At 42.3% G+C, this 266,669-nt stretch overlaps 1 protein-coding gene and 1 long non-coding RNA gene across 2 annotated transcripts; one reads left to right on the top strand and one right to left on the bottom strand.

Moving 5' to 3' along the window:
- Positions 1 to 24,310: 24,310 nt before the first annotated feature.
- MTNR1A (melatonin receptor 1A) lies at positions 24,311 to 89,813 on the top strand. The gene is made up of 2 exons (XM_082238272.1): positions 24,311 to 24,937; positions 88,753 to 89,813. The coding sequence occupies exons 1-2, from the start codon at positions 24,754 to 24,756 to the stop codon at positions 89,619 to 89,621; spliced, it is 1,053 nt and encodes a 350-aa protein (XP_082094398.1). The 5' UTR covers positions 24,311 to 24,753; the 3' UTR covers positions 89,622 to 89,813.
- On the bottom strand, positions 67,066 to 139,568 carry LOC309540974. The gene is made up of 3 exons (XR_014223594.1): positions 139,533 to 139,568; positions 68,810 to 68,970; positions 67,066 to 67,110 (listed from the first exon to the last, which is right to left on the bottom strand). It is a non-coding gene; the product is annotated as an uncharacterized lncRNA (long non-coding RNA).
- Between the last annotated feature and the right edge of the window lie 127,101 nt (positions 139,569 to 266,669).

Below are 266,669 nucleotides of genomic sequence, written 5' to 3'. Positions count from 1 at the left end.
GAGAAAACTATCTGCCAATCTCCCATTCCCACCACCCTTCTGAGTAATACCCCTCCCCACCTTCTCACTATATAGAAGGATCTGGCAACTTCTGTTTCAGTGTATCTGAAGAAGTGTGCATGCACACGAAAGCTCATACCAAGAACTAACTTAGTTGGTATTTAAGGTGCTACTGGAAGGAATTTTTTTATTTTGTCTGAATACCAGTCTGTTTGCTTTCTCTTGGTGTGAATTGAATATAATTTCTGTTTACAACTTTTGGTTTTGTATTCACCAGATCATCTCTTTTATATCTCATGCAGACATCAAGCTAGGTATTTTCTCTTTCCACTCCCTGCCATCAGGCTGGGAAATATTCACATTTTATTACCATCTTCATTATAAGTTTAGATTCCACTGGACTGAGATTTGCCTTGCGCTTCAGTGACACCATCTTTTCTGGGCTGCTGATCCCAAATCATTTCTAAAATAACCAAATTGTGCAACTAAAACATGAATTGCCTGCTCAATGGAAGTAAACAGAACAAGCACAGGCACCGCCAATAATTCATGCAAATGTGAATTTGTCAGAGGCTGATCACATGGAGGAGAAAATAGCTAGCTGGTGACCAGATCAGCTGAATCAAATTAAACCTCCACCCCCCCCCCTTTGTTTTTTTATAAAAGGGGCACATTTGATAATCGTATATTGCTTGATAACCGTAGAAACATTACTCCATCTTTTGTGTGTGTGTGTGTTCCTGAAATAATTCAAGGCACAGACCTAGATAAATACAAGAACTCCTATTTCCTTGCCTCTGGCCAAATTTGAGTTCATATGTTTTACATGCTTTTGGTTATGAAGGGTATCCATTTATATTAAAATGAAAATTCAGCCCTTCTCTTGTTGGCTTAGCAAAAACTGTTGTTTGCCAGCTTTATTCCCTGTTCCTGTGACATCCCAAAAAGCTGTTATTTGTCTAGTAGTGAAGAAAACTTATAAATCAATAACCCTGACAGTACACAGGCTGAAACTCTTTTCCTTAATATGCCCTGAACAGTGGCTCATGGTATGGTGTACATTTTTCCTTCTCTCTTTTTCTTTTGCAGCAAGTGTATTCAAGAATAGCTCATATACCAGCTCAGTCATCTGCAGCTGTAGGATCTGTAGGATATTGTGCAGAACCTTTCTGCTCTCCAGACAGACTAATACATTTATACTTGAAAGCAAGCAACAAGGCGTTGGAACTTATGAATAGCCTTAGAGCGTGCTCCTGCTTCTCACCAACCAATTTCATTTTTCTGTAATTCAAGCCACTGGACAATGAACGTAGTAATTGCTAGGAAATTGGGCTGGTAAATTTGCACAGAAGGGTTTGTAATAATTCCTGCTTGCACAAAGGTTAAAGCATTTTGAGCACAGCTTATGACTGGAAAATTAATGTGCTTTTGAGTCTGTAACAGCAAAGGGGGCCTGTAGGTATTTGAAAGGTAGGCATCAGCTAAAGCTTAACCATCCTGCTTATACTGGGGTATAATATGATTTCCTGAAGTAGGGTTGCTTTGTCGTGATTTCTGCACCATGGTGGGAAAATTACTTCACTCGACTTCGTATATCATCATTACCTGCCTGATTCCCAGAGGCTGATAAATGGAAGCACCAAAGAGCAAGGAATGAAAATGAAGGGGCTGAAGGGGGGGGTCTCTCTGTGTGTGCCTCCTTCTCATAAATAAATGATGTTCATTTCCTTGGGGACCTTAATTTCTCCTACTCTCAGTCTCGTAGCGCACACAATTTGGATGATGCCTGTTTAACGGGGAATCTCAAGTCTGAGGTCCAAATGCATACCTTCCAACATTTCTCCCATGAAAATGGGGATGTACTATTCAATGGTGGCAATGATAATTTTATTATTCATACACCACCCATTTGACTGGGTTGCCCCAGCCACTCTGTGTGACTTCCAACATATATCAGAACATAATAAAACATTAAAAACTTCCCTATTTACGGTTGCCTTCAGATGGTTGCATAGTGACTTATCTCTTTGGCTTGGTGTCTGGTGTGGAGAGTCCTTTCCTCTCCCAGTAACTTCATAGGCAAGAATCACAAGCAGTTTGTCTTTGATAGCCCTTTCCATTCAGTCATCTGGCTGCACAGCAAGAATCTATATCTCTCCACAGAGAGAGGTGTTGGCTAGTCTGAACCCTTCCACTTCCATCCCCAGCAACATCCTAGGCACCAACAGGAAGTTCCAACCCTCTGCATTCTCTGTTCTTTAATACAGCTGGACCTGTGAGTCTAAGGGGAGGGGAGATCGCCCAGGCTCTCTAGGGAGGACTCTGCTGGCTGTTCCCTCCCTTCCGCCTCTTCTCCAGTATCTCATAGCTACGTAACTCCTGCGGAAGTTGTGCAGCATTCTCTCCTCTCTCCTACTGAAACTACTCAGAAGAGGGTGGGGCAAATTGTTCACCTCCACCTCCACTTCAGAGAGAAGCTGATCTGGCTGAGAATGCAGAAGAAGAAGAAGAGTTTGGATTTGATATCCCGCCTTTCACTCCTCTTCAGGAGTCTCAAAGCGGCTAACAATCTCCTTTCCCTTCCTCCCCCACAACAAACACTCTGTGAGGTGAGTGGGGCTGAGAGACTTCACAGAAGTGTGACTGGCCCAAGGTCACCCAGCAGCTGCATGTGGAGGAGCGGAGACGCGAACCCGGTTACCCAGATTACGTGACTACCGCTCTTAACCACTACACCACACTGGCTCTCACAATGCACTTCCTAATCCTCCTGTTCAGACCATTCCCTGACACTTAGGGATCATATAACCCTCCAACATTTCTCTGATGAAGGGACCCCTGACCGTTTAGTCCAGTCACGGATGACTCTGGGGTTGTGGCACTCATCTCACTTTATTGGCCAAGGGAGCTGGCATGCTGCTTCCGGGTCATGTGGCCAGCATGACTAAGCCACTTCTGGCGAACCAGAGCAGCACATGGAAATGCCATTTACCTTCCCGCTGGAGCGGTACCTATTTATCTACTTGCACTTTGATGTGCTTTTGAACTGCTGGGTGGGCAGGAGCAGGGACCGAGCAATGGGAGCTCACCCCGTCGCAGGGATTCAAACCGCCAACCTTCTGATCAGCAAGCCCTAGGCTCTGTTGTTTAACCCACAGCACCACCCATGTCCCACTGATGAAGACAGGGACATCCTAAAGAAAAGCAGGATATTCCGGGATCAAATCAGAAACTGAAACAGCTTCTGTGAATCCGGGACTGACCCTGGAAAACAGGAACAGTTTCAAACTTGGAAAGTCTGCAAATACAGCCCTCTAGGACTCTCTATCCAGCCCTTGGGATTCTGTCAGGACACGTAACCCACTCCAGCTTTCACTGACTGACCCCTCCTCTGTGTCTTCTTCAAGTGATGTTGCCTGTCTGGAGTGTGTCCACTTGAACTGTGATATTGCCCCTGGCTTGCCTGGATGGAGCATGTTGAGAGGGATTAAGCATGGCTGAATGTAGCCTTCCGAAGTTGAGCTCCTGGTCTCACGCCCTGGAGCAGCAGCATTCCTACCCACCCTCCATGTCTCTTCCCCACCTCTGCTCTCTTGGCATTGGGAGTCAAGGAGGTTCCACATTCCCTTCACAAGCAAGGCTTTGGGTGTGGCACGCAGGTGGTGCTGTGGGTTAAACCACAGAGCCTAGGACTTGCCGATCAGGTCAGCGGTTCGAATCCCCGTGACGGGGTGAGCTCCCGTTGCTTGGTCCCTGCTCCTGCCAACCTAGCAGTTCGAAAGCACGTCAAAGTGCAAGTAGATAAATAGGTACCACTCCGGTGGGAAGGTAAACGGCATTTCCGTGCGCTGCTCTGGTTCGCCAGAAGTGGCTTAGTCATGCTGGCCACATGACCTGGAAGCTGTACTCTGGTTTCCCCGGCCAATAAAGAGAGATGAGCGCCGCAACCCCAGAGTCGGCCATGACTGGACCTTTTACCTTTACCTTTTTACCTGGTTGATGAGCTGATAGCATAGGCTTGTCTCAAAGATTAAGCCACATAGGTCTAAGTACACATGGGTGTTACAGTTATATTAAAGCAGTTACAGTTCCTTTAGTTGTTCCAACCACTACTTGGATAAGTGGTCATGGTGTTGCTACTTAATTTACATGGGGAAAACCTGTCCATCTTTGCTTTTATTCACAGCTTCACAAGTTAAAATCCCTCACTAGCAGGAAATAAAATTGGTTTCTGAGTCAGCAAATCACTTCCCTACTTTGAAAAGGGGTTTTTTGTTTTTGTTTTTGAAAAACACCCCATGTTCCTCTGCGCTAGAATTATTTTCATCATTTAATAGGAGAAATCAAATAAGCAGTCAACTGCTTATGTGTTTGTTTGCTTATTTGCATCTTCCTTTGATGCAAGCATTTCAAAGCATTCAAGTAGGAGTTTAGTTTATCCCCTTCCTTTGTTAATGACTCTACTTGCCTCTCTTTTCCTTTCAGAACAAACAGGTACAATTTTATTATTATTTTTGCTAAATTTCTGTCAGCTGATGGGAGATTTATAGTAAATGTAAAACCAGATGTTCACTTGGGCCTTGGTTTCAGGCAAGGTTTGTATTCTTTTAACAAATGGGTGATATGCAGAAATTTAACACTGAAGCTTTCCCAGTAATGGAGTAATGTGCCAATGGTGAAAGCTTGGCAGTCTACCTGTTATTCATTTATTTAAAGTTTTATATCCACAGTGTGGTTTATGATAGAACTGTGATGCAATACTGTTTGTTCAACTTGTGCTTTAATGAGTATTGTGCATTGTATTCTGCCATTTGTATTGTAGTGTGCACTGCAATGTAACTGATGGGGGAAGTCTTCCATCTGTCAGGTGAAAGTTGGTTTAACTGTCACTGGAGAACTTTAACTGACACAGATGAGGAGGGGTTGGAGATAGAACTCTCAGTATGCAAATGAAGGATAGAATATGTGCATATTCTGATTGGTGGGTACAGGTTTAGAATTTTCCATTATACCATTTGATTGGATGGGCTGGACTAGAGGGGTCAGGAGAAGTGTATCTATAGCTGAGTACTAGTCAATTTGGGTTAGTCTGTAGTGGCCAGAAGGAGGCAGCAGAGAAAAAAAGAAGAAAACCTGGAAGGAAGCCAGAGTTGCTTTGTTGTTTGAAGACTTGCCGGGGTAGCTAAATCACTTGGTTTAAGATGAAGAGATGAGGAGAAGAATCACAGAGAGAGAGAAATTGAGAGGCAGTTTGGAATACCAAGCTCTGGTGTCTGGTAGGAGACCCAAAGGAAGATTACACAACAGGGCAGCAAAATCAGAGCTGTGCTTTAGAAGGTTAGTAGAGGCAAAACAGAGGCCTCAAAAAAAAGCCAGGTGTAACTGTGGTGCAGTAACTACTACACCAATATGGCAAAAGAGTTTTAATAATGTATCTAAGTGCTTCTTCAAAGTTGTCTTGCTGTACTGAAATAAGCTTTTGGTATTTAAAGCGACAGTAACAGGTTAACAAAGTGCACACCCATTTCAAAGAGACTCCTATTTCAAGTACTCCCATAAGCTTGTACAATACATAATCATGAAATAAATCCATGTAAAAAAAAAATGTTGCTTATATCTGACCTTTAAGCATGATTTTAGTTTACAGTTACCAGGGGTTGGGGTTAGTTAAGGGTGCAAAGTGCATAAATGATATTAAATGGTGGCAGTGGTGTGGATTTAGGAAAACCACTGGAGAGGAGGTTGGGGAAAATATCCCCTTCCTTCCACAATCCAGGCACTCTTGGAGGAAACTGATTTTCTAGATCCACTTCAATCAGAGTTTAGTTTTGACAAAGAAACTGCTTTGTTCTCCCTGTATGATGATGTCTGTCAGGAGAGAGACAGGGGGAATGTGTTGATGTTATTTCTCCGCAACCTCTCAGTGACTTTCAATACCATCAACCCTGGTATGCTTCTGGAGTGGTTGTCTCAACTGGAGGTGGGTGGCACTGCTTTGTGGTGGTTCCAGTCCTACTTGGATGGTTGTTCCATCCAACCTTGCCTGATTCTGCTGGGAAGAAGAGACCTACTGAAGAGTGTCCTTATGTGGCTGGAAGCTACCACTGACAGCATCCAGCAGTAGCCAGTGTAACTCTTCTCCCACCTCCACCCCCCAAAAAACCCAAACCCAAGATGTTTCAGGATCAGGGATGGTGTGTAGTTGAGTCAGCACTGCATCCATTCCTGAGCTAGCACTGTTGCCATCACTTGTTGGGTAATGGCATCTTTGCTGAACCAGCCAGGGAGCTGGCATTCTGAAAGATATATATTTTGTTTGCTGGCATGATTGGTGGAGCTGTAGATTTGGTTCCAGCTACACCAGTCCATGGTGTCAGCCAGGAGCTAGGATTGCTGCATAAAACACCAATCCTGAAGGCAGCAGTGAACTGAATATGGTTGAACTCATCTCATCTAACACCTGCTAGTTAAGGTAAATCAGCACTCTTGCACTCCTCTGTCCTTTTCTGTTTATTTTCCTCCCCTCTTTTCCATTTTACATTTTCCCTCTGTGATAAACTCCCGAGGCAGCATGACCAGCTCTGGGTGATTTAAACCTTGTCACTCCCTGTCAGAAACAACTGTGAATTCAGGGATTTTATGTAAATGGTTAATTATATTCAGAAACAAGGGCACTTTCTATTGCAGTGGGATTCATGTGGCCACTTATTCCTTGAAAAAGGAATAAATTAAAGATGAGGCATGATGGAAACAAAACTGGAATTTTATTAACAAGCACTCTTTGAGGGATAAAGCTTAATAGTTACACTAGAAAAGGCAGAATACTTATTTTTAGTCAAAACACTGTTACAGATTCAGCTAAGAACTCTACTTAAAACTTTCCTCTATAAGACTGTTTTTATTAAATCCTATTTCTCCTAGAATGGCTATCAGGTTTACCCTGACAGTAAAACATGGGTGACACCTGGCTTGAGAGCAGTATATGTGAAAAGGATCTAGGAGTCTTGGTTGACCACAAACTTGACATGAGCCAACAGTGTGACGCGGCAGCTAAAAAAGCCAATGCAATTCTGGGCCTCATCAATAGGAGTATAGCATCTAGATCAAGGGAAGTAATAGTGCCACTGTATTCTGCTCTGGTCAGACCTCACCTGGAGTACTGTGTCCAGTTCTGGGCACCACAATTCAAGAAGGACACTGACAAACTGGAACGTGTCCAGAGGAGGGCAACCAAAATGGTCAAAGGCCTGGAAACGATGCCTTATGAGGAACGGCTAAGGGAGCTGGGCATGTTTAGCCTGGAGAAGAGGAGGTTAAGGGGTGATATGATAGCCATGTTCAAATATATAAAAGGATGTCACATAGAGGAGGGAGAAAGGTTGTTTTCTGCTGCTCCGGAGAAGCGGACACGGAGCAATGGATCCAAACTACAAGAAAGAAGATTTCACCTAAACATTAGGAAGAACTTCCTGACAGTAAGAGCTGTTCGACAGTGGAATTTGCTGCCAAGGAGTGTGGTGGAGTCTCCTACTTTGGAGGTCTTTAAGCAGAGGCTTGACAACCATATGTCGGGAGTGCTCTGATGGTGTTTCCTGCTTGGCAGGGGGTTGGACTCGATGGCCCTTGTGGTCTATTCCAACTCTATGATTCTATGATTCTCTGATTCTATGATTCTATGAAAACATCTCTAGCCCCTTTCTGGGATTTCTTCATTTCCCTATGGAAATTAAACCAGTTTGTCCTTCCTAACAATCCCTTAATCATCCAGCTACTTCCCTAGCCAGGCCCCATTTGTCAATTAAATGGTCAGATTCTACCTTTTCACGCTCCACTCCCTCCTGATTGGTGGTTGTTATGCCATCTTGATTACTCCATCCTGCCAGGATTGGCTAGTGGGTCTCCAGGAGGATGACCAAAAGTCTCTCCATCACACCCTTGCCATTAGCATATTATTCTCCCATGTTTGAAAGGCTCTGCTTTCCTTGCATCCATGTCTTCCCCACTCCAGCCATGGCACAATCCATTTGGAGTTCTGCTGACACCAGAAATCCAACTTTGGTAGGGCAAGGGCTGCAGATGTTTTCAAGAATAGGGAGTGGATGTCCAACATCCCTCTCTAAGGGTAGATCTCTCTTTCTGCCTTTGGAGACAGAGATTTGATGCTGCCAATGACCCTCCCAAAGGATCATAGCATTGGAACACAAATAAGATAGAACCATAAAAGCATCCCAATCCAGACTGACAGTAATAATAAAACAGAGAGTAGCAGCCATTTTAAAACTCCAGACCAGCTTCTGCAATGAAAAGAAAATTCCAACACAAAAGGAATTTAAGGCCCATTTAAAAGCATCAGAATGGTTGGTGGGGAGGGAAGTAGAGCCTTTGGGAGGGACAGTGCTTTTTCGGGGGGGGGTGCATACCCCTAAACATTTTATGATTCCAACAGGAGAAGAAACTATTTTTTTTAAAAAAAATTGTTTCTTCTCTAGCACGGTGAATTGTCAGTTCCGTTGCTACCCCCGATGGCGGCCTCATTTCCTGTCACAGTGTTTCCTGAGTCTCAGACAGAAGCGAGCGTTTAATATGTGAAGTAGGAGTTGGAATCTAGCATGGTGATTGGCCACTTTCCTTGTTACCACCTCCAATGGTGGGCTTCATTTCCTTTCCCAGTGTAATGCATGTTCTTTGTACTTTTGTCTATTTACTGTATTTATTTTCCCTGATTTGAACTATAAAACGGTGATTTTCTTGAGTCAAAATGAGAGTACCCCTAAACATTTTATTTTATTTTATTTTGTAGGGGGGAAAATCATTGGGAAGGAGAATTTCACAGCATCAGAATACATGGGAAATGCTAGGACCTCAGTTTTTGCTGCATTGAAAAACACATCACTCTTTTTCTTGTTATTCATGGAGACCTAGCCTTGTTTTCTCTAGCAGTGTTGCAGGTTTAGCAAATAAAAGAACTCAGCAAATCTATCTTTCTTCATCTGATGGTGTGGACAGAAGTGCTTTGGGGTACATTGAAGCAGTGTTGCAGCTGAAGAAGAATTTGTAGGAACTTCCATCCCGGCAGGGCCTCTTCCACTGTCTCTTGTTTGCTCTGCATCAGTGGCCTGATATCACTTATCCTAACACAGCCCATCAAAGTGACAGATACTCTGCAAGACATATGATAACAACCTGGTGGAAAAGTGTCAGGAAATGACTTTCACCCTCCACCTCTCCTTATGCCGTGTGGGAGTGATGAGAACTGGAACAGATAAAAGGGCCATTTTCTTGCAGAACAAAAAGCGTTCACGTTTTGTCATCTTGTCCAGACACATGCAAGCAACACACAGAGCTTCCTTTGATGTCACAGTCATTGTGCTTGGGGTAAGATGACCCAGAAGCCCAATAGCACACAATTATTGAAAGGATAGGAAGGAAGCCGGTTCTCTTTTGCAGCTGGTCAGTCAGTGCTGCAAACTGGGAGAAGGGATGAGTTTGGGTGCTGGATGTAAGCTACATGTAAGAGATTCAATGTTCCCTATCTGCTAACCATGGTTAAAGGATTAAGAAGAGGCTCCTGTAGCTTCACACAGGCTTGGCACGACAATTTAGTATCCTCAGGCAGCTACCTACATACTGGATGCTCACCAATGATGTCTGCTGCGGCTTAGCATATTGATTAATAATAATAATTGTTATTTTATTAAAGCTTTTTCATAATACAATAAGATAAAAGAAACTAATATAAATAAAAACAAAAACAGAGAAAGAAAAAGAAAAAAGAAAACACAGAAAATAAAAGGGAGGAGAAGAAAAAATTAAAGGTCTTCCAATTTTCTGCCTGTCATTTACATAAAAGAAATTATTCTGCTTTCTGTTAAGCAATAATTTCACACTCTTCAGACCCAATGTCTCCAATACAATTTGCTTTTCACACAAAAAGTCCAAATGAACAGATGATTAATGGGAAGGTACACCGCTCAGGATGAATACACAATGTCACATAACAGCCCTTCAAACACATCAGAATAAATGCTCAATAAAGACCATAGTCTAACCTCTGCATAAGCTTTGTGTGAGCAACTCAGGATAGGTGCTCCATAAAAAGTCATCTGGAGAAGCCCTTTATCTCTTTCTGTGGGCCAATTTACACCATATATTTAAAACAAATTCGTTGTCCAATTAAAACAGACTGCTTCTCCCAAAGAATCCTGGGAACTGCAGCTTGTTAAGGATGCTGTGAATTGCAGCTGTGGTGGAAAACTACAGTTTCCAGCATTCTTTGGGGGGAAACCATGAACTTTAAATGTCCATTGAATGTGGTTTAAATGTATGATGCACATCTGTGCTCACTCTATCTTTATACATATACACCCATATAGACAGACCCATATCTGTAAATGCATATCTTTTTCCATAGATGTATGCTGACAGAGTTGTCTATACGCATGTACAGATATGATCCATTTTCACAAAGTCACAGGTGAAGCAGACAAGCGAGTCAAACTAATAATCTAATCTGCTGTGAGTGCCTCATCCTGGCAGCCAAATGTTTCTTGGGCAAAACGATGGCGCCACAGCTGTTGTTTTCCAGGCCAATTATTGCACAGTTTAGCACATTTAAAGAAATATCTTCTGAAAGTTGCACGTATTGATTGTCGGGACAGGCGAGGCGGCATGCCTCCCTGTTGGCAATGAAATGACAAGCGGAGAGAAATTCTCAGCTCTCCGGAGTTTTATCAGTCTTTCAGCTAAATATTTGATTGGGATATTTACACAGTAGGTAACGATTTAAGCAGTTCACACTGTGCATAAATACACAGCCCCAGTGACACCTCGGAGACAAGGGCAATGCCAGCGGGGGACTTCACTGGCACTGATCTCAATCATTTAAAGGTACTGTTTTTGCCATGAAGGGCTGAGTCAATTCCTAATAGGATTTCAAGGCTCCTTGCATCTCCTAAGAAACTTCAGTGGCTCAAAAGTTCAAAGTGTTCTGCGTCACGGAGATTTGCTAGCAATTTTCAGTTGACTTTCGAAAAGCCCGCAATTCCATGGGGTGCCATGATTAACCTTTAACTAACCTTGAACAAGCCTGGTTTATGTTATTTGCTCTCTCCTTTTGTTATACTGATGGCATGGATTCAGGGCCAAAGAAGGTAATTTGTCACACAATGCGTAAGTTGTGGAATGCGCTCCCCAAGTCGTGATGGCCACCAAGCTGGATGCTTCAAAAGAGGACAAGAGAATTCATAGAGGTTATCAATGGCTATTAGCTAATTGGTGTCCCAAAAATCCTGCTCTACCTGGCAGCAAGTCAGTAAGTCAAGTCCCAAGTTCAACAGGTAAGAAACGCAGTCAGGGGTAAGTCCAAAGTCCTGTAGCGTCCCAGCCAAGGTCCATCAAGATGAGCAGTTGAGCAGGCACAGAACCTCAGCTCTGCTGCCCTTTTGTATTTTATTATTATTATTATTTATTAATTGAATTTATATACTGCCTTGCACCCAGAAATCTCATACTTTGCATGCTGATTGCAGCATCTGGGCTTGATGAGTCATATGCCCCTCACCTGTTCCAAGCCTACTCCAGCTGAGGAATCACACCCCTCTTCTCAGAGCTAGAGAGCTGTGGACCCATGGCTGTCTCAGCCTCCTGGAGCACCCCTTCCACTGCTCACTATACCTTAGAGCTCACCATGTTTATAGACAGAGGCCCCTCTGACTCTGGTGATGAGTCCTGCTGCTCTGGTTTCTTGGCACTGATCCCCTTGCCATCCTCCATCACCCTGTGAGTACTTCCTTCCCCATCCCTAGCTTGCCCCGGTGTGCCCCATTCATAGCTGGGCTGCGCCAATTGCCAGGACTCCTCCCTGTCGCCCTGCCAGTTCATGACAATTGGCTGTGTTCTGCCTCTGAATAACAGTTGCTGGATGCATCTTCCCATTTGTATCCAGTTGCTGTGCCATGAGTTCTTGCCAACAGATTTACATGCATGTGCATGCAGAGGCTTCAGTCCAAATGCACAGTACCAGACCCAGGAAAGCATCCCTGCCAGTAGGTCTACAATGTCTGTACAGTCAGGTTTCCGTTGAAGCCCACACTTAGAGGGGACTCCTGTGTCACAAAAGCACAGGCAGCTGTTTTACGCAGTGTCAGATCATTTGTTCATATGTTCTAGTGTTGCCTACTCTGACTGGCAAGTGCTCTCTGCTAATGCTGTATGTGCCGGCCTGATAACACCACTAGAACCTCCTAAGGTCCTGGATAATGTCAAATAGCTCTTTATTAGCATTTTAAAATTAAATACACCTTGCCACAGTTTGCAAAGCAATAATGGAAAGGGAAAGGGGCAAAATGCTAAAAAGGAGGCTAAATAGAGATTGTCAGCCTTTGCAAAATCACACTATGATTACTCACGATATTAGAAGACTTGTCATTTCAAAGATCTCTGTGAAAGAAGGTCTACTCTAAATGACTGGCTGCAATGATGAGACAACTAAAATGTGACAAAATATTGAGACTGTCTGTATTCCACAGCTGCTAACTGTACATTCCCAGCTGCTGGAGCTAGAATGTGTGTGTGTGATTACTGTATTTACTCGAATCTAATGCTCACTGTTTTTGGCCAAATTATGTTGCGAAAATTAAGGTGTGCATTAGATTTGATGGAACATTAGACTTGAGTGAATATGGTAGGTACTGCTGTCATTACAAGAAAGCCAAAAACAGCAATGATTTTAGAACAACCATGAGAGTAATAGCCTTCACTGTGATGGAAGAAAGGACAGAGAGAGGTCAGTTCTACTGCAGGGACTCCTGGCTCCCTGTTGCTCCTTGCCAGCAGAACCCAGGCTGCTTTCTGTAGGGTCTGCAGCTACTTTTCCCATGAAGAGTCAATGACAGTGAAATGACCTCAAATAAGAGGAAATTCATCTGGGGACAGAACAGGCAGCAAACATGGTCCCTGATCCTAAAGTAAGGATAATGGGGTGAGGAAGCTTTGTCTGTAGCCGAATGGAGGGCAGTGAATGGCTACCATGTACTTGAATGGCAAAGTGTACACCCAGGATCTTAATTACACCATCCACAAGGAAGCAGAACATGTCCCTTGTCTATGATGTCTATTGGGACGGGTTAGGCTTTGGTCCCAGCTCAGGAATGTCCCTGAGAGTCACAATTTGCATTCTGACACAGAAATCAGTTGGCCCCATTTACTTTTTTTCTTTCCCCATTTGTATTATCTACCCATCTGTTCTGGTGCTGGCAACATGTGCTAGTTACAGCTCACCTGGACTACTGCAGTACCCTCTGCATGGGGCTGGCCATATTGACTTGGGATCAGATGATCTGGAAACCTGTCTTCTTCCACATGAAGGCTTAAGAGCTCCAGGGGAAGAATCGTTGCTGTCCTGCAGGCATATGGTGTGTTTTTGGCAGGTAAAGCACAACCTGTACATGGTACCCAGAGCTGAAGTGGTGATTCCCCCAAAGTGCCTCTTGGCACCTCTTTGACTTGGACACCAAAAAAGCGCCATGGACAAGTGTCTACTAACAGTGAAACTGATCTCTCTCTCTCTCACCTTGCCATGGAAGGAAAATATCAGGGTGGGGGATAAGGGGGAAGGTAGAGGGAACACCAGCATGAGGAGAGGGCAAGCTTGTAATCAGAGGGAATGATTGTGCTGGAACACTGCAATCCCAGTGCTTCAGAGAACAAAAGCAAATCCCTTTTAGTTCTCCCTCACCCCAAATCAACATGGTAGCAATGGTGAGTTTTGCTGAGGAATGCCGGCTGCCACCTCTGCCCATCCCAGAGGTATGCTTTTCAAGCATGAGAAGTGACAGAAGTGGCCTCAAACTGCTAAATGGGAAGGCCAAGCTCCAGAATGGTCATGTACATAAAGTGTGCCCAGAAAGCATTGCCACAAATGTGAGATGCTCAGTAGTTGCCACTAGGACAAGGGGTAAAAAAGAGAGGCTGCCACGAGGGCTCCCTCATCACAGGGGGAAAGCTGAGCCATAGGAATAGAAGCACTTCACTATTGAGCAGTCTGGCGCCCTTGGCTCATGTTTAATATTCAGCCACAGAAGTGTGCAAATAACTTAGCTTTCCTCCATTATCTGAATATGAAGCCTGTATCCGGAATAGTCAAGTGATCTAGCAATGAGTTTCCTTGGGTGATTAAAGTAAGGAGTCAAACCCCAGAGTCCAACTGAGAATTCACACAGGTTGCACTGCAAATAAATAAAAACAAAACGCTCTAAATAATCTTCTCCTACATAAACTTATAGGGAAGCAATGGTAGAATGTGTTTCTTGCAAAACACAAACTTGCAAAATTACTGCACAATGTTATTGTTAATGACATCAGGTGCACCTTTGGGTAGGAAGAAAGACCCCCAGACAGCAGTAAAAGTAAATACAGAAGCACCAGACGGAGGAGAAGCCAGCCGGCATAATATCCCAAAGAGCATTTAAACCTGATTTTTTTTTAAGCATCTCTATGAGCTTCAGCCGAAAAGTAATTAGAAAAATCAAATCAAATGCATTGAGCTACTCCATTAGACCAAAAGTTATCAAAACCGCCACAAACAGTTGACAGAAAACAGAGCAGAGCAAATGCTTGTGGGGAAAGTACTGTGTTAGCATGAACATTAACTCAGCAGAGAGTGACCTACTTGGATATCCTAGACACCATCTGTTCCCACAGATTTTCTGTTCTCCTAGGATAAAAGTTGGGGGATTGTTCACAATCGTACACCACCTGACCCGATAAGAGTTGGAGAGACCACTTTTGTGGTTGCTTTCATTTGCTTTCAGAAGGCTTAAAGGTAAAGGTACCCCTGCCCGAACGGGCCAGTCTTGACAGACTCTGGGGTTTGTGCGCCCATCTCACATCTAGAGGCCGGGGGCCAGCGCTGTCCGGAGACACTTCCGGGTCACGTGGCCAGCGTGACAACGCTGCTCTGGCAAGCCAGAGCCGCACACGGAACGCCGTTTACCTTCCCGCTGATAAGCGGTACCTATTTATCTACTTGCCCCCGGGGGTGCTTTCGAACTGCTAGGTTGGCAGGCGCTGGGACCGAGCAGCGGGAGCGCACCCCGCTGCGGGGATTCGAACCGCCGACCTTTCGATCGGCAAGCCCTAGGCGCTGAGGCTTTAGCCCACAGCGCCACCCGCGTCCCTTCAGAAGGCTTAGGCAAACTGAATGTGAAGCAGCAGTTAACATCTTAAAGGGGAAATCTTATGATTCAGGATGACCAGAGAGAGTCAGTCACTGGCCACTTGGGCGAGAAGCATCATTCAGAGCAGATCTGTGCAGCAGACTGCTGTGGTTACTTAGCAGTCAGGTTGCTTACACTCAGAGCATGATGTGACAACATGAAGGATCCTCTGATTTATTCTAAGCAAAGGAGGACGATGTTTCATGTATGACCTTAAGCAAACTACTTGAATGGTGGTTAGGAGTTGCCAGCAAAACATTAGAAACCAGACGAAAAGAGAAAATAAGTTGCAGTGTAATAAGAGGAGGGGGGAGGGGCCACCTCTCCCAGAATCTGAATAGCCTGCTTTGTGTCCTAGTCCTTGACACATGCGGGGACACACACAACCCTCCTGACAGCATTTTGGAGCTGTTGCAACTGACTGCATGTAGCTGATCTGGCTTGAGCCCAGCTGTAGCTTGGTTTTGCCTGATGTTTGAGCACGAGGCAGCACAGGCTCATTAAAAAAAGAGAGAAGCCACTACAGCAGGATCAAAAGGTCATGACCTCATCCTGGCAGCATTTTGTGAATGGGGTGGTCACCATTGCACACATGCCTCTCTCCACCCGCACAGTGCCCTGGACTCTCCACTTTCTCTTTCCTGCCATGACCTGGTCACTCTGCCCTGTCCTCCCCCAGGTTGCTACCCTCCCCTCCCTCCTCCACTCCCAGCAGTTCAACAGGCAGGATGAGGTCCATTTCATCTTTCACCCTTTATTTTTTATTTTTTAACAAGGCAAAGTGATGCCCTGGCTGGGGTGCTAGCCACCCACCCTCTTCACCCACAGCCCAGAGGCATTCTGGGAAAAAGCATGGCTAATGGAATGGTCTGGGAGATGCTTTAGTCCAGCAACATCTGGGCAGTCACAAGTTTCCCGTCCCAGATCACTGGAACTAAGGGAATTATTTCCAGTATAACCAAATGGAAAACCTATTTTTTATTATTATTATTATTATTATTATTATTATTATTATTATTATTATTATTATTATTATTTTCCAGAATCTGTTATGACTGCAGGTGTCAGTATAAAATTGTGAATGTACTTTGGGGTAGCCCTCATGAGAACTGTAGGTGGTGCTATGGGACATTGAGAAAAAGACGAATCCCACAGTGGGAAGTGACATGGAAAATCTCCAGTGGATTGGCTCTGAAAATCTGCAACTGGGTTGATGTATTTTCAGATTCTGACAAGTGTTATAGATGTTTTTGGTGCTGTGAAGGTGTAAGAAGAGTGGAGCAACAGGAATAGCTTATTCCAGTGGGTGGGTGCCCACAAGGGGTCTCTTTCAATGTAAATTCAAACAGTATGTTCTTGTTTATTATGCAACCATTAAGCATCCAATAGCCCCTCTTCTTCTCAGTCCTCTTACCATGTCACTGTCATTAATGAGGAATCACATATCCAATCAGCTGCTTATCATTTTTAAAGCTGTGTTGGCCTTGTGGTTTTCATTCTTGGAGTTCCAGATGATCTGATTGAACAACATTGCCTCTGGTTCTCAGCATCTTGTCAGCATTACAACCATCTGAATCCCAAAGATTTAAGAACTCCAATCTATTCTATAGCTGCTGTGCTGCCACAGATGGTCCCCCCCCCCTGCAAGCACTGTGTCTCGATGTGGTGCACTTAATAGCAGATAGATAGATAGAACAGAAGGCAATGCTGATACTGAAAGCAAGTGTGCATATGCTACCCATTCACATTTTGTCACATGGATTTGCACACTCTTTGTTAAAAGGTAACATAAGTTGTACATAGCTCATGAAGTTCTATTTTGTGTGTGTTCTCCACCCTTCTATCTGCTAACATCTTCATTAAGTTGCTTGCTTTGGGATTTACATGACCAAACAAGATCAGCCATGCAGAGATAACAGCACACAAGCAATGCTGCAGTATCAGGTGAACACAACAAGGGCGAAGCAATGACAAATGAGCACTGATAGTTAATCAGGGTTGAGAGCAAGGAGTTGAGGTGGCAATAGCCTTAGGACTTTTTGTGCATCAAGAGAAATGAGAGTTGAGGGTTTTCCTCATGAGAATCAAGATTGTGTTAGTGAACAAGATGTTACTAGCCAATTGTAGAATGCCACTGGCACTGCCAAGTTATTTAATAATCTTTTTGAAGCATGTGGCTATGGTACAAAAGTAGTGGGAGGCCTGTAGCTCATGCCTAAAAGAAGATCCCAGGTTCATTCCCTGGTGCCCACTGTTTTTTCAGGGGGTACTCAAGGGTACACAGTACTGGCACTTCTTTTTTCTGTTAAAAAGTGTAGCACTTAATGTAACTTCATGGTGAGTAAAGGTAAAGGGACCCCTGACCATTAGGTCCAGTTGTGATCGACTCTGGGGTTGCGGCGCTCATCTCGCTTTATTGGCCAAGGGAGCTGGCATACAGCTTCTGGGTCATGTGGCCAGCATGACTAAGCCACTTCTGGCGAACCAGAACAGTGCACGGAAACGCCATTTACCTTCCCACTGGAGCAGTATCTATTTATCTACTTGCACTTCGATGTGCTTTTGAACTGCTAGGTTGGCAGGAGCTGGGACTGAGCAACAGGAGCTCACCCCGTCACAGGGATTCAAACCACCGACCTTCTGATTGGCAAGTCCTAGGCTCTGTGGTTTAATCCACAGTGCCACACATGTCCCTTTATTTTTCTAGGGAAAAAAGCACTGCTGGAACCTTCTGGTAGGGCTGAGTCTCCCTGTAAGAAACTCTGGAGAGCTACTTCTAGTCATTGCAGGCAATACTAATGGACCAATGGTGTGACTCAGGAGGGGCAGCATCCTATGTCATATCAATAGCATATGATAAAATGATGGATTCTAGCCCAGTTCTGACTTCCAACGTTTGCCCTTACTTGGGGAGAACAGATAATGGGACACAGGGACAGATTCTGCTGACTGTGACAATCCACTCTGACATTTCTTAGCCTGCATGCAACAGGTGGTGGCGGAAGACAGAATAGAAAAGGACCCACTAGGATTACTTTATCCCATCTACTACCTTTCTTTCCTTGCAGGGGGACACCGGCTAAGGCGGACTGTGCTTCCATCCACTTGAGAATCTGAGAACAGGACGAAGTTTTCCTTCTTCTCCAGCACTGTCCTCTCCCACAGATAGGAATTCCCCATGTCTTTCTGAAAGCGACACATAGTTATTCTCACATCAACCCGAGTGGCTGAGTGCCAACAGGATTGGAGCCAAGAGAGAGCCACTAAGAAACAAGAGTGAGGTATCACATACAGTAGTACCTCGGGTTAAAAACTTAATTCATTCCGGAGGTCCGTTCTTAACCTGAAGCTGTTCTAACCTGAAGCACCACTTTAGCTAATGGGGCCTCCCGCTGATGCCACACATGATTTCTGTTCTTATCCTGAAGCAAAGTTCTTAACCCGAGATACTATTTCTGGGTTAGCAGAGTCTGTAACCTGAAGCGCCTGTAACCTGAAGTGTATGTAACCCGAGGTATCATTGTACTTTGGTGACCTTTTCAATCTTACTTGTAAGCAACTGGACCAGACTGCATTTTTTTACTGGAACAGTGGCACTGCAGAAGGACATATTTAATCTTTCCCTTGCACTCCTATAAAGGTAAAGGTAAAGGGACAGGGACCATTAGGTTCAGTCGTGGCCGACTCTGGTGTTGCGGCGCTCATCTCGCTTTATTGGCCAAGGGAGCCGGCGTACAGCTTCCGGGTCATGTGGCCAGCATGACTAAGCCGCTTCTGGCAAACCAGAGCAGCGCACATAAATGCCATTTACCTTCCCGCCAGAGCGGTACCTATTTATCTTCTTGCACTTTGACCTGCTTTCGAACTGCTAGGTTGGCAGGAGCAGGGACCGAGCAACGGGAGCTCACCCCGTCACGGGGATTCGAACTGCCAACCATCTGATCAGCAAGTCCTAGGCTCTGTTGTTTAACCCACGGCGTCACCCGCATCCCTTTGCACTCCTATAGCACTCTTCTAAAAATGTTCTCTTTTGGCACTGCTACTCCAATCAAAGTCTGTGGCTGCTTTAAAATGGGGGTGGGAGAGTTAGGTGACCCTATTACAGATTCCCCAAATTACATCTATTTTACTATTGGTAAATGTCTAGTGCTCTGTAAGACATGATTAGTCTTTAAGTGGCTTTTAAGCTTTAGTCTAGAGACTTTCCAGGAGTTCCATGGATCATCATTATAATAATGAAGGAAAGTGCTGAAGAATCAGAGCTTTCATTGACATTTCCATCACATGCTGAAGAGGCAGCACCATTTCCAGTTTAATGTCAAATGAAGAGCATCTTGTCCCTTCAGTAGTACACTTGCTTGGACCACAAATGTTAAAGAAACCCTGCTGGGACAATGATCCAATCTGTACTTACTCAAAATTATTGCAAATTTATTTCCTGTCACACAGGGGAAAAAATGTCTTTTATGGGCCAAGGGCTGCATTGATAGTCAGGCATCTCTTCAGCTGTCACATACCAATGAAGGGCGTGGCCAACGTATGTGCACAGACACACAAGGTATTCTCACTATAGGTGCACATTCATCACACATATATGTACCCAGACATATACAGCACACCCACCCACTACACAAGCAGTCTCATAATACTGCTAAACACTCATACACTGTCATACCCAGACACAAAACCAGCATTTACAGACTTATCTCAGCACTGTGATGCTTAGTGCTAAGATCAGAGATAAAATATCCTTCTAGCTATCTTTCAGACAGCAGCCAGAGGGATCTTTTATCTCAGCACTGAGTACCACAGCGCTGAGATAACTCCCATCAGGACATAAAAGACCCATTTAGCTGCTCTTTAGAAAGGATGTCTGAAGAGTAGTCAGAAAGATCTCTCATGTCCATTCTCACTGCTAAGCACCACAGTGCTGAGACCAGAGATAAGCCCTCTGCCTGTTCTTTTAAACAAGAACACCCATTCATTCATTGGAGGGAAGGTGAGAGAAGACGCTGCCTTTTATCTCCATCTCAGTGCTGTGGTGTATTGAGAGCAGATCCTCTCTAAAAAAAAAAGAAGACTTGTGTGTTTTACCTGATCCCTCTGGCTTTAGAGATCACACTCTATGGAACAGAGAGCTTTATCACTAAATCAGATAGGAGATAGAGCTGTGGGTGTTGGCAGGCCACAACTAGCAGTTTGTAAGGCTGGATTTGGCCTGCAGGATACCACCCTGGCTGTGAAGCAAGACCATGCGGTGAACTGCAAGGAGCAAAGAAGAAGAAGAAGAGTTTGGATTTGATATCCCACCTTTCACTCCCTTTAAGGAGTCTCAAAGCGGCTAACATTCTCCTTTCCCTTCCTCCCCCACAACAAACACTCTGTGAGGTGAGTGGGGCTGAGAGACTTCAAAGAAGTGTGACTGGGCCAAGGTCGCTCAGCAGCTGCATGTGGAGGAGCGGAGACACAAACCCGGTTCACCAGATTACGAGTCCACTGCTCTTAACTACTCTTAACCACTCTTAACTGCTCTTAACCACTTCACCACACTGGCTCTCAATGACAATACAAACAAATGGAAGGAGCACTGCTCTAAATCTTTGCAGAAGCTGTGCTAAAATGCAAAGCACAGCCCCGCCTCCTTCAACACTGTACATTTTATTAATGGGTCTTGGCTGCAAATGCGTGGAAAGTAAGAACATTTTTCTTAAGAAACTGTGCAAGCTTTTCATCTTCCTCTGCAGTACACAGCATGGGTAGCTTGAAGATATGAATGACTGAAGCTGCCTTATGATAAATGGGACTGTTGACCCACCCCTAAATTAGACTCCATTCTAACTGGCCTCAGCTTTCCAAGGTCCCAGGTAGGATCTTTCCCCAGCATTTCTATTGAAAATCCTTTCCCTTGCGGGTGGCAGGGTTTGATCTACAAAGCATGTGGCTCCAGATGTTCACATCAGCTATCTTAGTTTAATTTCATGTCTTCTTTGTTCCATATTTGTGTGCATAGTGATTCTTGGTTGAGAGTTATCACAAGTTCTTGGTGGGTTCCCACAGAGGGTGAAAATTGGCACCTGGAGAGGAATAATTCAAAGAGAGAGAAATTTTCAAGGGTGAACACCTCCTGGTAGGAAATGGTTGACAAGCGGCACAGAGATTGTCAAGGGTTGTGGCTGACATATGTCTATTTTGTTATGTTTCCATCAGACAGGAAGCCACAGTTGGGTGCATGGGAGACACTCACAAAGAAAGTAGTGGTGGGTGAATGAGATCCTTGGGCTGAAAAAGCCCCCCCCCCATTCCTGCCATAAAGGATGCCATCCTTTTTAATAACCCTTATAATTTCCCTTTCCTTGTCCCTGTTACCCAGCAGCCAATTCATTAGGTTACTTTTCTGGAACATCCAGCCTGAGAAAGATTTCCGTGAAACTCAAAATCCCCTGTGACATCTTTCAGACTGACCAAAACCATCTACAGTGGTACCTTGGGTTAAGAACTTAATTTGTTCTGGAGGTCCGTTCTTAACCTGAAACTGTTCTTAACCTGAGGTACCACTTTAGCTAATGGGTCCTCCCGCTGCCACCACGCGATTTCTGTTCTCATCCTGAAGCAAAGTTCTTAACCCGAGATACTATTTCTGGGTTAGCGGAGTCTGTAACCTGAAGCGTCTGTAACCTGAAGCGTCTGTAACCCGAGGTACCATTGTATATTGTTTTGCTCAGATTTGGAAAGGACCTTAAGGATCATCTAGTCCAGTCCCCTGCAATGCAGGAATATGCAGTTGTCCCATAAGGGGGTTGAACCTTCAACCTTGGTGTTAACCACACTCTAACCATCTTATTCCTATTTGAAGCATCCTTTAAAGCAGCTGTAGTGTGACTCTTCATGCTCTTCCTGAGGTTATGCTGGAGAAATGCTTAGATGAGAGATACATGCTTGCGCTTTTGCCATCATAAGGACTAGATACTTTCTTTTTTAAAAAAGCAGAAAGCTGTGATTCTCGAGAATATCACAGTTTTGAGGAAGCTTTCTGGTGAAACCACTTAGATAAATCAATCCAGAAGAATAGGGATTTGAAATCAAGCCTGAATCAATGTGGCACTTAGGAAAGCTGCTAGGTTCTTTCTCTGTTTTAATTTTTCAAAGGTTGGTTTAAAATAGCTTTGTTTTCTCCCAGCGCTAGACTGTCTGAGGATGGGTAATTCCGTCTCAGTGCAGTGATATACTTAGAAGCCCTTCAGTTTCCTTCTCATCATGCATTCCTATGACTATGTGATGAATACAAATAATAGAAAACTTTCCTTCTAGCATAGGGCACATGTTAGAGCACTGGCTGCTATTTTTAGCATAGCTTCTTCTTCTTCTTTTTTGAATGAGTGGTGTGCCAACACTAGGGCAAATAGAATGCTACTGCATCTTCTTAGATCCTGCTTATTTTAATGCCAATCACTCCCAACATTTTTTTTATTGTTATTCAGCTTGTTAAGCAGCTCTCTGGTTCATAATTATCTGATTCCTCTTCTTTATTCTTTCTTTACTGTTCATAATAGGTTTCAAAATGCCATTGTAATAACAAAATGGTAAGGATCACATTGTTCAGCCCAGAAGATTTTATGCCATTTAATAAATGGCAATGGTGTCCTTAATTGGCTAAAATGTTGCTATTTAAAACAGTGCTCTGTTAAACACTGTGTGCCGTGCTCTGTTAAGACTTTCCTCTACGTTTTCTCAAATAGACTTGAAACAGGAGAGAAAAGAGAATTGACTCCTTGCTTATTGGCTGTCAGTTGTTAGGGCTGTATGAATAACGTGAGGAGGGGGAGAATATGAATTACTGCAGTATTTAACAACACACACCTCTGGCAAACACAGCTGGCATTCTCCTTGAGTAGGGAAAAACCGTATTTCCACGACGTTTTAATGCCAACCAGTCTTTTTTATAATTCCCACTTAGCAATACACGAAGTGCGCCCATCTTTTCTACTATGTAAGAACCCCTGTTTTACATTACATCCCCCACCCGCTCTGTCCCGTTGCTATTCTGGGTGGTGGCCAGAAAGCGGGAGGGGTAGCCTCTTTTCTAAGTTTCAGCAATGAAATCCCATTTTCCTTCGGATATCAGGGGGGAACTGATATTCAAGAGGAAATGCTCCCAATATTGTCTCCGATTTTGGGAAGTAGATGAGGTTGCTTTCCAAAAGGTGGAGAGAGAAAAAGTCCGCCTTTCCCATATATTTCCGAGTCCGAAGGGGAGGGGGAGAGGCAGTCTTTTCTTGTCCTCCCCTGCTGCTTTCCTCCTCTCCTCCCTCCCCTCCTCTGTGAGGCGAATGCACGTGCTGCTCTGGGGGATTCGGGTCCCGAGGTACCTCCCTCCCACCCCCCATGCTGAGCAAATAACTGTACGAGGAGCTTTTAATAGCACAGCCTGATCAGAACTGACTGCCGCTCTCCTCGCTTCCAAGCAGCCCGTGCTTCCTTCTGTAAAGCTTCCAGCCGTCGAGAACCCATCCGGAAAGTGTTTAATTAAAGTGATATTTATCCAAAGTATTATTATTTTTAAAAAACAAAAAAGCAAAAAAAGCAGCCAGGCAAACTTCTTCCTTCCTTCGTCTTCTCGACGCCACCCCTCCCAGTCCCGTGCACAAAAAGTCGTTAAAAAGGCTATAAAGCACCGTCGCATCTTCAGGTGGCAACAGTCCCTCAGCGACCTGCAGCCTCCAAATCCGTGAATGAACCTGGCTGGCTTTCTGAATGAGCGAAAGAATGAATGAGCGGACGCGCGAATGCATGAATGAATGGGGAAAGCGGGGAAAGAATGAATGGGGCTGCGCTGGAGGCACGCGCGCGCTCACCCTCCCTCCTCCCCAACGTTCCAGCTTTACAACTCTGCCATGAATGGAGGCGCCAGTTCCGGCGAGCGCCTGCTGGAGGAGCTGTGGCTACGTCGCCCGCTTCGGCGGCAGCTGGAATCCCCTCGTAGCGCACGTGTCCGGGGAGGGGGAGGCCAGGCGCCAACGCTAGATGTCACCTGGAGGCAACAGTGGTGGCGGCGCGGAGGGGGGGGGCTGCCGCTGTTTGGGGAGGGGGGCTGGCTATGTGGATGGCGGCTGCAGCTGCAGCAGCGGCGACGGGGCGGGCGATCCGCGCGGAGAGTAAAGGAGGAGGAGGAGGAGGTGGAGGAGGAGGAGGAAGCGGGGGATGCTATAAAAGTAACTCGCCGTGGCACATGCACACTTGGGCGAAACTTCCCCGTCCGGGCAAAGAGACGATGGCAGGAGCTCGGGAGAGGAGAGGATCGACGGCAGCAGCGGCGGGCTGGCCGCTTGGCATCGCGGCGGAGTCCATGGGGGGGAAGGAGGCGCTTTAGCATCCTGCTGCCTCCCCTGTGCCCCCCCTCCAGGCAGCCCCTCTCTCATGCCAGCTAGGGCACAGCCAAGGTGACGCTCGCTGGCGGCGGGCGCCCCGTCCTGCCCCGCATCACACCTTCCCTCCCCAAACTTCGCAGCCCCCGGGACGTGCGCGGCTCCCTCCGGGCAGCATGCGAGGCAATGGGAGCGCGCTGAACGGCTCTTCCCCGCCGCGGGACGGGCTCACCTTGGACAGGCCCCCCTGGGTGGCTTCCACCTTGGCCGCCATCCTCATCTTCACCATCGTGGTAGATATCCTGGGCAACTTGCTGGTGATCCTGTCCGTGTACAGGAACAAGAAGCTGAGGAACGCGGGTGAGAATCGGGAGGCGAAGGCGGGGTGGCCAGGAGGAGGACAGAAGCCAGGAAAAAAGAGGGAAGGAAGACCGGGAGAATCGCCTCGGACGTGCCTACGAGCAGCAGTTGGGGAGGGGGCTGTGCTGGAGCGGAAAGGGGAGGGGGCAAAGCGGGCAAGAATGGCAAAGCCCTCCTTTCTTGGTGTATGCTTTGGGGGGCGCGCGTTGATGCACGACCCCCCCTTCCTTCGTTTGCTGTGATTGGAACGGCGAGTTTCTCCGGCGCGCCAGGAGGAGCCGTGCGTGCGCTTTGCTTGCCAGGCTCAATCGAATAGTGCGGGGCAGGCGGCGAGGGGCATTCTGGGAAAGCAGCGCTGTCGGGCAAAGGCAGTCAGCGAGCGAGAGCACGAAGCTATCCTTGCCGGGAGATTATATCAGAACGGGCGCGCGAATGTTGTGGGGGGAAACGAGATTGCCTTACCTCTTTTGCCCATCCTCCCGGCTCCTCCTTTCCTCGGCGATGCGCCTTAGAACTTTGACGCGGCTTTGCATCCCTTAAAGAGTGACCCCCGCTGCTCCCCGGTTCATTGCAAGGCAACAATTCCCGCTTGTGACAGATGCCGAAAGCGGTGCATGTGATGGTTTCACCTCAGATCAGTGATCAGGAGGCAGCGTGTATTTTTAGAGACAGCCACACACAAAATAACACACCACAACCCCAGCTGCTATTTAAAGTTCCGGCTCAATATATGATCTAGCATAGGGCAAGACAAGAATTGTTTCCCCCCCAACGATGCCCGAGATGGGGTGGGGGGAATACTTATGTTGTCCTTAGTGATGGAGTCTACGTTATTGTTTTTCTTTGGTAGATGCTTTTAAATAGATCTGTATTGAAAGTATTTGTGCAGAATGAAGGCGTGATGGTTGTGAGATAACTGCAAACTCGAGGAACGTAAAGCTGGTGCTGAGGTAAACTCATTGGTGATAAGCTCATTTTGCCCTCTATCCACTTGTTATTTACTCCGTTTAACGACTGAAACCATCTGATAGCTACACAGATTTTAGGCGGGGGGGGGGGCAGGAGAAGATCAGTGATGGTCTCTTGAACAAATCTGTCTTAGTTTATGGATTATTGGTTAGACAGACAGGGAAATTCTCCTTCAGAGTCATTCTGCTTTATCATGTCAGACCAGCTGGTGTGCACATATACTAAATCTATGCACTCAAGCCCGCTTTTAAACTTTCATTGAGGGAGGGGGAAAACAACCCACAGAGAGGCGAAACACGTGCAAGGATTTGCGTCAGCAGACCGAGCAGAAAATTTGCTTCCACATTTCTCCACCCACCTTTCCAATATTGCAAAGCACTGGTTTGTAGTCTTTAATGGAATGGCAGGATTTTGTTGGACGGTAGTACCCGGAGACCTTCCTTTGGGAGTGCTTGTGCTGTTTTTGAAATCTGGTAAGACAAGATAATTAGATCCTGAGGACAACTTTGCAAAGCTCTCCTATTTGCCTGAAGTTTTTGTGATGGCCATAGGGTGATTTTCAGGACTCTCTGGTCTTCTAGAATAATTCTAACTTAAATGGTTACTGAATGAGTTTGTGGGCACTTTTTGCCGTGAAAATAATAAAGGGTTTTATTTATAATCCCCCCTGCACATATATGTTCTTTTAATTATGATATAGCCAGAATTTTGTTGGTTGAATAAAGGAGAATATATAAAGTTGGATTGATACATAATCATGCTTAGATTTCTGTGAGTCTATTCTAATCATAACTAAGTCTGGATATAGTAACCCATTGCATTAAAAGTGTTGTCCCTTTGAGATCTGCTGGAGCTGTTCATTAAAGTTAGAGGATTTCTGCACTTGGAAGTTGATGTACATGAGGGGTTATAAACATTGTGTTGTATTACATATATGAAATAAGAAACAACAACAAAAGTGTTTGCCTTTCTCAGCATTTGAACATTAATTTTAGATTTCATTGGGGTTGCTGCATACATTACATTATTTTCTACATGGAAAACACTTCCATGTTGCAAATAACACATGAACCATGTATGGATTCTTATGTGGGACAATGCAGTCTGTGCATTTCACACTAAGTGTGTATATGCATATCGAGAAACCATGGTTGGCTGCAGCTTCTCAGGGCATGCAAACCGTATGTGAATGTGGGAAACACTAAACCTATGGGATCATTATGCATGGCAATTTATGTATATCTTGCACATTACTTCCTATATGAAAGTTCTTTTATTCTAAGGCAGGTGACATATGAAATACTCTTGCATGAAATCGATGGGCACATACACAAATGGTGCACAGGGTTCAATCATTTGCTGCTTCTAATGTCTTGTTGAGTTTTTCTCTAAACTCACCAAATCAAGCTTTTCCTAAGTGGGAGGGCCATAAATGAGTGGTGGAGCTAGTCAAATTATCTGACGGATGAGCTCCCCTGATTGTGATTCAATAGAAGATCATAGTGGGCTTAGATGGCCCAATGGCATGGCTCAGTTTATAGAATGATATTTAAGTATCATGGTTCCTTGGGTGTTCTTTCCTTGAACTGAAATAGTCTTGATTATGTTGTGGCAAGGAAGTTTGCCTCAACTTATAGAGAGCTCATCTGCACACAGGGTGGTTTGACCCAAGAGGTTAATTCCTGCTGCTTCCTGTAATGCAATTGCAAAAGTTGCAAGGGCTAGAATGTACAATAGTATTCTCTCCCTCATTTTCAAGTCAGGACCAGTTCACATATTATACTTTTCAAATTAAGATGATTTATATCTACATATAACACAGGCATGTGTACTCTTTGGGAAATTCCTGTCTGGGAAATGTGATTGACTGCTGCTCTGTTAACTCCTTTTAGCCAGCAGATCGTATCAATCTTTTGCCTTTGACCCAGTGGGCAGGGCCACTCTGCCTAATGTGTGAACTAGCATCCTGGTGTGACACAGAGATTACAAGGGAAACTTGAGTGCTCTTGAGTGTCTTGTGTGAAAATACCCATATATATTTGTTCTAATTAAATGCTGGAACCTGTGGGGTCAGGAGTGGGGTGTCATGGCTGGGAGATGGTCAATTGGACTTCAGGCTTTCCTAGAAAAGCTACCACTGTTCAAGGAACAGCTTCCCCATTTTAAGAGACATGTTGCTCTCACCAATGACAATCACACGCATGTCTATTTGCTCGATAGCATCGTGTTTCTTTTTTCTTTTCTTTTGCAATATTGCAAACTACTAAAAATGTAATAGTACACAACTGTGAGATACAAAATTCTTGGGATCTTCAACCACAGTTTAGTAGGTCTTGGGAAAGTGACAACCATAATTAACTTAATAAGTAGAACAGGTCTGTCTTCCTCTGCTCTAATATAGCAATTTAACTTTTTATGTAAGTTCCAGTAAAATGACATTTAAAAGGCTTTCAATTAATTAAGCTTTCTGAAAGAATAAAGATGTTCCCTTTTATTAAGACACTTTTGGTTTGTAGATTATTGAAAAGAGGGAAGTATTTAAAAGCAAATATCCACCAAACAGCTTAGAATTTTTGTTACAATCAAGTGGTATATACATTTTGTTAAATAAATAAGCTATTCTTATAATGTGGGAGATTTGCTGTCACATTCTGAAATATAGTATTAGGCTGTAACTGTTATAAACTCTGTGATTTTGAAGTCTTCAGTCACACATGTGCATATCTGTGCAACTTTACACACTATTAAAAGATAATACACACTATTAACAGGAAAGCAAGTTAGGATTACCAATGTTAGTGAAATTGCACACCAGCTGAAGAGTATATTATCATTTTGTGGGTGTATGAGCAAGGATTTTCATTTGGTTCTGTTGGTGCTACTTAATGCTTTGAATAATCATAATTTTATTATATACAACATACATCTATCCTTTTATTTTTATTTGCTAACAACAAGGAAAATGCAACTATTTGCAGAGTCAAAATGGAACTTTGTATATTAACCTGGCATTACTGTTGTGAAAAACCGGACATTGGCTGGACTGGCCCACATGGATCAGGTGAGGGAGGAACAGAAGATGCCTCTTGAAGAAAATGTAACTCAATGAAGATTGCTTTTGCTCCTCTGCCAAGGAAACACAAATTAAGACAACTTGGAGATGGTAGTGGTCAGTGGGGGATCCTTTTGTGTCTCTGTTGTTTCTATCTCATTGCAAAATGGTTGAAGAAAACATCACAGTGGATATCTGGACTTCTTTTATTGACTTTGGATTAATAAAACAGAGAGACAGACAGGACTATGCACAGTAGAAAGGCCGTAAAAACACCTTGACAAGAATTGGTCTCTCCTGCCCGGCAGTCAGAACATTAGTAAGAGCCAAAATGTGCTCAAAACAGAGGAGTCAGTATTCCTAAGAAGCTATGTCCCAGCAAGCGAGGCGCCTCTTGATACAAAGAGCTCCTTCATAGTCACAGGCATGGCTTCAGTAGATGCTCTTCTAGACAAAGGAGCTGATGATGCTACTGGTAGGATCCTCTTTTATTTAATGTACTTGACTGTCAATAAGTTTCATCTGATCTTTTTTTGGATTTAACAGAACCCAGGAGAAAAGTCCAGTCCCTTTTGCTTGCAAGTGCTCTCCACGCTGTAGTTGCTTACACTAGAACCCTGTTACTGATGTGTTCAGTGAGGTCTTGCATGTATGGGTTGCCCCCTTCATTTCAAATGGGGACAAGCAGATTTGCGTGTGCGCATGTGCGCGCGCACACACACACAAGATCTGCTGCCTCCGTTTACATGTATGGGATAGGAAGGGTTTTGTGGGTACATGGGCTTCCAATTTGATCTGATTTACCAGGTTGAAGAACTCATTCCCCCCCGCTCCATGTCTGCTGGATTGTAACCTTTCTAAAACTTGCAGAGGATACATAGAAGGCATAAGGATTTTGATGTGTGAACAAAACTGAGCCTAGAGGTCTTCAATTGATTTACCATTATTGATCCATGGGTATCTGTGGTTAGCTTCTCTTTATCAGGCAAATTTGCAAAATGACATAACCCCAAAGAACACAACACTTTCCTGTTATGCCAGAATGGAACATTTCTTTTGAATTCAATGGCTAATTTTTGTTTCACAATTACTGTTAATCATTTGGGCAATGCTGGTTGAAGGAAAGGAGGGATGGGAAAAACTTTCAACCATGTTAGTGTTCTTGAAAGTGTCTTCCCATTCTTTCTCTACCTATCCTTAGCCCAACACCAGAGAAAGAACTTGCAGTTAGCCAACCCTTGTTTGGGGTATGAACTATCTCATGAAACAATCTGAGGCCTGGCCAGCCATGTGAAATTATTATCAGTAATAAGAAAGTGAAAAATATATTTTTTCAAGTGTGTGTGTGTGTGAGTGAGAGAGAGAGAGATATTCCACTCTTGGAGTTCCATGTATAGAGTTCTGGGTGTATCCTGACACATGTGTGAAGTTCTCACAGTTACTTGATGCCCAGTCTTTTTATTATATAGCCTTACTGCCCATGAAAGGGATTGGTTGCACTGCAGAATGTACTTATGTCCTACATGGGCCACCATCTTCAGATCAGAGTGACCTGCAAGTGTTGGACTACCATACTGGCCTTTCTGCAGCTCCATGAGCTTTTCCTTCCCTGTGGCTTGTGAGCTCACATAGTAGCTCATGGTAATCAGGGAAATTAGTGGCGCAAGTCAGGTAACTTTAGACTACGAACCTTGTGGTCTTGTGACCCTCCCCTTGTTTAGATCATAGTGTATTTATTTAGAATTTATTTAGAAATACAGTAAGCTAAGCTGCTGCATTCCAACGCCGCACCCCAACTCCCCTGCTGAGTGGGTCTTGGACTTCTGTCAGCATCACAGAAAAACTGAATACTACACCACATGCAAAGCACAGGTCTGTTTCACTTCACGCATGAAATACTTTAATATAGACAAGCTATGTATAAATGACATATATTTAGTCAACTGAATATTTGCCTGTTTCTCTAAGCAGGGATGTACTACCAAACATGGTGAAATAGACTTGTGCATTTGCCACAGTGTGTGTGTGTGTGTGTGTGTGTTTGAGTGTTTGCTACACAGAAACAATTTTAATGTAGGATATTGCCTTGTGTGCAACTAAGCCCTGAGAAGTCTGCAAACCTTTGTGTAATCTTTCTGTGGCAAGGACAGACTTAGCACCCAGACATGGCTGCTTCTTCCCAGAATGCATCTGGGAACTGTTTGCTTGGGCAGATCCAGGTCACGGAAGTGGTTAAAGAACAATAGGGTGGTCTGTGTAGCTCAGTAGAGACTCTGCTTTGCTTGCAGAATGTCTCTTGTTCAATCCCTAGTAACTCTATTATGGGAGAAATATGCCCTGCCTGAAACCTTGGAGAGCTACTGCAAGTCAGTGTAGATCCGGTATCTTTAAGGCTTTCTGACCTGGGACCCACCTTTAACTCAAATATGCATTTGGGGACCGAAATTCTCCATTTTTTCCATACATTTCTATGGTGGCTGAAGACCAGTGGTGCAGGCAATAATGAGTGAGATGGATCAGTGATATAAGGCAACTTCCAATGTTTCTAACTAGCAGTGACATAATCCTGTGCATGTGATAGTCCCTCATTTTTTCCCTGCCAGAAAAGGGGACAATGGGAATGACTTTCAGATTGTCTGCCAGTCGGAGGGAAGAAACCACAATTCAGCACATGCTAGCTTCATCTTTGCTTCTTTTGATTTGGCATTCACTCTATTATGGAGATTCACTACTATGCAGATATCAGGCTGATAGGTTAAAATCAGATTCCTGGAGTTGAGAAAAAGAAAAGAGCAAATGAAAAAGAGCTAGGGCAAGTGTGCACAGCTTGTGGCACATCAACCTTAACAGCTGGCCTAACAATGTGTGGTGGCCTGAATCATAGAATTGTAGGGTTGGAAAGGACCACAAGGATCACCTAAGTCAGGCTTCCTCAAACTCAGCCCTCCAGATGTTTTTGGCCTACAACTCCCAAGATCCCTAGCTAGCACGGCCAGTGGTCAGGGATGATGGGAATTGTAGTCTCAAAACATCTGGACGGCTGAGTTTGAGGAAGCCTGATCTAAGTCCATAACCCCAGCAATGCAGGTATATTTAGCCCAACATGGGGGTCAAACCCACAACCCGGAGATTAAGTGTCTCGTGATCTGCTGACTGAGCTATCTCAGTCGAGGGCTAAGAAGTCTTTGCCAACATCCTGGAATTGCAGAATTGAGGGAGGAGTCTCACTTTCAGGCTGTGGAGGGAAAGTGGGTTCTAGTATGGCCTGTGAAAATGTGTTCACCCTGGCGGGTCATGTGTTATACGCCCATTAAGGAGTATTATCCCATGTACCTGCATGTTAGATGTCTGTCAGTACACTCCTATGCAGGCCTACTTGGAAGTAAGTTTCACTGCGTTCTGTGGCTTTTGCTCCCAGGTAAGCCTGTATAGGACTGCAGGTTCCAGAAAACAGGAATGATGTCAGATATGCTTAAACACTGTTCATATTCTCCTCTGAATATTAATATCCTTATGCCTTCATTGTTATTCATGCAAAGTAAGCAAAACCTCAAGAACAAAGGAATAGAGCCAATGTACACCACATTCTATAGAATGATTATTCAATTATTATTACTATTTTTAAAAATATTTGAACTATTAGTGACTAGACCTGCACACCTTGCACACCCAAAATACCCTTGTTTCGATGAACAGGGGTCAGTCATTTGGCATTTTATTACAGTGAATGGACTTGCTGCTTTTAGTCATAATGCCTCCTTTTGCAATATCTTGTGTCTTTTTCCTGTTGCTCCCATTTGGCACAGGCTGGGGGTGGCACTGGGCTGCTGTAATCTGCTGTTGCTAAATACAAAAACAAACATTCATCCACAGTACACACAAGATTGGGGAAATCCCTCTTTTTATATAATATCCAGATTAATTTTTGTCACACTAGAATCCTTCCATAATGAGAACGCATGCTTTAAACCCATTCACAGAAAAGCTTTGACATACAGCAAAAAGGTTTATTCCAGGCTCAATCAGAAAAAAGAAAATATATTTATTTGAAATATGTCAATTTAATGTTGGGTTGTTGGGTTGGTTTTTTTTTTAGTTTGGAGGGACCGAGCTCATTCTTTTTTGCACACTCTTGATATAAAGCACAAAGCAACCCAAAATAGGTTTGTCCCACTCTCAGTTCCCAGTTCCCTTGCACATTTTGATTGAGACACAGCAGCCCAGTTACACAATGCTGATTGCTTTAAACCTTCTCCTTAACTATTGTCATTTGGAATGTCAATTGGCCCAACTTTGTAGCCTATGACTCCATGTTCTTTTGAATGGGCATCACTTTAAGGTTCCCTTGTAAGTATATGGCTGATTAACCTCTCTGTGCAAGTCCCCCCCCCCCATCTTCACTTCCCTCAACCACCTTAACCATGGTTTAGCATTGTATCTGCACCATTACTAACCATGGGTAATTCAAACCAGGGTTCCTTCCTTCTTCTTTTGAGGATTGGCTAGGATTTCTTGGCTGTGATTTCTAAGGGCAGCATTAGATACAGTGCTAAACGTAGTTAAGGCTGACAGAGGAATGGGAGAAATTCATGCTGGAAAGTGGAAGAAATTCTCAAGGCCTACCCTCAGTTTGCATGGCTTACCTTTGGGCCTTTGTTTACAACAGAATCAGGCAAAGTGTACCCAAACTATAAGATCAGCAGGATCATGTAATACAGCAGGGCTGGGGACTCTGGGAACTTCCAAATATATCCAAATATATTGAAGCTCTCACCTTCAATGACCATTGGCCATGCTGGTTTGGGGCTGATGCAAGTTGGGAGTCCAACCCTGGGAGGACCACAGATTCTTCATCCCTGCAAGACAACTTTGCTGGATGGGACATTTTTCAGGAAGGAGATTGCATAATTGAATGTTCTCCTATCCAATATGCTTTTATCTCCTTTTTCGTTAACATGGGAGGGCATTTGAGTCTTCAATCTTCCATCTCCAACAGAAGGGTAGTCTTAAGAGCTGCACTATGTGATTCTGTTGATTGTGGAGCTTGGTTTTCAGTTTATTCTAATGAACTGTTTAAAGATGTAATAAGAAGCCCATGATGGATAGCTCAAGCGATAGAGCATGAGATCCTTAGTTTCAGAGTCATGGGTTTGAGCGCCACATTGGGCAAAAGATTTCTGCATTGCAGGGGCCCCTGTGGTTCCTTCCAGCTCTATGATTCTAAGTATATGCAAGTCTACATTAATATCCTGATCTTAAAATTGAAGACAAGCCTCTTGATTTTCTGGGCTTGTAGAATTGGACCTGGGTTTCTCTTTCTCTTTTTCTTTCTAAAATATGTGTGATATTTTGAATATCAGCCTAATTCCTCTGCATAGGTATTTGTTGAAAGACCAATGCCAGGTGCAGAGTTGAAATGCTATTGAAAGGAAAAACCACAAGCTGCCACTTTCAACCACATTGTTCTTGATGGTCTATGAGTACAAATTGAATTCTGTTTCCAGTCTTATATATAATATGTCTTATTTTTCATAAGAAACAGATTTATTTATTATTTTTTGCTATTGTTGACTTGCATTTTGGAGTAAGTACATCCTTGTCATTACAGGTGCCTTTTGAACTGCTTCTGGAGATCCTCAACAAAAATGGAGGATTCAAGAAACACCTGGATCATCAGAAACACCATTTTACTTGTAGAGCACCAACTCCCAACACACGGACTCAGGATCTGAAGAGAAGCAAATGAACAGTGGATGGCAATGAGCATTTGTGTTTCAAACTTGCCTAACACCCAGTAGCATAAATGGTAAGAACATTGTGTATGTTTCCAAGGGGGTGGGTTGATGCTCTGAGAGGTTGAATTTTGTCTGCGGGTAGACAAAACCGAGAATAATAATTTTTTATTTATTTTTACAAATTTCTATTCTACATGTTTTTCCAAGAAACACTCAAGGTGGCTAACAAATAGTAATAAAAACAGAACAATTGTAATCCCACTAACGCATGGATATGCTTTGAAATTTAATAAGTTATCAAACCTGTTTGACAAGCTTCAGTAGCACAAAAATGACAGAACTGAAGAGTCGAGGAATTCCAACAACCACCAGAAGCATTAGAATTATGAGGCCCGATGGACCTTTCTTGACAAGGGTGGCCTGAGACATTTTTGCACCTGATATGAAATGCCCTTGATGGGGGCAGCATGAGGCACCACAAGGACTTCCTCTCAAGGCCAAACCCTTGGAAAGCATCACTGCTGGGTGGGTGGGCAAAGCTGGGTGGTGGAATACCTCCTCTCTTGCTGACTCTGCAAGAGGGGAGACATTCTGCAAAGCCAGCCTCTCTCCACCCCTAGGGATGGCAGGAGAGCAGCGGCAAAGCATAGCTTCTCCACTGGTGGTGGAAATGTTGGATGCCACCTCTTGCGTTTCTGCTGCCTGAGGTACCTGCTTCACACCTCCATATTTGTGGGTCGGTTGCACTACTTGGCATGGCATCCCACACCAGAAAATGCTGTACCCTTTGACAAGATTGGCAGATTTTCAGCATGGCCCCAGATGATGACTGGAATGTGCAGGGAGGCGCATACATAAAAAGGCAGATATAATTTATAAAGTGTGCCTGCTATTCAATTCTGAAACTCAAAGTCTTGTACTCTATAAAAAGCTCCCAACACACAAGCAGTTAAATGTAGCATAAGATGTGCATGAAATTAGGCTGCACTTCCTTACGTCTAGCAGTTTCTTTGTTTCTGAACCGAAGGTTAGATGAAATTGTTGCCATCAAAGGGAGCCAACCATTCTTCCTTCCTTCCCCAGCTGTCACTTCATGATCTCTTTCTTTGATGCTCAGTGCTTCCGAAATCCTTTAGCTCTTTACTATTATCCATTTCTCTTTCCATTGGACAATATTAACCATGGCATTTTGTTTATTAATTTGAAATATTCCATTCCCGCCTTTCTCCCAAGCTGGGATTCAAGGGGGCTTACAACATTTGAAAACAACATTATGAAATGCACAGTAATAAAAACAAGAAATATATCAGAACACCTTTAAGACCAGTAATTTTCCCTGACTGCAGCCGTGTGATTAGCATCCCCTGAACCTAAATTTTTGAAGACCTGTCTGAATAAGAAGGTCTTAGCCTGCCAGTGGAAGGACAGTAATACACATATGTTTGTTGGGCAGTATTTTGGCTTTTATTAGATTTTGCTTGATGCGAGCATCATTTCTTCTAGTACCAATTCAAATCTTCATGTGCCTACACCTGTTCAGCCAGAACTGTGCCAACCACACAGAGGAGGATGGTTAATCCCATGGTATGCTCAAAACTAATAAAAAACTAATAAGTGGAGGAAACCCCCAAAGTGAATTAAATTGCTTAGTAGCATGGGATGTTGAGAGACTGAGGACAGGGGGACAGGTAATTACTGCTCAGGTAAAATCCAAGGTAGATGTACTTCATTGTCCCTCAATTGCAGGATGGAAGGAAACACTCCTGGAAAATAGTTGCTTTTGACAGCCCTACAGTAGCAGACTAAGTCAGGGGTGGGGAACCTGTGGTCTTTCTGATGTTTTTGGATTACAGCTCCCATCATCCCTGATCCCTCCACATGCAGTTGCTGGGTGACCTTGGGCCAGTCACACTTCTTTGAAGTCTCTCAGCCCCACTCACCTCACAGAGTGTTTGTTGTGGGGGAGGAAGGGAAAGGAGAATGTTAGCTGCTTTGAGACTGCTTAAAGGGAGTGAAAGGCGGGATATCAAATCCAAACTCTTCTTCTTCTTCTTCTTTGGCCATGCTAGCTAGACTGGAGCTAAGGGGAGTTGGGAGTCCAGCAACATCTGCAGAACCTTAAGTTTCTCCATTACTGCTGTAGGCATTTTGCAACCCTGCAGTGCTTCCTAGAGGTATTATAGGTTTGGGGTTCAATTGAAAGCAGACAGAATACCAACAATGCTGCCATGTTATCCATTGCTCTCATCTGCTACATTTCAGGTTGGGCTAAAAGAGGGCAGCTTATAGGTAGTCCTCACAATGTAGTCAACTGTGAATATTTCAAACAAGAGGACTACTTAAACTTTTTTTGCAGAACTTTTCTGAAGCCCAATCACTAAAAACTAGTTCAGATGACTTTCACTCTTTTAAAATGTTCAAAAATATTTTTGGAAGGGTGGGGTATAAATTTGATTGATTAATTAATTGAATAAACTTTATTATTTTTTTTTGCAAGGCTCAAGTTGGAGCAGGGAATCCAGTGCCCCTCTCTCTTCCCGACTGCCCTTGCTGTCAGCTACAGGCCCAAATAATGTACACGCACAACAAGGATATAGTGCAGTGTTTTGTTGCAACTCCCCAACTGCACATTGTGTATTGCTAGAATGCAATTTTCCACTTGTAAAAAACCCAATAATTTTTGTTTTTGGCAGGGTTGCTCATCCTCCCCCTTAATGGTTTCAATTCAGTGCTGGTACTGACTGACATATCAAATTTAATATTTTACTCCCAAGTGCTTTACACTAAATCCTCTGTGTTATTTCACACACAAGCACACAAGCTAGTGATATATTTTTCTGATCTTTTTAAAAAGCAGCCTCTTGTTCCTATGTATGCATTTGTCATTAACATTCTGTCCTTCTGCTTGCAGTCTGTAAAAGTAAGTGTGTATACGATTGCAACCTTTGGGTGGTTTTCAACTAAGTACACCCGTTGAAGTGAATGAACATGACCCACTGGCCTCAATCCTATGCTCAATTAGCTGGGAACAAACTCTATTGAACTCATTGGGACTTCCTTCTGAGTAGACATAGTTAGGCTTGTGTTTTGGGTCATTTGAGCCACATGGAAATGAAGACCTTCCTCTTTAAAGTTTCTGGAGACCTTTCAAAGTCTCCTGGAGGGGGATGTTAGCAAAACAGCTTTGAAGAATGTATCACTGGGGGGCTCAACACATGCTATCTGATATATTAATTCTCCAAGTACAGCAGAGGCCTCCCTCTGAGTGTCTCTGCCTTATAGAGTAGCTGTAGATGCATCACCAGAAACAGAAGAAATGTATCTCCACAAAAGTGGATGAAAAAAGACAGAATTGCATAAAATGTGCATATGCTAAAATAATTACTATAATATACATCAGAATGCAATAAATTTCACAATCATGGGCTGCAATCGTATAACCTATGTGCCTGCTCAGTCTGCTGCCCAGAGGATTGATGGTCAGTTTCAAAGTTGGTATTCTATGGTTCTTCATCTTTAAACTAGATGGTAGAGGACTCTCTGAAGGCAGTAGGGTTATGTCCCAAAAAGAGAACATTTCTCTATTTGAAGAGCCAGTAGAAGATAGTCCTTTGATAGCTCTTCAAATAAAGGACCATTGTCTGTAAAGTAGGACACATGGCCACCTTAACCACCTTCAGGGTGGCTTCCAGAGAAGGGGTCTTTTTCTTGGTGGCACTAGCTATAGAGATTCCTCCCTGGGCAGGTGTTTCCTTTGGTGCTGTCTTTGAGGCACCAGGCAAAATCAGTCCTGCTATATTCTATCTTTGTAAATACATTTAAACAGTATGGGGTGCCCTTTTCATGAGCTTTCTGCTGCTCAGCTGTCATTTAATTGGGATCTACATGCGCTGATTCTATCATTTTTATTAGCTGCCTTCTATTCTATGGTTTTTATCTTTATATTTTTGTTAGGGTTTGTTTAAGCTTCATTGTAAGTCACATCTAGGCCATTGGCAATAAAGTGAGATATGCATTTGGATTTGTGGGGGGACATTTTAATGCCTATATTGTGATGCTTCTCTCTATGAATGTAAACATTTGTAAACATTTTTACTTTTCAATGTTAACATAATTTTTAATGTTAACCTTTTTTAAAAAAACTTTTGAGAGTTACACTGTGCACAAGTGAGTACAATCAACAAAGTCTAGTAGTCATTTGAGTCTGTTGCAATCAATAGACCTTAGTAGGAATGATGTTTCACTCCTTTGCTTTCAATAGGAGTTAATCACAATTAGCCTGCAGTGAATCATGCCCTTGATATCTTTCCTACTTTTTATCTGCATTTATGTTACCCTCACAGGTGGCCCTTTCTGCTTTTCTTTTCCATGTTTTGTTGTTTAGGGAAGTTTTTAATGCTTGATGTTTTCACGTGTTTTTAATAGTCTGTTGGAAGCGCCCAGAGTGGCTGGGGAGACCCAGCCAGATGGGAAGGGTATAAGTAATAAATTATTTCATTCATTCATTCATTCATTCATTCATTCATTCATTTTATCAGTCCCTGTTTTTGTAGCCCCACTGTGCCATATGCTAGTAAGTGGTCTTTAAGCCTTGTAGAAGAACAGCAATCTCTTTGTTTACTATTTCCCAACCTACTAAACGACTCAGGGGGCAAGGGTGAAACACATTTTATTTTGTATTTGGGTCGTGAACAGATTCAAGGTGGGAACTTGCTCAGAGTAGCTTGTGGCTGCCTCTGTTCTGCTAGCAACAGTTCAAACAGAGTGCTCACCACCAGTGGGTGACATGGTGGGGTGGCAACACTTACCTGACCTTCTGGCAGCTGAGTGACTGCCGTTTATCAAGAGGGAGATGACAGGGTGGTAGGGAAATCAGTGCAGTGCAATCATATTGGCAGGAGTGCCAGCTTGACTCCACCAGTGTGTTTGCCCTGTACCAACCTCCTTGCTGCCTCACCCCTCCCACTATGTAGCAGAGATTCAGCTGTCGGGAGGTCAGGTAAGCCCTGCCACTCTATCCCACCATCTGCTACTGGTGCTCACCTAGTTGAGTAACACACTTTTTGAATTCTTCACCCTTCAGTTCAAAATATTTGTATCCCTCACACCATTGTAAACTTTTATTTTTTTTTAATGTCGCAGTTCATACGACCTTCTCATTAAAGAAATGTTGTGTGTATTTCCAGGCCCTGAATGACATTAGAATCAATAAGGGGTTTCAAAATTTGATTAGCAAAGTTCCTTTAACTCTCTTATCTCTCAGTTGGTGGCAGTGGTTTTTCCCATTCCAGAGTAGTATCCACTTAACTTGTTTTCAATTGCTTGAAATCATTTTTAACAACTCAGAGACCAAAAGTTTATCTTGGGCATAAAATTTAGTTTGAAGTGCTTGAAATGTATGAAAATGTATTACAGATGCCACTGATGCAACATCAGACATTAAAGACGATATTTTCAAAGGTAGAAATCATTGTGACATGACTCTTTCTCTTTGACCCGTCCTCGTTTAACTAGAAGCAAAGTTACTTGGAAATGGATTTTCCCGCTCTAGCTGTGCTCATAGTTTCTTGAATTGTGTGTCTCTCGTGAGGTAATTGCTCTGCATGTGCAGTTTGTTATGATAAATCTCTAAGTCAAGAAGACACTTAATGATGAGCTCATAAACATTGGCCAAAGGGCCTGTGATGAAGGGCTTGGGGCAGCTTGTTCTTTTGTAGTCTTCTGTCAAGGGACAAGGGGGATTTTACCACACATCAGGTGTAGCTATGTGCTAAAATGTACATCTGTCTCCATCTCCTGTCTCCACAGTCACTGTGGCCCATTTTACAGAATGTATTTGTGGTGTAGGTATTTTACCTTGGTAAACAGATTGTGTGAGAACTTCCCATGTTGCTATCAGTGGTCCCGATGGCATCGGCACAAGAGTGTGTATGTGATGAAGGAAATCCATGGATATAGTTCCACATTATGGAAAAGATATGTGTAGATGTAGTTTATTAATGCTTGGGCCATAGGCTATTCACATATAAGACATATAAGACAAATAAGTAAAGTACAAAACCCAACAGGAAAAAATACTGCAAAAAAATCAAATTGCTAGGAGTGGCCACAGTCGTTTTTTGTGGCAACGAAGGATACATAAACTTTCATCCCAAGACCATGCTCGGTCCTGTCAAAAGTTGAAGATAAAGGAATAAAGAAGGGCAATCTAAGTTTACCACACTCTTTAAGGCTTGGAGATTGCAAAAGTTTATGAAGGACAGTTGTGGTCTGCATTGTTCAACATGGCAGTCAAACCAACCGACTCAAAAGGGGATGATCATGGCGGTGACACAGGTGCTCAATCTTATTGCAATGACTGGAAAAGGAAGCAGTGTAGGAATGTACAATAAAGGGGATAGGGAATTTGAGGCAGGTGTTCTCGTCTTCCCTATCTGCCTTTGAGGCTTGCTTGAGGTAGATAGATTGATCTATGCACTTTCAGAACTACAGTGGTACCTCGAGTTACAAATGCCTTAGGTTACAAACGCTTCAGGTTACAAGCTCCACTAACCTGGAAGAGTTACCTCGAGTTGAGAACTTTGCCCCAGGATGAGAGTGGAAATCATGTGCCGGCAGCACAGCGGCAGCAAGAGGCCCCATTAGCAAAAGCTCACCTCTAGTTAAGAACAGTTTCAGGTTAAGGACGGACCTGCAGAACGAATTAAGTTCATAACTAGAGGTACCACTGTATTCTGTCTAGAGTACACGGTTATATAATAAGCCATGCTTTAATTCTGATTTGTTTAGGTACAGTATTATAGTTAATTTAGTCATACACTCTTAGAATGAGGAGATGCATTTAATAAGTTAATGAGCTGTTCGAAACTTTTGGATAAATCCAATTGCTCCTATGCTGTATGAAAAATGAAGGGTGTGATTGAAGCTTCAGAGTTTATCATTATTACTGTACAATGGAATTTGGGAACACAAAATTCATCTAATTCTTACAAATGGCAAATCAGTGTCTGTATGTTTTTTCTGCTGTTGCTGTTGTTGCTGCTACTAAATAATAGTAATAATAATAATGATAATAATAATGAGCCTGTACTATGTGCTTTAGTATGTGAAGCATGCTGAACATTCATTAGATTGGCATAATCCTTACAGCAGCCCAATGTGTCAGTATAATTTTCACTATATTACAAATGAGAAGCAGAATAGCTTAAGGCCCCCTCGTGGGTTCACAGTAGAGTTGAAATATGAACCGAGGATTCCCCAAATCATAGCTGAGTCTCTTAATTAAGGAACCATGTACCAAGACACTGAAAAATAACAGAAAGGTTTCTATGAATAAGATAATAAAAGGGAGCCTGTGGGTTGGATCTGAAGATTTTCTTCCTCTAATGGAAGAGGTTTTCTTCAATGGAAAGAGTCTTCCATTGATAGAAGGAGTCGTCATGCTAAGAGAATGAGGCCTTTTATCAGAGGGAAGACTCCTTCCACTTGAGGAATGGAAGAATGTATGCTATGAAGAGGCATAGGAATGGTACGTATATTGTATGGAATCTCCTGTTTCTTGCAGACTTAGAAGTTATTTTAATTTCAGAATGAATAACTGCCAAATAAATCAGCCATCCTCAGGACTTGGCACAGATTTTTTTTTTCTTGTTCACTGATGTTCAGTTTAGCTGATCAGTACCATCCTTTTTGTTAGCAAGACATGTCAGCTTCATTCGAATGTTAGCTCTATTAGAGTAGGCATGGGAAATTTTTAGGCCCCAGATCTTGCTGAACCAGAACTCCCATTTTCCCTGGCCATGGTCTGTGTTTGTGGAGGGACAAAGTTTCCTCACACCTGGGTTAGAGTGTCACGATACAAAACTCTGTGAAATGAGTAGGTATCTATCAATCAATGCAATCAATCAATCAAATACCTTTATTGGCATCACAGTTTCAAGTAACTGGAATATTAAAAAGACAAGGGTGAAACTATCAAGGGTTATAAGGTCACAAATGAGCAGGTATTTATTTGTACAGTTAGCATAGGATCGCATGCCTGGGGATTTTCCTCAGCACTGTGTGGCTGTTTTAATGATGCAATGATGAAATTGTCTGACTGAATATTCCTAGTTTTTAAATCAGTTGAAGTTGCTGATTCCTCATTATCATTGCCAATGGCAAGATTTCACTAGTTTATTGGTCCTTTTATTTTTATGGGCATTTTGCAGGTAAAGTTGGCTGTGACTGATCAAGCATGTATTCAACCTGTTTCCTGACTGAATAACCAACCAAGAGGCATCTTGTCACAGGAGTGGCAGGCACTAGGCTCAGTTATTTGCTAGCTCTGAACCACTGCAGATGAATAAGGAAGTCAAGTCCTTAAGTCTGCTAGCCATTTCCAGGTAGATTTAATCCTGAGCTTCACAAATACATTATAATTCTTTTAAGGAGAGGTAACAGAAGTTTGTGGGACGCGGGTGGTGCTGTGGGTTAAACTACAGAGCCTAGGACTTGCCGATCAGAAGGTCGGTGGTTCGAATCCCCACGACGGGGTGAGCTCCCGTTGCTTGGTCCCTGCTCCTGCCAACCTAGCAGTTCAAAAGCACGTCAAAGTGCAAGTAAACAAATAGGTACCGCTCCAGCGGGAAAGTAAATGGCATTTCCGTGCGCTGCTCTGGTTCGCCAGAAGCAGCTTAGTCATGCTGGCCACATGACCCGGAAGCTGTATGCCAGCTCCCTCGGCCAATAAAGTGAGATGAGCGCCGCAACCCCAGAGTCGGCCACGAGTGGACCTAATGGTCAGGGGTCCCTTTACCTTTACCTTTACCTTTAACAGAAGTTTGGCGAGTGAGTTGGACAGAATCTGTGTTCAGTGCTCCAGGATCTTCTCACAGCTGTAGCTAAGGTATATTTTTTAAGACTTGTGCCAGAACGATACAGAAATGAGACCTTGATTTTAAAAGGGGGGGAAAGCACAAAATGTCTTGCTTAACAGAAAGCCTAAAGTAGCTGTTTCACCTTATACAGCAGGGTATTTTTGCAGGCTAAGCCTGGATTCCATGAGTGGGAGAGGACAGAGTCCCTTTGGGACAGCATAGGTGGATACAAGACATTTCCCAAATCATGTTCTGGGCCAGGAGGGAAGGGTTGGTGGGACAGTGGCTGGATTCAAGAGATCTTAAACCTTGCTTGGGATAACACTAGCATAGGGCAGGGATGGGGAACATTTGGCCCTCCGGATGCTGCTGAACTAGAACTCCTATCATTCCTGGCTATGGGTCATGCCCTCCAGGGTTGTAATTCAGTAACATTTGGAGGGACAAGGTTCCTCACACCTGACATAGGGGACCAGCTGTTAGCTCCTGCAAATTTTACTAATCCAGGCAAAACAAAAGGAAAGAATCAGAGTATCCATCTCTGGGATTCTTGCTAGTCAAGAGACAATATCTCTGTATATTTGAAAGAAAGAAACACACACACAACGTCTGTGTGTCTGCTCGCTTATGAAATTATCGCCGAGGGTGTTTCTACCAGTTTGGGTTAATAAAAGCTGGTTTATTCTCCCCATACTGCATGAAAAAAATGGCATAGCCATCAACATCTCTTACAAGTTTACCTGAATAGATCAGGCCCTGAATGAATAAACCAAAGCCAGATGTAAAGTATGAGTCTCAAAATCCCTTAATGCTGAGTATTTAACTAATAACATCTTTAAGGACTCTGTTGTACTCATAGAGGGATTAAAGAGTTAAGAAGGGAATAATGCATAATTATGGGTGAAACGAGTCTGTGTTTGATGGTTGAGTGGGAAAATAGAGGCAGTTATTCTGGATTAAGTAACGTGCACAAATATGTACAGTTATGATCGAATCCTGTGAGTGGATTTTTCTCACAGTATGTTTATTTGAGTGATGGAGTTGTGACACACATCATTAAACAATGCTGTTCAAGATGAGAAAGAGATTTCTTAAGAAAGAAGTCACATCATCAAACACATAGCTTTCAGCAGCTCCAGCCTGGCCAGCTAGTTTTCTTCTCACCAGCTCTATAAATAACCCATTTGGAAATCAAATGTGCCATCAAAAACAAGACCTCCACAAAGCTTGGCCTTTGTGTTGAAAGGTTGTATCTGATTGAGTCCTTTGTGGTACAGGTCGCCCCCAGGAGAGTGCCTGCACCACTGCTGCTTTGCTGCCATGCCAGCAAGGACTGTTGAAAGTAACTTTAAGTATTGCAGATCACTTCATAATGCTTAAGTATTTGCAGCACTGAGATTGCAGCAAAGCATTGAGATCACCAATGTTGCTCCTGAGAAAGAAAGTCCAGGGGCCAAGGATGCAATATGGTGGCCTCCTGTCAGGGACAGTTTGGAAGCAGAGGAGTGGTGGGAAGAATCAGCTGGGGAATCACCAGGGAAAGAAGGCCTCAGAACCAGGGGCATGGTGGTGGGACAACAATGAGTGGTCAGAGAGAGAAGAGGAAGAAGACTGGAAAGAGGAGGTATTGGAAGCTGAAGAGATAACAGGGCTTATTGTGCTGGGAGAGTTGGTGGCAGAGATTCCAGAATCGGATGTAGAAGCTGAAGCAGGAGAGTGGAAGGCGGGAGGCCAAGAGGCAGAGATGAGACATGCTGGTGAAGAGTCACAATGTCTCCTCCTGCTGCTGCAACAGACTCCACTTCCCTGCTGTCTCCCAGAACCAGAAGAGGTCTAGAGTTTCCTTTCCTTGCTTGACTCAATTGACTGAGACAGATAGACTCCAACTATAGATCCAGTCTATGCTCCCCACAGGGATGTCAGATACCAAATTTGCTGTCATTTCAGTGCCAAGTGACTATGTACTTGTTCACTTAGATACTTCAGATTTTCTGATGAGCGACTAGTTTTAGCTTCCCTTTGTTTCTTGATACTTTTAGAACAGGCATAGGCAAACTCCGGCCCTCCAGATCTTTTGAGACTACAATTCCCATCATCCCACCCAGACTACTGGCCCTGTTAGCTAGGGATGATGGGAATTGTAGTTCCAAAACCTCTGGAGGGCTGGAGTTTGCCTATGCCTGTTGTAGAAACTTGCTTGTCGTTTCATTAATAGTTATTATGACTGTTTCCATCCCACTGGTATCAGTATTGAGCAGCGTGGCTTCTTGTTTATGTTTTAAAGAAATTAAATAGATGTTAATTGCAAAGATCAAATAGCTTAATTCAGGCAGGAAACCCATTTTTTGTTTCAATGTTGTGTTATGTGTGTCTCCTTTCAAAGTTTAATATATATTTTTATTTCTGTAATTGTATATTCCGTTGTGCATTCTGAATCACTTGACATCTTTATAGAGAAAACGTCTCCGAAGTATTTTCATTGGAATTATATCTGTTACACTCTTGGAATCCTACAATTCTATTAATCTGATACAGCAAAGTTGATCATTTTAGGAATGTAATGGTTAAGAATAAGGCGTTTCAGATAATTGCTGCAAGCTACCCACTTATAATGTGATTACATTTCCAAATTGTTGGTACTAATGGATACAAAGACCAAATGGGTAGTGATTTTGTAGCAGCATGCCTCCTAGGAATTTTTTGTGTGCCAATTCTAACTATGTCATCCTTTCTGTTATTGGCACCTAAACATATTTCTGCACAAAAATAATTAAATAAAATGTTTTAATAGTATTCTGTTTTCGAGTATGAGATTTTCATTAATCTGCTTCTTTAAAAATGAATGGCTCTGTCTGACTTTTAAGATTATCAAATCTGAATACTTTGACTGCAAGCAAAATTAGTCTTATAAGAGCTTTGCTTGAATCATAATAAATTAAGTCTACAAGGGCGGGAGTGGAAGTTCTTTAATATGCTTTCCTTAGCACATGTTTAGATTCTTCTCTCAATCCTCTTTTATCCTTTTCCCTTCTCCCACACCTACTGCCCTCACTTCAAGAATTTGTATACCCCAGTTACTTTGCTAAGCAGTACTGTGTTTTTACAATGCAGACATAATGTTTGTTAAGATGTTAAAAGAAGGCCACAGGCTCTATCCTCTCTTCTCTTCTCTTCTCTTCTCTTCTCTTCTCTTCTCTTCTCTTCTCTTCTCTCTGAACAAACACCCTTCTCGTTGGTTTAAACCATGGTTTAGCATGGCATCTTCACTAGTATTAACCTAAAAAATATTGACGTAAGAGATCTTTCCTTAACCAGTGTTGGGGACAACTTTTGAAATACAGCAGCCATTTTGTGATATGCCATGCTTGCTCAGCAGCCATTTTGTGACTGGTGCTCAGGGCACTTTCTTTAAATTCCCAGATGTACCCATTCACCCAAAAAAGTTGGTGATCCCTGTTGTAAATTATGATTCAAGTACGCCAAGAAAGGAAAAAAGATATTGAATCAGAAGAGATGGAGCCAGTGAATCTGAACCCCCGCCAATCTCTTAACCATGGTGAGAGATTACTAGCGTTCCATTGGCACCTGACTTGCCCCCTCCCGTCTCAAGCAATTTATTCTCACCCTTCTAGATCTGTGAATAATATATAATAATTGCAACCTGCTTGTTCATTTGTCTCTCACTTTGGCTTAGTGACAATTGTGTGAATGATGTCATATTTAGCTTGACTTTAGTTTTGGGGTGACTAGCATTCCTTTGCTTTCCCATCTCAGATAGCATAAGGCGTCATCATGGTGCATAGCAGGTCAATAGTGAACTTCAAAGACAACACATCTAAAGTTCATGAGACCTGAAATGTGGATCTACCGTATTTTTCTGTGTATAAGACTAGTTTTTTAAAAAAACCCAAAAAATTGGGGCTCGCCTTATACACGGGTAGTGCTGAGGGGTGTTTTCTTAATTTGGAGTCCCTCAAAATAGGGGGCGTCTTATACATGGGGGCGTCTTATACATGGAAAAATACAGTACAGTGGTACCTTGAGTTACAGATGCTTCAGGTTACAGACGCTTCAGGATGAGAACAGAAATCATGCTCCAGTGGTGCGGCAGCAGCAGGAGGCCCCATTAGCTAAAGTGGTGTTTCAGGTTAAGAACAGTTTCAGGTTAAGAACGGACCTCCAGAATGAATTAAGTTCTTCACTTGAGGTACCACTGTAAATCCCATCTTTCTCTGTCACCAGCAGTAGATGAAACTAAAACTGAATACTTGAACATTCCAGATCGACACCCAGGGAAGCACCATAATAGTGCAAGTGAAGCTTGGGCCAACCTCTCCATGGCATGACAAATCCTCCCATGTAAATGTGGGTCTGCGCTGTTCCCATGTGGGAAATGGGCCAAATGGACATGTGGTCACGTGTGGGTGCTTCCTGTCCCCATCTCTCACGGTTACTTTTCTTCAATCCAAGTTCACTTCAGCTGAAAGTCCAGTTGAAAAGAAACTGCCTGGAGGCGTAGACTTCCATGTGAATGTCATTGTATGGGGGTGTGGTTTGCCAGTGCACCCCGCTGCCCCTTTAAATTGTTGCAATGGGCCTACAAGAGGCAGAAGCACAGGAGAAGGCAGGCAAGGGGAAAGTCCCCTCTTGGGCTACAGTTTTCCCCATCCCAGACCCTTAGCTATTGTGGCTAGGGCAGTGGTTCGCAACTTTTTTTTGGCCATGCCCCACCTAAGTATCTCTAGTACCCCCCCACCCATGACATATAATACTTATTACTCAAAAAATGAACTCCTATTCATCTGGAGGAAGCCTAAAAGACCATTAACTTGGTCTAAACATGCTTCCAAATTGCCCCCCTTAAAAATCAAATTGCCCCCCTGTGGAAACCATGGGGCTAGGGGCTGGTGGTAGCTGGGAGGTCCAACAATGTTTCTAATCCCTGGGGTAAAGGCATAGAACTGCTGCTGTCACATCAGTGGCATAGCGTGGGGGTGCAGGGGGGGCCGTCCGCACCGGGCGCAACATCTGGGGGGCGCACGCTCGCACTCACAGCTCTTCCCCTACCTGGCTCACTCTCTCTCACTGCAGTGCTGGCTGTGCGAATCCGATCCGAGCCACCGGGTCGCCGCCCACTGTGGAGGGGGTGTGTGTGCCAGGCGTGCGGTGCGTTGCGGAGAGGTTAGGGGGCGCAAATTACTTGCCTTGCCCCGGGTGCTGACAGCCCACGCTATGCCATTGTGTCACATGTAGTTTGGGTCTGAGGATTGCTGGCTAAAGGACCTTAGATAGCGCCCTGAATGTTTCCCATTGCTTTGGTTTTCATTCTTTCAGTCACATTGCTTTTACGCAAACTGTAAGAAAAATGCTTTAGAAGACTGTTGTGTAATTTTTGTATTGAATGATACCATTTGGATTGAATTTTGTGCTTTGTGAGGAAAAGGAACCTGATTGATTGTGAGGAGGGCTTCTCAGACATTGTGATTTGATGTCAGTGCTTGTGGGGGCTGTGCAAATCATTTGCATTTCTCTCCTTTGCATTCCTGAGGCAATTATTTCTCTGCAAAGGACACAGAATTACACATTATTAACTGTGACTGAAGTCGGGGGGGGGGTTGTCTTTCAAAATTGCATCTGTAAGCTTCACATATATTTCCCCCAAATGGCTTATGTGTCAAATTGCTATATCAAATTGTGTAGGTCAAAACATAATCCCCAGCAATGATTAACTGTTTCCCTCAGTTCTTCAGTGGTAATATTTCTAATAAGTGTTACCCTTAAGAATTAAACAAATGACTGTAAAGGAAATAAAGCAGGGGTAGTATTTTGCCTGAACAAAATGTTGTCAGAGAAAAGGTGTTTCTGGCCATAAACATAGAAACAAATTCAATTTACCTGCAATATAGTGTTATTATGGCAGGACCTTAATAAAAGTGCTCATTGCTTTCTTTCAGTGAGAGCGGAAATCTGCTATAGCTAAGCTCTTTGGATATAGTAAATAAATAAATCTCATTGTGTTTAATGTGATTTACTGCATTTCCCTGAGAGTAAAGTACCATTGAATTAAATGAGGACTTTATTCTGAGTAGGCAAGTATAGGGTTGTTCTGTTAATTTTACTTTAAGACTTCCCTTGTCACTGGAAAAGGGTCAGAGTGGGAAGGTGAAACATTTATTTAAAAATAACCAATTCAGCTGACAGTGAAATATAGTACCAGCCTTGGTGCTGTGCCAATTCCTTTTTATTTAATAGTGACAGAGTGATGGCAATATGCATAATGATATTCCATGATCTGACATGTTGGGATTTTTCTATACCAAAGCGTGACAGAAAGGCATGTGTGGGCATGAAACTATTATCTGTCAAAATGTCACTGGTATTTTATCAGAAAAAAAAAACAGGTACAGTGGTACCTCGCAAGACGAATGCCTCGCAAGATGAAAAACGTGCAAGATGAAAGAGTTTTCCTTTTTTGAGTCGTTCCGCAAGACGAATTTCCCTATGGGCTTGCTTCGCAAGACGAAACGTCTTGTGAGTTCTTGTGAGTTTGTTTCCTTTTTCTTAAAGCCGCTAAGCCGCTAATAGCCGCTAAGACATTAATAGCCGTGCTTCGCAAGACGAAAAAAACGCAAGACGAAGAGACTCGCGGAACGGATTAATTTTGTCTTGCGAGGCACCACTGTAGGTCCCATTAATTTTATATTTCTTTTCTGTGCTCCAGACTTTTGATCTGTAGTTCTATTATTTTGTAGTTGCTGTTTTTTAATTATGGTATGTTGCAGCAACCTGCCTTCAACATTATTTTTAAAAATGGAAAAGTACTTTCCATAAACACTTTTAATGACTAATACAGTTTTAAAAGGCCAAAAAAGAAGAAAAGTTGTCAGCTAGAGGACCATCAGTTGTTTGATAGTGGGGCTGCTGGGCAACTAGAAAGTCCAACCTACTGATTGGTTCCTCTCCTCCCATCTTCCACTTCCACAAGTAGGGCTACATGATATCATAAAGGCAAGGAAAACTTGCCCTAGAGCCTTGACACAAGTGCCGTTAATGTATAGGAGAGATTAGGACTGTGGAAGGTATTTAAGCTGGTTTGCTGACCATTTGTAATCATCTCCTGACTCTCAATAGTGCTTTCATTCCTGACGTGTTACTGAAGAGTTTCCAGCTGCTTTTAGGATTTGTAACCCCAGCTGGATGTTGTTTCATTGCTCATATTGGCAGGGAATTTCAGAATTCTCTTTACTACAGTGGTACCTTGGTTCTCAAACGCCTTGGTATTCAAACAACTTGGAACCCAAACACTGCAAACTCAAAAGTAAGTGTTCCGGTCTGCGAACTTTTTTCAGAAGCTGAACGTGCTCTGTTTTGAGTGTTACTCTTCTGATTTGAGAGCCACACTTCCGTTTTGAGCGCCATACTTCCATTCTGAGTGTTACGCTGGGGTCTGTCTGTTTTTGCTATTTATTTTGCGTTTTGGTTTTTGTGGCTTTTTGTTTTTGCGACTGTGTGGAACCCAGTTCAGCTACTTATTTATTGATTGTGTGACTACAGTACATTGTTTATTGCTTTCATTTTATGGATCAATGGTCTCATTAGATAGTAAAATTCATGTTAAATTGCTCTTTTAGGGTTGTTTTTTAAAGTCTGAAACAGATTAATCCATTTTGCATTACTTCCTATGGGAAAGCTGCCTTGGTTTTGGAATGCTTTGGTTTTGGAACAGACTTCTGGAACACATTAACTCTGAGAACCAAGGTAGCACTGTATGTTGTGATTTACAGGTATTTTAAGCTGTATGTATAGTATGCAGTTTTCCACTACAGGATGGAAAGGAATAAGCTTGTTTTGTTCTCCTCAACTCAGTGACTGCTAGTCTCTGTCTTTTCTTTATGATTAACAAATTGATTTTTTTAAAGAGCAGAAATCTTTCAGAAATCAAATCGCCATGTATAGCATCCACGTAGTGCATACTCATCAATTTATGAATTATATGTAAAATGGGCATCATGGACAGAATGATATCACAGGTGGTGCTTCCATATTATCTTATATCACTGCAAACACAATACTTTTCATCAGAAGCAGTTTCACATAGTAACCTGCAAGCCATCGAGTTTCAAGTTGATGAGATACTGATGGATGTTCATGCATCTACAACTCAACACTTGGAGCATAGCTCCACTTTTGAAAACTGAGCTATTTAGGTAGCCACCAGGATGTTTCGTTTGCAGTATCTTCTAGTCTGAAGTAGCCATGTTGAGCCAACCCTATTTATAAATAAGGGCCAATCTCCATAAAGCTTTCTGGGAATTTATCTTGAAGAAACCATATCTTCTTGATGCCAGATGCAGGATAATTAGTTTGATTGTATTCATATTTGGAGTTAGAACCTAATTACTGGAAGGAATGGATATCTGTATATTTACCTAAAAGTCTCTGCAAAAAAAATCAGATAATCCTTCTGTTTTATGGCGGGCAGAGTGGTAATAGTGCAAATGGCCGAAACTGAAGTAATGAGCAGCACTTTATTGTTCTGTAATTTCATTGAAAGAGCTAGCTAGACTTGCATCATTGATAGGCCTGCCAGATAGTGTAGAAAACTGAGAGTTGGGGGAGGGGCAGCTTCATACCCTCCTATGAAAACCACCCATAGAGAAATGTTAATGATGAAACTATGCTAACATTGCATATCTAACAGACCCTCCAAGTGCCCCTGTTTTCCAGGGACTGTCCTGGATTTGCAGAAGCCATGCCGGTTTCTGATCTGATCCTGGAATCACCCGCTTTTCCTCGGGACATCCCTATTTTCATCAAAGATATGTTGGATGGTATGGAGTGCAAATCCCAAGCCAAGGAGATAAGTAGCTATACAACCTTTAGAAGACATCTGAAGGCAGCCCTGTGTAGGGAAGTTTTTAAAAATGTTTTAAAAGGTAAAGGTACCCCTGCCCGTACGGGCCAGTCGTGTCCGACTCTAGGGTTGTGCGCCCATCTCACTTAAGAGGCCGGGGGCCAGCGCTGTCCAGAGACACTTCCGGGTCACGTGGCCAGCGTGACAAAGCTGCTCTGGCGAGCCAGCACCAGCGCAGCATACGGAAACACCGTTTACCTTCCCGCTATAAAGCGGTACCTATTTATCTACTTGCACTTAGGGGTGCTTTCGAACTGCTAGGTGGGCAGGAGCTGGGACTGAAAGACGGGAGCTCACCCCGCCATGGGGATTCGAACCGCCGACCATACGATCGGCAAGTCCTAGGCACTGAGGTTTTACCCACAGCGCCACCCGCATCCCAAAAAATGTTTTACTATGTTTTTAATATATGTTGGAAGCTGCCCAGAGTAGCTGGGGCGACCCAGTCAGATAGGTGGGGTATGATGATGATGATGGAATAGGACGTCCCTATTTTCATCAGAGAAATGTTGGAAGTATGAAGTCCACAAATATTCATCACTAAACTGCTATATATAGGATGCATTTAGCACAATAGTAAGAGATATAGTGGCATAAAATAATACTTCCAAACATGCTGTGTCTGTTATATTTCCACAGTCTGAAAGGAATATTTATACTGTCTCTTGAGATAGATGAAGCCTGAAAGGATTCAGGAGCCCAGATGGAGTGCTTCAGACTGAAATATTAAATGCAGCAGAACTCTAAATCTATCAGTCAATCAGAGTGATGTTTTATTTACATGGACTCAGGTCCTTTCTAGATCATCATTTTATGATGCAATGAATACATAGTTGTGAGTCAGTTGTTGTGAGAGATAATGCCTTTCCCTTGACTAATGCATTTGTTGGAGGGAAATCACATTTTCCCCAGCACTCAAGCTGCAATGAACTGTAATATTTGGGGAAAGGAAAAAATAGAGCATAGATCATCTAGCTAGCCCTCTTCCTTGGCCAATTTATTGCAAGAGGTTGAGATATAAACTCCTGCTAGGTCCAAGTGAACACTGCTTTAGCACTCAGTAAAACCTCTATCTGTGTGGCTAAAAGGGCAAAGCAGATATGACTCCCCCCCCAATCCCTTTTTATGTCTTAGCTGTTGTGAATTCTTAATCACTGGTTTCACATCTAGAACAATAGCTTTTGATAGCACCACTGTCTTCAGCTGACAATTATGGAGCTTCTCCAAGCACAAATAAAAAATGTTCCTTTGTGCATCAAAGAGATGATGGGGGAAAGGGAGAAATACAAAGGAAATGAAAACTAGGGAATGTGGAAAAGACATCTTTCAGAACCTTCTACTAGTCATCAACATGATTATAATTCTGTGTGATTACACTGAAGTTGAAGAAAAGGAAGTTGACATGCTCCTTTTTATACTTGGTGTAGTATAGCTTTGAAAAATGAACAAGTTTTGAGCTGTAATCCTTAATACACTTCCCTAAGGTTGCCATTTTATTTCTGTCTATTGGGCTTTAAAAAAAACCAAAACATTTCCCAAGCTGTAGTGTTTATATATTTAACTTTTAGTTCAAAAATATTATACTAAAACTACAAACATATAAACCAACATGTACATGCAGATCCTGCTGTCAGAACCTTTGGAGGTTAACTTGTCATCCACTTTCCCATAGAAATGCTATAATCTCCATTCACACAGCTATGAAGAGATGGGTCATTAGTGATTTACAGAGAATACATATATTTGTCCTGCCCCCAACGAGAGATAATATAGCCAGATCCAGTTCAACTTTGAAATGTAAAATATCAAAAATTACTCTGAATACCTCATCCCAAAACTTATGAATATTAAGCTTTAATGCATTGCCCTATTAACAAGAACTCAGAATGTGGCTTTCCCCACTGTCATGGGAAATAATACTTGTCACTGGAAAAGGAAATGTGAATTGAATGAGGTCATTGGCACATTAGTAGAAATAAGGAAAACGTTTTAGTATTGTTCATTTACAAAAGAAGGCCTGAGTTCTTCTTGGATACCTTTTGGGTCACAGCCAGCTCAAGCCTGAATTTGACACAAGTAGAAAGGATCTATTTCTCTATTGTCATAAGAATGTTCTGCCCATAAGCAAGTTTGTCAAACTACCCACAATAGTCATTAACTGGGTCTTTTAAGATAGATGTACATGGCACTAAGCCAGTTATCTCTACATCTTCCATTGAACGTCTATTGTGTAAAGGTCCACTGGCTTAAAAAGTTAAATTATTTCTTCCGTACCTCTCTGCGCAATATGTGTTTATGGCTTCTTCTTTTTTAAATGAACATTGTTTTAAAAAACATGGTGAGGTCGCTATGGGAATAGTACAGTTCCAGCCGACAGTCATGCACTGCCCTCAGTCTGGTATGTGAAAATCTTGCTCATGGCAAGCGAACTATGCCAGGGATTCAGGGAATGCTCCGATTCTGCCATGTAAGATAATGACGCTCTAATTCTCATTCTACTTACACATTCCAAGCATAATCGAACCACCCAAAAAGAAACATGATTATTTCGTGTGTGTGTGTGTGTGTGTGTTATACCCCACTTTTCCATGAGCAAGCCTATTCCACTCCTATAGGCTGAGCTCTGAGAAAATTAACACAACCCAGTTCTGCAAATTTCAGCTTGTTTCTGATGGATCAGCCTGTGTGATACCACCAAGAAACCTCCTTCTCTGTTCTTGTATTTCCTTTTCAAAAAAAAAGTTTCCTTTAATAAAAGGCAACCCAACAACAAGCAGGCAAAAAGAATGAACGAACAATCACATGCCACTTTTAAGACTAGAAAAGGAAGGCAGTCCTCCTGAAGAATAGTGGGCACAAGCAGGTGGCTGAGTCAGCACTTTGATTCACCGCTTTGTGTGTCTGTTATTACCATTGTGATTTGAAGCTTGAGCTTTTGATGCGAACTCTGTTTCTCCCTTGTATGTCTTCATTCTTTGTCGATTTAAACCCAAGAGGAGTCTCTTATGTTGTTCAAGGTGGGGTTACCTTGACAACATCATGGTACAGTTCAGCGTTGCACTCCAAGTTTCTAAAGGCTGATTTGGTCAAAGCTGCAGTTAACTTTTTTTCCTTGTATCTTTCTTCATAAAGACTCATTTTCCCCACTTATATACATACTAATTTGCATTAATATGGAGTGTGCTATATTTGCACATCAGTAGCACCAGGAAAAAAAACAAACTTTCATGATTTTCCACTGGTTTAAATGATTTGCATACCCTTCAGCTAAATTCATTCCAAAGTTGTACAAAAAGAAAACAACAAGGTTTCTTTTATGTTTGATAAACAAGAGGCTTGCAGGGCTGAAAAGTGCTAGCCAAATCTGCAAACCCTTTCTAAAGAGACTGGAGGTATTCCATCACAACAAATGTTAGCAATGTTGACTTTGTCCCTCAACCCAGAAAACACATTTTCACATTTATATGTTTCTAAACAGTGCATGCACACACAAAAATAGAGTTGTAATGTCCTTTCTCCTAATCCAGGGGTTGCCAATGTGGTGACTCTGGGTATAATAGTGTCCTTGAGAGAATGATGGTTAATTATCTGCCCTTTGCCTAAAGGCTCGGGGCTGCTTACTACAATTCAAACACAACATTAAAACAGTTTTAAACAACATACAAACACAGAAATAAGGCAGGTCCTTAAAATGTACATCTCAAGTATCAAAAGCCGGGGGGGGAGATGTGCCTTCATCATTCCCCCAAAACTATATAATGACACACCTCAATGGACAGGGAGCTCCACAACTTAGGGGCTGCTGCAGAGAATGATCTCTCCTTGAGCACATACACTCCCTAGCTTCCGAGGGAGGTGGAACCTCCAAGATGGGCCCCTCTGCTGATCTGAGCACCCAAGAGGGTCTGTAGGGAAGGAGGTGGTCTTTTGGGTATTTGGGGCCCACGTCATTTAGGGATATAAAGACAAACATGACCAGCTTGATCTTCCCCTGGTGCCCATAAAGCCTCTGAGGCCACCCATTTGCTGCACCGTTGGTCATGAAATGGTTGGGGCAGTTCCTTTTTCTTCCTTGAAAAACATAGTGCCGAAGGAGGAAGTCCACTTCTTTCAGCTTTACATGTTTATCCAATGTCCTTTTAAAATGTGTTGGGGAGGGGGAGATTATTGGGATATTCTTGGTTTTGTTTTTATTATGTATTTTGTGGTTTTATGTTGTGGTTTTATGTTGTGAACCACCCTGAGACCTGTGAGTGTGGGGCAGTATACAAATTTAATAAATATGTTTTTATCAAGGCTCAGACTGATTCTACAGTATCAGACTTTTTATGTAGATCCCTTTGAAAAGCTAAGTGTCTGTGTGATCATATGCGTTTTGTGTTTGTGGGTGGGGAAAAATAATCCAGGGGAGTGTGGAATGAAGTTACCAGAATAAATGGCACCCACAGCATTTATTCAAAAATTGAAATGTTCCCATGGGTCAAAACCACTAGCCTGTGGTTGCCATGAGCCAGTTTGATCAGAAATGGGCATAATCATATCAATGTCACACGTGCAAGAAACTGGATTACATTTTACATGAAAAGAAAGCTGAACTTTGCGATAGTCTACTATTTCAGGCTTGTATTTACAAATCTGTAGGTCTTAGCTATACTGTGCTTCACTTATGGTTGGGAGATGGCAGAGCCGCATAGCAGGAGGTTTTCGGAAAAGTGTTTATCGTTATTGAAGCAAACCTTCCCCAAATAGACATGTGATATTTAATTAACACATGCACACTTTAATTATGGATTTTTCTACTGAACACATTCTCAATATATGCAGTCCTGCTGGTATATTTATCTTCAGACAGGATTTTGAAGGGATCCCCACCAAGCGCCTCAATCTGTTCTTCCTCTTTGGTGCTTTTTTCTTTTTCCTTAAAAAAAAAAAGAATCTATATGATTGAAATTAACAACAGACTGCCAAAACTCTCCTTGAGTCTTTTCAGTTTTTCTCCATTTAAATGATAGATTTGTCTCATTTAACTGTGTAATAATGGGTATTCAAGAAATAATGGTGCAGTGCGCTGGAGGTGAGCTCTTCTGTTGAATGTTTCGTCATACTCTCTCTTCAGATCTGGCTTTAGATTGGGGTTTGTGTGTTTAGAAGTGTCTTGCCCCTATTTATTGGTGAGGATTCTCCAATAATAATAATAATAATAATAATAATAATAATAATAATAATAATAATAATTTATTATTTGTAACCCGCCCATCTGGCTGGGTTTCCCCAGCCACTCTGGGCGGCTTCCACAAAGACCAAAAATACACTAAGATGTCACACATTAAAAACTTCCCTGAACAGGGCTGCCTTAAGATGTCTTCTGAATGTCAAGTAGTTGTTTATCTCTTTGACATCTGATCTCCCTTTGTAAAGGGAGAGACCCATGTGGGTGGATTTAATTGGGCAGTATTGCTGCTGACCTTTGGTTTTAAAAAATATTGACTTCCTGGGTTGGGCTTGAGCCAGAGTCTAGGCAAGCTATCAAATGTAGTCAAGTCAATGAAGGGATGGATATGGCAAGTCATGAAACCTACTGGCCACAGCTCCATCATAGAGCACACATTTTTCAGGCAAAACATCCTAGGTTTAATCTCCAGCATCTCCAGGTAGGACTGGGGAAGACCCAAAGAAGCTTCCATCAGTCAGTTCAGATCAGCCCTGCTCAACCATTTGCCTTTTAGATGTTGATGGCGTACATTTCTCATCGTCCCTGACCATTAGCAATGCTGGCAGGGCTGATGGGAATCACAGAATAATAGAATTTTAGAGTTGGAAGGGACTGAAGTGCCATCTAGTCCAACCCCAGCAATGCAGAAATTTCAGCTAAAGCATCCATGACAGGTGACTATTCAACCTCTACTTAAAAAACCCCAATGAAGGATACCACACACCTCCTGAGGGAGTCTGTTTCACTGCTAAACAACTCTTAATACCAGAAAGTTCTTCCTAATGTTTCGTGGGAATGTCCTTTCATGTAACTAAAATCCATTGGTTCAAGTCCTACTCTTTGGAGCAGGAGAAAACAAGCTCGCTTCATATTCCATGTGACAGCCCTTTAGATATTCCAAGTTGACTATCCTATCTCCTCTCAATCTCCTCTTTTCCAGTCTAAACATACCCAGCTCCCTCAACTGTTTCTCATACGGTTTGGTTTCCAGACCCTTGAACATCTCAGTTGTCCTCCTGCACACTTTCTAGCTTGTCAATATCCTTTTTAAATTGTGACGACCAGAACTAGACACAGTACTCCAAGTGTGGTCTTACTGAGGCAGAATGGAGTGGGACTATTACTTCCCTTGATCTGGACACTATACTTCTGTTGATGCAGCCTAGAATAGCATTAGCTTTTTTCTTTTTTTTGCTGTTGTATCACATTGTTGTAGTCTAAATCATTTGGAGGGCGGAACACTAAGGGAGTCTGGTATAGTTACACCATTGTTCCGATATGATATACAGTGGTACCTTGGGTTACAAACTTAATTCGTTCTGGAGGTCCATTCTTAACCCGAAACCATTCTTAACCTGAGGCACGTTTTTACTAATGGGGCCTCCTGCTGCCGCTGTGCTGCTGGCACGCAATTTCCATTCTCATCCTGGGGCAATGTACTGAGGTACTACTTCCAGGTTAGTGGAGTTTGTAACCTGAAGTGTTTGTAAGCTGAAGCGTTTGTAACCCAAGGTACCACTGTAAAGGGACTCACCTGTGTCCAGAATGTGGATTTTACTGGGTTTCGGGAAACTGTAGCAGGGTGTGTGGTTTGCCAACCTAGTAGGCAGTCTACAAGCAACTGTAGGTACCTGGCTAAAGACAGAAGGGTTAGGGAGATCCTGGCTCTGTAAGCAGAGCACACTCTGAATATGATGGTTAGTGTTTATCTTCTTATTTTATCTTCTGATTGAGTTCCATAAGCCCAGCAACTGAGGCCTTGTCCTGTACTTGCAGTTCTCTGAACTGGTATGCCCATGTAGAAGCACATTTCTTTACATTGCAAAAAATAAAATAAAAAAATAAAAACCACTTGATACAGCTTCTGTTTTACAGTCACTGGACAGCTGAGGCCATTATTTTTGCACCATTCAACCTGTCAGATTTCATTAGCTTACTGTCTACAGAGAACTCCCTCTACAACCAATTGCTTGTTAATTCATCTACAGCAAACTCTAAGGGAGTTCCCTAAAAAGCAATTTTAGGCAAAGTATTTGATTTATACATCCTTTGGCAGCACTTAGCCAAAGTTCAGCAAGCGTCAGATGTTTGCACTTGCTCACAAGAGCTTTGTGAGATTATTTTCAAAATCTTAAACTGGGGTGTGGGGGAATCTGTTTATGGTCATTTGAAGTGGAGGATACCATGTTAGAATATGTGCTTGCTTATGATATTCTGCAAGATACTCCACAGAAGTCCTCTTTGTCCTCCTAGAGTACTCATCTTCTGAAAATTGTTATTGATGTAATGCGACACAGTTAACTTTTTGTTTGAAAATTGTGTGTCAGACCCAGAAGTGATTCATACAGAGTGTATTATTTTGGATTGTCACATAGAATCCAAATACATTTATATTAAATAGGGCATTGTTTGGCTTTTTTTTTTTAAAGCTTCATTTTTCATTATATCCCTCCCAGCTGTCTTCTACATGGTATACTGAAAATAATGATAACAGATAGCAATTTGATTCTGTAATGGAAAGTTGAATACCAGAAATTGATTGTGGCACATAATCCATTAGTTTCATATTGCTCCTCAGAGTTCTGACTAGTTCCCAGGTTCTTGTTGTTTTTAAATTGAAATCCCACCAATCAGCTGCTGGGCAGGGAAACAGAAGTGGGGAGTGAATGATGTCCAGCGCTTCTGCAATCCCTACCAAGCAGCTGATTGTAGTTTGTTTCTTTTAAAGTGATAGATGACGAGGAGGTTTCTTGGACTTGGCTGAACTCTGTGCACACAGCATCCAGGATGTGATGAGCCCTCATCCTGCTAGGGATATATGTGTGGACACAAATTTGTAGAGAATGTACAAATGCTAAGATATATGTATGGATGTAAATTTAGATATAACAACTATAATTTAAATAGAAATAATACAATACAATAATACCTCTCACCCTAGCAAAGAAGACTGTAACCAGCTGATCTGTGTACTGTATCTGCTTAGTCTGCTGTCCACCTGCTGGCTATTGAAGGGCCAGTTGAAAGCCCCTGCTGTTTTTTCCTCTGATTTTTAAAACTGAATTTGGATTGGACAACTCTTCAAACAGAGCATGTTTCCAGGCAGATGACTCTAATAAAGTTGAATACACAATCTCCCCAAGCTAAATAGGCTTGCAACCTAATTCTGCCACTGAAATAAATAGCATTCCGGTTTGTGTGAATTGTGCATTTATATTTTGCTTTTTAATAGTTTAATAAGTGCTTAAAGGTAAATGTAAAGGGACCCCTGGCCATTAGGTTCAGTTGTGGCCAACTCTGGGGTTGCGGCGCTCATCTCGCTTTATTGGCCGAGGGAGCCAGCATACAGCTTCCGGGTCATGTGGCCAGCATGACAAAGCCGCTTCTGGCGAACCACAACAGCGCACAGAAATGCTTACTTGAGACTAAATACTTATCAATATCTTTGTATTTTCAATAGAAACGTTACAAAAGGGTATGTGCATCTGTCTTCTGTAAAACGAAATGAAATACTCAGAATTAAACTTTTCCAAGAACATTAATATTAGCAGGAATATAACTGGAACAGTTCTAAATAATAATTTTAGGACAATTATCTCTCACTGATGTTCCCAGATTCCTGTTGAAAAAAATGCAAGTCTTCACTGGCAGAAAGGGTGAACTAAAAAGATAGTTCATTATATAGTACTTATTTAGACACATCACATGTTTGATATTGTTCATTGATCTACGACTGTAGGGATCATTGAAAGAATTAAAACTCTGGAAATAATTTGTAGATGCTTGAGAAAATTCGACAATAACTATTATAGGATTGTCATATATTAGGCTCTGATCCAGTAAATGTTTCCTACATTTTGCTTTTCTTGTTGTTTGATGGGTTTTGAAGATTAATGAGTGAGATATGACGGAACTGAATTCCCAGTATTATAATGATCAACACAACACTTTAGCTCTCAAACAGTTTTGGAGTAGCAGGTGAGGGCCAACAAGAATAGCATGGATCTGAAGTTGTTCAAAAGCATCCAGCTAATTATTGTTTGTATTCTTCGAGTGCTGGTATATTAATGGTTTACTTTCCACATGAGTGGATGTTGTTGCCTCAGTCACCTCAGAACATTAGAGGCTTATCTGAACTTTGCAATGATGTGTTGTTTAATGAGGTATTTCCATGTATATTATGTCCTCAACTGAACATCCAAGGGGGGAAAGGATCAAAACATACACAAACATTCACTTACAAAAAGCCTGGAGGGAATACACACTTTATTAATCTTAGCAATATAGTGTGTGAGGAAAAAATGACATAGACTCTCTGAAACAGCAAAAAGGTAATCTGACCCATTTGTCAGGCTGCAATAGCAAACAGATGTTTAGGTTCATATAGACTTTTTGGAATCCCCACGCTCTCCATAACCATCCGGGGTCCTTTACCCATAGCACCTCCACCCTCCTCATAGCAGCTGTTTTCCGACCGGTACCCCCAGCAGTCTCTCAAAATCTGAAATATGCTCACTGATCCAAAAGGTTTGGCGACCCCTGCTTTAAGCCACAATAGATATTTTTAAAATCTTGGTTTCTTTGAGGCCAGTGGCTGCACATTTGGGGCCCTCAGGAAGAAGATAGTTGGGGCTTAGCTTGTAGTTAAATCTGCCTTCTGACCTTTTCACAAAATTTCAGTCTTTAGAAAATCATTAAAATAATTGCTTAGAAATGCATTCAAGCAGCTGTAATTTACAGTATCAGTCACTAGAGGGGAAAATGGTCCACAGTTTTGGAATGAAGAACAATGCTAATACAGTGCTTTCCACCTTCCCCACTATTTCTGTGAATAGCAAACTAGGTATTTTAAATAGGACTTGCAAATGTTTTGAGACAAGGATGTCAAGCGATTGTTTAAATGCTTCATAATGTCGTAATAATGATGCAAACCTCTGACCGCTGAATATGAAGCCATGTTGGTGCAGTGTGTAGTTAAGCAGTGGGAAGTGGGCTGTGGGGTTCATGTAGTCCCTCCCTGCTCCAGTACAAATCCCCCACTTCTCTTATTGGCTTTACCATAGTATTATGACTCCCCCAGTGCTGGCCATGGTTAACATTAAGCAGATACACTCTTAAGTATGGTTTGCCAGCTTGCTTCAAACTCTAGTTTCAAACGTTTTTAAAAAACAGCAACAACATGGGAAAAATGGTGAACTTTATTATTGCTCACACCAGTGCAGACATGAAACCATAGCAAAAGCCAACAAAGGAAAGGAGAGAGGAATGCATACCAGAGAGAGGAGGAGCAGGCAGTGAGGCCATTCATGAATGCAAAATGAACTGTCATTTCAGCCTCTTTGTATATGCTGTGAATGAGCGCTCCTCAATTTCTGCCTCAAAGCTTGCATAGCCTAAGTTTGAACAAATGGAATTTGGTTCAGTGTGGTGTGAAATGGAACAGTATCAAAAGGACATCACCCTCCAAAACCTCCCAACGTTCCAGTTTTGTGTGTCCAATGCATTTCAGTCTTTTGACTTCTGTGTGGGTAAGATCATATTCCATTATCTTGGCCTAGCAGCTTCCAGAGGACATGTTCTTTCAAAAACTAAATGTTGATGAAAGACAACAGGAGTAGCTGGGCACAAGATATGGGCTGACTCCTACTCGGTGCTATCAGATGGGTTTTCCCATACCCACCAACTGTCCTGGAAAAAACGGGACATCCCATTTTTTTCTCACGAGAGGATGGTGGCAAAAATGGCCGCTGTGATCTCACACAATTTTGGGCCTTACTCTTGCCCCCAAGAAAATGCTTTTGGGGGGCAGCGATCCCATGTGGGTCATGTGACCTGTGTGGGTGTGTGGTCCTGGAAGATGGCATCCCAGTTTGTGGACACTTTGTATTGGATGGTATGGTTTGCTCTATTCCATGGCTGATTTGCCCCCATATAAAGCAATGAATCATTCAGGTCCATGTACGTGGTTTAAAAAGATGGTGAACTGTTGTTGTTTAGTCATTTAGTCGTATCCAACTCTTCGTGACCCCATGGACCAGAGCACGCCAGAGCACGCCAGATGGTGAACTAGAAGGCATTAAAATGCTATTCATCAAGGTTGTTTTCTCAATAGATAGGAAAGATTTCTTTTTACAGCAAATTCCATTATCGTGGTTGGAATGATTCCCTTTACTGGTCCTTCCTTTTTTTGTTTTATCTCACTTTTTGAGGTGTCTTGTGCCAATAGGATCACTGTCCAGTGCTAGATATCACCCTTCTGTGGCCAATAATGTTGGCATTGTCAGCCGTTAGTTACTGACGTATTTTTTGCTTCTTTGCAAAAGGGCCACTTTTTAATGAAAAATCTTAGCTATCTTTATGGTATAATGCTACAGCAATGCGTGGTACAGTTTCTGTATTGTTGCTGGTTGTGGTGTGCACTTAGTTTATTGTTAAGCATAGAAATAGTGGTGTTCAAAAATGGGTTCATCCCACTCAAAGACTTCCTGTAGCAGTTAGTGGTTTTTGTTCAGTGCACACATTAGGAGATTTTCATAAGGAGCTCTATTCTATTCCAGCAAATTATGTCCATGTAATCTGTAAGAAACTGGGAACATACATTTCGTTAATCTAGTAATAAAGATTAAGGGCAATTTAAAATGGATTAACCCGCATCCCACAAAATTGAACTCTTCAGTATGCGGTGTTGAGCTAGCAGTTTTATAGCATTCAAAGTAATCCTCAATCAGCAAAAATGTCATTAAAAGAACTAGAGAATCTGCTTTTATAGAAAAAAATGAATATAACATTATTTGCAAAAATATGCACTTTAATTCTAAATTTCCTTAATTCACAAATTAATACTCCACCTCTCCCCTCTTTTTAGGTGATATGAGCTGCTAGATCTTGAACAGAAATCTTCAATTAATTGCCCAGACCAAAATAGACTGTGACCTTAGTGAAAGCTATGGGTTCTTTTACAACATACACACCAATTCAGGGCACAGTGATAATTGAAAACACCATTGGGGATCCCCAGTATCCATGGCTGACATTCTCACCTACTCATCCATGGCAGAGATTCTCAACTACAGCTTGAGAACATGGAGGGAGAGCAAAGCCTTTACAGGCAGTTCCCCATTCAGTGTGATTGTGTATGAATGGGGAGCATGGTTTGTAGGTGCAAATGCTGGTGTAGAAAGGAAGTAAGGAAAAAGCTTTGGTGTAGGTCATTGGGAGCCACTGTGGTACCCTATGTGATATCCATCATCCTCTACCATTAGCCATGATGGCTGGGACTGAAATGTGTTGTACTGCAAAACATCTGAAGAGCACCATGTTGACGATCCCTGACCAAAGCTCGCTCCTTCCTTCCTTCCTTCCTTCCTTCCTTCCTTCCTTCCTACTCTAGCATTTAGACCTGCAAACTATTGGTATGACTTTCATTACAGCATGTTAAAAAGCAGAGACATCACTTTGCCAACAAAGGTCCGTATAGTTAAAGCTATGGTTTTCCCAGTAGTGATGTATGGAAGTGAGAGCTGGACCATAAAGAAGGCTGATAGCCGAAAAATTGATGCTTTTGAGTTATGGTGCTGGAGGAAACTCTTGAGAGTCCCATGGACTGCAAGAAGATCAAACCTATCCATTCTGAAGGAAATCAGCCCTGAGTGCTCACTGGAAGGACAGATCCTGAAACTGAGGCTCCAATACTTTGGCCACCTCATGAGAAGAGAAGACTCCCTGGAAAAGACCCTGATGTTGGGAAAGATTGAGGGCACAAGAAGAAGGGGACGACAGAGGACGAGATGGTTGGATAGTGTTCTTGAAGCTACCAGCATGAGTTTGACCAAACTGCGGGAGGCAGTGGAAGACAGGATTGATGGCGTGCTCTGGTCCATGGGGTCACGAAGAGTCAGACACGACTAAATGAGTAAAAAACAAAAGGAAAGTGCAGTGCAAACCTACCTATCGGTATGTTTATTCAGAAGTAAGTCTTGTTGGGTTCAATGGGATTTACTTCCAGGTCAGTGTGCATAGAAGTTTAGTCTCAATAATCACCAATATATCCTAGATTCAGGTAGGTGTTGGTCTGACACAGTCGAAATATATATATAAATAAAAAAATTGTTCAGTAGCACCTTAGAGATCAACTAAGTTTGTTCTTGGTATAAGCTTTTGTGTGCATGCACACTTCTTCAAATACCAATATAGCCTGTGAACCTGGGAGTATGACAGGTGTGCCGAGTTGGGCCCAACAGTGGCAGGGGGGGGGCTGTTGCATGTGCATGACATCACATGCACAATGCCCCACCCTCCATCAGGCCGCACCTGCCGGGACGTGCTGGTGCCTACCAGGATACTCTGGTGATCGCAGCGGGGGGTACAGAGGGTGAAAATCGCCCCCAAACCTTCCTCCTGGTGGGCTGGCACTCTGGTGATTGCAGCAGGGGGAGAAAATCACCCTCCGAGCCTCCCACCCAGCATGATGGCACTCACCCAGGGGGAAGGATGGCGGCCCCTCAATATTGGTGGGGGGGGGGCTTAGACCCCTGCCTCAAAATATTGAGAGGGCTGAGGCCACTTCTGCTCCCTATAGCTGGTACCGCTGGAATATGATCCATGGGACCCACTAAGAACCAATGTCTGGCTATGCTTATGTAGGATTGCACTGTGACGCAACTTCATGGGCCTTAGTTCTGAATACACGTCCATAGGATGATGCTATAAGGATGCAATCCTATGTACACTTAACCATGGGTAAGTCTTATTTGACTTAAATGGACCTGCTTCTGATGAAAGATTGGATTGTAGCTATCTGTAGTTCTAAATGTCCTCTAGTTTCTAAGATTTCAGCAAAGCCCTATTACGTGAAGGCCATTTATCTGAAAATATTATATGTTCCCCCCTGCTGCCGCCCTTTTTGGGAGTTCCACACACTGCCTATTGCACATTCTCACTAGTTTAATGTTTTTCATATCATTTTTGGATAACAACATTAGTTAATTAAGATGATCAATTATATAAGCAGCACCTACCAAAAATACATCAGAAACGTTATACTGTTCCAGCAGACACACACACACACACACACACACACAGAGAGAGAGAGAGAGAGAGAGAGAGAGAGAGAGAGCGCTGAGAAATAGCCTTTGTACAAAATTGCTGAGGCCACATCACAGATTGAAAACCCATTTTAACAGCACCCAGAAGTAGCTTCCAAATCCAATTAGCCCACTATGACCTAGCTAATCCAACACAGTTCTTAAAAAAGGAGTTGTGTACTTTTCATTATAACTTCTTATTTCTTCTATAATAATATATCACATTTCTGCAAGTCTGCCTGGTTTCTACTCCTGAACTGCTTTGCTGGTGTAGCTGGACGAAGGCAGATTACAGCAGGAGGTGGATGCAAAGCTGATAGACTGCGTTCAGGGAACCTGTATCTTTTTGCCTGCAGAAAGAGACCCCCATTAGATCCTTTGATGTTATGCTAAGAACTACCCAGAGGAATACCACAGCCCTCCCTTAATATAAGGAGCCAGTAGGACTTTGACCTAAGTAGCCATTATATTCACCCCAAATTCATCCCAGCCTTCAGATTTATTCTAAAGACAAGTATCAAAGTATCAAGCATCAAATCTCTAGTGTCTAACAGGCAAGGAAATAAATGGTCTAGAATGAATGTGGATATATGAAGGCAATAAAAAAAATATGTAGTTTCCTATCCATTCAGCTACTGTCTATCTTTGTATCTGCCAACATCTCAAGAACACTTGCAGTATGATATTCTGCTTCTCACTCAATCCAAAAATACCGCCTGAGCTTTTTGACAAACAGCCGACTGTCTGTGAGATTCTTTGTGCTTTTCAATTTCTGTAGCCTTTCAAGAGATGGTAGTTGCTTTCAGCTATGGAAGATTTTTTTAAAAAATAAATAAATCACAGTTTAATATGTTGTTTACCAATTAGTCTCAAATTCAGTCTGAAAACCGCAAGCATCTTTGATTTAAATCAGGAGTAGGGAACCTCTTTTAGCCTGGCAAATCTTCCAAGGTCACATTCTGATGATGGGTGGGGCCAGAGACAAGAGGCAAGGCAAAAACAGGTGGGATAATTTTTCCTATTCTAAGGTATTCTATGTAATTTTATGTATTTTACGTACATTTTATGTGTTTTATATGGACTGCTCCCTTAGTCTTAAGGAGAATTGTATGTAAAATATGTTAAATGCCCATAAAATACATAAAAACGTAAGGAAGTGTGGAAAGTGTTGGAATGATAAAAATGATCAGTTATGATTGGTGGATGGGTGGAATTTGCTAGAAATAGCCTTGTGGACTACTTGAAGGAATCTGGCAGGTCCATGAACTGGGCGTTCCCCAACACTGATTTAAATAACAACAAAAGCCTGTCTGGGATCATCTATTCCAGCTTGTATAGTCAAGGAGGAACAATAGGATGAATTTCTTAAAATCCTGTCAACTGTTATCTTGACCCTGGTGTTTCTTACCTTATTGCATCTACAATTTGCTTCTGGCTCTCTATTTACCACCTCCAGTTTTGACATACAGTGGTACCTCGGGATAAGAACTTATTTTGTTCTGGAGGTCCGTTCTTAACCTGAAACTGTTCTTAACCTGAAGCACAACTTTAGCTAATTGGGCCTCCCGCTGCCGCCACTGCGTGATTTCTGTTCTCATCCTGAAGCAAAGTTCTTAACCTTGTATATTATTAGAAAACTATCCTGTGGCATTAGTGTCAAAGCTCATAGAATGCCAACAAATTCCTTTGGTCATTGCATGTAGAGGCAGGACAGCTATTGAGCTCTATCCTGAACAGTTTCTAGCGCATTGATTCATATAATAATAGAGTTGGAAGAGTCCTTGGAGTCACCTGGTTCAGCCTCCTGCTCAGAGCAGGACTTACAGTGCCAGATACAACTACAGTAAATCTGGCAGATGATCATCTGACCACTGCTTAACTTCTGCAAAGGTGAGACCGCCATCTTCGGAGACAGTCTGTTCCACTATTGAACAGCTGATACATTCAAAGGATTATCTTGCTAGAGAGGAGGAATAAACATATCATACAAACCTTGTCCTATCAAAACTTGTTGCATAGCATGGTAACGCAATCCTGTGACTCTCCTACCTGATGTTGATTCTTCCTGTACTGAGTTTCTCCAAGGCTCACTAGCCATCATTGAGAGAATGTGTTGGTCCAGATGAACTGGGTACCAGTTGTCCACCTGAGCCCATCTTAATTATTTGTTTTGGTTCTTTTTCATTAGCACTTTTTGTTATAGCTTCTGCCTGTGGGGAATAAGACAGAGAAGAACATTTTGTCACTTCTGGGTTCTGTTTTATTTTCTCAGCAGAGAAAAGGTAGACCGGTCTATTACTCTCATTTCATTCATTGTGTTAGTGGGACATATTCCTTTCTATCCCACTAACACCAGGTTTACATCATTAAAGAGAATACTTGTAACCATTCAACTAATAGTTTTATAGCCAAGCCATCTTTCCTCCCCCCCCTTCCTTCCCCTTTTCGGTCATGAACACAAGCTATTAAAGGAGTAGGTTATTGCTTATTTGGAAGAAGGATCGTAGACGTAACCTTGAATGGCTTTGAAGCTCTGTGTTATATATCTATATATCTATATCTTTATACCGTGTCTTTTGCCAGTTGACTATAATTATTGCTAATAACAATAAAAAAATAAAAAAATAAAAAGAATGCAGCTGACAAGTGAGGGTGAATTAAAGTAGCCAACAACTTAACTGAAACAACATTCAAGTTCAACCCAGTAATTTTCTTTAATAAGACTTTAATACCACAATTGAGAAAATCCTCTCATGTACCTCTGCCCACCATACTTCAGATGACCATTGCAGAGTGGTGTGGAGAGTGATTTATGCCATGCTGAGCTTCTTGGGGAAAGCATGAGATATCAATGCCACACTTCAGATCATTACTATGGCAACTGGTAAGCCCTGATGTGGCTAAATCTAAGACAGCCTAAGATATTGTAAACTGCCCTGTGATCTTTGTATGAAGGGTGGTATAGAATTTAATACATAATTGTAATAATAATTGAACTCCAAAAAACACTTGGAAAAAGATAAGCGAAGCCACTTAGACTGCAATTTTAAATAGACTTACTTGGAACTGAAGCCCATTGAACTCTGGATAGTAAATCTGGATAGGTCTGGGTAACAATGGATAATTTGATTTAAGTTATATTGTTGCTTTCAAATAGCAGTTTACCAAGCTTTGGACTGACTAGAAGAACATCTCTATTTCTTCCAAATTTTGGCACCTGTTCCTTGACTTCATACCTGTGGAACATATCCATCAACCTAATTTAGGCACATTATTGCTTGTAGCAATTAAAAACTGCAGTTAGCCAAATTATGATATATACTTTTTCATGCCCCAGTCAGCATGACAGTGCTAGCTTTGATATGACTGTGTTCAAACTCCTTCCCTACTGTGCAGACTTTAATTTGTTCCTATGGCTAAGATGATTATGTTTTATTTGTATTGCTACAACTGGAAATGTGTTCCTGTAATTAGGTGGTTGATATATTCATCAGTTTCACTGGAAGTTAATTTATTCAAAGCAGTCTCATTTTTTATTGCCCAGATAATCTATGTACCATATATTCAAATCCATATGAAATGTAAAGACCTATTTCTTTTTGGGGAGCTTATGCACTAGAAAAATGAGCCAAAAGTGACTTTTCAGAAGTCAGTCACAGCCAGAGCCCCCCCACATCCCTACGCCACTTCCAATATTATTTTGGAGGTTTCCTCCAATCCCCTGGAGCATCTTTTTCTTCTTCTTTCAGTTAGTAGAGTATGAGACTCTTAATCTCATGAGTTGGAGCCCCATGTTGGGTGAGAGATTCCCTCACTATAGGCTGTTGGATCCTCCGTATTGAGGAAGTTTAGTTTTCATTTGAGACAAAAAATCCCACCTCTGCTTATGAATAGTGTATGCGGGACATTATTAACCCCCCATCCATCTGCAGCCCTGTGCCCTAAACATTGTCTCCAGGGAATCCAGAGAATCTAGACAGTCTCTAGAGAAGCTCTCTTTTATTTTATTTTTGCGGGGGGGGGGTGCGTTAAGGGCAGCAGGAGCAGAAAGTACTTCTGGTTCCACAACATAATGTTTTGGTACAAGGACAAGCTACTGAGAAAGCAAAGCAAAGAAATATTTAGTGTATGAGTGGCTCTGACTGCTTCTCAGTGATTTCCCATAGTTTATTGACACCACCTTTGTATTTATCTGAGGATTTGAGTGGTTTCTTTGTCAATGATACCACACGGAAGGTGAATTCAATAAGCATATAACAGGAGGTTAGCACAGCTGAAAAATGTTCAGGTCACTTGGTGAAACAGGCTCTTGTTGCCATGCATAGAGTGAGTGTTATTAAATGGATGAACCTGTTGAGCTATGCTTTAGAAGAAAGGTTATGCTGAAATCTCAATACAAAGCTATTTTCCATTCGGGAGGGGGTTGTTTATAAAGTGTGTCAGTACTGCTTTAAATTTTGAGAGCATGGCAGCTATTAGTCTCACTTCAAATGCATGTCTTGGCAGGTATGTAAATATTGTGTGTAATTTATTGCATGAAGAAATAAGTGCCTGGAAGAACAGTCTGCCTTGGCTTTTAACTCCTGGCTCAAATCTGTTTAGGATTTAAAAAAATATATTACAGATGTAAATTAAAACTTTATGAAGCAGTCAGAATCTGTTTAGGAGAAAGTTATTCATTGAATTAATGACTGCTGAAGTAACTGCATCTATTCCTAGCAGTAGTCACTGTATCTATTCCTAACAGTAGCAGTGGTTGGTTGTGGGAAGAACCTTTTCCAAAGCAATTCGGAGTTTCACACATTTCCCATGCAAATTCTACCCTCAGATGTGCAAATTATTTTCTCCAAATGTGACTTCAACATTTTAACTCACTGCTGCAGAATAGAATCTGATTGTTTTAAACTATTTGGTCATCAAAACAAACCAACCAGTACCAAACAGCATTTGCAATGATCATTAAAATTACATTCTCCCACACAACTGGTGGGATTTTTTTGGACCCAGTGCACTGCAGATGGATTCAGCCCTCCAGTGCACTTATGAAAGAGGAAACCAATTTGCTGATGCTTTGTAGCGAAAAAAAATTGCAGGTGGGATGGAGGATCCAAAAATAAATCAGTGGCCCCACATAAATAATAAGATGTCTCACAGACAGAATGCCAACTGGTTAAGCTTTCAACATAATAGTATTTACATACTAGGCAAGCTTGAGGTTCAATTTCTGCCTTCCACCCAGCTGTCACAAGACCCCTGCTTTCCCCAAAGCCAGTCCTAAACCATGCAAAGAACTTGCAGCTGTAAACCAGATATGTTACCGTAGGTCTTTCATCAACTGATTTTAGTTCTTGATGCAAAACCAGATGTGGTATTTCAGATGGCTGTGTGTGCACTTTTCACAGCTTAACTGCATCCCTCCCCCCAAAAAATGCGCACACACCACCACACCAAGAGGCTGGGTAACAACAGTGGATTATATTGTGGGGTTTTCATACACTACAGCATGATCAATGTCATGCATTATGGGTGCTGTAGTCCAGCATCTGGAGGCTACCACATTGGCTACTTGTAGCATAGACAATTCTGAACTGGTTGGAGCAAAAGTCCAACTCAGTGTAAAGTTGCACCCTATGTTCCTTTTGGGCTGAGTAGACATGTATAGGATTGCATTTGTCCAGCATACCAAAAAGGAAAGAAAGTAAATGATTTTTAATTACAGTACTAATCAGCCCTAAAAACAAGTTATTCTAGGTTGTATCAGCATCTCTGTATTCAGTTGTCCAAAAGCTCTTATATTCATGTGATTATTTCCCTCCTCTGCTGCATTTGCAACTACTTCAGAGTGAGATCTTTGTAGAACTGGGTCATCCACAGGGGTTTAACACATGAAAGACCCCACTGCTAGTTAGCTACTGTACTATAGCCACCACATGGGGATCTTTAGAGCACTTTTATCTGTGTTAGCTTGCAGACAGAAGGGAAAAGTATCTGTTTTCATCCACTGAGTGTCATGAATAGAATGGTTAGCTGCCTGGGAGCCACATGGTGTCTCAAAGCTTACTGTGTGGTCCTTATGTGGAGGAACGTGCCTCTGGCCTTTCGCCTCAGGATTAAGCCCTGTTTTTCTACCCCTTTACAGCAATGTGACTGCCAGTTGTCTGACTCTATCCTGCATAGATTCCAACTCCTAGGGGCCAAGGCAGTTCCAGCCTCCCCCAATGCATTTTTTGAGAGTTTTGGGCCCCCTCAGTTTTCAGAGGCTGTTCAGCTCTGCCCCTGGCTCCTTGCGGCATCATGCACATGACACTAGGACTTTGCACTATGTCACATTGTGCTTCCTCAATCCTCTGGAGAAGCTGGCGCCTCTGCTATCCTGAGTGGTTGTTACCCTGCGTTGGAATTCACATCTTCTGCAAGTTGGATCATTGTGGAAAATGAATTAATATAAATAGTTAGAAGCACACTAATGGTTTGTGGTATTATGAGACTGTACTTATAGCTGCTAGCTCAAGATTTGTATTATCTTCATAACAAACTGACCTAAAAGTATCAAACCAAATCTGAATTTTAAGCAAGTTTTAAGGAGTGAAGCACATGAAAATGAACTGATAAGTTCTCACTTTTGTTGGAATATCTAGAACAAATAACATTTATGGGTTGAAGTAGATGTTATAAGAAAAATGGCAATCGTGTCAAATTCTCCCATTCTTTCACTCTCTTTCCTGCATTATTTACTGCAACTTACCCTGCATTTTAACATTGTTGCAATGTGCTCTACTTTAGCCTTGTTCAGTTTTATACCTGTGAGCATCAAATGCAAGAAAGTGTCACCAAGAATATATGAGATTGGCAGACCAGCCGTGCCTTTCAGACAATCTGTGATTGGCATTAGCCTGAAGGGGACTATAGAAATATATGTAGGGCTCCCTCAACAGAGACAATCATACTGATTGATCAGGATTTATGTTGACATGTAGAGAGACCTACATATGCACATCTGTGCTCATGTAGGCCCCCTCAGATTGCTGCCAATCACACATTGACTGGGCCCAGGTATGGCATGTCCAGTCTACATTTCAGAATCTGGGAGGGTCACATGATCTGGATAGTCCTTTCACATGTCTGTAAACTATGGGTGTCACTTACATATAGGACATCTATATACAGACCACATGTATGACAGCATGCACAAGGAGTGCACTTGTATCTGTTTTGCCATTCATATGAGTGCTAGGAATCTGAGACATGCTACATACTTGTCTGAAGCAGACATGTGCATAAGTGTGACAGCGGACATGCACTTTGTCACAAATTTTTAAATGCAAGTAACATCCTTGAAGGAGATTGTAAAGTATGATACAATCTGTATTCTGCTTTTTCCCAGGGAATTCTCAGCTCTCATGGTCTGTTCCATCATTTTGTTTCGCATGGGATCGATGACCAGCTGTCCTGTGTGTTAGCACCACAGACATACCACTCCATTTGTTGGTATTAATCTTTCCTTTGATCTGAGCATCTTGTGTCAGTTTTCAGAATAGAAGCTGGACATGGCGATTCTGGTAAACGTAATAGCCAGAGAGATGCCATGTAAAAGCAACAATAACTAGCTTCTGATTTCCATGATATGCTTTGCCTATACACATTTGTAAAAGTCCCTCATATCCATAGAATCATAGAATCATAGAATCATAGAATCATAGAATCATAGAATCATAGAATCATAGAGTTGGAACATTTGTATTAACATTTGTATTAACATTTGTGTTAATACTCTGCATCTTCTATATTCATCAGAAGAACATAATGGCTTCTGTTGACCATTACTGTGTGGTAGCCAGTGGAGTTCTAGTCATCAAATGACTAGCCCACACAAGGAAGTTGACTTATTACACCTTTTCTCCTCCCATATTTTTCACACAGGAAGATATATCCTATGCTAGTAGACTACTCCCTGACTTCCTCCAAGGCCCAACAAAGGAACTAGACGGGGCAAGGGTGCCGACTTGCCCCACACATTGTGGGTGCACATCACATGATGCATCACGTTACGTGTCATGTGACACGTCCTGCCCCCACCTAGTGCAACATCGTCAGGGAGGCAAAGTGGGCCTTGCCGGGGTCCACGCTCTGCCTCCTCCTCCCCACGTGACATTGGCAGGGAGGAGGTAAAAATGGGGTGGGGGCTGAAGACCCCTCAGCCCCCACCACTTGGCACACCTTCACAGGGGCTGTTCACAGATGCCCATGCTGCCTGCCCCACTGGTTTCATCCCTGATATCCATGAGGATTCTATGTGGCTAGACAAACCTATGGAATGGGCATATCACTGATTTCTATAATTATTTATTAATCGTATTGGTAGCTGTACCATTTATTGCAGCTCTGCAACTATGCAGGGATGTTTTGCCACTTTAAAATGATAACAGTTCCAGCTTCGTTCCAACTGAACTAAAAGGGATATAGTTTTCTCTGTATTTTGAGTTTAAAAAGTTGGCGAGGAGAAAATAACCCAGAGCTACTGTCCATAAATACATTTCAAATAGCCCTCAAGAAGATGAATGATATACTGGAACAAAATGGTATCATTTTAATTCAGTTTGCTTCCAGACATTCTGTTTTAATGAGAGGATCAGAGTTCAGCCTGACTGCTTTGGTATTGAAAATGAACAGATTAAAAAGGGAATCAGGAAAATATACAAAATTGCAAGTTTTCTCATCCCCCTGCCAGAGCTAAGAAATTCACGATTTGATTATGTGTGAGAAGAAAAAGGAAGAATAAATGTTTTAACAGTGATATAAGCTTCACAACAGCCTGTGTTTCTATTCCTCTTGGTACTATTTTGTGATTATAGATGCAGCACACTGTACATTACTTTTACAGTAATAGCAGGACTATTAAAAACATGCATACAGGCAATAACTGCAGTAGGAGTCTGTCTTTGTGTCCTTTAATTCTGTCTTATAACCCTGAAGGGCATCGTTCCTTTTAAAGAAGCTTCTTGCACTGCGCCCCGTTTTCTGTTGCAAGGGTACAGTGCCAAATCAAAGCTGCCTATTCCTATTGCCAATGGAGCAATTGCAATTATGCTGATAAGGAGCAAAAGCCCAAGTGCAAGAACTGTCAAACATAATTTAGTGTAACCAGTATGTGGCTGGAAGCAAACCAGGGACAGAAAAGCAAAGTGTCTGACATTATTTTTTCTGTGCAGAAGACATTGGAAGAAGCACTAGCAACAAATGTCAGAGGGATAATACTGGGAAGGCAATGGAGAGCACAGAAAGCAACAGCCGAGGCATCAGCTACTTCTTGCAAACTTTGAAAATCTGTTTTACTCCATCAACTTTTTTGTTGCACCTACATCATCCCACTTGCCTAATCTCTGACAACATTTCCCAAAGAAATGACATTGCCTCTTTGACCTTTCACAATGTGTAACAGCTGCAGCACTTAAACCCTTGGTATGTGTGTGCACTTAATACTCCAAGTATTGTGCTGAGCTTAAAGAGACGAGATTCTTGCTCCTGGTTCACCTTTCCTTCATGATGGGATAACTGGTCAGCAGTGGCATAGCGTGGGTTCTCAGCGCCCGGGGCAAGGCAAGTAATTTGCGCCCCCTAACCCGTGGATTTTAGCACTCGAGTCTCTTCCGCGCCCCCCCCCAGATGTTGCGCCAGGTGCGGCAGGCCCCCTTCAACCCCCCACGCTACGCCACTGCTCCCACCACAAGTCTTCAGGACAGCCTTCCGAAGGCTGGCGCGGGGAGAAGGTCTCTCCGCCCCACCGCCAGCCTTCGGAGGAGGTCCGAGGACAGTGGGGTTCCTGCTTCCTTGAGGAGGGCCGGCCAAACGCGCCCCCCCAAATGTTGCGCCCGGTGCGGCCGGCACCCCTGGCACCCCCCACGCTACGCCACTGCTGGTCAGTAGCATCATCTTTTCCCATATTGGCAGACTGTGTAGTTCTGTAAAGAATCACAGTAACCTATGAATGACATATAGTGCCTCAAACATTCCCAACTGCTGGTGGTGGTGATGATGGTTGTTGTTGTTGTTGCTGCTGCTGCTGCTGCTGTGACATGCTTTGATATCCCAGAATAGCAATCTATGTCATATAGATCTTATCACATGCATAAATAAATCTTGAAAATTACACATGCAAACTTAAACACATATAATTCATATATGTGTTTCATTAGTAATGAAGTCTATATTTCATTTGTAATGAAGTCTGAGTTGGTTTTCTAGTATCAGAGAAACACAAAACAACTTACATAAAATTAATTGCATGCTTAAACACCTTAAACAAAACATATTCTAGTAACATATTCAATACAACTCCACCCTAAGTGCAAATAAGAGCAGCAATATTAACAATAAAGGAAAGCTCAGTAATCAAGGTCCATCCACCTCAGGAAACAAAAGGAGAGAGTTGGCAGATATTTCTCTAAAGCATAATATTCCAGCGAGTGTCAAGTATGCATAGTATTTGGCAGCTTTCAGAAAGCAGGAGTTCCATGTCCCATTTCCCACCACAGGGAAAACTGTCTGCTGGTGAGGTACAGTCAATAAAGTCACTTGAGTGTTGTTGGTCTATCTACCATTTGGATTAGATGTCAAAAGTAGGAAGAAAACAAAAAACCCTCTGAAGAAGAACCTTTGAGGTAAAACATGCTCAGGACTTATAACAGTCTCACTTTCTCATATATATGCACTACACTGTAATGTTGTTGAGGTCATCAGTGCTATTTATTGTATATTGATATTTTGGATTAGTATATATGTCTAGTTTCTTAAATTATTACTTATTACATCACATAATATTTTATAAACATTTTTGCCTTCTTTGTTCATGTGGTTTGGTTTGTGGTTAATTAAGATGTGTTTTTTTTTATTTTCTGGAAAAACAGAGTGCAAATTGTTTCTTGGTGCAATACTCCTCTCCACACCCACACACATACTTGCAATTTGGAAGATGACTGCAATTAGCCAGTTTGTTCTAACAAGCAATGCAAAAGAAAGTGGATTGTATGAGAGCCTCTGTCCCATTCAGTTAAATAATATTTTTGTCACTTCAGTATGCCTTAACAGCTGCTTATGCCTTAATGTTATATCGGAGCGAATCTCTGCCATGTATTGTTTAGCCTGTTTTTAAAAGGAAACCTGGCATATTGTTTCGAGAAGTTGAGATAGTGATACATGCAATGGTTTCATGTCCAGAGCGGAAAAAGCCAACAAATCACTATGGTATTCCCTCCTCAATATACACCTGGGCAGGGGGTAGCCTGTACCATGTGAAGTTTGTTATTTCTCTCACACACCACCATTAATTCTGATTCTTAAGAGCCAGTGTGGTGTAGTGGTTAAGAGCGGTGGACTCGTAATCTGGTGAACCAGGTTCGCGTCTCTGCTTCTCCACATGCAGCTGCTGGATGACCTTGGGCTAGTCACACTTCTCTGAAGTCTCTCAGCCTCACTCACCTCACAGAGTGTTTGTTGTGGGGGAGGAAGGGAAAGGAGAATGTTAGCCTCTTTGAAACTCCTTAAAGGGAGTGAAAGGCGGGGTATCAAATCCAAACTACTACTACTACTACTACTACTATTCTTCTTCTTCTTCTTCTTCTTCTTCTTCTTCTTCTTCTTCTTCTTCTTCTTCTTCTTTTTCCAGATGCTTATTTACATTCTGTTCCCACCCAAAATGTGAACGGTTTTATTTCTCATATTACAGCTCAAATATCTCTGATGCACAGTGTACGGTGATCTTCTCAGTGCTAACCTTAGCCAGGTCCATAGAGCAAACTCCCTAAAAGGACTCACTTACGTTGGATGATGCCTAATATCAAAGCAGCCAATTGGTTCATCTAGCTCAGCACTGTTGACAGTGACTTGCAGCAGTGTGCTGAGATTTCAGACCAGAGTCTTTTCCCAGCCCTACGTGGAGATATCAGGGGCTGAACCTGACATCTACCACCGAGCAGCATCCCTTCCTTCTTCACCCATATGAGCCTCCTTGTAAAGATCTTCAGCTGTGACCTTTAATGTTTCGCTTCCATCAGAGATGTGGTTGACAGTGACATAGGACAGCACTTTCTTGGCAGTAGCATCTAGGTTGTGGAACCTCCTTTCTTTGTGAACTCCATGCTGTGGGCCTTCTAATGCTCTTAAAAACCTTTGGTTTTGAATGATTTGTTGCTGCTCTGCCTTAGTGTTGTATTTGTTGTTGGAGGCTGTTTTCCTGATTCTTTGCTATATTTTACACCTATTTTGCTTTGTTCAGATTTTAGACTTCATCTGTTTTTATCTTGCGTTTCACTTTGAAGGTCTCCAGGTGGAGAATCAGCCTAAAATGTATATAAGCAAACAAATACCTGCAACATGAGTATTCGCCAGTGGCTTTTTCCTTAAATGTTTTCAGTCTAAGGTAGGCTTGTCACTTAAGTATGACAAAAAAAAAAAAGGAGGAGGACAATATGGAAGCTGAGGGCTAGCTCAGTCAGTAAAGCAAGAGACTTTTAATCTCAGGGTTGGGAGTTTGAGCCACATGTTGGGTGAAAGATTAGGTGATCCTTGTGGTCCCTTCCAAATCTACAATTCTATGAGTCTATGAAAATGTGTATCTAAATCATATTGGCATAATTCTATGTTGGAAGCTGTGGAAGCCCTGTTGGACATTTGGCTTCCAAAATAACGTTTGAAAACCGGAACAGTCATTTCCAGGTTTCGATCATTCAGGAACCAAAATGTTTGATAACTAGGCTGTTCGAAAACCAAGATACGACTGTACCTTGTTCACCCTTCTTAAGGTTTTCATCTTCAAACTGACCTTGATAGCTCCTCAAATTGAGGACCGAAAGCTGACAACTCTTCACATAGTGAACTATCCTCTGTAAAGTAGGACACTTGGGCATCCTAGATGAAGCTTTGAGAGCCATGTGATTTGTCCCTTCCAGAGACCAATACTTGCAATTATCCAACTCTACACATCTAAGTGCTTTTTCTATCCTCTGCTTAACCTGTTTAGGTTCTCTATAGCCTAAACTTTTGTGAAGAAAAAGCTGGTAATTTTGAGCCCTTGTTCTGAATCAGCTAGCTGAACTGAGTTGATTTAATATTTGAATCCAACTTTTCCAACAACAAATGTTGAGCTCAATAGCATTAAAAAAAACCCAAACCAAACATTGCAATCACTATAACCCAAACCTGTTGCAGTTCTTGGCAGCACAGCCTGCAAAAGCAGCAACTTTATATCTTTTAGGTTTTATTTTTTATGTCACAGTCATAGAACCAGTCCAGTTAATGCTCCTAAGACCTATTGAATGGACTGGCCTTCATGCATTGTTCCTGGAAATGCTGCCAACTAACATGTGGAACCTGTTTTAGATTTGCATATCCTTAGGGATTGCTCATTGAAATAAGTATTAAATTTTCACTGGTAACAAACATATTTATCAACAATGCAAACAAAGGAGAACTAGCATAAAAAGAGCATTGAAAGTTCCCGCCTCAGACAAATTGCTTTGGTCTTCCAAATGGAAATAGATGACTAGAATAAGCTGCTGCAACATTCTCCATGTTCTTTAAAAGCAACAAACTACCAAATAGCAAAGACATGGTGAATCATCATTAAAATAATTTTAAAGAGCAGAGAACCACTGCATATTATGGCAACTGTATCAAATCTACATTAAAGTGCTCCACAACTATTATCACGTGATGATGAGACTCCATTGTGGTGACTCCATATGCAGCTGAGGCAATTTTCTCTATGCCACCACATAATCTTTAAGACTCTATGTGGTACATGGCGTGTATAGCCTTACAAATTCAGTGGTGGCATACTAAGTGTCCATATGGTGGCCTAACATGTGCACTGTTAAGAAGCTGGTGTTTTGCACAGAGATATATGAAAAAAAACATTGTCCACTTACATCAGGGCTGGGAAATGCATGGCCCTCCTTGTTGACTTGGGCTTTCATCAGCCCAAGTCAACATGGCCAAGGACCAGAGATGATGGGAGTTGTTGCCCAGCAACATATGAAGTGCCACAGATTCCACAACCCTGATTTACATGGAGGAGACTGTCTTCCTAACCTAGAAGCCCATTCAACCTGCTGCTGGAGAAATGTCTGATATAATTCTGGATGGTTTCCTTTTCCTGAATCTTTATCCAGGAAGAATCTCATTGCCCCTCTGCTGTTATAAAGCTGTTTAAAGATAAAATATTCTTGCAGCCCTGAGGCAATTACTGTGGAGGAGTCAAAGAGTGTTTGTTGAACTGAAGAAAAATAAAAGTACCTAGGAGACTAGCTGTCCATAAATCTTTTCCCCGTTACCATCATATCAGATAGATGCCGACAAGAAATGCATTTATCAAATAATATTTGATGCCACATTGTTGTTATTATGTGCCCTTGGGTTACCTCCAGCACATTTAAAGTGGCTAAATGTCAGAATAATGCACTCACTGAGGTGAAACTCGCAGGGAGCATTATCTTATCCAGTCGTTTTCCATTTGATATCTTATGACCTGTGTTGTTTGAAGAGAAAATTGAGAGCACTAGGGCTCCAAAAGAGAAAACCCCCAGCAACGGATTCTGTGCTGAAGGAAATTGGAGGGTGTATATGTATGTTTGTGGAGTCCAGTAGCCTTGATGGATGCCACAAAAAGGGCCTGGAGAAAAAACAACCACATCCTGTGTCCTTGAAATTAGCTATAAATGCAGTGGTATATTTTAAAATGCTCCTGCTTGTCATGACAACCTCCATAGCCATGTGCCAGAGAACAGGCCAGCAGTGAATCACACCATTCAAATTTGGAGTTAACTCTTTTATTAGCACACTTGACTGTCAGGTTTAATGAGCACAGCGGCTCATCCATGGTAGGCCTTTTCCCATGAATGAGTTGCTGATGATGAAAGTCCTCACCCCCCCAGCCATCTAAGTCCCCTCCTCTCCAGGGCTTGTCTACTCAGAAGTAAGTTCCATTGAGTTAAACAGGGCTTCCCCCTAGATATGTGTGATTACAGCCTCAGGAAAATTAAAAATGAGATTGTAAGTGACATGTTGCGGATATAATGTCTCTGAGATGTATTTTACTTGCTTCCTTGTTTATGAACCTCTCTGACATTTTGCTATCCCATTTTAAAATGTTCTCCTGTCAGTGAGCTGTTCTTGCTTGATTGTAGGCACATCACCCCGTAGAACACCAGCCAGTTCACTGATTCATATCCATTATCAGGTGTCTTGTATGTGCAAATGAGCTATTAAACAAAGCAAGCCGTAATGGGGAGTTGGTTCGATAGAGCTATGTTGACAGCAATACTGTAAATCTCACAGAAGCATACCAGACATTAAGGGATGGATACAAGAACTCCTATAATTGGCAGCTCACTAACAGGCCCTATTTAACACACCGCAAAGGGAAAATAAATTTCATAAAATCTAGAAAAAAACTGTTTGAGGAATCATACCCACTGCTCAGTTCATCACCCTGAATGTGGTATCATTATTGTCTCGGTGACTGTTTCAGCTATTTTCATACTCTGTATGTGCCTTGCTATTTTTTATTCTATTTTGGTTTATTTAATTATTTATTATTAAAGGGAGGCAGCATCTTTGGTTGGCAGAGGCAAGAAGGGAAACTTTTGGAAGTTAAAATAACATGTGGAAATTTGGAATATAACTAATGATGAATGAAAAAAGCAGAAGCAAACAGCATAGACACAACTTGTGTTATCACCTCACATACCAAACCTTTCAACTGAGTCAGTTCACATGTTTAGCTTGTGAGGAATGTACTGGTGCACATGCGAAGCACCCACATCTCAACTAGCACAGCAACAGCATGGGAGTTCACACAACCTCTTCCATGCATAGAAAGGACCTGTGGAGAGGGCCGTGTGGCTGTGTGGACATGTGTTTAGCCCAGTCCTCAGCTGTGTTCTGATGCTATGCTTTCATAATACCTGCACATTTAATATACATGAGGAGTTATATGTGCATATAGAGTTCCTCCACTTGACCCTGGCCCAGTCAGGGTCTGTTGTCACACAGAGGAACTGTATGCTCATACATTGGTATGCACAATTCTTCTCAGTGTGTATCCAACTCGTGCACATCGAGGGAGCATTGCTTCAGTTGTGACAGTGGCAGAGAGGGAGGCCTGTGACTATCTCTTTCTCTGTGCAGAGAGAGGTTGTGAACCACTTTAGAATATCTATTGTGCAGTTGTTGTTGTTTTTAATAGAGAAGCAGCTCCTACATTTATAACTAATTTTAAACAGCTTGGAGAGATGAATGCAGCCTTTAGGCAGCAAGTTGAACCTGGCCACACTGCCCTTGGGCTTAGATGGTGTGATGAGTTATGTTCAAATGATGTATATTTCAAACAAAACATAACAAAATGCATTGCCAGCCAATAGCAGCAGGTGGAACTTCGGAACTATTGTCCCACATGTCACAATTGCTTACAGATTTCAATTACATAAAAAGTTCAGACCTAGATTGTCTTCAATTTATACACAGAGTTAATTATCCCATATTTTTTTCCTGTTGGTGCGTTCTTTCTATTTTTAGCTCCTTAAGTGGAGAATTTCCTTGTTGTTTTTCTGCTTTGTTAGATCTTCTTAAATAATAAAGCAGGTCTGTAGACTCTACATGTGTATCTAAAAAAAGGACGGTGAACTTAAAGCAAAGGTTCAGAGGGAGAACAACTGTGTTCTTACTGAATATTTAAAATGAAACTATCTTTAGCTGTCTATATATAGCCCTTCGGTTTATGTTCAAAGGCATTCTCTCCCTTGCATTTTTCTACTTGTATTTATTTTGAGAGACAAACTGGCTGATCCTGCTTTGCTTATTGAAGCAGGGGCAATGAAATTCATGGTTTGCTGCACACAGCCTTAACTAAAGCAGAAGAAGGTGCACAGTGTATTTTGTGGCCACCACCAGCTCAGAGTTGGGTTGACTTCTATAGTCATTGACTCCATTGCCATACTGCACTTATCATCAGTAAGTTTCTCCTAAAGTTTAGCCAGAATTCACCCCCTTGTAACTTTAACCCTTTAGATTTACTCTAGCTTTTCATGGCTGCAGAGAATAAATCTTTGCCCTCTTGGATGTGACAGCCCTTGCACATGTCCCTTCAGTTAACTCGTATCCAGGCTATGCATATCCAGTTCCATCAACATTTTCTGGTAAGACACATTTTCCCTACCACTGACCACCATATATAGAAAGCATTTTCAGAGCACTGCGGACAGCAGTTTCTAATACAAGAAACTAGAGAGGTGCATAGATCATGCTAGCAGCTATTGTTGTTATTAATAACAATCACAAGAACAATTAATATAGGCATTCACACAGGCACGGTTGACTACTATCATGCATAATGATAGTAGTACTCCACAAAATCCACATGAAAATGTGTCAGGCTAGAATTAGTCAAATTCTGATGCAGAACTGTGATTGACTGGGGATGGGTCTCTCTATTCCTGGAAAGATGGGTGCTTGGCAAGCAAATCTCTCCTTGCTGAGCAATGCAGCCTATTTTTCTCCAAGTTACAGAAGCAGTGAGTCTAGGATAGCCTAGTAACATCACTGAGGCAAAACCAATGCCATGATTTAGCTGATGGGAACCATTTTTTCATGGCTAGGAATGGTGGTAGTGGTTTTTGTCTTGGTAGTTCCAACGCTTACTCAAGTGGGTTGTTCTGGTGCTTACCTGATCTCTCAAGTCTTTCCTCTCCACTGTATGGAGAATTGCCTTGTTATATTGTGTGCGGATTATGGCTTTGTTTGAGTTGTGTTTAATAGGAATGATGATACAGTTAGCAGAATCACTTAATTAAAGCAAATGGACCCCAGAGAGGAATTCTGGCAACATTTCACAGAGCAAACTAAACAAAACAGTATTTGACTTGAAGAGAAAGAAACAGAGGGGTTTAGTCTTTTAGGGGCAGGCCTTGTTGAGAACTGGGTTAGAATCAACTAAATATTCAGAGTAAAGCTCCCAGACACCTACACAAGCAATCACAGCTACCTCACTAAGAATCATGCTACCTCCCTGGTTGCTAAGAAACACCTCCACCCCCTCCTTTTGACCAGTTTGCTTACTGACAACCAGATTAACCCTTAAGCTGCAAACTGAATGATCCCTTCCAACAGATACATCAGTTGTAAGATTTTTTGGATATTTATGCAGTATCATCAAATGTACAGAATGCATCATTCAGTTATGCAAACAAGCACTGGCCTTACCCCTTGAGGGGTTACAAACTAAAACTGTCACTGAGGAAGAGAGCGAGGGAGGAATGCTGAAGATAATAATATGAATGTGAGGAAATATACCTTGTGCACCTTGACTTAGAATAATATCAGATTTGTCCAATGGGAAATGGAAATATACTGCTCTTGAGTACTAGAACAATTGTACTCTGAAACAGCAACCTATTGAGAGTTCTTTAGGCTTTCCTATAAAGAAGTATTCACAAAGTAGGAGAAGTTTCTATGCAATAAAGGAAGGCTCTCAGCTTTTTCCAGTTCCCAAGCTGGGCATGGAGAACGTCTGTGAATACAGTTAGTAGTGCACAAGATTTATTCACAAGCACTGTTGAATGCACGTAGGCGAGAACAGAATTGTAAGTGCATACTCTTCCAGGGATTCCAATGCATGCCATGCTTTGTAAACTTTTCTATTGCAGAACATCTATATACTATCTATCTTTAACTTTTGCTGTGAGTGGGGAAACACCTGAAGGAGTGTTTTTGGTGGACAAATGGCAGAAAAATAATGCATTAATAATGTGCTCTTCTTACTCAGCCTAACTGTGATCTTAAAGTTTGGTGTGTATTATCTACCACATATTTTAGAAAGTTGTCTGTTTGCCTTGCATTTGGATACCTTAAGATATCATAACCGCATTTTTCATGGTGGATCTTGACAACAAGGAGCAGGTTGTCCTCCATGGTTGGATGTAAGAAGGCAGGCTGAACCTTTCACAACTTCACTTATTTAAGCTGCTTATTTCAAAACTGCACTGATTTCTTTGGTTTTTTAGAATTCCTGAGCAATATAGGTATGAGGATGGTGTGTGTGTGTGTATGTGTGTGTGTGTGTGTGTGTGAACATCACATGTTTTAAGCCTTACTGAGAACAAACACAATGTTGTCTTCTTAGCATTGGATGCCTCCATATTGGTGACAAAAATGAAAATCTACACAGCTGTGAAATTCTCAACACACTTCCAAAATGATTAGCTGAGATAAACTGAGAAAGACAAGAAACTATTCATCTTGAATATCATAACAGATTAAGGTTTACACAGCACACAGTACTTCAAATATCTGCCAGACTGCAATTACATTGTGCTGTTCATCAGTGATTATTGAAGATATTGAAATGAGTGGTAATATATTGCCAGCAGTTCCTGGCATCTGAAGCCTTCACAAGGCACCAGAGAATTCAAAATGCGTTTTAGCCCATAGTTTCTTCCAAACCTAATATTCTGGACCTTATTCAACTTAAGATGCAATATATTTTTCCCTAGGAAGAATGGTGGTCAACACTTTACAAATTACAAGAGTCTTTGTAGGAAAACGATCAGACGTGTGGCTTTGATTTAACTCATGTTTATAAACTTTTCCCATAATTAGACTTGCATAATCAACTTCCTTTCCAACCCTAATATTTACTCCCAACAGCACACAAAATAAATCCTCAGCAAAGTCTCTAAAACCCAACACCTGCATGATTGTGCAGCATCTAATCCCTTTTTACTCAAGGGGACTCAAGGGGATCATCCTTTGCTCAAGACTGGTCTTTTATCAAATGGCACTCGCTGTAATCTGTTCACAATCCCAGTCTAACGTTTCAAAAACAGAAGGAAGGGAATATCTTCAACGTGTACCAGAATAAGGGTGGGCTGGGTTGGGGTGTGTGAGGTGTGGGGTGTGGGGAGGACTCTTAGGATTCTAGGGATCTTGAATCTTGGGGTATATCATGAGCAGCCCTTCTAGTCTCATTTTTAGCTTGATGGTCAGGCTTTAGCAGCTAGTCAAGTCTTGTTAGAAGGCTTTTGTCTGCAACAGTCTGCCCCAAGGCTATCTGGGTCCCTTCCTACATGATTGGCAAGTTCAACTTGTACCTTCTGCCAAGCAGTCACTCTGCTGCCCACTAACGTGACTGCTGTACAACTCTCCCAGCTGAGCAACAAAAATAGAGCCTTGTGAAAATTGCTAAATAATGTAACATGTAAGACCTATTTTTAGATGGGGAAATATGTTGGAAGACACGTGCTTGAATGCTTGAGTTTGAAGCCATTCACATTCTCTTGCAATGCCACCTGCAGCACCAGATTTAATTTGTTAATCAGAAGTCAATCCCACAGGCCCCTGTCACATAATTAAAATTTAATATGCACATGGAATTTTTGATACAACTCAGGTTTATATATAGAACCTGGATTCTAAAATAGGCATTCCACATCTGAGGGAGAGGATACCAACTGTAAAAGGAATAAAACTTCCCTAGAGTAGGTGTGGAGTTCATACAGTGTTTCCTTATCTCTTCATGGTTGGAGTGCCATTTCAGAGCGTGAACTTGAAGGCTGGTGCCCTGACCAGTCATGCAGAGCTGTGTGCAATCAGCTGAGCCCAGAGACTGGCTGGCAATGTGGATACTGGGGGCCTTGCAATTGCTGGCATCTCTCTGCATTGCATTGCTTTTCATTGGATGCACACCTGAGAGGGCAGTCCTTTGCATGCTTACTCAGGAGTAAAGCCCATTATGTTCAGTGGAGCTTACTCCCGGGTTTAGATTGCATTCTGATATAACTAGCTATGCACAGCTATGCACAACTAGTTAAGAATGGCTACTTGCAGCTAGAGATGAATTTTGGTGTGTGATAGAGACTGGCTGGTTGATGAAGAGTGGTGGGAGCTGCCTGTCCAAGAGACCCACCCCCCTCACTTCCCTGTGATTTTTCTTCCTCATCCTACTATTGTGGATGTAGACACCAACATAGAAAACACATCCTGTGAGGAAAGGTCAAAGGTATTGGATATGTTTAGCCTGGAGGGGTAAGGAAGACATGATAGCACCCTTCACATACCTGAAGGGTTGTCAATAGAAGAGGACAAGAACTTGTTTCCTACTGCATCAAAGGACAGGGCTAGATCTAACGAGCTTAAATAAGGTTGAAGAGTCTTGTTGGTTGTCAGCATAGTTCAGTAATGGGACTAGTTACCTAGAGGGATGGTGTGGGTTCTCCCATGCTTGGGTGTTTTCAAGCTGAAGTTGGTGCAGAAGCTCTAGAACTGGATTCCTTGCAGTGGAGTTTGGCTAGATGGCCTACAAGACCGCTTCTAGCAATATGATTCTCTGGTTTTATGAGCTTCTTCTATTCTTAGAAATTGAACATCTCAGGCTGGATCTACAAATATATCAGAACAGGATGGTACAAATATTTTATGACTTCAGACCTGTAGTTGTCGGCCAGGCAGGGCAGACAGGGTATCATAGCTAACCTGACATTGGTTGCCAGTTACCAAGAGGGAGGGGGCAAAGTGGTGGGGAACATAGTATGGGCATGGTGGCTTCAGACTGCAGCACAGGTGGTGGTGAGGATTTTTTTAATGCACTTCATTGTAAAAACAACCACAGCCAAAAAGTAAAAGGAAGAAACACCCAATTCCTTGCAAATAGCAAACTAGCACAGCAAGGAGTGAACTATTTGCCCCCCCCCATGAGTTTATAATATATGGGAACATTCAGAATGATACCCCGCCCTCTCACCTGCAGTCCAAAGTGGAACAGCCCACTGTATCCCTTTCAGATTTTAACCCCTCGCTTAGCTATGTATGTAGGCAATGTGCTATTTCTGTCATGTGCAAAAGCTGTTAGATAGATGTATGAAGTTGGGAGGTCAATTGGAATGTGCTTTGGTTAAAACAAACCCTACCGTTGTTAATTTATCAATTTCTGTATGCTTCATTTTCAGGCAATGTCTTCGTTGTCAGCCTAGCCATCGCTGACCTGGTTGTGGCAATCTACCCATACCCTCTGGTCCTGACATCTATCTTTCACAATGGATGGAACCTGGGATATATCCACTGCCAGATCAGTGGGTTTCTTATGGGCCTGAGTGTTATTGGATCCATATTCAACATTACTGGAATTGCAATTAACCGATATTGCTACATCTGCCACAGCCTCAAGTATGACAAGCTGTACAGCGACAAGAACTCTTTGTGCTACGTCATCCTTATTTGGGTCCTGACATTTGTTGCCATTGTGCCCAATCTTTTTGTTGGGTCGCTTCAGTATGATGCCAGGATCTTCTCATGCACCTTCTCCCAGTCGGTGAGCTCAGCGTACACAATAGCTGTTGTGTTTTTCCATTTCATGCTCCCAATAGCCATAGTTACATTTTGCTACTTGAGGATATGGATCCTGGTCATTCAGGTACGGAGGAGAGTTAAACCCGACAACAAACCCAAACTAAAGCCACATGACTTTAGGAACTTTGTCACCATGTTTGTGGTGTTTGTACTCTTTGCCGTCTGCTGGGCTCCTTTGAATTTTATAGGCCTTGCAGTGGCTGTCAACCCAGAAACAATAATTCCCCGAATTCCAGAATGGTTGTTTGTTTCCAGTTACTACATGGCATACTTCAACAGCTGCCTTAATGCTATCATCTATGGACTTTTGAACCAGAATTTTAGACGAGAATACAAACGAATTATTGTGACAATTTGTACAGCAAGAGTTTTCTTCCAGGACAGCTCAAATGATGCAGTCGACAGGATGAAAAGCAAGCCCTCGCCACTGATCACAAACAACAATTTAGTCAAGGTTGACTCGGTGTGAAAAGAGAAACCTTGTTAACTGACAATTTATAGACACTCTGATGTACTCAAATGTCAAATCTGTTAGCCTCATGGTTCAAGCTCTGCAATGAGACACTGGTCCTCTAATGTACAATTGCACTCAGATGAGATTATATGTATAGTATTTTTGAGCCAAAGTAACAGTTTTTAAGGTAAAGTTCCTCCTATTGCACTACATGCTATGTTTCAATACAGTGGACATGATCCAGCCAAAGTTAAGCACCTCAGACCCATCAATGCCAGAAGGATAGTTAAGCATGCAATTAATATCTGAAATTATTATTTTCCTTCAGTTGAGTAATTCCTAGTGATTTGCTGATACACAACTGTAGGCTATTATGGAATTAAAGAGCAAATCATTGTAAATCTTCTGTTTAATTTAAGTAAGCACTAGAGATGGATTGGAACTAACAAAGACATGTTACTTGGATTTTTAAAAAAACAAACCAACAAACCAACAAACTAAACACCACCCCAATCTTGGTAAACTATAATCTAATGCTGCAAAGCATAAGCATAAGTACATGTAACTAAAAATAATAATTTTTAAAAATATACAAGGAACTGCTGGTAAATTATCAGAGTATATACATCGCTAAACTACAGGATGACAAGTTGTTGAAAAGAGTTCTGTATGACAGGGAAACTTAATTTTATGGAGGAACAAAGCCTCCGGAATCACTCAGGTGTGTGTATGTGTGTATATTCTGGACAATGAGCACCAAGGATGAAAGGCCTTTCAGCCCCCACCTCTGCAGCTGATAAGGAATGATGGTGAGGCAGGTGGGTCACTGAGTCTCACTTCAAAGAAGAAACTGAGAAGCATCTTCTCGGTCATAATATGGCTGTTGCCTGTTCAAATGATCTTTTGAAGTATTGAGATTAGACAGATGCATACTAAATTGTATTCCTGTGCTTTAAAACCTAGAGGACAATCAAAAGACTAAATGAGCATATGTGGATGAAAAACTATTTTCAATTTAGCATCTTGCAATATTTCCAAACCTAAAAATACTCCTAACAGAAGGGGTAGAATATGAAAGAGAGTGCTGTTGCCCTTGCATCCTGGTTGCAGGTGTCACAGAGGAATCTGGTTGGCCACTGTGAATACAGGATGCTTGGCTAAATGGGTCTTTGGTTCAGATCCAGCAGAGCTTTTCTTGTGTTCTTAGGACTTGCCTCTTCCTATCATCAATGAACCTCTCTTTTATCAAAGTGCCAGAAACTGGCAATAATCTGTTAGCGTACCTCGATGTTCCATATAGCACCTGTCGTTAGCAGCCTGGAGGGAAACAGACATTTCTGGGAAAGCATAAACCTGTGACCATCATCATCATTTGTAATTTGCATGGCAAAATAACCAAACAAAAATGACCCCTAAGAAACTAGTGGGAGCTTTTCTTGCAGTGCAAACTGCAGGCAGAAGGACCTTGATCTAGTTACAGACAGCAGTGGGCGAGAAAGGGTTAAATCCCATGCTATGGTCTGCATTGGGGCCTCCATGCTGACAAGAGGTGTATTTGTTTGGGGGGAGCTGCATTCAGGGCAGAACTGTGCAGTTTAGGTTACATGCAGTTTGTCCCTTCGTCACCCACTAACCTGTATCTTCAAGCATGGTCCATGATGCTGCATAGTTCAAACCATCTCTTAAGTCGAGAGGGGTGGGGGAATAGTTTGATTTTTTTTAATTGTAAGTTATAATTGTAAAGTATAGCTAAACAGATTTATCAAATCACTTCTATATACTATATTCTCAAATATTTTGTTTCCATCACTAGATGCAATGCCTTTTCAAGCACTAAATATTCATCGTACTCTATAGAGCTCTGTAAGATCTAGGCATACGATAAAAAAAAATCTATTTCCTGAGGCATAATATTACCGTGCAATTTAATGTAGCTCATGCGGCAAATGAATATACGTTCGTACATACTTGAAACTGCCACGTGCAACAAAATAGGTGTTTTTATCTTAAAAACAAGAGCCTTGTGTGTTGTTCTTAGCTCACTTTGAGTCTGCAACAGAATTAACAACAACTTTTCTAGGTAACAACAAGCTGGTCAATGCATTTCTCAAGGCACTTGACTCACCATTGTTTACACTCAAACCATTCTTGCCAATCAAACCACTGTGTAAATAGTGCTCTCCTATTGTGACATCATGTGGTATGACTGACCAAGTAAATTCTAGATCACAGCTTCCTCCAGTGTGATTCCATCCTTAGAGGATGTTTTGTTGTGTATTGACATTGCTTTGTATGTAGTGATATCAGAACAATAAGGTGGCCAGACCATCTGATTTTAATCATATAAGAGAAATACGCTATTTAAATTCTTTCAAAAATCTTGCCTTACTTAAACAATATTATGATTAATAATATAGTAATGTTTTATGATGCATCTGACAAAGTAGCATAAATGTAGTTTCAGTAGCCTGGTTAGTATTTAGAATCTTTTCTGAAGAGCTGGTTTCTTTTTCATTTCCCCTGTACAAACTGGTAGATCAATTTGAAAATGAAAATGTACATGCCCTAAAATAATTGCTAGGAGTAATCAGTGTAGGTTATTGGAGGAATTAACAGTTTTGTTTTGTCCCTTTTGCACAGAGTGGTTGAGGTAATCCAGTCAGATGGGTGAGGTATAAGAAACAAATTATTATTAATGTCTACGCAGAAGTAAGTCCCATGGAGTTCAATGGAACTTGCTCCCAGATAAAGAAGTATAGGATGGCAGTCTAAAATATGTATTTATGATAATTCTGAAAATATTGTTTGCTATGCCAAAGGACTATATTTTGGGGGAAAGGTTAGTTATTAAAATGGTTAGCATTTTCAGATCTGGTATTTTAAAATATTTGTATTAAATATGAATTCACAGAAAATATGCATGTTGGTGATGTTAACAACCTGCTAAATATAGCAATAATTTTAAAGACGTATTCTGTTTTCTTTGCTTGGTTGTGTGTTAAAAAATGCCTCCAAATTAATGCATATGACCTGCTGAATGGAATCTTTAAAAATGTTTTTCCTGACTTCTTTTAAACTACTTTCCCATTTGAAGGTTTATTTTTTCATTAAAAAAGGCAATACATTAACAAACACTTCATTAACCATTCATTTCACCACGATTTTTCTCATACTTATTATTTTTACTGAGTGACCAGAGATGAAACTTATTGAAAGTATTGTACACAATATATTACAAATTATGTGTTGGCTTTCTGAACATATTTTAAACTTGGCTTATGTTTTTTGTGAGTGTCATTGTAAATACAGGGAGGAATCTACCAGGCCTTTAACACATCTCCCTTCCTGAGTTCAACATATACTTGAAATGGGAACCAGTTTTCCTAGAACTCACCCTTAAATCTGAGTACAAACGAACTCTAAATGGCACAAATTTGGCTACACTGACTGGCAGCAGTCCTCTCGAGTTTCAGACAGGGAGTATATTCCCTAGCCTGCCTGGAGTTGTCAGGGATTGAACCTGGTATTGTCTGCATGAAAGCATGTGTTCTGCCCCTTCCCCTGAAGGTCTACTATTTCATTTGGTGAACTTGAAACTTCTCTTTCTCCAAGTAACCCAACAAATCCACAAATGGGCTCAAGAGGATTGTATACCCATTATTGAACTTTGTAACAAACAATACAATCCTAACCATGTCTACTCAAAAGTAGGTGCTACTGAATTAAATGGGGCCTACTCCCAGGTAGGTGGTGTTATGACTGGAGGCTCAAGCTGCTGGGTGTAAGTCCCACTGAACTTAATGAATAGACTTGTATAGGATTAAACTCAAGATCTACCCCAGTATCTGATTACTTTCGAGCATGGCCACTATAGATGTAAACACGTTCCTCTCTCACCACAACTCTTCTAACATTTAGTAGAATGTTAATATACTGTAATGCATTTCTACCATGGCATTATACCCTTGTGTCATCACTGATAGTGAAACAAGAGGGGATGACTTCCAAACCTTTGCTCATATCTCCTGAATTCCTGCCCCCATTTCGTTCCTCATCATGGTTCTTTATCCCAGCTATTTGTACAAAGAATAGACAGCAGCTTTGGAATCATATAAAACTTTCGAAATACACACAACTCCTGCAGACCAATGCAATAACTCCCTTTTCAGTGATAAGACATGAAAAGAAATGTTAATTAATTCCTACCCTCTTGAATTCAATTCCCATGCCAGATTGCATTTTACAAACCATACCAAAAACTAGCACCCAAAGCCAACTTACTTGGCAATAAGCCATACACATTTATGGCATTTTTTCTGGGGCACTGTTTTAAATTCTGTAGGATCAAAAGTTATCCTACCCATAGGTGACCTTTCTTAATAACACAGAAACATGGGTGGTGGTGGTTGATGTGGCTAACTTTGCAAACGAGAGAGTCTGAAAAGATGAGCTCATGTATTACAGTTAACCTTGGATTGGTGAAGTATTCTGAGCCTGTTTAGGACAATTAGAAACACAAGTGTTATGAAGCTCCAACAAACCTGCTTCTTTCTTCTTCTTGCAAGGTGTGTCCATATGCTTCCTGTTCTGCACAATTGCATTTAACCATAAATACAGCACATGCCACTGGAAAAGGAAGGCATTTTGGGGTGGGGGGAGAACTCAACCCTGACATCAGCACACACTGTTCGAGAAAAGCACATGGTACAGTTTCCCTAGGACTTTCCCTCTTCTGGCTGTAGGGGTCGACTGCATATTGGAACACTCCATGCTGTGTTCTTAAAGCACCCGACTTCAGCATTGCACTTGCAGGGAGTATCTGAGATGGGCAAGCATGAAAACATTGCATGGCTCACCTGCTACCAGTCCTCCTAGTATGGTGTTTCTCCTATATGTATTAATTGGTTCTGAGTGACTGAAGTTAACATGTCTTAGCGGGTTTCAAGATCCAGGGTGTTTATTAAGAGCCAGGACAGCTGAATGCCTACACCTGACATGTGTGAACCCCAAGGGGTCTTGCGCTAGTCCACTGCTGGTAGTTCAAACACATATTTGAGATGCTATGACTATCTAGTTTCAGTTCACAGCTTTGCTGATGTGTCTGTTTGGGTGGGTGGGTGTGTAAAATGTGTCTACTTCTGCATGGATGGTACACTGTACCAAAGTTACACCCACATGAAATGAACTCCTTCAGATCAGAAAAGCTTCCAAAGAGCACTGGAGCATTCTGAATGACTCCAAATGCATTCTGCTCCCCATTTCCTCCATTTGCACTCAGTATGCTCTTATCAGGTTTCCTCGCTCGTTAGCTGAGCACAGCAGGCATTGAGCCGGCGCTATTATAATGGGTCAGGGCGTTCAGGAAAACACCTTTGACTTTGTCATGATATTCAACATGATGAAGTCATAGCTTGCTGATTCAAGATGTCCTGACAGCAAGAGGTAATTGTGAGGGTTGCTGCTTTTCATTTTGGCATGTGAGATGTTCCGTGATGGCTCCTTTTAAGGGAGTGCATATGTTAATATAGAAAGAACAAATAGCAACAAGGCGTCATCACAACAACGCTCAAATGTTGTCCGGAACTTCTGTAACATGTTTGCAAGTAGCCTCATCTATGCATTATTACTATTATTAATTGCCCACACTTCACCCCAAAACCCTGGGGTGGGTTGCAACAATTAAAACATAGCATTAAAAGCAGTTTAAAGCAAATTACAAGCACAACAGAAGGAGGGCCCTGAAACTCTACACCACAAGTGTCAAAAGCCAGGGTACATAGATGTGTCTTCAACATTCACCAGAAACTGTATAATGAAGGAGCCAGGCATGACTCTGTTAAGTTTTGCCCAAGTTTTTAAATGTTTCCCCTCACAGTGTTTCTAAGGAGAGGAAAGGAGATGGAAAGGTTTAGCCACACTCCTGAATGTCTCTAAATGTTCCTCGCCTGCCCTGTCCCTTATCTGCCCTGAAACAACCTCTTTTTCACCATACCAGCACTGGCGCTTTGGCAGCAGTGGGATAGGAGGGTGCAATATCAGATCTCCCTCTCCAACATCAGAGTGGAACCGATGAGCTATCCTATAGCCTCTGAGATGGCCTCTGAACAACCATACTACTGCAGCATTAATGTATTTTATCCCCAAGTATCAATCTTGAGTGCCTTTTAGTTCGTACTTTGAGCCAGGAAGCAGATCATGAGATTCAGAGAATTGAGACATTTGAAGGATAATTTCTTTCTGCACCACATATTCATCTGGGAGATAAGGATCAATGGCATTTGCATTGGAATTTAAGGAAGTTGAATTTCTCAAGCATCTCTGTTAGGAACTTGGCGCTGAGGATTTATTTCCAGCCTAGAGTTCAGCAAAATTTATGAACTAGTGAGACGCTCCCCTTTCTAAGCCAAAAGAGTCACATGAGGGTAATTAGTCATCTGAGGAGTGTAATGAGTCTGAATTACACCATTAGTTTATTGTGAGAGCTTACCATTTAGCTACTCAGCACCACCATGAAACTAGAAATTCAGTAACGAGATAAATACTGGCAAGTCAGAAGAGGCGATAAATCTCAAGACAACAAGGAGAGCAACATGAGCCAAGAATATGAAGCAGGAAGACTCTCAGGATGCAAAAAAAAAGTCTAACTTCAAAACATTCAACTATGTCGTATTCATCAATCATCTCTCTGTTTAGCACGGCATCTGTTACTCCTTCCTTTTTTTACTTAGCATTTTCATTTGCGTTATGAGAGCGCAAGGGCTAAATAGGATCTCTATAAAAATGAATATAGCACATTGCGAAAAACTGTTCTTGCACATTTACACCCATGAAACACAGTGCTACGCTTGTTTTAGATGCCTTGCTTAGATTCAGGACATATAATTCTTGGACATTCAAAACAATGCTGTAATGTAATAGCAGTGTGTCAATGGACAATTTTGTCATGTGCCTCTCTATATGCCCCTCTCTATATCTGCAGCTGTATACTGATGGGCTCCAATCCTATACCCATTTACACTGAAGAAATCCGATAGATAAGTGATGCTCTCTTAACTACTCTGAAATCTTGCTTTCAGGGAAAAGAAAATTCTGACATTGTCAGTTTGACAACTAATGGCTTCTATTTGCCTCAGGATTTCAGAGACCCAAGATTAATATGGCCCCATGAGCTCTTCGTTTAAGGAAATAAAACTTCAGATTGGATTTTGTGGAATGTGTTCTCGCACTCTAATTCTGAGATGATGCAAACAATACACAATCAGTGACATTACATTTATGGGTTTGATTTTACAATGCAGTCCATTTACACCTGCTGGAGAACAGTGAGATATTGATTCACAGTGGATCATGTGCATATCTGCTCATGAAATTAGGTCCTCCTTCATGAGTTAACTTGCATGAAGGGGAAAAGAATGTACAAAAGGTTCCTGGGGCTGCATATCTGGCCCGCCTCTGGTGTCCCATGTCTCCACCCAGCCTTGGACATCTAATGCTAAGAAGCCTTTGCACATTGACCTTTATGCACATAACCCTCCTCAACTTCTGGAATTTTCCAAACTCCTTTTCTATAGACTTTTGTCCTTCATGTGAGTAATATGCCAAAGGCCGAAAAGTCCTAGAAGATGGAAATGTTCTAGAATGGTTCCTGAATATTGTCCTTTCTGGTGTTAGACTTGGGCCTTCTGGCGGTTCCCTCATTGCAAGAAGCGAGGTTACAGGGAACCAGACAGAGGGCCTTCTTGGTAGTGGCACCCACCCTGTGGAATGCCCTACCTTCAGATGTGAAGAAAATAAGTAGCTATCCTATTTTTAAAAGACATCTGAAGGCCAGGCAAGTTTTTAATATTTAATGCTGTATTGTTTTTAACACTCGATTGGGAGCCACCCAGAGTGCCTGGGGAAACTCAGCCAGATGGGTGGGGTATAAATAATATTTATTTATTTTATAAATATTTTTATTGTTTTTTTTTCCAGATAAAAAATTATTCATCAGTTTATACAGAAGAGTATCAGTTACAGAAAGAAGATAAACAAAGAGAAAAGAAAAATTGGTTATTTCATGCTTGTTCCAGTCTTATCAGACTTCCCCACATCTCCCTCGCAAAGCATTCTTAACAATAAACATTTCAGCAAATTATAACCTTGTTTCATACGTTTCTTTTTACCTTCAAAACTTACGTTTAGTTTAAATTACTTATTGCCAATTTACTTTAAACAGCCAATATAATAACATTTCCAACCTTTAAACATTAATCCTTTCATTAATTTATTTATTTAATTTCAATGTCTACTACCTTCTTTGCTGGGGCTAATCTTTCCAATTCGTGCGAATTCTTATAGTTCATATAATTTATAAAACTTTTGCAAATAGTCTTTAAATTTTTTCCAATCCTCCTCCATCGCTTCTTCCCCCAAGTCACGGATCCTGGCAGTCATCTCGGCCAGTTCCATATAGTCCATCAGCTGCGTTTGCCATTCTTCCAGTGTGGGCAGATCTTGAGTCTTCCAATGTTTTGCGATAAGAATCCTTGCTGCTGTAGTTGCATACATAAAAAACGTTCTATCCTTCTTTGACACCTTTTGGCCGACAATGCCCAAGAGGAAGGCCTCTGGTTTCTTAGGGAAGGTGTATTTAAACACCTTTTTTAACTCATTATATATCATTTCCCAGAAGGCCTTCACTTTAGGGCACGTCCACCATAGGTGAAAAAATGTCCCTTCAGCCTCTTTACACTTCCAACATCTATTGTCGGTCAAATGATATATCTTTGCTAGCTTGACTGGGGTCATGTACCACCTGTATATCATTTTCATAATGTTTTCTTTCAAGGCATTACATGCCGTAAATTTCATACCAGTGGTCCATAACCTTTCCCAGTCTTCAAACATGATGTTGTGCCCAATGTCTTGAGCCCACTTTATCATGGCCGATTTAACTGTCTCATCCTGAGTATTCCATTTAAGCAGCAAGTTATACATTCTTGATAATAGCTTAGTCCTTGGTTCTAACAATTCTGTCTCTAGTTTCGATTTTTCCACCTGGAAGCCTGTTTTTTTTTTTGTCCATCTTAAACACCTCCTGAATTTGGGCATAATGAAACCAATCTTGCACCTTATCCTTTAGTTTTTCATAACTCTGTAACTTCCAGTTATCTCCAATTTTTTCTATTATTTCCCCATATGTCGGCCAACCGACCTCCATATTGGGTCTTTTCCGAGCCTTGGCCTCCACTGGTGATAACCACCTCGGGGTTTTACTTTCTAACAAGTCCTTATATTTTGTCCAGACTATAAAGATTGCTTTTCTGACAATATGGTTTTTAAACATTTTATGTGTCTTTACCTTGTCATACCACAAGTACGCATGCCATCCTAAGGAGTTGTTAAACCCTTCCAGATCTAGGACATCAGAGTTCTTAAGCAACAACCAATCTTTCATCCAGCAGAAGGCTGCAGCTTCATAATATAACCTTAAGTCTGGCAGGGCAAACCCCCCTCTTTCTTTTGCATCAGTTAGTATTTTAAACTTTATTCGGGGCTTTTTGCCCTGCCAAACAAACTTTGAAATATCCTTCTGCCACTTTCCAAAACATTCCACTCTGTCCACGATCTGTAAGGTTTGAAACAAGAACAACATCTTTGGCAAAACGTTCATTTTTATAGCTGCTATTCGGCCCAACAAGGAAAGTTTCAATCTTGACCAAATTTCTAGATCTTTTTTAACTTCAGACCAACATTTTTCATAATTATCTTTAAATAAATTCAAATTTTTTGAAGACAAGTTAACTCCCAGGTATTTCACTTTTTTAACCACATTTAACTCCGTTTCCCTCTGAAACCCATCTGTTTCTGAAGGTGTCAAGTTTTTTCCCAATACCTTAGTTTTTTGTTTATTCAACTTAAAACCCGCCACCCGACCAAATTCCTGAATCAATTTTAAAACTCTTTTTGTACTAGGTTCTGGCTCCTGTAAAGTCAAGACCAAGTCATCTGCAAAGGCTTTCAGTTTATATTGTTTCGCTCCGACCTGTACTCCTTGTACCTGCCGGTCCTTCCTGATCATATTCAAGAGCACCTCCAGGACAGAAATAAATAATAAGGGGGAGAGAGGGCACCCTTGCCGTGTTCCTTTTTCAATTTGAAACTCTTCTGTCACCACATTGTTCACTATCAACTTAGCTTTCTGTTCTGAGTAAATTGCCTCTAAGCCATTTTCAAACCCCCGTCCCACTCCCATCCCTTTCAAGTTCTTCTTCATGAACTTCCAGGAGATATTATCAAAGGCCTTCTCCGCATCGACAAAAATTAACACTGCTTTAGTGTTAATGTTAGTTTGCAAGAGTTCCAGGATATCAATAATATTCCTAGTGTTGTCAAACAAATGTCTGCCCGGGAGAAAGCCTGCCTGGTCCTTATGAATTACTTCATTCAATACCTTTTTAAGTCTATTTGCCAAAATGTCTGCAAATATTTTGTAATCCACATTTAGGAGTGAGATGGGACGGTAGTTCTTTAGCTGAGTCTTTTCAGTTTCCACTTTGGGTATCAATGTAATGAAAGCTTCTTTCCACGTTTCCGGTGCTCTCCCTCCATCCATAATCTGGTTACAGACCTCCATTAGTGGTTGTATCAAATAGTCTTTTAATGTCTTATAATACTTGGAGGTAAGTCCATCAGGGCCTGGAGATTTGCCCAACTGCATATTCTGAATGGCATCCTCAATTTCCTGTTGTGTTATTCTATGATTCAAGATTAATCTCTTTTCCTGAGAAAGCTCTGGTAGGCCGTTGTCTTTCAAAAATTGATCCATCTCAAACACTTCCTCGGGCCCTTGCATATACAATTTTTTAAAATATTTCTGGAAACACTTTCTAATTTCACCTGGTTTCTGGATGTTCTTCCCTTCAACCTCTAGATTGGTAACATAATTCAATTTTTGTCTTTTCTTCAACTGCCATGCTAGCAGTTTTCCACATTTATTCGCTGATTCAAAAGATCTTTGTTTCATTTGTTTAATTTTCCACTCCACTTCTTGGTTTATCAATTTCGTATATTGTGATTGGTGGAATTTAATTTCTCTCAAAATCTCTTTTGATTTTGGTTTTGATCTCAATTTTTTCTCTCCATCTCTTATCTTCTCCAATATCTTATCCTTTTTTCCATTCCAGAGTTTTTTCTTGATCGTATTCTGTTGTATCAGAAACCCTCTCATTACAGCTTTACTTGCGTCCCAGATTATTCTCTTTTCAACCGAGGTGTTCAAATTAATTTCAAAATAGTCCTTTAAAGCTTTTTGGGCCTTCTTTACAATCTCTTGATCTCTTAGCAGGTTGTCATTCATTCTCCATCTGAAGGAACCGGCTGGAGTAAGTCTTAATTCCATTTTCAGAGCGTTATGGTCGGAGCAAGTCTTTGGGCAGATTTCCACTCTTACGATCTTAGGTGCCAGCCCTCTAGTTACCCAAATCTGGTTGATTCTTGTCCATGACAGGTGGGCCTCAGAGAAGAATGTTCCCTCCTTACCTAGGGGGTTCCTTGTCCTCCAAGTGTCAATCAAATCCATATTGTCAGTCAATTCAAAAAAGGTTTTAGGTAGTCTGCCGTCCTTAGTCAAATTTTGGTTCTGGGACTTGTCCATTAGGGTAGAGACCACCCCATTCATATCTCCCATCATAATGATGTTAGTATAGTCCAGATAGTCCAGCAATGTCTCATGCAGTTTCTTGTAGAATTCCGATTTCCCCTCATTTGGTGCATAAATTCCTAATATCAAAACTTTTTCTCCTTGAATTTGTGTTTCAATTGCCAAAATTCGTCCGTGTTCATCTTTAAACAAAAATTTCGGTGACAGATTCTCCTTTGCATAGATCACCACGCCTCTTTTCTTGACTCTGTCTGATGAAATAAATTCTTGGCCCAATCTTTTGTTAATTAACACTTTCCTTTGGAGTCTTGTCACATGTGTTTCCTGCAGACAAATTATATCCAAATGTTCTTTTTTCAAAATATGAAAGATCCTTCTCCTTTTCTCCGGGGAATTTGCGCCATTAATGTTCCAACTATATAACTGCAGAGACATCCTGGGTCGGTCTGTTGTTACTCTATAATGGGGTGTCCTCTTTTTCTTCCGTACCCGAGGCAGAAGGTGATGGTTCTGCTCCAGACAGTGGTTGTGGCCAAGGAACCGCTATCCCTTTCTGTAGGTCCTCTCCATGGTCGTGCAGGAACTTCTGGCTATCTTCTTTTGTTTTAATTTTAATTTTCTTTCCTTTATAGGTGAAGGATAAACCTTGAGGGAACTCCCACCTGTAAGGTATCCCGTTGCCTCGCAGTAATCTTGCTAGATCCGTGTATACCGCTCTGAGGTCCAAAAGTTGTTTTGGTATATCCTTGTAAATCTCCACTCTCTTATCTTGGAACTCAAGTGATTTCTTAAAGTGAAGGTCCAATATTTTGTCTCTCTCCTGTTTAGATCTCAGAATGATCAAACAGTCCCTGGGTCTGTCCTTCCTTGTTACTCTTCCCAATCTAAATGCAGTTGTTATTTTAAAGTCTTGATCAACTTTTATACCCCAGAACTTGGAAAACTCCACTGTCAAGTAACCAATCAGATCTTCTTTCTCAAGCTCTGGGATAAGGCGGTGCCTCAGATTATTTTCCCGATTTCTCAATTCGACCATAGACAGGTAGGCTTGCTGGTCACTGATGTGTTTATGAAGTGGCCTTACTTCCCCTTTTATTTCCTCAATTTTTTGATTTGCTTGGTCAGCTTTCAAATTAGCAGCTTCGGCCAATTTCCGATTCTCAGATGCTGTATCTTTAAGGTTTCCAATTGCTTGTGAATGTTGTGTCACTTGTTCAGTAAGTTTTGTAATGGAGGATGTGGCTAAATCAATTTTTGCTGTCTGATCGTCCACCTTCTTGTTTAAAATTGCAAATTGATCTAACATCTCTTTTAGTAAGGTAGACTCAGATCCTCCTGCAGCCATATCCTCTGTTATAGTCTGTCCAGCTTCCTCTAATACAGCTGGAACAGATGATCTGCGTGTTTGAGTTGTCAAAGTTGTTTGCACAAGTTGTCCTTTCCCTGCTCTCGCTTTTGCAGCCCTTGTTTTCGGTGGGCCACTCATTCCACACCTGTCTATGGCTCAAGGTCAAACTATCAATCTTCCCATGGGAAAGACAGTCCCTCAGTATACCAAAGAAAACCGCAGAGAGTCAAAATAAAATTGTTCCCAGGCACTTGTAAATCCAAAACTCCACTAGAGGGAGTATTATTGCAATTCAAAAAGGAAAGAAAGAAAGAAATTTGTCCGCCATTTAAGTCCCTGCAGTCCCAAGAAGTTTAACAACAGAAGTTTAACAACAGTCCTTTTTCTCTTTAAAACTTACAGAGCGTTCGCAGGTTGCCACAAAGACTCTCCAAAAGGTGTCTGCTACAATTCTTTAAATGTATCCTCAATAAGCGCCCAAAATGTATCAATTTCCACTTTAGATACAGTTCCCGAAGCAACAGTTCTCTTTCCCCCTGCCAGCCCGATACTTGGTACTTTAAATTTCTGTAATCCAACAAGGAGGAGAGGATTCCCAGTTTAAATCAATGCCATGAAAGAAAAGGAAAAACTTGCCTTTACCCTTTCGACTGCCAATTTCATTAACGCACGATGTTTCCAATTTTTGTGTCCCTTTAAATCGCTTCCAGCTGTCAGTTTCTTTGCCTTTGATCTTTAAGCAGTGCGGAAAGACGGACTTCCTTTTTTCGTCCCCCGCTTTCAGCCAAATTCCCGAATTTGTAATCCAAAAGAGAGTAATCCTTACTCACGAGTAGATGGTTTGTAATCCAATTCAAAGGAAGAAAGGTCAGCGCTCATCAGCAGCAGCCGCGCGGCTTCACTCCCACAGAAAGAGCGATGAACTCACAGCACCGCTTCCCCTCCACGCTTCCGGAGCCCCTTACGGGGTCCCTTCTTCGTTTTGGGGGTCGCTCCAGGTGCCCGCCGAGTCCCACGGCCACGAGCTCACTCTACTCGTGGTTTTTCTTGATGGATCGTCGCTGTGCCGTAGCGCACGATCCTTTTCTGCGGAGCCCCTCTTCAGAGACTGAAGAGGACCGCCATTGCCGTTTCACGCCGCCCCCGGAAGTCCGGGTGGGGTATAAATAATAAATTATTATTATTATTGTGCCCATTTATTCTTTTGGCTGGTGACTGACCTGTTTGTTCTGTGTAAAATGCAGATGGGTATTTGCTGATAGACAATGGCATATATCCCACTCCAGAAATGTGATACTATATCCAGTTGGGGGAAATGGCAAATATTAATTAGCTTTTCCATACCAGGAAGCTTTTTGTTACCATCCACAGTGCTTCGGGTCTGATCACTGTAATTATCATTCATACACCAAAGCTGGGATGCCATTTTCACGGTCTTAGATGTGTGTGCATGCTCACATTTCATTTCCTCTGAACTCACTGCTTCCACCCTGATGCCGTCCCCTGCAAACTCACACATGTGTGTTAACATATCCCTGCCAACTTAGGATAACATTTAAAACTTCCATTGAAGGGTACTGTAGTTCACAAAAGCTTATGCTATAATAAACGTGTGACAGAGCGATCCAAACCCCAACTCACTGCACGGGGGGGGGGGATTTTAGAAGAGGTGAAAGTGCCTCTCTGCTTAGCTCTCCTTGGCTGTATTGGGCTCTCCAGTGGGAAGGCTCTGCTAGCATGGAGGGTCTGCTGCTGTGGAAATCCCCATTCTGCCCAATGAAATCCCTAATGGGCAAAGCTGATGGTGGTGTTAGGTAGCCTAAAGCCCTGAAGTGGGGCATTTGGGAGACAGGAAGGGATGGAGCTGTGGTGGTGAAAGATACTGGATTAGCCCAGTGAGCTGAAAGTTAGGGAAGGGGAACCCAATCTTGACTCCTTTGACCTGGGGGAGGGGGTACAAGCGGTGGTGGTGTGAGTGTGGCAATAGCTGTCTGGTTTCGCTAAGCTTCTCTGCTTTCCAGGTTAGGATTGCATATTTAGTCCTTTGAGGTACCACATGCCTTATTGTTTTGCAGAAGCAGACTAAGACACCCTTCAGACATCCTTTTCATCTTGCACTCATGATAATCTATGCTCGTGGTGGTATTGGGGCAGTTTTAATATTGTTGGTGATTACAAAAATTTCAGGGCAGATGCATCCTTTCATTTCCAATGAGCGCATGAACCTTAACTTCCTGCTGAAGTGTGGTAACCTTTTATACCACAAACATTCTGAGCTGTTGCTGTTTTAATCCCGCTTCTGTTGCATTATAGTGCAAGAGTGCCCCGTCTGACAGAAATAATGTAGATCAACACTGGGGAAACATTGCAGAACAACTAATAGACTGGAATGATGTGTGGGCAGTCTAGTGTCAAACCACCACTAATGCACTATTATTATGCCAATGGCATGTTGCAGGTAACATACACAAATAAGCCCATCAGTCTGCTGGGCCTCTAAGAGGGCTATCTAAATAATAATAATAACAATAATAATAATTTTATTATTTATATCCTGCTCATCTGGCTAGGTTGTCCGAGCCACTCTAGGTAACACATATAAAACATAATAAAAGCTTCCAGATACAGGTTGCCTTCAGATGTCTTCTAAAAGTTGTGTAGTTGTTTATCTCCTTGGCATCTGATGGGAAGGCATTCCACAGGGCATTCACATTTAGTCAATGCTAAAAAAGCCCTCTGCCTGGTTCCCTGTAACTTCTCACAGTAAGGGAACCATCAGAAGGCCCTCAGAGCTGGACAATTCTTAATGTAAGCATCACCCCATGTCCTGAGAGAGGCATAAATGACACGGGGAACATCAACATCACAGCTTCCTCCCAGGTAACTTTGAGGTTTCCATGATACTCGACCATCATAGAGTACGATCAGATACAGTCATACCTCGGGTTACAGATGCTTCAGGTTGCGTTTTTTCGGGTTGCGGACTGACAAAACCCGGAAGTACCAGAATGGGTTACTTCTGGGTTTTGGCAATCGTACATGCGCATAAGCGCTAAATCGCGCTTTGCACATGCGCAGAAGCACCGAATTGCAACCCGCACGTGTGCAGACGTGCCGCTGTGGGTTGCTAACACTGCAGGTTGCGAACGTGCAGACGTGCGGGATACACGTTCGCAACCCGAGCATCCACTGTATAGTCCTTAAAACATATTTGATCTGAGGGACACATCAGGACAGGTGATGTGAAAGTCACGAGATTAGTCATATTTCCTCATTTAGATTGGATGTTTACTTCAGCCAGCTTTAAAAGCTTCCTGAATGACTTACACTTACTCCATGACATGACAAAACAAAAAACAAAACAAAACCCAGCACCCTTTAGTGTTTACAAATTAGTAATTCTGCCTCTCATAGGGAGAATTAATGAATCGCCCAGCTTCCTGGAAGTCATTGCTATAGCAACGGAAAGAATATATTGAGCACGTCACCCAGTCAAAATGATTCCAGGCATGTGACTCCACTCTCACATTCTCTCCTTTGCCTTAGTTTTTAGCCACAGCAGCCAATGGAACTCATTGTCTCGGCTGAGGGTACTTACAATTCTCATTCAGAAAAACGGAAATTACATCCCACAGGGAAAGAATTGGCTAGTGTATTCAAAGTGATATTTAAAATTTCTTACTTTGTTTATTTCATTGCCAGCTTTCTCCCTCTTCGTTTAGCACCACCACCAGCCATCTCTTGGCAACATCTCTTGGCAACGTCAGTCATATTTTTATATCCAGACCCACCATTTCACACACTCCCTTCTAACCTTATGCATTGATATCAGTGGCCTCAGTTCCCTGTCTCCCTTGCCATTGTCCTAATAAAAAATTCTCTATCACCTTCACTTCACTTCACTCCACTTCACTCTAGCCCAGCTAAATGCCAAATCAGCTACCCTGGTGCTATCAGAATTATGGGCTTCCCATTGGGGCATCTGGTTGGCTTCTGTGAGAACAGGATACTGGACTAGATGGATCCCACTGGTCTCATGCTGTATGCTCTTCTTATGTTCTTGTGACTCCAACAACCATCAGCCTGAGCTAGCACAGCCAATAACGATGGAAATTTTCATCCAGCTATATCTGAAGAACCACAAGTTCCCCACCCCCTGGTCTACTCTATGTTATTCCTCCACCAAACCTTGCCTGTAGGTTCCCTGCCCATGTAAGGGTCACAAGGGGTTAGTTAATTCCTTCCCTCTGTCTCCTGCATCCTTCTCCATCCACATTGCCTGCTGGTGTTCTCCCTTCTGTGGGCTTTCAGAGAGAGGCAGAGGAGTGGGTGGATGAGGTCAGAGGGCCAGAGGGAAAGGGGAAAGGGGTAACAATTTATGGGTTTCATTCTTCCAAAGAGGCAGGAGTCAGAGTTGGAGGATGGTGAGGGGTCTGAACAGTTGGATACAGGAGGAGCGGCAGGATATGGGGAAGGAGCCAGAGCAGGAGGAAGAACAGGACATGCCTGGGCTGGCGGGTGAGATGGTGCCCGAAGGGAAGATGGTGGCGTCAGGGCTCTGATGAGTGTGTGGCAGAGACAAGGGGCCAGGAAATTGGTCCAGGAGAGAGGACCAGCAATTTGGGGGGTTTGGTGCCACCTACAAGACAGGGCAGAGGGAGGTTCAGAGCAGTTTGAGGTGGAGGGAGCCTTGATAGTTGTGTTGGAGGCAGAGGAAGAGACTGTTCAGGTGAGGGATGAGCCAGTTGAATCCCTGCCATTCCCTACCCGGCTGTCTCCTAGAACCTGGAGGGGTTGAAGAGGGAAGAGCAACAGCTGCTTTCATGTAGGAGATGTTTCAGGTTGCGTGCATGTGCCTTGTCAGACGAGAGTACATAAACCAGTGAGGGGGTCATGGTCCCACTGTTGCTGCAACTGCTCTGCAGGGCACAGACCTGGGAACAGCTGACTAAAGGCTGGAATTGTTTGATGCATGTATATCCGGAGCACCATGGAAGTTGCTTTATTTTCTCAATAAAGAATTACCTATCAGACATACACCTTCATTGGTTGGGGTTGCCCAAGACAGTGGGCAGCATCCCACCATCCTCACTGTCTTCCAGCACCAGGTTGGGTTAGCAGAGGCAAGCACAGCAGCAATTTCCATGTAGGGGAAGTTGCAAGGTGCTTGTGCTTATGCCGTCAGACTAAGGTTCTTTTGTCTTGCTCCCTATATAAAGATCTCAGGGATGAGACCATCACGCCGCTCCTATCTGCCATCCCGGGTCGCTCTTGTGAAGCCAAATTGTTCTCACTCCTAGCCGACCAGAACAGCTCGACAACAGAGAAGGTTGCCAAATTTATCGAGAGAGCAATGAGACTGAGAGCTGCTATCTGAATGACATCAGTGTCGTCACACGGATTCCTCGCCTAGGATCTTATTATTATTATCATTATTTTATTATTATTATTTTATTACCTCTGCCAAGTTTTAGGTTCTGAGATTATTAATTTATCTGCATCTGGTTATTATTACCTTTCTCCCTGTCCTGACCATCCCCCCGAGGTTATATTTATATGTGTTTGTCCTTTGATGCTATGGCTTGTCGGCTACGCAAATAAAGTCTATTGCAAGATCTTGTGGCTGAAGGACACCTCCCCTGCTTCCGAGGCTTTAACATACTCCGAGATGAGCTTGACAAGGCTGTGAAGCATCTTTATGGCACTGTGCTGGGCAATGAGATGCTTGGCCACTGTGGAGTTCTCGCCACTGCCCGTCATTGTCATCCGTGCCACATGATCAACCCCATGCACTTGGCCTCCTCTGTGGCCAGAGTGTACATCAGTTTAGCAAACAGCATTGTAGCCTCTCCATTGATGATGTCAATCACTGACTCGAAGACACTGACAGGCAGAGTCGTGTGTTTTGTCATGGGGTTCAGCTTGAGGAAGAGGGGGCTCTCGATAATCCCACACATCTGCACAGCGGGGGAATGGAATACTAACACCAGGCACCATGACTATGATGTGGAATGAAAGGCAATTGGTGGGGGGCACCTAATTTTGGCATCTCACTGTTGGATTCTCTAGCCTTTATCAGAGGTAATTGGCCACTTTCCCGGCACCCGGCTTGAGATCCTTGTTGACCTCCCCATCTGTGTCTCCCGGCAGGATACAGGCAAGGTCACGATCGGTGATCCCACTCAACGTGAGAGGGACACACCACTCCTCCCTCCTCCCTGCTTCCCCAGGGAGGGGAAAGAGACAGACAGAAATCTATTTACATTGCTTTATTTCTGTCTTTGCAGCAGTACAGAGAAACGTGTCTGCACTCTCCAGTCTCCAACAGTAGAGAGACAAACTCCACCCATGTACTTCCAGTACAGGTCAGATGACACTCTGAGCTAACATCCGGTGCTCAGCACGGTGAATAGACTGCCCCTTTGTTTCCCTGGTACAGTCCCCAGCAGTTACATCCTGTTTAGCATTCCAGCCACCTGCAGCTCGTGCTCGCATTGCTGCTTTTTCCTGACACTCACAAGGCACTGCTGAAATTTGAGACCCCATGTTCCACCACTGCTCTGCTCCTCCCTCCCTCTTATCTACACCATTATGCTAACAGTATGCAGTAGCTCCGCTCCATACATTCACTAAATGCACATAAGAAGGAACAGAACAGTGACCCCAATCCTACCTCCATCTCATTACAACCATTGGATCAACCCCCAACCTACAAGGGTTTGGCAGAAGACCTGATAGGGGTCTCTGTGCACAACTAGTCCATGTCACATCCAGATGCTATGCATGTGCATAGATGCACATGAGACCGTTCCTTATCTTTTCCTGAAGACATGGAAGTTAGTGCACTTTCCCCCATGCTGTGAACATTTGTGGGAATAATGTTCAAACAGGGCTACTGTGTCAGCCAGTCAGTTTCACTGCCATCCTTTCCATAGCTTCAATACAATAGAGATCTTTTTAATTAAACACCTTCTGTTAGAGGGCTGTCTTTCAGATTTCCCATGCTGTAAAAAAATAAAAGTAAAACACACACCAAACCCATCCACACCACAGCACTCAAGCCATTGCCAAGAAACACACAGTATATCTTTGGAATAAGGCTCCTTGTTCCGTTTGACATGCACTTCAGTTACAAGCTTGTATTATGAATGATAGGAAATGTATAAGATGCCATCATCACTAATTTACACCTACAACTTAGTGTAAAGCAAATGTGTTCTCATTTAGATTCCTGCCATCTTCTCAGGCTCTAAACTATTTCAGGGAATACAAAATGCAGGATCATAAGTGGAGAGCTTTCCAACAACTGACAAAATAATATGTTCTTCAGTTGCTATGGTTACTATCCATAGCTATGGTAACTACTGTATTCCAGGAAAAGTTGACATTTAGTAGATCTCGTCTGAAGCGCAGAGTTTACAGAAAGCTATTCCCTTCCAAATGTGATCCCTTACCAGTGGATCTGACTTGCTGGAGTTCTTGTTGTGGGCATTCCTCTCCAGAGCTCGATACTTAACAGGTCTCAGGTAGCCCTCAGTGATGGGAAGCCTTAGGCATGCAGGGCCAAAGGCTAGCTAGAAATGCTCTTGGATTGCAAGAATCCCCTTTTCTTGATAGGATGGAAGGGGTGTGTGTGTGTGTGTGTGTGTGTGTGTAGAAACTTGACTTTTGCAAGGATGGAAGGTAGTCTCCTGTACAAAGGTCAGAGTCTCATCCATCACTTGACCCACCTGTTACCGTGCCCATTTTGGGCTTCTGACCAAACCCAATACTGGCGTGTGGCCCCAGGGAGGCTGCACACAGAGGAATGTGGCCCTCAATGTAAAAAGGAGTCTCCACTCCTGCTCTTAACAGGAGCTCTGGTTAAATAGTCATGCCTTCCAGGTGCAACATATCCTAATTCATTAAGAGGAGGGAAGGAAAACTAGCAGCCTCTCCCTCTATGGGCTTCAGACCACACGGGTGCCTGAATTTCTGTCCAATTCACTTATTCTGCCCTCTGTGTGACTATTCTTATAAACAATTTAAAGCTGCAATCCTGTGTGTGAGAGAGTAGAGATGGGGGAGAAATTTGATTCAGGTCTTGTTTAAATCTGAATTTGACAAGTCAGCCCTTTCTGAAACAATATGGGAATAAAATCAAAGGTAGTCTTTGAAATTTGCACTTCTCTGAATTTTGTGATGCACTTTGCCACCCAAGCCATTTTTTAAAAAAATGCATATATTAGAGGAAAGTTTGCATTAAAATAGGAGAGACTGAACTCAGAATGAGTCTGAAGCCCCACATGGGTCTGAAGGCGACATTTTATTACAGAAAGGATCTACAGAGTGGTCAAATCTGCCTTTGTGAACAGCTCAGCATTGGAACAGTAGCGGCAAAGCAATCTGAGATGCCCTGCTGAGGCAAACAAATCAAGGGAAAATTAGCCCAAACACTGTAATTTTCAGAATGATCCTGTAGAATTAAATTAAAATCTACTTCAATTTGCATAGTCGAAACTGAAGAGAGTCGTTTGTTTTGCTTAGCAAAATACTAAGGAAAAAAGTAAAGAAAATGGTCAGGGACTCTGGAATGTTTACGGTACTTTGTCTTGATTTTGATGGTGAAATTAGATCCTTAGGGAGGTGAGAAATTAATTGTATTACATAGTGGCTGAATCCTTGTGTCTAGCTGACTATGAAATGATTGTTTCAGATTAACCAGATAACTAACTGTTTGTGAAGAAGCCCCCAAGGAATTTGACAGCTGGGGGAACACATAGTGAGGAACCTATGACTGATGGAGGTACCATCAGATTGGTACCAGTTTGGTGCCAATGTGTCAATACTGCTGAGCGAGACACTACAGGAGTGAAAAGGGGGTAAATCATTACATAACATGCTGTCACCATGTTGTTGTTGTTCCTTTATTACAGCATCTCAGATTTTTACAGGTATTACCATAGTTTGGTTTGCTGAAGTGTGCTGGGCTTTCTATTCCATATTTGTTCCTGACAAACCCACATTATTGTTGCTTTTTTAAAAAAGATCTTATTATACAATAGATTTTTGTATACAAAACTGAACAGATGTGTGTTCATCAAGAAGAAGTAAGGTATAAAAAGCCCAGCACACTTCAGAGTAGCAAACATGTAACGACAAAACTTCTGAGATACTTTAATAAAGGAACAGTGACTTACAATTTTTTAAAAAAGAATACCTTTGTTCTACTTTGCTTTTTCTTGCTCCCACATTTTTCTGGAATATGTACAGCTTCCTTCTGTTTCCCTTCATTATATGTATGAACCTTCTGTATGATTTTGACACTTTTTATGTTTGATGATACACTTAAATTTCTCTTTAATCTGTTTTGGAAACAGGAGTTCTTTCCACACATTTATTTTTAACACACTATTTACCCAGTCCACTTCTGTAGGCGTTTCTATAGATTTCCATTAGCAGCTAATCTGTGCATGTATCTCATAATGCACACTTTCTTTCTCCTCACAACAGGGATTCCCCACTCTCAATATTTTTTGTATCTTTAAAAAACAAACAACCCCAAGAGCATAAGGAATGTGCACATTAAGGACAGCTGAATGTTAAATTTGACACAACAGTGCAGTGTTTTTCTTTTATATCCATTGTCTTTCAACTATATCTCAGCTCTGTGATTTCATGGAGTCAACCTTCTACAAACAGACCTTCTCTGGAGTTGCAGCTGAGTGAGGCGTATGCACAGATTGAATCAAGACTGCCGGTCCTTTTTTAAAATGAAAGTTTTCTGAATCAAGAAGAGCTTAGCATGATAAATGTGCAAAAGCGTGTCCGGATACAGCTGTTTGAGGCTGGCTAAGCCTATTTCCCCACACCCGAGGTTTAAAATAGCTACCTAGCATTCCCTCTCAAGTTTCTAGCTGAACGCTGCCTGTCAAAAGTTTGGGGGTGGGGAAGGGTTAGTCATCCTTATAGGAAACCAGAGAAACTAATTAAATTTGTAACATTCGGCATGAAATCTTTAATTGCAATTAAATAGGATTTCCGCCCCCTTCCCCCAACACCACTCAAAGAAAGGGCCTAAAAGCTGATGAGGGAAGAACAGAAATTATGCACATTTGCTAATGCAGAATATGTTGCACCCAGTCCTACAAAGCAGGGAATTAACTTCTAAATCGTCTCCTTTCACACAATAAACAACTTCCATGGAACCAAGCAAAAGCAGCTAATACCACAAATGTCCCATCTTGCAGGAAACATTCCGCATTCGCCACTCCTGCTTCATTTCAAAGTCGAGATTTCACAGCATTCATATCCCGCAAGTGGAAGAGCATTAACACAAGGCTCCTTCACCTCTCAGAAGATAAGTGCTCCTCAACAGCTGTGAAAGTGTACAGAAGTGTCTGATATCAACAGGGGCTTGTTGGAAGGACTTGTTTCCTATTTTGTGGGTGGGGTTCAATGTGTATTCCAAATTCAAGTTGCACAAGTAAAGCGGATTCAGTGCTCTTCTGCAACAAACCCACTTACATTGCCCTCAAATTGGACTTTTTGTGGTACGGAAAGTGATGGGGAAATGCAACGGAAAGTGGAGGATGACAGTTGATGATGTATCACCTCCTCATGAGCAAATCACAATGAATGCTCAGTAAACATTTGGCGGTATATAACTTCCTCACAACACTGTAGATACAGCTCAGTACGAATGCTAAATAAACATGTTGTCTGGGATCTACATTCTACTGTTTCTCCAAAGCCAGGCATGTTTCGGTAGGATCAAGATAGGGAATTCCAGGTGAAACAGGAGGCTAAATAAACAAGATTAGGGAGGATATATGGTAGGCAAGTGGTATCTGCAACAAAATGTTGCAATGTGGTGTGGCCATGCTCAGGGTTCTAGCCAGTCAAGCAGCCATGCCTTTTTCAGGATGTTTCATTCCAGTTCCCAGGATTTAAAAATTTTGGTGGTGGGGAAGCCATAACTGTTAAGTGGTATAAGAGTGCTTTAAATGTATGGTGTGCATGGGACCTTAGCTTTCCCCCTCTAAATGTTTTTAAGCGTATGCAAAATTTAGGTTTCGCCCATTTGTGCTGATACCTTCCTCTTGCGTCCCTGTAGTCTCATTTTGACTGCATTGTTAACATTAGTCAGCACCAGAATTCATAATTAGTATATGATACCTGGGGAGAGATGGTAAGAGAAAGGGCAGGGTAAGTTACCCTGAGTTCAAAGATGCAGGTAATGTTTTTTAACTTCTGAGTTTGACAAGAGTTGTGAAAAACATCTCAGTAAAGTTTTCGCTAGTCTTCCAAGTTTTGAAATGAGCTTGCTTTGCGACAGCAAATCAATATCCCCTGCTAAGGATGTTCATGTTTTTGAGCTCCATCTTTCAAGCAGGGTCAATTGAGTCGGGCTGCCAAAGCCCTGCTGCTAGTATGAGTCCTGGCCCACTTCAAGACAGACAAATACCACCTGCCAACAATTGAGCTTACACATTTTCAACATGTCTCTTCCCCCGCCCCTCAGATTTGAACTTTGAAATAGTCAAGGGGAACTGCCTGGATCTACCTAAACATTCAGATTCTTCCAAGAAAGAAAGAAAAAAATAGTTTCTCTTTTCTACTGCCAAAATATTGTTACAAAAGTTGGAAGCCACCCACACACTCTGCTGAGCAAGATGACAGGGGGTTCTGGGGTTCTGTGCTCCTTTGGAGAATTGAAGACATGGCAGGCTGTCATAGCTTTAAGAAATATGGTTTATTCACCTTCAGTCTGCATGGAGGGAGTCCAGATCTTACGGTATGGTCATTTCAAGAAGAGCTTGTTTCCCACAGCAGTGCAGCACTGGAGGCAAGGCATCTCTCCCAGCCAGCCTTCAGCCAGCCTACCCAAGATGGAGCTTTCTCTTGGTTCTCCTCCTCTTCTTCCCAGCACACCTTGCTAAAGACATTCTTTTTCTGTCACCTTGGCAACTTCGGTCTGCGCAGGCTCAAGATTCTTCTTAGACCAACCATCAACACCTTTTGTCATGTTAATGCTTCTATCCCAGGTGAGGCCATGGCTTGGAAAAGAAGCTTTGCCTGTATTTTTCCACTGGGCTGCAATCTTCTCTTCAGTACTTCAAACAATCAAAATCATACCACTTACCAACTTCTAGGGTTTAACCCCCCCCCAAAAAAACCCCTATAACAATATTTATATAGTATGATGGGTTTGACCAAGGGGTTTTACAGAAAAAAATATACTTCATATGTTTTCTAAAGAAGTGTGTGTGTTTGTGAGGCAGGGGACTTCAGTGCTGGTCAGTGTATGAAGTGTTTGCTGTGGGATGGGATGTGTACAATGTTGCATTTTTAAATCTGCTTTCACCAAAGCTGGAAATAAATATATAGAATGAGATTTTTTTAATTAACTGGGAAAAAGAGATTAAAGTGTTGATTTCCAGCACTTTTTAACTTGCTGTATTTGTGGAATTTTTTTATTAGATTTGTTTGAAACTTGGCACTTCCATAGACCGCATCACATAGATCATGTGCACCACATTTTAGGTTATTAGCCCAACAGATATCTTTTTTAAAAACAACAACAAGCAATCGTGTTTATAATGAAGGAACCTTAGTTTTGCTATTTACCTTAACTCTAGCTGCAGTCCTATAATTTCTAATTGGCCACAAAGACCACTTACATCAGAGGTGCTGTGCATCTCATGAATGGGCCAAGCAACCATTTGACTGAGCTGAGGAGCCAGTTTCTGTTGGCCTCAGATTCCCATAAAAATGTAATGCTTCACTCTCAGTCTTTGTCTGTTGGAGCCATCTGGCCAGATGACCAAATATGTGCTCTCTCAGAACCTCTCTTCTGTAAGGAACTCTGTACATGATCTGAAACCCAAGACTCAAGCAGGTAACATGTAACCAGCTTTTTGCCTTTTTTATTTCACTGTTCATCTGTGTGTGATTCTTCCGTTCTCCTTCCCTCCCCTTTTTTCTTATATAAACATATCTCTTTTTTTAACTTGCACATTTGATTTTCTTAATTTAAAAATGGTTTTCTCATGCAAAATTTCACAGTTGTTAAGCTATCATTCTCCCCCCCCGCCCCGCCCATTATTATTTTTTACAATAGTTCACAAGATTTTGTGACCACTGGGTTTTGAGGGAAGAAAACAGAAGCTCCTCTCTATTTCCCCCCAAAGTTAAGCTGAGCTGGAGCTGAGTCAGGCTCAGAAACTTTTCAAGCAATCTGTACAGCCAGGGGAATCCCAATATGTTCATCTTGACTGGTAGTATTCTATCATAGTTTTTTTGTGTGGAGTAGAATACTTGCCAGGTGTGTGGGGGGGATGGAAATAAGGAAAAATCTCTCCTTCTAGAGCTACCACAGGTTGTTAATGTTCTGACCAGTTGCCATACATAGCAGATGGGCTTAATTCTACCTGATGGGCCAGAAGTTGTACAGGTGTGACTGAGCTTACCTGTACATAGTTTTGCCGCTTGTTTGTCATCTGGGCCATAGCCAAAATGTTTAGTGCAGTGTATGTGTAGGGTGTGTGAACTAATTGTAAATTACCGTATTTTTCGCTCTATAACACGCACCCGACCATAACACGCACGTAGTTTTTAGATGAGGAAAACAAGAAAAAAAATATTCTAAACGAAACAGTGGATGTATGATTTTTGTGGTTCATGCTGTGGCCACAGACATGTGATCTGACAGTGAGTTTGGAGTAGCCCAATGCAAAAATCCTGAGGATCCATGTGGATCCATGCTTTGTAACCATGTTTTAAGGGGAGGGAAGGAAAAGCACTCAAGGGACAAGGAGCATGCATGGGGTGGGTGGAGAAGGATGCTGCTAATAATGAAGTAGAGGGGTTTAAGGGGAGAAGGCTCCTCTCCTCTCCCACTTTGCTCCTTTAAAGCAAGCAGGCTCTGCTTTTTTTCCTCCTCCCCGCTCATCTCCGGCTTAGCGAGCTGAAAAACTTTGCTGCTATGTAGTGAGCTGAGTGGGGAGAAGAGGGGGACAGAGAGCCTGCTTGCTTTAAAGGAGCAAAGTGGGAGAGGAGAGGAGCCTTACACTCATGTAAGCGGCTCCTCTCCTCTCCCGCTCTGCTCCTTTAAAGCAAGCAGGCTCTCTGTCCCTCTCTCCTCCCCACTCAGCGGCTCTTCTCCTGCTTTGCTGTTTCAAAGCGAGCCACGGAGGAGGGAAGGAAGGGGAACCATGGATCCTCTGCTCATGACTGCAGCAGATCCCCCCCCCCCGCCATCCGTAGGCATTCCCTCCATAACACACACAGACATTTCCCCTTACCTTCTAGGAGGAAAAAAGTGAGCATTATGGTGCAAAAAATACGGTAATTGTAAAGGGCAGGACTGCTCAACTTCGGTGTCTAATGCCAGCTATTCCCCCCCCCCAAGGAGCTATGTGAGACATATTGTGAAAGTGACATGGTACCCAAATTGTTCTTCATCACCCTTCTTCTTCTGTGCCCCATGCAGAAACTCAAGAGAAAGCTCAAAGACAGCATGCCAACTGTCCCTTCCCCACCAATAGCTTTTGCTCTCATAATGGTCACTGCCCTTTGATGTTGCTCAAAGGCTCAAGCCTAGATCTGTTTCCTCTGAATATCTGCTGACCTAGTGTCTGCTCGAGCATGAAACAGCAGAACATGATGATCTGGCTCCAGTACCTGTCTGCCCTGTTCTAAGCTGTTTATCAGTCAGTAGCTGACCCTAGAGTCGGACACGACTGGCCCGTATGGGCAGGGGTACCTTTACCTTTACTTTTACCTTTTAGCTGAGCCAAAAGAAGATTGAATTCCTTATTGCATGGGTTGGCAAACTAAGGAGCCCATTTGCCTCCTGGATCTGGCCTGTAGACAGTCTGGGAATCACTGCATGGATCGCCAGTGCACGTTCTTTCCCTCTCCCTCACATGGTGACGGCGCCTCCTCCCTCCCTCCTCCTGGCTTCTCTCTGCCCTGCCTAGAGGAGGAAGGGGGCTGGGCTTTGTTGGTGCCAGCAGCAGCAGCAGCACTTGAGCAGCCACCATTTTAAGCAGCCCCTCTCCGGAGCCCTTTCACGCACTGCTCATCATCTCTCCACTGCTGCCGCCGCTGCCGCCAGCCCCTGCCACTCGCAAAACACAGCTAAGCAGTCACTGGGGTTCATCTGGTGTTGTGGAGAAAGGAAGGAAGAGTCATGGGGGGTGGCTAATAGTCCGGGCCCCCACAAGGTCTGAGGGACAGTGGACCGGCCCCCTGCTGAAAAAGTTTGCTGACCACGGCCTTATTGCCTCTTCCAGCATTTCAATAGGAACAGGCTGATCAACAAATTCATCCACTTGCTCCTCTGATCTCTCCTTAGTACATTTCCATTTCTCCGCCTAGGTTCAGAAAACCTCTCTCTCAGCTTTCTCACCTATCTGGCAACCCCCGAGGATTCTTACACAATATCTATCGACCTTGCCAGTGTGCTTCTTTGTAATTTCTGCTGGCATGTTGACACCCGATTCAGTTTTTCTCTTTTCCATTGTTCATTAGCTATTAACTTCCTGGCTACATTCATGTTAATGAACCAGAAAATGAAAAGGGAAATAGCTCGCTTTAACTTTATTGCTCTACCTATGATCCCTGAAGAGGTTTATGTTGTTATTGTTTAATAACATCAGTTGCTTTCCTGAAGCATTTATGAATTATTTCCTTTGACACATACTTAAACTGCAATGAAAATATGACATTTAATTCTATCCTTTTGCTGAATGTTAGGTATGGCATGGCATGGAGAGAGGAGCCCCACACTCATGCAGAATGATTAAGGTGGACACTGGCACTTCCCATGCAGGAAAACAAAAGACATGTGGCCATTAAACACAATCACTACCACCACCACCACTTATCCATCCATCCATCCATCCATCTCTCTTTCCAACCTTCTGTTCTGTTCTGATTTGTTACTTTCCCCCTTCCCCACCCCCACCCCAAAACCCCAAGGTATGCAGTGAAAATATAGCATAAGAACACATAGTCAGCACATGATATGGTTTGAAACAGAGCAACCAAAATCTCTGGATATGTGCTAAAGCTGAAGATTATTTTATTCTTCATGTAATCAATAAAGTGTACCAGTCAGTTGTAAATGAGTCTTTGTGTCTCTGTCCTTTAGCTAGTCATATTTTGGTCGATTTCTCTATTAGTGCCAAATGCCAAACTCTTATTGAATTAAAACAATTCAATAAGAATGCCCCTTTCAAGTCATTCCCAAAACCCAGCTATAAGAAGCCTAACTACTAACAATAAATAACCAACAAGAGACTTAATAATAAATAATAATAATAAATTTTATTTATATCCCGCCCTCCCCAGCCGAAGCCGGGCTCAGGGCGGCTAACAACAATAAAACAGTACAAAGGTACAACATAAACAACATTCTAAAATCATTCATTATAAAAATTAATTAATTCAAGCCACTAGCAACCATTGGGCCAGAGCTCTGCGAAGATTGCCGAGGGAGGGAGTCAGGCTGTGCCCTGGCCAAAGGCCTGGTGGAACAGCTCTGTCTTGCAGGCCCTGCGGAAGGATGTCAAGTCCCGCAGGGCCCTGGTCTCTTGTGACAGAGTGTTCCACCAGATCGGAGCCACAGCCGAAAAAGCCCTGGCTCTAGTTGAGGCCAGCCTAACTTCTCTGTGGCCTGGGACCTTCAAGATGTTTTTATTTGAAGACCGTAGGTTTCTCTGTGGGGCATACCAGGAGAGGCGGTCCCGTAGGTACGAGGGTCCTAGGCCATATAGGGCTTTAAAGGTTAAAACCAGCACCTTAAACCTGATCCTGTACTCCACCGGGAGCCAGTGCAGCTGGTATAGCACCGGGTGAATGTGATCTCGCAGCGAAGACCTCGTAAGGAGTCTCGCTGCAGCATTCTGCACCCGCTGGAGTTTCTGGGTCAGTCTCAAGGGCAGCCCCACGTAGAGCGAGTTACAATAATCCAGTCTGGAGGTGACCGTCGCGTGGATCACAGTGGCTAGGTCAGGGCGAGAGAGGTAAGGAGCCAACTGCTTAGCTTGGCGGAGATGGAAAAATGCCGCCTTTGTTATAGCTGCAATCTGCGCCTCCATGGAAAGGGAGGTGTCGAAGATTACACCCAAACTCTTAACGGACGGTGCTGGCACTAATTGCGCCCCCGCAAGAGATGGGAGTTGCCCCCCCAATCCCATATCGCCCCGTCCCAGCCACAGGACCTCTGTCTTCGAAGGATTTAGCTTCAACCGGCTCCCACGTAACCATCCAGCCACAGCTTCCAAACATCTGGTCAGTGTGTCTGGGGCCGAGTCAGGATGGCCATCCATCAACAGATAGAGTTAAATGAAATATCTACATTATGAACCTGAAATATATTTAATAAAGCTACTGCAGGGGCTGAATGGCTTGTTGACCAGTGATATTGTGTATCTCTAGAAACTCTGTCTCCCCAAAGCCCAACACCTTAAAACAATGCTACCACCTCTGCTGTCAACATCCTCACCACATCTTCGCCAACAGAGCAAGCAAGATAAAGAGATGGGAGGTGCCATTTTTGCAATCTTTTCAAGGAGAGTTCCTTTGTAGACGCTGGTGTAGATTTGAACAGAAATTTATCCTATATTGCTGCCCAGCTGTCCTCATCAATATGTATATTCTAGTCCATCATTCCATTGCAGAACTGACTCTTATAACATTAATCCCTGCTTCAGTACCCCTTTGGAGAAAGGTATTATGGCTGCAAGCCTTCGGCCAATGATATGCTCCAACTTCTGCACTTAGAACCAATCAAAAGCAATCCAGAGTATCCAGGCCAAGGGAAGATGGGCAACTTAATTTCCATGACCCACACCACACTTCCATGCAAACTAACTCAGAGGCACATATGCTTTCGTTTTAAACCCAATTCATGCAAGCCATTGTTCACTCACATCTCTAAATATAAAATGTGGCCATTAGACACAATCTATATGGTTGCAAATATAAAAAGACTGGCTGCTGTCCAAACACAGCTTGCACCCATCGCTACTCCATTTTAAAAATAAAAATAAAAAGAGGTTTGGAAGGATAGCAAGCTTTTCCAAACTTCTCTCAGGCAAATGTTAAGTGACTCTTCTCTAAATATCTGATTCAAAGAGCAAGGAGAAGGAGGAAGATTGAGCAGTGATGAGCTATGTAAGAAATTGATAAGCTCCATTCCCTAATCTGCCTTAATTTTAGCCGGATCTTGCTCTCCCATAAACGTCTATAAACATCAGCTCAGTGGACCCTATATAAAGGTAAGAATGCTAGGGTTCTCTCATATCTTTTTAATTTGAGCACTGGGACTGACTGCACCTGCCTTTCTGAATCTGAAATAATTAAAAGATTAAATTAAAAGGTCTGTTAAGGTGAATGGGGCACTGCCCTAACAACATCAGTCTGCTCTCAGCCAGCTGCTACCCACCTTCTCACAACAAATCCAAGAGACAGCTCTGGCTTGTAGCTTCCCTTTCCACGGTCTCAGTGTTATCATTGTCAAATTCAGTAGGGAAAAGCAGAAGGGCAAAATCAGGATTAGTTGGTTCGATTTACTCTTGGCTTTAAAATAATAGCACTAGCAACATTGCATTCCCCCCCCCCCCATCAGTAACTACATGTCATGTACAGCTGTGCAAGAAGAAAGCCCATTGTGTGGATTCCAGTAGTTCTGTGGGGTCACAACACCCAAAGAACCATGGGTCCTATTCATGTGGCACTCCAGCTCATGTGCAGGAGACCTGTCAGGTTTTCTTCAGGCACAACATGCTGTTACTGAAAGAAAAATGTGAGTTCAGCTCTCTAACCATGTGCCAATGCAATGTGTGAATTGGGCTTATGTGTGTTAGAAATTGGGGTTGCATCCAGCAAAGTTATACTCAGAATAGACCCACTGAAATTAATGGACCCAAGTCATGTCTGCTATTTTTAATGGGTGTATTCTGAGTAGGACTTAGATTAGATACAGCCCATGACACCTTTGAATGGGATTCCCACTTAGGGTTTGATTGATATATCGGAAGCCCAGGATCATGGTGAGTCTACTCATATCTATGTTATTCTCTCCTCTTCCCATGATGAACAGCAGGCCGAAGTATTAGCTTGCAAAGCTCCAACAATTAGAGAGGGGAACCACATACAGGATCTGTTGGGGCACACAGTTTCTTAACCACCTGGAGATAATCATGCAGAATCTTCCTTCCATACAGTCTGTGCTCCCCAGCTGGATTGGGCTGATAATACAAAGTGAGAAACCTCTCCTCTGCCACATCCTTCTGTGCCATTTGAAGATCTATTGCTGTGATATAATTATGCTATCAATACAAGGCCACAGAGATGACTGCAGCCAACTTGTTCATTACTGCAGAAATGGGCAATAATAGGGGAATTATGCAGATATAGATGAGGTACTGTACCATTTTTTAAATTATTATTGCATGCAAAGTTTGTGCAGTAGACTGTGATAGATGTGTTGTATGCAGGAATGGAAGATAAATAGATGGTTGTTTTTTAATCTGGGTTTTGATGAACATCATCTGTTTTAGATAATAATTATGTTTTCACTGGGGTTTACATTCATCTTTTCCCTTTTCCATATCTAATTTCTCTGTAATTGCTCTTTATCATTTTATAAGGGGGGGGGGGAGCGCCGAAATGTTTCCCAGTAGTAAATCAAACAAAAATATTTGCTTTGTTAAATATCCAGCAGGGAAGAAAATGATGCTTTTTTTCCAAGTCATGTATATGATCATTCTGTATATTAACCAAAATGCATTTGTTACAAAAATCTTCTCTCTCTCTCTTACAAGCCTCCTACTTTTCATGTTTTTTGGAATTGTGTGCCTTTGTGTCTTCTGCATTTCACCTTTAAGTAACTCCCATCCATTTTGAACTACCTTCTGTTTGGGGATTTCTGACCATGAGATCTCACCCTGTTGATGAGGACCAAGTCCAAAATAGATGATCCCCTTGTTGCTTCTACTGAAAATGTCAGCAAAGCAATTGAGGAATCTGTTGGACTTTACATTCTTGGCAGTTTGAGTTACAGCAGATATTAGGGTAGTTGAAGTCTCCCATGGCTACAATATTTGTCCTTTTTGAATGTTTGGTAATCTGCTGTAGGAAGGCATTATCAAAGTCTTCAGTCAGGCTTGAAGGTCTCTAGCAGACACCCACAGTAAGGTCACTGTTGTTTCCCTCTCCTACAATTTTTACGCATATACTCTCAATCTGCCTTCCATGTTCCACACCATGAATCTCTTCACAAGTGTACATATCCTTTACCTATAATGCTGCTACTACTCCTTTCCTGTTTGGTCTATTCCTTTTGAATAGGTTATACCCCTCACTTTCTACATTTGTGTCATAAGTCTCATCCTACCAGGTTTCAGGAATGCCTGTTACATCATATTTGCCATCCTGTATTAAGAGTTGTCTTGTTTGTTTCCCATACACTGTGCATTGGTATAGAGATAACTGAAACCATGAGTCATTCCTTCCAGTTGCTTCCTTCTTGTAGCTTCTTGCCTTTTAACATTGCTACCTCATGTGCAGCAATGAAGCTATTACCTCCAGTATCAGGTGTTTCCCTGTCTTCTGTAATACTGTCTCCCTCCCTCTCAGGATTTAGTTTAAAAGTCTCCTGGACAGGTTCACGAGACTCTTAGCAAACATACTCTTGCCAACCACTGTGCGGTGCAATCCATCTCTTGCCAGAAGTCTTTCCTCAAGGAAGTGGCAACCATGATCCAAGAAGCCAAACCTTTCCTGCACAGCCAGTGTACCGTATATTCCTTTCTTCTTGGGCCACGACATTCAACAGGAAGGAATGATGGAAAAAATCAAAGTCCCGCTGCCAGCCTCAATCAACCTCTCTTATTAGTGAATTCTGGAAATGGTAGTTCTGCATCAGGGGAATAAGGATCACGAACCTATTCTCAGCACCCTTAACAATATACAGTTCCCAGGATTCTTTTGGGGAAGCCATGACTGTTAAAGTGACATTAAATGTATGGAGTGGATCTGGCCAGAGTGCTGGAGATTTATGTTCACTGTGACTCAGCCAAAGCTACATCACAGGTTGTTGTGAGGATATAATGGGAGTATGGAGAGCAGCATATGTTGCCTTGAGATTCTTAGAGGAAAGGCCAGATAAATAAATGCAATAAATAAATATATCACTGTACGCAATAAATGCAATAAATAAATAAATATATCACTGTATGGTAAACTGGCTAAGCTGGTGACCCTACAGTTGTTGCTGAATTACAACTTCCACCAGCCCCAGCCAGCAGAACCAGTGGGCAGTGGGCAGTGATGGTAGTCCTGCAACATCTAGAGGGCCACAAAATTTCCACCTGTGCGCTACACTTTGGCTATTGCACTTGTTCCCATGATACCACCATGCATTGCTGTGTTGGGTTGGGCCAGAATGAATATAACACTCTTTAAACTAGGGAGAAAGGAAAACTGCATTTCTTGTCTCTTGCCGTGAACCAAGGTCAGCTCTACGAAATATCTGAAACACAATCCCAATCTTAACTAGGTCAAAGGCCTCTCAGGATCAAAGCTTAGTAGGCATGACTCCCACACTGAATTTCCTGAGCACAATGTATAATGCTTAATATTAGCACCAGCATTATGAAGTAGGCCTGTTTGATCTGAACGGACATGATAAGGGGAAAGCTATTGTGAAACCTTTTAGCCATATTTTATTATCAGTGCTTAATAAAAGAAGAGGTTGATAAGAAGTCTAGACTCCAATTTTTACACTTTCAAAGGGGAGGCACCATTGAGGGTACGTGAAATAGATCTTTCAGAGCAGACAACTCTGATAAATTAGGGCATTGGGATATAGTTAACAGTTTCTCAATGGTGAAGAAATGTACCTAACCAAATAAGGACTAATAACAGGATGCACATATATTCTCAGGTGCCTTGGCTCTTGTTTAGATAGAATGGTGTAACATAAATCTCCATAATGAATATATATCCTAAACACTTTGGGATGGTAATATTCTCAGCTTGTAATGTTAAGACCTTCCAAATAATATAATTTTAGATTTATGCCTATTTTAATTTCAGTGAACTGCATTATGTTGAGCTTTAATATTTTACTCATTATTTTCATTTTAAAAAATATTCTCCCAATACTTGTTCTTATGCCAGTTCGATTATACACAAATAATCAAGGTTCATTTAAATGTAATTGGTCAGTTAATTAGATAAAAAGAAAGAAACTCATCAGCTACATCAAATTCTTATCTGTGCAACACCACACATATTGTGCTCGTATTCCCGTGAGAATCCTAGCTGCTGTGTTTTGAACCAATCAAATCTTTCCCCAAAGCAAATAAATAAAGCTTTGATAGCAGCTCCCATGTACAGCATATTTCAGTAGTCCAGTCTCGATGCAAACTAAAGCATGCCCCACTGCGGCTAGCTCCAACATCTCTAGAAAAGGTGCAATATTTGGTATGCGTCGGATTTAATAACAACAAGGGGAGGGGAAATATCCATTGTTGAAAACAAAGTGTTTTTCAGAATGGTCTGCAAATGTTAGATAATCATAATAATAATTAATAATAATAATTTCTTATTTATACCCCACCCATCTGGCTGGGTTTCCCCAGCACTCTGGGCAGCTCCCAACAAAATTAATGATAATAATAATAATAAAGCGATAAAACATAATACTTTAAAAACTTTCCTAAACAGGGCTACCTTCAGATGTCTTCTAAAGGTCAGATAGTTTTTTATTTCCTTGACATCTGATGGGAGGGCGTTCCACAGGGTGGTCGCCACTGCTGAGAAGGCCCTCTGCCTGGTTCCCTGTAACCTCACTTCTTGCAGTGAGGGAACTGCCAGAAGGCCCTTGGAACTGGATCTCAGTGTCTGGGCTGAACGATGGGGGTGGAGACGCTTCTTCAGGTATACTGGGCCAGGGCCTTTTAGAGCTTTAAAGGTCAGCACCAACACTTTGAATTGTGCTTGGAAACATACTGGGAGTTCATAACTACCATTCTATGAAAAGGAGATCCATACTGCTGACTTTTTTCTTAATTTTTGCAGAGAACTAATGAAGCCCAGTAATACCAGATGGAAGGAACTTTGCCTGGGGAAAGGAATTCTGGCATAACATTTTTTTTTGGGGGGGGAGGGGTTAGTGAGAAAGGGAAGTTAAAGTGTTGATCATGTATTCCAGGTCTTGGAAGTCTGCTTTAATGTAAGAACAGGTGCAGTGAGGGCACGCCCTGGGAGAAGAGGTTGATAGTAGATGAGAAGGAAAAGAACCAGCCAAACCCCAGGGTGTGACTGCTCGAAACTGACAAAAAAATTTGGATCAACAGCTTTGATGCACAGTGCCTGGATTTGACTTTCCTTTGTGCTGTCTGCTTCTTTGACCATTCATGTGCAGAGAAGTGTGCTCCTACCTCTCTCCCAACTGTTCAAACCCCACAGGCCTCGATGAGCCTTCCAATACTCTTTGCAACATCCCTGAACTGGCCAGGGAGCTTGCTTATGAAAAAAGGAAGGGCTGGCATGGAACATTCACTATCTCTCCTGAAATCTGAGCACTGGTTCAAAGTTCTTATTTGACCCCAGGTTGTTATTTAACCAGAAGTTAACCTTGAAACTATCATTTAGCTTTCGGTGTGAAACCAATTGCTCAAATAATAGGGGCAATTGATGAAGTCCAAACCACATTGCTATACAGGAGCTGCTGAATCCAATAGCAAAATGCTGTCAGCTTGCATGCTATATATCAGGAAAACAATGCACAGGCAATACAAATGTGTCAGGTAATGTGGGGATTATTCTGTGCACGTCACATGAAAATTTGTGGATTTGAAAAAAAATAATTCCAGCATAATTTTTATTGAATTTTTCCATATTTCATTTAATTCAATACACATATTCACAACTTATATTATTTGCTCAAGATGGGCTTAGACTTCCTTCTATCTCTCTTTCTGACATCCCTATAAGCTATAACATATTTTTCACATTCCTGTAGTCATTTCTTTATCCTATAGTCACCATAAAATATCACACTCTTGTTTACAAATCAACATCTTAATTTCACATTACAAAACATTTCACATTAATGCTACAAACGTTTTTAAATGAGTACAATTTTCTTTCAGGTAAATAATAAATTTGCTCCAGTCCTTTTGATATTTTTCTTTGGCCTTTGATATTTTTCTTCGGGCTTTGGATTTGAAATGTTTGGATTTGATGGACTTTCATATGTAGAACCGTGGTTCCCAAAGGAGACACTACCACACCCGAGGGTGGGGATAGGATTACCTGGGGGTGCTAAGAGGCAATGAGGCAGCAGTGGGGGCACTGGGGGTGTAAATGACTATCCGAAAATTAAACAAAATGGTTTTAACAGGATTGTGAATAAATGTGCAATTGATTGGTACTGTTTTGAATTTTATTATTTTATCTTCCATCATGGGTTGTGCAAATTGCTATTCTGAATAATGTTTTTATAGGGTGGGGGACACTGGGGGTGAGCTCATGGAACCAAGAAGGTGGTGGGCCCAGAAACTTTGGGAACCACCAGGGGGCGATTTGCCCCTCATGCTGATGCATCACATGATCTGTCAAATGATGCTGCCTGGGTCGGGTTGTGTAGAGGCTGATCTCCATACCTGCTCGTCCCAGCTGCAGCTCAGCAGCCTGGCAGCCCAGGAGCTGGGCTTCAGCTGGGACGAGCGCAGGTGATCGTTGCTTCACTTGTCCCAGCTGCTGCCTGGCTCCTGGGCTGCCGGCAGAGGGCACCCAGCAGCAGGAGGGGGTGGCAGTCCCCTCAATATTGGGATGGCTGTTGCCCTTGTCCAAAAATATTGGGAGACCTGAAGCCCCCTCTGTCCCATATACCTGGTGCCACTGGGAACCACAGATCTAGAATTATCAAGATAGCAACAGAACATGAATCAGGACCTCCAATGTCCACTTTACATGAACAGCCTGGAGATACACTGGAACAGAGATGGGGAACCTTTTTGAAGGCTCTAGTCCCTTTCTGGGCAACCTTCCAGCTTCCAGCCACTCATGCCAATGGTGGGTGGGACCAGCAGTGAAAGTGGGTGGAGCAATGAATGCAGATTTTATCTTTGCACTGTAGGAAGAGTTTTGAGGGTTAGACAGAGAGACCTGGAAGTCCACATTCAAAGCTTGCACCTGAAGTTATCCAGCTCTGATGTAGAACTCACTTGTGAGATCCCACCCTATGGTGACATTTTGGTACCTAAAAGATTCCCTTGCTTTGCTGATTCCAGGCCCTGGTTCAGCACTAGAACCTCAAAGAAAGAGTGAGGTCATGTTTATCAAGCTGGAAGCATTAGAGGAAGGCTCTGATATACTTTAATGCTCATTTCTCTCCCTCAGGCAGAAAATATTCACTTAAGCCATTGATTGTGTTCCTTCGCATTGTGGCATGCTCATTAATATCAGCTACTGTACTGTGCTCGTATTGATGTATTATGAGGAACCATTTAAACCTAATAAGTTTAATCAAATATGCCATTTAAAAAACAAAAGAAAATAAGGTTTGTTTGGAAATCTAATGCTTTTGGCAATGGAAAGGGAAAAATGAGGCCATACCTCATCTTAAATTCAAAAATGTACATAGCAGTGATTTCACAGCCCTCAGCAATAACTGTGGAAATGAAAATATTCAAAATGCAGTGAGCTCGACATTATGCAAAACTAGAGAGACAAACAAAGAATGCTGCTTGGAAATATATTTATTTGTGCAGTGTTTTAAACTGACACTTGTAGGTCTGTCACAGGTAATTGAGTTATCTGCCATGAGACAGCAATTGCTTTAGGAACATGAAAAAACAGCAACAAAATACAGTATAAGGTTCACCAGTGGAATCTAAGGGCCTTCTTTCAGGTGGTCAGCAGGTCTGGTGTGGGGTGGGGAATCTCTGACTCAGAAGCAGGAATGGAGGAGAGTATCACTGATTCCACCTCTGTAAGCAAATTTGCACCTCTCAGACAAATAGATGGGCTGGAACATAATTATCGTACAGATTTTGTATTTGTCCAAATTTTACTCTACTGTACTCAGCTCAGAAAATGTACCAAGGTGACCTGCAAATTCATTGAATGTTCCATATTTTAAAGAAAGAAGGAAAGTAAAATGTACCAAAATACCTGTGCACTTCTAGCTCATGTGTCTTAAAGGGATTTCATCAATTCACTAAATATTGAATGGAAAAAACCTGGTGTAAATAGACAAACAGGTGAAGTTAAGCTCTCCTCTGTGTGTTTACATATTTCAAAACACATCCGTTTGAACATATATTCACTGCCTTTTATGTACTGATTTTACACAACAGCACAACTTCTGAGCGCCTTTGATTAGGTGGCAATTAACTAGTACCAGCAAACTCACACTTGCAGCCTTTCTACTCCCCAAGAAAGAAATATCTCCTTGTATAACCATTAGCGTTTGATGTGGATGTCATGCAATGCAGACTTCTCAGTACAATTAAGCACCCGCTTTTTAAAGTTCAAATGGTGGCAAAAGCTCTACAAAGCCGAATTAGGTTAGAAATAATCTAATAATAATCTTTATTTCCTTCTATCCACCTACTTCCACAGAAAGTGACTTTTGCTTCTACCAGTTCAGAAACGGTGTCCCTATTTGTTGCTCAGCACAATGCAGCTGTCACCTTTGGTTTCTACATATGCCAAAGGATGCAGATGCCAACAGTAGCAATGTATCAAAGGGCATGACATGGCACTGGGTAAGAAAAGAATTCTGGGCCACATCTGACAGTCAAAAGAAACCAGCTGCATGAGAATGAATGCTTGCAGCTGCAATGAGTAGGCATCATAGCCAACAGATATGGAAGGGAGCTGACGGGAAGGCAATTCTTATAAAGATGGTGGCCTGGCTTCATTATTGTAACTGGGAGCAAAGACTTTGGCAGTGGGCAAAATAATTGACTTACCTCTCTGAGTATTTTTGCTGCAATCAACAACAAAAAAAGAAATTTGTTTTTTCTCCCTTTTTATCTGGCTTGTGGAAATATTAAAACATGGTAACTGAGATTAAATGTTTCTTTTTTTAAAAAAAAAGTGGTGATTTCATATGTGTGTGTGTGTGTCTGAAATTCAGACTTCTAATCTAATCACAAAATTATGTATATATTTACTAATAAATTTTAATGATCGGTTTTTGGAGAAGCACATTGTTGCAAAATTGTGCAAGTTTTTGGTTCTCACATTTTTCCTATTTAAAATGTAAATCCAATATATGTATTAATTGATCCTTAATTTGTCAGTATGCAAGAAATATGCCTTTGCATATTGCATCTCTTATAGGAGCCAGATTCAGTGGCAGATTCTGTTTTGCTTCTGTGCTGTCTGTGAAATATAGGCCTTGTGCAAATTTAATGTGCCTTATAGTAGTGCCTAGGCTGCATATTTCTTTCCAGCACAAAGGTTTTCCATATATGGAAGTAAGTATCCTAGAATAATATTGAATAAAAAAAAAAAAAGCACAACAATTTACTAGCTGTGGACCAGCATGCTCCACAGCTATACCAATAATAAAGACATTATATTAATTAAATGCAAATGCAAATATTAAGGCAAGCTGCTGCCCTCCAGCATATGATAGTTTTTCCATCTTCGTTATTCAGGAATTAAAAGGAAACCTTCAGAATGCAAACTGAAACTGGTGTAATTTTGTTCTTTTTAAAAAGAGTTGATTAGCTCAGACCCAGTGGGGAACCCTGCTATTTTCCCTGCTGTCATACTTCTTACATTTAGGGAAGAAGGCATCTACCCAGAGTTTAAGAAAATACAGTCTGCTCATGCTCAAATTTTTATTTTTGTTCAAACTGTGCCTGGTACTGAAAGAAATTTCTGGACTTGCACATTAGGGACCCTGAAATCAACCAGCAGTGGAATCATGTTTATTAGTAAGAAAGTCCCATTGCATTCGATGAATTTACTCCCAGGGGAGCATGCACAGTAAAGATTGCAGTCTCGTCTCAATATGCTGAAAGTATCTTTTGTCAACAGGCAGGTTGCAATTCATCCTGAAATTGGCTGCAGCACAACTAGTGTTGTTCCTTTAAGAAAGAAGAAAACTCTCCTTTTAGAAAAAAATTGAAACCTCTGCTGGATGTTGACATTCTGACTGCATTCTCTGTGACCACACTGATGGTGGTGGGAAGCGTATTTTAGATCCCTGCAGCAATGAATGTGCACTCAGCCAGAGAGGTGTGTCTCTGCTGGGGTCACAGGTAGTCCTGGCATATATGGACAACTGGGGTCCCTGATGCAGTCGGGTTGTGGAAGTTGAAATGCTGACACATTTCTAGACTGTCCTTCAGCTGATCTTCACAGAGTGATGTGCAGGTTTTGTTAATACAAGAATAAAATCTCAATGATAAAACTGCGAAACCACAATAATGGAAATGCTTGCAAGCAGCCCAACACGCAACCATCAGCAACCATTTAGTCCTATTATAAGCCGCAAAAGACCAGGAAGAACAAATAAAATCTCCAGTTGGTAATGGAAATATATCAATGAGGAAGACATGCAAATCTCCACTGAGAGGGAATTCCACAACCATGACAACAGAACTGTGTCACACTCGTGGTGCAGGGATACATCTTTATTATTTGTGCTATTATAAACATTAATCACCCATCCTTCATTTGCCATAACAATATGTATGGCCAGTGCTATTTTTCTAGGAAAAGAGGTGCTGGAACTCACCATGAACACCTCCCCCGTTCTTTTAGAATGGCAATGGTGCCACCTGAGAAGTGCTGGAACTATGCTTTGGGGAGTTCCAGCTGGAAAAAAAAGTCCTGTGCAGGGCAGCTCTCTCTCTCTCTCTCTCTCTCTCTCTCTCTCTCTCTCTCTCACACACACACACACAAACACACACACAACCCTAAAGTGCCCAGTTGGGTCTGCAACAGGTGAAAAAGCATGTTGAACGCCTGCCAGAATAATAATGACTTAACGGCATGGCAAAAAGCCCACAGAGAAATGGCCCACCTCTGGCAGGAAGGTCCATTGCCTGGGTGAAGCCATGCAGAAAGCCGCCTCCTCCTTTTTTGGGTTTTGGGAACCCATGGTGGAAGAAGCCTCTGCAGCAACACAGGGGATGCTGGAGATTATGACTGGGACCAGAAGCTGGGAAAGAGGAGCAGGTACCAGCATTCTGTTATTGCCCATTCTTTTACTAAGAAGTCCTGTGGATACAGGGGAGGAGGAATATTCATTTGAAGGCATCATTAAATACTCTTTCTGAGCTTTTCTCTTCTTTATGCTAGAAAAAAAACAACACATTTTCTTATACCTCTTGATTCTCTTGCTGCTTTTGCCCTCACCTGCAGAAATTACACTTATCTTAAGGGCCCCATTACAGTTGTAGTTATTGAGAGGAGTTTCGCCAAGATGGATTTAACCAATACTCTAATCAGGATTATAATAATGTGGCTGGACAATATGAATATATTTCATACTTAGAATAGAATTCCTCAGTTTGGAACAATCCTAGACTTAAAACTACAGATAGATCTTGCTTGAACTTCTATCCCCCTCCCCACCATAAAATAACCAAGATGTTCTTGCCATCCTTTCCCCTTCTATCATATTCAGATCACTTCCATGAGGATGTGGGAAAACTTATTTTGGATCTGAAGTTCAAACTTTCACTGTTCCCAAAATAATATGTGAACCAAAACACAGCCCTTCTTCAAAATCCCCACTGCTCTGAATTTTGTGTTGCAACTCTCCAAACAAATAGTGTTTAACAGTAGGCATATATTACAGCATGGTGTGCATAAAAATGCAACTATTAGTGAAATGCATTATATTAGGAGGAATTGCTTGCAAAAATGTGTATACTGTATTAGGAACAACAGCATACAATAATGTGTTTATTAGGAGAAATTTGCACTAAAATGCTAGCGAATTTTCACGAGGACTTTAAAGAATTAATAAATCCCAAACTGATGTAGAAACATGAAGAATTTAAGACTTGAAACTGAGAGAAATCTAAATTGAAAGATTTGTCCATCTTTGCTGCTCACACATTTAGCTGTAGACTTAAGCTACTCCTACAACCTCACAATAGCTGCATCTCACTGTAAATGCATTTAGTTAGTACAGAACATTGGCTTCAGTATATTGCAAGTTATTGTGAGAAAATTCCTAACCCCCACTTGATTCTCTCAGGCTAAGCAGTATTCTCGAGGCACAAATTACCATCCAGACTAAATAATGGCAGAAAATTCTGGCCTCTGTTCAAACATCCAATACTGGCTGCAAGCTAAAATTAATTCAAATTAATCTGCTCCACAGAATTTGTTGGGCCTCTCCACATCACCTAATGTATTAGATTGCCAAACACATACTCTCTGGCAATGCAATTTCCCGTTGGGGAGAAGAGGATGCAAGATATGTAATCTTGTCCTAAGGTCTAATTATACCTTAGCTAAAACAGGTGCGTGTGTGTTTTTGTGTGGGATATGATGAAGGTTTTCATCAATGGAAATGTGAACTTCTGCTTCCATACTAATATGGATAATGGGTAATGGAGGAAAAATATTTGGGGGGGTGGGCATGCAGCAACTATTATTATACACTCCAGAAGGTAGCATCTCTTCACTATGAATGCCTCCCCACCACTGCCAAGATGGGAGATCCTGAATAAAGGCCATGCAGCAAAGGAAAGGCATAATGCATGCCTAGTGATACTTGAAAAGCTTTTGGAGTTGTAGCTGCTTCTTACTGACCCCTTTTGCTAGTGGCAATGCAGAACTGCAAGATTATTTTAATACGTCTCCTTTCAAGAGCAGCTGAATTTAGGCTGTATGTTTCTTTTTGTATTCTCTCTGAATGCAGTGGCAACAAGCATTACAGTCAGGGCTGCAGTACTCTTCTGCACAGACTCTGCAAGTCCTGACAAGTACTGCTAAACATGCAACAAACCAAAGAATTGCCAAGCATGCAGACATCAGAAAGCAGGCATGCTACAGCCCTGAGCAGGCTTCAAAAGTGTAGATGAATACAAACATGGAAGAAAGTCAATTATGCTGTGTTTGCCTTTGCCTCACAACACCCTATTGGACCTCATCCATTCTTGGACTACCTCACTGTGCTATACCTCAGTTTCTCCTAAAGACCCTACATAGCTAGATCGTTTTGATATCTGACTGCTACCACACCAGCCTAGGCCTTGCCAGGTGGCACTGTGGTCTAAACCACCAAACCTATTGGGCGTGCAGATCATAATGTTGGTGGTTTGAATCCACGCGATGGGGTGAGCTCCCATTGATTTTCCCCAGCTCCTGCCAACCTAGCAGTTCAAAAGTATACGAATGTGAATAGATAAATAGGTACTGCTGTGATGGGAAGGTAAATGGTGTTTCCGCACACTCTGGCTTCCATCACAATGTTCCATTGTGCCAGAAGCGGTTTAGTCCTGCTGGCCACATGACCTGCCAAGCTGTCTGTGGACAAACATCAGCTCCCTCGGATGAAAGCGGAGATGAGCGCTGCACCCCATAGTTGAATTTGACTGGACTTAACCGTCCAGGGGCCCTTTACCTACCTTTTACCTTTATATACATAAAAATGTAAGGGTGTCATTGTGCATCCCCCATTGGAGGATTAGTAGTGCACATCATAATCCTGGATTTGCATTAAGTCAGAGTGCTATCCCTGTTAGAGGACTGGAGTTGATTTAATATTTGTACTCTTCTTTTCCAATAGAAAGCAAACAGCAACATTAATCAAAACAATTAATACAATTCAATCAAGTCATAGTGCCTCATGGCAATCCTGGATTTGCATGAAGTCAGGATGAGGGAGGGGATCAAGAGAGAACAGTGGCGTAGCGTGGGGGGTGCCAGGGGTGCCGGCTGCACCGGGCGCAACATTTGGGGGGGCGCGTTTGGCCGGCCCCCCTCGAGGAAGCGGGAACCTCTCCAAGGCGCAGCGCGCCGTCGGGGGAGGAAAAGAGCCGCGCAGCAGCAGCAGCAGCAGCAGCAGCAAAGCCAGGAGGAGGAGGAGGTGGAGCGAGCATGCTAATTGCTTGCTGGGAATTACCGTAATTTTCGCTCCAAAACACACACTTTTTTGCTCCTAGAAAGGAAGGGAAAATGCCTGTGCGTGTTACAGAGCGAATGCACTCACTGGATCCATGGCTGCCGTCAGTCAAGCAAAGCGGGAGCTGCTTGCAGGGCTTTGCACGGCTCTAACTTTGCTTGCTTTACAGCCAGGAGGAGGGGGTGGAGCTGAGGAGGAGGGAGGGAAGGAGAGCCATGCCAGCAAAGCGGGCAGCAGCCGCTTACACGCGAGGAGGGACAGACGGGAGCCGTAGCGAGCCGGAAAAAGTGCCGCGTAGCCAGCAACAGCTGCTGCAGCCTCAGCTAGCAAAGGTCCGTGCGCTCTAAACGGAGCAATGAGGCTGCAGAGGGACGGCAGGGCACAGGAGGGCTCTGAGCCACAAGCGCAGTGAAAACCAGTAAAAAAGTTTTTTAAAAGGCTGCTGGGGACAGGAGGGCACGGGATGAGGGAGAGGGGGAAATTAAAATTCTCCCAGCGTCTCAGCTGATCCGCTGAGCAGGACTTGGGTTGCAGGGGATTCACCATTAGCTGTGTAAAGCAGCAAAGAGGGAGAGAAGGAGCAAAGCGGGAGAGGAAGGGAGCTGCTTACACTGCTGTAAGTGGCTGCTGTCCGGTTGGCTCCTTTAAAGCAACAGTGCTCTTTCCCTCCCCCCTCCCCGCTCAGCTCTCCGAAAAGCTCCTTCTCCAACCACCCCATGCGAGCTCCTTTTCCCCTTAGATCCCTCTCCTTCATCATTAGCAGCATCCTTCTCCACCCACCCCACGCGTGTTCCTTGTCCCCTTAGACCCCTCTCCTGCATTATTCGCCACATCCTTCTCCACCCACCCCACACGTGTTCCTTGTCCCCTTAGACCCCTCTCCTGCATTATTAGCCACATCCTTCTCCACACACCCCACACGTGTTCCTTCTCCCTTTAATACTTTTCCTTCCCTCCCCACTTAAAATGTGGTTACAAAGCACGGATCCACATGGATCCTCAGGATTTTTGCACTGGGTCACCCCAAGTTCACCATCAGATCATATAGCATATGCATGGCTACAGCCTGCACCAAAACACACACACGCACCCACTGTTTCATGGGGCTGCAATGGCGCAAAAACGTGGTTACAAAGCATGGATCCACATGGATCCTCAGGATTTTTGCATTGGGCTACCCCAAACTCACCGTCAGATCACGTCTGTGGCCACAGCATGAACCACAAAAATCATACATCCACTGTTTCGTTTAGAATATTTTTTTCTTGTTTTCCTCCTCTAAAAACTACGTGCGTGTTATGGTCAGGTGCGTGTTATAGAGCGGAAAATACGGTAAGCGAAAGGCTGCTCCGAAGCCTGGCGGCGGGAGGAGGTCTCTCCACCCCACCGCCAGCCTTCGGAAGGCTCCTCCGAAGCCTGGCGGTGGAGTGGAGAGACCTCCTCCCGCCGCCAGCCTTCGTAAGGCTGCTCCGAAGGCTGGCGGTGGGGCAGAGAGACCTCCTCCCGCCGCCAGGCTTCTCTCCGCCCCACTGGCAGCCTTCGGAAGGCTGCTCCGAAGCCTGGCGGTGGGGCGGAGAGACCTTCTCCCCGCGCCAGCCTTCGGATGGCTGTCCTGAAGACTTGTGGTGGGAGCAGTGGCGTAGCATGGGGGGTGCAGGGGGGGCCTGCCGCACCTGGCGCAACATCTGGGGGGGGGCGGAAGAGACTCGAGTGCTAAAATCCATGGGTTAGGGGGCGCAAATTACTTGCCTTGCCCCGGGTGCTGAGAACCCACGCTACGCCACTGAGAGAGAAGCCAGGTTGCACAACAGCAGAGGAAAGGTGTAGTTTTAAATGACAGCAGAAGTTTGAATAAAGCAGGGATGGACACATAGGAAAATTGAGGTTTTGCAAAACAGCAGAAATTAGGGGGGGAGCAGCATGGAGGAGACACAATGTACGGGAGAAGGAAGATGCAGGAAGTTACCATGGGGGTTGTTTGTGTGCAGAGGGGATGCACAAAAGTAAGATGCATGCGGATGAAAGTAAAAATGGATGCAAAGTGGGGCTGCAGATTATAATAAAGAAGCGGCTTCAGAAATGGGGTTGGGAAGGTGAAAAGTGAGTTTAGTGGTTGCATGGGGTGGGGAGAGAAAGCTGCATAGGATTAATTTGGGGAGTTGGCTAGTGGAGCAAGCAGGGGTGCAGCCGTACATATGTATGCTTGTGTGTGTGTGTGTGTGTGTGCATTTATAGTGAAAACCCACCTTATGAAAGAGCTGGGCTTCAAATGTGGTGGAGGACTCACTGTTCTGTGCTTCCCCCTCGCCCCATGCTTTCATAAATATTTTCATATAATTGAACACTCAAATCTATTTCATTTCCCGATTTTAGTGAAATATAATTTACAACCAAAGATTGCATTTCTTGTGAAGCTCCTATCGATCCAGCGCTGCTGGTCTATTGGTGACTCACTTCACATTTATAAGAAGATACTATTATTATATTACTCATATCCTCAGCTGAGGTGTGAGCTCATAACAATAACAACAAGGAACCTAGCGAGCTTTTCCAGGGAGGCTGGCATACTTCAGTCCTGACCAGCCTACACAAGGTTTCAGTGAGCTCTAGCTGCCCACAGAGACAAGGTAACTTGTGGCTGCCTTAGCATAGCCCTCTGGAGCTGTCCAAGGTCCTGTATTCTCTCTGCTTGACTCAGACTGGGGACTGGGCAGTGCCTGTTTTCCCTATGAGTCTCAAGTGCCCACAGAACTGGTCACTCTTAGAATCACAGAATCATAAATTGTAAAGTTGGGAGGGACCACCAGGGTCATCTAGTTTAATCCCCTGCAATGCAGACCACCATTTTTGTGGCTTGAGAGCCCACAGCATGTTATGTTGCAGTCCTACATAATTTTGGGCCAGTTCTGGATAACAGTCCACCTTCTTTTTTATTTTAAAAATAATTTTATTTATAATTTTTCAACTAATAAACAGTTTGACAACATTTCAAATTTAGAAAGCAATCATTCCTCCTACAACTTCTCCTCCCTCCCCTCCATGGTTCCCTCAAATTTTCAATTTATGTTGCATATTATAGTTACTCTATTCTATACCTTTACCTTTCTCACAATAAATACAAAAAATCACCCACACTGCTGTTCTCACTCAAATCCTATTTCAGCAGCCATTCTTCTTGGGTAGGTACCACCTCAACACACCATTTTTGTGTGTATAATATTTGTGCTGCCGTGGTTGTGTAAAGACATAGATTCATCTGTTTGGGGGGGATTTCTGCTTCAGTTATCCCTAGTAAAAATGCTTCTGGTCTTTTGGGGAAAGTTGCCTTAAATATCTTTTTCAACTCATTATAAATCAACTCCCAAAAGTCCTTAGCTACTTTGTTACTCATTTGTAACATGAGTCTTCTACTTCTTTACATTTCCAACAAAGATTTGAAGTTGATTTATACAGTTTGGATAATTTACTTGGTGTTAGGTACCATCTATATATCATTTTCATAAAATTCTCCCTCAAGGTATGACATACTGTGAATTTCAACCCGAATTTCCACAACTTTTCCAGTGATTCTAATGTTGTGTCCCACATGCCTAGCCCAATGGACCACAGTAGATTTAACCATTTCATCTTTGGTTTGCCATTCTAACAATAACTTATACATCCTTGATATCACTATTACTCTATTTTTTATTAGTTTGATTTCAAATTGAGAACTTTGCTCATCAAAGCAACACTTTTTATCACATGTGAACATTTCATTCAGGTGGTTGTAATGCAACCAGCTCGTTACCCAATTTCTAATATCATCAAACTTTTTCAGTTTTACATATTTTTCTGTAAAATCTAACAGGTCTCTGTATATTATTGCATGTTCAATTTCTTCTGGGAAATTGTTTCTATAGGTGAAAGCCACATCTTTACGGCTGACATTCTACCCAGTAGTGATAATTTCACCCTTCCCCATATTTTCAAGTTCTTTCTAAGCTTTTTCCATACTATGACATAATTATCTTGGAATATATTGGGGTTCTTAGCTATCAGCCATACACCAAAGTATTTAATTTTTTCCTCAATCTTTATTCCACTTGACACTCCTAGTTCCGCTTTTAACTGTTAAGAACTCCACCTTCTTTTGAAGAAATATTGCTGATACTCCCACCTCTCAAACATCTCCCTAATTTCAACCTGTGCTTTATGGCAAGAAGGGTGTAAATTGAAGTTTGATTTTGTTAACACAAATAAAAGACATAGCCATTTGCAGACTAAAGACATCTAAAACCACATCTGTTCAAACACAAGTTTCTTGTTCTGCAGTGGGTCTCTTGAATAAAAAGAGAGAAATGTCTTACATTTATTGCAAGTAATGGCTTTATATTGTGTGTCCTTGAAAGCTCTTGGAGTTAAATACCAGTTAGGATCACAAAATGGCTACAATTGGTACTGCTGCTCAAGTTTACTACTTTTGCATGTCTCTGTGTGTAACAAAGCAACAAACACTACACCTAATCTTAGCTCACTGAGGGTGCAATCTCATCCATGTCCCTTGAGGTGTAGGCCATATTCAGTTCAATGGGAAATACTGCTATGAAAGTGTGTATGGGATTGCAGCCTGAAGCACTTGTTCCAATTCTCCCTATTAGTAGCACAGAATTCTGATAACACTGTTATCCCACAGCACACATTGCACTTCAGCGCTGAAACAAGCCTTCAAAAATTAATTCAAAACCTTCTCTATGGTGGCACCTGATCTCTGGAACATTTTCCCCCACCCCAAATTTGAGAGGCTCTATCTATAGTGTGTTTAAAATACTGGAAGCGTACCTTTTTGTCTAGGCATTTCCTGGTTGTTGATTGCTGGGTTGCACAGCTGAACTACTGTTTGTTCTGTACTATTCTTAGTATTTTTGATTCTTTCATCTGCTGGTTATTTGTTATATATAGCTTGCACCCTGCAGAGGTTACTTCAGTGCTGCTAACACAGCATTTTGACTTCCTCCCAGAGGCACACTCCATTGTCTCTCAAGACAGATGAATGCCAACAATAACAACAACAGGAAGCAGTCCGTAAGTTGACTAAACAAATAATAATAATCACAGTTACTTAGATACATCCTTATTTGTTTCCCATTGCACTGTTATATCTATGGAAAGAGTCATCTATCCATTCATTTAATCAAGAACATCAAGCGTTTGCTTTTAATAAAATTCCCATGGTAGGTAGCCATCATTTCTCTAGAACAAATTCTAACCCTAAACTAGAATATTTGCAACAAGAACAGTCATATAACCAATAATGTTAAACAATGAAAACACAAAATTCCTTTCTCTCCATTAATTTCATCCCTGATCTTATGACGGTGCTCCAGTTCTTCATTCTATTTAGTTCTATTCTCAGTTGGCCATAAGCACAAGTAAAACATTTGGCCTACAGTCTTTAACTTTCCAGTGAGGTCAATCCTATTTATAGAGAGTGTTTTTGTGACAGACAAATGGAAATGTTTTAGGAATCCATTGTTGCTATTGTAAAAAGTTCACATGAACCACTCTTTCAATTAGACTAATCCAATAGTTCACCTAATCCAATATCCTGACTGTAACAACTGACCACACCAGGTGCTCCAAAGGTACACTGAAGGCCATTCTTCACATGAGGCCATTCTTCACATACAGCAAATAGTCTTGTGTGACAGCCACACAAGTTCAGCAGCAACACTAAAAGTCTAGATTTCTAAATCCATATACCAGGGAGTGGGATTTCCTACCCGAGTAAAACTGTTTGAGATTGCACTGCACAGGACTTCGGTGGCTGTGTTCGAAAACCATGATCTGAAATACCACACAGACATGGCGATCTGGCCTTTCTGATGAAGGGAGCTTGTACATGTTCAGGCGTACATATCTCAGGGGTTTCTCACTGTATATGGCACAAAGTACTTTCTTGATCCTTGAGGCCAACAGCAGGTGCTTAATGGATTGCTCCCATCTTTCTCAATTTTGCTTTTGTGCTGACTAACCAAATTATTTAGTGGATGTTTCCCTTGAAAAAGAACCAGGGAGAAGGAAATCTATGCATTCCTCTCACCATATGGCAAAAAAATAAACTCAAGCAAGGCTCAGTTGTAATCTAGGGAAAGGAAGTCAGTGAATGACACATACATCAAGAATAATGAGAACGCTCAGCTAAATGAATCATGAGTATATTGTGTCATATATAATCACTGACAAGGCAGAGCAGCAGGGAGAACACTATTTTATCGGATGCAAAGAGTTTTGCAGAGTATTTAATCATAAAAGCACCGTACAAAGGGGTTTCCCTGTGATCAACAGATCCTTTCATCATTAAGTGACATGTTATTCATAGGTTAAACAGCCAAAGGTAAAATGCTTCCAGATAACTCTCTTTTTCGGGGTCTCAGTCGTCTAGATTCAACTCCGTAGTTTTGCTAGCAGGACCCTCTCCTCCCCCCATCCGCCTCCACTGGTCAGTTCCCTTGGCAACGCCCCCCCCCAGCCAAGATTGGCTAATTGATTAGGCTAGGCGGGAACCTCCATGTATCCAGCTCGGGGGGGGGGGCGGCAAAACCAGCTACCTTGCCAGGGGTCTAGTAATCTCGGGGGGGGGCTGCGCACCACCATGCAAAAACTGTCCCCCAGTTAATACGGGGAGTAGTCATTCTTCAGACAAGTGGAGAGAATGTTTGTTTTAGCACTACACTGGATTACAATATTTCAATGTTGTTGTTTTTTAATAATTGGTGAACAGCATCTTTCATGCTGGTTTATCTTCCGAAATGACCTGTCCTGATCCTTAAGACACCCCTTTCAATATGACTCATTTGACTTATGGGTTTGGATGTTCACTCCCAAACCAGTGTGTGTGTGTGTGTGTGTGTGTGTGTGTGTGTGTGTCCTCACAATGAAGAATAATAAAGCTATAAGAGGAAATTTAGGATGAATCTTCTACAGCAGGGACAGAGATAGCCCTTCAGATGTTATTGGAATCCACTCCTAATAGCACTAGCCACCACAGCCAGTGGTTAGGGATGATGGGAGCTGTGGTCCAACAACATCCAAAGGGTTATAGGTTCTTCATCCCTGTTTTACAGAATCATTTGAGTTTATTGAAAATGAAGTTCTCCCTCAATTTGCCCAAGACTACCTACTGTGATTGACAACTGAGGGGGGGGGAGATGTGAATCTGAATTTCCCTCACAAATAATCACTATACTTAAACATGGTAGCAGATCAGATAACATGGTTACAGTGGATTATTTTAAATTGATGTTTACAGAATTATAGCAAGCATTATACCCATATGGATTAAGGTTTCATGTATTCCAGGGTTTGTGAAGCATTTGGATTTTTAGTGGGAACCTCTCAGGGTTCATGTTAGGTCAAGGCAAAAGCCTTGAAGATTTTGGTCAGAGTGGAATGATATTACAGTGGTTTTGTGGGTTCTTTGTGTGATGCCTGGGAACTTGCTGAACAACAACATGATTTCAGATTAGCAACACATGAACCAGATGGTTGGACTAATATGCAATCTTAAACATAATGAGAGAGATCTGTTTTATTTGTGATAATTAGAATGAGGATTTAATGAGTAACTAGGAGTTTTTTCTTCGTCTTTTGATTACTTATTATTTTCAAGGAACAAAATAATTTTATGTTGTATTGAGAAAGTACTTAGTTTTGGAGCAGAAATGGTCTGGTCTGAGTATAATTATGTATTTTATTTTATTTTAAAAAGCCACGCAACAAAGAGTTTTCTAATCACTGCCTCAGTATCTGAAGACTTACAACAGGCATGCCCAACCTGCAGCCCTCCAGAAGTTTTCACCTACAACTCCCATGATCCCTAGCTAACAGGACCAGTGGTCAGGGATGATGGCAATTGTAGTCCAAAACATCGGGAGGGCCGAAGGTTTGGGGTGCCTGACTTAGGATGAGAAAACATAGGTTCAGTCCTTAAAATGCCAGGCTGATTACTGTCTGCTCACTGATGATGAACTTCCTTATCCATTTACAGCTCGATCTTTTTCAAGTCTACTCGGATGTAAGCCACATCCAGTTCAATAGAAGTTAAACTTGAATAGGTGTGTTATAGCCTATACACAGTGATGTAGAAGTGGGGATGGAGAATAAATATAATTCAGTCTGCAAACCGATCTAATTCAAAAATAAATAAATCACACTTTCTGAAACAATACATGAGCTGAAACATAGCCATTCTTCGAAATTTTCAATTCTCTGAATTTTGCAGTGGAACTCTCAACAAAGTACCGGTAATGTGAACAAAAATGCATATGGTAGGTTAAAGTGTCCATATTTTTGACATATATTAGACAAAAGAACATAAAAGTGCATTATATAAGGGGAAAATAATCTGCAAGAATGTGTATATCAGGAGAAATTCACTCTAGCATGCTGATGAATTGTCAAGAGGGCTTTAAAATCACAAACTGATGTGGAAATGTGGAGTGCTGAATTTAAGATTGGAAAAGTGAGAAACCAAACATGACACAGTCACCCATCTCTACCTCAGAGTAAGTCCCATTGAACTCAGTGGGCTTACTTCTGAATAGTCAGGAAGCCTCATAAGTTCCCAATCCACATTGAAATATGACCTGAATGTTCCATCTTCTCTTCTCTCTCCAAATACCATTGTGGATTATAGCAATATAAAACTAATAATGTCATGCAATGGGTCTCTGCTTTTCCTGTCCCTTACAATCATGGCTGGGATTTAAGAAACGTTTATAGAATTTAGCCACCTGTTCACTGTTCCAAATTCCTAGCAAACAATGGTGCTGGTGCTTCCATACAACACATATGCTAAGCTTAAAGAGTTTACTTGTTGCACAGAAGTTTAGGTGGCAAGTTTTGCTTTCTGAATAAACTTCTCTCTTTGTGTAAACAGCTCTTCTCTTTTTTGTAACCAGAATGATAGTACTATTTTCTTTTTGAAACTTGACATGGATCCTATGATTTTGTATTTTGAGTGCTATCATTGGCATCTCATTAAAAGGACAGAAACAGCTTTCTCATGTGGCAAAGCAATAATTGATTGATCATCTCAAGTAGAGCATCTGTGGAGGTGTTGTTAGTCTTAATGTTGAACCCCCCAGCATCCCCAAATCTGTCTTGTTAACAAGCCCCTGCTGTGGGATCTTTTCTAATAAGTGATCCTTCACTTTTAGCTTTGAATTGGTTCTGAGCTCTGCTGCATCACAGGTAACAAGTCGTTCGCAGATTGCCTCGGCCAGTGCTAAGACAGCCATGATATTATGCTTCATTACAAAAGCACAGCAGGCCTATAAATGAATGCAAACAGGGTGTAAGGGTAAGTTTTCAAATGCACGTTTATTCTTTGATGCCTCCAACCTCAAGTGACAATCTTGTCGTCTGTAACAGTTGGTGCAGAAAAGGTTTTCATGTTGTCTCACCTTGCTGCTCAAAGCCAGGATCGGAGAGGTAGCTCAAGTGATCATAGAATCATAGAGTTGGAATAGACCACAAGGGCCATCGAGTCCAACCCCCTGCCAAGCAGGAAACATCACCAGAGCACTCCTGACATATGGTTGTCAAGCCTCTGCTTAAAGACCTCCAAAGAAGGAGACTCCACCACACTCCTTGGCAGCAAATTCCACTGTCGAACAGCTCTTACTGTCAGGAAGTTCTTCCTAATGTTTAGGTGGAATCTTCTTTCTTGTAGTTTGGATCCATTGCTCCGTGTCCGCTTCTCCGGAGCAGCAGAAAACAACCTTTCTCCCTCCTCCATATGACATCCTTTTATATATTTAAACATGGCTATCATATCACCCCTTAACCTCCTCTTCTCCAGGCTAAACATGCCCAGCTCCCTTAGCCGTTCCTCATAAGGCATCGTTTCCAGGCCTTTGACCATTTTGGTTGCCCTCCTCTGGACACGTTCCAGTTTGTCAGTGTGCTTCTTGAACTGTGGTGCCCAGAACTGGACACAGTACTCCAGGTGAGGTCTGACCAGAGCATACTCTTCAAGTGTCTTCAAGTGATACTCCTATGCATGCGTTTCTCCTATACACTGGCACCTCAAGTTACAAACACCTCAGGTTACGTTACAAACTCTGCTAACCTGGAAGAGTTACCTCGAGTTGAGAACTTTGCCCCAGGATGAGAATGGAAATTGTGTGCCAGCGGCGCAGCGACAGCAAGAGGCCCCATTAGCGAAAGCACATCTCTAGTTAAGAACAGTTTCAGGTTAAGGAGGGACCTCCAGAACCAATTAAGTTCGTAACTAGAGGTACCACTGTACAAGGGGAATGACCAAGTGAATAAAATATTGGGGGGCAGATAAGCCCCACCCTACATAATCACATGACATGGTCACACACCCCATTTGAACGGCAGTGCCCATCAGCTTGGGGGGGCAGCCCTCTCAAATATTTTATGGGGGGGACAAAGAACCCTCATCCCTGACATCACATGTGCTTCTTGGAACAGCAGTATGTTGCATGCAGTTGTTTGTAAGGAAAACTCAGCATTTGAGCTCCTGCTTCTGTGCAAGAACTTAGCGCAACCAGTGTCACAGCTGCAGGAAGGCCCTATCACATGAGCAGGAGGGCTAAGGTTTCCTTACAGACAACAGGCAGTAAGGAAGCATGTGTGATTTGGGGTGGGGCTGAAAGCCTAGAGCCACTTCCCAACAACTTGCCATTGCGCTGTAGTGGTTAAGAGCGATAGACTCGTAATCTGGGGAACTGGGTTCATGTCTCCGCTCCTCCACATGCAGCTGCTGGGTGACCTTGGGCCAGTCACACTTCTTTGAAGTCTCTCAGCCCCACTCACCTCATAGAGTGTTTGTTGTGGGGGAGGAAGGGAAAAGGAGATTGTTAGCTGCTTTGAGACTCCTTCGGGTAGTGATAAAGCGGGATATCAAATCCAAACTCTTCTTCTTCTTCTCTGCATGCGAATAATGCATTCATAGGGCTGATCCCCACCCCCATCTCTCTCACATACACACATTCAGTTAGGTTTTCAGGACTGTCTTGATCTGTGTTGCTTTAGCAGGTCTGGCACACACTGCAGATATGTCCCATGGCAGCCAAAGTGAATCACTGGGATAAAACTGCCTTACATAAACTCATCTAGAGGTTTTTCAGAGCAAGCCTGCCAGATATTTGGCCTTTACAGTCAGCCACTGAAAATAAAAAGAGAAGACAAAATTGTCAGGCAGATGGATCTCATTCATTTTTACTCAGAAAATAGTCTCACTGTATTTCTTGGGGATTTCTCATACACACACACACACACACACACACTATATATATATATATATATATAAATAGGGGGAGGATTCCAGCCTTAATCAGTTAATGTTTTCCTCCCAGAATATTTCATAAATGTCTATTTTTACATTTTCTCAAAGAAAGGAAAAAGGTGAGCCTAAATTAAAAATTAACTTAAGTTTTAATTCTAAGGTTTTAAAAGTCACTTTTACATGAGGGAACAAGAAAGGACAGCTGTGCAGTTTTGCCCCATGGTGCAGGTAGAATAAGTTAGCATTTATACAGCAATCTAAAGCACAGGTGGGGCACAGTGGCCAAATGTCCCTCTATGTCTCTCTACCTGGCCCTTGGGCCTCCCCCAGTCATGCCTACTCTCCCCAGATTGCCAATCCTCAGTAGCCCTGCTTTGCACTTCCCTTGAATGCTTCTGCCCAGCAGCGATGTGTTCTTGAACCCTGCTTGCCTAGATGGAGGGTAGAGAGGGGTCTATGCAGAAAGCAGCCTACTGTACAAAGATAAGAGTCTCTCAGCCATGATATTACATCAGCTGTCAATAAACTATTCTCTCAGTTCAGACCTTTTTTTGGCAGCTCTTTCATTATTCCGATAAGCACTGAAGTTTCATTTAAAAGCCTCCACCCAGTTTCGAGTCTCCATTCGTGAGAAGTGTCATGCCACATTTTCTAGAACATTTAACAGCTGTGCATGAAAGCACTTCCTAATGATCACAGCTCATCATTCCTGGTGGTAGCAGCATCTTCCTTCTCTAAAAACAAAACAAAAACCCAGAAGTGCAAAATTCGTAATACAAGTTCAGCATTTACAAGTCTCTTTGTTATCGTAAGCAAAAAGCAGTATATACAACTCTTCTAATTAAAAGAAACAAAGACATAAAGAAACAGATGTACTTAAAGATTCAAGTAGGGCAGCAACCTCCCCCAAACTGATACTCTCCAGATTTTTTAAACTACAAATCCTATAATCTCTGACCATTGAATATTCTGCTTTGGGCTCATGGGAATTGTAGTCCAAAACATCAAGCTAGTATCAAGATTATTAATACGTTGAGATATTTTAAAAGCAGAGCAATCTGATATTAAGGCAGATTAAAGAAGTACAATAAACATATGGGACTTTTCTTACTTGAAGGGCACAAAAACAGAGGCAACTGTTACTCCACACTTTCTCTGAAGATGTAAGATCATCTTGGCTTTGACAAAGTTCTACCTACTCCTTAGATTTTATAGAAGTCAGTAGTCAAGCCAACACTGGGAAACAAGGGGCAGATCAAAAAAGTTCAGGGTGCATATGTGTTTGTAAGAATGCATTGATGCCCTTTTCACCCAATATTCTTCATATGCAACGCTGTTCCCATTCCGCTGCACAAAACTATGTAACTTGTTTCACTGTCCACTATTGTAAAATTCCATAATCTACATAATTTAAGTTGCCATTGCTTTATTCTACCACAATAAAATGGGGCGGGAGGAAAGACATAATCAACTACATATCATTTGCAGACTAAATGCAGCAACAGCAGCAAAAACTGATCATATTTATTGGATTGATTTCCATTCCAGACACGAGACAAATAAGCAAAGATCAACAATTTCTGTTTCCATTGGGATTCACCAGCATGCCTAACTTGTTTATGTATGTGTGCATGCTATGTAATACGCCATCGCATTTAGTATGAGCACAAATTGGGGTACACTCTTTGAGAAAGCACTATCCTTATTTATCCAGCTGAATAATCTGTGGCAACTTTTTATGTTCTTTGCATGATAGACTCACTGGAAAGTCCTTGCTCCGAATCTCAGCTCGACTATGAGTGCACTGAATAGTCAAAGCTAATATTTCTGATCCCAAGCTCCATACTGATAATGCAGGGCTAATACTGGTCTCTCATACAGGGCTACTGTATGAATCACTTTGAACACCAAGAAACAGGAACTATTATGACAACAGTGACTACAACAATGACTCTTACTACTACTTAATAATGATTAATGACCCCTTCTTGTCCTTTAACTACACAGTTGATTTTTAATACATGTTTATGGGTGAAATGGAGAATCTAATCCATTTTAGGGATTGTGAATGCAAAACTAGTATGGGGAAATTCTTCTGAATCCATCAGTTTGCATCTTGTAATAATGTGCATGGTGCCTGTGCCGTTTAGGAGTTATCTTGTTGGATATCCTAACCCAGTCTAAGCACAGCCTATGGCCTTCTTTAATTTCAGACATAGATCTCTATCTGCAGCCACCACCTTTCACCTATGATTGCTATTCCTTTGGCTGTTTGTTGATGCTTCTGGGCTTCAATAACCGACAGACTGGAAAAGGAGCAGTTCACAAATAATGGCATATGAATAATTCAGCGCTAGGCCATAGTACACAAAAATGCAGCAGAAGCAATTGAGTTGTTTGGGTGCATATAAATTGTCAGCCCTGTTAGGCAGGTAAGCTTGAATTCTGGACATTTTTTCCCCTTGCACTGCCCATAGGTAGGACTAAATGACTGAAGCATTGAAAGACAAATACACATTTTGAAGTGGAAATGTTGCTGGAGAGTGAAAGGGTTAAACAGCACTCCACATATTTATTTATTTTTGCCAATTAAATTTTATTGATTTTCAAAAAATAATAATTCAGAATATTGTTTTCTCATTCCAAAGCAACCTCTTTCTTAAGAATTCCGCACACCCCTTTACAAAACCAGCTATCTCAGTTTTGTCACCTGCAGTTGTGTGTAGCATTTCATTCTGACTTTCAGTGTGGCATGCCAAAATGCCAAAAGGCTACATTTGACATACAACTTGTGCCCCTTTGGAAACTGGAATGATTTGATGCAGTATGGTTCAATGTGAATGTTAGAATTCCTGCTCCGTGATTGCAGTCATAGTATTGTTGTCTATCACATGGCGGTGTAAGTTTTGACTCCACAGAGTGGGAAGTGATGGAGACAGGATGTTTGTGTTACTGTGTTCCGCAAAGTGGGACTATTGTCCTTTGTTCTTTTTCTTTTGGCTATCTGATGCTGGAGAGAGAGGGAGCCATGTTGCAGTGCTCCATGTGAGTTTATATGTAAATAAAGTAGATTAGCCCAAATGCTGAGTTGCTGAGGTCTGCAACACAAGCTGTGAAGACTCTGCAGATCCCTAAGTGTGCCGATGTCTGTTGGCATCGGTCGCTGTGATGTTCAGGCTGAAGAAAGGTTTTGAAGCTCCCGAACCATCGACCAGGAGGGAGAGAACATGCCAGTCGGGCATGTGTCTCTACCAGGGTCCTACTCAAGTGTAGGACGAGCTCCTGACAGTGAATACTGTCCTAGACATCTTACCTACATCCAGCCACACACACACACACACACACACACACACACACACACACACACTGCCTGATGTATGCACAGCAGGTAAGAATATAAGAAGAGCCTTCTGAATTATGCCACTGGCCCATCAAGTCCATCATCCTGTTCTCACAGTGGCCAACCAGATGCCTGTAAGAAACCTGCAAGCTGGATTCAGGTACAGTAGAACTCTCCCCACCCTCCTGTGGTGTCCAGCAACTGGTATTCAGAAGCATTCCTGCCACCAACTGTGGAGGCAGAGCACAGCCATCATGGTGGGTAGCCACTAATGGCCTTCTGAGAGCCAGTGTGGTGTAGCCATTTTCTGAACAGGGTGCTTGTTTGTTGGCCTCATAACTTATAACTCTCTCACAACTGGAGAGCCAGTGTGGTGTAGTGGTTAAGAGCGGTTGTCTTGTAATCTGGTGAACCGGGTTCGCGTCTCTGCTCCTCCACATGCAGCTGCTGGGTGACCTTGGGCCAGTCACACTTCTCTGAAGTCTCTCAGCCTCACTCACCTCACAGAGTGTTTGTTGTGGGGGAGGAGGGGAAAGGAGAATGTTAGCCGCTTTGAGACTCCTGAAGGTAGTGATAAAGCAGGATATCAAATCCAAACTCCTCCTCCTCCTCCTCCATAATTTTCTTTTAAGGCCATCCAAGTTGGTGGCCAATACTGCGTCCTCTGGGAGTGACTTCCATAAGAAGGACTTTATTTTATCTGTCCTCAGTCCTCCAACACTCAGCTTCATTGGATGTCCACAGGTTCTAATGTTATGAGAGAGGGAGGAAAAACTGTTCTCCATCCCCATTCTTCACCCCATGCATAATTTTGTAAACTTCTATCGTGTCACCTCTTACTTGCCTTCCCTCTAAACTAAGACGTCCCAAATACTGCAACCTTTCTTTTCATAAGGGCGTCACTCCACCCCCTTGATAATTTAGCTTGCCCTTTTCTGAGACCTTTCCAAACTGCAACATCCATTTTGAGGTGAGGTCGCCGCAGTTCAGTTGTGCATCAAGGTAGATCAAGAATAAATGAGCCTCCTGACTCCAAGGGACTTGTGCATCTCCGGCTTAAGATCCCAGTTTCAAAAGGCAGGAACCAGCAGAAGCATGTTAGTTAAAAGATACCACAGTCATCATATGTCACTACACCAACACTGTGTTTATTCTCTAATGGCTTTACATAAATATCTTGGGGAGTGGAAGACACAGATGCGAGATGTAGATGCCCGTGGGGAGAAAAACCTGTCAGCTGTGAATGTGTCACTGCAAAATAGAAAAATACGCCTCCGAAGTGTTGCATCGTATATGCATAATTTTCATAACCAAATGGGAGTAACTTGGATTTTCTTTCTTCAGTCAAAGACATATTCGCTAGAAGATGGTTCTCTCTCTCTCTGAAATCATTTTTATTTGATTTTACAAATATAAATTTATAACCATACCAAATGCACATCCATATAAAGAGATTACTCTGGATCTTGATACTTCCCCACCATCCCCTCCATGGGTCCCATTGTCAACAGTTTCAACTGCATATTACTGTATTTTGTAATCTATATTTTATATCTGTCCGTATGGTCCTTACTATTTGTTACATTACAAGTGAGATTAAAATCCTGCTAACGTTTTCATCTGCTTACAGTGGTCTCCTAAATAAATTGTAAAGTTTTCCCATTCTTTCTTGAATTTCTTGTCTTCTTGGTCCCTGAGCTTTCCAGTCTGTTTTGCCATTTCAGCATAGTCCAACAGCTTAGTCTACAGCTCCACACATACACTTCCTTTATGCTGCTAGAGTCCTCTGACAAAGGAACAGTCATCATGCATATGACTTCACATCTGCTTGATATAGGGAATTTAGCAGCCTATCCATCAGTCCAGAAATCTCATTTCACTCACTTCTTTTCCACGGTACTTTCCTGCCCCAATTCCCATTTCTGCCCTTCAAATATGATGTCCCTTCTCACCCATAAAAATATGGTACTGCTGAACCCGTGGTTATATAGAGTAGGGGTAGGCAACCTTTTAGTGCCCATGTTCTCTTCAGGGCAACCTTGTGGGCTCCAAGTATATGGCCCCCATTAGCACCAGGAAGCATATGTTGATGTGATGTTCATGCTTGATTACATTCGTTCATGTAAACAGCTGAAATACAAGCTCAAGGTCACACAACTACAGGTGCCTTTAACATGTACAGATTTCATAACAACCTCTAATTCCATTCCCAACCTATAATAAGTTTATCATATACATTGTTTTGACCTTTATTTGCACACCCTCTCCTCTCCCACTCTTTCTCTTTGTCAGTCTGCTTTTTCTTTGCTCAGCTTTCTCTTTCCCTCTTTCTGCTTTTTTCATCTTCACTTAATAAAAGATATCTGTGATGACTCAAAGTCAGAACAGAACTCAAGTGCAGGTTGCAAAACCACTGTGCAAAGACTACTGATCTGGAAAATCCATGAGCTGGCTTGGAATTAAACATGAAATTCCTAAAGCCAACACCCTTTCCATGAGAATATATGGATTTAGTGCTGCATTATAAGGAATTAAGACAACAAATATAAGAACCTGAAATTTTAATCAGGTGCACTACAGTTCACATCATGCTGGCTAAGGCTTATGGAAGTTGTAGTCCACAACTGAGGGGGACCATGTTAACTATCCTTGCTCTAAGTTCTAGGAGAGGGTTTAGGATTGAAATGGTTATAATTACTTGCTACATTCTACTTTTGCTTTTGACATCTTAAAAGTTTAGCATTTTCCTAATCTTCTGTTATTTCACACATTTTCCCAGCACATCGGAAGAAAATTCTGGCTTTCTAAAATATACTGCTGATTAGTTTGCCAAACTAAGATGATCATTGAATAGACTAAGAGAGGAGTTTATCATCAATTTCATATTTAAATTAAATACTTGCATTGGGACATTTTATTTGGTACTGCACAGACTTTTTATATATTAAAGAAAAAGAGGGAGGGACAAATGAACCCAAGACAGATTAAAATGACATTTAGGTTTCTTATCTCTGACACTCAGATGGAAGCAAAGCAGGGAAGATTTTATACGATACAGGAATCCTTTGACTGCCCACCTTGAATGCTCAAGTGAACAAAACAAATCTCTATTACATTATAATATAAAACTCAGATGAGAAATAGTTTATCCCTTACTACAATTTATCCCATTTCCCCTTCTTAGTAGTGTTAGGATGCTAGTCATAATGACAACCTATTTTCCTACCTCTGACATTCTTGCAAAAATGTTTGGTCCAGCACACTACTAGCCAGCTTTTTTTTAGGTGTATGTGGGAGCGCTGGGTTCATGGAGTGAGCCTATCAATCCTGAAAGAAACAGTACAATATTTCAGACTTCAGAGGGAGTGTAACTTCATCAAAAGCAAACCACCTCCTTTCCATGCAGTCTAGGGAACCAACAACTAATAGTGCCCCAGTCTTACCTGGATTGAGCTTTAGTTTGTTGGCTCTCATCCAGTCCAATACTGAGGCAAGACAAGACAGTATATCCACTTGCACACCTGAATATCAAGGAGAAGTAGAGCTATGTGTCAGCAGCATATTGATGACAACATACTCTAAAACTCTGGATAACCCCACACAGAAGTTTCATGTAGATGTTAAACAGCATAGGGCATAAAACGGAACCCTGTGGAACTCCATACTGAAGGCTCCATGAGGCTGAAGAGCACTCCCCAAACATTACCTTCTGGAAGCAACCGTCCAAGTAGGGAGGAGTGGCAAATCCCTAACAGAGACAGCTGCTCCAAAAGGATACCCTGGTTGATGGTACCCAAAGCCCTTGAGAAGTTGAGGAGAATCAACAAGGACACATTTCCCCCATCTCTCCCAATAGAGGTCATCATACAGGGTGGCCAAAGTAACTTCTGTGCCAAAACTGGGCCTAAATCCTGACTGAAGTGAATCTAGAAAATCAGTTTCTTCCAAGAGCTTCTGCATCTGGTCTACAACTACCCACTCAAGAGAGAAAATTAGCAGGTAATTACTTAAATATTCTGAATAATACAGGGAGAGTTTTTTGAGGAGTGGTTTTACCACTGTCTCCTCCAAGCAGGCAGGGGCCACCCCCTCTCACACAGAGACATTTATCACATCCCTGGCCCAGCCAGCTATTCCCTCCCTGCTCATTTTTACCAGCCAAGAGCAGGGGTCAGCAAACTTACTGCACTTTGGGTAGCGTCTCCAGCGTTGATCGTGCGGCGGGCTGGAGGGCAGGGGAGTACATGCCCATGCACACACACTATTTCTGGCACTCTTCCGGGTCAGAGGAGCACTGGAAATAGCTTGTGCACATGTGCATGGACCTCCTCCGACCCGGATGGGCACCGGAAATAACACTTGCACATGCGCAAATAACGCTTGCACATGCGCACAAGCTATTTCTGGTGCTCCTCCAACCTGGAAGTGGGAAGCTGTAGCACAGCGCTGGTAAGAGCAGGCTGTGGCAGCGGGCGGTGGGGGTTGCCACAGGCTGGATAAACGAGTCCCTCGGGCCTTATCCGGCCCATGGGCCTTAGTTTGGGGACCCCTGGCCAAGAGGGAAAGGGTCCAGAGCACAAGTGATTGCCCTGACCAATTATCATCATAATCTCCCATGAAGCCATCTTGGAAACTTTTTTTTTGTTTTTGAGAATGTCACTAACTTGAACTCAAAAAACTTCTAAAATAATATGAAAAACTATCAAACTCCACTGTGGAGCAGTGAGCATTCTTTTTGCAATTAATTAACTAATTTAAGCACATCTTAGAAACAGTGCCATGCTTAGCAGCTGGTGAGAGCTTATTCTTTTTGAGGTGAAATTGGCTGATTCTACATTGTTTATAACCATTGATCTTCTCGCTCCCTTCTCTGCCTGTTGGAAGGAGACAAGCGGCCAAGACAGACGGTCTGAGAGATCATTTTGGAATCAACTCTGACATCAGTCACTTCTGACTATCTCTGCTTGGGCTTGGATTAGCTAGCAACTGTCTCCACTTAGGAGCTCAGCCTTGGAATATGAATTGTTTTCCCCACGTCATCCAATTCAGAAACCCTATGAAAGTTAACCAACCCCACTGACCACTGTATTTCTTACTGACCACTAGACAGGAATTTACCTCACTGTTGGTCATGAAGATTTAGTGGGAAAAGCACAAGAGCTGGCAAAAACAAAGTCATTTATGTCTGTTGTAGTCAGGGATTCAAATGAGCATCCCACTTGTGGACCTCTCAGAATTTCAAAAGGATTTTCAAATGTCAAATGCTTTAAAAAGAAAACGTGGCTTTAAAAGCGTCTTTGTTATTTTCTCCCTACAATACCACAGCCATAGATGTTTCTTTAATGTCAAGAAGGTATTAAGGCTCTGCATTGTAGAAAATTGCTCACTGGTCGTCTTCCACCCCCATGTACTTCTTTCTGAATTATTGTATCCGAACACAAGGCAGACATTGTATTGGACCACATTTGGTGCCTTTATGACATGTCTGACTTGTTTATTAATAATGGAGATTAAATTAATCCTCCTTGCCATCAGTGGTTTTACTTGAAAGGCTAAAAAAATTGAAACAAATGAAAATGAAATGCCAGCAATGCATTTCACAGTGTCAGCTCGACCTCTGATTCAAATAATTAGGCAAAGCTAACTCTACATTAATGTCCCTTACTTTAGAAAGCAGAGATGCCACAGTTGCCCGATTGCCTGGCAAGGCTATGGTGACTTTGGGGATATAATGCCTGTTGTGGTGTAAAGCTCTGTTTTAAAAACAACAGCACTTAAATGCACAGAATCGTGACAGGAAGGAGCAGAGGCTATCACCACACAAGATCAAATCCTCAACAGCTATTAAGTGAGAGGCTCTGTTCCTGTGAAGTGCTGTGCACCATCCAACCTTTTAAAAGGGGTTTTCATAGTTCAGAACCCCCAAAATATCCCCTTAGTGTCACCTCCAAATTGTTTTGGGGACAGATCTGGGATGCAATGGCCCCCGGGCAGCACAGGGTGGCTCACCCGGAATACCAAGGTTCACAAGGTGGATTGGAAGGTCCATTCACAGCCCTAGTAAATACCAAATTATTCTCACTTCTGTTTCCAAGGTGACCGGACATTACAGCTTGCTTGCAGAAAAGGCAAAATTGTTGCTTGGGGTATGGCATTCACAGGAGAAAGGACTTTAAACACTTAAAAGGGAAAGCTGAATCAGCATTTTATTCTCATCCTGCTAACAGGTGTTGTGAAACATAATGTAATATGGAAGAAAAACTATTAACTTTAAAGACGTCTTTTGCAGGATAAATCTGGTTGGTTTCTCATATCACTAAAATGATGTGCACTAAGAGATTACTGTTAGTGATGTATCAGTTTCTTTCTACTGAAGGAAGGGGAAATAATATCATTATTCTTACATTACATACCTACATTTTCAGCCATTTAGCTTCCTCCATTTTTGTTCTTCAGAGGGTAATAAACTCTTTCAGGGAAATAAATGAAAATGTGGTGAAGAAGGCTCCTACGATTTGGAATAAGGGAGTTTATGCTCCCAGTTGCATACATTGTTGAGCCTTGGTAATTCTGTGCGCTTTCAGTATTTGTAGGTTCTAAATGTTCTATCACTCTTCTACTTCTCATGCCAGGAGTACCTTGGGGTCTCAAATTTTAGTGGCGCCCTGTGCAATACCAAAATTCAGCATGCACACACCCAGTTCTCATGCTCCATTCGAAATCATAGTTGTGGAATCCCCTGCGGCGCTCCCAAGGCTTGGCACCCAGTGCAACTGAACCTGGTCGTGCTCCTCTAAATCTCCTTCTGCCTTTAGCCCCTGGGTATCATTGGGCTCTGGGATGGCTCCAGACTTCTGGGAGCCCTTGGGCACAAGGTACGAGAGGGCTCCCTGTCCCTTTCATCCTCAGACCAAACTGTTTATTCACTCTTGGCTCCACCCCATGCCTTTTCATCTCTGCTTCTTTTCAGTCTCAAAGATTTACTCCAAAAGAAAAATACGAAGCCTAAGGCTGTGGCTCTTTGGGCTGTAACTGTGGGCTCATGCAACTGAATGATTCATACCATAAAATAAAATAAACCCCTGCACGCAGAAAACTAGAATGAAGGCAAAGCTAGATGAACTTGCTTCTCCCTGAAATTTAGCTTTCTTTATCAAGGGGATTTTATTCTGTGAGGTAGCATTCTATTGTTATAAGACTCCCCATTGGCAAACTGATGTGATATTACCCAGATACACTTCAAAGGTGAATCTAGGGGAGAATGACCAGTTCAGTCACAATGGGCATGGAGATTCTGGGGTGTCACAGCAGGCGCTGCAATGGAAGGCGAGAGGTGGGCTGCACATTTTGGATTTTGGCATCACACAGGATGCCACTGTAGTTTGAGATGCCAAGGTCCACTCCTTTACAGGTTCGTCAGCCTTGCTGTAATGGGAGCTGCATTTCTGTGGACTATATTTTAGCATGGAACCAAAAGTTATACAGTGGTACCTCAGGTTACAGACGCTTCAGGTTACGGACACTTCAGGTTACAGACTCTGCTAACCCAGAAATAGTACCTCGGGTTAAGAACTTTACCTCAGAAATCGTGCGGCGGCAGCAGGAGGCCCCATTAGCTAAAGTGGTACCTCAGGTTAAGAACAGTTTCAGGTTAAGAACGGACCTCCAGAACAAATTAAGTTCTTAACCTGAGGTACCACTGTAATTATATTAAATATTCCCTTATTGCCATGTTTTGATAACATAGGAGTCAACTCCTAGGGGCTGAGGACCCTTTGGCCAACCCAATAAAATATTTGAGGGCTCCGGGCCCCACCAAAGGTGATGGGCATTGTCATTCAAATGCTGTGTGTGCACTGTGTTATGTGATCAATTATGGGGACAGAGCTTACCTGCCCCCCCCAATATTTATTCAAGTTCCCCCCCTCTTTGATAAGGCATATTTCTTTTTCTGTTGTAATCTTTAACCCCATCTCTTTTGTGAATCACAATCAAGCATTGCTTCCTTTTCAATAGGTTTTTAAGATCCAGTAGCCGATCAGCACATTCTTCCCCCAACAGATGCAGTGGGGGGGGGGCTTCTTGTACTTCACACATGATCCACCAAGTTAGAAGACAGCTTCCAAGTGTCACAGTATGTACAAGCCTATCTTCAAGGAAGACGTGAGTTGGTTCATAAGGCTGGCTGGTGCTGGAGAAAGTTTTATATCTCTAAATGCCTGGGGAGTAAGTGAAGTCTGAGCTGCATGTTCATGTGAGGGGTCATAGTTTATGCATCAATTATACAGTACAAAGAAACCTAATGGATGCAAAATCACTATGAAAATAAATTGCAAGTTGGTTTTAAAAAAGTGAGTAGGGGAACGTTATCTTCAAGTCACAGTTTTGTATGCAAGAAGAATGCAAATTGGACACTTGTTAGCGAAATTAAGCACTGCTATTACTTATAACTATGTACTTAACAAGAGTTGATTTCCTCTCACTGACTCCACCTCAACTTTTTGGATGGAGACACCCCAATTTTGGAGGACCTCTCTAGGGATGCTTGCCTGGTGCCAATATTTTTTTTCTTTCAGTGGCTAGACAAAAGTGTTTTCTCAGGTGTTTAAGGATTCCAAAAGTTTAGCTGATGGTTTGTTTTAGCACATGTTTATTGTTGTCAAAAACCATCTTGTTAACCAGATTTACCATTTCCATGGAAAAATCTGGGAGATGAGAAATGCACAGAAATGGTAAATCCAGATTCAACGATGCCAGTATTTTGATGAGGACAATATCAAGTATGGACACAGCACAAAACTTGCATACATGATCAGCACCAAGTTTACAGTAAACTGCCACATGGAAGCACCATTAGCTGAGTGCTTCCACCGTTCTAGGAAAACACAGGGGATAGCTGATGCATTTATATTTGCCAATGAGCAATGGGCATCAGAGAAGCCATTGAGGTGAGTTCCAACAGTCAATAGATTACACAGGCTTATATAGACTCATTTCCTTGCCTTTGTTTTACACATGCATAGAAGCTGAGGCATGTACACAGCTACAGCAGAAGAAAGGGGTGTCTGTCTTATCAGGGCCGGATGCTTGGCTCATCAGGCTGGGCCTTATTTCTCACTAATATTCCACTTACTTGACCCTCTGCTGGGTTTGAGGAAAATGTGCCAGGCTTAGACCAATTAATGTTTATGTTGATAGCTTTAGAAGGAACACAAAAAATGACCCTTGAGTCTGTTTCTCTATTTATTTATGTTGACAGTCCTGGAGCTCATAACCATAACTTGAATCCCATGCATGAATAAAATCATTTTAGGGATTATTATTATTCATTTATTTTGGTGAGGTGTGGCGGTTTTAAGCTTTTTATTGTATAAAATACTATTGTTTTATTCTTTTTGTAAGTAGGTTTGAAGTTTTCTACAACCAAGGAGTACATACATTTTATGAAATAAAATAAATAATAAATAAATCTTGCAGTGGTACCATTAGGAAGGGGCGAATTTCAATGTTTCTTTGTTTTTCTTTCAGTCTTAAGTTCTGGTCTCCACAGCCCTCAAGAATCTTCATCAATGAATTTCCCATAATACACAAATTTATGCAGAGCCATTTCCCCTAATACAATGCATTTTTGTATTCCCCCCCCACTAACAGAAACATTTTTCACAGACTACAGTATATGCCTTTCTGTAGATGTTACTTGGCTGCAAAATTTGGAAAGATGGTTGCGTTTTGTTTCGTATATTGTTTCAGGAAGTGCAATTAAGGTAGGTTCACCTTTAAGTGCAAAACTGAATTGAATTCTGTCCCCATCCCTAGCATAGCCCATATGACCAGATTTGCTTTCAGTGAAAACAAGTGATGGAAAAATCACTGATCTATATTTTCTCCTCTCTTTTTTTAGTTTCTAAATAACAAAGAAAGATGTTAATTGCCTTGCTTAATGGCTGCTGCAGCAGCTGCAAGCTACGTACAAACAAGAAGGGGGAAAAGAATAATTAAGACTGCTTCACTGATCAATAAAGGTTGAAGACACAGATGCCTTTAAGGAAATCAGGTTCCTACAGAGGTGTGCTAATTACTGTATTCCCGTACATAGGGGAGACTTCAGGCTGAGCTGAAGACAGCTTATTAGATATTCAGTCTTGGGTTGGATCATTACTGCTTTGTACGATTCAGTGTGCTCCAGGCAAATTAAGCCAGCCTCTTTTTTTAATAATGGAAGAAAGGAAAGAACACTTGTGTGTGTATGTGTGTGTTTCAAAGCCACTTCAAAGCAAGGAGGAAACAAAAGCAGATCAAAATGGAAATATTGCCAAAATAAACCTCCCACAAATGTGGCCTTAATTCTTAGGAACAGATGTAGGCAAGTGAAGATGTGGGTTTGTGAAGTTCAAAACAGGCAAAGTTAGTTTATGGCCTATACAGTTGGCCAAGCAATTCCCAAACTGTGTGCTAAGGCACAGTAAGACCACTGTGCTTCAAAAAAGCAACTAATTCAATCATCAAAATATATTGTCAATACCCATCCACAGGTAAGGCAGCCCACTGTGTCTACCTGATTGATTGCTCCTTGCAATTGACTGCTCCTTCCTTCTATTGGGTGCCATCAGAGCATTTAAACACTCCTTGATACAGATAGTGGTGACAGCAGCACTCCACATCTTTGGGCAACTGTTAGGAACCCCAAACGTCAATACAGCCATTCCAATATTGACCCTTCTGACCCACCCATGTTCTTTGGCCTGATCTTGCCAAGCAGCAACAGGAGGAGACTTAAAAATGATCATTTTGATCTTCTCACAAAACCTCAGAGCAGCTGTGGATGTATCCAGTGGGGCAGATTGTTATCTCCCACCACCACCCCAAGCCATGTTTGACAAAGACACAACCCACAGAGCTCTGATGAGCAGCTGATCATTAGCGCTGGTGAATCCAAGAGTGCAATGGTTTGGTGGCACTAATTGCAAACAGATGCTTTATCTAGATGGAGATGCTGGACTTCCTTCTTCCAATCAAAAGCCCTGCCTAACAGTGCATCTCATGCAAAAACCACAGTAGCTGATCTACTCTGGAGGTAGATGGTTCTTACAAAGCAAGCATCTTCGGCTAAAGGTGGAGCAGCCCTCCTCTTTTAGTTCAGAAAAATGTGCTTTAACTTTTAGATATTTTGGAAATACTGAAGCAACCGAAGGAAGGAAAGAGACAAAACTCAACAGGAACTTCTGCTCGAGGTTTGATAGAATGAATAGCAGCTGAGCATGAATAAAACTGATACTTCAATGGGGCTCACTTAGGAGAATATATTCACATGGGGTGGCAAAGCTACCAAAGTTCATATTTGCTTAGCTTGTCCCCCATATACATTACAAAATAAGCAGCCACTAACCTCTACAGCACAGCTTTCCAAACTATGTGTCATGACACATTAGTGTGTCCGCTGCAGTGTGTAGGTGTGTCATGCAAGCGCTGGAAAGGGGTTGGTTTAACCTCCAGTTTGCTAGTAAAACTGAATTACTGTGTTGTGAAATGATGCATGTCTAAAAAGTGTGTTGCCAACATGAAAAGTTTGGAAAGCTCTGCTCTGAAGTATTTTCTACTTCTTACTGAATTCCAGATGGATTCTCTACTTCTTACTGAATTCCAGATGGAATGCCTGTACCTGTCTCCATCCTACCTGTATAACTCTTGCAATCTATCTAATCCATATCCCTTCTGGGCCTGAGCCCTACCCCTTCCCACCAGTTTGTGGAAATCTTACTGGAGCCTTGGTGTAAGACTCCTCCATCATAAGGATAGTGGCATCCGGGGAAAATTAGGTTTCCCAGGGTCTCCACTACCCGTGTTGCTTCTGTTGTAGCATTCCAGAAGAAAGGGGTGGAAGTTTCACACAGCAGCCTCCCATGACACCTCCCTGCTGCCTTCAAAGTGGGAGGAGACTTGTGGTGGAGTAAGGAATGTTAAAATTCTGGAGATGGGCTTCGAATTCATATTGGGAACAGCAAGCTGTCTTCTGACTTTAAAAAAAGGAGGTGCTGCTTTACTGCACTAGGGGAAGACGGGACCAAAGGGAGCTGCCTTATAACAGGTCCAACTATTTCTCCATCCAGAACACTATTATCTGCTCAAGGGTGGCAACAGAGAGGTATTTCCCATCACCTGTTGCCTGACCTATTTAACTGGAGATGCCTAGGACTGGACGTGAGACCTTCAGAATGCAAAGCGTAAGCTCTGCCATTGACTTGTGGACCAGGAGGCGCACAAGTCCAGATGTGAATATGGAGCCCAAGCCAAATGCCTCCATAGCTATTCATCTCTCCGCTGCTGCCGATCATTCTCCCTCTAGTGGGTGGGAAGCTGTCTCACCCCCACCCAAGCTTTATTGCTGGGGTTGTGCACACTGTGTGCATGTGCTGTAACTGTAGTTTGTACAGGGGTGGCCACACCCCCTTCCCCCTTCCACATGCCCACTCTTGATGAAGGCTTCTTGGTCCTGCTGTCAGCCTTGGTGCAATCAGAGTGAGAAACCCTGGCAGGAAACTTCAGCAGACACTTTCAAATTAACTTTTTTCTCACGGCCTGGTTTCTTATGCATCTGCTTTCTCTGCTGGGGAAACCCTGCTTTTTGCCTCGTGCTGGCAACGAGTTCAGCGATGATTTGATATGCACGCCGTCTTCCCCCGCATTCTATTTTTGAAACCTCTCTCCTTCTCCTTCTCCTCTCTGCTGATGAGAAGCTTTGATCCCCTACTTACTATATTCTGGGAGTGCTTAGCAGTTTTTGCCCGTCAAAGAAGCGCTGAGCCGGCTGAAGCAGCCGAGAGTCACCAGGGTATCGTGAGCCTTTGGGCCTTGTTAGAGGGCGCTAGAAGAATCTCCTCGCCTTATTTACTACATACTGCAGTAAGCACTCTTCTGCAGACCAAATATTGATCAAAACCTTTTTAGAAGAGCACTATTTTACACCAGGATTTTGATAATATTTATCCCCCGGTAATTAATTCCTTGGAAGGAAGGAGGAAGCAAATCATGGTTGACAGTATTCAGTCACACAAGCAGCACAATCCTACGCTGTGTATAGTATACCTGTTTAGACCGATGTAAGTCCTATTGGGAGAAGTTTACTCCCAGGTAAATGGGTATGGGATTGCACCTAAAGACAGATTAAATAATAAACTGCAGATTAAGCAGTGCTACTTTTCTAGAAAAAGAGGTGCCGGAACTCACCACAAACACCTTCCTTTTTCTCTTAGAATGGCAATGACATCCACCTGAGAAATGCCAGAATTGAGTTCCGGTGAGTTCTGGCTTTAAAAAAAGCTCTGAGGTTAAGTACAGTGTTACCTCTGATTATGAACATAATTCGTTCTGGAGGTCTATTCTTGACCTGAAATCATTCTTAACCTGAGGTACCACTTTAGCTAATGGGGCCTCCCGCTGCCGCCAGCGCACAATTTCTGTTCTCATCCTGAGGTAAAGTTCTTAACCTGAGGTACTACTAGCGGAGTCTGTAGCCCGAGGTGTTTGTAACCTGAGGTACCACTGTATTAGGAAGAAGGGGTGAGGTTTTGCTAGTGTGCATCGCTTAACAGTTGCCGCCAAACAGTAGAGGCTACCACTGATGGCATATCTGCTGACAGCACAGGGCTGGACCTACACTGACTTGTTTCATGTTATTAGATACCGGTATATCGTTCTAAAACGTCACGGGGCATACATGTAAAATGAACCGTTTCTTACCTTGCAAAAATGCTGTTTCGCTACTGCCAGTTGCTGGTTGCTCTGCCTACACCCTCTGGTGTCACATTTTAATAAGGCACTATGAATGTGAAAGTTTGGACGTCATGTGTTCATATGGATATCAAAACTCTTCCTTAACGTTAAAAACCATTGATGTAGATTTACCCCCAGGGCAGAGCTCAGCTAGCAAAGGGTTTTCAGTGGGCCTCCTCTGGGTCTCTGTAATAATGGATGGTGACTACTGAGCTACATTTTGTACAGAATGACTGAAAACTGAATTACAGATTGAAGTGGACAGAACAGAGATTGACACAGAAACAGATTGTATTTAAACAAACAAAAAAAACACAGACACAAAGCAAAACTAGAGGCCCATGCACATCTGTAGCATATGGTGGTAAAGAAAGGAAGACATTCTTATAAATAGTCATTTTTTAAAACCCAACAATTAAAATAACACTTTCCTCAAATCTTTAGGGTTTGGGAGATTACCCATTTGATTTGGGTATGGGTCAGTGAAGTGTGGACATCTCTTTTAAAAATATGTATTTATTCATTTAAACCATGTATATAGTACCCTTCATCCTTTTTATGACTGTAGAACACAACCAGCTTCCAGTTTCAGTGAATCTGGCTAGAGCAAAATCATAGGTTTCCACTCAGGGAAAATACCTGAGAAATTCTGAGGGAAGCAAAACTCTCTTCAATCAGCTTAGAGGAATTATTCATAGACATTCCAGTCGTCCCTAACTGCAGCTGTGGTTTTCAGCCTTTGAAAGAAAACTAGGGTGGGGGGAACCTACTCAGAAAAAAATAGTGACAGCGGTAGAAAAATGTTCACAGAAAAAGGAACTCTCAGAACCAAGAACTCCAGCAACATTTCCCCTGTGCTGTAATACCAACTGCTTCCATGAAAAAATAATCAGTTCTCTTCTTCATAATGAAAAAGTCTCACACACCAAGAATCGTTCATTTCTTTGAGCATATTCTACTCATACCTTTTATAGCTGACTTCTTAAAACCCAGAGTCTTGCAGGCTTCCTACTGAAACGAAGCATGAAACTTGAATAAAGATGGCAGAATCCGAAGACTCTATTAGCTGGACCACAATCACCTTCCCTTTGTGCAACAGACACAGAGAACAAAGTTGTGTGCGTGTGTTTTGGTGATGGGCCAGGATTACATCAATTGTGGAGTATTTGGGGTGGGTGGGTGTCCTGTAATGTAATTCCTAGCTGTTGACCAACAGCTGAGTGGGTTTAAATGTATGGTGATCTGTCTGCTTGCTCAACCTGTTGTCCAGGAGCTATCGGTTAACGGGCAACTTCAACACTGCTACTCACACTTCGCATGGCTGCTGATCTTTATGTCAAACCTGAATTCAACAGTCCTTCAAGTAGAGGACTCCTTCAAACAGATGACTGGACACACGCCACTCTTTTAAAAAAAAGTTTTTATTTGTACTTTTTGAATTTATACATTTCATTAATTTTACAATCATTTTTTATTTTTTAATATCTTCTGCATATCCAAATTCATTTAATTTGCTCATTTAATTATCTACTTTAAATATAAACTCCTTTGAAGCAGCAGGTTATTACAATAATCCTGCCAATGTTTTTATCTCTTTGCAATTATCTGTAAATATTCAATAAACCATTCCCAAAAAACATGCCACTCTTTATCAGGGAGAAGCTTGGACTGCCTTGGCTGAAAAGATAATAATAATAATAATAATAATAATAATAATAATAATAATAATAATAATAACAACAACAACAACAACAACAACAACAACAACAACAACTCTCAATAATCTCACTTTATATGTATAGTTTGTCAGGGATTTGGGAGGGGGGACCACACTGCAGTATTTTGTCTGAAACAAAACTGATATATGAAGCATTTTGCTTGAAATAGTGCAAAGAAGCAACCAGGAAGATATATAAAAGCCTTCACAGCCTCAGTAAGACACATAAAGTTATATTTATTGAAAAACAGGGGTAAAATACTAGTGCTGAGAGAAGGTCAAGAAGGACTGAGATAATGCACAGCAGAAGTTGCTCTGTGTTCAGGGAACTAAAAGAAGGCTTAATACAAAATATTGCATGCATTCTAAATATAAGCTTCTGGAACTGTGAGCCATGGGGCAGCTTGCATGTGGGCAAATGATAACGAAAATGAGAAAGCTAGGGTGTGTGGCATGATTCTGCCCTAAAATTAACTTCCCTCTGAACCACTGGAAATGTTTCATCTGTCAGACAATGTTCCCCACTACCAAAGTTGGATGCTGAGTTCCATCCCTAGGAACTAGCTTTAAAAGAGCAAGGGATGGGGGGTGGGGAGAAACAGATCCAGAAATAGTAAAGAGAATTTGATAATGATTTAGGGCATGAGAGGGAGAAGCAAGGAGGGCATTGAGATTAAAGGGGGGTAGATAATGCAGGGCCCCAGTAAGAGCTGTAGCTGGGTGTCCAGCAGCGTGTGTTGAAATCCCCTGGTGCAGTGGGGCACAGAGCAGTGTTCCTTTCTGGGTCACATCCCATAGGGCGTACTGAGAAGAATACAGGGTAGTCGGGGTCACTGTGGAACTGGATGCAAGGTTATGTAGAAGAAGAAGAAGAAGAGTTTGGATTTGATATCACGCTTTATCACTGCCCAAGGAGTCTCAAAGCGGCTAACATTCTCCTTTCCCTTTCTCCTCCACAACAAACACTCTGTGAGGTGAGTGGGGCTGAGAGACTTCAGAGAAGCGTGACTAGCCCAAGGTCACCCAGCAGCTGCATGTGGAGCAGCGGGGACGCAAACCCAGTTCACCAGATTACGAGTCCACTGCTCTTAACCACTACACCACACTGGCTCTCCAGTTATGAGAGAGTTATAAGTTATGAGGCCAACAAACAGAAAATGGCTTCAGCACTGGTCTAGAGCCAGTGGAGAGCTTAAAAGCAGGGATAGCGAACCAGATGTTGGACTCCAACTCCCATCAGCCCCTACCAACATGGTGGCCGGTGGTAAGGGACAATGCGAGTTGGATTCAAACAACATCTTGAGGGTCATACAAGTTTTCTCCCCTGACTTAAAGCATCCTGCAGGGTAGAGTACATCCGAAGCTTCAGAGAAGCTTCAGAGCTTCAGAGAAAATCTACTCAGGAACAGAGCCACACTCTATTCTGCAGGTGGCTGCTCTGCTGCCTTTAGTCATGGAGCATGACCCGAAAGGTGCTCTTAAGTTGTACGGGGGTTGGCCATGTTTGCAAGGGCTGATGGAAGTTGAAACAGGTGGGAGAAGCCATGTCTGTCTCCCACTGAATCAGGATATTTTATAAGAAAGTATCTGGTGTCTACATTGTGGAACCAAAACTGGATGCAGAAAATCAGCTTTTAAGTTACTTGTAATCTATTCTTGCCCAAAGGTATATTTAGGGTTTTTTTAAAAAAAAAAAACCAACAACAACACAACACCCTACTTTCATGATGATGGGATACTCTTTTAAATTGTTTTAAGGGCTTGCAGTGGGGAGGGAGGGTGTAACTATTAAAAATAAAAAGTTCCCAAGTGATATGAGTGTATGACACTACTGGTTTTGGCCCCACTGTGGTCTCCTTGGTAAAAATTCTGTACTGTTTCAAAAGCCAGCAAAGCCATGATCAGAGATCATAGCAGGCAAGAAACCCTTCACATAATTTACTCTCACTACTTCCACTAGTTTAGAACCTTTGTCTTTAAAGATCGCTTCCAGTGTGCTTCTGAAGAGTATTTAATACCAACAGTCCATCTCACCATCATAAAAAGAACATGGGTGATGCCCAGCATAGGGTGAATGGGCTCAGTTTGTGCAGTGGGGCTCATCACCACTGCAGCACAATGTGCAGCCCGAAATCTGCTCTAGAGGGTTCAGGGGTGCCCTTGAGCAGATTGGGGGGGCACACTGAAAGGAGGAGGGGGAGAACAGAAACCAGAAGTCCCATTGCCTGAATTGATTTCCATAGCGGACACCTTGGATATGCTGCTTTTTAAAAACACCCCCCCCCAATAGTCCCAACAGCAAAAAGACCACAGGATTTGTTCTTGAACCAATTAGAGTACTTTTTTGTTTAATGCTAGCACACTGAGCAACAGCAGGCTAGCTCACAAACATCCAGTAGCAAGAAAATAGCCCATATTTTATAGCAGAAATCAAAACACTATAATAAAATGCACCTACGGAATTGATGCCTCATGATCAGAGCTAGAGAAGGGGGCGGGGACAGGAGAGAGACGTGGCTTCATGCCAACATTTCTCCAGAAACCAAATGTTTATCTTATGGCAGAGTTCTGTTCTTTTGACATTATCTCTGAAGTACTGCAATCTCTCCGCTATGGTAATATATGTAAGATTCCTGGTGCACATTTACAGTCTTCATTTTCTGGCCAGGTTTGTGATGTCCAATAACTCTATGCAGATACAGGAAATTACTCTTCTCACCATAACGCTGTCTTGTATTTCTCCGTGACAGCTAACTATGCTTTCTGTTAGGCTGCATATAGCAATGAGGTCGACCCACCGCATGCTTTTTGGATGATAGCTCCCAATCATCACATAGGTTGCACATGCTCTCAATTTCAAAGCTTGCTGGGATTTGCAGTTCCTAGTGGCCTAGAGTTTCTGTGTTGACCTACAAGATGGCAGAATTCTTTCCAGGAGTATGAAGAAATTATGAGTGGAATATTCAAAATATTTTCTATTAAGAGCCAGTGTGGTGTAGTGGTTAAGAGCAGTAGTCACGTAATCTGGGGAACCGGGTTCGCGTCTCCGCTCCTCCACATGCAGCTACTGAGTGACCTTGGGCCAGTCACACTTCTGTGAAGTCTCTCAGCCCCACTCACCTCACAGAGTGTTTGTTGTGGGGGAGGAAGGGAAAGGAGATTGTTAGCCGCTTTGAGACTCCTGAAGGGGAGTGAAAGGCGGGATATCAAATCCAAACTCCTCCTCCTCCTCCTCCTCCTCCTCCTCTTCTTCTTCTTCTTCTTCTTCTTCTTCTTCTTCTTCTTCTCAAAGGTGGGGACAGCTTTGCTGGTGAAGGCCAATGCCTCATCTGGTCCAGCATCCCGTTTTCACAGTGGCCAACCATAGATGCCCAAGATGCCCTTCTGTCCCCTCTTCCTTAAACAAGAAGTTTAGGACTGACATTCTTTTGAGGGAAACCAATGGGGTTTTTGCAGTTCTTTGTTCTTCCTGGAAACACCACTTAAAATACAAGTTTTGAACCAGTCAAATGTAGAAGTTAGGTGGCAGCCATATCTGATATGTTGAACTACTATGAGTTTGCACTGAGTTGTATTAATTGCTTTATGAATTTGTTTGTTTTAAAAGCCTTATTCAAATGCTACTGTGTTTTTGATACGATTACAGTCATTGTAAGTTTGCTAATTTTCAATGCTGCTATTATTGTGAACTACCTTGAGCTCCACATAGCGGTTGGCATATACAACTATTGAATGAAATCATAGCAAATGGCAGAAATCTGTTTAACCAAACTATGGCAGCAGATTCCACAAAGGGGGCTTGCTTCTCCTTCAGCAACCTTTCCTCATTCACAGAACTCTGGTCTCTGCAAAGTGCTATGTGCTCTGCTACATGTTCAGAGCATTTCCCAGCCTGCACTTATTCACCCAGAAAGCTCTATTTTCTCATACGTGTCAAGGGCATGAATCTAAGCAAAACCGAATGCAAGTAATACATCAGAACACAAGAAGACCTACTGAATCAAGGCAGTTTCCCATTTAGTTCTGCTTCCTCTTCTCACATTGGCCAACAAGAAGCCTGTGGGAAGCCTGAAACAGGACCTGAGAGCAACCAAACTTTCCCATTCTGTGGTTTCCAGCAACTGGCATTCAGAGGCTTAAGGCCTCTAGCCATGAAGGCAGAGCAAAGCCATTATGGCCAATAGTTACTGACTGCATGGTTTATTGAATATTTGCAAATAAACTGTAAACAGAGAAGAACATTGGCAGGATTATTGTATTAACCTGCAGTTTTATAAGAGCATATATTTAAAGTAGATGAATAAATGAGTAAATTAGATGTTTTTAGATGTTCTGAATTGTTTTAAATATGTTTTTATTTCACTTTAATTGCATTATTCTTTGTTGTTTGCCATGCTGAACTTCTTTGGGGGAAAGGGCAGGATAGAAATTTAATAAATAAACCAGTAAATAAAATAAGCCGCCCTTCCACCATTTCCTGCATGCCAAATCCAAGCCATTTATTTCAAGGGCCCCACCTTCTCCTCTTGGATAGTGAAACTGATAAAGGTATAGTGAAAGCCATGTCAGTTTCACTCGCTCCCACCACAATCACACCAGGTTCTTTAATTAAAGTATGATGTGTGCAAGAAAAATATAGAATTTGCATATATCAGAACAAGGGATGGAAATGTATTCTATTTCTACCCCTGCATACAAGGTAGGATGAGTAAAGGAGAAAAAAAGGACAGGGCATGTACTTTGCATTGCAATGAATTTTCATTAAAAGTCTAAGGCCCTTTCAATATGCTTCTATTCTGAAACATGTCCTCTGTTTCTTTCCATGTGACTGAATTCAAAAGCCCACATTCTTGTGTAGTCCTTGCACTCTCTCTTTAACTAGGTCAAAATGCACATGTAACATTATACATTTTTTATCAACCTAGCTTTCTGACCTAAATGGCTTATAGTTGTTCTTGGCTTTGAGGCAATCAGCTGGGTTGTGCAAAAGAATCCTTCTTATAATTCACTAAGTTGCTGTTATTGAATGATGTCACAAGCATATGGCAATGCTTCAATGAATGCCTATGCTCCATGGTGACAAAACAAAAGCATAGCAAATACCCAAAAGGAATGTCGATAAATGTGTATGTTGCAATATATAAGGAACACTATCCAGATATGCATTTCCACTTACTTAAAAAGAAAAAGAAAAATTAGCATAGGAATAGACAGAATTACATTGAATAGCTTTTATGGATTATTGGACGCCTAACCCAGTGCAGATAACCACCATTCTACAACCGTTGCCATAGGCTAGTGTTAAGGTTCCAAGGGGTTGCTCGAGAGCGAGCAGGCAAATGCCTCCCTGCTCGGCTCCAAAGCCTTGCTTTTGATGCCAAAATAAACTTTATCTGTCCAGAGCGCCACTCTCCCGTGGCTGGCTCTTTCACTGACAGAATCCGTGAGTGGGCAGTCCTTAAACCTTCCCCAGCAAAGTAGTTTCTTGACGCCCAGTCTGCGCCTCCCCTCTCGGCGCGAAAGCTTACTGCGCAAGGAGGGTGTGGGTAATGGAGGACCTCTCTCCTCCCCGCTTTGCCCAGGCAAGGTGTCCTGGCACCACCTCACCTCCTCCGAGCCCTGAAGCTCCTCTCCACTGGAGGCGTGGTTACTCTCCTCTGCTGAGGAGGAGCTGCTTCCCACGATCTTTGGGGGCTCTCTGTAATCCATCTGGCTTTTCCCCTCTCCCTCCTGAGCCGATGGATGGCAGTTCCCTGACAGCTAGGGTTACCATACGTCCAGAATTTCCCAGACATTGCCGGGATGCAGCCCTTGGAAACAATGTCCAGGCAGAAATCTCTGGAATGTCTGGGAAAATCTGGATGTCTGGCAACCCATGTCATAGCCTAAAAACTCCTCAACAAAACTAAAAAACTAAAGAAAGCTCAAAAACCTTGGCAAAAATGAAAAAAAGCTCAGTAACTTTGCCAAAAAAAAGCTCAACAACCTTTGTGTCTGGATTTTCACTTTTCACCCCTTCGTCCCTGGCGCGGGGGCTGCCGGGATCCGTAGTCCCCTCGCCCTTGGGCTCCGCGCCCGCGCGGGGTGCATGAACTACGTTTCCCAGCGTGGCCTGGGGGGCCGGGCATTTTGTTTGAAGCGCTCTTCTCCCGGCCATGGAATGAGCACAGCGGCGGCCGGGCGAGCAGGGGCTCTTCCGCGCAGACCCCGCGCAGCCTGCCTGCACCCCCGCAGAGATCGGGCAGCAGGATGGAGCCCGGGGATCCCCGCGGAGGCGGAGTGGCGGCGGCGGAGGCTGCCCCCCAGGTAGGGCTGCGTCGGGGTTTTTTATTTTTGCAATGCTGCATCCGCGCCGGAGGGGACGCATCGGACCGCAGGGAGACCCCTTGGCGGGCATGCAAGGCAATGCATGCGTGCAGGCGTTGCATGGAGTGCAGTGCAATGCAATGGCAACGCGGCGCCCTGCATGCATGCATGCAACTTCCACCGGCGCTCCGGACTTGGCAGGTGAGGGAGGTCCCTGGTGGGTGGCAGAGAGAGCCGGGAGGGCGAAGGGGAGCCGGGGGGGAGCAGCGCTGCTCCCCGAGCCGAGCCCGGGGGGAAACTTCGGCGTCGTTGCGCCGGGTGTTGGAAGCGGAGGCTGGCGGGGGCCCCTCACTTGCAAAACCTGGTCGCCTCTCATATATTTCGTGCATTGCATTCATTGCCCGCTTTCTCCTCCAAGGAGCTCCCGGGGGCGCGCGTGGTTCTCCCCGTGTTATCCTCGCAACAACAGCCCTGCGAGGTGGGTCAGGCGAGTGGCCCAAGGGAGCACCCAGGGATTGTCCTGGCCAGGTGGGGTGATTTGAACCCTGCTCTCTGCCCGGTCTTCGTCCTCATTTAGCCCCCACATGTGCATGACTGTGCATGACTGAGGTTTTCCCCCCTCGTCTTGGCTATGGTGTGAGTCTGTGCTGATAATTAATGGGGTTCTGCCTTCGGAGAAGATGAGCCAGCCCTCAAGGAGGTGATTATGTAATTTGCTAGCAATTCATGTCCCTCCCGGCGTGACGCTGCACGCTGACGTCACGGGGCTGTAATGGTGGTGTGCCTCGAGATTTTTTTCATGAAACAAGTGTGCCTTTGCCCAAAAAAGGTTGGGAAACACTGGTGTAGGTATCCCCACCCATCAACCACCCTATCAAAGGGTGAAATGGTATCTACATCAGCCACCACATGGTCACTTAAAGAGGGAAGTTCTTTGCACCTTTCGTTTGTAAAGAACCAAGGGAAGGGTAGGCATTGAGTGAAATGTGAGCAGGTTTAAGGAGGCATGTTCAATATCGGAGAGGCTGAACCCATGCAAATAGGAACTGGGCAGGAAGAGCAAACATTCTTTCATGTACAGCGGATTTTTAAAGAATATATTTACTGAGATTTTTCATGGTCGCCATAGAAGTTCCTGGCAGACACACTGGTGCCCATTGGTACAATGTTGGCAACCCCTAAGACCAAAGACTAATGCCACCACTATGACCTATCCCGTACGCTTCCCTGTTGGTTGTAACTGAAGTGTCATTTGCATTAACTGGCAATGTCTTTCAAGCTTTTCACATAGAGCCTTCAGCCTGGAAAAGCCCATGCACTAGCCCTGAGCTATGTTCCCATCCTATCCGACCCCTGGAATAGGATTGGAAACATTCAGCCCAAGACTTTCTGCATTTAAAACATATGCTGCTGCTGTTCCCAATTAGAGATGGAATAAAGATGCTGAAATAATCGGTTAGCTGTGTTTTTGCAGGGACCACCAGTAGCAGTTTCTTTGCCACCAACTACTGATGTGATTCTACAGCATGTGAGCTCTTGTGTCCTGAAAGCATCTGTGCAGCAAATAAAAGAGCAAAATAAAACCAGATGGACTAAATAGTGATGATACTTTTCTCTTGGGTTTCACTTATTCACCTCCCAGGAGTGTTGAAGGGTGTTAATTAATCAGCAAATGTTTATTCAGCACTTTCGATGTAGACATTCTAAATATTTTTACTTCTGCCTAATCTCAGCAACCTACATAGTGACTCATCATGAAAGCCCCCAATGATAGAATGAAGAATTGAATATTTACTATGTCTGCAGAAATGGAAGAATCTCTTCAGTTTCATTCCTACATGCAAGTAAAGGATCTTCTGTCAGGATACTTTAGCTTGGTCATTGCTAATCTAACAAGTCCAATCCTTTGTGACTCTGCCTAAAATTTGTTTTCTAGATCCCAGAGTAGTTTAACTTCTGTCTTAATATTATAAATGTATCCAAATGGTTTGTGCTTTGAAATGGAAGATTATTTTATTAAAAACATAGTGGAAATTTGTAATGATGTACAAATATAGGTTTTTGAAAAGATTTACGTTGTAGATTTACAATGACAGTGCTGGTGATGGGGCTTCCTTGCTACTTTGGGAGCCTTTTTGTCCTTACCTTGTGGGGTGTGACAGCTGCCCATCAAAAAGCATGAAGCAATGCTGGCCATCAGTGTACCTGACCCCCTTTAAATAAAACTAAAAGGAAGAATTTGTCCTTCAGCAATCTAACAAGATAAACCCTTCAGGGATCAGGTTGGGAAAAAATAGATAAGTACATACACAATTTTGTATATATGTGCGTGTGTGAAAAATTGGAAGAAAAGTGTGAATAGTTTCAGCTCAGCCCTAAAATAATCAGTGGCACATTTGAAGAAAGGTCATGGTTTTCGCAGCATGGCTCCGTAAACTTTAACAGTTTCTGGACAAAAACAACGTCTTCTTCTTTGTGTGTACTGTGCTATAGGCAGACTCTCTGCTGTAGAAAGCCACTGCAGTACATATATTCATACAACTTGATTTCCTCTCCCTTTTGCAGAACAGAAGGGCCACTGCTTTTTCTAATGTTTGGAGAAATGGTACAAACAGCTCTGACACCAGTCCTTTCCCCTATTAAATGAGTTCTACTCAATGACTATTTGTTGTCCAAAAGAACAGTTATTGTAATTAGACCCAACATGAGAGCAACCTGTGCCACTATTAAACAGTGTAATTTAGACATGATGCAGAGCTACTGGCTTCTGAAAAGTGCAAATTAACAATTACGCATAATAGTACACACTTCAACACACAAGATTTAAGGAACAGAGTATAATTATATGTGCCTAACATACTTAGGAACCAATATATCATTCGTTCCACTTCTGGTGTTCAGGAGGCTTGAGCTATTGCTTATGAAGCCAAAATGACGCCACACAAAGGGGGGTTTCAGCAGACTTTAGAAAACCCTAAATGGAAAAGAACCCTCAAAATAACCTAATGAGAACTGAGCTTCTAATGTGACTATGACTGCTGACTATCTACATGGATGGCAAGGCGGGGTGGAGGACAGGAACCGTGTAGGAAGAGGAATGGAATGGAGTGTCATAGAGAAGGGAAAGGCTGACTGACAGGAACGGCAAACTGGAGCACTCTGGACTGCAACATTTTGTTGCAAGCCCTGCTTGTGTTCTTCTCAGGTTGGCCAAGACCAGAGCATTCAATCAGACTCCAAAATCGCCAAGGGGGGTATAATTTTATACATTTCCTAGAGTTTTCCAGTGGAGCAGGAACTTGGTTATGGGGTTGATGCAAATAGGTAAGATTAATGGAACAGTGAATTATGAAGGTGAGCAAAAATACTCCTACCATTGAGCAATGGGTCCAAGGGACCTGGAAAAAAAGGAAATTTGAGACATGGCCACAAGCAGAAAAAAATGTGCTCAACCTGTATTTGGTCTGCCACTTCAGACTACTAGTATGGATTTGCATGAATGAACTCTCCTCTGTTCAAAATAATTCCCTGCATGCAGGAAGCTAGCTAGTCAGGGTAAAAAGCTAGAGCTCAAGGGAAATCTACAAGTTTAAAAAAAATTATAAGGAATTTGTTTTTCGTTTGTACAGAGGAATCGTGCAAATCCTCACTGGCAGTCTGATGTGGAACTGTCCAGGAACAGTCTTGCCTCTCCAGAAGCTCTTTCTTAGAACTAGCTCTCAAATAAGACTAGGAACTGAAAGTGCAAGAACTTCAACCTCTTTGCTTTCTGCTGCTGTTGTTTGTTTATATTAAATTTGTGTAGCAAGTAATGTGCCGAGATTAAGGATTTCTCAGTTCCTTCCTCACATTTCTCAGTTCCTTCCTCACAGTTTCAGTGAGGAAATCATGTGGATATATCCTTGCAGTGTGGAATGAAGCACTTCAGTGATGTGAATAATTATATATTGTCTCCCTGTATTCCAGTTTATAAGACTGGATGCAAGGGAGCACAATCATACGAGTGGAACCTTGCTTGTGAACATAGATAATAAAGAGGGATTGTTAAAAATGTTTAGCATTAGGGATGCTTTGTTTGTTTTAGAATTAAAATGTGGGTCCCCTTTACACATAGAGGCACATGATCCTCTCTCTTTTTTTGCATGCATAATCAGAGTAATGTAACAACAAAACAATAAGCTCAGCTATAAAGTAACAGCTTTTGGTTTTACCAAAGTCTAATGCTAGAGAACGCATTGTGAATGCACATGTTTCATCGACTTGAATGACTATTATTTAGATTTTAGATAAATGATTTTATGGGATGCATGTGTGTATATGTGTGTGCATATTGTTAACTGCATATTTTAATAATTACGTATTTTAAAATTTGTTGAAATTTATATTTGAAAGCAAATGCATGGAACATCCCCTTCTACCCAATTAAAATATATATTAAAAGGCTTACTTGCCATTTTTTATCATACCAGATAAAGAATATTTCCACGTGATACTTTTAAAGTCATGGATATCAATATAGTGGTACCTCGGGTTACAGACACTTCAGGTTACATACGCTTCAGGTTACAGACTCCGCTAACTCAGAAATAGTACCTCGGGTTAAGAACTTTGCTTCAGGATGAGAACAGAAATCGTGCTCTGGTGGCACGGTGGCAGAGGCAGAGCCCCATTAGCTAAAGTGGTACCTCAGGTTAAGACAGTTTCAGGTTAAGAACAGATCTCCAGAACTAATTAAGTTCTTAACCTGAGGTACCACTGTATATTCAAGGTCAGATTCAACACCCGGTTAAAGACAGTATCAACCTGTAAATTGACAGAGAGAACAATAGAGAATGCTTTCGCACACTCAGGATGCTGTTGCTGGTGGCTGATTCGCAAAAAGGTCTGGGTCATTCATGGCCAAAAGCAGTTAGTGAGATGATGAGCTCAGAAAGAGCATGGTGTGAGCCTGAGCTTGCTGGCTTTGCGCTGTTTATAAATGAGGATATGAGAAGCACTTTAGGTGATAAAGCGACTTGCCTTATTAAGAATGTATAGCCCACAGGTATTTAACATGAAGCCAGTTCCTTGGCAGCTGCAATACTAGGCAGATTAAAAGAACTATGAGGAAATGAATTGATCCGACGGAATCCAAGTGGAACCAACTTTGCAAGCAAGAGAGTAATAAATTTTCGCATGTACGCCTCTCTTGCCTAAAGGTGATGAGAGGTACATGAGCAGCTGATGATAATATGACATTAATAAGGCAAAAAGCTTTCATGAGGGATGATTGGACTCTACTTATAAACAGCATATCAGCAACCCTGAATACATGCTTACACCCTGAGCAGGAAAAGACAGACCAAAAAATACCAGTGGGGCAAAAGAGCATAGTTCTAATAGGCACATTAAAGAAGGTCACTGCAAATTGAATGCAGCTCCACAGCTATGCAGTACCTCAGTTGCTGATGATGTTGATCCTATCATGTTCCATCTCCAAAGGTACTGGAAAAAACGTGAATGAAAACTCTCTCTTTTCTCAACTAGATGATTATGTAGAGACAATAGCAGCAGCGTCCAAGCCAAGCCAATTCCATACATATTTCCAGAAACTTTGTTGTCAGAACAGAAATACATTAGCCATGTTAGTCACAACAACAGAAACTATATCCAATCCATGGGATCTGTTGGTGATGGTAGCAGCTGATATTGTGGGGTGGAGCTATGAAGCCGCCTTCCAAACACCGGTATGACTGCTGTTGATCTGGATGGGTCTGAGAGTGGGGCAACGATCAGGCTGCACACATACACTGGTGGGACCAATTTGACATTCCTTCTGGGGCACCCATGCCGCCCCAACTTTGCCATTGCCCTGCTCCAGCACCAGTCCTGTCCAGGTAAGCTACAATGATGTTAGTGGTGGGAGAGAAGCTACTGTCTGTCACACCACAGAATTGCTTAATTTCACAGCAACCACTTTGGGTATGCATCAGGCTAGACGTCTTTAAACCTTCTTTTCCCCACCAATGATCTATTGTGTTGAGTCCTATTCTTCTATTTATAAAAATTAGCTTGCCTTTTTTCGAGTTTCCAATTTGCTGGATATACTTTTGTTAATATTTTGGGATAGGACTTTCACTCCATGATGTGCTCTACTGGCAAAATTGTTTACATATTCATTTACCCACATAAGGAAAACACAAAGGCTAAGAGAGCTTCTAAAATGGCCTCAGTTTGAGGTTTGAATTTCGAGCTTTTGTCAAGCCTTGGTGGTACCTGATCATCTTGCATCCTCCCTCTTTTGAGATTACTGATAAATTCACCTTGAAATCTGATTTTCTGTGTGCGATTCTCACATTGAATAAGTCTGGCTTATATTTTTTTTAAGAAACCTTTTGCACGCAGCTAGATAACAATCCTTTATCTCACCTTTCTCATTCTTTCAAGGATTTCTTTAATAATTTTATTAGCATACCTATCACGTGAATGCTCAAAAACAGATAAGCTTTTGCGACTCTGCATTCTACATATTTTGAAGAGTGATACATTTTAATTTTTATTCTAAAAACACACCTCCAAACATTACAAAGCTGATTAAAATGCACACACATCCCAACTCAGGAATGGCAGCTTCAATAAAATATTGGGGGTGGAGGGAACCAGACACCATTTGAATGGCAATGTCTATTAACTTTGGTGGGGCCCGGCCCCCTCAAATATTTTTTTTGGGGGGGCAAAGGGACCTAAGCCCCTAGGAATTGACTCCTATGACCCTACCACCACCAACCCCACCATTTGATAATACAGTAAGAACAAATAAATTATTGTTTCATATTGATGGGGAACACACACATACACAAACACACAAAGCTATCTTGCTTGGAGCCCTCTTGGAAAAGTTTATATTGCCAGTGCTGTTTCCTTAACAAGTTTGATATCAACTGTATGTATCTGACCTCCCAGGGTGCCAACTTGAATAAAATATTGGGGGGGGGAGGAGGAGCTCAGGTAAGTCCAGCCCCACTTACATGACAAGGTGCATGCACACCATTTGAATAGCAATGCCCATTAATTTGGGGGAGGGGCAGTCCCCTCCAATATTTTATATTGGAGCCCCTTCAGCCCCTAGGAGTTGACTTCTATGTGGCCTACTTAGGGTGAAGTTGGCTATTTTAAAACAAAACAAAAAACAGATTCTTATCCTGCTTCTGTTTCCAGCTGTACCAAAAACCATGTGCACTCACAGTTAATTCCTCTTCTGCTCAATTCCTGAGATACTCATAACATTTAGTTTAATCAGCCGATTAGTGGCCAGTGAAATCTCACTCCTTTCAGCAGCATGCTAGGCCCTGAGATAAATTTAATTAAAGATGCTCATAAGTGTTCAAAGGTTCAAGACCTTAACGGGATATTTACTGAACAGTTACTATTTCTTTTCAGAGTGTAGTTTCAAAGCAGTTGCTTGTGGTTTTTTCCTTTTTATTTCTCTTCTAATCCCTGAATGGACAAGTTCAGTACAGCAGAGTTGGAAGTTTCACTATTCCCAGATGTGTAACTCCCAAGTGTAAATAGAGTTTGAATCCTCTGGTACCAAATCTGACCAGATACTTTCTACCACATCCTATAGATGCGCAGTATGTGGACGTGATTCTCCCACCAGTTGCCTCAGAAGCACTCTACAACTGCAGAAGGGAGCTATAAAAAAGATATTTGATAATGATCTTTATCTCCCTTTTTCCAAATTTTAGTAAAAATATTCCCAAAAAAAATTCCAGAAACTAGGAGGTGATTTGATTTCTATCTGTATCCACAGCTTTGGGGAGCAGTGCTACAAAGATTTCAGGGACATTCTGTGTCCTTCCACTTCAGCTTGTTATCCGAGAGTGAACTAAACTAGTTACAAACTAAATTCTCTAGTTACAAACTAAATTCTCTTTTTCCTGCATTCAGTATAATGTGGAATCTAAAAAAAAGCTGTAACTTTTTTGAACTTTTAATAGAAGTGGATGAAATTTTCAGGAATATCAACCATTCCAGGGAGGATTAAGCCTGCCAAATGCAGGTTCTTTTGTGCAAGGCACCTTAAAAAAACCCACTTCTAATGGAAACGTCTATAACATTCTCATTTTATACCCAAATTGGATGCAATTTGCAGTCGTAGTCATCCCTTCTGAGGGCTTGAAGCCTGTCAAATTTCTGAATGGTATCCGCAGTGATTCTCCAGCATGGGTGGGTGGGTATAATGTGAATATGGGGTGGGGGGAAATAGCGAGGATTTTAAGAAAAGTGAAAGACTTAAACAGAGTTAAAAAAAAACTAAAAATAAAATCATGACGTATGTAAAAGTGATTCTGACTGAAACAAAGTGCTGTCCCTAATCAGAACAACCATTAAGCTTTAACTTTCATTGAGTGTGCATAAATAAATATCCAGTTTTGTTTCCAAATTGCCTCAGCTTTATTACCAGTTTAAGGGATAAGTGGTCACAGGCTTACCTTTTACATCAATTAAAGTCTTTGTTGTGGAATATTAGTCAATGCTACTACATGCAGAGAATCCCAGACCTCTCACATCTCACTGGAAGGCACTGCCTAATTTTAAAACACCACAAACCTGGTACTGTTACTATACTCCCAACTTTATTGAAGAAGTTTGCCACAGTCTCCCAGAATCCTAAGAACTGTAGTTTAACCCTCATACAGCAACTACTCCCAACACAGTTAACAAACTGCATTTGCAAACTTCCTGATCCCGTGTGCATTTTCTTAACAGCAAGCCTCACTTGCTGCTTCTCTGAAAGTGTGCAGAAGTTTGTCGTTTTAGCCTCCTTTGTAGATCTCTCGTGTCCTTCCAAAATGCCCTTCAGTCTAAAGAAAACTTGATGTACTGTCCCTGCTTTGGGGATTATGCTAGGGGTTGCCATTTCTCTGCCAAACTATTAGGCGGTGAAGAGAATGCCCTCAGGTCCAATTCAGGAACCTCTCTCTCTCCCCCCCCCCACCTTACCTCAGCAGCTGAGGAACCTTGAAGGAAGGCTCATTTAATGCAAGACTGCTTTTGCATGCTAATGCAAATTCTGCAAGACAGGCCAAATTCTTCTCTGAATCTCAAAACTTCACTACTTCAGCTGCCGCCGTGCAAACAGAAACTGCATGAGGCATAGCAAAGGTCTCACCCTATGGACCAGAGCCATGTACAGTGGTACCTCAGGTTAAGTGCTTAATTCATTCCGGAGGTCCATTCTTAACCTGAAACTGTTCTTAACCTGAAGCACCACTTTAGCTAATGGGGCCTCCTGCTGCTGCTGCTGCGCCGCCGGAGCACGATTTCTGTTCTTATCCTGAAGCAAAGTTCTTAACCTGAAGCACTATTTCTGGGTTAGCGGAGTCTGTAACCTGAAGCGTATGTAACCTGAAGTGTATGTAACCCGAGGTACCACTGTACTAATCTGTTGCTTGATACTGTACACACATAACTGCACCCCTGTCCTATTACAGGGATTTGTTGGGGCGGCCTTGTGCAGGCATTAGAGCATGGTTGCGCTTCTTACAAGCCAATGGTCATTTGCATGCAGAGGAAGTGGGGAAACAAGAGGGAAGTGTAACTGAAGGAGGTTTGTGTGGCGGACAATACCAAAAGACTCACATTGCTGGTCAGGAATTTGTGTTCAAACCCCATGCTGGGTGTGGAAAGCCTCTCAGAGTAGCTGGGGTAACCCAGTCAGATGGGCGGGGTAGAAATAGTAAAATGATGGTGATGATGGAATGAAATGTTAGACAGTATGACAACCTGACATTGGAAATTAAGAGAATGATGATAAACGATTATGTCTGCAAGAATGGCTAAGTTTGATCTCTGACTTAACCCACAACAGATTTCCAGATGCACATGGCCCTTTCAAGTTGGTCCATGAGTTGCAAATAACTCATCTAATGTGTCACTAGAAAGGTCTCAGGGAACCAGGGAATGATTAGGATGGATGAAATGCAGTAAACAACCAGCTTGCCAAGTCAATCATACAATAGAGGGGGCATCAATTCCCCATTAAGGTGTGGAAGTTATTCCACCCCTTAAAAGAAAGGAAGAAGCTTCACTGAATTGTAACTGGGTCACCAGTCCTTTCATGTGACTTGCGCCACAGTAGCTTCTTATAATTCTAAGTAAAAGCAGTGACAGTTGTAAAATGTTAGCACTTACACATTTAAATTTGTTTGTTCCCTTTCACTCCCACATACAGTTCTTTTTATTTAAAGATTTAAAAAAAAACACCCAGGCCCAAATATGCTCGAGATATTTAACCTTTAAAATGCTGTTGCTCTACTTTTTGAGTTCTGCATGGTTTTTTTTTCGTGCTGCTCCCCTTTTTAAGGTGGGAAACACTCTCATTTTGCCTTCTAGTCCTTTCCCAATTTTCCTACTGTGCTTGTGCTGTTGAAAGCTCTTGCGCTAAGCAGGAGATGGCAGGGCTCTTAAAAGCAAACTTGGGTGGTGACTGACAACAGAAGTGAAGCCAAAATGGGGCCATTGAGAAACGAGATTGTTGAGTGTCACTTGGAAGAGATAATCAGAAAACTGATTATGTGGGTCTATGTTGAAAAGCTTTCCTAGTGTTTACAGGGAGGGATGTTGTGGTATAAATAGCATTGCTCTTGGCTTCTTTCTGTTCTTTGCTAATTCTGTCTTTTAAGCACAGTGAACATGAAACAGCTATTGCCCCGAATGAAGGTAGAGACTCTGCATGCCCAGAAAAGCAGCAAAGCATGGCCTGGGTTCACTCTGAGTTGGCTGAGGATCACATATGTGCAACGTGTCTACATTGCAGGAAACAGCTGGGCAAGAGGGATGGTTCCAGGGCAGTATACCACCAGCAGTTTTCTAATGCACTTAAAATGGCAGCCCCAGTCCCTCTTGCCGAAGGAGGAGTCAGAGTCAGAAAAGTCAAGCAAGAGGAGAACAGGGCAGAGCAAGAATCAAAAGTTCCCTTCTTACTCTCAAGACACACACACTCACACATACACGCAGTGGCCGAGGAAGAGGGTGCGGAGGGTGCAGTCATCACTGGGTGTGTGTGTGACAAAATCAGTTTTAAAATAAAATTTAAAAATTGGGCTCATGAAACTTTTTAGGAGTGATGTGGTGACTTAGGCACCTGCAGGTTCTGCGCTGCCTGAAATGGCAGCATGGGACTTGGGTCTGCCTACTGCCTCTCCCTCAGCCGCCCTACAGCTGAGGGGAAGGTGGTGGAGCGGCTCCAAGCGTTGGAGAGGCTTGCCCCATCCCCATGGGCAGATCACCCCACCTCCATGGGAAGATCGCCCCACCCCCATGGGTGGATTGCCCTGCCCCTGGCTGCAGGACACACACACCCCGCACCAGACACCTGAGCACATAGCTACACCTCTGCATATACAAAGCAGCTTTGGCATTACACTATGTGGGATTTGGGATGGGGAAAAATATGGGTCCACGTATGGGACATTTCCAGTCCCAGCCCACCAATAGCACTGGGGAAGCTTACTATGACAAAGTGCCTCTAGGAAGGCTATTTCTGTGGGGGGGGGGGTATCCCTTGCCAATTCCAGCCTACTCTTCAAAGGAAAACAAGTTGCTTGATTGGTGTGCAGTACCATGCCTAGAGGCCCTGCTATTGAATCAGTGCCTCCGGGGGGTGGTCACTTTTAGTTCCTCCCCAAAATCAGCTTTAAATGAGTCATTGAACTAAACCTTTTGGGACAATTTGAAAAATGGTAGCTTTCTTACCAAAAGGCATCTTCCTCTGCTCTGTTATTTTCAGACCAATTTCCTTCAAAACTCTAGAGGAGATTAAGTGAATCTTCTTTTGACCCCAAACCTGTAAATGTTGCCCTTACATCTAATAGGAAACCCTCTGCAGTGATATTTCTGAAATTTGGCAGGATTCAGCCTTTCAGGAGGCACGAATATGCCTACTCATTTCATCCAATTCTGCCAAAGATCACAAAGTGATAGATGCCCCCCACCCAGTCTTTCGGTTTTTAAACACTGACTATCAATCCCAGCTTCCAGAATGACTAATAATGAATGTTTCTAATCATGAAAGTATGTTTCATGCCTTTCAGTTTGTCTTCAGTTCAAGAAGACAAGAGCACTTGTTTTGCATTCATAGCGTCCCTCATTCAATGTCTGACATCTCTAAATCTGGCTGGGGAAGACTGTCATACTGGACTAGATCAACCAGGGACCACATCTGGTACTATGTAGAATAGGATGTTCCAGTAAGTTGCCAGATGGAATGCTGGAAAGTTGTTCATAGAGGAGGAGTGTTGTAACTTAATACACAAAAGTGGGAGCCTATAGTTTAAGACCCCTCATTTTGGCAAATGCTTCCTGCTGCTTCTGGAGCTCTCACAAACTATCTATGGCACTTGTCAGTCAGCAGGAAACAGTGGTCTTTGATCAATGAGAGCTGAGAAAACAAAGAGAACTAAGCATTTTTGAATTTGTCTCTGATAAGTATAGTTTGCTAACAGGAAAGCCACCAAACCGAAACACCAGGTGTGAGCTCTGTAGCAGTTTTTAACAGGACCCTAGCAGCAATCTAAAATAAATGCAGAGTCACCTAGAATGCCTCAGGGAAGTGTCAAAAGGGGAGTTGCGACTGTCTTGTTCTTCCTCTCCCCACATATTCTAGGTTTGTCAAGCAGAAAGATATACATTTCCCTATGGCTACAGAACGGACTCATCCCATTTTTGCAAACACTGTGAGGTTTCTTTGCTTTTTAAAAAAAAACACACAATCAAACGGTATATAAATTTTATGATTTTTTTTATTAAAAAAACACTTTGGGTAAGATCCAGAAAAGTAAAAAATGTCTTGGACAGCACTTTAAAAGCTATGAAAAAGTGACTCTATAATGAAAAATATTAGGAAGAAAGGTTTAAGAAACTAACACTAAGACATTGTAATTTATGAAAGGTGGCACCACATTCAAACTTACCATGCTCCAACTATTTGGTTGCCCTTTGTGGCAGCTTCCCAATGACATCTCTAGAGTGGTAAAAACTACAAAGTATTCTTAATGCGATTTATAGTCTGCAGTTCTATTTTTATATTCCTAAATGTATTTATAGCCAATAATCTCTGCAAATGCTGTTAGTATTCTATCCACAACATTAGAACTGCTTTTCCCCTTGGTCTATGCCCTGTTGTAACTTCTGGTATATAGTTCAGATAGTTCTTAAAGTGAAAGATCTAATTTAATCACAGGTTCAGGGCAGATTTGGACATTATGTTGTTAGGAAACTGCAAACTTGGGTGAAAATCAGTTGCATTTCAACTCTTAGGTTAACTTACAGATCACCAGTGAAAGAGTCTTCTTGTCTCTAACCATAAAGCTGGCATCATAAATGCTCTTACTTGAGATTAAGCCTAACTGAAGTCAGAAGGATTCACATCCAAATATGTGCATACTTAAGATCAGATGCATCCTCAAAACTTGGAAGATTTCCTTATTTGCCAACTGGAAGGGAATTTTGATGGAATTTTAATAAAACGGCACATTATCCTGCTTTTTCTGTAGACCGCTAAAAGTGACTGCTTATTTTGCTGGATGAAAACCTAGACTGACCACACATACTTGTGTCTTTGCTATTGTGACATGTACCCTTTTTAAACTGCATGCAGATGCAAACAGGAGGCAATTTTGATCAGCACAAACAATGCATAGGGAGAGTAAGAGATTAAAGACATCCCTTACAAGCTGTTATCTAAGTCTAAAATCCCCACCCCCACCTCAATGCAGCAGTTACATACCCCCAACATGGGACATCCTATTCCATAATTGCTATTATTATTATTATTATTATTATTATTATTATTATTATTATTATTATTATTATTTGAGCAGCTTTCAACATATATAAAATAATAATAAAACATTAAGCATTAGAAACTTTCCTTATACAGGCTGCCTTCAAATGTCTTCTAAAGGTTGTATAGTTACTTACCGGTATCTCCTTGGCTTGGGGGTCAACAATATTGCTACTCCCTCTCTTCCTGCACATGTGTGCTCCTGTTCCCCCATGATTCCCACATGACAACAGCAGGAAAGAACTGTATGCTGATTTTCATTACACCATTTTCTGGCTTAAGAGGGCAGCAAATAGATTTTTTTCTGGAATCAAACAAAATGGAAACAAGGGCTAAACATCCACTATACAGTGGTACCTTGGCTCTCGAACAAAATCCATTCTGGAAGCCTGTTCAGTTTCTGAAATGTTCAAAAACTGAGGTGCCGCTTCCCATTGGTTGCGAGAGTGTCTTGCACTCAGTGGAAGCCGCGTTGCACATTCTGGAAAATATTCAGAAACGGAAGCATTTACTTCCAGGTCTTTAGCGTTCGAGAACCAAAACGTACGACAACGGAGGCGTTCGGGAACCGAGGTTCCACTGTATTCCGTTAGTTTTCTGGAACCGGCTTTAACTCAATGCTAAAGCACTAGGGACACGGGTGACGCTGTGGGTAAAACCTCAGTGCCTAGGACTTGCCGATCGTATGGTCGGTGGTTCGAATCCCCGCGGCGGGGTGAGCTCCCTCCCGTCTTTCGGTCCCAGCTCCTGCCCACCTAGCAGTTCGAAAGCACCCCTAAATGCAAGTAGATAAATAGGTACCGCTTTATAGCGGGAAGGTAAACGGCGTTTCCGTGTGCTGCACTGGTGCTGGCTCGCCAGATGCAGCTTCGTCACGCTGGCCACGTGACCCGGAAGTGTCTTCGGACAGCACTGGCCCCCGGCCTTTTAAGTGAGATGGGCGCACAACCCTAGAGTCGGACACGACTGGCCCATACGGGCAGGGGTACCTTTACCTTAAACCTCAAATATAATGTGGAAATTAACCATTAGGGCAGTGGAATAAACTGCCATGTGAATGCAGCCTACGCCTAAGCTGTGGCTGTTTAGGCAACAGGATGATGGGGTCTGGAGTGAGATTGCCTCTTTACCGGCTCCCATATAGCTGAAGTTGTCTTTTTGTTGTCTTTTAGCACTACAATTTCACTCTCGACATGGGGGAGAAATGAAAACAGCAAAGTGTACTCAGCGGGGAATACTGTGTGTCATCTTCTTAGTGCAGAGATTAAATAGAGTGAAGTGAGAGAGACTGCAGAATCAGCATAGCTTTCTGATTGTCACCACTTCAAGTCACCTGGGATATGGTATTATGTGTGGGACCTGCTTGAAAACAACCGTTTGTGCTGGAACACTTCAGAAAGAAGGTGTTAGACGGATTTATTGTCGCACACAGTGAAAATGAGTACTTAGCTCTTGGGATGCTAGATTTCGAAGCAATTTATTGCAGCATTATTTTCCTTTCAATTGATATTAGGGACATTTAGTATTGACATACACGACACTTAAAGGTGACATCAAGTCACATAAAAGCCAGCAACATTATCACAGAAAAAGACATCCCTCTCCCCAATTCATCATTCTCAATTTCCATCTTTTATACAGTCATTCTAAAAGTCGCTGTTTTCATACAACCCTTTCTTTAGTAAGTGCTGGCAATTTACATAGACAACATTGATTGCAGAAAATACTTCCCAGAAAAATCAGCTGCACCTGTTTGTAGCATGTGTTTTCTTTGTTTTCTTTCCAATTCAGTTTCCAGAGTTGGAATAAGCAGAGCGGCAGCTCACAAATCATCAGCAAATTCTTCCTGCCTCTACTGATCCGTCCCATCTCCCCATATGGGGAGAGCCCACCATTTAGTAGGAGGGTGTGTGGTTTGTGGGTACAAGGTTCCATTTTAAATCGCATGCATTTCCAGTCAAAGGAGATCAGGTTACAAGGTGGCAAAAGGTCTCTCTCTACCTTGGAGAGCTGATTTGTATATCGCCCTATAGGTCTCAGGGTGGGTCACAAAAGAAAACCACAATACGAAAACATAAAATACATAATAAAAACAAGAATAACCCAATAACCCCCCCCCCAGACATTTTTAAAGGGCATAACATTACATATGCTAATTTGATTTCTTGAACCAAGTTTATAAGCAGCAATTACTATAATTTGAATAGAAATCCTTCCCATATTGGGAATACAGTGGTACCTCAGGTTACATACACTTCAGGTTACATACGCTTCAGGTTACATACGCTTCAGGCTACAGACTCCGCTAACCCAGAAATAGTACCTCGGGTTAAGAACTTTGCTTCAGGATGAGAAGAGAAATTGTGCTCCGGCGGCGCAGCGGCAGCAGCAGGAGGCCCCATTAGCTAAAGTGGTGCTTCAGGTTAAGAACAGTTTCAGGTTAAGAACAGACCTCTGGAACGAATTAATTACTTAACCCGAGGTACCACTGTACTGGACCTATGAGCCTGCTCAGGCTGCTACTGAGATGATAAATTGACAAGCTACTCTGTGAAGCACCTCTCAGTAAATGTGGCTGCATCAGGGTTTAATAGGAGAGGTGCTTCACACAGTGGTTTAGCAAGCTGCTCTGCGAAGCACTTTAAAGCACCATTGCTTTAAAGGTTGTGAGGTGCGGGGCACGGGGTGAGCTGTGAGGGAGGGATGGGGGAGGAGCAAAGGGAGGGGGTCAAGTGGGAGGGGAAAGCAGTTGGTAAGGGGGTTGGCAGGCAGGTGGGGTTGGCAAGCAGAGTGACCAGGGGCAGCAGCCCCCAGTTTTCCCATTTAAATGTAACATTTTTGAAAAAGCTTATAACAGGAAAAAAAACAATTTTACAGGGACCCAGTCTACTCCTGTTTTGCATATAAGAAGATGTACAGGTCAGCCTCTTGGATGCGGGTGGCGCTGTGGGCTAAAGCCTCAGCGCCTAGGGCTTGCCGATCGAAAGGTCGGCGGTTCGAATCCCCGCGGCGGGGTGCGCTCCCGCTGCTCGGTCCCAGCGCCTGCCCACCTAGCAGTTCGAAAGCACCCCCGGGGGCAAGTAGATAAATAGGTACCGCTTACCAGCGGGAAGGTAAACGGCGTTCCGTGTGCGGCTCTGGCTCGCCAGAGCAGCGTTGTCACGCTGGCCACGTGACCCGGAAGTGTCTCCGGACAGCGCTGGCCCCCGGCCAATAAATGTGAGATGGGCGCACAAACCCCAGAGTCTGTCAAGACTGGCCCGTTTGGGCAGGGGTACCTTTACCTTTACCTTTACAGGTCAGCCTCAGTAATTGGAGGGATGCCTTCTGTTCACACAGGTCATTAGTGATGTGTGAGCGACTGATAGCTTCTGTTTTCCCACTTAAAGATGTGTGATGCTTTCCGTTTGGACACATTCCAGGCCAAACGCGAAAGCATCGGGACATTGTGTCCCTGACAAAATTAGTCTGACAATGAATAATGCCTCTGTACTTTCCTTTTCTTGCTTTCTTTCCCTCCGAGGTACCCCTTCTTGATTATATTTCAGCAATAGATTAATGAATTACAAAATACATTCACGAGAAAAGAAAAATTCGTAGCTGAAGGAAAGGGTGTCATAAAAGTGAACGAGAAATGGGCGCGCCTCCTCAGGAGATGAAAGCATTACCAGAATACCTGAACAGTTCGGATATGAAGCACTCAACCCCATAGGCACCATAAAGTGACACAACCCGGGGGGGGGGTATATACAGTGCTACCTCTAGTTACAAACTTAATTTGTTCCGGAGGTCCGTCCTTAACCTGAAACTGTTCTTGACCTGAGGCGTGCTTTCGCTAATGGGGCCTCTTGCTGCCTCTGCGCTGCCGGCACACGATTTCCGTTCTCATCCTGGGGCAAACTTCTCAACTCGAGGTAACTCTTCCAGGTTAGCAGTTTGTAACCTGAAGCATTTGTAACGTGAGGCGTTTGTAATTTGAGGTACCACTGTATGAAGACTGAGAAGCAGAGTGCTTCATTAGAATTGCAAAGGAAATGCAAATATTATATTTTACTCATTTCGCTTGTGGAAATGAAGCCTTGCCATAAATAGCAGGTGAGCAGTAGCAGCCAGCGATGCAGTGTGGATAGGGCTGCACTGCTCTTCTGGTTTTCCGACACCGCAGGTCACTACCAGTTACCAACAAGAGGAGGAGCAAAACAGCAGGGAGATCAGCCTGGGCGCAGCATTGGGTGTGTCAGATTGGCTTCACCCCTCACCCTGTGGCCTCACTCCATCGCCTCCCAGGAACTGTCAGACATGCAGGGCATTAGAAAGCCAGGAGAGCAAGACAGCCCCATCCACAGTCTCCCGCCAGCCGCTACTGTGCAGTAACTGTCCCGAGAGCTAAAAAAGTGACAGGTGGGGGTTGACACGAGAAAGAGAAATGGCAATTGTGAAGAAAAGGTCAGTGCAGGAGAGTTTGTGTGGCAGTTACGAGTGTTGGATGGGGACCTGGGAGACTTGGGCCAGTCATTTTCTCAGCCTAACTGACGTCACAGGGCTGCTGTGAGGATAAAATAGAGAGGGTGAGAACCATACAGTCGTACCTTGGCTCCCGAACGCCACAAACCCGGGAGTGAGTGCTCCGGTTTGCAAATGTTCTTTTGGAGCTTCCTGCAGCCAATCAGAAGTGACAAATTGGTTTTCGAATGTTTTGGAAGTTGAAAGGACTTCCAGAACTGGTTCCATTTGACTTCCAAGGTATGGCTGTATATGCTTGAACTCAGAGGAAAGGTCGGGTATAACTGTAATAATGTTAGCATCCAACGGTCTTGGGAGACAATGGAAGTGTGTGACTTCACTGAGAGCCAGTGTGGTGTAGTGGTTAAGAGCGATAGACTCGCAATCTGGGGAACTGGGTTCGCGTCTCCGCTCCTCCACATGCAGCTGCTGGGTGACCTTGGGCCAGTCACACTTCTTTGAAGTCTCTCAGTGTTTGTTGTGGGGGAGGAAGGGAAAGGAGAATGTTAGCCGCTTTGAGACTCCTTCGGGTAGTGATAAAGTGGGATATCAAATCCAAACTCTTCTTCTCTTCTTCAAGGGTAAAGCCAAACCATTGGAGAGCTACAGCGCCTGCTGTGGCTGTAGAGACTGATATGGTAGAGATATGTTTTATTGCAGGTGGGGCAGGTGAAGGCATCCAGTTTTGCTGCTACAGGTGCATCAGGGTGTTTCTTCTCCCTGCTCTCCTCCCAGCGGTCATTTCTCCTATAGTCACATAACCTGACTGTCTGCCTCCAGACACTCCAATTGTCTGCAAGGGATTCCCACACCACAGGATTAATGTTTCCAGCCTTAGTGTCACATTTGCAGACATCTTTGTAATGCAGAGTTGGTCTGCCAATTGCCTAGTTAGAATTGAGGGAATGGGAAGGTGGGGGTGATAGACTACCTCATTCCATCGGTGAGGTAGCTAAGGGGTTGGGAAGCGTTGTGTGTGCTAGACTTTACCAGCCAAAATGTGGCTACAGGCTTCTAGGAAAGATAAACAGTAACTAACAACTGGAAGCATTCAAAGTTCTTTACATGTTAATAGGGTATTTCCTTCATTGCTTCGAGAAGGCCACAAGGCTTTACCGGCTATTCTCCCTCAGGAAATACAAGACATTAATCCTCAAAGCACATATTGGCTCTTACTTGCTGCCAGGCACAACCTACAGAATGCATTTAGCATAATAACAGAAATGGTTGCCATAGTTACATGCAATCTGCACTGTGTACAGTATTATTTTTTTTACTGCGTTTTGATAAACATTGCCAATTTTTAGGCCACCCTTCTGCACTCGCTGCGTTTTCAGCTGCAGACGTGTAAGCATGCATATAATTTTCCCTCCACCAAGGACTAAATCAGAAAAAACATGTACAACACTTGATTTCTCTGCAGAACAAAGACCGGCACGAAACACTGGACCCATACACTTTGTCCTCCTTCTGCCAGTTATCTACCCTGCCACCCACAGCCTCATTCATTTTTAGTGACAGAGGTGACCCCACTTGACCAAATAGTGAAGAAAGCACATTGCTTCATCAGTGGTAGTCAACCCCCATTTCTTAGGACAGGGGTGCAGAACCATTTACCAGCTTGAGGGCTACATCTTAATCCATAGCTGTCAACGTTTCCCTTTTTTTAAGGGAAATTCCCTTATTCCGAATAGGATTCCTCGCAAGAAAAGGAAAAAGTACTGAGAAATGCAAACTGACACACACCCCTCTCCATCTACCATCCAGAGTTCAAGAATACTTCTAGCCAAACATAAATGCCTGGGATGCACAGCAAGGCCAGAGAAGGGTTGTGTCCTGTGGAGAGTTGTAATAGCCTGAGCAAGTCCTGAAGGGCTGTATTCAGCCCCTGGGTCTGAGGTGCCTCTCTCCTGCCTGTGGCTCAGTGGATAGAGCAGATATAGTGCATTCCGAATGTAATTGCCAGGTTAGGCTCTTAGGCTGGGTGTGAGCATCACGTAAGGCAATGGTGTGGAACCTCCAGCCCTCAGACTTAATTCAGCCCATCAGCTCCCCTCCCAATTTGGACTGTGAGACCATTTTGACCAAGCCGCACCCACTTGCCCTCCATCCAACAACCCATTTCACGTCATGTGTGGGGCAGGAAAAGCTGTGGCTGGGTCAAAAGGGGATTTGCAAAGCCTCCGGAATTTGTCCGGCCCTGTGCATGGCTTGCCAACCACTTTCCAGGCCTGGCCATCTGCTGATCACTGGGCGGATCCAGTTCCCCACCCCTGATGCAAGACCTTGGAGAGCGTCCATCAGTCAGAGTATAAATACTTGCCTAAGCAGACCAAGGTCACATTTGCACTACACACTTAAAAGCACATTTCACACATTTAAAGCACATGGTTTATCCCCAGGAATCCTGGGAGCTGTAGTTTGCGACTCACAGAGTCGCAATACCCAGCACCCTTAACAAACTTAATTCCAAGATTCTTTTCATGAAGGCGTGTTATTCAGGTGTGTGTTAAGTGTCCTTTAAATGTAATTGTGTGGCTCAGCACTGTCTCGGTGTAAGGCTGCTTCATTTGAATAATGCCGGCACTGAACACTGTTAAGTACTTTTAACTCCTACCCATTTCGGTGGAAGAATTATACAGATCGTTAGCTTCTGCACTGTAATCAAAGGAATGTTGAAATAATGGGGTTTCCTAATATAAAAATGCCACTGGGATTATTCCCACCTACTTAAGATCAAGAAAGAGCACCCACATTTCTTTGTGTCTCTGGAGAGATGTGTTCAGCATGCATAATTTTGTCCAATTGACTACAGTTTCGAAATGAGAGCAGTGCATTGCATTCTTCTCCGTGGAAGATGGACAATGAAATGTCTGAAAATCCTGGAGTGGGCAAGGACGACTATTCTGTCAAGTACCTGGCTCGTCCGTTATAGATTGGAAAACTGCTCAGCAATCTTGTCAGGCTGCTTGTACACACATATTGATTGCTGTAAGTGCTGTTGAAGGTCCATGAGAATTATTTGCTTTGGCGGGCTTGGGTCAGGTTTGCTTGCTGTACGCATTATGCCCAACCATGACAGTTGAATATTTTCAGTCTCTGCTGTCAGAGATCTTTCTGAAGGATAATTCTCAGAAAGGAACGATGTTGGTCTTCAGCAGAAAGAAAGTCATGGCATTGAGCACAAACTGATATACTGTGGCATGAGCCTACTTGCATCGGCTTGCATGATTAATATATGCTAATTAGATGCTGCTGTTTAATTAAAGGAGCAGGTCACAGTTTGAGATACTTCTGGATCCACCATTGTCATTTGAGGCACAAGTGGCCTTACTGGCACTCAGGGCTTTTTTTCAGCCAGAGTTCACGGGAGCTCAGCTCCGCCACCTCTCAGGTCGGTGCCACTGCCATTCTAAGAGAACAAGGGAGGAGTTCATGGTGTGATCTGGCACCTCCTTTTCTAGAAAAAAAATAGCATTGGTGACACTCAGTACCTTCCATCAGCTTTGGCTGGTGACCCAGTTCAACTTGATTGGACAAAGAACCTAGCTTGTCTACAGAGGGCCTTCTCGGTAGTGGTGCCAACCCCATGGAACGCCCTCCCGTCAGATGTCAAGGAAATGAATAACTATCTGACTTTTAGAAGACATCTGAAGGCAGCCTTGTTTAGGGAAGTTTTTAATGTCTGATGTTTTATTGCATTTTTAATATTTTGTTGGAAGCTGCACAGAGTGGCTGGGAAAACCCAGCCAGATGGACAGGTTATAAATTATTATTATTATTATTATTATTATTATTATTATTATTAATCTGCTAACCTTTAGGTTAGATTACTGCAATTTGTTATTTGAGAGTCCGCCTTTGAAGACAATTCAGCTAGTACACAATTATTTGGCCAGGTTGTTGAGAGGTATAAGGAGGTCTGATCCATTGTCACTCCTGGCCTGACTACATTGGCTGCCAATTAGTTTAAGGGCTTGATTCAAAGTACTGATTTTGAGTTACCAATCCTTATGTGGCTCTGGATCGAAATACCTGAGGGAGCACCTCTGCCTGTGTGAACCTACCCAGAGCCTGCATCTGGCATCTGAGGAACTACTTCTTTTGCCCCTCTGAGGGAGGTGCAGAGGGTGACCACATGAGATAGGGCCTTCTCAGTGGTGGCTCCAAAATGCAGAATGCTCTCATTAGAGAGTTGCACCCAGCACCGTCATTATCAGCCTTTGGATACCAGGCAAAGAAATTCCTGCTCACCCACACATTTTGCTTTCAATTGTTGTTTATCTTTTAGTCGGGTGGACTAGGATGTGTCCCTGTTAAGTTACTGCAGAACAAGCACTTTTAGTTAGTTGTGTTCTTTTATCTTCTGATTTATTTCAAATTCAGTATTGCATGCTCTCTCTTTTTTATCAGTTTGAGACAATGTTTCGTAGCAAGCAACAAATAAATGACTATAAACAAATCTCTATTTAAGTGACACCTTGCTCCTTTGCCTCTTAATTGAAACTTGAACACAAGTAGAGCTCTGATGGTTTGGGCTAAGGGCCCATCTAGCTCAGATTCTGCTTCCAACCTGGGCAGCTCGATGATTCTGGGAGACTCACAAACAGGGCATGGGAAACAGGCATCTAAAGGCCATGCCATATAACAGTGGAATACATTGACAATGATCTGCCCTAACAAGACAATAGGTTTCTTGTGTTTCTCTTAGTGTGTAGGGAAGGGTGAATTGCCTGCTGAATTGCCTCCATGGCCTGCTGCAAACCCCTGAGCTAAAACTAGAGAGTTCAAGCTTGTCCAGCATCTAAATTCTCCTCTTGATTTCACAGGTGGAAATCTCGATGAAAGATGGGTAGACACCAATATATCTGGACCTGACTTCATTGCAAAACATTACCTCAAAGCGCATATACAGTGGTACCTCAGGTTACATACGCTTCAGGTTACAGACTCTGCTAACCCAGAAATAGTGCTTCAGGTTAAGAACTTTGCTCAGGATGAGAACAGAAATCGTGCTCCAGCGGCACGGCAGCAGTGGGAGGCCCCATTAGGTAAAGTGGTGCTTCAGGTTAAGAACAGTTTCAGGTTAAGAACGGACCTCCAAAACTAATTAAGTACTTAACCCAAGGTACCACTGTATTGTCCATCTAAGGTTTTCTACCTAGTGCATATATTGTCCTCCAAGTTTTTCTACCTAGTGATGAGTGAGTTTCACCAACTAGATTAGTAATGGGCCTTTCTAAACCAAACTTGAGTATCTACAACACTGTGGACTGGAATTGACAAGGAAATTCGGGAGCCATGAGCCTGGTCTGCAAGGAGCTATGCAGAAAGAAACTTCTGAAAAAGTAAGACATATATTTACTGACAAAGTATCTATTCACATGGAGTGGAATTCAGGGAACACATCAGGTAGAGATAGTTGCAAGGGAGTGATGTACCAGGTAGGTACAACTTACATTATACAGCTTCCCATGCAAAGACCAAGGTCTGACCTGGAAGCATTTGTAGCTAAGCTAGGTCTAGAAAAAGCAGCAGTTTATCTGCAGATGTGGCCACATTGGGCCCTTAAGAGGATAGTCGTGTGCTGCTCTGCAAGGGGCTGAACTCATGCAGATCTTGAGAACAAATGCTCGGTTTTCAGGTCATTCTGCTTATTTTGTAGCTAGCTTCTGTTAAAAATGAAAAATAAAAGTCACAGAAAGATATTTCATTACCTTCCAGTGCAACTCTGCTATAAGCCTGAGAGATGAGGGCCTGAATAGGAGAAAGGAGAATGAATCAGACTTTAATGTAATTTAAACGATTTCAAAGTCATTATGAGTGATGGGGATATGATGGAGAAAATCCATACAGTACGAAAATGTCAGCTCTAGCTGTAACTGTAAAATATCAGGCTGAAAATTAAAACGAAGATGTTTGTGTTTTTGTCAACTGTCCATTATTGAACAGCTCTATTTAAAACAAAACAAAACTGGCCCTTAAAAATTAAAGAAATGTTTTTTGAGTTTTGACTAATTTTTGCCTTTGGGAAGAAATTTACTATAGCAAGATTTTTGCAGAAACAGCGAGTGTATTACATTTGAAGATGTCATTTAACATTTAATAATGAATAAAGTGCCGGGAGCTAACTTACGAGGTCAGTTATATCCTTTGGGATAAATATTGCTTAAAACAATGACCTTTAAAAGTTTTTTAGGGTTTAGAATGGTCTATTGAAGTCTGTCTTTTGCAAAAATAAGAATAAATCTCTGTGGGAGAAAGGTTTACATTTGAATTTAGTACTGAAGAATGGAGATTTATCTGAATTAGATACCTTACGTAATTGAAATTTAATTGTATTAAGTGTGCTATTGATATATGTTGATTTGATTGTTAACCACTTTGAGAGTCGGTCTTGTTTGCAAAGCAAAAATAAATAGACAATAAACTCCATTCCAGTGATTCTTAAACTTTTTTCTCTGGGCCTGAATAAAAATTTGCTCACGCCACACCATTTTTTTTAATTGATAAGAAATACTTTGAGAAACAAAAAGAAACAACTTCTAGCAGTGCTTGATTTATAACATAGAACTTTATAACATAGAACAAGTACTTTATAATATGATTGTGAGAAATCTAGAAAGTATAAAACAATGCAGCTATATAAGAAGATAAATCATTCCCAAAATATAATGCTGATTGTCCTTGAATCTTCCCACCACAAGACTGGCAGATGCAACTAATAGACTATATGGAGATGGCGGAAATGACTGGCAGAATCCGAGACCAGGGAGAAGACTCAGTGGAAGAAGATTGGGGGAAATTTAAAACCTATTTGCAGAAATATTGTAAAATTTCTGAATGTTGATGACATTGAAATGAAATGCTGGGGTTCTAGCAACAAGGTAAAATTTAAGACTAAACCAACAATAGATAAATTAATGGGCTATGAATTTGCTGAACCAACTTTTAAAAGGGATACAAGAACGGAGGACGTGAGGAAGTCAGGAAAATATGTGAATTTAAGATGTAAAATTAAGAAAGAGGGAATTTTTGTGTTTTTCTTATATGTGCTTTTTCTTTTTATTATTAGTTTTTAATGTATGTATTTTTGTATTGTACTTTTGTGCTTAATGTTTGTATTGTTGTATTTTGTAGTATGTATTTTGTGTCTTTATATTCTTTTTGTCTTTGTCTTTGTATTTTTTCTTTTATACTTTGCGTTGTTAAAATTTAATAAAAAACTTTATATAAAAAAAAGAATCTTCCCACCACATTTACCATCCTAACCTGCCACACGACACAAGTGTCTCTTACCACACCCTTTCAGAACCACTGATTTATACCAGAGCAGTTTTGCAGAACATTCTTATCAATATGAATTTATCCAGTTTTGATGCCTTACAAACTGAGAGCCATTCCTCTGAAGCTGCTTCCCGGCTTCAAGTGTAAAGCAAGATTCTGCATTTATACAATCAAGACTGTCATGAAATTCTACTCAATATTGATCCAGAGTAGATTCCAATATATAGTTAGCAGAGCAAAAACTTAAAACACGTTGCAGCATTCCCCCCAAAATAGACCAGAGGCAATTGTATTTCATCCAGCAGAGCTTTACTACTACTGAAGGCAAATGAGCATACACTTCCGGGTTTTTAGCGTTTGAGAACCAAGGCATATGAGAGCCAAGGTACAGTCATACCTCTGGTTGTGAATGTGATCCGTGCATTCACAACCAGCAGTGTTCGCAGCCTGAAGCGCTGCATCTGCTCACACGAGTGATGCGATTCGGCGCTTCTGCGCTTGCGCGTGACGTCATTTTGCGCTTCTGCACATGTGCGAGTACCAAAACCCAGAAGAAACCCGTTCTGGTACTTCCAGGTTTGGCACAGTCCACAACCCAAAAATGCACAACCCGCAGTGTTCGTAACCCAAGGTATGACTGTACCACTGTATATGATTAATCTATGTATAGCAGCAGAGGCATATATAACATTACAGGTGCATTTCATTGTAGTCCTAACACATTCATAACTCCACACTAAAGAATTTGAGATTCCCTATAGTAAACAAAGGAAAAGGAGTACAGCAGGCTGTCCTACAAATTCCCAAAGATAGAGAGAGATTGTTAAATAATACATTTTTCTGGCTCAGATTGAGGAATTCCTTGTCCCTGGAGGGATGCAAATGTCTGCTTCTGGTTAAGAGCTCTTAACCAGAAGCAGCCAGATGCAGGAGGGGGGGTCTTTTTGCCTCCAAGGTTTTCTCCCCCCACACACACACACTTTTTCAGCTCCAGCTCAAACGTGCTGGAATCCCTCTAGAAAGCTTCATGACCTAAAATCTAACAAAAGCTTTCCTCAAATAAATGTAGAGTGAAAAAGATGCAGTGGAGCTCAAAAATGGCAAGCATTTCAAAAGCTAACTTCAGAAGTACAACATTGCATTTTACATTCAGGTATGTTACTGCTATGGGACGCCTGTGGCGCTGTGGGTTAAACCACTGTGCCGCTGATCGAAAGGTCGGCGGTTTGAATCCCCATGATGGGTGAGCTCCCGTTGCTCGGTCCCTGCTCCTGCCAACCTAGCTGTTCGAAAGCACATCAAAGTGCAAGTAGATAAATAGGTACCACTCGGGCAGGAAGGTAAACGGCATTTCCATGCGCTGCTCTGGTTCGCCAGAAGCGGCTTAGTCATGCTGGCCACATGACCTGGAAAAACGATCTGCGAAAGTGGACAAACGCCAGCTCCCTCAGCCTGTAAAGCAAGATGAGCACCACAACCCCAGAGTCGTTCACGACTGGACTTAATTGTCAGGGGTCCCTTTACCTTTACCTTTATGTTACTGCTATTAAAGTTTAAATAGCATTCATTTATTTTTACCACTGTGGCAAACCAGCAGTAAATCAAACATTCTTTGGGGGCAAGCTCGCCCACAATGCCCTACTCTCAAAGGACCCTGTGTTTTGTATGTTCCCACATCGGAGCAAACTATTGCTGGGTATGAGGCCTACAAAGACTCGGTATGCCTATGCTGTTGCAGCAGGAGAAAGAAAGGAAAAGGAGCAGGAGGGAGGAGGCAGTGGCTCAGCCTCAGGCAGAAGAACATCTTGTGTTAAGCTTGATATTTTTTCCCCTTTTTTGCTCTTGGAGAACAAAACGGAAATGTGTACATCTCCTGCTCCCTTCATTTCCATCTCCATGGCATTGCTTATGCATAGAGAGTTATTTGTATCTTGCAACGTTCCTGCAGCTGCTACCTACCCATTACCTTTCGCTGCATCATTACTATCCTTTTGCCAAAGGAATAATGAGAAATTCACTAAAATCTTTGCTAAGTATGCAAGTTGAACATTTATCTATCAAAAAGTATTTTTTTAATTCCACAGTAGGGATGGAAGGGAAATTTTAGATTTCTACTATCCCATCTGCTCTGCATGTAAATTGTAGAAAACAGGTGCAACACTAGCTAAACAAATAAATAACCTTACAGTGTAGTAGTAATGAAGCAAGTTAACTCTTGATTTAGGGTAGCAAGAGTCCTCCATAAATGGTTACACTTAGGCTGAAATCCTGTATTCACCTACCCAGGAGCAAGTTTAGAGATGGGGAGGTTTTATATATATATATATATATATATATATATATATATATATGTAGGTTTTGGTGTCTTCGGGTGTCTTCCCGTGTAAGAGTCGGGGTGTCTGTGCGACGTTTCGACGAGGTCTCACTCGTCATCTTCAGGCTGGTGCTTTCGGCTTCTTGTTACTGGAAAGCACCAGCCTGAAGATGACGAGTGAGACCTCGTCGAAACGTCGCACAGACACCCCGACTCTTACACGGGAAGACACCCGAAGACACCAAAACCTGCATTCCTGTACCCGTGAAAATCTACGAAAGCATATATATATATATATATATATATATATATATATATATATATGCAGGTTTTGGTGTCTTCGGGTGTCTTCCCGTGTAAGAGTCGGGGTGTCTGTGCGACGTTTCGACGAGGTCTCACTCGTCATCTTCAGGCTGGTGCTTTCGGCTTCTTGTTACTGGAAAGCACCAGCCTGAAGATGACGAGTGAGACCTCGTCGAAACGTCGCACAGACACCCCGACTCTTACACGGGAAGACACCCGAAGACACCAAAACCTGCATTCCTGTACCCGTGAAAATCTACGAAAGCACATATATATATATATATATATATATATATAATTTTTTATTCATTTTCCAAACACTTTTATACAATCAACTAATATTAACTCTCACATTCATCAATTTTTGACTTCCCTCAGTTTCTCTGCCAATCTTTCGTTAAAATTTCTCTTGTTAACGCATTTCTGAACTTATTATTGCCTTTAACCCTTCCTCTTCCTTTCTCCTACTTTCTTTTTTACAATATTTCTTAATTTTTCACAGAGACTCTTCAAAACCAACAAGCGTTGTCTGTGCATCACATATGCTTTTCAGATAATCTTTGAATTTCCCCCAGACCTCAATAAACTTTTGGTCTTTCTGGTATCGAATCTTCCCAGTCAATTTATCCAATTCCGCATATTCAGTCAATTTCATTCTCCATTCTTCCACGGTTGGAATTTCTTCCTGCTTCCATCTTTGCGCCAGAAGTATTCTTGCAGCTGTTACAGTGTATTGGAAAAGTTTACAATCTTTTCTATTAATTTCATTACCTACCAATCCTAGTAAGAAGGCTTCTGGTTTTCTAACAAATGTATATCTCAACATCTTTTTCAATTCCTTATATATCATTTCCCAGAAGCCTTTCACCTTTTTGCATTCCCACCACATATGATAGAAAGTTCCTTCTTTTTCTTTACATTTCCAACACTTGTTACATGTTTTGAGATGGGGAGGTTTTCAATATGCGGCGGAGGATACAATCAAAATACCTGAGGGAACAGAAGGATTTTAACCTGGCAAGTAAAAGACAGGTGCCATAGGAGGCTCTCTGGAGAAGGCATTCCATAGATGGGGCACCACCACTGAAAAGGCTGTCTTCCTGGTAGTGACCCATATTAACTCACTGGGCAGATGAATATCTTAAGGCCCAGGCAAAAATATGTCAGAGAAAGGTTCCAAATCACATGTATGACTTTGCATATATGGAGCTGAACACACAAAGGCCTCCTTGCTGCAGATATTCACCTTATACACGTGGACATCAATGGGCAGAGCAGATCAGCACGTGAGACATCAGAGGCAGGGCCAATCGGTGCGGCGTGGCTCATACATCGATTCTGTGTGTGAGCCTTTTGCGCGAATATGGCTTGTGTTAGGCAACTAGTGTTAAGGAGCAAGCGACTGAACAAAGTGAGACACCGTAGCATGAGGTCCTGTTGGTACGCATTGGGTTCTTTTGTATGTTTGATCATGAAGAAAAACTCGTCTTCATAATAATCTTGATGAGTTTCACTGAGCACGACCAAGATGTTGGCTCCTTCCGTGTAATGAATTTGACACAATTGTTAGGCACAGCATGTGCCTGGCACACCCTCGTAGTTGCCGATAACCTGTCTAGACACCTTTTCAGCCTGATTGATGTAGGGAAGCATAAACTGCTGACGAAATTAAATCTTAAAGAACTCTGAATACCTTTTGATGTTCAGCTCATTGTTACAATAAATCGGGTGGTTACCAAGATTCTGGAACATTTTGTGTGGCATTGACTGGGCTTAACCATTCAAGCTAGGCAGTGCTTTGTGAAACCAAGTTACAACCAGTTAATCACAAGGCTGTTTATCCTAGTTAGATGTTCTCTTTTCACTACTTGAAAACAATTGGCCCTTATTTCAAGCATACTATGGATGTGACTTCTATCAAGCTGCCTGTCAGGTGGGCAGCCAAGAAGCAGATAACAAGAAGGGTTCTTACTAAGTCGCCTGGCCAGGACGGTCTTTCTGTTATATACTTTACGAGGCATCTGACCCTCACCTGAGGCCTACTGCAGCTGAGGCATCACACACCTATTTCCCAAGCTACCAAGCCCCACCTGGGCTATTTCACTTTTCAGGTCAACTTTACAGGGTTTCATTTCTATTCCTCTCACAAAACCATTTTTTTTGGCAAGTCTATAATCCTGATTCCAGAACAAAGCACACAAGCCCCAACCCCCACCCCCAATCCATTATTAAAAAAATTCTGTCCATACAAAACACCATCTTTGGCAACTGCACATTTGTTGTGATTCAAATTGACCTTAAAACCTCTGAGCTTTCTGTTCTACTACTCTCAATGCATTCCAGGTCCTAGAAGGGGGGTCAGAAATGCTTTCTAATGATAACGTGTTTCAAGCTTCTCACAGGCATTTGGTTGGCCACAATGAGGACAGGATGCTGAGGCTAGGTGGGCCACTAACCTGGTCCAGCAGACTCTCCTCCTCTGAAGCTGGGGTTTCAAAATAAGGGGTGGGTAGGAGTTGGCACTGGATAAGCTTAGACCAGAGTTTCCCAAACTTGGGTCTCCAGCTGTTGTTGGACTACAACTCCCACCATCCCTAGCTAGCAGGACCAATGTTTAGGGACGATGGAAAATGTATTCCAAAAAACAGTTGGAGATTGAAGTTTGAGAAACCCTGGCTCAAACAATGATATTTCCACTTGGAAAACAGAAAGCAGAGAATATTCAGTCTACCTCTGTAGTGGTTTAATCTGCCTTGACATTTGATCTCAAAGTGTAATGCTGGTAATATATTTGGAGAGTGGCTCTTATCCTTTCATCACTTTAGTCTTGAGACCAGTCACATTCCCTTCTTATTAGAAGTACTTTTCTATTCCTATTAATAGGAATATGAGCATGGATGAGAATCACTAATTATATACAGTAGTTACCTTTTTAGCATATAATGAAAAAGAGTAGCACAGTTTTCAGCTTGTTATGAGTTTGTAGGTGCTAAACCCATTCTAACCTCTGAACCCAGCAAGTGTTAAAATATAAGCCAGGCCCAGCTTCCTGTGTTCAGGTAAATTGCCTGGGTGATGGGCCATTTTAAATGTGTTTTTGGGAGAGGGTGAGAGGAGGAGTTATTATTTTGTTTTCTTGTTCCCTTTTCATTATGTATTTTGTGGTTTTATTTTCGAGCTGTGAACCATGCTAAGATATACAGATGAAGGATGGTATACAAATGTTGTTGTTGTTACAAAGGAATGGTGCTGGGCCATTAATAGAAAACAAAGGAAAGGTAATGGATCATTGCGTAAGCAAAGGAAAGGCGGCTCTGTGTGAGACAGAAAATGAGGGGGGCTGGTGGTGCCCCTCCTTCAACTCCCTCCCGCAGATAGTGAGAAGGACAAAAGCCAGATCTTATAGTTGAAAGTTGGTAATGTGACCTAGCAGTAAAGCTACAGACTGGAAGACCAGAGAGGCAGAGCACAATATTTGATTTCTGATTGAATCCAAGAATGCAGCTGTGTCCTGTTGCACCAGAAGTGGTTTAGTCATGCTGGTCACATGCAGTGGCATCTTCCTGATGAAGCGCAGCCCAGGACATTCACAAATTAGTCCCAGTGCACACTAGTGACACATATCAAAAGACATGTGCACGCTCAACCAACAGAGTATAGCAGAAAACGATCGTGGGGCATGAGTGTGTGCATTATAAGTATTTATTAAACAATATATACAGGACAAAGCAATCATGGCGTCCTCTCACTTCTTCTCCAAGAGACAGAGAAAAAGAAAAGTACAAAAGTACAGTACAGCGGAAGAGATAAGACTGGCTTCTGTTCTCACACTTTCCAAGCCTAGAAAGTAAACACTGACATGTGATGTTACATTCACACATCCAGCAACGGAGGAGGGAAATGCTGACAGAAGGGGGGTACGGTAGAAAAAGGGGTGGTCTGCCCCAGGTGTCATCCCTGAGGGGGATGACATTTGGTGCGCTGCCTGTCCGTGCACGGGCAGTGTGCTGTTGCTCCACATTCCCGGCTGGAGGAGGCAGGCAGGCAGAGGAGAGGACAGGAAGGAGGCAGGTGAGCAAACAATGGAGGGGGTCAGGAAGGGGAGAGGAAGGAATCTGGATTGGTGGGTGCGCCTTTCATTCTGCCTGGAAGACGAGTGCCTACAGCTGTGTACGCAGGCTCTGTGGTGCCCAAACTGTTCGCCCGCCACCTCCCCCCTCAGCTGTAGGGTAGCTAAGTGGGAGGAGACAGGCAGACTCCTTGGAGGCCCCACGGAGCATCCTGCCCCAACTTGCCCCTCCCCCGCAGGTGGCTGGCCCTGCCCCTGGGAGCAGGGCACGTGTGCTACCCAGGCGCCTGATCGACTTGCTCTGCCGCTGGCCACATGACCTGGAAATCAGGTAGATGCCGGCTCCCTTGGCCTGAAAGTGGAGATGAGTGCCGCACCCCACAGTCAAATTCGATTGGGCTTAACCATCCAGGGGGTCCTACCTTTCCTTGTAGGCTCAGGTTGTATATATGTGTAAGCAAACCATGTATCATAAAGACACCACAGTCTCTGCTTTGCCTCGTTTTCAAAAGGAAACACGAACCCAGGGAAAGTGCCTGGAACACCTGGAACTTCACAGCGCTTGGAGATTGGGGTTGCATGCAACAGGCTGTTACTATGGCATCATCCACTGGGTTAGATATCTAGGAAAGGATTTCCGCAGGGTTAATCTACCAAGCTTTTAAGCCTTCCTTTGTCTTGTTAACTCATTCCGTATGCCACCGAGCTGATATATGCAATGACACATTTTGATAGATCTTCTGTGCCTGCCGCTGATTTTCTCTTAAGAATCGCTATTGGGAACAGTCAGTCAAGTTTGAGTTTATTAAACACTGCCCCCCTGTGCCTTACTGAGGAATATGTTCTGTTTTAATTTAAATGTTCAACTTGTTAATGAACTTAAGTCAATACATTTGCAGTCGATAATGCACTAGTCCAGCACACGTGACTACTTCCATTGACCTAATCATCATTAAGCTTGTTAAGGGACACCTACTGCAAATCTGTGTAACCCCTAAGGATGGATGTTCTTCATAATGCAAAATAAGAAAATTCTACACTGTTGCAGTTAGATCCTGCTGTTAGCCTGCCCGACTGGCATCTGATTGGCCCTGTGAGAACAGGATGCTGGACTAAGTGGGCCATTGGCCTGCTGCAGCAGTGTGTGTGTGTGTGTGTGGTGTGTTTAGACTAAGGAAAATACAATATCACTTTGGAAAGTGAAGTATTTCCACAAGACAGCTTTTTGGCGGATTCTCCAGTGGTGAAGATCTCCCCTGAATTCCATTTCCAGGTGATGAAATAGATTTTTAATCACATCCTAGAACATGTTGCATTTTCCCATGGAACAGTCAGATATTGATCTCATGCAGTGGGTACACATTTCTTTTTTAAAAAAATAAAAACCCTCATGAGTAAATGATGGAGAAGATTCTTAATATTTCTCTATGAAGCATTGCCATGTAACTTCACCCTAAATGCCAGTATATGCCGTCCATATTGTTTCTATCTGAAATGCCCATGGTTATGGCAGCTGGGAAACGGCAACTCACAATACCGACAGAACAGTAGAGCAAAGGGACAGAAAACAGAAGTAGGAATAGCAGAGTCAAAGTTCTTGAGCTCAAGTTATGCTATGTCCATATTAGTACTTCTGCTGTCTCATCTTCAGATCAGCCATTGGCTGAAGTGTAACAAGACCATGAGATTCACAATGCAGCTCCACACTGTTTTCTCTTGGGGGGGGGGCTACATTACTTTAGCACTGGCTTGTCACTCACCAGGCTGTGTTTGGTATTAGAAACAGAAAGTGTTCATTATTTCCTGTTGAGTCAGAGGGAGTGGTACTGGAATTTTTCGACGCAGAGAAAATTATTCTGTGAACTTGACAATTAAGAATTAATATTCTGGCTTCATAGAGGTAAGTCAGAATGCAGGAGCAGTTATTGTAAGAAGTGTCACCATTCTGAATTCTTAAATCTGCAGTACTGAATTAGTTCCTTATGAATGCAAGTAATTCATTGCATTTCTAATTCCCTCACTACTTCAGCATTATGGGAGACAAGCAGAGCAGGAGTCAATGAAGATCTTGACTAAAGTTAAAATTTCTCATAATAATGCAAGGAGACTTAAAAAAATATATTTTGCAGCCCAGCCTCCACAAAATATCTTTCAGCCATACCCAAAATTACGCTTCCTAGCAGTAATCAGCCATGAAGCATTAATTCAAATGCAAATGATTGTTATTGATATTTGGGAACTTTTCCCCCCTACCTCAAAAAAGCTGACTTTTATGAAAGATCCAGAATGGATTCTTGATATTTTCATTTGTGTGGCATGTGTACAAGCATTGTATTGGTTTCTGTGTGGAGGGGCTTAGTGTTAGTGGGAGATGGTCTGTTTCGGGCCACTTCCATCTGACTGGTGCGAGCTGTCAGTTTGAGAGCATAGTTCAGAGGAGAGATGTGCCAGCAAAGGATGATGGTATTGGGTTAAATTACTGCCCAGTCTCTATCTGCAGACAAACTCTCATCATAATAACCAAGTTTGCCATAGCTCAGTCAGACATATAGTTCTAAACTCTCATACTCCCACAAAATTAGAATTTTGTAATAAAAAGGTAAAGGGACCCCTGACCATTAGGTCCAGTCGTGACCGACTCTGGGATTGCGAAACTCATCTCGCTTTATTGGCCGAGGGAGCCGGCGTACAGCTTCCAGGTCATGTGGCCAGCATGACTAAGCTGCTTCTGACGAATCAGAGCAGCACACGGAAATGCCATTTACCTTCCCACTGGAGCAGTACCTATTTATCTACTTGCACTTTGATGTGCTTTCAAACTGCTAGGTGGGCAGGAGCTGGGACTGAACAACAGGAGCTCACCCCGTCACAGGGTTTCGAACAGCCGACCTTCTGATCGGCAAGCCCTAGGCTCTGTGGTTTAGACCACAGCGCCACCCACTAGGCATTAAAAGCCACAAAAAGTCTTATAACTCCAAAACTTACTGGCTGGAGGAACGTGAGGGTACATAAGGAGTGTGACTACAGCCACACAAAGTGCAGACAATCAGCTACAAATTTACTCTTAAAAACATTGGATCAAACAACAAGTATAAATGGAAAGTGTGGAAAGGCTCTAATACTGATGTGTTGACGCTAACATGTATTGGAGCAAACTCCAGATTCTTCAGGCAAATGTTGACAACCAAAGAATTCCAGAATCCCATAAAACTACCCAACATTTCAAATCAGCATCATATTAGTATGAAAGGATATAAAACACCCTGGCATCCTAGTTAGTTATAAAGTTCCTAAGTCAGATTCAAGTCCAGCCACGTAGATTCTGGTTGTGACTCCTGGTTTGTCTCAGAACAACACAGAGAGATATCATTTGTGGATATGGTTAAACTGTAGTTCTAGAGATGAAAACAGACCAATTTCTAGCGGCTTCTTCCTCCCTTCTGCTATCAGTCTGTGCCATATATGTAGATAAACGGTGCTGGCGAAAGCAACTTCCTATCATAATGTTTTTGTTCCTCTGTCCATCTGTTTTACAGTTCACAATCACGGGAGTTGGGGGAGTTTCCTCGAAAGGAAACACAGTATATAAAACAGCATGGATAATGAAGACTTCTAGTTTTCCTTGACTTAGTATTATCTGTTGTCTTTTCCTATACATCAGCCTAAGGTCCGTGACATCGATTATCATCTATATTTAAAACCATATCTTAAAAAAGATAATTCCAAAGTCATCACCCAGATGGCTGTCACTGTTCTGTCACATCTGTCTCTGCGAGAAATGTGTCCTGAAATAACACTTTCCAAAGCATTTGAGATGTAATGGAAACAAAACCTCAAAAATGAAAAGCTATCTGCAGTTATGTTACTACTAATTCCCATCCTTTGACTGTTTTGCTGTTCTGTTGAAGTTGTAAGAGTGGCAGCGGAGCAATGCACAAAGCCTATGTAGCAGTATAGAAAATAACATTTTAAGATCAAGAAACTAGGCCTCAAGGCAATGGGAATCTGGCACTTTTAAAAAAATGAAATGGGAAAGCAGAACCTTGACCCACAATTCTGACTTCTTTAACCAAACTCTTGTGAGGTTATCATGGTAAAGCATATCTACCAGGGCTCTGAATTATGAGGGGAGTCAGGGTGATTTGGGGATGTTTGTCATATTTCCTAGTCAGAGCATGCTCTTAACAAGGTTTCTTGAGGCGGATCAGGACCTCTCTAAGCTTCTGAGCAGGGGTCGGCAAAGTTTACCTCGCCTGGGTCGGTTCACTCCAGCAGAGACCCCTCCGTGGGCTGGATTGCTATTTCTGGTGCCACGGAAGCGAGTCCCCGCACCACACTGTGCTGGTTTAGCACAGTACGCAGGGACTCACTGAGCGGGTGGCTCGGTTTAGGGGTGGCTCGTGGGCTGGTTAAACGACCCCCGTGGGCCGCTTGTGGTCCATGGACCTTAGGTTGCCGACCCCTGCTTCTGGGGCTCTTTGTATCTTTGGGTTTTAAAAAATGTACCATTATCCACCACCACCCCACTTCCTGAGAAATAAGACCAAGACAACCAGGGAAATGAGAGGAGAGGACATGTAGAGGGGAGAAACGAATAAGGGTAAGGAAGGAGGTCAATTGCATGAGAAACAGCAAAGGTGCGAACAAAAAGGCACCAGTCAAACAGCACTGAAATGATATGAAAGTTCAGGGTGGGGAGTGAGTATTTTAATGTATTTTTTTCAGATGCTTTGAAGGTGTTACTTTTGAGCAGAGTATCGTAAGAGTTTTCTGCTCAGCCCAATAATTTTGTTTTCTACTATTGTTAATACATTTGCCATTCCATAATACACTCCATGGCTTACCTCTATGTAGCAGCTCCCAGCTCCCCAAATGTTTAACAAATATATATAACTATATATAAGGGTCTGGTGACTTCTGTTTCAGTGTATCTGAAGAAGTGTGCATGCACACAGAAGCTTATACCCAGAACAAACTTAGCTGGTCTCTAAGGTGCTACAGTGGTACCTCAGGTTACAGACGCTTCAGGTTACAGACTCCGCTAACCCAGAAATAGTACCTCAAGTTAAGAACTTTGCTTCAGGATGAGAACAGAAATCGTGCACCGGCAGCACGGTGGCAGTGGGAGGCCCCATTAGCTAAAGTGGTACCTCAGGTTAGGAACAGTTTCAGGTTAAGAACGGACCTCCAGAATGAATTAAGTTCTTAACCTTAGTCCACTGTACTGGACAATTTTATTATTATTATTTTGATTGCGTCAGACCAACACGGCTACCTACCTGAATCTAAATATATTTATGAACACACAAATGGTGATGTCCCAAAGGAAATGATATAACCACAAAGTCAATGCGTACAAAAACCAATGGTACAAAGACCATTCAGCATATTCATGCTGCTCTTTAACTGAGTAACTTGATGGGTAGTAAAGCCACCATTGTATAAGATCTAATTCAGAAGCCATCCCAGCAATAATTTCTCTTTCGTCTGGCTGAGAGGAAAATCTCAGCTTTAATTCTACCATCAGCCTCCAGGAGCAAAGTGCAAATTGCACAATTTTGCTGCATTTCCCCCCCAAATCAACAGTAATGATACTTATTAGGAAAATTACAAGCTGGTAGCAGGATATCAGTTGAGCCTTCTAGAAGTAGAGCGGCAAACCTTCTGAGTCAACATCCATAGGATAGGGCTGCCTGACTGAAACAGGATCCCCTTGGGATGAGGCAGGCAATATGTCCAATTTAATGAATGAAATTTAACCCAGAATAACATTATTTGCATGACACAGAGATGAAAATGATACGATGAAAATGATAAGATGAAAATGATAAGAGTTGGGACAAAGAAGAACAATCGAGAAGTATGTGAGATTGCCTGTGAAACAAATAAGAGAAACCCAAAGCTCATTCTGAAAGGCAAGGAGGACGAATTTCACCCACAGCTTCACCCTCTGCAAAAATGTGTCCCACTTTTCTGCTGGTTTTCAAGGGGAAGAGGGAACATTCTCCCATTGCAATGTAGCCAGATCAAAACATCCTAGTCATTCTAGTTCGCCGGCTGGGGCCAAATATGGAGAGGAATTCATATTTTAGGCTTCAGTCCTGTACACACTGATGCAAGGAACTCAGAAGTCGATATGTAAGTTGTGCTGTGTTTTCAATATGCACCCTACTCTAAGTAATACTGTGATGGTATATACCATGGGTCGGCAAACTAAGGCCCGGGGGCCAGATCCAGCCCCATTGCCTTCTGGATCCGGCCTGCGGACGGTCCGGGAATCGCCACGTGGATCGGCATGGATCTGATTCTGATCGTTTGGGCTGTGCCATTCCACACACACACACACACACCTCAGCAGCAGTGGTGCCTCCTCCCTGATCAGTGTGGTGTAGTGGTTAAGAGCGGTAGTCTCGTAATCTGGGGAACCGGGTTCGCATCTCCGCTCCTCCACCTGCAGCTGCTGGGTGACCTTGGGCCAGTCACACTTCTCTGAAGTCTCTCAGCCCCACTCACCTCACAGAGTGTTTGTTGTGGGGGAGGAAGGGAAAGGAGAATGTTAGCCGCTTTGAGACTCCTTAGGGTAGTGATAAAGCGGGATATCAAATCTAAACTCTCCTCTTCTTCTTTCTTCTTCTTCCCTCCTCCTGGGTTCTCCCTGCCCTGAGGAGGAAGGAGGCTGGACTTTGATTGGTGCCAGCAGCAGAAGTGTGGTCGCTCGAGTGGCTACCATTTAAAGCAGCCCCTCTCCGGAGCCCTCTGCTGCTGCCACCGCCGTCTGCCCCCCGCCCACAAGGTCTGAAGGACAGTGGAACAAGCCCCCTGCTGAAAAATTTTGCTGACCCCTGGTATATGCCATCTCTCTTTGGAAGTGAATCCAGACAGAAACAGATTTAGGGGCGCATGACCAATTCAATTGCACTGGGCACAAATCCTTGGGGGTGTTAAGTATTGTTGATTTAATTCACACAGAAATGGGAATTGTCTGTGTTTTGGTGAAAAGGTTTAACATGGGGATTTTCCATGGGGCTATATTAAAGCAAGAAGAGCTCTCTCTGAATTTCTTTTACAGGTTGATAATTAACTGATTGTTGTTCTCTAGCATCTAACACTCGACAAAGGTATTGAATCACCATTTTGAAGGGAGTTGCCTGTTTAGTCTTTATCTGAGCTCCACCTAGAACAGAAGGAGGAGACAATGGCTCTTTCAAAGCCATTCCAAGAAGCTGCATAGCCTTAGGCAGGCTAAGGCAGGATGGGATGGAGGAAGAGAGTCACCGTTTTGATTTTTGGAGGTATCATATATTTCTAAGATGCTGAGCCTGTGTGGGACAGCACAAGCCATTGTATGGATGTTTGGGATGTATCAATGTGTTCTGTTATGTTATTGAAGAAATTTCTGCAGGTAAACTTTGAATAATATTTTTATGGGTCTAGATCAGTGTTTCCCAACCTTTTTTGGGCAAAGGCACACTTGTTTCATGAAAAAAATCTCGAGGCACACCACCATTAGAAAATGTTTAAAAAATTAACTGTGCCTATATTGACTATATATAAAGTATATATAAAGTATATATAAAGTATATATATATATAAAGTATATATATATATATATATATATATATATATATATATATATATATATATATTTGCTTTCGTAGATTTTCACGGGTACAGGAATGCAGGTTTTGGTGTCTTCGGGTGTCTTCCCGTGTAAGAGTCGGGGTGTCTGTGCGACGTTTCGACGAGGTCTCACTCGTCATCTTCAGGCTGGTGCTTTCGGCTTCTTGTTACTGGAACAGAGCAGAATCTGGTGTTTGAGTTCCTATAAATACTGTTGAGGGGTGTGGTGTATAGCCTCCAACGTTCTGGGCAGAGAGGAAGTTCCTAGATTAGTGTGCCTTTTCTTCTTTTGTTCCTTAATTACTTGAGGGATATCTTGGGTGATTTCATGAGTGATATTCTGAATACCACTGGGTGGGTCATTAAGTGTAGATTAGTTGCTAAAGCTTTCGTGTCTTGACCTCTTGAGCTTGTGAAGAGTTTTTCTGAGAAGATGGCTGTGCTGCATTTAGTTGTGCTCTGGCTTGGCTTCGTGTATAGGGGCGAGCTGTGGTTTTGTGCCTTGTGCCAGCCAGATCTGTGTAGGGATTGCAGGGGGGTGCAGCATCCGGAGGTGCCACTATAGTTTGGCTACTGGATGGAGTCTGTAATATGTCTGTGGAGAGGGTCTGGGTTTGGGTCTGGTGTGGTTGATTGGTGACGGCGTTCTGTGTGCCTCTGGTTCTGGTGTCGGTTTTTGTGGGGAGGGCTAATTTCCAGATGTCTGGCAGGCGGGATGTGTCGTCACATCCCGCCCTGCAAAGTCTGCCCAGCCACGTACATTGGACAAACAAACAGACGAATAAATGCACGTATCGCAGAACACAAGAATGCCGTCAAAAAAGAAGAAAAAACTTCCTCTCTTTTCCAACACATGAAAGAAACAGGACACGAAATTAATTTTGCAGATTCCAAATTGCTCTTTAACATGGAACATCACCACAAGAGAATAATCATGGAAGCCATCGAGATAGAGAAACACCCTCACAACATGAACAAGCGTGACGACTGAGTAGGAAGGAGTTACAGTCCAGCAGCGTAGTCCTGTGTTATCCTAGTGCATTGGCCTTTTCAGGAAATTGGAGTCAGCGGGCACAGTTGTGAAAGCAGGGGACAGATTGGAGGTTTCAGCCTTGGGTATCTGGATGCCTGGCCTACCCAAAGATGGAAAGCAAGGGCAGACGAGCAGACCTGGTTGCTGTCTGACTGTATGCTTAGAGCAGGGCTGGAGAAGGGGCGCGGGGCGGGGCTGACGTCGGTCATCTGGAGGCCTGTCCCGGAGAGACGGAGGCACGCACTCCCCTGGACCACCTTGACGCGCATGTCGTAACCCGGGCCACCTCAGTCGTGCGAATGCGCGCCCAGCCAGGCCTCCCCCGCCGCGCTTCCCATTGCTGGGATTTGCCCGGCTTTCAGTCTCAAGGGAGGGAGGGAGGCTGCTCAAGACGCAAGTCGGAGAGGCGGCCTTCCGGCGGCTACGAGGGAGGATTTCGCCCCGCCGCCTCCACGACCAGGCCTTCGCTTCACCCAGGCGCCCCATCCCTCCAGCTTTTGCACGCGCCTCCTTCCCGCACGCTTATGCATCCGTTCTTACGTGCAAAAGGCGGTGGCAACTGCAGCTCCTCCTCCTCTAGAGACGAGGCGGGCGCTTGCTGCTGCTGCTGCCACACGCTGGAAGCTCGCGATGGCTCTCCGTCAGCGAAGGCTTAATGGTTCCTCCCCTCCTCCTCCCCCCCGCTTCCAGGACGAATGGTACAGCTGGAGAAAGAGCGACACTCGAACTCCCGTGAGAAGGAGGAGCCTCCGACTCCCCTTAACACCTTCCGCGCCAGCTGCGGCTCTCCCTCTCTTACAACAGCCCTTCACATTTCAAGCGGTATCTCCTACCACTTTAAGGAGCAGCAACTTACCCCCCCCAAGGAATCCTGGGAACTGTATTTTGTTAAGGGTGCTGAGAACCGTTAGACTCCCACGGCACACCAGGCAACATCTCGCGGCACACTAGTGTGCCGCGGAACACCGGTTGGGAAACACTGGTCTAGATAATGATTTATTCCAAAACGAGCCAGTTCTTATGCTTTTAAACATTCATTTTAACTGTTTTTAATTAAGAATTGTAATGTTTCATGTTGTATTTTTGTAAACCTCTTAGAGATTTTCTCACAGTGAAGCAGTATGTAGATTTTGTTAAATGAAATAAAGGAAAATAAAGGAAATAGACTCCGTTCCTAACCATGCGCAACAAAGATGGGAAACCACCACACCCACACACCCCAGGAACTGGAAGCAGAAGTAAGAAAAACTTGCTATAAAGTGTTCTTATGATCCGTATTATGTTCTCTACTCTATTGCTGCAACACTTCTCAGGTATTCTCCAAAATATAGAATAGTTTATTCATTCTGAAATAAATGAATAAATGTTTACACAGAAGCAAGTCCCACTTCATTCAAAGGAAAAAATTCCACTTAAGCATGCACAAGATTGCAGCCTCTTAAAACAAATATATAGTGATACCTCAGGTTACATACGCTTCAGGTTACATACACTGCAGGTTACAGACTCTGCTAACCCAGAAATATTACCTCGGGTTAAGGTAATATTTGCTCCAGGATGAGAACAGAAATCGTGCTCCGGCGGCACGGTAGCAGCAGCAGGCCCCATTAGCTAAAGTGGTGCTTCAGGTTAAGAACAGTTTCAGGTTAAGAATGGACCTCCAGAACGAATTAAGTACTTATCCCGAGGTACCACTGAACTCTGATTTTTTTTTGTCTAAGAATCTGCCCCCCCCCCCAAAAAAAAAAAACGTTTTGTGAAATGTCATTGAATAAAGTAATCTTTCAGTTAAGGAGCTCTTGGGTAAAGTGAATCTAAATTGTGGGAGACAAATTGCTATATTACTTCTGCAGACGGAATGTGATGGTATTTGAAGGAGCCTCGAGGATTTCAGCATATTGCTCTCATAGGAACACTGGATATGTAGGGGAAAGGATGTGGGAAAACAATTGCTTAAATCTGAAAGCCAAGCTGTGATAGTTTGCATTTGGGGCCCTTTCACATTAGCTCCCTAGAAACATTCATTGTTTGCCTAGTATGAATACACTATGAGAAGCAAATGGGATATTTAATTTACTCATCTCCTATATTCATCTGGAAATGTCAGGTGCGCTGTGTTTCTCAGGTACACACTTTAGAGGAAAACAATGTCTCATTTATTGAACTAAACTGTTTACCTGTTTACAAAAGAGCCACAAATCAGCCCAGACGATATCTTGAAAAGCTGATTAATAATAATAATAAGCAATGTAACACTGGTATGTGTTCATTAGGCTATTTATTGCATTTATATCCCATTCTTTTCTCCAAGGAGCTCAAGGTGGCATAGATGGTTCTCCACATCCTCATTTAATCCTCACAACAACCCTGCGAGGTGGGTTAAGCTGAGATGCAGTGTCTGGCCCAAGGTCACCCAGTGAGCTTCATGGCCAGGTGGTGGATTATGAACCCTGGTTTCCCATCATTGTTGTCCAACTCTCTACTGCACTGGATGTTAGGCAGTGATAACAGAACCCATCTTCAATAGCTTCTTAATGGCTATACTGATGAAAGCACAGAGCAAATGAGCCTCCTCAGCTGTTCATTTTATCTTTGTCATGCAGGGATGGGTGAATCTGTCCATTTAGGTTTCTCTCTGTTTTTCATTTGTCCAGTTTTAGGTTCATTTCTCCCCATTTCCACAACAGTTTGTGGTTTAAAAACAATAGCAGTCCTCATCAGGGTGTTATTGCGAATTTCTCCTAATATACACATTGCTGTATGTGATTCTCTGTTTTCCCTAATGTGGTGTGTTTTCTGTATATTTGCAAATATATGCAATTTTATGCTTACTTTATCTTAGCACATGCATGTTTGTACACATTACTTGGCAGGAGAACTGCATTGCAAGGTTCACAGAAGTGTGGATTTCAAAGTGTTACATTGTGTATTATTATTATCTCCATTCTACTGTTCACACACTCTTATGTGTGGAAGGTAGCCTCATGTTTTTCCAAGCAAATAATATTCACCCCCCCCCCATATTACTCAGTCCTATACTTCATTGACATTTGATGATAAGTATTATTTGAAATATATCACAAAACAGGGCTGTCCTAGCAAGCTTTCCAGCTGATACAGCTCTCCCACCCTGGCCTCAATCCCTTTCCAGTCACCTCTTCCTGCCATTCTCTTTGGATACACCAAGTACATGCCCATTATTTATGTATTTATTTCCTTGAATTATATCCCAGCTTGCCCCAAAGGAGCTCAAGGTGACAGACATGGTTCCTCCCCTCCTTATTTTACCATCTCAACAACGCTGTGAGGTAGGTTAGTCCAAAAGACCATGACTGGCCCAAGGCCACCCAATGAGCTTCATGGATTTGAACACTGTTCTCCTAGGTTTGAGTCCAACACTCTAACCAGTGAGCTCGTTAATATCAACATAATATTAATATACTATAATATTTTTAATCAAACCATTAATATTAATGCATACTAATTTTCAACCTAGACAGCATCTTAAAAAGCAGAGACATCATCTTTCCAACAAAGGTCCGTATAGTTAAAGCTATGGTTTTCCCAGTAGAGATGTATGGAAGTGAGAGCTGGACCATAAAGAAGGCTGAGCGCCAAAGAATTGATGCTTTTGAATTATGGTGCTGGAGGAGACTCTTGAGAGTCCCGTGGACTGCAAGAAGATCAAACCTATCCATTCTTAAGGAAATCAGCCCTGAGTTGGAAGAGCTCATTGGAAGGACAGATTCTGAAGCTGAGGCTCTAATACTTTGGCCACCTCATGAGAAGAGAAGACTCCCTGGAAAAGACCCTGATGTTGGGAAAGATGGAGGGCACAAGGAGAAGGGGACGACAGAGGATGAGATGGTTGGACAGTGTTCTCAAAGCTACCAGCATGAGTTTGACCAAACTGCGGGAGGCAGTGGAAGACAGGAGTGCCTGGTGTGCTCTGGTCCATGGGGTCACGAAGAGTTGGACATGACTAAACAATTAAACAACAACAACAATTTTCATTAATGTTCTAGAGAGGAAGCCTAGGTGTACCATAGAAACCTGCCTTGTTTCAGTAAGCCTTTGAACTCTGACCAAACTCTGGGATGGTTTTCCCAGTCCTCTCCTGGAGATGCTGGCAACTGTCTTATGCATGCACTGCATATGGTCTAACACTGATCCCTCAACCCCACTTCTTCCCAGCCAATATTTTGCAGCGAAGTATGAAGCTATGGGCTCCACACCTAAGAACATAAGAAGAGCCCTGCTGGATCAGGGAAAAGCCCATCTAGGCCAGCATCCTGTTCTCAGTGGCCACCCAAATGCCCATAGTAAGCTTTTTTACAAAAAACAACAACAGGTGCCACAACCCACCATGAAGTTGTTGCAGTAAGTCACTGTCAGGGACTGTGCTGAGGAGGGCTGCACTGAGGAGGAATGGTGGTAGCCTGCTCCTCCCCCTGCTCCTGATCTGGATCCTGAATCTTCCCAGGAGCAGGAGGACAGTATAGATTTGGAACAGTGGTTTGCAGAGGGACATAGTTCAGAAGGCAGAAGCTGGGAAATACTGGATGGGGAACAGCTAAGAGAAGAAACACTGGAAAAGAGAGGGTTAACAGATTCACAGCCTCAGGACAGCATTCACCCCCCCCTTTCTCCAAAGTCATGGAGAGCTCAAAAAGTGTCAGAATAGAAAGCAGAGAGGGTACAAACTCAGATTACAAGACGTAGAAGTGACGTAGATTAATAGAGACAGAAGGGGGTGGGATCCTTAATTGGGAACACCACCATTATAGGAGATGTGTTGTTTGTTCTCTCGCTGTGATTATTAAAGTTTCTAACTGGTAAGAAGACTCCTTTTCCTTTGTTCTGCTTATCTACTGCCACGGAGGAGGAAGCCAATTTCCTGAAGCCTGACAGTCGCCAACCCACAATGGTGCCCACCTGAGAGGTGCCGGAACTGTGCTCTGGCTGAAGAAAAGCACTGGTCTGAGCACAACAGTACTCCTCCCACCTGTGATTCCCAACAACTAATATTTAAATACATATTGCATCCAACAACTTTACATCTATATCCCATAGTAACATTACACAAAGAGGTCATGTTTTTCAAATGTGTAGTGTCAGATATTTTTTTAAAAGCACTCTGGACATGCTCAGAGGAAGACTGACCTAGAAATTTCTAAAACAAAATATAGCCATTTTTATTTTTCCTTCTCTTATAAGATAATAGTTGGCCTTTCACCCTTTCCCCCAGTTTTCTTTCTGATGCTGAGGGCGTTGCTAGTCCCGCCTCTCCATTACTCTAGTTAGCATTTACTCTTTAAAAATGGCAGTACCTCTCAAGTACCAAGTGCTATCATGTTCAGAGACACATCTATTTTCCAGGGGAATTTTGGATGTGATCAATTCTGCTGCTTTCTGACAAAGCAAGACATCCCAAAGTGTAACTCCGAGAAGCTGGAGAAATGGGTGACAGTTTTATATTCTAAAGTTAGTCCATTTTGCCTCCAGGCACTTCTACTGCAGCTTTTGTTTTTGCTGTGTGAAATTCACGGATACACATTTTCCTATCTGAGTAAGTCATTTTGGCACAGCGGTAGCAACATTAAACAGCACATTTCTGTACAGTGGCTCGGAGGCGCTAGTTTGGGGGGAGGTTTTTCTTTTAACAGCTTAACAAAACAAGCATAGAAGTGTAAAGGTTTCGGAAGAAGGGAAAAGTCTCAATGAGTCGAAAATATGGCTGCACTGAAATGTATTTCAGAGCCCAGTGATATCTATTCAGCTGTGGAGAAGATATTAAATCCTTTAGGTCTACTCAACATACAATTAACATTAAAACCCAATAGAAATTACTCAGTTAGGATTTTATTACAGCATAGATAAATTTCAGTGAATAGAAAAAAAACATTGATGTGATTTGTTGCCAAGAAACACATGTCGCCAAAAAACACAAACATATTCTAATAAATAAAAAGTTGGGGAAAGAGTTTATCGACTCAGATTCTAAGAAAAAAAGGGGGTAGTAATTTATGTGAAGGAGAAATTAGAACCTAAATTAGTATGCAAGGACAAGGAAGGAAGAATCCTAGGAGTACAAATTAACTATCAGGGAGAAAAACTCAATGTGGTAACGGTCTATGCGCCAAATACAAACAAAACAGAGTTTTTTAAGAAACTGGAACAAGTTTTACTGGATCTAGAGAATAATAAATTGGTTTTACTTGGAGATCTAAATGGAGTGCCTATACAAGAACTAGACAGAAGCATGAAAAGGAAGAATTTAAATCAAGGGAAACTTCCAAGATCGTTTAACGACCTTGAAGAAAACTTAGATTTAATAGACATAAAAAGGTAAAGGTAAAGGTACCCCTGCCCGAACGGGCCAGTCTTGACAGACTCTGGGGTTTGTGCGCCCATCTCACATCTATTGGCCGGGGGCCAGCGCTGTCCGAAGACACTTCCGGGTCACGTGGCCAGCGTGACAACGCTGCTCTGGCGAGCCAGAGCCGCACACGGAACGCCGTTTACCTTCCCGCTGGTAAGCGGTACCTATTTATCTACTTGCCCCCGGGGGTGCTTTCGAACTGCTAGGTGGGCAGGCGCTGGGACCGAGCAGCGGGAGCGCACCCCGCCGCGGGGATTCGAACCGCCGACCTTTCGATCGGCAAGCCCTAGGCACTGAGGCTTTAGCCCACAGCGCCACCCGCGTCCCTTTAATAGACATATGGAGACAGAAAAACCCCACAACGAAACAATTCACCCACTTTTCAGAGCCACATCAGAGTTGGAGCAGGCTAGATCAGATTTGGATCTCAAGAGAATTAACAATAAGAGTGTTGAAATGCGAGATACAGCCCAGAACACTATCTGATCATTGCTCAATAATTTTACATTTAAAATGGGAGACCCAGGGTATGTACAGATGGAGAATGAATAATAAATTTCAGTGAATAATACTTCATGATACATTTTAAACAGAAGAAATCATATCTACACAGACCCAAGAAAGCTAGTATATTTAGGGTCAGATTTTTTTTTTCCCCTGTGGAAATGCCAAAACATCCCTGAGAACTACCGTATTTCCCCCTCTATAACACGCAGATTTTTTCTCCTAAAAAGGAAGGGGAAATGTCTGTGCATGTTATTGAGCGAATGTGTGGTCCCTGGAGCCGAAAAATCAGGCAAAAATCAAATCGCGCTTCACGGAGAAGGGAAACCTGAAAAGAGGAAGCGGCTGCTTTCCTGCATTCTGCCTCAGGGTCTTAGTGCCCACCCACCTCTGTTTTGTTGCTGTGTTTGCTGAAACAGAACAAAGAGCAGGGAAAGCCCCTCCCCTCCAGGCAAGCAGAGGGGAAAGCAGAGTGTCGTTCCTTCTAATTCCTCTCTGTGCTCCAGTGCTGCTGGGGGAGAGGGAGAGAGAGAGGGGCAGGAGGGAGAGAGAGGGGGAGGGAGAGAGAGAGAGAGAGAGAGAGAGAGAGAGAGAGAGAGAGAGAGGGAGAGATGGCTGGCTTGGGTGGGGAGAAACTTTTGCCTTTCTTTCCTCCCTCCCGTTAAATCCCTCTCCTGCATTCTTAGCCAGCTGCTTCTCTGCACACCCCTCTCATGTCCCTTCTTTGTTTTTCCTTCGCTCCCCATTTAAAACGTGGTTACAAAGCATAGATCCATATGGATCCTCAGGATCTTTGCATTGGGTCACCCCAAATTCACCATCAGATCACATAGCATGTCCATGGCTACAGCCTGCACCAAAAAAATCACGCACCCACTGTTGCCTGGGGCTGCAATGGTGCAAAAACGTGGTTACAAAGCATGGATCCACAGGAATTCTCAGGATTTTTGCATTGGGTCACCCCAAATTCACCATCAGATCACATGTCTGTGGCCACAGCATGAAGCACAAAAATGATACATCCACTGTTTCATTCAGAATGTTTTTTCCCTTGTTTTCCTCCTCTAAAAACGATGTGCGTGTTATGGTCAGGTGCGTGTTATAGAGCGAAAAATACGGTATTTGTTGGTTTTCAGCTGGGATTTTCAGCAAAGGCATAAAAGTATCTGGAGGGCAGTGGAATAGGATTTTATGTTGGTGTCTTCAGAAATTATTGAGGTAACACTGTCAGTTTTATAATTAGAAGGGGAAAAACCTGCGTATTTCTGCTTGCCAGATAGGCAGAAGAAAAATACCATGGTCACCCTCAGGACAGAGTGAGGGAATCAATGTACAGTGGTGCCTCGCAAGACGAAATTAATTCGTTCCGCAATTCTCTTCGTCTTGCGGTTTTTTCGTCTTGCGATGCACGGTTTCCCATAGGAATGCATTGAAAATCAATTAATGCGTTCCTAGGGAAACCGACTTCAGACCAGGTCCGGGGACAGTCTGTCCCCCGACCTCTTCTGAAGGCTGGGGGGGGCAAGGGCTTTTCTTCCCACCCCCAGCATTTTAAAAAACCCCGGGAGAGCGGAGGGCTTCTCCGCTGTCCGGGGCGATCTTAAAATGCTGGCGGGCGGCATTTTAAAATCGCCCCGGGACAGCGGAGGACTTCTCCGCTGTCCGGGGCGATTTAAAAGCCCCTGGGAAGGCAGGCAGGGGGGACAAAGACTTTTGCCCCCCCGCCAGCCTTCAGAAGAGGTCCTGGACCTCTTCTGAAGGCTGGCGGGGGCGAAAGTCTTTGCTCCCCCCGCCTGCCTTCAAAAGCTGTCCGGCCAAGGCTTCGCGGACCTCTGCCCGCATCCCGAAGCCTGCGCGCGCTCACATTAGCGCGCCCAGGCTTCGCGGAGCGCTCCGCCAGCAGCGGCAGCGCTGCCGCTGCTGGCGGAGACTTGCCGGCATGCCTCTCCTGCCTTCAAAAGCCGTCCGGGATAGCGGGAAGCGCTTCCCTGCTATCCCGGACTGCTTTTAAAATGCTGACGCTGGGGAGCAAAGCCTTTAGGCCCCCGCCAGCCTTCCTGGACCTCTTCTGAAGGCCGGGGAGGGGAAGGCTTTGCTCCCCACCGCTAGCATTTAAAAGAGGTCCCCGGAGATTTCCCTATGGGCTTTCGTCTTGCGAAGCAAGCCCATAGGGAAATTCGTTTTGCGAAGCGCCTCCAAAACGGAAAACCCTTTCGTCTAGCGGGTTTTCCGTCTTGCGAGGCGTTTGTCTTGCGGGGTACCACTGTACCACTTAATTCAAGTTCTTGGGCTATTGTGTGCCAAGAACACTTAATGTAAGAGCTGATTATTTCCATAGAAAGCATTTTTTTCCCAGGCATCAAGCTGCAGCCTTCTCTTTATCAGGAGAGAAACAAACATCAGCATTCATCACCCATTTGTGTGTACAGCAAATGCCATGTTGTCTGAGGCCGCATTACACCATATGTTAAAGAGCTACCATCCCACATGAAATAAGAATGGCTTCTCCAAATTTCTGGGAGCTGTGGTTTGTTATTAGGTTGCAGAGAGTTGTTCGGAGGTCCCTCTTCCCCTCACAGAGCTACAATTCCCAGAGTTCCCTTGGAAGGGGGATTGATTGTTAAACCAGCTCTTTAATCTTAGCGGGTCTCTTTGGAATTTGTTCAAAGGATGTTATAATTCTGATCTCATTATTGTTACCAAAAAATGCACCTGTTATTCATGGACCTTATTATGAAACACGGAGTAGTTCTCCAGAATTTATTGTTATTTCATGAAACAAAATCACCTTAACCTAGTCAAGCCATTTTTATTCCAAGAAGAGCCATGGTTTAATTTCCTTATTAAATTACAGTACCCAAAATGAGGTACACCAAACACATTTCCTTCCTTACATTTATCCCACTCTTTCATTATATCTTAAATACTTGTTTTTTTTAAAAAAAAATGTCACTGTTCGGGGCAGAGAAGTACTGATTGACTTTTTGGGGTTGCGCCAATGTGTTGCTGAGAAAGGAATGGATGATAAGGTAATCAGTAGCTAGATGGTTGTTTTCTTCCTCCCCTGTCAGAGGCAGTATCCTTATGGAGACCAGTTGCTTGGAATCACAACGGTCTTGCTTGTGGGCTGCCCATGGGCTTCTGGTTGGTCACTGTGAGAATAGGATGCTGAACTAGATGAAACAGACTCCATGTGAATTTTGTCCAATACAGTCATACCTCATGTTATGTTTGCTTCAGGTTGCGCGTTTTCAGGTCACGTCCCGCGGTGACCTGGAAGTACAGGAAAGGGTTACTTCTGGGTTTTGCTGCTCGCACATGCACAGACACGCAAGATGACATCACGCACATGCGCAGATGCGTTCTTTTCAGGTTGTGAACGGGCCTCCGGAACGGATCCCGTTCGCAATCAGAGGTACCACTGTATTGTTAAGATAAGGCTTTCTCACAGTTATAAACCAACTGTCTGAGATAATGTACCTTTAAATGTGTCCGAAGTGACTTCTTTACATCACAAGTGAAGGTGGGTGAAGGAAACTGGCCGAAGTTAAATGAGGGAAAATTCCAGTGCAGATTTCAAAAGGTTATTGGTTGTTTACTTGATTCGTGCATATTTGGGCTCTTATCTGCGTGTCATGCCATTTGCTCAATATAGGGGGAAAAATGACTCACTTCCTTTCATATCTGGAGGGCCAATGTGGGAGGGGGAAAAAACCCCACACTGAGCAAACAAAAGACTGAGCTATTACAGTGCAAGGTGATTTGAGAAGAAAGGGAAATCAGCCTTTGGGATCAGTGCATCTCATCAGCCATTGAAATAATCCTTTCTGCGATTTGTGGCTCATTGGAAAGACCAGCGCAAACCAGTGCTTTGGTACAAAATAGGAGAATAAGGTTTGGTCATCTCAACTACCATTTCGTTACTCAGTTTCCAAGATATGCTTCTCGACTAACAGCGTTTCTCGATGAATTTCTGAATGAGTCTTTTGATGCTAAAATGGTAGGGGGAAAATATTATTTCTCTCTGTTGGCTGTCTATGCTTTTTAAAAAACAAAACAAAAAAAACCCAGAAGCCATTTGACCATATTAGGCTAATTTTGCTTGACAGATTCAGTTCATGCTTCAGCTGCCTGAGCAACTGCTGCCTTCATACAGTTAGCACATTCCTCTGACATTCCTTTGAGCAACTGAAATATCACAGATTCAAGGTAGCCTACATAATCGGAGTGCTTTATTTTTTGAATGAATTTTAATGTGGAATTATCATATAAATAAACATCTGTACTGGGAACTGTTTTGCTTGTTCTGGGAGACACCTGTGACTAAAGTCAAATCAAATGACAAAATCCAAATAAATGTTAAAAGAAATCAGTATCAGATCTTCTGACATATTGTATCTTGTTCATATTTGATATTTCCTCACAGCATCACTGAACTAATTTTCCAGGGTTCAGACAAATGAAACCAATGAATAGAGGGAAGGAGGGGGCGGGAGAGAGGAATACACACCACGTAAAGAACAAAATAAGAAATGTTCAATTTTGCTTGTGCACCAAATTTAAAATAGGATTTCTCTCAATGAGCTACTTTTTAGTGGTGGTGTTGTTTATCAAATTTATTAGTCACTATTAATGCCATGGCAACTCAAAGTGACTTACAATAAACACATACGAACACATACATACATTAAAACCAGCATTAGAACAACCTAAAAGACAATTCAGGTTTTTCTAAATATAAAAAACTAAAATCCCACTCATGAAAAAAGCCAAAGGCCTGATAAAAGGCTTAGAGTTTTAAATGAATATGTTGTTCTTTTCTAAGCTGGGGAAGCCAATGTGATACTTCACACTTGTTGTTGGACTCTGGCTTTCATCAACCACAGCCTGAATGGCCAATGGTGAGGAATAATGGGAACTGTAGTCCAACAACATCTGGAGTGGTACTGTACAGTGTACAGTGTACCAATGTACAGTGGTACCTTGGGTTAAGAACTTAATTTGTTCTGGAGGTCCATTCTTAACCTGAAACTGTTCTTAACCTGAGGCACCACTTTAGCTAATGGGGCTTCCCGCTGCCGCCACGCAATTTCTGTTCTCATCCTGAAGCAAAGTTCTTAACCTGAGGTACTATTTCTGGGTTAGCGGAGTCTGTAACCTGAAGCGTATGTCAACTGAAGCATCTGTAACCCCAGGTACCACTGTACATTGATTACCCATATATTTATGGGCTCCCCAACATGGTGCCTGGGAGCAGCCATGTGCCTGCAGACACACACACCCCATTAGTACTTCCCAGTTTTGTTATATGAAGGTTTTTTTTATTAATTTGGTTTTAGCAGCCTGCTGTACAAACGTAAAACTCACACCCGGTGGCATGTGGCCTTTGCAAAGTTGCCCAGAAGCAAGTACAGCCCCCCAGTCTCCATTGAGATCTCATACAGTACAATCCTTATTTTAAAACAGCTGCATGGGTTGGTAGTTCATTTCTGGACAGAGCTCAACGTTGGTGTTTAAAGCTGTAAATAGCTTAGGCCCCAAATTTCTAAAAGACCATCTCCTTCCCTACAAACACTCTTAGGTGTTGAGATCAGCAGCGGGTGGCCTTCTCAATAGTCTGTCTGCCCTTAGAAGCTTGGGGGTGTGTATTTGTTTGCTGGATGGGGAAGACACGCCTCTTTAGCTTGACCTTAGATACTTACATAATCATCAATGGCCCCAGAAAAACTGGGACATCCCCCTTTTCCCCCCATGAGAGCACAGTGGTCATTGGGGGCGCCTTGCTCTCATGCAATTGCAAGTTGAGATCTCGCTGTTGCCAGTGCTGAATGCAGTGGCGTAGCGTGGGTTGTCAGCACCCGGGGCAAGGCAAGTAATTTGCGCCCCCTAACCCGTGGATTTGCGCCCCCTAACCCATGGATTTGCGCCCCCTAACCCTAACCCCCAGATGTTGCGCCCGGTGCGGCCGGGCCTCCCTGCACCCCCCACGCTACGCCACTGGTTGAATGGTACAAGGCATGTGAGGAACAGAAGTTGGGGTAATGTGATGGTGTGGTTAACAATCTCATCTATGAAAGAAGAAGATTTACATTGATAGATCTATATATGAAAACGGCAGATAAAAGTTGGTATATATCTCAAGGGGGGAGTTGCCTTTGTGTCTGCCCTTTCGCTAGTTCTTTTAATGAATTCTAGCTTCCCTATAGGTGTGTTACTTGCACGCTGTGTGTGAATATGTAATAAAGTGAATCTGAACTTAGCCATGCTGTTCACATCTTTAACTACAGACCAGAACAGAGGGAGGAAATTGAATCAAATAGCTTTTTAGGGTTTATTTTTAGCATTTTAAGAAGGCTTTCTATATGTGCTGGAGCACCATGGATTTTCTTCCAAAGGACATTTTGTTAATTTCATGTACTCTGAAATGAATATCAGCAGAGACACATCTGTACCAAATAACCTCGCTTCACTCAAAATTTAACTTTTAATTCGCTGCTCTCTACAGCAGGGACTTTATTTTTTCTCCTTCAAGAAATCTGTCTCAAAGAGCTTTTCCTCCAGAAAAAAAAAAATAGATGAAGGTGAATATGTTCAATTTGATATATTTCACTCCTGTCCTTGAACTAGGAGAAGGTGCTTAAATTTGTAGCACAGGATAAAGTATATTTGGGAAGGCAGGAGTAGAAATCCAGCTGGGTTCTACTTCCCATTTGACCTCTTTTTCTTCTTCTTTTCTTTGTGCCATTGTATTAGAACTTTCTAACACAAATTCCTCTGGGCCCTGAATTCTCAATGCTCAGAGGAGCCTCAAATCGGAAGGGGATAAATTGATTACCTTGTAAGATCTCTGCAATATTTATTTATTTATTATACAAATAGAGGAAAGCATGTTTAAAACCAGGCTTGCAAGCACGATTGCTTAAAAATAAACTCCACTGAAATCTGTGGGAAGAAGGTTGCCAGGTTGCAATATGGGAAGAATTTGTATACCTTAGATCCCCGATCAAACAGAAACAAGGGGCATTCATTGACTGTTCCACCTGTTCCCTCCCAGTGTCGTATCCTGCTTCCTTCCCCACATGCTCTGATAGGGTAGACAGCCTCAGGCCCAGGGGCTGGATGTGGCCCTCTGGATCTCTCTACCTTGCCCTCAAAACTCTCCCTGGGCCACTGGCCTGCTCCTCAGGCCATACCCTTGCCTGGTTGAAAGGTGTCCTTGAACTTCGATAATGCCTCTTGCTTGTCTGGATACAGGATAGAGAGGGGCACATGAGCATGCATAGAGACTAGGGGGAAATCTGCATGCATTGCTGTGCCCACTGTTGCTCTGGCTCTGCCCACAACTGGCATGAAGGTTGGCCAGAAGGTTGGCCAGAAAGGAAGGTAGTCCTCAGACTGAACACTGTTTTCTCAACCCAATGCTATGGTGAGCCAGACTCTAGGTAGGAACAGACACAAAAGTCAGCTTCCAAGTGGGCACATGCAGGAAAAGTCACAGCTATCCTGTCTCCCACAGCATTGGAAGATCTACATTTTTATGAAAATTCCCTATATATCAGCCTACTGGCTGGGCACAGAAGAGCAGGAAGGTGGATCATTGTGGCTGTGAACATCCATGGAAGAAGGGAAGCAAAGGACATTCATGAAGGGATTTCAGCAGAGCATTTAACATCCCGTCCACCATCGTTTTAGCCCCTATTTTTATGTATGGAAGAGCCACCTTGGCCCAGTCAACTTCAAGGTTGCATGAACTGATCTGCTTTTAGAGTGCAGGTTAAAACATTCTAGTCTCAATGACATACCAAACCTTGAACATTGGGCATTCAGGAACAAGTTCAAATGTTTCCTGAGCAACACTTTCATGAAGGTCAATCCTAAATGGTCTGCAACCATTAGTGAAAAGAAAAAAGAAAAGACACACTACACAATAGTGTATTTGCTTAAAGTCACCCTCAGTTTAAAAATACATGTAACCCTTTCCTCCTTTCTTCTGCTTGGGACACTGGTGTTATTCCTTGTTCCTCAAAGATACTGATCTCTAACTTCCTCTTGAATTATCAGTGGAGAGGAGTAGAGAGGATGAACTACCGGTATTTTAAAAAGCAGAGAGGTGCTTTCAACAGCATGCTCTTCCCAGACAGATTACTAGAGTCAGTATGCGCATGGATCCATAATCCTGGAATGGAACTGGCACCAAAAACCTTGTGGCCCGCAGGCAAGACTCCTACTAACTTAACAATACTGACATATGACGTCAATGCACATGCTATTATGCAACGTTGCATGCCATTCAGCTTGGCTGTACATTTATCTAGGAACAGCTCTCAGAATGAAATTCACCAGAAAAGGAACATTTAAAAATCACAGCTAGACATCTGTATCGGACATGAGCCAGAGAGTTCAGTGCATGTGAAATATCTAATCAGCTTATTCATTTTTTTAAATGAAATTGAGGGTTTAGGGGCATGTTTCTCTTTGAAATACAGCATGTTCCATATATAATATGCAAGCTTATGGGCAGCTACCCACACTGATTACTCTACAATAACTCTGTTATGGTAATTTTATTTTTTGCTTTGTACTCAAGTAAAAAAAATAAAGGGCATATGGATTTATTGTTCATTACATGTGAAAATTAGATTCAGACCCCAGTGTGTCTTCTAAAGAGGAACACACAAGAAAAATCAATGCACCTGCCCTCCACACTTTTGTGTATTTTAAACCCAGGTATGCATGCCTGGACACAAATTTATACCCCAGGATAAGCAACTGCTTCCTAGAGTCAAGACCTGCTGGAGATGAGTTGCTGTGCTCATTAGGCCTGATTCCCCCGTGCAGATCCTGTTTTTGCTGGCTCGCTCCTGTCACACACTTGTCAGAGCCCTGCCTGTCCTTGACACACTCTGAGTCCCAATGGGGCACCAGCCTCCATTGAGTAGGATCTAAGCATCTGTAATAAATATATAGAAACAGTCTGAAGTGTCATAATATACAGTAAATTGGGCACTTGAACCATTTCCAATCTCCATCAACTGGAAAGAAGAAGAGGGAAAGACCTGCAGGTCATTTGCCAAAGCTACAGGTGCAATTGCCACATGTGCTGAGCGTGTGAATCAGGCTGCTCAAACTAGGATGAGCCACAGCACTCCTATAAACTCCTGCCTGTGCCCCATTTTGGTCCATAATGTTCGTGAAGGATGAATTCAAATTGGATCAAAAGCAGGGGGCAAAACTCAACAAAATTGTGTTGACAGTAGCTTATTATGGGTTGCTGTGTTCTCTGCAATGTGTTGACTATTTAAATAGTCCCTTAAATAGCTGGTAGGGGGTTGCTCATTGCATAAGGGAACGTGTAAGGAAGCTGAGCAGCCAAACTTCAGCCAAACTTCTTCATTCTGTGAAATGTTATGCAGCAAGCAAAGCTAAGCCTGTCCATTTGAAGACAAAATCAGTGGGAGGTCAGTAAAGCACTGTATCCTAATTGCCTTATATTTGTGACAGAATTATTAAACAGAATGAAAGGTCTCTCAAGTCCAGATTGCCAAGTGGGTACAAAGCAGCAAGGAAACTTTCTTGCTGAGCAGCTGGAGGAATGAGGGTGAATACCAATAGCAAAAAGAATGAAGTGAGATGAAAGCAGATTCCAGATACACATTTGAGCTCTGCAGAAGGAAATGTCACTGGTAGTGAGGAGCCAACATAGAGCAAGAAAATGTCAGGCAGAGGGTTAAATGCCCCTTCCCAGCCCCCAATTTCCCCACCCCAGAAAAGGGCCATTAAGCTGAAATTGCACATGTTTCCATGTAATCTGTAGTCTGGCCCTTATAAAGACAGAAATATTATTCTTATTCTTATTTATCAAATTTGTATAGTGCCTAACTCTGTCTTCCACAAACACTTTTAAAAGGACATAGAATGTTAATCAGACAAAGGCCTGGTAGAAGAGGAATGTTTTTGCTTGGTGCCTAAAGATGTTTATTTACAGTTCCAGGCAAGTCTCCCTAGGGAGAGGATTCCCAAAATGGAGGGTCACTGCAGAAAAGGGCCATTCCCATGTTGTCACCCTCTGGATCTCTCATGAAGGAGGCACACGAATATATCTCAAAAAATTTAAAAAACAAAACAATAAAATTTCCACATTCAGCCCTGCTGCTCACGATAATAATAAATGTCAACGGTTTACACAGTATAAAAAATAAACATCTTGAAACTTTATGTCTTAAATGCAGTACATGCATAAGGCAAATGAAAACCAAATATCAAAATATATCAATAGCAGCAGCCATTATGCAACATAATCACAGAATATATCTTAAAATCTCTGTAATATTAAAAGGTCTCAGCATGTAGTAATACAATCAGATGTAATGTCAAAAAACAACAAAAAAACTTGTTATTTCCACCCCATCTCTCACCTAAAAGTAAATGACCCCTGAATTGTTAAGTCCAGGTTATGTGAATACAACTCTCCTCATCTCTGACCAAGAGGCATTAAGTCCTTCCCCATCACCAGGCTATTATTTCGTGGGAGTTGGGCACTGCCGCCAACTCATCTGGCTGCCACTCCACCTTCCTAAGTGGGCCTCAGAATTAATATTGATTTTCCACCAAGATGTCATCATTGGAGGGATGCTAAAGCTACAAGGGGTGGGGGGAAAGGCTGACATCAAGCTGCAAGCAATTCTGATGAAGGTTATCCTAACAGCTTTTGAAGTTGTTATAGGTATGGGAAGGGGCTGATTGACTTAAGGGGAATTTGGATCAGTCCCTGTATGAATCTATGAGTCATGAGGTTTTTCCAAATCAATGTGTCACAAAAGACTTCCAATTAAGGCTCTTGGGGGCAGGGAGGGGAAATAATCTCTTTCTTCTTCCCATGAGAAGGCACTGCATAATTTGTTAGTTGGCGGGGGGGGGGGGATTGAAAAGTGATGAAGATTTTTTCACTGTCCACTTCCTCATAATACATTTTTAAAAAACAAAAACATTGTCCTTGTTATATACTGCATTGTAAAAATGCATTGACTTGTGAATCCCTAATTTGAAGGACACCATTCAGGATGCAATATTCAGGGTGTGAATTTGGAACAGAATTTGGAAATGACGGACAAATTGAACTCCTTTCTGAAAGCAGCTTAGCCAGTTTATTTCTATCTCCCAGTCTGCCTTCAGCAATGTTTGCCCAGGATGGCAAACATGGAAAGAGAGAAAACCCAACCAATTAAGGTATCTAAAAACCTTAATAAAAAAAAAGAAATCGAATGCAGATGCAGAGTTGTAGTCAAGCAACTCCTGGAAAGCCACAGGTCTTCCTGGCATATGATACATTTTGATTACCACCCTCATATCATTCTAAGGATAGCCATGTATATGCATAAATAACTCCAACAGGCTGCAGCAGGAGGAGAGGAGTCAGAGTGAGGCCCTCCCCACTGGATTAGCTGAGAGTCTAGGTTTCACTTGGCTTATCTCCTTGTTCATCCATCACCTCTTATTCTACCTGAGAAGGAGAGGAGAAACATCAGGGATCATTCCACTGCAACAGCAACCCTGAGAGACCAGCTGTCATTTGGTTCCTCCCATCTCTTTCAAGCTGTTTCCTTTGAAGCTGGTCTTTATAGAAACATCTATAAAACTGGTATTGGAATGAACTGCTACCTGAGTTGGTTTGTGTTCCTACCCCCCTCCCCATGCTTGTACGTTTTTGGGTTGGGGAGCCTGTGTACAGCACTGATGAAATTGCAGGTGGTTCATAAACGAACAACAACCTATATATCTGTAAGCTTCCTTGAGTCCCATCACGAGAAAAGGTGGAATGTTAATAATATCTGAAGAAGTGTGCATGCACATGAAATCTTATACCAAGAACAAAATTAGTTGGGCTCTAAGGTGCTACTGGACAATTTATTATTTTTTAATATATATTTGTTAATGAACAAATAATAATGCAATGCAACGTAAGAATACTGAATCTGTATACAAAGCTGAAAAATGTATATCTGCAGCCACAATATGGTTGCTGAAATGCGCATAGTCAGAAGAAATGCTGCATTATTTTGACTTTTCCATTATCCCCTCTGGGCTGGCATGCTGTTCCTGACTGCTCTGTTTGCTCAGCTCATTCAGTCGGACGGCATGAGCCCTTGTCCGCATTACATGAGTCCAACAGTGCAAGCTGAAAGCACAGTACAAGCCTTGAAGAAATCAAGAGCAGCTTCTCCATAGGCATAACTGGCTCAATTCAGCTACGATGTAAATAGATGCAAGGCCATGGGAGGTAACTTCATACAGCAGGCCAAAATTAGAATCATTACACAGTTTTGGTGTGAACAGTGAAAGCACAACCAGTCCAACCAAGTCTTTGAACTTTTCAGAGATGTCCAAGGAAGTCGATAAAAATGTTCTTCTGCTATTAGCCCAAAGCCAGATAAGACATGACAGCTTGCAATGATCTATGTATTATGAGAAGCCTTTTAGCTAGCTAGGCCATAAAGACTTTCATAAAATGAAATGCAACATTACTATTTGAAAATGGATTAGTAAGGATTGTTGTTGTTGTTATATTTTTCAGTTCACACACACACACAAACACACACACAGATTCTTATATATGCTAATAAATATATGATTATTAATAACCTACTATATTCTGTATAGACACATTCCAAATATCAATATATTTACCAGAACAAAGTCTCTGCATCTATAAGCAATCCATTCCTATGTTGTGAGTGCCGTCATGTCTTTGACCCATTGATTAAAGGGGACCATAAATTAGTTCTTCCAGAACATCAGTACCAGTCTTTGGGCCATAGTTAGGGCACATGGAATCCATTTTTTGTTGTCCAGGTGTCAACTTCCATATAATAGGTATATAATTCATAATAATGTTTTCCTCAGAAAATTTTAAGTCTTTCTGTACAGTCATATTTATACAGTCCAACACCTTCTTCCAAAACTTATTGAGAATAGGACACTGTAAGAAGTCCCGGCAGACTGGAGGAGGGCAAATGTTGTCCCTATTTTCAAAAAGGGGAAAAGAGAGGACCCAAATAATTATCGCCCAGTCAGTCTGACATCCATACCAGGGAAGATTCTGGAGCAGATCATTAAGCAAACAGTCTGTGAACACCTAGAAAGGAATGCTGTGATCACCAATAGTCAGCATGGATTTCTGAAAAATAAGTCGTGTCAGACTAACCTGATCTCGTTTTTTGACAGAATTACAAGCCTGGTAGATGAAGGGAACGCAGTGGATGTAGCCTACCTTGATTTCAGCAAGGCATTCGACAAGGTGCCCCATGATATTCTTGTAAAGAAGCTGGTAAAATGCGGTCTTGACTATGCTATCACTCAGTGGATTTGTAACTGGCTGACTGACCGAACCCAAAGGGTGCTCATCAATGGTTCCTCTTCATCCTGGAGAAGAGTGACTAGTGGGGTGCCACAGGGTTCTGTCTTGGGCCCGGTCTTATTCAACATCTTTATCAATGACTTGGATGATGGACTCAAGAGCATCCTGATCAAATTTGCAGATGACACCAAACTGGGAGGGGTGGCTAACACCCAGAGGACAGGATCACACTTCAAAACGACCTTGACAGATTAGAGAACTGGGCCCAAACAAACAAGATGAACTTTAACAGGGAGAAATGTAAAGTATTGCACTTGGGCAAAAAAAAATAATGAGAGGCACAAATACAAGATGGGTGACACCTGGCTTGAGAGCAGTACATGTGAAAAGGATCTAGGAGTCTTGGTTGACCACAAACTTGACATGAGCCAACAGTGCGATGCGGCAGCTAAAAAAGCCAATGCAATTCTGGGCTGCATCAATAGGAGTATAGCATCTAGATCAAGGGAAGTAATAGTGCCACTGTATTCTGCTCTGGTCAGACCTCACCTGGAGTACTGTGTCCAGTTCTGGGCACCACAGTTCAAGAAGGACACTGACAAACTGGAGGGCAACCAAAATGGTCAAAGGCCTGGAAACGATGCCTTATGAGGAACATGGGCATGTTTAGCCTGGAGAAGAGGAGGTTAAGAGGTGATATGATAGCCATGTTCAAATATATAAAAGGATGCCATATAGAGGAGGGAGAAAGGTTGTTTTCTGCTGCTCCAGAAAAGCGGACATGGAGCAATGGATCCAAACTACAAGAAAGAAGATTCCACCTAAACATTAGGAAGAACTTCCTGACAGTAAGAGCTGTTCGACAGTGGAATTTGCTGCCAAGGAGTGTGGTGGAGTCTCCTACTTTGGAGGTCTTTAAGCAGAGGCTTGACAACCATATGTCAGGAGTGCTCTGATGGTGTTTCCTGCTTGGCAGGGGGTTGGACTCGATGGCCCTTGTGGTCTCTTCCAACTCTATGATTCTACGATTCTATATGTCTCAAAGAGGCGTTATCCTTATTATATCTCCAACAAAGGGCTGCATTAGACAGTCCTTTTCTATACAAAGGTAATAGAGTCCAGTAAATTCTAAATATTATTTTCTGTCATTTAAATCTTAGTTTAAGAGCAACCGATACCTTTGCTACAGAAGCTAATACATGGTCCCACTGTCTAGCTGGTATAGGCACATCCAGTTCTTTATTTCAATCATTTCTTAAGGTCTGTATATCAAACATATTAACAACATTTATGGAGCATATCTCTCTATTTGAAAAGCAGCTGGTGGAGTCCTCTATGTGAGAGTAGCACTGAATCCTTTGACAGGCAGCACAAACATTCTGGAATGGCCAGTTTGGGTATAAATACCAAGAACCTGATCTGTACTTGCCTTGACAACAGTACTGTACAGTGGTACCTCGGGTTAAGTACTTAATTCGTTCCGGAGGTCCGTACTTAACCTGAAACTGTTCTTAACCTGAAGCACCACTTTAGCTAATGGGGCCTCCTGCTGCTGCTGAGCCGCCGGAGCACGATTTCTATTCTTATCCTGAAGCAAAGTTCTTAACCTGAAGCACTATTTCTAGGTTAGTGGAGTGTGTAACCTGAAGCGTATGTAACCTGAAGCGTATGTAATCCGAGGTACCACTGTATTATAAACAGTGTACTATTATCTGTTGACCAACAGTGATCCATAGTATAATATCTAGTACAGAGTTCTTCAACCTTAGGTCCTCAGATTTTCTTGCATCACACCTTCCTTCATTCCCGGGCACCTTAGAGGAGAGAGGAGTGAATCATAGAATAATAGAATTGTTGAGTTGGAAGGAACCCTGAGGATCATGTAGTCCAGCCCTCTGCAATGCAGGAATATGCAGCTGTCTCATATGGGAATCAAACCTTTCAACCTTGGTGTTATCAGCACCATGTTCTAACCAACTGAGCTATCCAAAGGAGAATTCCATCATGTCCAGCGGCATGGTGTTAGAGCTTGCCCATAAATCTTGATCACAATGAGTCCAAAGTTTGCCTTTTTTCAAAACAATCTTTCTGATCTTGTAAAAGGTTTATGTATGTGGGGGCATATGCTGTACAATATGAGACAAATGCGTGAACTTCAAAATTCTGTTCCCTCGCCCCTTAAACCGTACCCATGTGACAGTGCACAAACCTGAATATGAAGACAGATCCCTTCTCTTTATAGTAAAACTCTAAGGAAAACAATGAGTCTGAAAGCCATTTGGATTTCGGACCTTCTATTCACTGTTTTCATGTACAGCCATTCTGTGGCATCGTTATGAGAAATCTGATCTTTTGCTAATACTATGTTGAAGAAAATAATTTGTTTAAGATGTTTAGCTCAAGACAACTTAAGATTTTTATTTGTTATACGGTGGTGCCTCGCAAGACTAAATTAATTCGTTCCGCGAATTTTTTCGTCTAGCGAATTTTTTGTCTTGCGAAGCACGGTTTCCCATAGGAATGCATTGAAAATCAATTAATGCGTTCCTATGGTCAAAAAAAGTCCAAACAAAGCCAAATTTGGTACAACAAGAGTTTATTAAGTGCTTTTTAAAGTCACACATACTGTAAAGAGCATTTCAAAATTCGAACCCAGATTTTTTTAAAAAAACCAGCAGAGTGGCCCAATGGTCACAGAAAATCATAAAAATGCAGGAAAAAAACCACAAGCTTCCAGATTCTTGCAAACCCCTCCCCAACTGTTCCCCCAGCCACCCAGCACACAGAAATTCAAATCCAGATTTTTTTTAAAAAAAACAGCAGAGTGGCCCAATGGTCACAGAAAATCATAAAAATACAGGGGGAAAAACACACAAGCTTCCAGATTCTTGCAAACCCCTCCCCAACACCAAGTCCTTGAATTTCAGACACCCCAACCCAAAATCCAACCCCCCCAAAAAAAGTTTTAAAAGCTTAACTTACCAAATGGCTGCAAAAGAAGTTTTGGAAAAGCTTCAAAAATCACCAAAGTCTTTAAAAACCTCAAAAAAGGCTACTATGTACACTGCGTTCTATGAGTTGCTCCTCGAAGTCAAGTCGCAACTGTATTAACAGTGTTAAGAAAAAGGAAACAAACTTGCAAGACGTTTTTGTCTTGCAAAGCAAGCCCATAGGGAAATTCGTCTTGCGAAGCAGCTCAAAAATGGAAAACCCTTTCGTCTAGCGAGTTTTCCGTCTTGCGAGGCATTCGTCTTGCGGGGCACCACTGTATATAGCTTTTTAATTTGGAAAAGAATACTTGTATGTATTTGACATTGAGGCACTTTTAAAGCCATTTTGACCCTGGTTTTTCTGTTTCCAGACAGCATACTCTACTTTAGCAATTGTAACTCAGTCTCATAACTGTTTTTTTCTCTAAATGAGAATGCTTTTAAAATGATGTTGCAACATGGTAAGCTTTCATTATTTCTCCTCCTCTTTTTAACTTTCATATAAACTTTCCCCTCACCTCATCAACTCAGGGAAATCTAAGATATTTTATTAATGTCTGGACAAGGAGCTCCTCCATAGAGGCTGTTTTTGTGTTAAGCTGTTTTTAAATATGTAAAATACATGAATGAATGAATGAATTAGTGAATGAAAAAGCTTTCCCATTATTGCCAAGAGGTACAGGAACTCCACATGTGCATCCCCTATAATATCCCTAAATCCCCCTACATTTAAATGAATGAAAAAATTATTCAGACTAAGGAGTTTTATGTCTGTTCAGAAGCCCTTACATGATGCAAAATCATTTTTAAAAAATCAAACAAAAAACACCAGTTTGCATGATAAGTATCACCTTCCTTGCCCATTTCATGTAGAGATTCAAAACTGGAAGAAATGATGCAGTAAATTAGCTCAGTTTGTGTGGGTGGGAGTGGGTGTGTGAATACTAAGACAATTTGTATGGCAAATATTTTGGGCCCATGAAGTATAAGCATATCAAAGGCAAAAAAGGGATGGGCTAGAGTGAATGTACCTGAGCTGCAATGATCTCAGGGAGGCAAGCAAGCCTTGATAAGAATTAATGACCCTTTAGCAGTTTTATGGTACATTTACAGTGGTACCTTGGGTTACACACACTTCAGGTTACATACGCTTCAGGTTACAGACTCTGCTAACCAAGAAATAGTACCTTGGGTTAAGAACTTTGCTTCAGCATGAGAACAGAAATCAAGCAGCAGCGGCGTGATGGCAGCGGGAGGCCCCATTAGCTAAAGTGGTGCTTCAGGTTAAGAACAGTTTCAGGTTAAGAATGGACCTCTGGAATGAATTAAGTACTTAATCCAAGGTACCACTGTATATTTACAAATTACATCCAGAGCTTGCTGCCATTGCAATGAGTTGGTCGCTCTGAGTCTCTGCCCTTGTCACAGCAGGAAGGATGCCAAAGTCCAGCCCTCCCCCTTCTGCACTTCTGTTGCATTCTGACTTTCTCAGCTCTCCAAGAACTGCCCGCTGTCTCTCTGCTGGTTGCCTAGCAACCCTCCCACTGCCGTCTATCTCTCCCTCTTCTTGCAAGCTGCCTGTGTCACTCTGAGTCAGGGAACTCTTGGTAAAGGGGGGTCGAGCCCATTTCCTCTTGCTCTGTCTGCAATCTTTTGTCTCCAGAGCTAGACTTTGTCTCTCTTTGTACTGGCAATCTTTCATCACCTGAGTCTGATTCTTCGCCAGCACTCGATTCAGCCATGTCCCTGACATGAATCCTGCTTGAAAGGGTATGTTCAGTAGCTCAAGGTTTTTCATGTGAGTTAATGGGATTGGAGCAAGAGCCAGGCTGCCAGGCAGCGAGACAGGTGTATGGGATCTTTACACCAAAGGTTTCACACTGCCAATGGCAGGGACTCGTGTTGCCAGTGCTGGCTGGTTCTCATTGGGACTAGCGGGATGGAAGGTAGGAAACCAACAGTAGGTGGAGTGTCACTTGCTCCCTTGATGCACATAGAATTGCCAGCCTCTTGTCCTGAAAAGGGCCTCAGCTTGTAAGCTATTAATGAAAGATGCCACACATTTAGCATTTGGTTCTGATGTGCAGGCAAAACATTTTCACAACATCAGCAAGAAGTTATTTCGCCACTGGCTTTCTGCACTTATGATCATCACCTGTACCTCCTGATAATTTCACAAAAAGTCTCTCCCCTCCCCCCAACCATGTCTTAAAATTAGAACAGGTTAGAACTGTTGTTGTGTTCTATAAAGATAGATACAACCCACACAAAGTTATCTCTGCTACTCATATCCCTCCACATTAGCAGCACTACACTGGCAAAAGAAAGCCATAGTGTGGCTCTAGAAGAGTGTTTTAAATGCACCCACTGGGGCACATAGTAGATCTGTATAGATGCATCTTAAAACCAAGGATTTTCCTACCAGTCATACCTGGATTCTGAAACATTAATCACTGCATAGAAAATGGAAATAATATATTCAGCAGGTTTGGCTGCTGTGCTAAAGTCACACCATTGTCCATATTTGTGTTACTAAAGAGCTGCTGGAGAGGTAGGAAGGGAGAAGGACTGGAAAGGGGAAATTTAATTCAGTTTGTATTTAAAGGTGAACTTACTAAATTCACATTTTCTGAATAAATGTCCCTACTGAAACACATCTATCCTTTGAAATCCATACTTCTCTGGATTTTGCAATGCAGTTCATCAGCTATTGAATGTGTACAGTGGCATCTCAGTTTTCGAACGTCCCCCGAACATTTTGGAACCCAAACGATGAAAACCCGGAAGCAAATGCTTCTGTTTTCGAATGCACCTCGGAAGTCAAATGACTTCCGCTGAATGTACGTGTTATTTTTTTCCCCAGTTTTCTGCAGACCGCCCTTTGCACCTTAATTTTAAAATGTTTTGGAAGTCAAATGGTCTTCCAGAACAGATTATGTTCAAAAACCAAGGTACCACTGTACAAAAATGCATATACTAGGGCACAATATGTTTATAAATGCATATATGAGTGAAAATAGCATACCAAAATATCTACAGAAAATTGCCTTTGTAAAAAAAAAGTGTATATTAGCAAAACCTCTCACTAAAATGCTGAATTAACAAACAAAAATTACAAATTGGTACGTTCTGAGATCTGGCAGAGTGATAGATCAGTGACAGCTAGACTGGGTGTCAACAGTGAAGATTGATCTCTATGACAGCAGGTGATGGAAAGGTTTTACCACTGGGGGAAATGTTTTAAAATTATTTTCAGACTGAGTTGCTGACTCATAACCCACCAAAATTTCAGCCAGTTGAAGCCCTTTACTGAGTTACATATGTTTTGAAGCCACCAGTGCTTCCATACATGACAGTATAGCTTTTTCTCTCCATGTAAACATGATCTTTTTCTCTGTAGGGGAAAAAAAGTGATGTAGTGCTCACAGATTCATTACCTGGGTGGCTTTTAGTCAAGAATATTTCCTGAGTAAGGTCACAGATAAGTGAGCAGAATATTAATGGAGCCAACACTGTTTGTCTAGAATATTATATGCACTAATTAAGGGTCACGGTGATTTCTGATGCAATGGTTGCATAGCTTGTAGCAATTTAGAACAGTGGCATTAGGGTAATGGATACTTACTGCACCAACTTTGCTTTTATTAGCAATTAGGCTACTTGGGGAGGAGGAAACCATTAATTCAAACTTTTACAGTGTGCCTATTATCTTGTAGCCCAACACTCTGAAATGTTGTTTGAAAATGCTCTAACTAGCATAGAAAAGCATTGGGCGTTTGACACTAGGCCTGAAAGTCCCAATTCTGAAGGTCATTCTGTCTATCTATCTCTTCACATCATATCAATCCCTACCTCATGTATATGTATATCCTTAGGGCTGCTATACGTCTGGAATTTCCTGGACATATCCAGGATTCATTTGTTGAAAATAGCACCTGGGTGAAATTTCAGGGCAAATGTCCTGGAAAATGTGAGTCTATGGATTTTCACTTTTTGAAATATGGCATTTATTCCATTATATTATTCAATGTGGCAGGTTCTACCCAGGCACTGACCAGAATCAGACATTTTCAGCAAGGCAGCTGCATCATGTGCCCCTGGGACAATTTTTCTATCTTCATAGAGAATTCATCTCAGGCTTCTGTGCAACACTAAATTGAACAAAATGTTCATAAGTTGGAAATAGACATATATTTGTCACAGATATTTGGCCTAATACATCTCGACTCTTCTTACTCTGTTATGTGATCTTCTGAAGGGTTGTTTTGTTTTGTTTTGTTTTGTTTTGTTTTAGTGAAGAGTGACATAGAAGTGTCATTCATAGATAGATAGATAGATGATAGATAGATAGATAGATAGATAGATAGATAGATAGATAGATAGACAGATAGCATAATGATTTGCACCCTGATTCACTGGTCAATGGACCAATGTGTGGCAAAAGTTTCACACTGATTTTCTTTGACATTTCATTTCCATTTAATGTTGGGTGTCACATAGTTGACGTCTGCTCTTATTATGTTCCAAACAATTCACCCAAACCCAAGTGTAAGACTTACCTCTTTATATCAAATATAATTGGCTCATTTACACTGACAAATGACGGCCATATCTTGTGTGCACACAAGAAATAATGTGAACACATAGGCCATAGGCCCTTATCATCAATTTCAAAGTACTGCCAATGGAACCAAAGACAACACTTCAGAGTTGGAAGTTGTAGGCAATGAGTGTGCAAAAAAAGAAAAAGAAAAACTAAGAAAAACGAATCCTAATGGTATTCCACAAATGTAACTCATCTCTGTGAAATATTCTCTCTACCTGTGTTTCAAAGCTATAATCTGAGATTTGAAGCTATTAGGAAAGAAAGGTGTTGACGTTGACTGCACTGCAGAGGGAAGGTGAGATTTTTGTATACAAAAGCCCATTGGAACAAGTATCAGAATGATAGGCAAAGGAATACAACAGTTTAAGAAATCTCATCGATTTCATTGAGAAGTAACCTTAGCAGAAAATGTAAATCTGACCTCTGTAGGGGGAAAGTGAGCGATCCAACTGCTCTTGATATCAGGAGCTGAAAATAAGCTTACATAAACGGAAGTGATTGCATTCCAAGCGAGAGAAGATTCCTTGGGGAATGACACATCATTTGCAAAATAACTGAGTATTTGGAGTGGGAGAAGTTTGTATTTCAAGCTGGGTAATTGTGGATTTCAGCAACATCTCTGCATAAAATGCCAGTGTGGTATAATGGGCAGCGTAATATACTGGGTGTACTGTGATAAAATCCCCACTCAACCATGCTTCACGGAATGCGCAGTTTAGTAACTGCCTCTTCCATTGCTACTCCCAGCATGAAAGATCAGGGTAGGAATTTCTCTTCACTCCCTCCTTGCTATGCTGTGACTGCTGTGGGGTTCACCTGCTGAGTAACCACACTGGACATCTGTGATTCCAAGATGGAATTCCTGGCATTTCAATCAGCCAATCAGGGAAGAGCCACCATGTTCAAAGCTTAGCATGACAGGCTCGTTATAGTGCTTGCTTGCTTGCTTGCTTTCCTTGGGCATGCAAACTGTAACCTCGATACTGCTATTGAAAAAACCATTCATTTGATTTATGGCCACATTAGACACTGATAAAGCTGGCTATGTCAGAATAATACAGTATTACTCTCCCATTGGTAATGAGTAGCATGTCCATTTAAATCTAGGTGAAAGCTCCTCGCAGTGAGAGTAAGACTCTATACACTGGTTGGTATCACAGCAGTATCAGCACATATTGCTTCATCCCATAGAAATGATAAGAGCATGTTTTGAGCAGTCCTTGTCACCCACATATTGTAAAGTACACCGGTGATAATAGGATCAGTGGTATTAGCTTGTGAGGCTTTTGTTTTCTCTTCTCTCAGCATCAAAAGCAATGCCAATACAAATCTGGGGAATCAGTTGGTATACAAGCAAAGGCTGTGTTCGGGCTACCAGTTCTTGTAGAGATCATTATGGCTCAATAATAGCCAAGTGTCATCTGAATGACTAAAAAAAGGGCAGAAAGAGAGAAAATGAATGTAAAACTGCATATAGTTACAAGCAGCAATATGTAGCTTGTAAAAGTGTGGCTTTTTCCAGAGTTCAGTGTTTATATCACAAGAAATTAACAGAATGACTAACAATAGAGAATGCCGCAAGATGGATTGCCTTAAATATATCCCTAGGATATTTTGCTGTTCTCAAAAAGAGTCTGTGCAAATACAGGGCAGAACAGATACATTCCGTTCTTAAACTTTCTAACACATACTTGGTCTGACCCTGTTTAGGAAGAAATCATGTTTCTTCCCAACAAGAGATTTAAAAAACCAACCTCCTGCAACAACAAATACTCATATTATATTTCCAATGTCCTGGTTGTATCTCCAGAAAACTCAGCACTAAAGTATTTAATTATAGTACCATGTGGGCTTTCTGTTTGTGTTGTGTGAAAAACGAATTCAAAGAACAGAATCCATTATCTCTAACAGCGAGGAAATATTTACCACTTCAAATCTTCCATTTTTGCCCAATTTAGACATACTCTTTTATCCCTGAAAATAACCAGGGGAGAAAAAACTCTTGAGCAGAGTGACTTTGTCATGTCTAAGGCTCAGTGGAAGGTTTTATGTATTTATCTTTTAAAACCATAATTGACTTTTTTTTATTTAGTATATTGTGTGAGCTGAGGACTCAGGTGGCACTGTGATCTAAACCACTGAGCCACTTGGGCTTACCAATTGGAAAGTTGGTGGTTCAAATCCCCACAACGGGGTGAGCTCCCATTGCTTTGTCCCAGCTCCTGTCAACCTAGCAGTTTGAAAGCACAACAGTGCAAGTAGATAAATAGGTACCACTGTGGCAGGAAGGTAAATGGCGTTTCCACGCAGTCTGGTTTCTATCATGGTGTTCTGTTGTGCCAGAAGCAGTTTAGTCATGACCCAGAAAATACACATATCATGTGACTATATAAGAAGCATGTATATAGAACCAGTTTGGTGTGGTGGTTAGCATGGACTAGCACCAAGGGGACCAGGGGTCAAATTCCCACTCAGCCATGAAACTTTGGGCCAGTCACCGTCACTCAGCCTAACCCATCTTGCAGGTTTGTGGTGAGGATAAAATGGAGAAAGGGAGAACCATGTGCATTCTTGAGCTCTTGGAGCAAAGGTGGAATAGTAGTAGTAGTAGTAGTAGTAGTAGTAGTAATAGTAATACAAAGCAATATACTGTATAATACAAAAAGCAACATCAGAACAAATCGGACAACAGAAAACGGACAACCCAAAATGATGGGAAATTAAACAATGTACACTTCTCTACATATATGAAAGAAACTGCAAGGCAACCCCTCACTTAGATTTTACTTCCTTTCAGGTCTTGAAATGTTTATTTAGTCCAAAAAGTTGGAAGGGAAAGGATCAGAATGTCGCTGTATATTTTTTTTTTTATAATAATTTTTATTACATTTTTTCCAAATTACAAAGAAAACAAAAAGAAAGGCAGAACAAAAGAAAAAAAGGAAAAGAGAACAGAAAATCTCAACCATTTCGACAACTTATTTCAAATTTCCATTGGACTTCCCCACATCTCCCACATAAATGCATTCTTGATAATAAAATTGTCAGCAAATTATACCCTTATTTCGTGTGTTTCTTTATATTTTCAGTTGCAATTTAAGTTTAAATCTCTTATTCTCCAATTACTCTAAAAATATAGCATAATATCCTTTTTACCCGTTTAAACTCTGATTCTTTCATGAGTGTTATCAGTTTCATAAATAATTAAATTTCATTGCTGGGGCTAACGTTCCAAATCATACGACGTCTTATGTTTCATACAACTTATAATACTTCTGCAAATAGTCTTTAAATTTTTTCCAGTCCTCCTCCATTGCCTCTTCTCCCAAGTCTCGGATCCTTGCAGTCATCTCGGCCAGTTCCATGTAGTTCATCAATTGCGTCTGCCAGTCCTCCAGTGTGGGCAAATCTTGGGTCTTCCAATGCTTAGCGATAAGGATTCTTGCTGCTGTTGTAGCATACATAAAAAAAGTTCTATCCTTTTTTAACACCTTCTGGCCGACAATGCCCAGAAGGAAGGCCTCTGGTTTCTTGGGGAAGGTGTACTTGAACACCTTTTTTAACTCGTTATAAATCATTTCCCAAAAGGCCTTCAATCTTGGACAAGTCCACCAGAGGTGAAAGAATGTCCCTTCAGCCTCCTTACATTTCCAACATTTATTGTCAGACAAATGGTATATCTTAGCAAGCTTGACTGGGGTCATGTACCACCGGTATACCATTTTCATAATGTTTTCTTTCAGGGCATTACATGCCGTAAATTTCATACCGGTGGTCCATAACCTTTCCCAGTCTTCAGACATAATATTGTAACCAATGTCTTGAGCCCATTTTATCATGGCTGACTTAACTGTCTCATCCTGAGTGTTCCATTTAAGCAGCAAGTTGTACATTCTCGATAATACCTTGGTCTTTGGTTCTAGCAACTCTGTCTCAAGTTTCGATTTTTCCACCTGGAATCCTATTTTTTTATCTAGCTTAAAAACCTCATTAATTTGGGCATAGTGTAGCCAATTTTGCACCCTATCCTTTAGTTTTTCAAAGCTCTGCAACCTCCAATTACCTCCAATGTTTTCTATTATTTCCCAATATTTCGGCCAATGTGCCTCCATATTGGCTGTTTTCCGAGCTTTGGCCTCTATTGGTGAGATCCACCTCGGAGTTTTACTTTCCAATAAGTCTTTGTATTTTTTCCAGACCATATATATTGCTTTCCTGACAATATGGTTTTTGAACATTCCATATGTTTTCCCCTTGTCATACCACAAATACGCATGCCAACCTAACGAATTGTTAAAGCCTTCCAGATCTAGGACATCAGTGTTTTCCAATAAGATCCAATCTTTCATCCAGCAGAAGGCCGCAGCTTCATAATATAACCTTAAGTCCGGCAGGGCAAACCCCCCTCTCTCCTTTGCATCAGTTAGTATTTTAAACTTTATTCGGGGCTTTTTGCCCTGCCAGACAAACCTAGAAATATCCCTCTGCCACTTTCCAAAACATTCCACTCTGTCCACGACCTGCAAGGCTTGAAACAGAAACAACATTTTTGGCAAGACGTTCATTTTTATAACTGCAATTCGGCCTAACAAGGATAATTTCAATCTTGACCAAATTTCAAAATCTTTTTTAACCTCTGACCAGCATTTTTCATAATTATCTTTAAATAGGTTCAAATTCTTAGAAGACAGATTGACCCCCAGGTATTTCACTTTTTTAACAATGTTTAGTTCTGTTTCCTTCTGAAACCCCTCTGTTTCAATAACCGTCAAATTTTTCCCTAACACCTTAGTTTTTTGTTTGTTCAACTTAAAACCCGCCACCCGACCAAATTTCTGAATCAATTCCAAAACTCTTTTTGTACTAGGTTCTGGCTCCTGTAATGTTAAAACCAAGTCATCTGCAAATGCTTTCAGTTTATATTGTTTCGCTCCGACCCGTATTCCTTGTACCTGCCGATCCTCCCTTATCATATTCAGCAAAACCTCCAGGACCGAAATAAACAACAGAGGGGATAGGGGGCACCCCTGGCGTGTTCCTTTTTCAATATGAAGTTCTTCTGTCACCACATTGTTCACTATCAACTTAGCTTTTTGTTCTGAATAGATTGCCTCTATTCCATTCTCAAACCCCCTTCCCACTCCCATCCCTTCCAAATTTTTCTTCATAAATTTCCAAGAAATATTGTCAAAGGCCTTCTCCGCATCAATAAAAATTAACACTGCTTTGGTGTTAATATTTGTTTGTAAAAGTTCCAGAATATCGATAATGTTCCTGGTGTTGTCAAACAAATGTCTACCTGGGAGAAAGCCTGCTTGGTCCTTATGAATTACTTCATTTAGTACTTTTTAAATCTATTAGCTAAAACATCCGCAAATATTTTGTAATGTACACTTCTCTACATATATGAAAGAAACTGCAAGGCAACCCCTCACTTAGATTTTACTTCCTTTCAGGTCTTGAAATGTTTATTTAGTCCAAAAAGTTGGAAGGGAAAGGATCAGAATGTCGCTGTATAAAATAATCCTCCTCCACAAGTCTCCTCTCATAAATTCCAGGCAAAGTCTGACCTGAAGATGCTACTGTACATTAATCTCTCTTTTGGCCCACTTCCAGCCAGCAAATGACCCTGGCAAAATGCACCAGCTAGGATTGATTTTGTAATTCAATTAATTTCCAAAACACATTCATTCTGTTTGGGATTTACATTCAAGTGGACCATAATCCACAGCACTAAATCGAGTAATTTCCCTCAGGTCTTAGAGAGTTAATGCCCCAAACAATTTGGGCATGTCAATGAATGCAGAAGGCTAGGAGTGAACCATCACTTAATGAGCTGTCTCTTGGCTATCTGGCTGTCTCTCAGGTTTTTTCATAAAGTGGTCTGCTTCCTGGACACTGTCACTTACAACTATCGTTATTATACAGTACCAAAGCATGGCTAAAGCAAGAGGCATTTACATGAATCTAAGGCTTCAAGGGACGCGGGTGGCGCTGTGGGCTAAAGCCTCAACGCCTAGGGCTTGCCGATCGAAAGGTCGGCGGTTCGAATCCCCGCGGCGGGGTGCGCTCCCGCTGCTCGGTCCCAGCGCCTGCCAACCTAGCAGTTCGAAAGCACCCCCGGGGGCAAGTAGATAAATAGGTACCGCTTACCAGCGGGAAGGTAAACGGCGTTCCGTGTGCGGCTCTGGCTCGCCAGAGCAGCGATGTCACGCTGGCCACGTGACCCGGAAGTGTCCCCGGACAGCGCTGGCCCCCGGCCAATAGATGTGAGATGGGCGCACAAACCCCACAGTCTGTCAAGACTGGCCCGTTCGGGCAGGGGTACCTTTACCTTTACCTTTAAGGCTTCATAGGCACCATACATCTCAAGCACATCCTCCTGACACTCAGGAATCCAGGGAGCTGCCGTTTCCCCCAGTCCCAGCCCCATTTTAGAAATATATATATATTTGAGACATTCAAAAACAACAACAAAATATATGAATGCATGAAACACATTGACATAACACGAATGACAAAAATACAGGAAAATAAAAATCATAAAGAAAACTACTCAGCTGCTATATACAGCTAACCTCTGTTGGGTCGTACACTAAAAGTTTTTAACAAGCTAATCTCACGTATGCAGTTCATGAAAAATACCAAACTACATATTGCTTTGACCCTGTTAAGATTATTTAAAATTAAATAAAATCCATCTGGCTTCAAAGCACTTCCATCAGCAAATCTGGATTTGCATTTTCCTGTACTTTATTTGCCTAGGAAATAATATAGACGATCCATTTTTTGACAAAATGGTCCTAAGACCCTTCAGCCGTGTCTCACCCATATCATATGGCCATGTAGGCTACATCCCATGCCTTATTTAGTCAGTCATCTAATGCTGGAGATGAGGAGTTCTCCAAGTTGTAACCAATTGCCATACAAACTGTGTTCAACAAATGTAGAACCTGTTGTCTGTTAAAATTGAGTCCTAACCCATAATTCCAAGAATGCTTAACAAACTACAGCTCTCAAAATTCTTGGTGGGGGGTGCCATGCATTTAGACGAGGGGATATGACCCTGATGCTGGGCAGTCTATAATGCACACCCCCTCACGGGCTTCCTGCCACACACTCCTCATGTAACTGTAGCCATTTCTTTAGCTTGCATATAAATGCCATGGCACATTCATTCTCTGTTCCAGTGAGCTTCTTATAATAACATAACCACCATCAAAGTGTCTTGCGCTTTCACACTGACAGAGGGGAAAATCTTCAAATGCAGAAGGTAGCAGCGAGCTGGACTTCTGCAAAATCCTTTTAGACAGTGAATAATATTGTATACACACAAATAGGGAAAGAGAAGAAAAGCTCGGTGCTATGCATACAAACTTTGACTTTGATCTCTTTGCTACCAAAGCACCTGGAGACTTTAAGTAGGTTTTTTATTTTTGTATAAAAAAAAATCAAAAAAGTATTACACTGCCTCCCAAGCGAGAATCTTGTGGGTTACCACAGAGGCTAAAGGGACTGATTATAGAATGAAGTACAAATGTAACTAAAAATAGAGAGGTTGTGGGGATTTTTAAAAACAAAAAACACCCAACAACTCTTTTTGAGTATATTTAAAGCTTGTAGCTTGTGCTTCATTGACAAGCTTTGAGATCAAAACCTATTTAGAGCCAAACGAGATGAGACGGCAACAGACACGTGTCTCTTTCCATGTGTCTGCTCTGTTAGCATGTAAAAGGAGCAGTGCAGGGAGCATTAATGAGCACATGGCAGAGGGAATCTGAACCTGCCCTTCTAAACCTTCTCTTCCCTCATGCTAAAAAGCGTTTAGACCAGGGGTCAGCAACCTTTTTCAGCCATGGGCCAGTCCACCATCCCTCAGACCATGTGATGGGCCGGGCTATTTTTTTGGGGGGGGGATTAACGAATTCCTATGCCCCATAAATAACCCAAAGATGCATTTTAAATAAAAGGACACATTCTACTCATGTAAAAACAACCTGATTCCCAGACCGTCTGTGGGCCGGATTGAGAAGGCAATTGAGTCGCATCTGGCCCAAGGGCCTTAGGTTTCCTACCCCTGATTTAGACAGATTCATGGAGGAGACGGCTATCAATCAGTAGCAGAAGCTGTAGTGGGGCAGAGATGCTTACCTGACCTCCCAGCAGGTGAGTCACTGCTGCAATGCAGGAGGGGTGAGGTGGCGGACGGGGGTCACAGTTCAGGCACCAGGAGGAGTGCCAGATTGGTTCAGCCAGTGGCATTTGCATTACTCCAAATTCACTGGCACTTTGCACACCCCCAAAGCACCAGCAACTAACCTGCCAGGAGGTCAGGTAAGCATCTCTGTCCCACTATACCATCTGAGCCACAGTGAGTCTTTTTTCACTGCTTACCTACATGTCTAGAAAAGATTTGGCTGCTTAATGCCTGTGTCAAAAACACAAGAGCAAAGACAGGGAAAAGGTGGCTACCCTCCTATCAAGGAAAAAGGTTATACCCAAGCATATAACATTCTAATGGTGGCATGTGACATATGCTAATTTGTCTGTCAAAATTCAACTTAGCGAGTTTTCAGGCAGGACTTCACTCTGGGTTATAGAGGCTTTTAGAAATCATGACATTACGTACTTCCTTTTAATCTATTGTCTTTTGTGCCATTTGAGCCACAGCAAGGGGGAGGGTTCTCCACAAGTAAACATTTAAAATATCAAGCCTGATCTGATAAATTCAACCATTTATCTACACTTCAGCCATCTCTCTGGCTGTCAGTTCTTCCATTCTCTCTTGGGTGATCCACAGGTATAATACAAAGCAGCCTTCAGTGACTGACTGACAGATTAAAATATTAACAGTCATACTTCATACAGTATGTCAATACCTTACAATTGAGCCTTTAATATATGCATGCTTCCTGTAATTCTTTCTCATGTATTTTTATACAATAGTTTCATTGACTGCATTGATCCTTAATGCTGAAGGTCATTTGTTTTTAGAGTCAAATACAGAAATGGAGCCAGCTCAGCACGAAACCCTAAGTGATGCTTATCATAGAAATTGGCATTGAGTGCAAGGGCTTACTCTTTTGTCTCCCAGAATGGTTCTGATCCAGATTGTGGGCCACTTGCCCCTCAACTTTCATTGGGTTTCACTGAAGCTCTAGTTGAGAACCTTGTTGCCCAGTGCAAACTGAAGGCACACTCATGACTGCAGTTAAAGTCCCCTACCTTCACAACCTGGTATCAATCTGGATCAGGCCCCATTCCTCACAACTGGGAGGAAAAAGCTTGCATGCATGTGTAAGCTATGCGAACAATTTCATATGTGGTTTGATCCTTGGTTAATAAATCAATTGAGGCAGTGACTTCATCTTAATGTACATGTGCCTCACTCTTCTGCAACATGCCATAATGATTTTAGTGGCTTTAACATCCATCCAACAAGCAGGTGTAAAATGAGTGCTGGGCAAGCACAGACATGCTGAGCTTGAAATGCTTTTGTGCCCCTTGAATGTTGGAGTCGCATCCTCTGTTGTGTGCAGATCCCAATGGTCTAGCCTCAATGTTCAGTGACTGCAATGCTAGGTTTCATCTACCTACATCCCTCATGTTCATCACCTGAGGTCCTTCTGGTGCTTCCTCTGAGGGAGGGGTGAAGGGTAGCAAGGAGAAAACGGGAGAAATTCAATTCAGTTAACATTTAAAGGTGAGCCGACTTAATCTGGACTTTTCTAAGCTATATGAGAAATGGAACACAGCCATCTTTGGACATTCACACTTCTCCCAATTTTGCAATGCGGTTCTCCAGACAAGTAATGTGTACAAAAATGCACATACTTGAAGTAATGTGCAGATAAATGAATATATGATTGGAAAAAACATGCAAAAATTCATTGTAGTAGGGGCAACACTTTGCAAAAAAAAAGTGTATATTAGGCAAATTACATGCATAAATGTGTCTATTAGGTTAAAATTGCAGATAAATTTTTATGAGGACCTTTTTAAAAAAAAAAACCCAGTGCAAACTGATGTGGAAATGTGAAGAACTGAATTAAAGATTAGAAAAATGGGGAAATGAGAGAAACTGAAATTGACAATTTCACCCATCCTTAGTAAGAAACCAGTGCTGGGGTGGGGGGAGATGACATAGTCCTTCATCCTGTTCCTCAGCTAAACTCCTAACAATGGCTTGAATCCAACACTGCCATTTCACTGGCACTACAGAACTTCCCCATCTCCCCTCTCCTGCAGCCTTTTGTGCACCTTCAAGATGTGCTCCAGAGAGTTGGTGGACATCAAGATTTGGATAAGGCATGGGGGAAAGAGAGGATCAATACGCCATTTATGAAGAATGGATACTAACCACTATGTTGGAATTCTGTGCTGTATGAGTAATTCTATTGTCATGATAATCAATTGACTAATCTATCAATCTACCCATTAAGTGTTTATTATGGGTGACTAAACAAAAAGTGAAATGTGAAATATAAAATACAAATCATAGCCTAAGAAGAAACAATTATTAACCACAGTAGCAGGTCTAAGAGCTATAATAAAAGTTATATATTCTGCCATCTGTTCAGTGATAGACTTATTAGGCACCTTAAGGAAGATACTCAAAAGGCTTTCTGAGGACCAACTGGAAAACCTCCTGAATAAGAGGATATACATTCTACACCCCCTTGTTAAAATGTAGAACAGGAGAGAAACTGTTTCAATCTTTGACAGCATACTGTATTTTTTGCTGTATAAGACTCACTTTTCCCCTCCTAAACAGTAAGGGGAAATGTGTGTGCGTCTTATGGAGCAAATGCAGGCTGTGCAGCTATCCCAGAAGCCAGAACAGCAAGAGGGATTGCTGCTTTCGCTGTGCAGCGATCCCTCTTGTTGTTCTGGCTTCTGAGATTCAGAATATTTTTTTTCTTGTTTTCCTCCTCCAAAAACTAAGTGTGTCTTATGGTCTGCTGTGTCTTATAGAGCGAAAAATACAGTATATCCTTCAATGAAACTTTGACACATTTACCAACTAGGATCTTAGAGGGTGAACCATTAAAACGTGCCAATGAAATGTCACTTCTGTAATTAAGTTCACAGGTCCCTGTCTACCTTACCAAGAAGTGATTACAAGTCATGTTAACAGCAAATAGCTCAAATGTTATAATGATGCAGCATGCAGCAACAGACCCAGAAGGACTGGATTATACTGATACTTATTAATATGCCAAATGAGAAATAGGGGGAATATTCAATATCCTTGAATATCTCATAACCATAAATACATTATTCATTAATGGAGATATGCTTTGTTGTGTTTGATATTGAGCAGGCATTTCTCAATGCTATTCCCCCGCCCCCGCCTTCCTCTCTTAAGGTGCAAAAGCTAAGAACTTTGCCAAAATCTCAGCATCTTTGAAAAGCAGAACATCTTCAACTGCACAAGGCAGATGAGTTGGTGACAGATGCTCCCATTCCTCTGTTAGCAGTGCCAGATTTTCGTATAAGCTAAAGAAGCTATAGCTTAGGGCCCCACTCTCTTGGGGGCCCCCAAAAAATGTAAAGGGAAAAAAACTAGATGTACATTTCCAAAATATAAGATAAAAAAAACCTACATACAGCAACAGTGTTTTGTTTTGTGTTGTGTGGGCTCCTATGATTACCATATAGCATATATTCAACACAAAAAACAGAGAAAATTTGTTATTGACAAAGGACAGCTGGACATATAAAGGGACCCATTACCTTCAGTAGCTTAGGGCCTCATCAAACCTAAATCCAACCCTGTCTATTAGCAGCTACATGAGTATTCCTAGCTGGATGGGAAATCATGTATGTAAAGGGGTACTGTACATGTGATTCATCCATTTGATCCAGCAAGCCCAGTCAAATTCTCTGAACTGCATACAGTAGTTGGTTTTTCAGGGTGGGAAGAAAGGGGTTGTATTTCAAACCCTCCTGTTAATACATTCCATGCGGAAGACTGGTCACTGCTTTTCAAATTATTTAATTTCAAGCTGAACCAAAGCAGAGGGGCTTCTTTCCTTGAAACAGCCAACTGTTGATTTCTAGAAGTGAACATTTTCCTCTGCAATGAGCCCAGCCTCATCCAAAGGAAACACACATATCCCATCACAATAGGAGGTGATGTGAGGTTCGAAATGCAGCCCCTATGATTCTTGTACCTTATTACTAGGTTTGTCTACTTTTGACTCTGGCTCCACTTAGCTATGCTTCTGGCCCCTATTTGGTTCTCTGCCATCCCTCCAGTGGATCAGTGGCTCTTTAGAGAAAATAGTTTTCTTATATTGATTTTTTATTAAATTTTGGAATTTTTAATAAATTAACTTCAACTTTAATACATATTTCCATTAATTGACTTCCCACCTTTGCCTCCATGATGTTTTTATTCTCACTCTTTTTTCCTGCTGCATTATGTAACACATTTATATCTCATAATTATTTCCTCTATTACAATTGCCGTCCTTTACCTTCCACTGCTTAAATTTCCCTTCCACTGCTTAAATTTTAAATCCTGCTCACAGCTTCATTTGACTAGAATACTTCCTAAAATAGTCCAAAAGGAGTCTCCACAATGAAAAAGTTCATCATTTTGCTTTCTGACTCTTGCTGTTGATTTTGCCATTTCCAAATAGTCCATTACTTTTAAGACCCCTCTCCCTTGGTTGGAACTTCTCCTTCCTTCCATTTCTGCTCATATAGGATTCTGGCTGGAGAAAAAGTTTTCTGACTCCACTACATTGGGTACTTGGACAGGAGCAGGCTGCTGGATCATATTCTGTGTGAAATAGCTGGCCATGCTGCAGTTTGCCTCGCAGAGCATCAACACACTCAGCCAAGGGGCAGTGATGGAAGGACAGTTCTTAGTGGGCCACTCAGTGGAATACCATCTGTGCCTGCAAAACTATGTGATTGAAAAACCATGTGTCACTATTCCCATTTAAAAGAGAGTGATTTATATCTCAAGGAGCTGTCTTAAATTTACCACCAGCAGTCGGTGAAAGTCCATTGTATTTCTACATTTTAATCTCTCTGTTAAACAAAAATAGATTGTTTCAACAAAGAAATAATAGAGTGCATGCCTATTTTAGAAGCACAATGCTTCCCCACATCAAAGAAGTTGTGATATAAAAATGATTAATGCAGATATAGCTTCATCTGCTTAATATAGTTTAGAAAGGTTAGCTTTTTAGCTCTCACTTTTGTTGTTTCCCAGTACCTTTTGCAATGCTTTACCACACTTTCCCCCATAGTGATTGATATGAGAAAGTAGCCATTTATAGCAACTGCTATTATTGCAACCTGAATCAAGCCAAATGCCATCACATGGTGACAGTAGGGCCAGCTCAGGATCCTGGGATGATCTCAGGCTGCCTCAGCCCCTGACCCCCGACTCCACACCTTATTTTGGGGCATGCTGCTGGCAAGAAATCGGCGGCACTTCTTCAAGTCCATTCAGGAGGTGGAAAGAGCAGCTCGGAACCAGCAAAGTGATGCTGATGTCCTCCACCTGGTGTAGTGTTAAGAGCGGTAGACTCGTAATCTGGTGAACCGGGTTCGCGTCTCCGCTCCTCCACATGCAGCTGCTGGGTGACCTTGGGCCAGTCACACTTCTTTGAAGTCTCTCAGCCCCACTCACCTCACAGAGTGTTTGTTGTGGGGGAGGAAGGGAAAGGAGAATGTTAGCCGCTTTGAGACTCCTTCAGGTAGTGATAAAGCGGGATATCAAATCCAAACTCTTCTTCTTCTCCACCTAATGCAAGCCTCCTCTTCAGCCCCAAAGGGATTACTCTGTTAGTCCTCTGGCTGATAAATGGGGGAACATTCAGAACATCGGAATGGTTCAGATCATTGACACAATGAGCACCCCTCCTACTTCATGTTCCAGAGCTCAAGGCAATTAAACAAGCCAGGAGATGGTTTGAACACAAGTGGAGGAAAACTCCAGATGAATGCCACTGAACACTGATGAGAGCTCATTATCAGACCTACTTAGTGGAAGTAAAGACAACAAAGGAGGCATACTTTGGTATTCTTCTGAGTTGTGAGTTGGTGTCATCGCTTTCTGTTGGTTCTGGTCCTACTTGGATGGTCATTTCCAGAGGGTGGTACTTTATTTTGAGGAAACGTGACTAGTCGGTAGGTTTTTGCAGCAAGCAAAAATTATTTTCCTTTAACCCAGGCAGAGTTCTGATGAGTTAAAGCAGTGACTCATGTAATTTTAGCAAGCCAATTTAGTTATAAAAGAGGATTTCAAAATACTGTCTATGACTGCCTTTTTAACGTTTTATCAATCAGTCAAGCACATTATTGCAGGGCTCTGTAATAATACTTCAGCTTTATTAAGCAAAGCAGAATTGGATAGAAACTTTGCTCCAAAAATGTATTTGACACCCCAGGAATAAAGCAAAGTTGTCTTAAGTGAAATGTACCATAGTATAATGATAGGTGTGAAATTCCCAAACCCTTCCAAACAGGGTTGATAGTGGTTTTTCATTGCCATTCCTGGCTTTTTCTTCAGGAACACAAACATGTTTATAATTTTTTGCCAATTTCTAATTACCCAGATGAAGGGAGATTAGGAGTACCTGAAAAAGACTCAAGAACTTGAGGAATACCATCATCTGTGTTGTTGCAATCCTTCCTAACGTGGAAAAATGAAGTTTATTCCACTTACATAAATCATATTTAACATCTTTAAGCAATGGGATGTAATTTAATGAGTACAAGTTAGAATGAGTTAATTAAGTTGAACTTCCAAATATCTGAACTCTCTATTAGAGATTGTGATATTAACAACATTCTTTAACTTCAGTTGACTTCTATTTTAAAATTGATATATTGAAAATGGGAGCATTGTCTAAATTAGTTTGAAATCCTACTTCTGCTTTTGAGATGGGGAGTTGAGAAGCAATGAGAGATTTTTAAAAGCAAGTATGGTTCCAAGGGAGAGTAGAGCAATTTGAAAATGTGGATTTGCTTGAACGGTGCAGTGCAGAGAGAGAAAGCAGTGGAGGAACTGTCTGTTTTGTTTGGTGGTGACAATGGCAGTGGCATCAGGGCTGTGGCTGGCTGCAGGTAGCAGAGAAAAACATGGAGAGAGAGGGAAATGTAGAGAGGGAAATAGGGTGGCAGAGAAAGAAAGAGCAAGATATTAAGACGATGAGAGAGAGGAAGATGGTGGCTTGAACCATTCTGGATTCTGGCTCCACCCAGCACTAAAGGTCATGCCATGTCTGTGAAGTTCCCCCATCCCTGGTTTAGGGAGTGAGATATTAATAGACTGTGTGCATTCATACTACTGTAATTCATAGAATCATAGAATCATTGAATCATAGAGTTGGAAGAGACCACAAGGGCCATCGAGTCCAACCCCCTGCCAAGCAGGAAACACCATCAGAGCACTCCTGACATATGGTTGTCAAGCCTCTGCTTAAAGATCTCCAAAGTAGGAGACTCCACCACACTCCTTGGCAGCAAATTCCACTGTCAAACAGCTCTTACTGTCAGGAAGTTCTTCCTAATGTTTAGGTGGAATCTTCTTTCTTGTAGTTTGGATCCATTGCTCCATGTCCGCTTCTCTGGAGCAGCAGAAAACAACCTTTCTCCCTCCTCTATGTGACATCCTTTTATATATTTGAACATAGCTATCATATCACCCCTTAACCTCCTCTTCTCCAGGCTAAACATGCCCTGCTCCCTTAGCCATTCCTCATAAGGCATCATTTCCAGGCCTTTGACTATTTTGGTTGCCCTTGAGGCTGTCTTGTTTTACAGGAGGCATATGACTTTCCATACTCCCTTCATAGTGTTGCTACCAAGTATTAAAGTATGTAGCTGATGGAGTTACACTGTACTGTGTGTTTTACATTAAATTGTGTTTAAATGAAATACTGTTTTATTGCATATGAATGTTGTTCCTCACTCTGGGATTGTGTGAGCAATGAAGAATGGATGATAAGTAATGTGAATGAAGTAAGGAATCAGATTTCAAATTCCAAAGGAACTGTATACAGATGCATGCAAATTACCATTTGCATCAAATGTCCAGGGAGATTGATGGAATTTCAAGTGCTAAAAACTGATGTTGATATTGTTATTTAATTAGTTGCATGTAAAATATAGCCTGAATTCACTCTCTCTCTGTTGCTACCATTGCCTCTTCACTTTTCAGATTGTGTTTAAAAATAATCCCATTATATCAACATTTATTTGTAAAAAAAAAAGTAATTATCTTGATATTTTCACGTTGGTAAAGATATCCCAAATCAAAACAGAATTTAAAGTAGTTCGATATATTTATATAGGAAGGATGTGTAACCTCATCACTTAGGAAATTGATTGCTCTGACAAACATTTAAAGAAAAATAAATTAAAATTTGTGTGATATGATGACACACAATGAACTGTCCAGTTAGAAAAGATGGTAAATAATTTTTAATCTGCCCGGAATTTTGACTGTCATCCATTGCTGCTCATTAATACTGCCATCCTTTGCTATACAAAAATACAGCAATTTTCTACTCTCTCTATGTTGCAGTGGTGACTAAGACTCAAAGACAGGTACAATGCCATGATCTCCAGGAGGGCATGGGATATTGTATGCATGCACAGAAGACGTTTTGCAGGCAGAGGACATCTACCCCCACAGACCTCTTCAGTTTGGTTGTGGAGACTTCTGTAGCTCTCCCTCCTGTGTCATCTGGGTTCCAATGTCAATAAGGAGGAGGAAAGAGCATGTAAGAGAGATTAAGAGAATGCTTCCCACCCCCAAAAATGGAGGGGATGCATGCCAGCCCTAGAGCTGACACATGTGTTATTTCCCCTCCATCTGCCCCCTCTAAGAGTTGGTGCTGAGCTTTAAAGCCCTAAATGGCCTCAGCCTAGTATACCTGAAGGAGCGTCTCCACCCCCATTGTTCAGCCTGGACAACGAGGTCCAGCTCCAAGGGCCTCTTGCCAGTTCCCTCATTGCGGGAAGTGAGGTTACAGGGAACCAGGCAGAGTGCCTTCTCAGTAATGGCACCCGTCCTATGGAACACCCTCACATCAGATGTCAAGGAAATAAACAACTATCTGCCTTTTAGAAGACATCAGAAGGCAGTCCTCTTTAGGGAAGTTTTTAATGTTTGATGTTTTATAGTGTTTATAATGTTCTGTTGGGAGCCACCCAAAGTGGCTGAGGAAAAAATAAATTATTATTATTATTATTATTATTATTATTATTATTATTATTATTATATCTACATGCTTCTGCTTCTGACCTGGCAGGCATAAAACCATTGATTCTCCTTCCTTCACACTCATAGTGTGAGGAATAACATTTTTAGCAAAAAGGCAGTCTTAGGCTACAGCCCTATCCACATTCATCTCAGAACAGTAAGTCGCACTGAAAAATAGAGAACTAAAGGGATGAGAATATAACAGCTGTCTGAAACCCTCAACAGAATTGCACCTGTTTGAAAGTGAAGATATGCGGCAACAATTTGTTGCAGATCCCACTTGGGCTTCTGAACACCACATGCTGGGGACAGTCAACAAGCAATGGTCATTGTCACCATGTTAGATGACCCTGGGTTTCTTCCAGCAAAGCAACTCTTCTGTTCTAATGCTAGATGCAGACTCATAAAGTCTGACTCATAAAGTGACCTTTTCAAGGTATTTTCTCAGACCATTTCAAGAGTTTGTGACTGAAGAATTACATTTCTCTTAGGTGATACTTGGAAATCAAAGTAACTGAATTTGACTACCAAACTGTAGAAATGTTTGCCTATCAAGAGCCCTCCAGTTTAATAATAATAGATATATGACAACACATCATACACATAAAATTATCAGGGCTTCACCTCAATAGTCAATGAACATATCAATGTGTGTTGGGGGTTTTTATTACAAAAAGAAAAGAAATGGAAGTGCAATAAGCTTTGAAGGTTAACCTCAATGGAGGGAAAAAGCAAAGTGTTAAACTTTCCTCCCCTTTTCTTTAACATTTATTATGCTGTAAACAGCTTTTCCTGTATGATCATCCAGACCCATGGGGGTTTCTTGCCTGATCTAGGAGATCAAAATATACTGCAGAGAAAGTATGCTGAAGGCACCTAGTTTGGCTATTCAAATATAATTATTACGATTTTAAATTGCACATAGCTGTGTGTAAAAATATATCCTCAGATCATGCCCTTGGCTGATGATACTAAACAGTCCAACAAAAGCAGTCATATATTTGGGAGCAATCCCCCCCACCATCCTTGTTTAACATATTTTGCTTGATATTTTACTGTTTTTGTAATCACACCCACCCACACACTATTCCCAGACCACCCACTCTCACTGTCACTTTGTCAGATGTTGTTCTCTACCATGTGTGCTGCCATGTGCCTGGCAGCCTTTCTTATCAGAGATGTCCTGTTTCTTGATTCATTGCCCTTGAGAGCAGCATTGGAGAGATTTTCTGGTGGGGCATTTCTGCCTTTGTCTAGGACCTCAAATACATGGCAAGACAACATATCTGCAGGTGCTGCTTAATGGCTTAACAGATGCAGCAAAGACTCTGATTTTTCCCCCAGCCAGAACTCACCTGAACTCATTTCCGGCATTTCCTAGGTGGGCGCCATTGCCATGCTAAGAGAAAAAGGGAGGTGTTCAAGGTGAGTCCCAGCACCTCTTTTTCTAGAAAAAGAGAACTGCAAAGACCTATTCAACAAGTTGGGGGGGTAGAGCTTGGTTTACATCACTCACACAATTTAGGGTTGTGATCTGCCAAACCAATTTTGCCTACTATGACTGTCATGTTAATCACTGTATACTGGATATTGTTTGGTTTGGCTCTATGTTGATAACTGCCCTGGGAACCCTTTGAGGAGGAAGAATATCAATGTCACCAATAATACATGAATAGAAACTAGTGACATTCCATCATGACATCCAGCCAGTTCCAGAATTTAATTCACATTAAAATTGTTGCCTCCCCCACAACCTTGTAACCATTAACACCCCTTGACTTCAATAGCACTTCTGCTGTACGATCACAAAATAACTGAAACATTTTCTTTGTTTTCAGGGACACATTTTAACAGCCAAGTTCTGTCTCGGTAATCTTTATATTTGCTTATCTTTTCCCCAGCCACTTCCACCTTTGACTCCTCCACTACTCTGAGGTTTTGCCAGTTTAATTCCACTGCTTGACATAACAGCATAGCTCAACTCAATGTCAAGTCTGTCAAGAAACATCTTCACCATCCAAAATTATTTCTACCCATGTCAATTTGATCTCTTATTTACAATTTCCTCAGCTCTCCAAAATAACAAATTCTTAAATCTGAGAGAGACATTCCCAAAGTTTCTCCATCTTGCCAATACAGTCAAACCTCAGTTGTCGAACGTAATCTGTTCCAGAAGCCCGTTCAGGAACCAAATCGCTGCTTCTGATTGGTTGCAGGATCTTCCTGCACTCAAGCGGAAGCCACATCGGATGTTTGGCTTCTGAAAAACATTCGAAAACCAGAGCATTTCCTTCTGGGTTTTCTGCATTTGGGAGCCAAATCCTTCAAAAACGGAGCCGTTCGAGAGCCGAGGTTTGGCTGTACCTTGATTTAAATGTATATATTTTCATTGTTACATTACTTTTAAGAAGACAGTACTTCTCAAACTTTTCCTTATAATTATTTCTCTCTTCAGCAGACAAGTCAAAGGAGTTACAAAAGTATAGCACCTTCAGTGCATGGCACATTAAGAAAAATAGCAATTTTCTGCACATGTGGCTCATCATCAAGCTGCATTGTCAACAAGGAAGTTTGAAACTGTTGTTGTTGTTCTGGATGTCTAACTAGCACCAGCCAGGTGGGTCCTACAAAGGAACAGAATCCACCTGAAGGAGCATCGACAAAAAGTGCAATTTATATCAGTGCATGGTTCTGACAAGCTTAGGGATTCCTAGATAATAATAAAAAAATTGGTTCCTATAGTTATTTATTTAATAACATATAAATATTATTGTTTGTTTGTTTGTTTGATTGATTGATTGATTAATTGATTGATTTATATACCACCCTTCAACCAAATATCTCAGGGTGGTTCACAGAATAAAGTACAAGATAAAATAGAAGCCAAAACAAGAACCCCTCCTTTCCACAGACACACCTAGTTATTCATTGGCACCTCCTCCCACCACCACTCTTAATTGTGTGATTTACGATACTTTCAGTAAGCAGGGAAATTATATCCTATCCTGAAGACAGTCAAGGTGAGTAACAAGCAGGGGAGTTGTTGGTTATTAGCTTTGCAGAGCTCTCTTATTAATATGTGGCATTACTTAGACTTGTCCTTCAGAGGACACCCTTACTTTTTTATTCTGGCATGTTTTCTTTTCCTGCAGATTGTATTAGGGTGATCCCTAATGGACTTCAAGTAAAGCAATCGGAGAAGAGGAGCAGAGCAAATATCACAGTAACCTTAATAATCAAAGTACACATCAGGAGGGAACTTTGCTGAGTCATACTGTGATGAAAAGCAAGAGGTCACACAAAAGGCAGCATTTTTTGTTAAGAAAAAAAAGGTCATAAGTAAATAAAAGATTTCAACAAAGCTTTTTTCTTACTGTGCTCGTAATTGCGCCGTAGTCTCCATCACACCCCTTAATTTTAGGACTGGCTTATGGCATCCTAAGTCAGACTACGCAAGAAAGTGGGTTCCAGTTATGTCTTCCTCTTCTTCATGAGCTCAGTCACCATATCTCAGCCACTGTGAGTTGTTAGATGAGTCATCCACCTCAGTGGTACTGCTTCACCAGTGGTGCTATTTTCCCATCTCCTTAACCAAGGTAACAGTCCTTAGAATCTCAGTCCTTATGCAAACAATCCAATGAGGAAATGAACCAGCCCAACAAATTTGATCACGTACCCTAGTCTGGTGTCCGGGTGATTGTGTGCAGAGCTAAAGCAGGGATGGGAATATATGAAAGCTCCACTCCTGATAGCCCTGCAAGTCCTGACTAACATTAGCCCTCCAGCTCTGTCAGGATAGGCTTGGGTTGGCAGCCCCCAAAGTAGGAGGTGGGAGAAAACCAAAGGGGAGCTGACTGGTGGGAACTAGACCCAGAGGAAGGGACTCTCTCCAGTGTGCCTCAACTTCATCCACTTCAGAACAGGCAATCTGTCTCCTCCCCCTAGGGACACGGGTGGCGCTGTGGGTTAAACCACGGAGCCTAGGACTTGCCAATCAGAAGGTCGGCGGTTCGAATCCCCGCAACGGGGTCAGCTCCCATTGCTCAGTTCCTGCTCCTGCCAACCTAGCAGTTCGAAAGCACATCAAAGTGCAAGTAGATAAATAGGTACCGCTCCAGCGAGAAGGTAAACGGCATTTCCGTGCGCTGCTCTGGTTTGCCAGAAGCGGCTTAGTCATGCTGGCCACATGACCCGGAAGCTGTATGCCAGCTCCCTCGGCCAATAAAGCGAGATGAGCACCGCAACCCCAGAGTCGGTCACGACTGGACCTAATGGTCAGGGGTCCCTTTACCTTTACCTCCTCCCACTGGCCTCCTGGCAGGGCAGAGCATCAGTGTATGCTGGGGAACACTTAGGGCAGCCAAGGGTGCATAGAAGAAGAAGAAGAAGAAGAAGAAGAAGAAGAAGAAGAGGAGGAGGAGGAGGAGGAGGAGGAGGAGGAGGAGGAGGAAGGTGGCATCTGGAGCCTGAATAGGAGGGTGCAGTATTTTCACCCACCCCATAGGAGTGCTCATTTACAAACCTGACATTCTCGCAGAGCAAATGAGTCATGCAAATGAGTGCATCAGGCCTCATCTTTGAAGGTGGAGCATGAAAACTGGAGTGTTTTCAAGGGCAGTCCCATGTAAAGCGCATTGCAATGGTCTAACCATGAGGTTACTAGAGCATGGAACTCTGTGGCCAGGCTAGTCCTATCATGGAACAGCCTTAACTAGCAAACCTAGCAGAGCTAGAACTAGGCATATGGTGTCATTAAAACCATTTGGATTTCCAATGACAAGGCAAAGTCTAGGGATATTTGAAATCTAGGAGCACAGCCCCAGCCAAAGCAGGCTACAGAACCAATTCCCAGATCTCAAACCTACCACTCTACCTATTTATAGTTAGGTGCAAGTTCAGGTTCTGGGCAAATCACCCTTGATCAAATAGTACCCTTTATTTGTATTATAACATATCAGTATCTCCCATGAATTAAGCAAATCAATACAAATAACACAAAACAAACCATGCCTTGGGGACTTTTTTTTTTGGGGGGGGGTTAAAGGCTTAGTAACTCTAGGAAGGCAGATTTATCTTTGACAGACCCTTCCCCCCTTCTGTTTCCCTTTCCTTCAATTATACATTTCCTATCACAGCCGTGATGTTAACTACAAATAAACTAGGCTGTCAGATATCATAAAATCAGTGCATCTTAAAATACCAAATCTGACTATTAGTGGGACAATGGCCACCTTAGGCTACTTGCAAGAAAACACTTGCGCTGAGTCACAATCAGGCTAACACTCGCTTGGCTAATTTGGTATAGTTATGAAAAATCAAGTCTATGAAACAATGAAGGATGTCTTAATTTATAACCTTGACAAGTTATTGTGGGGAAACAACTCAATTTATATTAAATATTATTCCCTTCTTTTAAGAGCAGCAGCCTAAGAAAAGAAAGGATAAAGAGAAAGGAAGCAAGCTAGCTAGCTAGCTATAAACATATATTTTCTCTTTCATTTTTTGAAACATATATTTGGATCTTGGGGTCAAGTTAGCATTCTGACCTTCTGATAGAAATTATTTCATGACTAAAATAGCTGTAGATCATATACATTATGCATCAAGTTGCCTAGGAACATATCCAATGCCTGTGCAGAAAATCCATGATGGCTCCTTCATGCTACAGAGAAAGAAAATATCAATATTCACTGGTCTGGTATAGTGGAGTACAGGATTGAGCATGAATGTCTCCGTATCTGGGAAGGGAATATAGTGAATTTACCCAGTCCCTCAACAATGAGATTCAGTGCTAATTGCAAGTAATTGTCTGAAGGACTCCCTTGCCCTCAGAGAAGGGAAAAACAAAGACACTTATGAAGCTGTCACCATCCAGGTCCCAATGTGACCTCTCCCTCTCCCAACTGCCACCACAAAGATGTCTGAAGGACCCTCTTGCCCCGAGGGAAGGGGAGAAGAAGAAGCAACAGCTTTTTCTAAACAAACCAGTTGTCTTTTTCCATTTTCTTTTGGAACTGTTAAAACAATTTCATGCGTATTCTTGTAATAATATTATTATGTGAACCATTTTCTGAAGTCTGCCTGGAAAAATGGTATATAAATATTACAAATAAATAAATAAATAAAACTTTAGTGTTGCAACACACTTCTTATAGTTTGCCTGGCAGTCTTATATAACAGATCTGTAAGGTGGGACAATATTATTATTTCCATTGTGCAGCATTGACCATACCCTTAGGTTATTGGACTTATTCACTACTCACAATGGGAGGCATCTTGGTTTTCTTATGCTCAGATTTAGTGACCTCTCTCTTTTCTGGGGCAGATGTGCCAATTCTTTGTGTGCAGGATAGCCTAGTCTGCTTGTGAGCCTTTGAGGAGTCCCAAATATCGCAAGGGGAGAACATCAACATTGTTAGTAGTTGTGTCATACGCTGCATTGTGTCAGCAAACTTATATGTGCCTAAGGGTCTGGGAACGTTAAAGGGCACGCTCAAAGCCTATGACAATCCCCATGTGAGGAGTGGGATCATACCAAAAAGAATTTCTGCACAGTAAAGTAACTCTTAAGCTTAATTTCTCAATAGGTTTGCAGCAAAAGAGGAATGTTAAGTTTATTTTCTTTGGAGAGTGGGAAGTCTTCTAGCTGTGTGATGTGTTAATTTGCTGGTGTGAAATAAGATTCCAAAGTTCATTCAACAAATCCATCCCTACCTATTGTTTACTGGGGCCCTGTGTGACAAGACACACAGAAAATAGATTTGCTTCTGTCTGCTCATTAAAAATGAGGAAGATCTGCTGTGGGCAGTAACCATGATTAGAGGCTAAAGGAGAAGAGTAATACTGTGTGTGTTAAATATGTTTCATTTGGTTCCAAATGGCATATATCACCCACAATACATGAATACATGAACGGAAGAAGGGAAAGCATTGGAGTTAAACCAAGGAAGAAATATGCAAGGAGTGGGTTCAATGTATTGCACTTTGGAGAAACTACAACTGAGGAAAGTGGGCACAAGTGTATCAAGAAATTTTTAATGCCTGATGTTTTCCCATTTTTATATGCACTGTAAGCCACCCAGAATGGCTGGGGAAACCCAACCAGATTGACAGGGGATGATGATGGTGGTGGCAGGAACACTGGATTAGCTCCATTGGTGAGTGCTGGCCTCACCTCCCAGTGAGTAGCAGCAACTCACCTGCCAGGAGAACAGGTAAGCATCTCTGTCCCACCAAGCCTTCCACTACTGGTGGTGGGTGTCTTCATTTTTATCATGTAGGCTCCAGATGAGGGTAGGTGCAGAGCTCACTCTACATCATGTAATGAAGGAAACAAGATACATTGCTGATAGAATAAAAATTGGGGTGTTAAAGGGTTTACAGGTTGTGACACACACAGACAGATTCCTTATCAGAATAAAATGTCCCCTCTTCCAAACAACATTGGCTGAGCTGCTGTGATATCACAAATGCTCAAGACATTTTTGCAGCTGATGGGGGAAAGAATTGATTCACATATGCAGTCACTCACCTTATTAGAGAACCATGTTTGGGCAGCTCATTGCTGTTATTAAAAGCAGCTTCCAACTTGATTTCAGTGAATCGATGCCCATTCTCTCTCTCTCTCTCTCTCTCTCTCTCTCTCTCTCTCTCTCTCTCTGTGTGTGTGTGTGTGTGTGTGTGTGTGTCATAGTTGGAATCTCCTAATCCAAATAAGAAGCCACACAAACAATCAACTTGCCAGATGGAGTGCCTCCTTCACCCCCAGAACCCCTGTGATTCCTTGTGTGGCAGATGATGCATGTACGCTCATGCTTTGTGATGAGATGTTTCAGGTTTTTCTGTTTTGGTTTTAATAGATTTCATAAGGCTAGTTGCCTGGGGGAAACAGGGGATAAGCAAAAACATAATTAGTTGTGGGGCGAGACAGTTCTGGGCAGTCTTGGCAACTGTTACCAAGGGAAAGCGAAAGGGTCTGGCAGCCTGCAACACTAAGGAACAGCATGAGAGCATCACCTCCCAGGAAAACCCAGGCAACACCATGGCAACGTAAAGGACTCAACAACAGTGTTGGAATGTTGGTTTATTGTACAAGAAAAGGTACAGACTTCTAATATGGTGAAGAAAAGTTATTCCTACCCTCCTTTCTAATCAAAGTTGCTTTAACTAAGGGGTTTGTGTAGGCTTCCAACTTTCCTTCCTGAAGTATGACCTTGGAGCATGGCCTTGCACTTGTCACAAAGGTTAAGTGACAAACCACTGAGATGGCAATAACATGTGTGTATTATGAATTAGCCAATACATGAACCATCATGGGTAATGCATACTTCCTATTTGGTCAAAGAAGCAAGGTGGCGGCACAGCTCCACTCCCCCTAATTTGGTTGTTGTTGCTGCTGCTGCTGTTACTACTACTACTACTACTACTACTACAATGACTCTTTAGGGAGCACAGTCCGCTGGTCTGGGGAGGCAGGGCCTGCTGCAGAACAGACTTTGTCGCTCTTTTGCTGATACAACAGTGATGGCCTAACTTGGCCCTCCAGCTGTTTTGGGACTACAACTCCCACCATCCCTAGCTAACAGGACCAGTGGTCAGGGATGAAGGGAATTGTAGTCCCAAAACAGCTGGAGGGCCAAGTTTGGCCATCACTGTGATACAATATCCTTCATTTCCTTGTAATAGGACTGGGAACTCTCCATGGTCCTGAAACCCACTATATTACGACCCGCTCAAGTTACATTTTTTGGAACCTCTCTTCATGTCACATACACCTGTTAAGGCCTTCTTTACTAAAACTTTACCTAGGTTGCATTCACACTAATTTCCCACCACAGGGAACCAGGCAGAGGGCCTTCTCGGTACTGGCGCCTGCCCTGTGGAACGTCCTCCCATCAGATGTCAAAGAGATAAACAACTACCTGACATTCAGAAGACATCTGAAGGCAGCCCTGTTCAGGGAAGTTTTTAATGTGTGATATTTTAAAGTATTTTTAATCTTTGTTGGAAGCCGCCCAGAGTGGCTGGGGAAACCCAGCCAGATGGGCGGGGTACAAATAATAAATTATTTATTTATTTATTTATTATTATTATTATTATTTATTATTTCCCTCATTGCTAATGTCCACATTATATCAGAGCTTTCACATGATGTAAAAGCTGTTTCCAGAAATCCAGTGGAATAAAGTGCAAGTTTAGTGCCCATTTCCAAGGTATTTGCTTCCAGAAAAATATATATGTTTTTTAAGGCTGAAAACCCATAGTAACTTGCAAGTTCTCCATTATAGCTTTCCCTGGTGCCTGCTCTGGAGCAGCCCTTCTGTAGAAGGTCTTTCTTGCTGCCTTTTCTCCACTCCCTAGTTGGGGCAAGCTTTACCTTTGCTTTGTAGGCTGCTTCTGCCAGAGGCCATGACCACCATGAAAGTGAGAGGGGAAAGGCAGGACAAGCAGAAAAGACATTCTTTCCTCCCCACCCCCACCCCACCCCCAATTTAAGAGTT

This window comes from Podarcis vaucheri (genome assembly GCF_965113315.1).
Source record: "Podarcis vaucheri genome assembly, chromosome: 9".
Taxonomy (NCBI): domain Eukaryota; kingdom Metazoa; phylum Chordata; class Lepidosauria; order Squamata; family Lacertidae; genus Podarcis; species Podarcis vaucheri.
Note: the sequence above shows the minus strand (reverse complement) of the source record. Positions and strands in the feature narration are given on the sequence as shown.

What these genes read in the sequence shown, in the direction of transcription:
- MTNR1A (XM_082238272.1), top strand. Translation starts at nt 24,754, where the DNA reads ATGCGAGGCAATGGGAGCGCGCTGAACGGCTCTTCCCCGCCGCGGGAC. An exon ending in CAAGAAGCTGAGGAACGCGG is followed by an intron (nt 24,938 to 88,752) that starts GTGAGAATCGGG and finishes CTTCATTTTCAG; the next exon opens with GCAATGTCTTCGTTGTCAGC.